This window comes from Triturus cristatus, chromosome 5_2, assembly GCF_964204655.1.
Source record: "Triturus cristatus chromosome 5_2, aTriCri1.1, whole genome shotgun sequence".
Taxonomy (NCBI): Eukaryota; Metazoa; Chordata; class Amphibia; order Caudata; family Salamandridae; genus Triturus; species Triturus cristatus.
In genome coordinates, this window is record NC_140588.1 from 1,072,908,174 (window position 1) to 1,073,196,531 (window position 288,358).

General features: G+C 47.2%; 1 protein-coding gene across 1 annotated transcript; it reads right to left on the reverse strand.

The window, feature by feature from the left end:
* Nucleotides 1-25,187: 25,187 nt before the first annotated feature.
* LOC146829690 (testis-expressed protein 11-like) lies at nucleotides 25,188-225,250 on the reverse strand (the record flags this gene model as incomplete). The annotated part of the gene is made up of 5 exons (XM_085606536.1): nucleotides 25,188-25,737; nucleotides 42,651-42,799; nucleotides 60,423-60,495; nucleotides 150,454-150,570; nucleotides 225,236-225,250. Coding segments are annotated over 4 exons (288 nt in total), but the record flags the coding sequence as incomplete, so codon positions are not given.
* Nucleotides 225,251-288,358: the final 63,108 nt, after the last annotated feature.

Consider the following 288,358-nt stretch of genomic DNA (forward strand, 5'->3'; position numbering starts at 1 on the left):
CACCAAGATGACTTGGGCCCGGTCGCGCTTGATCTTCTTCAGCACTCTGGGCAGAAGTGGTATAGGCGGAAAGGCGTACAACAGACCGCAACTCCACTCGTGACGAAAAGCGTCGCCGAGCGAGTGCCGCCTTGGAAATTCCAACGCGCAGAACTGCTGACATTGCGCGTTCTCTTCGGTGGCGAATAGATCTAACCAAGGCTCTCCCCACTGCTGAAAGAGACCTTGCGCCACTTCGGAGTTCAGACGCCATTCGTGATCCATCATGCACCGGCGGCTGAGTTCGTCTGCTCTGGCGTTCAGAGAGCCCGCCAGATGTTGAACCACTAGGGTGAAGCCCTGGTGTTCCAGCCATGTCCAGAGGCGCAGAGCCTCCTGACAAAGGGTTCACGACCCCACCCCGCCCTGTTTGTTGCAATACCACATGGCGGTGGTGTTGTCCGTGAACACCTGCACGACACTTCCCCTGACAGAGGGAAGGAAGGCTTTCAGTGCAAGTCGGATCGCTCTCAACTCCAACAGGTTGATGTGGAGGCGAGACTCCGCCAGAGACCAGAGGCCTCTGATCTCCGCCTCTCCCATATGGCCACCCCATCCCAGGAGGGACGCATCCGTCACTACGACATGCTCCGGTTGGGGAAGGGAGAGGCTCTTGCCCGTGACCCAATCGCGGTCCGTGAGCCACCACTGCAACTGTTTCGCAGTGCCCTCCGAGATCAAGACATGGTCGGACAGGTTTCGGTGATGCTGGGCCCACTGAAACTTCAGGTCCCACTGCAGAGCCTGCATGCGCCGCCTGGCGTGATGCACTAGTAGGATGCAGGAGGCCATCAGCCCCAGAAGCCGCAACACTAGCCTGACCGAAACCCAGGATAGAGGCCGAAAGATGGGAATCAGGGCCTGTATATCCCGGACACGCTGTTCCGGTGGATAGACCCGGAACTGCGCTGAATCGAGAACCGCTCTGATGAAGAGGAGCTTCTGAGAGGGGCTCAGGTGTGACTTCGGCACGTTGATGGAAAACCCCAGCAAATGCAGGAGATCCGCCGTAGTCTGGAGGTGGGAGACGACTGCCTGGGGCGAGCCCGCCTTTCTACAACCAGTCGTCGAGATAGGGGAAGACTGGAACCCCCGATCTGCGCAGATGAGCCGCGACCACCGCCATCACTTTCGTGAACACCCGAGGGGCACTGGTGAGGCCGAAGGGGAGCACGGTAAACTGAAAGTGCTCTTGGCCCACCGTGAACCGCAGGTAACGCCGGTGGGCCGGCAGGACGGGGATGTGGAAATATGCGTCCTGCAAGTCCAACGCTACCATCCAGTCTCCTGGGTCTAGGGCAGCTAGAACCTGAGCCAAAGTTAACATCTTGAACCTTTCCTTCCGGAGGAAGGCATTGACGTTCCTGAGGTCCAAGATAGGGCGTAGGCCCCCTTTGCCCTTCTTGGGCACCAGAAAGTAGTGGGAATAACAACCACAACCTACTTCTGGGCTCGGAATGCGCTCGACGGCCCCCTTGGCCAAGAGGGCCGAAACTTCCTCTCGCAGAAGATTCAAATGATCCTCCAAGATACGGCGGTGCTGCGGTGGCATGGCTGGAGGAGTCGTCTCGAAGGGGAGGGAGTAGCCCCTTCGGACGATTTGCAGCACCCAGCTGTCCGATGTGATGGTACGCCAGTGGAGCAGGTGATGGCGAACTCTGCCGCCCACTGGCGAGGAATGGGCCGGAAAGCTCGGACTAGGAAGGCTTGGAGGCAGATGCTGCCGGGGTGGATGTGGGCTGACCACGTCGTCCTCCAGAACCGCCTCGGCGGAAACCACGTCCGCGACCACGCGCAGGTTGGTTCTGCGGCTGGTGGCTAGGCTGACGTGAGGAGGCGCCCCTTCCTTGGCCACGAAAGGGGCGAAAAGCGGAAGTGTGCGCCCGCGGGGCCGAGAGGCCCAAGGACTTGGCCGTAGCCCGGGAGTCCTTGAAACGATTCAGCGCACTGTCCGCCTTCTCACCAAAAAGGCGAGTGCCATCAAAAGGCATGTCCATGAGGGTGCTCTGGACATCCCCAGAAAATGACGTGGACCGCATCCAGGCGTGACGTCGAAGCGCCACCGTGGTGGAAATCGCCCTACCCAGCGAGTCCGTTGTGTCAAGCCCACAGCGAATGGCGTGTCGCGCTGCATCCCTCCCATCGGCCAAAGCCTGGGAAAGACGTGTCCGGGCCTCCTCCGGGCACAGGGGCAGCACGTCCTCCACCGTATCCCACAGAGAGTGGGAGTAACGGTCCAAGAGACATGCGGTGTTCAAAGACCGCAGGCCCAAACTAAGGGAAGAGAACAGTTTCTTGCCAAACTGTTCGAGTCTCTTGGAGTCCCGGTCCGGCGGAGCGGTCGGGAAGGAGGATTGGGAGGTAGAGGCCTGGATAACCAGACTCTCGGGGGTGGGGTGTTGAGACAGAAAACTGGGGTCGCCCGGAGCAGGGCGGTGGCGCCTGGCAACGTTCCTATCCACAGGAGGAACTGTGGAGGGCTTGGACCAGGTGCCCTGCAGAACGTCAGTGAGGGCCTCATTGAACGGCAGCAGAGGCTCAGTGGAGCTTGCGGCTGTTTGAAGCACCTCAGTGAGGATGTTAGTCCTCACAGCCATGGCAGGCAGCTCAAGCCCGAGGGCCGCGGCCGCCTTGCGCAGCACCACGGAAAATGCTGCACCCTCCTCCGAAGCCACAGTCGGAGGAGAAGTGAATCCAGTGTCCGGCGAGGTATCCAGCCCACTGGCCTCCCCCAGTTCGTCTGCCCAGTCCTGTGAAAGCTGCGACTGAACAGCCATAGGGTCCTCGAACCCCTCCCAGTCGCCCCCGTCATCCGATTCCTGATAACCAGGAGGAGCGATCGGAGCCGGACAGTAGAGATAATGAGTCTCAAGAGGCGCCGGATGCGGCGCCGATGGACGCCGCCTCGGCGCCGGGTCCGGAACAGGGCTAAACCGGGGTACAACACCGCCCGGAGTCGGCGCCGGTGGAGACGGCGTCGGCGGCGCCGGTGGTGTGGGCGTCGGCGGCGCCGGTGTTGTGGGCGTCGGCGTAGGTGGTTCAGGCGTCGGCGCCGGCGGAGGAGGCGTAACGAGGTCGACCGGCGTCGACGGGGGCCCAGGCATGGGCCCCGCGGGGACCTGCGGCGTCGGGACCGGAGTCGTCGACGGCACCGGGGCCGGAGCCGCCGGCGCGCGAGGTGGCCCAGTCGAGTCCGCGGGGCCCGAAGGCGCGCCAGCGGGCGTCAACGGCGGGGCCAGTTTCCTCATGGCCGAGAGGAAGGCACTGACCTCCGCTGGCGTCGCGTCAGTCCCAGGGACCGGAGGGTATGGGGACTTGCGCGGTGCCTGCGGCTCCGACGGAGCCGCGGGGGTGGAACCACCCGGACCCTCGGCCGTGTCGCGCGACCGGCGAGGGGAGTCCGAAGAGCGATGCCGTCTCTTGGACTTCTTAGAGTGTTTGGACTTACCCGACGACTTGGAGCCCGACGATCGATGATGGCGTCGGCTGCGGCTCCGCGACCGATCCTTGGACCTCCTTCTGGACCGGGATCGCGCAGGGCGCGGAGCCGAGTGGCGAAGCTCGAGAAGCTTGCGGGACCGCTCCCGCCTAGCTTTCGAAGTCAACGCCTGGCAATCGGGACACGACTCCGCGTCGTGGTCGGGGCCTAGGCAGTAGAGGCGGTGGTGATCGGTCACCGACATCAGTCGATGGCAATCATCGCAAGCCTTGAATCCAGGAATCCTACCGGCACCAGATGTCGATTGACAAGGATCAAAAAGGATCAAAAAGGTTTAGTCAAAAAAGACTAACAGGGGTAGCTCTCCCGGATCGGCGCTTACTGGCGCGGAAAAAAGAAGAACTGACGTCAGCACGCGAGGGCGGCGTCTAAGTACTCCGACGACGTCATTCCGGCGCACGACGCCAACGACGGACGCGGAGCCGCAGACGACGCCTAGCGACGCGCAAGGGGTATTGCTGACGAAAAATCTTCCGGATCCAGTCTGACGCCTGGGGATATTCTAAGGTGAGGAATCTAACTAACGTGTTTCTTTCAGATACAGACCCACAACCAGCCAACGAACCGGCCCACACAATGACCTGTCAGACCAGCCTTGCACAGAGCTTCATTTCTTAGATTGCAAATTTTGTGCAGATCCAATTAAACAGTACCAACGTTATTACTGTATAAAAAATGTTCTCCCCTCTCCAACTTGATATAGATATCCCATCTGCCTTATTTCAAGTGCATAGGATAACCTGTCCACCTTATTACAAGTGCCATTGGATATTATGCACCTTGAATATGGCACACGGGATATCCATCATGTTTGTAACTAAGTAACCTGTCAGCTTAACTCTAAATCTAGTCCCAATTTTAGTGTCCCTCTGCTCAGTGGATTTGACCGAAGGCTTGAGTAAAGTTTCCTATGTGAGCTAAAATGAGAAAACATATTTTTGGGTTTTTCCTCTTAACTATATTTTCCCTGCACAGAACTGCATGAAGTTTGGCTTTCTGGAACCATAGCTGACTACGCTAAGGGAGCGCAAAATTAGGTGCAGATCCTTTGATGCAGGCCAAGGTTGTCGGCAAATCAAAAATGAATCAGGGGCAAGGGACCATCTCTGGAGTCATCACCCAGTGCCATCCTAAGCTCGTCACAGTGTGGGGACTGCCACTGTGTCGTATACAGTAAGAGTATCGCTCATCAAACGTGCTACTGATTCAGCATCACCAATAGACTCCAACACAATTGAATCCTACACAACTACACACTATACATATGTTCATGTATTCCAGAAGGGCTGGACCAATGAGAGGGGATGGGAGGAAGGCACCACAGACCCTTCATGTTACATACTCCTTGACCACAAATGTTTGCAGCTTTCACAGCTAAACATAAATATTCTCAAGTCTTACATGCAATAGTCTCTAGGGTCTTTGTTTCAACCTGCGGCAACTCCCACACTAAATCCAGCATGGTCTCCAGCTTGGGGTCATTTAGCTTAGCACGAACTTCAAACTCATACAGAAGCAGCAAGATATCTGTTGGGTCCTTAGCAAAACCTCCTGGAAGGAGAATGCAGCATGGGATTAGGCATAAGGTCGTGCAATAGAGGCAATGTAAAGTTGGAAATTAGCAGTATTGACAGGAAGAAGGATGAAAAATAAACATACGTGGGAGAGAATAGAGATCAACAGTCGGGATTGGCCGATGAGTAAGAAAAAGGATAGATTGAAGAAAAAAAGAAACAGTATATGTGAGAACATAGAAACAATAAGTGAAATATATGGATATACAAGGTGAAACAGGGCGACAAAAAGAAAATATGAGATTATCATTTTATTTGCCTTTCTAGATTTATTTTGTTAGCATGGAGTAAACAAATCTTAAACAAAGCTCATTTCCAAAATAAATTAAATTTCTAACATTATCATTATATCAGTGTTTTAAAGAAGGATTAAATAAATCATTAAAAGCTTATGACATCAGCCTTATGCTCTTTGTTAAAAGGAAAAGTTGCTTACCTTTGGTAACAATGTTTTCGTGGATAATCGATTTACCTGCCGACCCCTCACTTTTGAGCATCCCAGGCACAGGTTCGACCCGGAACCTTTTGTCATAGCTCTCTGGCACCAACAATTGGGGCTGGCGCCATGCCAACCCCGGAAGAAGAGTAGTGGTGACATCACTGTAGCTGTAAATGGGCCACCTTGGTGCCTAAATCTAAGTTCTCATCTGTTTTTTTAATCAAGTTTTTTGCAGCGTGGACGAGAATAAAATAAACGTTTTGTAGTGCAAGTCTAACTAAGCAACTTTTTGAAAATTATATAAATATATTTGAAAAATAAAAAAAGATAAATAGACAAAACAATTCTTAATAAAAGAAATTGCCTTCCTTTGGACAGAGAGGAGGGTCAGTGAAGAATCTGCAGGTAGTTTGAGCATTCACCAGAAAGCGACCAAAGGTTAGTAACTTTTCCTTCTGTTGGACACATCTACCTGTAGATTCCTCACCTCTGAAAAACATTTCTAAGCAACACTGGAGAGGCAGTGGGTCTGAAAGGAAGGCACGCGAAATGCCTAGCCGTCCAAACTTCAGACTCCAAAAAGTAGGGTTTGGTGAAGGTATGGAGGGACACCCACGTTGCTGCTTTACAAATGTCCACCACTGCCACTCCTCTAGCTAGGGCTGCTGTAGCAGGCTTTGGTCTGGTAGAGGGGGCTGAAACTCCCTTGGGCGGCCCCTTCTTTGCTGGAGCACAGCAGATCTTTATGCACCAGAGAATCCGATGAGAGAGAGCTCTCTTCTGGTCTTCCTTTCCTTTCATTTTGCCTTCGTATCTCTTTAAATAGTCGGGTCTGGTGGTTTAATGTATCCAATCTAAGGGCCTGTGTTCTAACTCATGATCACAGGTTCAAATCCCAGCAGGTCCACTCAGCCTTTCATCCTTCTTAGTTACCTAAGAAGGGTAAACCCAATACTAGTCTCTGAGACCTGGGTAAAGTACAGTACATAAGAACAGTGGTCCCAGAAAACTTGAGAATTCAAAACATAAATACGAAATCACAACATAAATACAAAAACTCCAGACACAAGGTGTTTTTGCTCCTACTGTTTAATTCACACTGAGCATTGATCTGTTATTGAGATAGTTCACATATTATTATATACAGTGAAGTCCCTATGTGGCGAAGAGGGAGGGGTAGCAGGTGTGGTGATTGTGATTCAGGTGATGTTGGGGTGGTGACTACAAAAGTGTAGTGTGCATCAAAACAAAACAATGCATTACTTAGAAGACACGTGGCTCATTGGTCGAGCCTATTAATCACAATTTACACCATAAAGCTTGTGTAGCCATGGTTTTAGTTAACACAGTACTAAATCTCTGTTGTACAAGCTGGCTTGATGGAGAAATGTCGACGTTTCGACCCCAAAAGATCAGTAGGCTATTACAATCCTTACGTCGCGGTCTTCATCAGGACTGATGTGTGAGGGTGGGTGAGGGGATCATAAGTCGCTTCTGGGAAGAGGCTGAAGTTATGTAGGGGCACGTATGACTCATTGAAAACGAGGGCGGGAGAAACAGCACTATAAAGATAGTTGTCTCTGTATTAATGCCAGATTAGTCGGCTGTTGAAGACATAGAATAGTCTGCGTTTGGTATAATCGCTGGAACTTTGAAGTTTCCTTCGCGCCGCTGTTCTGTGGGGATAACTCCTTGCGAACGAACGACCTCGTTCGTGTGAGGCGTGAAAATCTGCAGTAAAAAAATGACCATGAAATAAAACAGGAAGGGTAAAGTTATGAAAAGAATGAAATGTGCAAAACATGATGAAAATTGAGAAAATATTAAATGGAAGATTGAAGTGGAATAAAATAAAACCAGAGACTAAAAAAAAAAGATTTTAAATAGAGAGAACAATGGAGACCTTCTAAGCAGGAAAGTTATTTAAATTCTGTTCCTACACAAACTGACGGGTTGGCAACAGATTGTTCTGCCACTTTTCCTTCAGTTGCTCATCAAACAGTGGACTAATTACACCACACTTGTTATGTTATGTTAAATAGATGATCTTGTGATAGGATTTCTTCAGTGCAGTCAAGGTAGAAGCGGATCATTTGCCTAGTGTTCAGTCTGTGCAGAGTCTGAGCCGCTTTGATGGGTGAGTTGGGGGATAAAAGATGGGTAGGGTGATAAATTCAATGAGATGGAAGGAAGACACCATCTTTTCTAGCAAAGACAACTTTTTAATAATATTTTTATTACAGTTTGTTTGGCAAAATAGGCATACCGCAAGCGGAACAAGATCTGAGGCTGCTCGTAGAGTCTTGAAACGTTGTGATATATAGCATAGGGTAAAATATTTACATTATAGCATACAACAACATGCGCGAGCAACAACAGTGACATATTATCATGTGGCGTTATAATCATAGTGCTGAAGTGCAGTGATAAAAATATTGCATGGGGCCGCAGAACCTTTTCTGAGGTAATAGTATGTAATCAAAAGCAAATAAGAGCGAACTTAACAGAGTCTGATATCAGGAGATACCAGAGTTAGGATTTGCTGTGGTGAAGCCGGGGAGGAACCCTGCCAATATGCGTAGCGGACCTCCAGGGGAAGGGGTAGAGAGGGACAGGAAGCAAGTTACATGTTGTGTGAAAGGCTCAGAGGGAGGGCACTGAGCTCCATCTGGATGGGTGGGGCAGCCTCCCCAGGGAGTGAACTCAGTTGTGGCTTTGAGTGGGGACATGCAGGGAAGGGGCTCAGCCAGCAGAACAACCCAAGGCACAACATTAAAATCCGGGTTGTTATTCAAGAAGGTGGTACAGCGTGGGGGAGCTGAGTGTTTGTCCTGTCAGAGGGACAAGGAGTCGTCTCTGGAGTCATCACCCAGTGCCATCCTAAGCTCGTCACAGTCTTCAGGGCTAGGGTAATTACGCAATCCTCGACTCTCCTTCCTCTGAAAGCCCTTACGTTCCGCTTGAGTCCACTGCAGAGTTCCCTGCGCCACATTGCTACTGATGGGAGTGCTGCAGCCTTCCACCAACTCGTGACTGCCCTTTTGCCTAGAAGAAGAGCGATGTCCAGGAACCAGGAAAGTGCCCTAGGCCTGCGAGGAAGCCGAAAGATCCCCAATGTACAATGTTCCTAAGTGGGTCAGAAGGGCACATCTGTGCAAGTGGCCAGCACATGGAATACGTTAGTCCAGTATTCTGACAAAGACAGACAATCCCATAGTGGCATGTCTAACGGAAGAGCGGAAAAGAGCGAGAAGCCCTGGAAAAAATGTTCTGAATCAGGGCTGGGGAAAGATAGGCTTGATTGAATTGAAAGAATTAAATTCATTTAAATCGGGCATTGCGAGAAAATGTGTGCGGGTATACGAGTGCTCTTGCTAAGCTACCTTAGTTCGGAGTACTAAATATAAAACGTGGACAGTCCAGAATCTGACCTCCAGACTGGACATTAGATCCACTCTGAGTGGAAGTCGAAGTGGAGCCCAAAGGGCGAGATGCAGAAGGTCTGAACTATACCCTTCTCTGGAAATTCACGGTGATGAAGATGGCTCTACCGGTCTTAGAGAATCTCCCACAGAACCTGAGGAATCAAGGGTATGGAATAAAAGGCTTAGTGAAGTAGAAACTTACACTTCAAGTGAAATATGCCTCCCATGGCTCTCTGCAATCATTTTTGAAGGGCACAGAACATTATGCAGTACAATTTCTCAGAGTGACAAAAAAGTTTACCTGAGGGGTGCCTCAGTGGGCGAAGAGATTGTGCACATCCTCTGGGTGGAGATGCCACTTGGATCAGCTTGACGCCGTCTGATGAGGCTGTAGGCCCTGATGTTAAGTTATGAACCGGCTAGGGAGTTGCCAACTATCCACAGCCCCTGGTGCATGCCCATGAGGCTCAGCACTTTTTGAAAAAGAAGGTGAAAACCTGCTCCTCCTTGCTTGTTGATGTACCACATCATAGTTGCATTGTCGGTCAAGATCTGAACTGACTGGACGGGAAGGGATGAAAGGAAGGCCTTGAACACTCCCTCTTAGATTGGGAAACAACCTTTACAGCGCAGTCATTACATCGCACTACTTTTACATAGCGGTCATTACATCGCAACATCCTTCACATCGCATGTCATTACAACGCAGCCATTACATCGCATGTCACTACAACTCATGTCATTACAACGCATGTCACTACAATGCAGGCATTACATCGCAAGTCATTACAATGCATACCATTACAACGCATAGTACCCTTACACTATCCAACACTTACCCTACTGTTGCACTCACTGGAGTTAGAATAGTAATTTTTATCCCGACACTATCCAACACTTACCCTACTGTTGCACTTAGGTGCTGTACCTTAGGATACGACTGGGGATATAGGGAGTCAGTATTTTCTGGATATCCTTGGCTCCACCCCCGAAAACAGCTTTGTGGACCAGGCATAAGGCCTTAAATTCCACACGCTGTTGGACGGGGAGCCAATGTAGAGTTCTAATTCCCGCCGAGATGGATTGATCTCTGGGAATATCCAGGAGTAATCACGCCGCGGCATTCTGCAAAGCCTGCAGCCTACTCAGCTGGGCCTTGTTGATCCCTAACAATAGGGCATTACAATAGTCCAGCTTAGACAGCAGGAGCGCCACCACCACTGTCTTACGTAACTCTAGCGTAATAAAAGGAAAGATCTTTCGCAGGGTCTTTATTAAGAAGAAGCAGGATGACACAGGCTATTCACATGGGCCGAGAAATTTAACTGACAGTCAAACAGCACGGCCAGGTTTCTCACCTTGGACACGGGGCGGGGACACTCACCGGCCTTCGAGGGCCACCAGGAGCTGTTCCACAGGGAATTCCCCTGGCCAAACTCGATGATCTCCGTTTTTTCTTTGTTGATCTTCAGGAAGCTCTCATTCATCCAGATGATAATTTCCAATAGGCACCTATGAAATCTAACGGCTGTGTCATTCTATTGCTTGGCCGTCGAAATTATGAGCTGGGATATCGTCCGCGTATGACACTAAGGTGAAACAATGTGTGGGACAGCGCTGAGCCTTGCGGAACCCCACAGGGGAAATGAAAACTGTCAGATTGAAGGCCATCCCAGTGTAGGCTTTGCTCCCTTCCTTCCAAAAATGATGAAAGAAGGGACAGCGCTGGGCCCTCAATTCCGACCGCCTGCAATCTCTGTATCAACACAGTGTGATTCACGGTGTCGAAGGCAGCCGACAAATCTAACAAGACGAGAATCGCCCTGCTCCCTTTGTCAACTATACTACAGATCTCCTCTGCTGCCATGAGCAGGGCTGATTCCGTCGAGTGTTGTGCCCGAAAACCATGCTGGGTAGAGTCTAGCAAATTATGGGAATTTAAATAGTCCGTCAATGAGCTATTAACTGCTTTCTCTAAGATTTTAGCTGCAATGGGTAATGCAGAAATAGGACGGTAGTTCTTAGGTACATAGGGATCTAGCGTGGGCTTCTTCAGTAGTGGCCTGATCGTAGCTGTCTTCCAACTGGAAGGATAGTCACCAGATTCCAGCACTTGATTGATTAGGGGAGTTAATTCGCCTGCAATTCTGTCAGCGGCAAGATGCATGATCGGCGGAGGGCCGGGGGTCTTTTGGGGAACCTGATTTAATTAAAGTGATGAGTTTAGAGGTTTCTTCCCTCGTTATTGATGGAAACTTCCTCAAACTAGGATGAGTCGAAGCTCTGTTAATCAACAATTGCCCTTGCTTCTCTGGGCTAGGGTGAGTATTCAAAAGTTCTTTATAAATAAGTTGGACCTTTTCCTGAAAGAAGGAAGCTAATTTTTCAAACATCGCTTGATCGGGCTGAAAAGTGTTAACCTGAGATGGTTTAGAAAGTACCGTTATTGTTTTAAAAAGCTCTTTAGTCGAGTTCCCTGCTTCCCTAATCCTAATCATAATTTTGACAAAAAATGTTCTACCTGTAATGGATAAGGGGAGGAGGGATCATAATTTTAATAGCCTCTTTTGTACAGTTCACTTGAGCTGTATCTTCTAGTTTTTTGACCACTTGAACTCCTAAGTATCTAATCTCCTTTTTTTCTATTCCAGGACATTACTTCCATCTTTTCTTCATTGACTAAGTATCCTGCTACATTCCCAAAGACTTTCAGGATATTGAAGATAATAGGGAAGGCAACTTTAAGGTCTTTTGTGTAAATAAGTAGATCATCCGCATATAAAGCCTCTTTCTTGATCCAGTCCTGATATTGAAATGGTAAACTCTCCTGCTCGCCCCAGAGTCTTCTTGCCAGGGGCTCGATGTATATGTGAAATAATAGAGGAAATAGGGGCACCCTTTACAAGTCTCTGCCTATTTTTTAATTGGGAGGTGAGAGAGCCATTAACTAAGATCCTCGCAGAGGGACACCTATGTGGGAAGTTGGCCTGATATATGATGTCACTAGTTCTAGTGTACACCTTGTATCAGTCCAAACAACCCTTATGGTAATTGGTTGTAAAGTCAACCTTATAGACCACTATCCTAGTGGTAGCATGGACAAGAGCAGTCTTAGGCTAAACTCTGTATGGCATGTGAAGCCAGCTGTTATACCATTTGCAATCCCTTGAATACCAAATGAAAGGACACCACAACAGATAAATATACAAATAGAATGTATTTGTTCTAGTCAAAATACCCTCAGAACTCTTTATGAGATTCGAGGTAAGTACAACACAGTCTTATTTAAGCATACATAAGTCACACAGGTAAATAATACAGTTAGGTCCTAGGGGCCACGCAAACCATATACTAAGTAAGTGGTATAAGAACCACTGTCACGAACACAGGTTAGGCCTAGGCCTAGGGAATCGCTGGGGCTACACTATACTACTAGTTACTAGGCAGTGGGAGGCCCACGGGATTCAGGTGCAGAGTGGAAACACTCACGCGTAATGCGTTAAAGTCGATAGAAATAGTAATGTTTAGAAATAAAGAGTTTTAGGACACTTCGGAAGGAGCTAGGAGTTGGAGACTTGGAAACTAGACCCTAGGATAGTCAATACCCTTGTGAGCACCGGAGTACTCAAGTTACCTAGACCACGGGCTGCGGGTGCATAGGTGTGAACTTGCATCGGGTATCGTCGTCGACTCCTATGGATGCCTGAAGAAAAGATGCTGACAGTCAGTCAGTGAAGAGTGTCCGGTGGATCCCAAGATTGGAATCAAGAAGGAGGATACCTGCAAGCAGAGGGGACAGAGTCTAGGTCACCAGCCAGGAGCCGGGAAGGAACCAGGAAGGAACCAGGCGATGTTGTGAAGATGCAGGTGAAGAGGTGAAGCTTGTCGCAGTAGCCACAGGTACCAGGAGGCATCGAGGACGACCAGAACCAGGAGGCGAGCTGTCCCACGAGGGCTCTTGCTGTTGGCGGCGTCGATGTCGAATTCGGACTCAACAAACCTTGGCAAGCGCAACCCACGCAGGATGAAGGATTCGCTTCTGTCGCAGACCAGGAAGGCCTGAGGTGCTTCTCTTTCACAGGGAAGCAAGGGCCAGTCTGGAGGAGCCAAACCAGCGGTGGAAAGTTAAGGGTTCGTCATCACAAAGGCTACTAGCCAACGGGCAAGCAACCGGACAGACGCGTCGAGCAGAAAAATGCAGAAGGGCCCCACGCAGAACTCGTGGAGTGTGGAGGGCTGATCTTCGGTGCAGATGGTGCTCGGGGTTGGGGCTTCTCAATCCCCAGAGCACAACTTCGAGGATGCCTCAGAAGCTGCGCTGGAAGCAAGTAGCCAATTTTCCCAGGTAGCCGGTCCCACGTCTCTCGTCGCCTCCACGGATCTCAGCTTTGCTGTGGATGTGGATCAGGGTCGGAGAAGTCTGGAAGTCAAAGCGCTGGTCGGGCTCTGCAGTCGGTTCCTCATAGAACTTAGGCAAAGCAAACAGCAGGTCGCTTGATGGTGCCTGTTTGCACAGGGTGGCCACTCCTTGGCCACAAGGGAGATTCTTCAGTCTTCTTCCGTAGTCGAATGTCGAAGGTCCAGAGTTTCTGTTCAAGTTTCAGTTTTCAGGATAATCCAAAGTCCTAGGGACTCAGCTCCCACTCTTATACTAATCTGGGGGGCTGGGTTACCTGCTAGGTCCCTCCTATGGGTGGGACCAAGGAGGGGGTGGTTACACCCCCTTCCCTTTGTCCAGGTTCGCGCCAGGACTGGGGCTGGAGTGCCCCAGCACCGGTTTGAACCGGACTATGCATGGGACACCTTGTGTGCCCCAGGCAGTGTCTCGTTTCTTTCATCCCTCCCTGCCCCAATACACTAAGTCCTGTCTAGGGTGGTGCTAGCACCTCCCAAGGCAGGAAACCTATTGTCCAGGCCTCCCTCGCTGGAATGTCTCCCAGCAGCAGGAGGTCAGACTCGTGTCTGTGGCAGCAGCATCCATTTTGTGATTCTGGGGCTCTGGTTAACTTTAACCGGGTAGTAGGTCTTCAACATGTCTTCTCCCTCTAGAAGGGGGGAATACTATCCTCATCGCCAGAAATGGTGTGGGGGTAGTATTCCAAAGTGTTAGACACCTTACACGACATGTTTTGATAAAGCCAAACCATAGGTACCATAACCGCGAGGATTATAAGGCACTTTAAGAGTATATGGTAGGCGATATCATAGAACAGCTATAAGGACATGGTTCCGAAAGCTGCAGACAGGCTCAGCTCATGCTAGAGCACCATCTCACATGTTACCAAGCACTCTGCCTTCAGGATTGTTAAGGCCTGCCATAGGAGTGACTGAAAGGTACCCATGTGTCTATATATAAGGCAGGTATAGGGATACTATACCTAAGCAAGGGGTGATTACACAACCTTGCCCCAGCTGAGTGATCTGCCAGTTGTGTCATGATGGAAGGCCAGCCAGGGGTGGCATAATACATGCTGCAGCCCCTGGTGGGCCTAGGGTACACCCATGCCCTGGGTACCTAAGGTACACTGTACAGGGCCCTAGAGGGTGATCCTTACCAATTGGGTTATGTACCTAAAGTACATAGTATGAATTTAGAGAGAGAACAGCTGGGCTGTGGGTCTGATTAGCAGGCCCACAGCCACATCTAAGTCGAAAACCAGTGAAGCAAAAGCAAAAAGTGGGGGTGAACATAGAAAGCAGACCCTACTCTCCTACAACCTATATATATTTTTTATTGCGTTTTGGAACTTGTGCCCAAGCCCATTTTGTCCTATGACTGTATAGAGAAAGAGCCAGCTCACCCTGTTGAAGGCCTTTGAGGCGTCGACTGTCATGATTGCTAGAGAGACATTTTTAGCTGTTGCTAAATCTATTGCGCAGACTAGATCATGCACTAAATCATGTAGCTGCCTATTTTTCATAGACCCTTTTTGAGAGAGATTAATCAGTTTTCCCATAACTCTATACAATATTTTGGCTAAAATGGTTGTATATAGTTTGTAATCATTGCTGAGTAGCTATATCGGTCTATACGATTCGCATTTTTTAGGATTGTTATAAGGTTATTATAGCATTGTTCCAGGTTTCTGGGATAGGGGTTTCGTCTATATATATATAGTGTTAAATAGGGTTGCAAAATCGGGGTAATTTCCTCTGCCAAAACTTTGTATAACTCATTTGGTATTCCGTCTGGCCATGGTGCTTTCCCTTTTTTGAAGCTTTTAATTGCTTTGGACACTTCTTCGGGGCTGATTTGCTTGTTCAAATATTCTTCCATATCCTGGGCTAGCCTGTGAGGGGTCCTTTTGTAGCCAGTCGTGAATCTGTTGTTTTGTGGCTAATAAGTCTTCCTTATATAGATTTTGGAAAAAGCACATGAATGCTTTCCCAATATCTTGATCGTCCTGAAACTGTTCACCTGTTTCATCAGAGACTACCTCTTTAATTGAACTCCTAGCTCTGTCAGCCCTTACTTTCCAGGCCAGTAATCTACAGCAGCCCTCACCATATTCATAATGCACCAATTTACTGGCTTTCCATTTTTTTTGTACTATCTCTTCTAGATGTTCAGTTAACTAATTTTTCACTTCATATATCTGCTTTTGCACCTTTATTCTATTATCAGTATTGTCTGTATAGTACAAACTGTTTCATCTCTATCTACTTTAGTTTATTGGTGTTTTCTCTCCACCTATATGCTGCATAGTTAATCAACCTCCCACGAATAAATGCTTTCAAAGCTTCCCATATTATCCTTGGGGAGGCGGAGTTCCTATTTATCTAAAAAAATTCTGAAGTGTCCATCTTCAATTTGTTCTTTACCTCCTATTCCTCTAATAAGGACCTATCCAGCGTCCATCTAGGGTGGCTTATATCACTGTCTAGAGATAATATCAATTTTACTGCAGAGTGATCTGAAAGATGCTCTGGTATGTGTGTAACTTTCTTAAGCCTGTCCTTCAGTCTAGTGTCCATCAGGAAAAAATCTAAGGGTGAGGTGTTTGCACATTTGTTATTTTTATGGGTATAATCTTCATTCTTGCCCGCCGTACATCGCCAAGGGTCGAGCAGACCCATATTGTTCATTACATTCTGGAGGGACTCCCTCATTTTTGGAGTATTAACGGGGTCTAGTACTATGTTAAAATCTCCCCCATTATGATAATATTTCCATTGTTTAAAATCTGGTAGAAAAACTCTTATATCGGAGTTGGATCATCAATATTTGGCCCATAATAACTTATTATGGAGTACAATATGCCATTGATTTTAATTGTAGCAATTAACCACCTCCCTTTGGGATCTGCTATTACATTTATTAATTTAGCTTAGAGTTTTTTTTACCAAAATTGCCACCCCTTTCACATTGCAGTTTTGATTTGTGCACACAAATTGGCTGACCCATTAATGCCCTTTTATTATTCCTCCCCATTCTTCCTGACGCAAGTGTGCCTCTTGTAGTAAAATTATATCATTATTTGACTGTTTTAAATATTGAAGAACTCTCCTTCTTCTGCCTGTACCCTTAAGCCATTTATATTCCATGATAAAATCTTCAGAGTGTGCATCTCATTTATTATTATTTCAGGTCCCATCTAATTTCCAATATCTTCATACTGATTTCACTTGTCACATATGAGGAGTGTATATTTTTTTGATTTTCTCCCATTTGCTTCCCACCCAGTGAACATAATTTTTGCTATTTGTGTCTAATGTATAACCCTCCCCCCCCCCCAGCGCAAACCTCCCCTACCCCGGGCAACTCTCCCTTAAACCAAACTGGACATTTCTGCATGCCCTTCGGCTCTCTCCTCTCCGGGATCAGTGTGTGGCATGCTTTGTTGCTAGTCAACTAGTCTAATTATGCGTTTTTATTGGCTTGATTAAACTCTCAACTTCGGTCGACTCTTTTATGGTATACATTTTATTGTTCCACTTTATTTTTAGTGTGGCAGGAAATTTCAGTTGGGAATTGGCTCCTAAAGACTTAAATTCTTGTATATGTTTACCTAGCTTCCATTGTCTGTTTAGAGTTTCTTTCGCTAGGTCTGATCGAATGCGAAAAGCCCAATCGTCTTTTGTAAATGAGCCAACCTTCAGGGCTTCCGTCAGTATCAATTCTTTAATTGCAAAGGTGCTAAAATTTATAAGGACTTTCCTTGGCTTATCTCTATTAGGATTTTTCCTAAAGGTTGTCTCTATGCACTCGTTGTATATCTTGTTTAAGATCCAATGCATGAGCTGCGGGTATTTTTTCCTTTAACAGATTTACAATTAAATCTTTTAGGTTTCATCCTTCTTTGTCCTCTGGAATATTAAGAGCCCTTAAGTTGTTTCTTCTAGAGGGGTTTTCTAAGGTCTCTATCTTCTCTTTTAATGTCCTCTCCCCCATTTTTTTTTAAGTTCAAGAAAAGGTTTATTGAAAAGATTAATATGATCATAAAAAAATACTTCATATATGCAGTTATTTGTTAATATATAAATACATGAAGGTGTAATAAAGAACAATAATGATATATCATATCCATTAAAATAGTAAAAGGATAATATAGAAGATGATATGAATACAAGCAAAGGTTCACAGAAATCTTAACTAACAGTACATGTCAAAAATACACAATTAAAAAATAAATAAATAAATATATATATATTATAGAAAATGATAAATTAAACATAATTATAAATAAACAATAGGAGGTCAAGGAGGCTTGGTCACTTCTTGTTGTGAGGGAGCAGGTAAAGGAGTTTTCTTCATGATATCGTCTAGAAATTGTGTGAGTGGGCCCCAAAGGTGAGAACGTTTAATAGCAAGAGAGATAGGATGAACGAGTGCTGTATCGAGGCGATGATTGTGACATACAGCATACCACCAAGCTAAATAGGACAATTTAGAGGAATCCTTCCAGTATTTTGATATTTGCTGAAAAGCTACAGCTATTAACAAATCAATAAGTGGTAACTGGGATTGACTTGTTTTCCAGTCCGGTGTTAAACTACCTAGGAAAATGTTTGTAGGGGAGAGTGGAATTGTGGTGTGAAATATAGTGTTGATTTGGTGTCAGACCTGTTTCCAGAATATAAAAACATGTGGACATTTGAAAAGCATATGATGGAGATCAGCGTGAACCATGTCCAGCAAGTGTTGTGTATTTTATGTAGGTATGTGGGGGTAAGAAACAATCTGTTGTAAATAAAGAAGAGTGTTTGTGTTGTGCGGGCCGCTCTGGATGATTTGCTAAGTTTCGTCCAAATTCTGTTCCAAAAAGAGATGGGCCAATTTGTTCCCAGATCGGATTCCCACGAGAGTTCCACTTTGGTTTTGTCTCGGATCTCAGGAGGTACCATTAAACGGGAATAAATGGTGGACGCTTTGGGGTTTATGTGCAAAAGGTTATGCCATGGGAAAAGGGGGTGGGAGGGTGAGGAAGGTGAAGATTTGAGTTTAGCATAAGTATCAATTATTGCTTTCTGCAAGGTCAAAAATTTCGGTTTAAAGGAAGAAGGTCAAATGATAAAGAGTTTGTAATTGCGTAAATTGAATGGGTGCGCCCTGATCTAAAAATTGATGAAACCAGAGTAGACCTTTATTTCTCCAAGCCTTTCAAAATATAGGTTTCCTATTAAGAAGGATTTGTTTATTGTGCCAAATTCTGGAATTGAGAAAAGTGTCTAAATTATGTACTACTATGTGGGGTGCAGTGGATAGTAGTTTATAGGATTGCTTAATTATGGGAGTAGAGAACTTTTGAGGTTCGCGAGTAAAGGAGAGATATTCCTGAAATGAGACGGGAGCTAAAAATGAGGTCTCAAGATCCACCCAGAGAGGTTTATCTTCAGATTGATTAGTGATCCAATTTGATAGTTGTCGTAACTGAAAGGCTTTGTGATAATTGGAGAAATGGGGGAAATTGACACCGCCTTCAGATTTTGGTCTTGTTAATTTCTGTAACGCCATTCTTGGTTTTTTAGCATTCCATAAAAAAGAAGTCAAAAGAGAAACAGATATCAAGATATTTTATATGTTTAGGGCTCCAAGTAAAGTTGGAGATCTTAAAATCATCCTTAAAGGTGTATTTGGTTAAGGGTAGTATCTCACATTTTCCTCTGTTAAGTTTATAGCCAGATACCAATCCATAGGCCTCCACCTCTCCCATGAAAGCTGTAAGTGAAGATTGTGGTTTGGAGAGAAAAACTAAAATATCGTTAGCATATGCTACCAGCTTAATTTGTTGAGGATCCGAGACAAAACCTGTGATTGAGTTATTGTGGCGTATTCTTGAGAGAAAGGGTTCTAAGGCCAAATTGAAAAGAAAAGGGGACAAGGGCATCTTTGGCGTACTCCTCGTTTAAGATTAAAATAGGGGGAGATGAGGCCATTGGTAGATATGGCGGCCTTGGGCTCAGAGTAAAGTAGGGCTATTAAAGAAATGATTTTCGGTCCAAACCCAAACCACTTGAGAGCGTGGAAGATAAAAGGCCAGTAAACCCTATCAAAGGCCTTTTCTGCATCTAACGCAATTGCCGCCAAGGAGTCCGGATAATGTGATGATTTAGATAAAATGTCAAAGAATAAGCGTGTATTGTCAGTGATGTTGCGACCTTTGACAAAACCTGATTGTTCTTTTCCAAGCAGCATGGGAAGATGTGGTTCTAATCTTAGGGCTAGAGCTTTCGAGAAAATGTTATAATCTACGTTAACTAAGGATATAGGTCTATAATTCTTACAGTAACGTAAATCCTTATCAGCCTTTGGTCTTAGACAGATCAAGGCTTCGGAAAAAGAGCCAGTGGGATTACGGGAAGCGATAAAGGAAGAAAGAAGAGTGTGTAAGTGTGGGAGTAATAGATGAACGAAATGTAAATAAAATTGCACTGTGAAGCTGTCTGGGCCTGAGGCCTCGTCTTTTTAAAGAGTTTTTAAAGCATTTTAACAATTCTCTTTGTGTAAGTTCAGCTTCCAAAGAAGCTAAATCTAATTGGGGATTAATATGTTTTTGAATTGTGGAGTAATATTGGAATATGTCTGTATCTGAGGGTGTGTTTTCTGGTGTTTGAAGGGATTGATAGAAATGTACAAATTCTTGGAGTATTTCAGTGTCTTTGAATTTCGGTGCTTGGCTATCATCTATAATGGAATCAATATGAAGTATCTGTTGTTTAATCTTTAGATAATGGGATAGAAGTTTGCCTGATTTATTTTGGCCACCATAATACTTTGCTGAGGATTTCAGTAAGTATAGGGAGGCCTGTTCGGTAGTGGATTTGTTAAAAGCGATTTTTGTAGTGATGAGATCTTTAAGGGAGTCCTTCGACTTGGAGGTGTGGAAGGAGTGCTCAAGTTTTTTAATGTTAGCAAGAAGTTTGTTATGTAATATGCGGGAGACTTTACGTTTATTTGACACAAATCTAATGATGAAATCCCGAGCGGTGGCCTTAAAGGCGTCCCACACTGTATGAAAGGAGACATCATTCGTTAAATTAATGTGAAAAAACTCTTGAGCGAAAGAGGTAAAAGATGAATTGAAATTAGGGTCAAGGAGTAAGGAATTATTGAAACGCCATTTTTTTGGCAATGTGGATTGATTTAAAATGTCTAATTGAATTGAAACAGGTGCATGATCCGAAATGAGTATAGGGCCTATGTCAGCAGAACGTAAGGATTGGGAAATGTTGCGTGAAATAAAAATATGGTCTATTCAAGATTGTGTTTGATGTGGAGAGGAAAAAAAGGAGTATTCTCTTGTGGATGGGTTGCAGAGGTGCCATGAGTCTAATAAGTTTCTTTGTTGAATAGTTTGTGTGAAAACTTTGTGTGGCGTGTTTGGGATAAAGGGGGATTTAGAATTTCTATCAATAAACGGGTCCATCACTTGGTTGCAGTCTCCTGCAAGAATAAAGTTTTCTGATGGGTACTTGAGCAATAAGTCCTCTCCCCCATTTTGAGATTCTAAATCACAACTCTGTTATCAAGAACGTCCGCCTTCATAGCTTCCATACATGTTTCTATATTGCTGATTTGTTCAGACAAATCCGTTTGTCTAAGATCGAGCGACTCATAGGCTTCACAAATGTTAATTTGATTTGCTTCTGATTTTACAAATTTGTTCTTAATGTCTTCCGAAAGCGTAGTTATAAGGCCCCATATAGCTTCCTAAAGAGTGGGTGGAATTGGTATGCCAGCTTCTGCTTGAGGTGGGGTCGCCCTTGAGTTCAATATACCTGTCTGATCTACTTCTTCTCCTGACAGAGCCTGAAATCTATTTGCTTGGGGAAACTCATGTATTCCCCTGCCCTTACAGTGAACCAAATTGTGGGTGCTAGGGATTGGTCCATAGTTTGTTTCACTAGGAGTTTTATCCATCACCTGTATGTTAAAGAATGATCTTAATGACGGGGTGATTTGCTTTTCTTTCCTGCTCACAGAGCCTGTTTTACTCCTGAGACTACCTCCTATTTTGTTACAAGGGGGGCTGACCTCTATGAGGCTCATTCAATGCGGGCGTTGTGACAATTATTGGAGGTGACCCACTCTCTGTTTCCAACCCACCTCCCCTGAAAAACAAGGAGTCTAAACTCAAGAGTTTCTCAGGGTGTACCTGTTTTTGCCTTGTGGTCTGACTTCTGCGTTGAAAATGTCCTCTGTGCTCTCTGGCTTTTTCCTCTGGGCTTTTTTTGTGAGAATAGATTTCCCCTGTACTTTAGCTTTTGCACCCGACTCTGAGATCCTTTTGGGGCTCATAGGAGATAGTTGTTTCAACATTTCCCACAGCTGTGGTAGCTTGCTTGTGCTGTCGCTGTCGCCTACGCCCCCCGGAGGCGCATCCACGTCACTGCCTGCAGATCCCAATGCAGCTGCACGGGAGCCAATGACCACTGAGTTCCGCGGTGAATCGGCCACGTCTCCTGTTCAAGCGGGTCACGCGGTTTTGCCACCAAACTGCCCCCTGCCTCGGTGTACCGACCCCCTCCTTCCTGAGAGATTTCTTTCGAACAGTATTATAGGTACGTTTTTAAAGAATTCTTCCCGGAGAGTCGAGTGCTCGCAGCCTACTCGTTAGCCGGCTGCCATGTTCCCTATTGAATCCTCAGCCCTGTCTTGTTAATCTCAGGCCAGTTCCAATAAATGCTGTGGAAGCATGCTGACAAGGTCATGGTGATGTTTTTCTCCGTATTTATTTAATTTGCTTACACACCACCGGAAAACGTTCACCAAAGTGTTCAATTTAAGAATGATCTGTCTGCTCCCATACCACACACGCCTTTTCAACCAGTTCTCCATCCATCCACTTACTCACTCATCTACCCCCTCACTATTCATTCATCTACTGAACCACTGACAATTCATCCAACAACTCAGTAGCATAGCCAGTGTGTCACGGGCCCTAGTGAAAGGAAGGAAATGCCCCTCGGCTGCTCTTTGAATGATAAAATACAGCAATATTGAGGGTTCAGTGGCCCTTTAGGTCTGTGGGCCCTGGTACCATTGGACCAGCTGTACTAATGGAAGTTACATCCCTACAGCTATTCAATATTGATACACCTATACATTCATCCATCCACTCAGATATCAATACATTCCTCATTCAATTCCCAATCACTCACATATCCATCTGTTCATTGACTCACTCACCCACCAACCCATTGTCCCTCATTTACCCATCTTCAACCTACTCATCAACTTACTAACTAATAACTTCACCTACACAACCACCTATAAACTTACCCATCACTTAATCATTCATCCAAACACCCACATCCATCTACTCATCCACCATTTCACACATACATTTACTGGTCCATTTATACATTCTTTCATATACACTATTAATCCAACAACTCACCTATCCATGCCCCATGTACTCATACATTGTTTGATTCATCTACTCACCCACCTATCCATGCATTCGCCCATTAGTCAACCCAGGAGTGACCCGTCATTTCACTCAGCCACCATCTATATGTTGCAGCACTAATGTTGCATCACTAATTACTTATAAGGTCCCAAAGGTGAGACCAATTGCATTGCAAATGCTTGTCTTGCTGTGGCACCAACTTCACGGCTACCGTCTGCAGCACACCTGTAATTTCCTGCTGCAGGATGCTCAGATGTTCCTTGGTTTGAGGGACTTGCAGGGAGGTATTTTGGGGGGGGGGGGTTGCTGGTCTGAAGTGATGGCCTTCTAGGCCATCCTCCCACTGGCCTCATGTTCCTTCATGGCCAAAACTGTTGTGGCTCTTGGTGGTGCCAGGTAGCAGGAAAAAGAAGAAGAGGACTAAAGTTTCTTTTGTACAGCTCTTTCCTCTACCTCTGTATTGATGCATAAGGGGGTTGGGCTGCTATTACTGGGAGATGATGTATACTGTCATATGTAAGGATAACCCCTAGAAAAGGTCTTTGTTTATGAAACATGCCTCTTGTGTACGCTTGGGGGTCTAATGTAGCTGTATCTCAGCCCTGCTTGTCTCTTTCCAATACTGTGTCAGCTTTTCACCCAAAAAGGTTCTCCCTCAAAAAAAGGGAAGCTCCATCAAAGTGTTTTGGATGCCACTGGAATAGCCTGAGGATCGGAGCCAAACGTATCTCCTTAGGGAGCTAGAGGAGCTCATGGACCTAGTAATGGGGTCATCCATAACCGATCCAGCCTTTATTTGGTGATGTTCTGCATCTTTCCCATTGTAAATTACCTTGCCCAAACGTGGTTTGAGGAGATCTGTAAGGCTGGGAACAATTATAGCCACCATATCCAAAAGGGTGTGCATGTTTCGCCAAGAACACATGCTGCATTTAGAGATCTCCGCTCTACACTCCCTGAGGAGAAGGGAATGGTTTATTATCTGTAATCCTAGTTCTCTCTAGGGGAATCTCCAGTGTGATCATGAGCACTGAATAGTCCCTCCCATGTTCGGAGATCCTGGAGCACTTTTTTTTTCGAAAGTCACATTTTATGTAGTATCCGTGTTTTACTTTAGAAAGGCCAGATGGTACATGTAACAAAAATGTACAATCTTGCAGCTTTAAGAGAGACCATATTACAGATTCCCTTCATTTACTTTAAAGTATGGAAGTAAATATATAGTCTTTAATAGTCACTAAATAAGCAAAAGTAAATTCTAAAAACATCCTTCACAAAGGCTTTTTTCTGACGCAGCCCTGCAGCAAACAGTAAAATGCATTGACAGGAACCGCTGTGACGGTGGTTGCTGCCAATGCCATTACAAATGGCCGCCTGCTGGGTGGTCATTCATGAATTAGGTGGGCGGCCTCCACCAGGGAGATGGAGTATTTTACTCAGTCTCCATGGCGGAACGGCAGGCCACCTGCCTAAATATAAACGATGCACTTTATCTCTTTCATCAGGGAGGAGGAATAGTTGCTTATGATTTCAATGGAGCTTCCCCTGAGAGAAATTTGCATTATAGGTAAGAAACCATTCTTTCTCTCCATTGGTAATCATAAGCACTGAAGATAATAGTTAGCTCATCCCTAAAGACGCAAAGGTAGAGCTAAATAAAGGTATACAACTTAAAGAGATTTCTCAAAAAGGCTTGCCCCTCTTCAGTGTCTGCTCTTGAATCTGAATCCAGACAATAGTGTCTTGTAAACGTGTGAAGAGATCGCTGACATTGGAATATTTCTCAATAATGCAGGAGTAGCATTTGGTTGTCCAGATAAGGATTTTTTAGCGTTTTGATAGCAGAGGATCATGGAAGACACTATCCATCCAGATAAGGATTGTTTTAATGCGGCAAAACCCGTTTGTGAAAGACCATAGTTTACAAACAATTGTTTAGACTTTCTCAAGTTCTTAGTCTTGTCCAGATAAAATTTTAACATCCTCCTCACATCAAGAGTGTGGAGAAACCTCTCTGTAGGAGATAAGGGGTTTTGAAAAAAATGTGTGTAAGATAATAACTTGATTGACATGAAAATCAGATACTGTAAGGAGGAATTTGAGGTGAGTTCTCTTCTCTGCCCTATTACTGTGGAACACAGTGAATTGTTTGTAAGAACACAGAGCCTGAATTTTGCTAACACTGCATGCAGATGACCCAGTGTCTAGAAAGGATAAGTTACTTACCTGTAATCCTAGTTCTCTTCCAGGGGTATACTCATCAAAGTCATAAGCACTGAATAGTCCCGCCCATGTGCAGGGACCCCGGAGCAATAACAGATTATATATGCATATACCTGATTAAATAATTTATTTAGTTAAATGGCAAAATCACCCGAAGCGTTTCGGAGCAGCCGCTCCTTTCTCACTGGTCATTCCATGTTTGTTTTACAAAAGTATATATTGAAGGTGCACATGTCACATACACAAAACATAAACATAGGACTACAACACCACATCTAGGAGTACAAGCAAAATAGCAACCATTTTGGAGTGGTGACTATAACCATTGTATAACATGGACGAAATTCATTAAACCTGTATATATTTGGGCTGATGTGCACGTAATTCTAATGCATCTTAAAAATGTTTAAGTACCTATAAGGTTAAAACCCTTTCATTTGGTCAAATTAATTACGTGCGATTATAATTGCAAAATTCATTTTACCAATTCAGCCCAAGTGGGCATATCAGTCCCAAGTTTCTAGTTTTGAATGTCGATATTTCCAATATAAAAAGTCCATTAACTCCTTGTGATGATGCAAATTATTTCCAATTCAGCCCCAGTGGGCCTAATAAATTCATCATTGATTCCATAAGCAATTCATTTGCGTACATCCTCATATTATGATGATGGTGTCTCCGTCTCCTATAATTAAAAATACATGTGATCAGTGATCACCTGTAAACACACATAAAAATACAAACTTCATCAGGGGTACACTGTTTTCTTTAACAAAACTATTTCTTTTACATTTTCATATTTCCTTTAGCCTAAATGGACAGACAATTCCTCATCTTTATTGAACCCTAAGGGATGCATTGTTTCATATTTGATGATCATCTTAGATTCAAGTCGCCTGAGTTCTTTTAATCTGTTTCCCCCTCTTTCAGAGATGGGAATTCTATCCAAAGCACAGTATTTAAGTAAGCTAGCATTTTTCTCATGAACATCTTTAAAATGCCTGGCTATTGGATATTGTTTGTCCTCGTTCACAATTGCTCTCCAATGTTCTAAAATACGTTTCTTTACTTGATGGATAGTACTTCCAATGTATATCAACGCACAAGGACATATTAAAGCAAGTAATCCGATTTACATGTCAGATATTTGCTAATGACAAACGGTTTTTGATTTGTTGATAATTCAATCTGTTTGATGTTACAACTGTTTTTACAGGCTTTACATGATCTACAAGTAAAGAATCCCTTTGTTTTTGGACCTTCCACTGTTCTCTGTATAGTACCACTACAAAGAATGTCACTTAAAGCAGTACATTTTCTAAATGTAATCTTAGGATTATCACCTACATACTTTTTGAGGGTTTTGTACCTAAGACGTTCCAGAATTTTTTAAGACAACGTCTAACTTCCCAAGATTGGTTGCTGTAGGTGGTTATAAATCGTAAGGGAGATTCGATGTCATCATCCTTACTTGTGTCCTTTAGTAAATCAGTTCTATTGACTAACTTGATTTTCTCACAAGCTTGGCTTATAGTTTTAGTCGAATATCCCCTATCCTTAAAACGAGTTATCATAGTTTCCATTTCTTTTTTGAAATCAGCATCTGAACTACAATTCCTCCTAGCTCTTAACAGTTCCCCGTACGGGATACTGCTAATCAAGTTTTTCGGATGGCAGCTATCTGCATGTAACAAACTGTTACCTGATGTTTTTTTCTAAATAATCTACTCTCAAGTTTATTATTGACCACTTTCAGCTCCACATCCAAAAATTCAATTTTTTCATCATGGATAGTGCTTGTGAATTGTAGATTTAGAGCGTTATCATTTAATGTAGCTACAAATCGTTTAGCTTCACTTTCAGAGCCTCGCCAGATACAAAAAACATCATGAATGTATCTTGCCCAGACGACGACGTGTTGGGTAAAGCCATCGATCTTACTTGCCACCTGCTCCTCCCACCAGCCAAGGTAAAGACCCGCGTAGCTGGGGGCGAAGCAGGTTCCCATCGCCGTTCCCTGGGTTTGGCGGTAGATCACGTGATTAAATAGGAAGAAATTGTTAGTTAGACATGCCTTCATCATGGCAAGGAGCATTTCAGTATGCTTAAAGTAAGATAACTCTCTTGTTTTCAGAAAATGTCGACTAGCATCGATCCTCAATCCATGCGGTATGCACGTATATAGACTGTTCACGTCTAACGTTATTAATAACATGTCATATAATGTTTTCAACCAATCTCAGGAAGTCACCTGTGTCACGTACATATGCAGGTAGGGATTGGACATGGGGCCTCAAAAAGAAATCTATGTATTTGGAAGTATTTTCATAAAGACTTCCCATGGAAGAAACTATAGGTCTACCTGGCGGTTTATGGTAGTCCTTATGAAGCTTTGGTAACAAATACATTGCAGACATTTTAGGATGTTCACAATATAGAAATTTGAATTCGTCATTAGTCAAAAGCTGTTCATTCTTCCATTTAACCAAATGCCTTCTATACTGTTCATCACTGTCTTCATAACAATTTCTGTTGGTCCTCACATAGTTATTTACATCATTAAGTTGTCTATGCCCCTCATCCAAATACATTTGTAGAGGCCAAACGACAATGTTTCCACCTTTATGGGATTTTTTTTAATTACAATAGACTTATTCTCTTGCAATTCTTTAATTGCCAACTGTTGTTGGAGGGTGAGATTAAAATTCACTGTCGATTTATTTTTGCTGAGTTTTTTCATTGACACCTTTTTCAGAAATATCTATAGCATCACAATGTATTTGTGGCATGAAAATAGATTTAGGCTTAAAACTGCTACCACTACTGCGGTCCAAAAACAGATGTTCCAATATCAGGCGGATACCTATTCTCAACATCCTGGACATCTCCCAATTCATGCATGGTTTGTAGAATTTCCAAATCGGCAATTGTTAAATTAGAATTACCCTTAGATGAAATGCTTTGTAAGCTTTTCCTATGTTCAAACCATTTCGTAAGTTTCAACCTTCTTGTAAAATGAAACAAGTCAATTCTACTTTCCGTGTAATCAAATTTCTTAGTGGGACAAAATGTTAAGCCAAGAGATAAAACATTAATCTGGTCAATAGAAAGTAAAATGTCAGATAAATTTACCACTGTAAGTTGGTCCATCATTTGCCGGCGGATTTTCCTCTTGTTGTCATCCCCACAAAGGTATCCAAATTCCCTTGCCTTTTTGCGCCTCAAGCTTTTCCTCCTCTGGCGCCGCGACCACGACCTTTGTTTTCTTGTGGTCCTGGACTTCCCAATCCTTGACGCGCTATAGCCATCAGGTCGAACTCCTTTAAAATTTTGGATTTTACTCCTGTTGCTTGTTCTTGTCCGGCTTCTGTATTTGTTATAATTTCACTTGCCATTTCCTCAATAGGAGTTCCAGTTGTTACATTCATTGGTTCTGTCAGATCCGCCTCTGCCACTGGTTTCGGTTTCGCAGTGTTGTCCACAGGTCTTTGATTAATTTCCCTCAAGTGATCAAATCGTCTGCCAAACGTAAAGATCTGACCAAGTTCATAATCTTGTTGGTCCCTATGGAATTTACGCTGCTTTTTTATCTTTATTTCTTCTACAGCTTTTTCCAATCTTAAATTGAGTTTTTTTATTTCAACCTCAAATTCACCTCAAATTCACTGTCAGTGTATTTTTCTTTCAACAAAGAAGACAACCTTTCAATTTCTGTAGCCAGTCTTTCTGTTTCTTTTGTGGCATATTTAATCAACAATCTTAACATCACCGTTGAACATGCATGATTATTAAGAGCCCATTCCTCTATTAGTTCTGGGTCAGGGTCATTGAACGTTGGTGTTATGAATATTCTAAAACCTCTTGGGACCATTTCAACATCCACGTATTTCTGGAGGGCTATTGCCTCCCACCACTTTACTTGCTCCAGCTTAGCAGCTTTCCATAGTTTATCCCAAAGTACTTTCTTACTCAGTGTTTCATTTTCAACATTGGCGCTCCGCCCGTTCCCTTCAACTGCACTGTTGACTTTAGTAATAAAAAGCAGCTCAGCCGCTTGTCGCCATGTAGCTTCCCTGTTTGCCGATAACATCATAGCAATGTTCGGAAGTTAAAAACAAACGAGAAAACTTCCCGCGCCGCTGGCGCCAACCACACTCTCCTCAGCTGTAGCTTACACAGCAGCCACGCCGGATCCGCCTGCTCACCGCTTTCCGAGTATTTACAATTCCGACCGGATTTTCAATATGTAACGTGGATGGTGGTTCATCAATGTAGGTCCTCCGACCGCACTAACTTCACCACCATCGGCAGCTGATTGATTCCCACGGATAGCATGCACTTTCAGTTCGCGGTTGCGGGCATTAGTCTCAAAACAGTTTTCCGCGATTCCTCTGCCTCTTAGGTGGCGGCGGGCTTCGGCTGAGGTAGCGAACCTCAATTATAAACTCCACTCCTCGGTATTATGTTTCTGACCAAGAATAGCCGAGCCCAGTGATTAAATAATTTATTTAGTTAAATGGCAAAATTGCCCGACGCATTTCGGAGCAGCCGCTACTTTCTCACGGGTCATTTCATGATTGTTTTAGAAAAGTATATATTGAAGGTGCACACGTCACATAAACAAAATATAAACATAGGACTACTACACCACATCTAGGAGTACAAGCAAAATAGCAGCCATTTTGGAGTGGTGACTATAACCATTGTATAACATAGACAAAATTCATTAAACCTGTATATATTTGGGCTGATGTGCACGTAATTCTAATGCATCTTAAAAAAATGTAAGTACATATAAGGTTAAAACCCTTGCATTTGGTCAAATTAATTACATGCGATTATAATTACAAAATTCATTTTACCAATATATATATGAGAAGAATTTAAAGCTACTAATGCTAAACGTAATACGATGTCGAGCCATGCTGTAAATTTGAATATTGATGCTTTCTGGGAAGTGTGGTCTGAAGTAAAGGCCACATGACCACTGGGACATTAATTCAACACACCTGTGAACTAGGCGCTTTGCGCAGAAACGAGTAAGGGCTTAATGAGTTGTTCACGCTGCCACGTATTTCAGACACAATAAAGATGTCAGCTTGAAAGAATATCGAAGCTGTGGGCTCTTCCTTTTTTCGTGGTCTAAATTAACAGGATCTCCATTCCTGTCTGAGAGCCCGCCCTGCAGAGTTGGAGGCCCCCGGTAAAGTGGAGGAATCTTTGTGAAGTAAATGGAGAGGGCATGACTCGCTCTCAGCCGCAGCAGACAAAATGGACTTCCAAGTTATGTGTGTGGTTGGAGAGAAAGGGAAATGAAGGTGGTGATGGCCTCTTTCTGGCAGTCTTTGTGCCTCCGTTCCAAGCAGGTACTTTTACATGGCAGCAAAGTGAACTGTGCTTTTTATTATTTTTACCCTAAATGCATCGTGAAAGTCAAGCTCAATAACGGACTCTGACAAGAATTTAAAGCTACTAATGCTAAACATAATACGATGTCAAGCCATGCTGTAAATTTGCATATTGATGCTTTCTGGGAAGTGTGGTCTGAAGCAAAGGCCACATGACCACTGGTACATTAATTAAACTCACCTGTGAACAAGGCGCTTTGCGCCGAAACGCGTAAAGTCTTAATGAGTTGTTCATGCTGCCACGTATTTCAGACACAATAAAGATGTCAGCTTGAATCAATCAATCAATCATATCACTTGTAAAGCGCACTACTTACCCGTGAGGGTCTCTAGGCGCTGGGGGTGGTGGGGTGCTGCTACTGCTCAAAGAGCCAGGTCTTGAGGAGTCTTCTGAAGGTCAGTAGGTCTTGGGTCTGCCGTAGGTGGGTGGGGAGGGTGTTCCAGGTCTTGGCGGAAAGGTGGGAGAAAGACCTGCCGCCGGCAGTCGTTCTTTTGATGCGGGAGACTGAGACGAGGGCGAGGCCGGTGGAGCGGAGTTGGCGGGTGGGGGTGTAGAAGCTGAGTTGTCTGTTGAGGTATGCTGGTCCGATGTTGTGGAGTGCTTTGTGTGCGTGGGTGAGAAGCTTGAAGGTTATCCTCTTGATGAAGGGGAGCCAGTGCAGGTCTCTCAGGTGGGATGTGATGTGGCAGCGGCGGGGGATGTCGAGGATCAGAATTGCAAAGGTGTTCTGGATGCGTTGCAGCCGTCTCAGGAGTTTGGCTGAAGTTCCTGCATAGAGGGCGTTTCCATAGTCTAACCTGCTGCTGACAAGGTCCTGGGTGACGTTCTTCTCGTTTCGGTGGGAATCCACTTGTAGATCCTGCGGAGCATGCGGAGGGTGTTGAAGCAGGAGGAGGAGACAGCGTTGACCTGATTAGTCATGGAGAGGGTGGAGTCGAGGATGACCCCTAGGTTGCGTGCGTGGTCAGTGGGTGTTGGAGCTGTTCCCAGTGTGGTCGGCCACCAGGAGTCATCCCAGGCCGAAGGGGTGGAACCGATGATGAGGACCTCCGTCTTGTCAGAGTTCAGCTTCAGTCGGCTGTTCCTCATCCATTCGGCGATGGCCTTCATTTCTTTGTGGAGGTTGGTTTTGGCGGCGTGAGGGTCTTTGGTGAGGCAAAGGATCAGCTGGGTGTCATCGGCGTAGAAGATGATGTTGAGGTCGTGCTGTCGGGTGACGTGGGCGAGAGGTGCCATGTAGATGTTGAACAGCATTGGGCTGAGGGATGAGCCCTGGGGTATGCCGCAGATGATCTTGGTGGTACTGGAGCGGAAGGGGGGAGGCGTACACTCTGTGTTCTGCCGGAGAGGAAGGATGTGGTCCAGTCCAGGGCCTTCTCTTGGATCCCGGCGTCGTGTAGGTGTGTTCGTAGAATGCGGTGGCAGACCGTGTCGAAGGCGGCTGACAGGTCTAGGAGGATGAGGGCCGCTGTTTCTCCGTTGTGTAGCAGGGTCCTGATGTCATCAGTGGAGGCGACGAGGGCGGTTTAGGTGCTGTGTGGTTGCTGCGGAACCCGGACTGTGATGGGTCCAGGATCCTGTTCTCCTCGAGGTAGCGGGTCAGTTGTTTGTTGACGGTCTTCTCGATGACCTTCGCCGGGAACGGGAGCAGGGAGATGGGCGGGAAGTTCTTGAGGTCCTTGGGGTCCGCCTTGGGTTTCTTGAGTAGGGCGTTGATCTCGGCGTGCGTCCAGCTTTCTGGGAAGGTTGCTGTCTTGAAGGAGATGTTGATCACTTTCCGGAGATGGGGTGCGATGGCTGTGCTGGCTTTGTTGAAGATGTGGTGTGGGCATGGGTCTAATGGTTATCCAGAGTAGATGGTGTTCATAATCTTGCTGGTGTCCTTGTTGTTGATGTTGGTCCAGGAAAGCAGGCGGTTGGTGCGGGTGGTGGTCGTGGGGGCGGAGGTCTCAGTGGTTAGCGGGGCGGTCGTGGCGTTGAAGCTGTCGTGGATGTCGGCGATCTTGCGGTGGAAGAAGGTGGCCAGAGAGTCGCACAGGTCTTGCGAAGGTGGGATGTCGTTGGTGTTGGAGTTGGAGAGTTCCTTCACGATGTTGAAGAGTTCTATGCTGTTGTGTGCGTTGTTATCCAGGTGGTCTTTGAGTGAGGCCCTTTTGGCGGATCTGATGAGGTGATGGTGTCTGCGGGTGGCGTTCTTGTGGGCTGCGTAGCTGTCCGGTGTTCGTTCGGGGATCCAGTTCTTCTCCAGTTATCGGCATGTTTGTTTGGAGGCCTGGAGGTCTTCGGTGAACCTGGTGGCTTTCCTGCTGGTGTGGATGTTGGAGGGTTTCTTGAGCGGGGCGAGGTTGTTGGCGCAGTCGTCGATCCAGTGTCTGAAGTTGCGGGCGGCGGTGTCGGGGTTGGTGGGGTCGGTGGGTGGGCTCTGGGCGAGGGTGGTGGTTAGCTGATTTTCGGTGACTTTGCCCCAGCAGCGGCGAGGCATCTGTTGGGTGCGGTGGTGCGTGGTGGGCTTCCTGAAGGCGAAGTGGATGCGGTGATGGAGAGTGACGTGGGAGCTTGCGAAGAAGATGGGGTCACGCGTGTGGCCGGAGGCGAGGGTGGGTGTTGTCATGAGCTGTCTGAGTCCGAGGTTGTTGATCAGGGTGGTGGAGTTGGTGTCGTTGTTGTTCTCGAGGTGGAAGTTCAGGTCCCCGAGGAGGATGTAGTCCGTGGAGACGAGGGCGTGTGTGCTAATGAAGTCGGCGATGGAGTCGCTGAACTGTGGTCAGGGTCTGGGGAGTCTGTAGACGAGGGTTCCTCTGAGGGTGGTGTTGGGGTCGGTGTGGATCTGGAAGTGCAGCTGTTCGGCGGTGCTGAGGGTATCGTCGGTGTTGGTCGAGACTCTGAGGGTGTTCTTGTGGACGATGGTGATTCCTCCTCCTACTCCGTTGATGCGATCCCTGCGGGTGATCTTGTTGCCTTCTGGGATGGCTATGGGGATGTCGGATGCTGAGGCGGGGTTCAGCCAGGTCTCCGTCAGGAAGGCGACGTCTGGGAAGATTGAGTCAAGAAGGTCCCAGAGTTCAACGGCGTGTTTGCGGGCGGAGGGGGTGTTGAGGAGGATGGATCTGAGGTAGTTGGGTTCTTTCCTGGGCGGAGGTTTGGCGGGGCGGATGCTGGTGAAGCTGCAGTTACGGCAGGTGAAGGGTCCTTGGGTGTGCTTCGGGGTGGCCGGTGTGTTCTCGTCCGGAGTTGAATGCGTGGAGGGTGCTGGCATCGTAGCGGAGTCGGGCGTCGTGGCGTTCGCGGGGGCCAGGGGTTCTGGCGCTGGGCGCAGTCCAGGCGCGGACAGGCACAGAAGGGCTTTCCTTAGGCATGCCTGCTGCGCGCGGCCGTGCAGCGGCCGCCATAAGAACAGGAGGTGGGAGGGAGGAGAAGCTGGGAGGGGGGAACGACGAATGGGCGAGCGGGGGGAGGGGTCGCAGAGGACGCAGCGGCGGGAAGAATGGGAGGACGGGACGGCGAAGGGAAAACAGAAGGCAAAAGGGCAAAGAAATAACAGGAGGGAAAAATGGTCATAGAAGCAAGTAAACAAAATATCAAATACAATACAGTTACAGAAAGGCAAACCTACGGCGAGCAGGGGGTCGGGGCTGCAGGGGATGCAGCGGCGGGGAGAATGGGCGAAAGGGAAACAAAGGGCAAAAGTGCAAAGAAATAGCAGGGATAAGAACGGTCACAGAGCAAGTAAGCAAAATACAAAATGCAATACAATTACAGAAAGGCAGAAGGGCACAGAGATAACAGGAGGGGAAAAAAACGGTCACAGAAAAGTAAACAAAATACAATGAAATTACTGAAAGGCAGACCTACGGCCTACCACTGGCCACCAGGGATGAGGCGCAGGTGGTAGCCTGCGGGTGGAGGCGGGCCTCGAACTCGGCACTCGGCAGCAGCTGGGCACAGGAGCACGGGCGCAGTCAGGTGGAGCTGCGCGGCGTGGGGAGCGACCTGCCTGGAAAGGATATCGAAGCTGTGGGCTCTTCCTTTTTTCGTGGTCTAAATTAATGGGGATCTCTATTCCTGTCTGAGAGCCCGCCCTGCAGACTTGGAGGCCCCCGGTAAAGTGGAAGAATCTTTGTGCAGTAAATGGAGGGGGCATGACTCTCTCTCTCAGCCACAGCAGACAAAATGGACTTCCAAGTTATTTGTGTAGTTGGAGAGAAAGGGAAATGAAGGTGGTGATGGCCTCTTTCTGGCAGTCTTCGTGCCTACGATCCAAGCAGGTACTTTTACGTGGCAGCAAAGTGCACGGTGCTTTTCATTATTTTTACCCTAAATGCATCGTGAAAGACAAGCTAAATAACAGACTCTGAGAAGAATTTAAAGTTACTAATACTAAACATAATACGATGTCGAGCCATGCTGTAAATTTGCATATTGATGCTTTCTGGGAAGTGTGGTCTGAAGCAAAGGCCACATGACCACTGGGACATTAATTCAACTCACCTGTGAACAAGGCGCTTTGCGCCGAAACGGGTAAAGTCTTGATGAGTTGCTCACGCTGCCACGTATTTCAGACACAATAAAGATGTCAGCTTGAAAGGATATAGAAGCTGCGGGCGCTTCCTTTTTTCGTGGTCTAAATTAACAGGATCTCCATTCCTGTCTGAGAGCCCGCCCTGCAGTGTTGGAGGCCTCCGGTAAAGTGGAGGAATGTTTGTGTGTGTGTGTGTGTGTATATATATATGTATATATACTCATATAAAAGTAATATGCATATATATACATATGCAGCCTAAAAGCATATTACTAGGCTCAAATATGCCCAAAGTTGCATTGTAAATTTGCTTTCATTTGAAACAATAAAGAAACATACACCATGAAATGTTTATGATATAGAGAAGAAAACTGCTCTCAGATTGCTTTGAAATCATAGCCTTTATTTTCAAAGGTAAAAAGGCAAGATCATAGAGGCAGATTAGCCTAGAGAGGCTGCATATAGAAACAGTTGGAAAAAACTGGTGCTGTGCCTTTAAGACCTCCAGGAACCTCCAGGCTCCCATTATGCCCCACAGGAGACAGTTAGGTCAGTTATTTTGGACGGCGTATAACAGAGAAAACACAGCATGGGTAACAGATACATATTTATGGGCCTGGTATTCGTCCGGGGAGGAGGGAGGGTTGCTTATGACTTTGATGAGTATATCCCTGGAAGAGAACTAGGATTACAGGTAAGTAACTTATCCTTCTCTTCCAGGGGATACTCATCAATAGTCATAAGTACTGAATAGAGTAGCAAGCCCATCCCCATACTCTGCGGACGAATACCATCATATCATAACCTGTTAACAAGACATATATTACCCAAACAAGTTTCTCAAGGATGCTTGTCCAAACCGAGCATCTGCTTGAGTGTCAGAATCAAGGCAATAATGGTGTGCGAAAGTGTGCACCGAACGCCATACGGCTGCTTTACTTATTTCCTGAATAGGTACATTACGAAGCATCTCTATCGTAGTGGCTTTTGCCCTTGTAGAATGAGATCTTGGCTGGCCCGGGAGCTGTTTGTGTGCCAGCTGATAGGATAACATGATACATGACAATATCCATCTAGCAATGGACCTTTTAGAGGCAGGGAAACCAGTGTTCCATGGACCATAATTAACAAAAAGCCTGTCCGCCTTTTTTACACTCTTTGTTTTATCCAGATAAAATGTTAACACTCTTTTCAGATCTAGAGTGCAAAGCTCTCTCAGCAGGAGTGACAGGGTTCGCAAAAAATGTAGGAAGAGTGATTGACTGGTTGATGTGAAACTCAGAGACCACCTTAGGAAGGAACCCCGGGTGAGTCCTAAGCACCACTCTGTTTGCATGGAAAACGAGATAAGGCTCTGAAGAGCACAAGGCTTGTATCTCACCCACGAGAAATGCAGTTTTCCACGAAAGATGTTGCAGGGAGGCTTTGTGGATAGGTTCGAATGGGGGACCCATTACCTTAGAGAGGACCACATTAAGCTCCCAGGAAGGAGATGGCAACTTAACTGGTGGGTAGACCTTTTTTAGATCCTCCAGGAACTCCTTAACAACTTGCATCTGAAAGATAGAAGCCTGAGTGGGGGACTTTCTATATGCCGTAATCGCTGCCAGGTGAACCTTTATGGAGGAATATTGCAAACCTTCTTTGGCCAAATATAGTAAGTAGGGTAACAGTACCTGTTCTTGACCTCGAATACGGGCATGACCCTCAGCAGTACACCACATGTAAAAACGCTTCCACTTAAAAGCGTAAGACTTTCTCGTAGAAGGTCTCTGTGCCTCCTTCAAGATCTGTATGCAGGCTTGAGAGAGACCTAAATGTCCATAATGGATGAACTCAGGAGCCATGCTGCTAACCTCGGGGACGGCAGGTTGGCCGCCCGCTTTGGTCAGCAGATCCGGATGACATAGTAACCTCCTGTGTGGTACTTTGGACAGATGAAGAAGGTCCAGGTACCACCATTGGCGAGGCCACTCTGGCGCAACCAGGATCATCTCTGTCTTGGATTTGTGCAATTTCCTGATCACAAGGGGAATGAAGGGGACTTGTGGAAAGGCGTAGAGTAATGTCTCTGACCAGTCTATTAACAAAGCATTCCCCTTGAAGCCTGGTTGCGGGTATCTGGAGGCAAAGACGCAGCATTTTGCCTTTCCTGCGTCCGCGAAGAGATCTATGTCTGGTGTTCCCCAGCTGCGAAAAATGTCTTGTGCAACTTCTTGTTTTAGCATCCAGTAATGCACCTCTGCGAAATGCCTGTTTAGGCCGTCCACTTGGATGGTGAGAACTCCTGGTAGGTGAATTGCGGAGATCTTTGAGAGGAGGGCTTCTTCAAGAGATGTTCTTCTCAGCCACTTGCTGACTCCTTTCCTCTCTTCTGCATAGCATGCAGTTTGATTTTCTCCCTTTCTCTAAGGGTTCTTCTAGAAAACCTTTTGCAGTGGTAGCACCCCTCTGGTCTGTGGGATGAAGGTAGACAAGCAATACAGACCAAGTGCGGGTCTGATTTAGCCATCTTTTTTCCACAAGCTGGGCACTTATTAAATAAGGCCGGCATTTTGACAGGAAAAAATTGACCAAATTCAGAAAAACAGCAAGATTTAGTACCCCAAGTACTAAAGACGTTGAGTGAAAATCAAAAAATTCTCTTTAGACCAACAATTAGTGAGAAAAACCCACTAACTGACGAGCTGAATGCTCCAGGATCCTCACAGAAGGAGCCGGAAAAAAGAACTGACCTAACTGTCACCTGTGAGGCATGATGGGAGCCTGGAGGTTCCAAATCTTCCAAATCGCTTGCTCTTCCAGAGACAGGGGTCTGGACCTGGTGCCCCCCTGCTTGTTCAGGTAATACATTGTTGTTGTATTGTCCGTCTGTACAAGCAAAGCAGTTGACTTGATGGAAGGAGAGAACGCCTTGAGAGCCAGATGTACCACTCTGAGCTCCAGCATGTTTATGTATAGCTGTTCTCATTCTGACCACATTCCTTGTATCTGTAGGGACCCCATTTGAGTGCCCCATCCCTGAAGGGAGTCATCCGTCACCAGAGTTTGCTTGGGAAGTTCCTTGTGAAAAGGGACTCCTATCAGAAGATGAGGCCGTCGCATCCACCATCTGATGGAGAGCTGGACAGATAGAGGCAGGGTTACAGTGTCCTCCCAGTGATTGGAGATTTGAGACCATTGATCCTCCAGAGTCTGCTGCAGAGGTCTTATGTGAAGTCTGGAGTTTGGGCTCAGAAAAATGCACGAGGCCATCAAACCCAGTAGAGATGAAACCTGACTGGCCGTGGGATGAGGTATCTTCAGGAGGGTCTGAGAATGGATGATAGTCTCTCCTCCCAAGGATACGCTCTTGCGCTTACTGTATCCAGAGTTGCGCCCAGGTAATGTATCCTCTGAGTTGGATTGAGGATGGATCTTTTAAATTGATGTGCAGACCTAACTGATACAGTAGCGGAATGCAGTAAGCGAGGTGTTTCTGCAGAAGAGTTGGAGACGCACTCTTGAGAAGCCAATCGTCTAGGTAAGGGTAGACGAAGATTTGCTTCCTCTGTAAGAACGCAGCTACTACTGCCATGCACTTCAGGAATGTGCGAGGGGCCGACTTCAGCCCAAACGGCAGGACCATGAACTGGAAGTGGTTTGATTGAATCTGAAATCTTAGAAACTTGTGATGCCTTCAAGAGATTAGGATGTGGAAATAGGCATCTTGAAGATCTATAGAGCACATCCAAACCCCTTGATGTAAGTGAGGGATTATTTGATGTAACGCCAGCATTCTGAACCTCTCTCTCAGAATGAACTTGTTGAGAAGCCTGAGATCTAGTATAGGCCTGAACTCCTTGTTTGGACCTTTATTTGGGACCAAGAAGTATCGGGAATAGATTCCCTGTCGACGTTGATCCCATGGGACCTCCTTGATGGCCTCCTTTAGGAGTAGAGCGGAAACCTCTTCTCTCAGAAGATTTATGCGATGGATGACAGTTTTTCGAGGAGGAATAGAAGGTGGAGGGGACTTGAACCTGATGGAGTACCCATTCCATACAATATTGAGCACCCACTTGTCTAGTGTGATATTGGTCCACTCTTCCAAATAAAAACGGAAACGTTCCCCCACCAAAGTGGGTAATGGAGCTAGGGGAAGCAAGCACTCACTGCTTCTGTTGTTGCTTGGCAGCAGGTGTGGATTGTCTGGAGATTCCTTCTCGTCCTCTATCAGGATGACGCTGGTTTGAATGGGATCTTCCCTGATGTTGCTGGGAAGACCACAGAGGGGTTTGAACCCTCTGGTGGTTTTGTCATCGGTCGTAGGGACAATAGCGTTGTCTGAAGTCTTTCCTTTTTTCCAGACCAACCGCCTTCACGGTGTCTAGTTCGGTCTTCATTCTAGACATTTCGTCGTCAGCGTGAGTGCCAATGAGCGATGTCCCATTGAAGGGGAGATTGAAGATCCGATGTTGAGCCTCTGGGTTCAAACCCGTCAGTCTCAGCCAGGAAGAGCGGCGGGCACAGATCCCATGTGAATATCCAAGGGCAGCGAGATCAGAGGCATCCGCTGCTGCACTGATGACCTGATTGGCCACCAGACCACCCTCCTGAAGAATCTCCTGAAAGTCCTGCTTGTCTTCCTTCAGGAGCTTCTCTGTGAAGTGTGATAGAGAGTCCCACAGAGAACGGTCATAACGACCCTGTAAAGCTGAGGCGCTGGCCACTTTCATATAGGATGCTGATGTATTACACATCCTCTTGCCGATGGAGTCCATGGCCTAACTGTCTTTATCTGGAGGTACCGCAGATGAAGCTGCCCCTGTCTGGTTCTTCCGTGCTGCTGATACAATGACCGAGTCAGGAGGAGGGTCAGCTCTGAGAAAGAGTGGGTCCTGTTCAGGAGCCTTGTACTTCTTGGTGATCCGCGACGGAGCTGCTCCCACCGACGCTGGTGTCAGGAATATCAGAAGAGCAAGCTCTAGCAGACCCGGGATCAGGGGCAGCAGAGGCCTAGATGAAGACCTATGATGAAGGGTCTCGAAGATGACCGATGTGGAAGGGACAGAGACAGGCATCTCGATATTAAGTTTTGCAGCCCCTCTACACAAGACCTCGTTGAAGGTCACAATGTCATCAATAGGCGACACTCTACTCGGTGGTGAAGAAGAGAGAGTTGGAGAGTAGTCTGCTTTTGAAGGTCTGGAGTCTGAGGAGCACTAAGAAGATCTATGGCTTCGCCTTCTAGGAGAGCGGTGGCGAGTTCTTGAAGACCGACTCCTAGGAGATCTTGATGTACGCCTTCTCAAAGTTGGAGAAGTTTGAGGCGTGGCACGCCGCTCGTGTCCCACAGACCAATGAACGGATTGTATGATCGGAGACCTGGACCTGCTAGGTGTATGATCTGGCCTGGAAATTCTCCTAATCTTCCACTCTCTTATGCTCCCCAGCCATCTCGGAGAGATGTTAGTTGGAGGAGCTGCACCCGTTGGCGAGGTTTCAGGAGTGACTTGCACTATCCGGAGATCCGGGGAAGAAGAAACACTCCTGGAGGTTACCACCTGGACATCCTGCGGGGTCGATTTGTCCCTCGACGTCACCCTAGGTCTCTTGGCAGGAAGGGACCTGTGACTGGACTGCGACTTCCTTGACGTCGATCTCCTCGACGTCGATCTGGACAGCGATGTTCTCCACGGTGACCGTCTAGGCCCCAAGGGCGATCCGCGTGGTCTCGACGTCGACTTTCTTGGTGACGGATGCTTCGACGTCGACTTTCTCAGTGACGGATGCTTTGATGTCGACCTTCTTGGTGACAAATGCTTCGATGCCGAGTGTCTCGGCAGTGACTTCCTCGTAGGCGAAGTCGACCTCCTCGACGGCGATTCCCTGGTATGAAGCTCAGTTGGAGAATTACTGCGTCTTACTGGCGTCGAGCCCCTCGGTGTCCGGCTCGACGTCGATGATTGTGGCACTCTCAACGTCGGCGGTGTCTTCGACGTCGTCACAGGTCCTCTTGGAGGCGGGCTGTTCTGTTGAAGTTGATATGTCGACATCGAGCGACTCCCTCCCGCCGTCGTAGGCGAGCCAGAACTGGACCGCCTACAAGAAGGTGTCGACGTGGGCCTGTGATGGGACTTTTGTACCTGAAGCCGTTCGCTTCTCCTGCGAATGGTGCCTCAACGTCGACTTCGATGCTGAAGGGGAGTACAACAGAACTTTTGCCACCTATCTGTCCTCCGAAGGTGTATGGGACCGGTGTTTCCTCTTCTCACCCTTCTCTTTGCGCTCCAACCGTTTTTGAGAGGAGGGCTTCTTCAAGAGATTTTCTTCTCGGCCACTTGCTGACTCCTTTCCTCTCTCCTGCATAGCATGCAGTTTGATTTTCTCCCTTTCTCTAAGGGTTCTTCTAGAATTTTTTTTGCACTGGTAGCACTCCTCTGGTCTATGGGATGAAGGTAGACAAGCAATACAGACTGAGTGCGGGTCTGATTAAGCCATCTTTTTTTTTATACAGGCCGGGCACTTATTAAATTAGGCTGGCATTTTGACAGGAAAAAATTGACCAAATTCAGAAAAACTGCAAGATATAGTACCCCAAGTACTAAAGACGTCGAGTGAAAATCAAAAAATTCACTTTAGACCAACAATTAGTGAGAAAAACCCACTAACTGACGACCTCAATGCTCCATGATCCTCACAGAAGGAGCTGGAAAAAAGAACTGACCTAACTGTCACCTGTGGGGCATGATGGGACCCTGGAGGTTCCTGGAGGTCTTAAAGGCACTGCGCCAGTTTTTCCAACTGTTTCTATATGCAGCCTCTCAAGGCTAATCTGCCTCTATGATCTTGCATTTTTCCCTTTGAAAATAAAGGCTATGATTTCAAAGCAATCTGAGAGCCGTTTTCTTCTCTATATCATTAAAATTTCATGATGTACGTTTCTTCATTGTTTCAAATGTAAACAAATTTACAATGCAATTTTGGGCATATTTGGTGTGAAAGGTAGTGTTACGAATATATATATATATATAATATAGAATAAATAAGGAATGAAAATGTAATGGTGAGTCTTCAATGCCTTTGTATAGCAGTCCATGATTAAGGGGCGTATTGGCCTCGAAACGCGTCGGACATGGCAGAAATTCATGGACGTCAGAATTGCGAGCTATAGCGAGGCTAACAGACCGGATGGTGGGGACAGCATTGAGTGCCCTCTCGAAGCTCTAGGGCATTTGTTTATTCATATATATATATATATATATATATATATATATATATATATTATCTACTGGCGGTCGCCAGTAGATAGTTATAGTTACAACCTAGTTTCCATAGGAAATCTCAAAATTCTATTTTGAATAACTTTGGCGCCGGTTGACGAATCCTCGCGAAATTTTCAAAACAAATGGGGCGCTCCGTTCAGCTCCTACCCTGAAAGTCTCGGGGTGATTCGTCAAGCGGGGGCCGAGAAAAAGGGGGGTCCCAAAACGTGTTTTCCCCATGCATTTTTCCATAGGACCTTTAGTCGAAGGTACAGCCCGAACGGCTGAACAGAATTACGTGAAATTTGGCAAAGAGGTAGCCATAAGGTCAAGGAAGTGCCTTTTGAAGGTCTCGTGTAAATCTGTTCAGTATTTCCTGAGAAAATAGCATTTAAAACCATATCCATATCTATATGCGCGCACCTTGCGCGCACTGTGCGTGCACCCTGCCGTGCGCGAGCGCAAATCTGATTGGTTGTTAGATGTCATTCATTTGAATCGTTCGAAACCAGGAAGTGTCGGCCGCCATTTTGTCTCTCGCAGTCTGAGGGGGTGCGCGCACGGTGAAAAACCTGAAAAATAAATAAATTAATAAATACATAACTTAGCATTTAAAAAACCGTACAAATTCACTGAAAAAACCATAGGTTTCACACACGTTATAGTTATGAATTAGCATTTTAAAAACCTTGCAAATTCACTTAAAAAACCATAGGTTTCACACATGTTATAGTTAGCTGGGCATTTCACTTGTAAAAAACCGATGAAACTCCCCCGTTATAGTTAGTGCAGGCAACTATAACTCACGCGACCGCAATCCACTGATGATGACGTCAGATATTACATCACTGATGACATGTGTGTCTTTCTGAAAAATAAATATTTGTAATATATGTATAGCTAAAGATTAATGGAAGAAGACATGGGTAAATAAGTGTCTAAATACAGTGATGTAATATCTGACGTCATCAGCAGTGGATTGCGGTCGCGTGAGTTATAGTTGCCTGTCAGTGTATATATACATATGTATATATATATATATATATATATATATATATATATATATATATTCAAAGCACAATTTTTTCCGTTCCGGAGCCCCCGACCCTACAGGGCGGCCTCATCAACAGGCACGGAAAAGCCCATCAAAATAACAAAAAAAGCACATTGAGGCCCATTGTTGGGGACGTAGCTTTATTCAGCGTCCAACAGCACAGCATGCTTCCTTTCCCTAACGTTTCGGCACAGGTGGCCTTGATCACAGGGGGAAGTAATTTCACAAAGTGCATTCATGCGTGCTTTTAAAAGATGAAAGTCACATGACTGGAATATGCAAACTTCAGCTCCCATAGTGCATTGTGAGTTCATAAACTGAATACGATCTGGAAGTCCTCATTTATAAAACATGTGTACAATTCTTACTTGGCACACGCACTATTTGCTTGGAGTCTTCTGTTGAAACCAGTCAGGTAAGTTGAAATTATTCCACAGTGATGTCATTTTGTAAATGGCCTGACAAAGCTTCGCTCCCCATCACGATCGTAGCAGAGTGTTTTCCTGCTCGAATCCCTTCCTTCACGCACACACATATATATATATGTATACCACCAATCCTGCCACAAGCAAAATGACAGGCGCTGACTCTGTGAGTATACAGCAAGGAGTTATTTATTAACAAAGAAAGGCCACGACGCGTTTTCGACGGCAAGCCGCCTTTGTCACAACCAATATATATATAGGTATATGCATATAATTTGTTATTGCTCCGGGGACCCCGCACGTGTGCGGGACTATTCAGTGCTTATGACTATTGATGAGTATCCCCTAAAAGAGAATGAAGCCTTCCAGGCAGGTGTTTTATGGAAGCCTTATGTATAGGCTCAAAAGGAGAACCCATGAGACTTGAGAAGACAATATTTAATTCCCATGGAAGCAATGGTCTCTGGATAGGAGAATACATTCTCTTAATGCAGTCAAGGAAATCCTTAACTAGAGAAATTCTAAAAAATTATATTTGTGAAGGGCATTTTCAGTATGCCGTGATTGCTGGAAGATGGAATTTAATAGAAGAAGATAAGGAAGAATTTCCTCTTCTTAACAGGCGATAGGATCAAAGTTGATCTGAGCACAACAGAAGAAAAACGTTTTCCATTTACAGGAGTAAGACGTTCTTGTAGATGTGCTTCTGGCTTCTCTCAACACATCCATGCACTACTGAAGAAGATTCAGATGGCCATATTGTAGGAGTTTAGGAGTCAAACTGCCAAGTTCAAGGATTGAAGGCTGGGCTGCGGAATCTGGCCTCCGAACTTGTGAAGTAGGTTTGGTCTGCATGGCAGCATCCTTTGTGGTCTGTGAACCACGAATGACTGGGTCATTCCATAGCGATAAAAATCATTGTGGCCTTCGACTGAATCAGCTTGATCATCACTGCCGAAGTGAATTGGAAGAAATGCATAGAGAATCCTGCCTTGATTCATATGGCATTCCCCAGCGTGCTTGGTTGGTAAAACCGCGAGGCGAATTCTGGGCAGTTCTCGTTTTCTCTATTTGCTAAGAGGTTTATTTGAGGGAAACTTCATTAGCAAAAGATGTCTTGGAGGACAGTGTCGTTTAATACCCATTTGAGTTTCTCTTGAACGGTTTTCCTCAGAATTACCGCTTGAACATTTTGGATGCCTGTCAGATAGGCAGCCGTAATCCTGAATTCCTTTTATAACCATTTCCAGATAGTTTGTGCTTCCAGAGATGGTGGTCTGGATCTTATCCCTCCTTGTTTGTTAAAGTCCTACATGTTTGTTGTATTGTTCATCTGAACAATAGGGAGTTCATTGTAAAGGACAGAAGGAAGGCTTAAGAGCTAGATGCGCCGCTCCCAACTCTAGGAGTTTGATGTGGTAAGTCTGTTTCTTTGGGTATCAAGTGCCTTGAATCTGAAGGTGATACATGTGAGCAGCCCAACCAGACAGGAAGGCATCCATCACTATCGTCTGTGTTGGGATGTCTTGATAAAAAAAACTCATTGCATTGAGTAGATTTTCTGGAAGACATCACCAATTCAGCTATTGATGTGTAGGAGTTGTTAAGATCACTTTGTCTTCCCATTTGCCTGAGAGATAGTATCACTGATCATCAAAACACTGTTGCAGAGGTCTCATATTTAAGTGTGTATTCGGTACTAGGAAGATGCATGATGCCATTAAACCTTGAAGAGACGATATTTGCCTCGCTGTTGGATGAGCTGTTTTCTTCAGGTTGTGATATTTTTGAAGGATAGATAATTGGCTCTCTTTTGAAGGAAATACTTTTGTGTGTACTGTATGGGGGCGAGCAGAACTCGTGGAGTTACCTAAAGACCTCAGCGAGCGACAAAGTGAGGTGCATCAGTCAATCGTCTAAATAATGGTAGACTAATAACGACAACTTTCCGAACTGTGCAGCAAAGACTATTATGAATTTTGGAATGGTCCTGGGGCAGACTTGAGACCGAAAGGAAAGAATTTGTACTGGAGTGGTTTCTTTCCATTGTAAACCTCAGGAAATTGAGATTTCTTTGGCTATCGATATGTGAAAAAGGGCATATTGCGGATATAGAGAGCACAGAAAATTGCCGACAGGGTTTGTGGGAGATTTGATGCCAGGGCAACATCCTGGATTTCACTTTACAAATCCACTTGTTTGCTTCTTTCTCATCTACAATGGTCTGAACTTGGTTTGTGGTCCTTCTTTCTTCACTAGAAAGTAACGGGAGTAAATACCTATTCCTTCCTGATGAATTGGGACGTTTTTACCACATATTTTCACAACAAGACAAAGACTTCTTGCTGTGGTGTTTCTATAGCAAAGAGGGAGATGTTTAGTTAGAATTTCTGGTGGAGTGTATTTGAACCTGAGACAGAATCCATGATGCACAATATCCAGTACCAAGTTGTCATTTGATATATGTTTCCCCTCTTCCAGGTAAGATGTAATGCCTTTCCCTTCTGTAGTGGGTAATGGAGGAGGGGGAAGAGGAAACTCATATTTGCCACTGATGATGGGTTTATTGGCTGGGGCAGATTGCTGTTGGCCTCCTCTGTCTCTTGATTGACACTTCTGCAGTTGATGACTGTGTTGCTGTCCTTGAGGTCAGTGAGGGATTTGGAACCTCTGATGGAAATACCAGTGGTCATTGGGACAATAGGAATGCCTTATGTTTTAGTTCCTCTTCTCCAAGCCAACCGACCGCAAAGTGTCTAGCTCTGCATTCATGCAAGACATCTCATTGTCAGAATAAGATCCAAACAATGTATTTTCTGAGAATTAGAGATATAATATTCTGTTCTGTGCTTCATGCTTCAAAAAACTCTGCAAAAGTTGCAATTTACTCACTAAAACACCTCAAGAAAATTAAACCTTTCATTCCCCAGGATGAACTCAAGACAATAGTACAATTCCTACTCCTTTCTAAACTTGACTATGGGAACGCCATCTTAACAGGGACATCAACAGCTCACCTAGCCCCACTAAGGTCAGGCCTTAACATGGCAGCTCGGCTCATACCTGGTGTAAAAAAATTTGAACACATCACACCAAACCTCAACACCCTCAACTGGCTTCCCATGGAAGGTAGATGTATTTACAAATTGGCCTGCATCACACACCAGGCCCTTCACGTACATTCCCCCAACTACCTAAACAGCAAACTGGTAAAAGCTGGAAAATCCAGAACTCTGAGAAGCACCAACTCACTTCTTCTCATCCCTCCAAAATTGAAAAGGAAAAAGACTCAATGCCGATCCTTTTCTGGTAACGTACCCAGGATGTGGAACGCACTCCCTACAGACCTCAGATGCAACCCCTCCTTCTCCTGCTTCAAAAGGGACCTGAAACTCCTTCTCCTCAACAAATACTTCACGGACCAAGTCAGCTAACCTAGACTTCAATAACCTAGTGGACTCCCCCCTCACTTGACCATCAAGGATGGGTGGCTATCTGACTGTTTCAACCACCTCCGTTTTCTCCCCTTCACTGTATGCCTAAGTATTATGTTTTCCTTATATCTTTATGCATCCTTATGTCATGCGATGTAATGCAAATTTTCTTTCCTTTGTGTATGTAAAGTGCTCTGATACCCACGGGTCAAGCTAGCGCTATATAAAACTTATAAAATAAAAAAATAAAAAATGCCCAGGTTCTGTGAGCTTAGAGGAGCGAACCAAAGCCAAACCATGGCGATATCCATGAGCTGCAAGAATGGATGTAGCTTCTGGAGCACTGATGACCTGATTGGATACCATCATGCCTTTATTGATGATTTCCTGGAAATCTTTACTTCTGTGGCTTGGCAGCTCCTCTATTGTAGTGAGACCCAGAGTAACCTGTCATACATCTCCAAAAAGACAGAAGCGCTTGCTGACTTCTGGTGATAGCTGAAATGCTACATACTTTTCTGCACAACGTTTTTTACTTTTCTTACCAGGAGGAACTGTAGAGGAAGAGGGTGTGGCAAGAAGCTTCTGAAAAGCTGAAACAATCACAGAGTCAGGTGAAGGACCAGCACAGAGATATAATGATCAAGGTGGTCTGTATTTCTTTTGCAAGCGAGAAGGGGCTGCCTTAACAGAGACTGAAGTCAGGAACAGATCAATGGCCGTTTTAAAGAGATCTGGGACCAGAGGGAGTTACTGTTTAGAGATGGACCATTAGTGCAATGTCTCAAATATTACAGACATGAAAGCTGTGATTGCTGGCAGAGGAATATTTCATTTGTTGGCACCTCTGATGAGGACCATCTGGAAAAAGGTGCGGAAAAAGAAAGAACCAACGTCAGCGCGCGAGGGCGGCGTCTATGTAGCTACTACAACGTCATCCCGGCGACCACGACGCCGAACGCGGAGTTGACCGACGCCACCTTCCGACACGCAGGGGTACTGCTGATGAAAAACTTTCCGGATCCAGTCTGACATCCGGGGGTAATTCTAAGGGATGTATGACGTTACAACGCACACTATTACAACGCATGCACTTACAACGCATTTTTTACAACGCATAATCCATTACAACGCATGACATTACAACGCATGACACTACAACGCATTTTTAAAAAATACCTTTACAACGCACTACCATTACAACGCATACTACCTTTACAACGCATACCATTACAACGCATAATATTAAATTACATTTAAGGTAAGTATTAGATAGTATAGGGGTAAAAATTACTATTCTAACTCCAGGGGGTGAAACAGTAGGGTAAGTGTTGGATAGTGCAGGGGTAAAAATTACTATTCTAACTCCAGGGGGTGCAACAGTAGGGAAAGTGTTGGATAGTATAGGGGTAAAATGTACTATTCTAACTCCAGGGGGTGCATCAGTAGGGTAAGTGTTGGATAGTATAGGGGTAAAATTTACCATTCTAACTCCAGGGGGTGCATCAGTAGGGTAAGTGTTGGATAGTATAGGGGTAAAAATTACTATTCTAACTCCAGGGGGTGCATCAGTAGGGAAAGTGTTGGATAGTATAGGGGTAAAAATTACTATTCTAACTCCAGGGGGTGCATCAGTAGGGAAAGTGTTGGATAGTATAGGGGTAAAATTTACTATTCTAACTCCAGGGGGTGCATCAGTAGGGTAAGTGTTGGATAGTATAGGGGTAAAAATTACTATTCTAACTCCAGGGGGTGCATCAGTAGGGTAAGTGTTGGATAGTATAGGGGTAAAATTTACTATTCTAACTCCAGGGGGTGCATCAGTAGGGTAAGTGTTGGATAGTATAGGGGTAAAAATTACTATTCTAACTCCAGGGGGTGCAACAGTAGGGTAAGTGTTGGATAGTATAGGGGTAAAAATTACTATTCTAACTCCAGGGGGTGCATCAGTAGGGTAAGTGTTGGATAGTATAGTGTAATATTATGCGTTGTAATGGTATGCGTTGTAATGGTAGTATGCGTTGTAATGGAATGCGTTGTAAAGGTAGTTTTTAAAAATGCGTTGTAGTGTCATGCGTTGTAATATCATGCGTTGTAATGGATCATGCGTTGTAAAAAATGCGTTGTAATGGTAGTGCGTTGTAAAAGTTGCGTTGTAAAGGTTGTTCCCCAATTCTAAGGTAAGGAATCTATAACTAACTGTTTCTTTCAGATCTGTACGTCTATCCCCACAAGGTGCATTGCGGTCAGCCTGACTTCGCGGCAGCTCCCACTACGTTCTACTGTAAAGGCTGACCGGGTCCAATCCACTTCTTGTATCCAGCCCGTGCTCCATCGTGGTTGGCCACTTTTTACGACTTTGAGCTAGTCTTACTCAACAAGGTCTCTGCTGTTGTACTTTGATCTTTTAGGTGCTAGCATTTAATAAAAGCTCTAACAATTCATAACTCCGTTTTACCGATTGGATTTTTGTTGTTTTGGTGTCAACTAATTTATTAAAATGTTCTCTATTTTTCTAAATTGCTGTGGGATATTTCTTGTGTTGTGTTTTCACTTCAATTTTTGCTTAAATGCGTATTATTTATGCAGCCCACTGTTTGTGGGCTGCATAAATACTTTGCACATTGCCTCTAAGTTAAGCCGGACTCCTTTTGTGCCAAGCAACCAGAGGGTTCAGCACAAGTTAATTTAGTGAGGTTTGTGTTTCACCCTGACAGGGATTGCGGCTGTCGCTTGAACAGGGGTCACCCCCCCCTTCAACCAACAACCACTTTCTCATATTTATTAATTCAATATACAGTTTGGGAGCCTCGAACAGTCTGACTTGTCACATTTGTAGCAGTGTGATGGCTAATAGTTGTGTAGGTTCTGTCTTTGGCAGTGGCAATGGGTGGTGCAAGATGCGGTGTCCTCCTGACGAGGGCCCTGGCACTTACTTTTTTGTGTGCAAATTAAGCGCTGTTCTTGACCCTTTAAAAACTACAGGAATATTACAACTGCCCCCTGCTGTAACAGCTTCTAGGGGGTACCCCTACAGACTAATATTGCCTGATTTCTGAAATTGTGCAGCTGGGACGATATCCAATATTAGTGGACCAGGGTAGCCTCCGGGACACAATATGAAGACTTAACGATTCAGGGGTTCCCTGATTACACTCGAAATGTCAAATAACAAAGACAATCCTAGGCTGCTGTTAAACGAAGAATGCATGAGGAAAACGTCTGTACATGTTGTTCTTCCCTGTGAAACTAAGGTTGAGTCTCGCTCTTTCAGTTCCCCAGAGACAGCTTGGGGCTGGCTGCTGGGAAGGTTGGCAGACAGAAAAGAAAGAGAGAACCAACAGAATGTTTCGAGAAGACGGGCATATCCACCGCCCTGCCTCCGTTTCTGATAGACCCACTCACTATACCACTGGCAAGGGCAGGCTCCACCTCACTGTGCGGAATACTGGGGAGCTCAGATTGAAATCTTATTGCTAATGCCTGGTCCTAGTGGAGTGCTTAGCTCTCTATATGGCATATTCTTGAGAAGATATGCTCCTTAAGTGTTAAAATGTGTGGCTTTGCATCTCATACTGAAGATGATGACGTATAATTGATATGTGGAGGTAACTGCCTCCAAGCTGCCCACTTGGTCCCAGCTGAGGCTATGCTGAGCATTTCTGTGGTAGTCCAGATGCTTGCTCAGGATTAGACGGGACATCGGGCAGTCAAGACCCTACTCGAGGCTCTACTATTGTCTGTTTCTTGGTTTACTGTTGTTCATGGAAGGTTTAGGTGGCATAAGGGAGGGGCGAGAGGCAGATCGGTCAGAGAGGCATGCTGTGTCTATCTGGACCTCTCCTAGAGTAACTGTTTAAGGTTGTGGAAGTACGTACTTTTTTCAGATTGCTTGTGTGGTATATACACCGATCCACACCCTTGGGTGGGAGGTTACCTTACCCGAGGCTTACGTTTAGGATGTTTAACTGGCGATGAGATGAGTGGACTGAAGGAGTAAACTTCAATCTATGTTGCAGAAGATTTTAGATACTATACTAAGACAGGTCCCTTAAAAAATTGTACCATGGAATGTTTGAGGGCTCCATGAGTGTACAAAGTGCCACAGATTATTGTTGGTTATAAGATAACATGTTAATAACGCTTTTCTACAAGAAACACATCTCAGAGACACAAAGCATAGGCACTTGGCCAAGGGATGGATGGACAGATGTTCTCAGTGTCCTAGTTTTCGAGAGGGGGGGGGGGGGGTATTGGGTTAGGTTGCAGGCTCCTCTTTGTGAATCCAAGGTTGTTCCACGACCAGGAGGGGAGATATGGCATGTGGGGAAGTAGATGGACCAAAAACTTGTTTCCTTAATGTATCTGTCCCGAATATCATTGAAGTAGATGTTTTTCCCCAAATTGGCAGAATTTGTAATCCTCTGGGATAGGCACACCAATGATCTGGGCAAGTGACTGTCACCATGTGATGTCAGCAGTGAAAGGCAGCGAGCCTCATGTGATAGACTTCCTCCACAACTAATTGAAACTGTAGAACAACTGAATGTGGTTGATGTGTGGAGAGAGTGAGTTGTGACAGGCTTGGTGTACTCTTCTTATTCTCTCCCACCCCAGCACGAGTACAGCACACTGGACTATTTAGTTCTAAGCCCTGGTTAGTTTGACGGCTGCGCAGGAATATACTATATGGGCCATCAGTAGAATGTTGGCTGACCACTCCCAGGTGACATTGATATGTAAACGTAGAAGCGTACCTCATGTCCCCCACTTAGTGCCTCAGTTCTGAGGCTATGCAACATCAGGTGTTTCAAACATCGGTTAAAGACGCTCTCATAGCACACATTGACTTGTCAACGTTAATGCAGGCGACAGAATGGGAGGCATTAAAAGGTCTATTAAGACGAGTTCCAATACGGAAGGAGTATGGGATGAGACAACAACTGCAGCTTGTGCTTATATTTATGCTACATAACCTGTCCATGACGCGGAGCTGATCTGTGAAGAGGGTGCTGGTATTAGCTAAGAATCGAATAACACTAACAAGAATCAGGACCAGTCCTCCTAGTTACCCTGCCTGTTTGATGGAGCTGGCTGTATGCAATGACAGGGAAGAATCACACACCCTATTCAATGGCCAAAAGATATTTAGGAGGATTACATGCAAGGGGGATACATGAGGGAGGCGCTTAAATTAAGAACTCACATTGACGTTTTGAACGTATCTTTCTTCTGAGAAGGAAACATATCAATATTGTGCATTGCTTATTCTTTGCGTTTGCAATGCCGCGCATCGTTACTTGCTTATTCTATACTCTTGGCATTGATTCTGTAAGGTTTAAAAAATATGAGTGAGGCAGTACTCCATATGAAAAATGAGTGAAACTTCACTCCAAGACAAGACTCACAAGCAATTGACTTTAAGCTGCAAGAAATTATACTCACACCCAATGAGTGAGACTGTGTTCATGGCCGAAGCAGGAAGTACACAGCCAATGAGGAATACTCTGCAAGGTATAAGACTCAGGCTGAATGAAAAAATGCATTAAACCAAGCCAAATCAGCTTAGCAGTGGTTTAAAAAGCGAGATTTATAATGAAATAATCCAAGGTGTATGACTCATACCCAACTAATGAGGCTGTATTTAGTCCCCTCTTCTGCCTCTTTGCCCACCATGACACACTCCCACTTATGTGTCCTCCTCAGCAGACTTCGTCCCTTCTGACATTTTCTGCCAAGCTCTGTTCGAAGTTCTTCCCTGTCCTAGTCTGCCGCATGCAGTGTTAGTCTTCTATCTTCTGTATGGTCCTGCTCAGTGAGCTCTTAGCTGTCGGCTCTGTAGTTTCATCTTCTGTCCACAGTGCTTAATTTGTGAAAAAAGTAAGCGCAGGGGTCCACAGGTTTTCTTAGCAGTCTGATGTCACCTTTGTCGAATGTCATGATTGCCAAATGGAGGTGATTGCCAGACACCAAGGTAGCTTAGTCTTGATTCCACCTCATACCTCTTTCTTCCCTCTCTTCCATCACCTTCCACTACCTGCATCATAATCTAACACTTGCATATGTTTTATCTTCCCTACATATTGGGTCTTGGCTGCAGACAGCTTTTGCTCTCTGTGACCAACCCCACTGTTTCCAATATGGTTTTGGGTCAGCCCCTGCTCATGAATGGATGACTTTGTTGTCTGGCTGTCCTCTCTCAAACTTATGGTTCCACTGCAAGGATGTCTGGACTTCGATGCTGCTCCATCTCACGCACCTTGTACTCCTAGGAGGCTAAAAGCCATTCCAAATATTAGTCTTTGTTCTAACGCATCTGGGTGTAGTGATTTACGCATGCAAGCTAATCCTTCAAATACCTTGAATAATATTAAGTGCAGTTAACAATGGACCAGATTCACAAAGGTAAGCGTAGACTTTTGTGTAAGTCTATAGTTGTTTGCTAGTCACAAAGGCATTTTAGGAGTAGTATCCTTACGACTGTGTAGTATCCGCTCATAAAAAGATAGGACTGTCCTACTTTGTATGTACAGAGACTCCCCAGTCATAGAGATACTACCTGTAAAATACCTTTGTGAATAGCAAACAATTGTTAAACTTACATAAAAGTGTAAGTTTACCTTTGTGAATCGGGTATAATCTGTTCAGAACCCAAGATCAAATATTTGGTTCAAAGTCTTGAGAAGGAATAAAAGATCGCCACTCCACACAAAGAATGTAATTTTAGATCACTAAAGTAGATCATCAATACTATAGCCTTAAAAAGGTTTCCAAATCCATATAAAGCTGGCTGTGGAACTCCAACAACAAGACGATACTAAAGGACAATTCAATCTTCAAACTGAGCGAGAAGTGAGCAGCCCACAATGCCATTCGGAAGCGAAGTTCTACCAAGTAAGTATCCTGATATACTAGAGGTCAAAGATAGCTGCCGCTCTCTAGTTCACTTTTGAGAGCTTCATCATGTGAGCGCCATCTTAGTTTGGGAAAGATACATCAGATACTCATCATTTCAGCTATATCTTAAAAGTATAGAATACTACACATAGCTGCATTCTATATTAAATACATGTTATGTGTGTTTGTAAAGTGCACTATCACCCGTGGGGGTCTCCTGGTGCTGAGCAGGCGTGTGTGCTTAGCCCTGCCTATGGTAGGCTGGTTAATTGAAAAGCCAGATCTTCACCTTCTTGAGGAATTCAAGAAGAGAGTAGAAGGCTCTGATATGGAGTAGGAATTCATTCAACACTTTAGGAGCGACATAAGAGAATGCCCATCCTCTTGATCTTCTTTTGTATATCCATGAACTAAAAATTCACAAAATAATGTTCTGAATAACTAAAATGTAAGAAACCACAAGTGCACTTAATATCTTGGTGTCCCTGCACCTTTACAGGCTCCGTGACAAATTCTTGTCTACTTTGACTACAAGTGACGCATACTGCGCAGATGTTCCTGACATCCTCCCTATTCTTGAGTTTGTCCTGCCCAATAGCATTTTTTTCTCACAGTATTCTGATTGGTTGATTTGTATCCTTCAACTGATGAGGTTACTTGCATTATGGAAACTAATTTACTTCGGTTCTTTTAAGCCTTCTTTGGCAAGACATGTTTTCATGCCCTCCCCCACATATGCTACTTTCCCTTTCAGTTTGGCCCTGCACCCACTCTGTGTTGCTTACCATTCTACTCCCAAGCTTATCTGTTGCTTCACCACCCCTCTCCATCCTGCATTTTTTTAAATATACTCCTGCCCGTTCCACTTCTCCGTTGCTCTCCTATCCATCCCTGCTTGTCACTTCCTTCTTCTCCCACTTTCCCAGATATTTTTAACAATTTTTTGAGTCCATTATAAAATGGATTTTTACCCATTTCAACATGGCCAACCCGAGTATGCAAGTGCAAACTTGCACAGTGGTCACCATAAAACTGATTTGCATTATTTGAATAAACCCCTTCAAAGACACTGCAGATGTGCTTGCATCCACCGCAGCCATCTTTGAATAGATTGACTGATATACTAGAAATTCTTTCAAAGATGGATGTGTGCGCATCCACCGCGGACAACTTTGAATTAGTTTGCTCAAACATTACAAATTCATTGATAGAGGACTGAGTACCCGTGGAGGTCGTACGGGGTCTCTTGGGGGCTTTCCCTCCTCCTCTGGGGGACTAGTTAGTGTTTTCATCTATGGGGCGACAGGCACACTGCACTTTGGGGGGGCTGTTTGGGCTCATGCAGGGGTGCAGGGAGGGGGGAGTTCTGTTGGGACGGGTGGGTTGGGGTGGGGTGTTGTTCGTTTTTACCGCAAGGCAAACCCTTTACTGTATTGGTGTTTTTGAGGTGCTCTCGGGGGGACGAATGATGGCTTCTGTATGTGATGGGGGGTAGGGACTTGACTTTGTTGTCTTGGAACGTTAATGGACTGGGGGATAGGATTAAGCGAGGTGTGGTCCTGCAGTATCTGAAACGAATTTCGCCAGATGTGGTCTTTCTGCAGGAGACACACCTTATTGGTAATTCCTTCTGTGCCATGAATCGGCGTGGCTATCGTTTGGTGGCCCACTCGGGCTTCACGTCTGGCTCGCGGGGGGTGGGCATCATGGTTAAGAACTCGCTCCCGCTGGAAATAGATGAGGTGCGCCATGATGAGAGGGGACGCTACACTGCCTTGGTGGGGAGAATGGAGGGTAAAGTGGTTGTCTTCGTTTCAGTGTATGTCCCACCGGGGCTACAGTCTACCACTTTTGCGGACCTGGGGCGCCTCCTCCTTGACCTTCCGGGGGGGCTTCTGGTGGTTGGGGGGGATTTCAATGCGGTGGTTTCTGGGACTATGGATCGTCACCCCCCTAGGGACCTCCCCCGGGCGCAGGCGTGGCTGTCCGGCCTCTTAGATACATTGGGATTGGTGGACTGCTGGCGCTTAAAACATCCCACGCAGCTGCAATACACCTTCCATTCGGGTGCCCATGGTAGCCTCTCGCGGCTTGATCATATCCTTGTCCCTGCGGCCTGTGCTGGGAGGGTGGGAGAGGTGCGCCATCTGGCGCGGGGTATTTCAGATCACTCCCCGCTCCTGTTGCACTTTGGTGTCCTCCCGAGGGGGGAGGGCAGGGTAGCTCCAATCAATGCCTGGTACCTGCGCGACCCCACTATTCGTGCTGACCTGATTAAATCCTTGCAGCGGTATTTCGAGGAGAATGTGGGGTCTGTCCCTTCGGCTATCTCCCTTTGGGAGGCCTTCAAGACGGTCATTAGGGGGGAGGCCCTCTCCTTCATATCCCATGCCCGGAGGCGCGAGCAGGAGGAGGTGACCCGAGTGGAGGCCGAAATTACTGAACTAGAGGGTGATTTGGGGAGTGGGGTGACGGATGCTGCACTGCATGTTCTACACCTTAAGCAAGCGGCCTATAGGGCCCTCGTCACGGAGGCAGCCAGGGGCCTCAGTAGAGAGCAACAGGGGCGACTGTATGATGTGGGTGATAAGGCTGGTAAATTGATTGCGTGGTTGGATAAAAAGGAGAGAGCGAGTCGTGTGGTTCCGCTGATTGAGAGGATGGATGGTGTACGTGTCACCGAGCCAGAAGACATTGTCTCTTGCTTCGCGGATTATTTCCGCGAGGTGTATTCCCGGGTCTCTCCCTGCTCGGAGGCGGATTCTCATGCCCTGCTTCGAGATATCGCGCTGCCCTCCCTTTCGGTGGAGGATAGGGAGTCGTTGGATGCTGCTCCTACCTCGGACGAAATTGCCCTCGCTATACGCTCGGTCGCATCTGGCAAGGGCATGGGCCCGAACGGCATCCCTATCGAGTTGTATAAGCTGCGACCGGACGTGCTGGCACCCCACCTCCGCGCGATGTTCCTGGCGGCCCACTCGCGGGGCTCCCTCCCGCCGGACCAACGTCTGGCTACAATCGTGGTGATCCACAAGGAGGGGAAACCCCGAGACCGGGTTACCTCCTATCGGCCTATCTCGCTCTTGAACGCGGAGCCCAAAATCCTTGCCAAGGTGCTTGCCAACCGGCTGGTCGGCGTGGTGGGCGATTTGGTCCACCAAGACCAGTCTGGCTTTATCCCCCATCGCAACACGGCCCTCAATCTGCGGCGCTTGCACGGGGTGCTCGCGCGTGTTCCGTTTGTGCGGGAGCCGGCCATCTTGGCGTCCTTAGACGCCACCATGGCGTTTGACACGCTCGAATGGCCATACATTTGGGCGATGCTGGCGAAATTTGGATTTGGACCGGGATTCATCAGCTGGGTCAAATTGTTGTACTCGGGCCCGTTAGCGCAGGTGGTAGTGAATGGGCGAGTCTCGGCCCCGTTCGCGCTGGGACGGGGCACGCGACAGGGTTGCCCCTTGTCGCCGCTCCTGTTTGCATTGGCCTTGGAACCCCTGGCGGAGTGGCTGCGGTGGCACCCTTCCATCCGTGGTCTCCGTTGGACCCCCGAGTATGAGGACCGCGTGTCCCTCTACGCTGACGATATCCTTCTGTACCTAGCCTCCCCGCGCAAATCACTGATTGTCCTGGTTGATGTCCTGCGCTCCTTTGGCCGTAACTCAGGCCTTGTCATCAACTGGGCTAAATCATGTGTCTATGTGCTTTCCAGGGAGGCTCCCGTCCTCCCGCGGGGATGTCCGATCCAGATTGCCTCGCAGGGGTTTCGGTACCTGGGTGTGTATATCACGCTGGACCCGGAGGCCCGCTACGAGCGAAACTTGCTTCCCCCCCTCCAGCGCTTGAAGGAGGACGTCGCGCGCTGGCGGCGCCTACCGCTTTCGCCGCTAGGCCGGGCGGCATTGTTTAAGATGATGTCGTTGCCGCGCTTCCTGTACGCTCTCCAGAACACTATGGACCTAGTCCCGGCGCGCTACTTCCGCGAGGTGGAGAGTCTACAGCGCCGCCTGTTCTGGGACGGGAGGCCGCGTATAGCCCTGGCGAAGTTGACGCTCCCGTGGTATGACGGGGGGATTGCCCTCCCGGACATTAAGCGGTATTACTGGGCCTCCCAGCTAGCTGCAATTAATCACGGCCTCTATGGGCCCGCCTTGAACCCGGCATTTGAAATGGACAAGATGCTCCTGCCCGGTGGCGACTACAATCGAGCACTCTACTCTGGCGCGCCGGATCCCTGCTTGACGGGGCCCACGCGTGTCATGGTGCGGGTGTGGCACGCGGCCAATGCAGCTATGGGGTGGAAGGACCGTTTGACCTGGGCGTCGCCGTTGTATGCGCCTCAGCGGTTGGGCTCCCTGTGGACCTCGAAGGGCTTCGAGAAGTGGGACACGATTGGCATCAGTAAAGTGGGGGACCTCTGGACGAGAGGGGGATTTAAAACATTCGAGACGCTGCAGACGGAGTTTCAGCTGCAGGGCAGTGAATACTTTCGGTACTTGCAGGTCCGTCATGCGCTGGGCTCCGTCTTCCCAGACGTCGCCTCCATCCCGGAGTCTTCCCCCCTGGAGGATAGAGTGCTGGATGGCCACGTTCCGGATAGCACGATCTCCCTCATTTACAAAAAATTGATTAATGACCGCTCGGGCCTGCTGACCGGCCTCCGTGAGGCTTGGGTTGCCGACGGGCTGGAGTTGGACGACGAAGACTGGATTTCCGCGGTGGCCTCTCCGAAGGAGGTGGCCATACCGGCTCGCCTTCGCTTCGTCCAGCTTAAGATACTCCACCGGGTTTACATGACGGGGCCAAGGCTTCTGCGTATGGGTTATGCTGAGGATGGGTTGTGTAGGCGTGGGTGTGGTGCTTTGGCGACTTTTTTGCATATTTTGTGGGAATGCCCGAAGGTGGAGCGATTCTGGCGTGGTGTGCATGAGGTCCTGCGTCTGGCTACGCATGTCGCGCTGTTGCCTGAAGCGAGGAGATGCTTGCTGAATGTGTGGGAACCAACTGATTACTCGGTTCCGCAGACGCGATGGGTGACTCTGGGATATATGATAGCTAAGCGTGACATCGCTCAACTGTGGGGATCCCAGCGGCCCCCGGCGGTGTCGGCCTGGAAAGAACATATGGATTGGTGCATGTTCCGAGAAAAGGTGGTGTATGTGGCGAGGGGCAAGCCTGGGGCGTGGGTGAAAATATGGGGCCCCTGGAACGCCTACCGCGGGGGTATCTGCGAGCCACCACTGCTGCCTGCTGCCTCACCGGCTCCGTCCCCCTAGTTGACCCCCTCCCCCAGCCCCGGGCACAGAGTTCCCCCAGTCCTGGACTTGTTTCCCTTCCCCCTCTTCAGATCCCTGTGGATGATCGGGGTCCCTCATTTGAGGAGCACGTGTGGTTACCTTCGATTGCGGGTTGCCTTGCGGGTGTGGTTTTTCTATGTTGTTGTGTGTGTATAAAATGAAACCGTATCGTGGGCTTAGAGTCATGCGGCCCACGTCGTTGATGCCTCCTGATTTACTTCTCTGCAACGCCAAGTGCCCTTTTGTAAGTTTGTCAGGTGCTCCTGTCACTCTAGCGGCCAGCCGGAAGGTTGTAGGCCCATACTTGTATATACTTGAGATTGCAATAAACGGTTTCAAAAACAAAAAAAAAAAAAAAAAAAAAGATAGAGGACTGAGTAGTATTCAGCTTTGTGAATGACATGTTCTTTAAAGTATTCATTTATGTTTAAACTCCTATGGTGTTGCCCTCTGAGGTTATATGTTCTATTGTGGAATGGGTTGTCCACGGGGTTTTGTAGAATGCTTGAGATTGTCAGTTGGAAGCTGAACTCGACGTGGAGCGGCCTCGGGTGATCTACCGCAATTGTAATTTACAATAAAAGTTGTACAACCACAACAGAGTCTGCCACTCATTACAGACCGCAATGGATGCATCCTCACCAACCATGCCCATCTCTGAACGGGTTTGTTCAAATATTACAAATGTATTCAAAGATGGCAGCTGTGCATCCAAGGTGGCTAACTATCAAAAGACACATTGACAAAGACAATAGGTTGCAATGTCGAGACTTACTGGCTTTTGCCAGTGCTTGTTCTCTGTGCTACTGCTTCCCTATCTTTCTCTTCCTCTTTCATTAATCCTTTTGTGCCTTTTCCTTTCTTGCTCTGGGACAAAATGTAATGTTGAATGATAAGTCTCAGTCCCGAAAATGTGTGCCAATAGGCACCACAAGCAACCACTAGCACAGATTAAGCATCACTTTTGATGCAGTAGGTTGGAGCATTGGACACAGATGTATTAACACAAAAAGCCTAGACTATTAAACATATAATTTTGCTGCTGAAACTCGGTTATTATTTAGTATATTCATGTATTTTACGCTCACCTGATGACTTTAGTAGTGTCCAGATCTCCCTACACAAATTAATACGCTCCAAGGATTGGGTTAGAAGATCAATCTATTGAAGAAAAGAGTAGCATACAGAGAACGTCACTTCTACAGTACTCGCTTATTCTTACTCAGTTTTTATGAAGTATTACATGAAGAATGAGTTTCATAAAGGTATCTTACAAACGTTAGTCACGAGAATGATGTCCTTGATGCATTCAGTTGCAGATATAGAATTGCTAGTCTCTCTTAAGGACCATTTATAAAAATAGGTTGTGCAGAACTCAGCAATGCAGAGGCTGTAACTAGTCCCAAATGGACCAAACACACAATCTTTTTCATTTGTACGATTTGAAAGATCTTTGACCTGATGGCTTTATGAGTTAGGCAGCCCCTTACAGGCATGGAGGAGTTAAGAGTAGCATTATGAGTCCCTTTAGTACTGTGACTCTCTCCGAACGATCTTTGACCCGATGGCTTTATGAGTTAGGCAGACCCTTACAGGCATGGAGGAGTTAAGAGTAGCATTATGAGTCCCTTTAGTACTGTGACCTCTCCGAACGATCTTAGACCCGATGGCTTTATGAGTTAGGCAGCCCCTTACAGGCATGGAGGAGTTAAGAGTAGCATTATGAGTCTCTTTAGTACTGTGACTCTCTCCGAACGATCTTTGACCCGATGGCTTTATGAGTTGGGCAGCCCTTACAGGCATGGAGGAGTTAGGAGTAGCATTATGAGTCCCTTTAGTACTGTGACTCTCTCCGAACGATCTTTGACCCGATGGCTTTATGGGTTAGGCAGCCCCTTACAGGCATGGAGGAGTTAAGAGTAGCATTATGAGTCCCTTTAGTACTGTGACTCTCTCCGAACGATCTTTGATTCGATGGCTTTATGAGTTAGGCAGCCCCTTACAGGCATGGAGGAGTTAAGAGTAGCATTATGAGTCTCTTTAGTACTGTGACTCTCTTTGAACGATCTTTGACCCGATGGCTTTATGAGTTAGGCAGCCCCTTACAGGCATGGAGGAGTTAAGAGTAGCATTATGAGTCCCTTTAGTACTGTGACCTCTCCGAACGATCTTTGATTCGATGGCTTTATGAGTTAGGCAGCCCCTTACAGGCATGGAGGAGTTAAGAGTAGCATTATGAGTCCCTTTAGTACTGTGACTCTCTCCGAACGATCTTTGATTCGATGGCTTTATGAGTTAGGCAGCCCCTTACAGGCATGGAGGAGTTAAGAGTAGCATTATGAGTCTCTTTAGTACTGTGACTCTCTCTGAACGATCTTTGACCCAATGGCTTTATGAGTTAGGCAGCCCCTTACAGGCATGGAGGAGTTAAGAGTAGCATTATGAGTCCCTTTAGTACTGTGAATCTTTCTTCTTGAGTCTATCCCTTCGCGCCGGGAAACCAACTGTGGGTAGCTGTTGCGCGTTATAAGCTCAAATAAATAAATAAATAAATCTCTCCGAACGATCTTTGACCCGATGGCTTTATGAGTTTGGCAGCCTTTACAGGCATCTGGCATTATGACTCCCTTTAGTACTGCCACACTCTCTAAGAATCTTTGACCTGATAGCTTTATGAGTTAGGTAGCCCCTTACAGGCATTTAGAAGTCAGAGTGGTATTATGAGTCGCTTTAGAACTGCCACTCTCTCTGAAAGATCTAATGTAACAGAACTACAACACCCAGAATTTAAAGAAAAACACTCTTTGAGAACAGCACATCAGATGGACACATTTAAATTTTCCACATCTTCCAATGCCTTGCTAATTAACTCTTAATCCACCGTTTGTTTTTTACTACCAATTTCACCATGTAATAAGCAGCAAATGTACAAAAAACTAATTCAAAGCAACAGACTGTGAACCAGCTTCTCACACACATATTCTGCAAATCAGATAAACTGTCACATTCTCACACCTTATAAAGCGTCTTACTCACCTGTTATTAAATATATAAAGCCACTCACAAAACCACTCATACATTACCTCATATAGTTCCAATGTTTTCTCAAAAATATTTCATGCTCTCTTATAACACTTTCACATACACATATACATTTTCAATTTTTTTTTCTCCAAATTAAATGTAACTTACATACCTGAAAATTGAGTTCGTTGATCAAATATTATTTTTTGGCCTTATCAGATGGATACTATACTGTCAGGAAATTTTAAAACTAAGCATAAGAATGGCACCTCACTCACACAGAAATCAACCATTAATGGCAGCATTTTTAACTTTGCACCCTCTGATAGTGCGGAAGGCAGCAAATAAAAACATATCTTTCAGGTTTTTATTTTGTCACTCCATTCCGGAATGGTTAGTATGTGTTAACCTTATTGTGCACATCTATAAGGAACCCCAATGTGTGTGGGTGTTTTGCACACTGCCGGCATTGGGCTTTACTTGAGCTACATTTGGGTGATATTCGAGCTACATTTGGGCTCTTTTCTTTCTTGGGGCCATCTTGGGAGACTTATTTGTTAGGAAGCTCTCTAATCTCCTCATTAACTGCAGCATCCTCAGTAGAAAATGCGTTCAGGTTTCCACTTTGATTCCCTCAAGATGGTGGTCAGATATGCCACACTTTTGGCATAAATTCTGAATTTTAGCACTTTAGTTGCTCATCAGAATACTGCAGTAAACTGCTGATCACCAGGCAGTTAACTGGCAATCTTCTGCTGGTGTTGAAAATGCATGTTTCAGTCTACATGTGAGAATGTTTTAATGAAATAGAAGAAGGTATTTGAGAGCTCACTTAAACGTGTCCTAAATTTTCTTTCTACAGCACTAACCATCATTTCTAAGAAAAAATGTAACCCTTCATTTGTTCCTTTCTAAATTAAATGTTTTAAGTTTCAACAGTTTGATTCAATCAAGATGGCTTCAGGTGTGCCATACTGTTGTCATAGGTAAGACTGTTAGTGCTCTAATTGTTCTTTAAAACACTCTGGGAGGCAACAGTAGAACACACGGGAATCAACTGACAGGCTGCTCCTGTTGAAATACATGTTTTACTGAGAATGTCAGACTTCATTCACATATGGCTGAGGATCATGGTGTGAATTTACAGAAAATATGCTCTCTTTTTAGATTCTGGAGCACATTCAATAACTTCTGTGGAAACATAATTTCTTCTTTTCGTGACCCTCTAAACCTGCCATTCACAACAATGCATTTCAATGGGGTGCTGTTCGGTATATTGGTCCCAAGATGGCTGCCAGCACTTTCTGGTTGAAGTGCTGACAGCCAATTAGATCTCACCATGAGATCTGTGCTCAGGCTCTGCCCAGATATCCTTATTTGCTTTCCCTTAAATTTCTCAACAACTACTGAATGGATTTACACCAAATAACTGAAAGTACGATCTGCTAACCAAAATCTACCTTCTTACGAAATTTGGTGCAATTCCAACCAGCGGTTCGGGCTGTAGTCATGTTCAAAGCTCCTATTAGAATTAACATGGGAAATCATATTTTTTTCAACACCTCCTTCCCCCCCCCACACTTTTTATCGGCCCCCGCTTGACAAATCATCCTGAAACTTTCCATGCACAACAAGACTCATTATGACACTTTTATTTGGAAAATGTTGTGAAGAGTCGTCAAACGACGCCGAAGATATAGGCAAGTCAAAAAACGCATTTTCCCTAAAAACGGCATGGCAATAACATTTTGGCCTCCATTAAAAAAAAAAACTAGATATTCACTGAAAAAAAACAAGGATTAAAGGGATGGTATATTTAAGTCTTCTAATAATATTAAAACATTTAATAACCAAAATAGCTCCTCGTGGTTTATTATGTTACCCTATCTCCTCAATGGCAAAACTGGACCATATTACACATGGTACCTGTCATATATTTTTTATATTGCATAATCTCTATCGCTCTTTCGTTCTCCATACATATATATATATATATTACCTACTGGCGGTCGCCAGTAGGTAGTTATAGTTAGGACCACGTTTCCATAGGAAAACCTCAACATTCTATTTTGAATAACTTTGGCGCCGGTCGACGAATCCTCGCGAATTTCTCAAAATAGGTGGGGCGCTACGCTCCGCTCCTACCCTGAAAGTCTCGGGGGGATTCGTCAAGCGGGGGCTGAGATAAAAGGGGGGTCCCAAAACGCGTTTTTCCCATGCATTTTTCCATAGGACCTTTAGAACGAGCTACAGCCCGAACGGCTGAACAGAATTACTAGAAATTTGGCAGAGAGGTAGTCCCTAGGTCAAGGAAGTGCCTTTTGTAGGTTTGGTGTAAATCTGTTCAGTAGATTCTGAGAAAATAGCCTTTAAATCAATATATATATCTGAGCCCGCTTACGGTACGCTTACCGTACGCTTACGGTAAGCGTACGGTGGCGTGCGCGAGCGCGATTCTGATTGGCTCTTAGATCTTAGTAAACATTCGAATCGGCACAAACCAGGAAGTGGCGTCCGCCATTTTGTCTACCGCACTGAGTGTTATGTATCAAACATGATGGCCAAAAACATGTTACGGGGATGTTTTGACAACTCCCTCTCACATAGTCATGTTGAGGGAGTCCCCAAACATCCCCCAAGAGCAAAAACGGCATTATTTTTTTTTCTGCAATTTCGCGGGGTACGCTTACCGTACGCTTACCGTAAGCGTACGGTAAAAAAATAAAAATAAAAAAAACACTATCCACACTTTCTCCACCCCTTGTGCAAATGGTGGCCGAAGGCCACCATTTGTGCATGGCTTATCAGAGCACAGAAATTTCCCAAAAAATTTCAACAGATTACCTATCACAAGGAAGCGCATAATATGTCCTCCATGTGCGCACGGTGCGCGAAGCGCATCGTGCGTACATGGCCCATCTAGCGTAACGTGGGCACGGCACTAACTGCGTAAAGTGGGTGCGCGGTGCGCGAAGCGCACCGCGTGCTCACTGTGCGCGCACGGTGCGCGAAGCGCACCGTGCGCGCACGGAACGAACTGCGTTAAGTGGGCGCGCACGCCACGAATGGCGTAAAGTCACTTAGCATTTAAAAAACCGTACAAATTCACTGAAAAAACCATAGGTTTCACACACGTTATAGTTAGGAATTAGCATTTAAAAAACCTTGCAAATTCACTGAAAAAACCATAGGTTTCACACATGTTATAGTTAGCGGAAATTTTACTGATAAAAAACCAATGAAATTGCCCCGTTATAGTTAGTGCTGGCAACTATAACTCACGCGACCGCAATCTTCTGCTGATGACATATGTGTCTTTATGAAAAAAAAATATTTGTAATATATGTATAGCTAAAAATGTATGGAAGAAGACATGGGCAAATAAGTGTCTAAATACAGTATTAGCATCAGCAGAGGATTGCGGTCGCGTGAGTTATAGTTGCCAGCACTAACTATAACGGGGCAATTTCATTGGTTTTTTATCAGTAAAATTTCCGCTAACTATAACATGTGTGAAACCTATGGTTTTTTCAGTGAATTTGCAAGGTTTTTTAAATGCTAATTCCTAACTATAACGTGTGTGAAACCTATGGTTTTTTCAGTGAATATATATATATATATATATATATATATATATATCTATATAAAATGAAAAAAGGTTAAAGTGATATTATAAAAACTAACGTTTAAAAACCCCCAAAAAATCTAAAACTCCCCAGTAAAAGTTTACTGAGCTAACTATAGTTTGCGCCCCGCAATGCACTGCTTAGGGCTTTACATAGAGAGATATACTTCCTGTCCAGCTGGTGCGAGCCGCTAACGAGATTGTAAATTTCGAACTAAGTTCCTAACAGTGTATTTTTGTCGTTTTCAAAGAGAGTAAGACATGAGAAGTGTTGTTTAAAGCAGAAAAACTGTAGATGTATTATTGCATTTGAGATATTAAGAAAGTTCTCTGTATTTACAATTTTACGTGAATCTGGTGAGACACCCGCGAGGAACCCAGGAGTGAAAAGATATCTCAAGGAAGGATTGTGATTGGTTATTATGGATGTCTTTACTTAGCAAAGAAAAATTCCCTTCTTGTTGGTTCATTTGGCTATTGGGTTTTGCTGTGCTTAGACCTTTTTTTCTAGCTTTCTGACATTGCTGATTTTCTGTCACAAGAATGTCATCTTCAGATTCAGATGAGAACCCTACTGCTGTCCCTGCTACTCTGCCACCTAAGGAGTCGTTAGTGTGGCAATTTCTTGAAATGAGGCATGGTGGTAAAAAAGTATCTGCCAAATATGTGATTTGTAAAATATGCAAAACGGAGTTCAGTAGGGGCAGCCGGAACATGCCATACAGCATGACTGGGATGTTGTGAAATTTGGGGGCTATGCACCCGCTATGCCCTGCGTGGGCTGACTGAGCCTGTGCTGCAGAACTTGATAACTCATCAGGGGCATCCACATCTTTTCAACCTAGTGACACTGTGCCAGTCCAGGTACTAACCACTCAAGCAGATAACAACACTGCTTATCTGAACAAAGTCCTTTTTTGCTGCTTATGCACACAGATTATTTTTTCTTCTGAGACAAGCGAAGCTGCACAGGAGAGGCTTGTCCAGGATAATAAATGCCCAACTATGCACTAGGATTTTTTTTATTTTGAAGGTGCTGTTTTCCTGTTTACCCCCAATTTCTTGTTTTGATTGTACCCTTTTTAAAATATGCAATAAAAAGTAGAAAAAAAACCACCCAAAAACACGGTTTAAAAAAATATTAATTAAAAAAAGCTAATTTCTAGCTTTGGACCGCAGTTTCTGACAGATGTCCAGCTGTTATATTGTATTGTATTGTATGGGGTGCTTGTATAGCGCAGCTGTCACCCTACGGGTATCCTGGCGCCTAGAGACCTGATGAATATGAAAATTAGGACAGCAGGAACCAACTGAGTTCTAATCAGGAAGCTTACTTCCTAGTCCTGGCAAATAGCCAGGTCTTAAGGTTCTTCCTGAAGCCCATCAGGGAGTCAGCTTGCCTGATGTTTTGAGGTAGCTCATTCCAGAGACATGCTGCTGCTATACCGAAGGCCCTGCCTCCCATCCTGGCCATCTTAACTCTAGCAATGGAAACCAGACTTTGACTGGCAGATCGAAGATGTCTTCTGGGCACATACCAGGAGAATCTCTCTCGCAGGGCTATCGGGACTATATTATGTAGAGCCCTGTATACCATGCATAGGGACTTAAAGCTAACTCTATCTCTGATGGACAGCCAGTGGAGGTCCCTAAGAGCCAGAGTGGCAGACAAGCATCGCTGTCTATCAAGAGCCAGTTTGGCCGCCATAGACTGGACTCTTTGCAGCCCCTGCAGGATGTATTGAGGGGCGCTCAAATACAGGGAGTTCCAGTCTGCCCAGAATTATGCTTATAACCACCAATGGTCTAGCCTCACTGGGTAGAAATGGGAGAATTCGCCGAAGGGCTCTTATCAAGGCATAGCAGATACTAATTGTTTTATTGGCCTGCGACTGCATCTGGAGGTCCTCATCCACCAAAACACCCAGGTTGCGAACCGTATTTGCTGCCACTATAGGATCCTCCTCAGGCCTAAGTCTAAATTCACCCAGTAGGGCATTAGACCTTCTTGCTGCAGAATAGTACAGCAGCTCTGTCTTCCCCCCCCCCCATTGAACTGTAGGGAGTTGGCCTTCAGTCAATCCGAGACCTGGCCCATACATGCCTGGAAGATGTTCATAGGCACCGCGTGCTTTCCTTCCAAGGAGAAAAGCAGTTGAGTGTCATCGGCGTAATTGACCAGGTCGATCCCATAGGATTTTATAATAGGGATCAGAGGGCGTAGGTAGATATTAAAGAAGATCGGGCTAATTGCCGAGCCCTGAGGTACTCCGTGACAAACCGGAGACTTTGGGGAGGCAAATGGCGCCATGGTTACCACCTGTTGTCTATTTGATAAATAGGATTGCAGCCACTTCAAAACACAGCCCCTCAGCCCCAGCCTCTCCAGCCTCGTGATCAGTACTGCATGATTAACTGTGTCGAAGGCAGCCGACATATCCAGTAAGACCAACACAGAGGAGTCACCGCTATCGGCGCGCATTCTTAACTTATCCAACACAGTAGTCAAAGCAGTCTCCGTTCCGTGCCCAGGCCGAAATCCAAACTGGTCCCTGTCTAATAGATGTTTTTCTTCAAGATAGCACGACAGGGACTTACTGACCATTTTTTCCAAGATCTTAATAGGAAATGGCAGGAGGGATATAGGTCGAATGTTGGCTGGTATTGAAGGATCTAGAGATGGCTTCTTCAACAGGGGAGTTACCACTGCCTGCTTCCAAGCCTCAGGTACTACTCCTTCCCTCAGGGATTGGCAGCATATTTGTCGCAACCCTGGGAATAGATCAGAACCATACTCCTTCCAGATCTTATGTGGGAGGGAATCAAGAGGTGACCCAGAGGATATCCCCTGGGCAATGGAGTTGAAAAGTGCTTCAGTAAGAGGTTGGAAGTGCTCGAGGCATATGTCGGTTCGAATTTCCTCGTCACCTACCTGGGTATAAATAACACCCTGGTTGAACCTTCCCACAATTTTTGTGACCGTGTCGCTAAAAAAAGTGGCAACTTCGTCACAAAGTTTTTGTGATGCCTGCGTTTTGTTGGCCAAGCACCCAGGGTTTGAGAGGTCCCTCACGATTTTAAAAAGAGCCTTTGTACCATTGGGCGCCTGTAGAATAGAGCTGGCATAAAATTGTGATTTGGCCCTAATGATGGCCTGTTTATATTGGACCTGTACTAATTTTAGTGTTTTCTTATCTGTAACTGAATATGATCTGCACCACCTCCTCTCGGCCTGTCGGCGAGCCGCGCGTATCAATTGCAGCTCCTCACTAAACCAAGGGGCCGAGGGTTTCCTCCTGTTCTTGATCTTTTTTAACGGGGCACAGCCGTCAAGGATGTTGGTTATATAATTACTATAACTGTTGTAGTTCTTGTCTACTGACTCGCCAGGGTTAAAAAGGGTCTGATTTTGAAAAATAGCGGCTTGGCTGTCCTTTGGCAATTTCCTCCAGTACCTACCCCACCAATAGGTAGTTTGAGGTTTCCTGTACTGTATGACTTTGGGAATGATCATCCTAAAATGTATAAGGAAATGGTCAGTCCAGTTTAGAGGCGAAATGTTAAGCACTTCTGTCTCGGCCTGATTAGCAAACACCAGATCCACCACGTGACCTCCCTGGTGAGTTGGCTCTTGTATTAATTGATGTAGCCTAAAGTTCTCACAAGTTTGGCTTAGAGCCTGCAGATGGTTCCCTGGGCTCCCGGTATCCCAGAGGTTAAAATCACCTAAGAATAGCAGTCTAGAATGTGTCAGCGCCAAGGCAGCGATGGTATCAAGTAGTACCTGGTGTTGAGAGTCTAGGCCCGGAGGTCTATAACATACCAGGCCTGTCAGCAATCTCCCCTTAGGCTCTTGCAATGTGAAGCCCAGAAGCTCATATCCTACAATCTCTTTTATCTGTATGGGTACACAGCTCCATTTCTCTTTAAAAATTATCCCAACCCCCCCTCCTCTCCCTATAGGCTTCGGTTTATGAAGGATCCTATAGCCTGTCGGGCACGCAAAACCAAGCTCCACTGAGGAGTCCGGGTTGGTCCACTTCTCTGTGATGAACAGCAAATCCAGGTCCAGGTCCTCCAGCATACTAAAGATCTCTTGATGGTGTTTTACCAGGGATCTGCTGTTAATCAGACCGCACGTTACAACCGTTTAGTCTCCCACCCGGCCCCCCTTGCCAAGACTCTGTAATGTTTCCCTGGAGTAGCAGATCCTACCGGTGTATGGCCGAGCAGAATGGCTGGCGCTGGGCGCGACCGGTGCGCGGACGGGCGCAGACGGGCTTGCCTCTGGCGCGCCTCCCACGCGCCATCGGCGCGCCCGCTGCGCGCTTGCATTCCCTCCCCTAAATAGGGTTGTTCCAAGCTCCAGCCAGCCACTAGAGCGCTAACCAGGATGGCGCTCAGTGGGTGGTGCTTAACCAGGAAGTCTGTTATCACGCTAAAACAGAGAGGTGAAGTGCCAATGATTTTATTGTGCGAGTGTGTGGGCAGAGTGGATTTTTAGGCAACAATTAAAAAACACAATTCCAGCAGCAATTTTATGATAATTAAAAACACGCTTTATACCTAACACTCGCAACGGCGAGAGAGCGCGGTGCAGCGTGACCAGGAACCAGTTTCCTGAATCAGGCAAACAGCGTGTTCCGCTACCTATGGGTCTCTTTCAGTTATACAGACCTCTCGGACTCAGTGTGGGTGGAAGGACACAGGTCGACTCCCTTTCCCATTAATCCTGGCACGCGGCAGGGTTGTCCCTTGTCCCCGCTGCTATTTGCCTTGGCCATAGAGTCCTTGGCAGCCTGGGTGCGGCAAGACCCGCTGATCCGGGGGGTTGAGTGGTCGCATGAGCATTCTGGCAGAATTGCACTGTATGCTGAAGATGTGCTATTTTGTATGACTGACCCTTGGTCCTCCGGGCCTCGCATTCTTCAGATCCTCCGGGTGTTCGGGGAGAACTCCGGCTTGGGCGCTAAGCCTTCAAAAACGGTGCTCTAACCTGTGTGTGGAGATTAAAGACGCAGAACCTGAGCAGCGCAGTTATCCTATGTGACAGAGGGATTTAAATATCTAGGGGTATTTATTTCACCATGCCCCACGATATAGTGGACACAAAATATTACCCCACTTCTCCCAGCTGTCCGCGAAGAAACCACGGTATGGTCTGAAGGACTGGGTTTTTCTAAGACCCAGCGGTGCCAGGGAACAACACCTGAAACCTTCGTGGGTTACCTGTTCTGGCGTACCAATCACAGAGACACGGGACACTTCCAGCGGCGTCAGAGATCAGCGTTTATTTTACTGCAGGGATACAGAGGTCACAAGAAGTACACAGCGTGTAGGTTCTCGGAGACTGCTTCAATTTGCAAAAGTGGATCGCTCCTTTTATACACGTTTTTCCCATAGCCCAATATAGTGAACAAAGATTACAACTCAGTTCCCACAATAAACTTCAAAAAGGGTCGCGTTCATGTTTCAGGAGGCCGGAACATGATTACCACAGTATTGCCAGTTCCCAACTGTAAAAGCATATAAAACACATTCCATCCTGATCGTAAACACATTAGGAGAAGGGACAAAAACAGATGCAAAGGAAGAACAAGGATGCACAACAGGTTAAAGAAGAGTGTTAGGAGTAATAAAGGAAACTTGATAACGGGATCAGAGATACCGTGTCTAATGTATGCATGGCTGAAACAATAGACCGGCACGGCAAGATGAACCTCGAGCGGGGCCATCTGCCTTCGTCGTGTCGTTTCCCTCATCATAAAAGTCATACTTAAGGGAACACGTGTCTCTCGCGTAAGCTTGAGAGTCCCAGGGTCACGAAGCGGACAAAAGTCCGTTCGCCGGCTACTTGAGGGCAAGAAACAAAATGGATGCCGTATCTAAAATGGAACCCGAGGGTTCAGATGAATAAACCCAAAAGTAAGACGAACCATACGTGGTTGCGTAGCGAAACTGCGTACACCCACTATACTCGTCATTTGCGGTTCGTAGATACCCAACTCATCCATATTCGTCACCACTCAAAAGTGTCGTTCCGTCCCACACGGAACCTCAGACGCTCCTTTTGCCCTCATGTAGGCAAGCACTAGTCAAGATCAGAATCTACTTCAATATTCATCAGGTCGTTCAGTTGCTGCTGGAACATCATTCTATTCATCAACGTTTCCTTGGTAACAGATGGTCGTCTTATACACGTTGTAGCACATAGGCCACATAAGGCAGGACCACACTGTACACAAAGACAACACGTGAACAGAAACGTTACAACAACCCCTACGATCATCAGAATCTTCCAACCCCAAGTTGACATCAGGCCCCAAAACCATCCTAGGAGCGTCCAGTTACCTTCGTCCACGTGTATGGACTCGGAGATCTTGTGTAACTTCGAGATGGCTTGGTAAACAGTTGGAGCATTGTCAGGAATATAAATGCAACAACTCGAATGGATAACTTTACACACACCACCTCTATCTGCGAGAACAACATCTAGAACCATACGGTTCTGTAACGTCATGAGTCTATCCGCCTGAAGTTCAGCTGTGAGATTACCAAGGGCACTTGCAGTAATATTAGCAGTCGACTCTACTACACGTGTCAGTTGTCTTAAGTTCCTACTATTAACCATAGGTCCCCAAAACGGCAGGAAACCCTTAAAGAAGTCTCCTGCTTCTTGACCGGCAGTATCCTCTTTGCTAATAACACCTCTCACAACTCTAGTTTTGTGATAATCTGAGGCGACAGTGAAAGTCGGTGGTAGAAGATTCGCAATATAACAGGTACCCGAAAAATCACGGGGTAACCATGTATATGCGCGTTCATAACATACAAAATAAGTGCCCTTGGCGGTCAGAAAAACAGGGGAAGAGAGCATCGGCAGAACATACGTGTCGGTGCAAGCACTGTTCCCAAGTTGTGCTCTCGGATTTCGACCCAAACCTTTCAAGCAGAAATTACCGAGGTGTGGTACAATCCATATTGGGGACGAGCTCTTAAGCTGTCTATCACCCACTGACGTACTATACTCAGCCTCGCTCAGATCCTTGTAAGCCTGTACCTCCTCACTTGGGATAAGCGATGCATCAAAAACATCTCTATCTAAATCCGCTATCGCTATCGCCAAAGGTTTGTGATACGGCCCAGGACCAAAATTGGCAGAACGTGGCTCTCGACTGGGGTAGGAATCTAGTGCACTACGGAACATAGTTTGGAATGCTCGAGCCGAACCCTGGGAGCTGTAGGGAAGAACCAAATACGGAATACCCCTATCCATGGTATGTGGCATTAACCCACACACCCAACAATTGGTAGTGTTCATCACCAACTGATGCTGATGTAGAAGTTGAACAAAGGAGTTGTTCATGAACTCCGCACGTCTAACCTGTTCATGTTGAGGCAGAGGATGAAAAGAAGGTGGGGAAACAGTGGTGAGGGAGCTTAGTTTAGGAGAAAGGGTAGGTGAAACAGAGGGTAATAACAACTGTACTCCAAAATATACTCCACCCACCAATAACATAGATACGGTCAGGAACAGTAGGAACACCTGAAACAAAAAACATTTTGTACATACAACTTTTCTTAATTCTGATCTCTGCGCCGACATCCTTTCTGCTTCCAATAGCTTAGAGAATGCCATCCTCTACAAACCGTCCGTGACGTACTTGACGCACTTCGTTCTGAGAAGCGATTATCAATCCCCAGGAGTTCCCAGGAATCGACAAAAGTAACCGACCTAGCATCAGAAACCTGCTAAACAGAAAGGAGTACCCACACGGCCCTACGGTGACCCGGATGGAGAGGTTTCCTCGCAAAAAAACTCAAATCACAAATCTCTTAGCCGCGGGACAGCACATAAAAACTCAAAAAGAAAGGATATAATTGTCCATAATGTTCATAACATCAAAAAAATATATATATAACTAATTTTTATTAGTCCTTGAACGAAGAAAATATCGGCTTCTTCCAGGTTGAGTTTGCTCTACAAACAATTGTTCAGCTGGCGCAACAGTGTTCGATGAAATGGACAACGAGTCAGACCTTTGGTTCTCTGCTACCGATGACTCTTCATGTGGGTTTGGCAGTGACAAATCATTGCCCCTAGGTTGAGCGTCGCTAAACGGCACAAAGTGCAAAGGAGTCTCAGTTTCTGTTGCCGAAATCCCAGTCCTCACCCAACCATCCGTTGGTAAGGGGATCGGCACCTTCTTCGTGTGACTGGCGTGTACCCAATTCTTCCTGCCCTCCAGTCGAACCGCAGTCCTCGTCGTCAATAAGACTTAGAAGGGTCCTACAAATCTTGGCTCCAAGTTACGCTTTCGACCAAAATTTCGGGTAACGACCCAGTCCCCTGGCCGGAGCTGGTGTCCAGGACCCTCTGTCTGCGCCGGTAGAGCTTCAAAGACCTGTTGACGGATTAACCGTAGTTTAGTGGTCAAATCATGCAAGTAATCAATTAACATTGGATACTCAAGACTATCAAAGGCCCTTGGTCTCGGAACCCCCCAAATATTCGCAGGGCGGCCGAACACAATCTCATATGGGCTAAGCCCTACTCGAGAGTGTACGGTCGCTCTGGTCGATAGGAGGGCCAGAGGCAAGGCATCAGGCCACGATAAACCAGTCGTAGCTTGAATCTTGGCGAGTTTCAGTTTCAGGGTACCATTGTACCCTTCAACCAAACCCGCTGCCTGAGGATGATTAGCACTATGGAATTTCTGACAAATTCCAAGGCCCTTACACACACTCTGCATTACACTTCCCACAAACTCACTCCCATTATCCGACCATACAATCCGTGGCATTCCGTACCGAGGAAAGTATTCCTTCAGCAGGATTTTTGCTGTGGACAGGGCAGTGTTATCCTTAAGAGGATAGGCCTCAATCCATCTGGAGAACGCACAAACCACAACCAAAACATACTTTAGGTTATTGCATCTCTCCATATGGATAAAGTCCAGCTGGATAACCTCAAAGGGACAAACAGGAGGAGCAAAATGACCAGGTGGAGTGGGGGTACCCTTGCCAGGATTGTGCATCAAACACACCATACAATTCTTAACCACTCTCTCGGCACATTTAGCAATACCCTCATTTCTCCATACAGGGGACAAGAACCTGCATATGCCTTTCGCACTGATATGTGCCAACCCATGAGCCATCGTCACAACAGCTAATACATAGGCATCTGGTAACATCCACCTCTGACATTCCGTCAGGTCAACCCAACATCCATACATATCCAACTTTCCCGTACTTTCTTTCCACTTAGTCTTCTCAGCTTTGGTAGCCTCGTTCTGAATTGCTTTCACACTCTCAATAGTATTTTCACACATACCAGTCTCTGTCGGCCACCTTACTGAACTCGTGACATACATTCGGGTCGCAAGATCCTTAGCCGTTTCCTTAGCAATCTCATCCGCAAATGCATTACCACGACCGACATCGTCCGTCACTTTCCGATGTGCACTACATTTAACAATTGCCACTTGTTTAGGCAGTGTAAGTGCATCCAAAAGGTCATTCACGAGCTGTCCATGCTGGATCTTCGTACCATGCGATGTCATAAATCCTCTTTCTCTCCACAATCTTCCAAAGTTATGCGCAACACCGAATGCATACTGACTGTCGGTAAACACATTCACTCGCTTTCCTTTAGACAAAACGCACGCTCTTGTTAATGCGATCAACTCTGCAGCTTGTGCTGAATTCTGATTCAATCTCGCAGTTTCCACAATCGTGCTCAACGTTACTACAGCATACGCAGTCGTCACATCACCATTCGGCAATTTAAAGCACGACCCGTCCACATACAAGGTACCATCGGGATCTGTCAAGGGAGTGTTTTTCAGGTCCACACGACCTTTTGTTTCCTCCTCAGTTCGTAAATAACAATCATGTGGTGGCACATCATCTGATTCCATATTAATCGGCAACAATGTCGCTGGATTCAGTACATTACAACGTTTGATCTGTATATGACTTGCCAAAAGGGTCAGCTCGTACCCAGACAACCTTGCACTCGTCAGATGTTGAGTCTTTGTCCGATTCAAGAGAGTATCAACTGCATGCGGAACCATCACCATGAGCATATTATCCATAACAAGACCTGCGGACTGTCGTATAGACGCCGCTGCTGCCGCTGTCGCCCTCAAGCAACTTGGCAACGCTCTAGCTACCGGGTCTAAGGTCGAGGAAAAATATGCACACGGGCGCTGCTTGTCGCCAAATTGTTGCGTTAAAACACTCAACGCACAACCTTCCCTCTCGTGAACGTATAATGTGAATGGCTTACTATAATCAGGAGTACCTAACACGGGAGCCGAACACAGCGCATCACGTAGTTCAGAAAAACTTTTCTGACATTCCTCCGTCCACGGCAAAGGAGTCGAAACATCCTTGCACGTGAGAGCTATCAATGGCTTCGCTAACAGTGAAAAGTTCGGAATCCACTGTCTGCAGTACGACGTGATACCCAAAAAGGCACGCACATCTCTCTGAGTTGTTGGCACAGTCATTCGAGCAATTGCTGCGACCTTCAGGGGTCAACCTTCTTCCCGCCTTTGACAATAAGTGACCTAAGTAGGTAACTTCTTGACAACAATATTGCAATTTAGAAGGTGACACTTTGTGGTGTAAGTCACAGAGATGCTGCAACAGTGACACAGTAGCAGTCTTGCAAATTTGTTCAGTATCTGCGGCTACCAACAGATCGTCAACGTACTGAATCAAAGCCGCACCAGTCGGCAGTACAAATGCATCCAGTTGACTCTTAAGAGCTTGGCTGTAGATCGATGGACTCTCACAATAGCCTTGAGGTGCGCGTTTGAACCGGAAACTGCGACCTCCTAACGAAAATCCGAACAAATCACGACTGTCCTCAGCAATCGGAATGCTAAAGAACGCATTCTTCAGATCTATTACCGAGAACCATGATGCAGAGGCTGGAATCAGAGTCAGTAAAGCTGTAATGTCTGGAACCACAGGAAACTGTGGGACAACAATTTTATTGACTTCCCGTAAGTCGATAACTAGACGGTACACGGGAGGCTTGGACAGATCAGTTCGTTTCAGAATAGGCAACACGGGACTATTACACACGTTACCTCGTGTCTCCTCGATAACATCTTTACCGATCAGATCGTAAATGATCGCTAATAGTGCTCGTTCACCATCAAGAGAAATTCGATACTGTGGTATGCGTGGTAAGCGCGCATCAACTTTCAATTGAACAACATAAGGTGGGATATCCAACAGGCCCACATCATTGGGACCTGTTGCCCACAAAGAAGCTGGAAGAGAACTCAATTCCGGTGGGAGCTTATCGATCGATAGATACATAGGGGAAATCACATTCTCACCCAACGTGAGCTCCACACCCGTAGGAGAGCAGTACAAAGTCGCATGTAACCTCTTCAACAAATCCAAACCCAAAAGATTCTCACCACAACCAGTAGTCAAAATCAAAGGAGCTTCTAGCTCATAAGACCCAATCGTAAGTGGCAAGGGGCTAGAAACTGGATTGCTAACGGGGGCGCCAGAGAATCCAACGGAAACATTCGTTAAGCCAGACAAAGGCGCGCCAGGGAGTTTCGAATGCATAATGGAACTTTTTGCTGCACCAGTGTCCAACAGAAAAGGCTCGACGATACCCAATGTAGCTACGTCAACATAAGGCCCTCTCTGATCAACCGGAACTGATACTTCTCCCTTCCTTCGTCTATGGCTGTCCTAGTAGATACCATCCATATCAACATCACGCTCAACGTAACAGTCATCCACATGATACTGTGCAGATCTACCGGACGATGGTTCACGTCGATCGAAACAATTCTGCGAGTCTGAGGAAGTGGCAAAACGCTCGGCCTGACTCTGAGTAACTCCACGACCTCTACCACGTGAAGCTTGTTGAGGACCACCACGTCCTCCTCGAGCTGACACACCATTATTCCTATCACGGAGAACCGGACAATTAAACTTCAAATGGCCCTCCCCTCGACAGTACGCACATTGATTGTATCCCAACACAAAACGGGGTGCGGGAGAGTCATTTCGCGTCTGCGATCTAGAGAACTGTGATTGCGATCTATTTGGCTGTTGCGAATCATTAAAATTCGAGCGCGGAGGATACGCTTGCTGCAATAAGACCTTAGTTTTAAGCTCCTTTGTTTTCTTATCTGCACGTTCACTTTCCTCCTTTTCCCTATTTTCGTAATATTGGGCCGTAGCCAATATTTGAGCAGTGGTAGAAACGGCCCACGAACTCTCAGAATTTTTCAACTTATTACTAAGTTCGGGCAACAAGTTCGACACAAACTTATCAACAAACAGCCGCTGACCACCCTCTGAGCCCATGTCCTGGCCACTATGATCGACAAATGCTTCCTCAAATCTCGTAAAGAAGTCGGAGACGCTTTCATCCCTTTTTTGCTTGCACGCGGACAGCTTGTCCCAATTAACGCGCATCGCTGGCATAAGCGTTTTCATGAGGGTAATAATCCTCTGGGGCAATGCCACAATAAGCTGCTCAGGCTTAGCCCCACCGACTTGCTGAGCGTCTGCCGCTGTAAGGGCAGCCCAGTCACCGCCTAACTCAGCCGCGTGATTCTCGTGACGAATTTTCGCCCAAATCGGCTGAGGCACTACATTGCCAAACAACATATCAATATCAGCTAGATTCATAACAGTAGCATCCACCAATTGGGACAACTCCTTATAATAACCTGCTGGATTTTTACGGGGATCAGGCAAAGTTTGCTTCACCTGTAAGACTTCCGATCTTTTCCAAGGGAGGTGTATCCACACTCTCTGAAAACGGCCTGGGACAGCAGGGTTAGCATTAGGATCGCCTGGCATCCATACGGGGGGAACTTCCCGCATCGGATATTGACCAGGTTGCGCCATCCATGCTGCCGTCTCCTCCGTAAACAATGCTCGAGGTTGCACTGTACATCGAAAGGATAACAAACGTTCTAGAGCTTCTCGAACTTTGTCACCTACAATCACACCAGTTGTGAACCGATGCTGGAGCTCAGAAACATCAGACGGTACAGTATCTACCACATCGTGATCCCACTCCTCCTTCAACGATTTACATAATTCCTCAAACACGAATCGTTGAGTGGGCGCATTAAACTGAGAAAATGTGTCAAACACTACACGCGAAGGATATTTAACAGGATTACGAATCCATTTACGTGCCATTTTTACCAGCGATTCGCGTTCTCTATCGTCAGGAAGCTGGCTGCGCCTCTGAGCGAATCTGAAAGAGTCGAGCCGAGTATTGGCCCAAAAAGCGGAGAATAAAGAGAAGCAACAGCAGTCAAGAGACGACTACGAACAGAAGGAGAAGAGGAAGAAGATCCAGGCGCGGCGACAGTAGGGGTAGAGGCAATAGAAGTTGACGCGGCACCAGGAGTAGCAGGAACAACAGACTGAGGAGGGACATGAAAAGGCGCAGTAGGAAGAGAAGCCGGTAAAAGAGGAGGAACGATCTGTGGCACAAGGGGATTCGGGAGAGCGGGAGGAACAGCGGGCTGACCAGCAGCCGCCAAAACAGCAGGTGGAGGAAGAGGTAGAATCACAGGACCCAGAGTATCGGGAGCATAGGGGGGTGGTGATTTCAACAGATAAGACAATAGCGAATCCTCTACCGCTTCTTCTCCTGACTTATCATTGTTAGGCGGTAGCACCGGATAACACTTATCCACCGCCATATGATGAAGTCGAGCACTAACTTCCTGCTCTTTCTCATCTTTGTCTCGCTGATACTGTTCAGCATCTCGCATCACCGCGATAACGCCTTCTCTTTTACTTTTCTTACTCTGCTTGATTTCTTTCTGCTTGGCCTCTTTCCGCCACAACCGGAAGGAATCAAACATGGCCGGCCTAGCCTTCTTTTTAAACAGTTTAGCTTCCAAATTATCTAAAACGGCAGTTTCAAAACTACCATGAGATGGCCAACTAAGAACGCCATCATTTTTAGTGTAGCGGACCCAATATTCATTATACACGATAGGACCTACGCCATGGCGACTATAGAGCTCATAAATCGGAGTTCCAACCGGAGGTATCGGACATGAATCCTCCAGCCGGGAATCCATTCTGCAACATTTAAGAAACCCAAACAAAGTACTACGGCTAGGCATCGCGCACACTAACCGAGTTTACAAACTTCAAGGGCTATCGAATTTACGATATCCTCGCAAAAAGTTTGCGAGACCCTCGGTTTTTGGCAATTGCAATCGTCAAATAAAACCCAACAACTAAGAACCACAAATGCTATGGTACCATGTAAACAACAAAGGAACACAGGGAGCGACCCACAAATACTTAACTGAAAGAACAATGGCGTCACCAGGAAGGCCCGTCTATCGTCTCGCCGTACAAAGGACTACGCCAGGCGCCAAAAACAGGTCGACAGTCAGGGCATCAGTCCGTCGCAGCCGTCAGGAGGCGGGGATCTTCGCGGGAAAAGACGTCGGGCCACTTATTTCGACAACTGGATCGATGAAGCGGGGTGCACCTTCCCTCGGAGATTTCACACGAAGTTCCTCACGATCGTCGGGCTTTGGACCGGTACCGCTGATGTCGCCCCACGTTGGGCGCCAGGTGATGCTGCTAGCGGTGTGAATCGTGCCTCAAAGTACTGTATTACTTGCACCTTGCACATGAATCTTTTTAATCACTTTTAACTAGTTTTATGCTGGTTTTAAACGCTGTGATTACTGTAAAAACTCCTGTAACCTTACTTGCTACTCGTAGGAGCTGCCCTGCACCCCGGTCCGTTGCGGCAAGTGCCGATCACACGGAGGGTGGACCTTGGGCTCGACTCCTCCCCCTCCCCCCACCACTTCCGGGGCCTTGGGGTTAAGAGCAATGTTTTGGCGAGCGCGCAGCGGACGCAGGTGATGCTGCTAGCGGTGTGAATCGCGCCTCAAAGTACTGTATTACTTGCACCTTGCACATGAATCTTTTTAATCACTTTTAACTAGTTTTATGCTGGTTTTAAACGCTGTGATTACTGTAAAAACTCCTGTAACCTTACTTGCTACTCGTAGGAGCTGCCCTGCACCCCGGTCCGTTGCGGCAAGTGCCGATCACACGGAGGGTGGACCTTGGGCTCGACTCCTCCCCCTCCCCCCACCACTTCCGGGGCCTTGGGGTTAAGAGCAATGTTTTGGCGAGCGCGCAGCGGACGCAGGTGATGCTGCTAGCGGTGTGAATCGCGCCTCAAAGTACTGTATTACTTGCACCTTGCACATGAATCTTTTTAATCACTTTTAACTAGTTTTATGCTGGTTTTAAACGCTGTGATTACTGTAAAAACTCCTGTAACCTTACTTGCTACTCGTAGGAGCTGCCCTGCACCCCGGTCCGTTGCGGCAAGTGCCGATCACACGGAGGGTGGACCTTGGGCTCGACTCCTCCCCCTCCCCCCACCACTTCCGGGGCCTTGAGGTTAAGAGCAATGTTTTGGCGAGCGCGCAGCGGACGCAGGTGATGCTGCTAGCGGTGTGAATCGCGCCTCAAAGTACTGTATTACTTGCACCTTGCACATGAATCTTTTTAATCACTTTTAACTAGTTTTATGCTGGTTTTAAACGCTGTGATTACTGTAAAAACTCCTGTAACCTTACTTGCTACTCGTAGGAGCTGCCCTGCACCCCGGTCCGTTGCGGCAAGTGCCGATCACACGGAGGGTGGACCTTGGGCTCGACTCCTCCCCCTCCCCCCACCACTTCCGGGGCCTTGGGGTTAAGAGCAATGTTTTGGCGAGCGCGCAGCGGACGCAGGTGATGCTGCTAGCGGTGTGAATCGCGCCTCAAAGTACTGTATTACTTGCACCTTGCACATGAATCTTTTTAATGACTTTTAACTAGTTTTATGCTGGTTTTAAACGCTGTGATTACTGTAAAAACTCCTGTAACCTTACTTGCTACTCGTAGGAGCTGCCCTGCACCCCGGTCCGTTGCGGCAAGTGCCGATCACACGGAGGGTGGACCTTGGGCTCGACTCCTCCCCCTCCCCCCACCACTTCCGGGGCCTTGGGGTTAAGAGCAATGTTTTGGCGAGCGCGCAGCGGACGCAGGTGATGCTGCTAGCGGTGTGAATCGCGCCTCAAAGTACTGTATTACTTGCACCTTGCACATGAATCTTTTTAATCACTTTTAACTAGTTTTATGCTGGTTTTAAACGCTGTGATTACTGTAAAAACTCCTGTAACCTTACTTGCTACTCGTAGGAGCTGCCCTGCACCCCAGTCCGTTGCGGCAAGTGCCGATCACACGGAGGGTGGACCTTGGGCTCGACTCCTCCCCCTCCCCCCACCACTTCCGGGGCCTTGGGGTTAAGAGCAATGTTTTGGCGAGCGCGCAGCGGACGCAGGTGATGCTGCTAGCGGTGTGAACCGCGCCTCAAAGTACTGTATTACTTGCACCTTGCACATGAATCTTTTTAATCACTTTTAACTAGTTTTATGCTGGTTTTAAACGCTGTGATTACTGTAAAAACTCCTGTAACCTTACTTGCTACTCGTAGGAGCTGCCCTGCACCCCGGTCCGTTGCGGCAAGTGCCGATCACACGGAGGGTGGACCTTGGGCTCGACTCCTCCCCCTCCCCCCACCACTTCCGGGGCCTTGGGGTTAAGAGCAATGTTTTGGCGAGCGCGCAGCGGACGCAGGTGATGCTGCTAGCGGTGTGAACCGCGCCTCAAAGTACTGTATTACTTGCACCTTGCACATGAATCTTTTTAATCACTTTTAACTAGTTTTATGCTGGTTTTAAACGCTGTGATTACTGTAAAAACTCCTGTAACCTTACTTGCTACTCGTAGGAGCTGCCCTGCACCCCGGTCCGTTGCGGCAAGTGCCGATCACACGGAGGGTGGACCTTGGGCTCGACTCCTCCCCCTCCCCCCACCACTTCCGGGGCCTTGGGGTTAAAAGCAATGTTTTGGCGAGCGCGCAGCGGACGCGCGCAGCGGGCGCGCCGGCGGCGCGCCGAAGGCGCGCCAAAGGCAAGCCCGTCTGCGCCCGGTCGGGGCCAGGGGCTATGCCTCTTGCAGGAATCAAGCAAATTCCCTCCCAACCTATCCAGTATTCAAGTCAGGATTTACTGGCACTTGCAGGTAAAGGGGGCAATTCTAGTGAAACCTGCTGCCGAGTGGAACCAGGCCTAACATATGGGCCCTTCTCCTGCCTTGCCTGTCATTGGTCGAGCATGGATATCTCTCGACTGTGTAACCACTCAACCCACGCTAAGAGCAACATGACGCTAAACTGTCTATATCTCAATGCCAGATCTTTACCCAAACATGCTTTAGACATTTGGGACCTGCTTACTTCAAAAACCCCAGATCTACTCTTTATTACGGAAACATGGCTGTCCGACCATAATGCCCCGGACCTAGCTAATGTTCTTCCCGTCAATTACAAAATTATAACAAAAGATAGATCTGGGAAAAAAGGAGGAGGAGTGGCTGTCATATTCAAAGAGCAGCTAACGTGTTTAGTGGAACCAATTATCCCTTATTGTGAACACCAGACCTTATCCTTCAGAATCCTCCATGAGGGCATTAACATACTGGCTGGAGCTGTAATATACAATCCCCCAGGTCAACAAGTTAACCTTGGAGCCAACCTACTTAATCAACTCTTACCCCTTTGTTTGAAATTTCAGAACTACATCATTGTGGGAGACTTCAACACCCACTATGAAATAGCAGAGGCCCCGGGCACCTCACAATTAAAACAGGACATGGAGATACTCAATCTGAAGCAATGGATCACAGGCCCCACTCATATTGCTGGTCATACACTGGACCTACTATTTACTAATATTACATCCACTTGTGTAAAGGAAATTCAGCCATTACCCTGGTCTGACCACTTTCTTATATCCTTCTCACTTAATGTCCCCTGTAAACCTCCAAAACCCAAAAACGATCAAACTATTGCCAAACGAGCTTGGAGACTAGTCGAGGAGTCAAACTTCAACACATATTTCCAGGTGGCTGACCTTGAACTACCTACCAACGCCTCCGTATGCAAAGACGTTGCATCCCTCGATGCTGCCATACTGCAAACCCTAGACAAAATAGCCCCCAGACGGACAATTAAGGAAAAGGCTCCTACGGAAAAATGGTACACACTCCATCTCAAAAGTCTAAAAAGAGAATGCCAAAAGCTCTAACATCTATGGAGGCAATCCAAGGACAAAATAGCTAAACCCATACTTAAACTCAATTACACCAACAATCGCAAAAAGTATATCCTAGCTATCAGGCAGGCTAAGAAAGATTACCTCACTCAGCGTATAGAGGAGAATAGTAACTCCACGAAAGAGCTATACAAAATAGTGAAAGAACTGAGCAAACCTGCCACTATTTCCCAAACACTCAAACCCTCGACTGAGGCCTGTAACCTCATCAGCACTTTCTTTTCAGAAAAAATAAAGAAAATCTATGCTGATTTTTCTCCTCAAACTGATGATATAAATGAAAAAAAACCCATTGGATCCGACTCACTCTCTTCAGACATCCCTCGTCTATTGGATTTTGAACCCTTATTAGTAGCCGATGTCCTAACAGCAATGCAGGCAGTTAAGTCAGGCTCCCCCTTGGACCCTTGCCCCCATTTCGTGTTTTCCAAGATTGCACCTATACTCTGCGGTCCAGTCACTCGAATCTTCAATAAATCACTTAAAACTGCCACATTCCCTAACGCCTGGAAACACGCAGCTGTTATTCCCCTTTTGAAGAAGGCAGGCTCCGACATCGCTAATCCTGAGAATTACAGACCCATTTCTCAACTTCCATACCTTTCTAAAGTCCTGGAAAAACTGGTCAATGTCCAACTGACCAAATATCTGGAAACCAACTCCCTTTTGGACCCCACCCAGACTGGCTTTAGAGCCAATAATAGCACTGAGGCCACGTTGCTGGCAGTCTCGGACAGTATTAGGTCTCACACCGACCAAGGAGGATCGGTGGCACTAATACTGCTCGACCTGTCAGCGGCATTTGATACGGTCTCCCATCAATGCCTGTTGAATATACTTCAACATAAAGGAATACAGTCCAATGCCTTAAACTGGTTACACTCCTTCCTGAGTGCCCGCTCCCAGAACGTTCACATGGGTCAATTTCAGTCTAACACCACCTCCATTGACTGCGGGGTCCCCCAGGGCGCATCGCTGAGCCCCACACTTTTCAATGTTTACATGTCCTCTCTGGCTGACATTGGAAGGAAATGGGGCATCGGCTTGTGCTCATATGCGGATGACACGCAGCTAGTAGTGGCCTTAAATGAAAAACCAGCAATCACCAAAACCAAACTACAAGGCTGCTTGGCTGAAATGGCCCAATGGATGCATGCCCACTGCCTGAAGCTGAATGCCGGAAAATCAGAGATCCTGCTATTTGGGGGAGCCAAACGAATCTGGGATGCCTCATGGTGGCCTTCAGCTCTGGGTCAGGCTCCCACCCCTAAACAACATGCCAGAAATCTGGGAATTACTATGGATGACGAGTTATCCATGAAAGACCATGTACAATCTCTTTGTGGCAAAGGCTTCGCCATCTTGAAGCTCTTAGCAAGACTATTCCCATGGATACCACTGAACTGTAGACGCTCAGTTACCCAGGCCCTATTGGTCAGCCGTCTCGACTACGGGAATGCATTATTTGTGGGGATGAACGAACACCTCTTCTCTCGCCTACAAGTACTGCAAAATGCAGGCGCCAAACTGATCTGTGATAAGGGCAAATTAGACTCGGCATCGGAATGCCTGAGAAGCCTTCACTGGATCCCTGTGCGCCAGAGGGCTGCCTTCAAGCTGCTCTGCCACGCCCATAGAGCCCTGTATAGGACGGGTCCTACCATACTCCAGGACAAAATGGAATTCTATGTTCCTACCAGGAACCTACGTTCCACTAATTTGGCTCTGGCTAGGACTAAGCGCATATATAAAGTAAGAACGGGCGGTCGTTCTTTCTCCTACCTAGCGGCCAAGAGATGGAACGAGTTGCCCAACGATCTCAGACATACAACCAACTATCTGTTGTTTCGGAAAAAGCTTAAGACTTACCTGTTTCCTTCCTCTCATTAAAAACCCTTCTAACCGTCAGCTGTTTTCACCTGGTCTCAGCGCCGTGATATCCCTTGGGATGAGTGTCGCGCTCTACAAATACCATAAATAAATAAATAAACTGAAGGACTGGGTTTTTCTAAGACCCAGCGGTGCCAGGGAACAACACCTGAAACCTTCGTGGGTTACCTGTTCTGGCGTACCAATCACAGAGACACGGGACACTTCCAGCGGCGTCAGAGATCAGCGTTTATTTTACTGCAGGGATACAGAGGTCACAAGAAGTACACAGCGTGTAGGTTCTCGGAGACTGCTTCAATTTGCAAAAGTGGATCGCTCCTTTTATACACGTTTTTCCCATAGCCAAATATAGTGAACAAAGATTACAACTCAGTTCCCACAATAAACTTCAAAAAGGGTCGCGTTCATGTTTCAGGAGGCCGGAACATGATTACCACAGTATTGCCAGTTCCCAACTGTAAAAGCATATAAAACACATTCCATCCTGATCGTAAACACATTAGGAGAAGGGACAAAAACAGATGCAAAGGAAGAACAAGGATGCACAACAGGTTAAAGAAGAGTGTTAGGAGTAATAAAGGAAACTTGATAACGGGATCAGAGATACCGTGTCTAATGTATGCATGGCTGAAACAATAGACCGGCACGGCAAGATGAACCTCGAGCGGGGCCATCTGCCTTCGTCGTGTCGTTTCCCTCATCATAAAAGTCATACTTAAGGGAACACGTGTCTCTCGCATAAGCTTGAGAGTCCCAGGGTCACGAAGCGGACAAAAGTCCGTTCGCTGGCTACTTGAGGGCAAGAAACAAAATGGATGCTGTATCTAAAATGGAACCCGAGGGTTCAGATGAATAAACCCAAAAATAAGACGAACCATACGTGGTTGCGTAGCGAAACTGCGTACACCCACTATACTCGTCATTTGCGGTTCGTAGATACCCAACTCATCCATATTCGTCACCACTCAAAAGAGTCGTTCCGTCCCACACGGAACCTCAGGTCACAGCTGCCACTGTCATTGTACGGTCGATCAGCAATTTTTAAAATGGTTACCCTACCCCGTTTGTTGTATCAGTTGCAAAACTTCCCGTATAATATCCTCCGTTCATGGATCGCCCTACTTAGTGCAATCGTTAACAAGTTCTTATGGCAGGAAGGGGGCGACATACCTTTACACAGTCGACCTACTGCGGGGGCATTGCAGCGGCGGATGTTTACGCATATTATGCAACATCCCATCTCTTAGTCGTTAACGAGTGGTGGGATAGTCCACAGTCAGACCCGGCTTACGCCATAGAATGTCTGGCAAAGGAGGGCACTCCGCTACAGAAACTCCTCTGTAGCCAAATGAACCTCGATATCCTCCCTGCGGCCAGTAAAACAGTCATCCACTTATGGTGACACACGGTTAAAACCATGGGCTGGTTGGGACGCTCGACACAAACAACCCCGTTATGGCAAGGCACAAACATACGCCCCGTCACCGAAATTACAGGCTTTCATAAATGGGACCACTTTGGGATTTCCACACTGGGCGACAATATGCAAGGCCACACCCTCAAATCATTTCAACAATTGCAGAATGAGTTTCAGCTGCACAAATCGCAGTTCTGCAAATACCTACAGCTGAGACACGCTCTGACCCCCCAGATTCGTCAGCTCCATGGATTACCAGAGTTCCACTCCCTAGAGGGACGTCTACTAATGGGAGACCTGGGATCACACAAGATAAGACAAATTTATCAGACCCTGACCACACACACACACAAACCACACTACACAAGACCAGGGAGGCATGGGTGACAGATCTACCAACCATGACAGACGACGACTGCACTTAGGCCCTAGCCAGTCCCCGCGGTGCTGCTGTTCCCAAGCAATACCGCCTTATCCAGTTCAAATATCTTCACCACGTATACTATACCCAATCCTGTCTGTGGAACATGGGTGTTATCCAATCCCCCCTGTGCCTTCGTAGTGGGGGCACCGAGGGCACATTCTTACACACGGTCTGCAGCTGTGAGGTGCTACAACTGTACAGGAGGAAAATCTCGTCCTGTCTGGGTTGTGTCCTAGCCTGGAACCTTCCACTTGATCCCAGGCTATTTTTGCTTCACAGTACAAGGGAGATTGGCAGGAACCACCACAAACAGCACGTGCTGTTCCTGGGCCTCACGTTGGCCAAGAGGGACATCGCCCAGATGTGGAAGGCGGCTTCCCCGCCGAGAATGGGTGGGTGGAAAAAAGGCCATGGACAGATGCATGGGTGCCAATATTGCAGTCTACCAGGCGCAGGGCTGTCTACAGAAGCACAGAAAGATTTGGTCTGGCTGGGCGGCATATAAGGGTATTGATCTACCCCCTCTGCCACAACCTGACCCCTCATAAACCCACTCGGTACTATGCCTGATTCACCACTAAGACACAGACGAGTAACCCTGATGTCAATGCACACACACTTAGTCTATTGCCTTTGAGGGTTTTCAGCGATGTTCGATGCTACATTTCAGTTGTTAGCCCAGATATAAAACAGGCCAGTGCGATGAGATTCTCAAAAATATGGTACTTTCTACATCGTTCTATATTTGTAATGTATGCTTTGGGGATTGTACCTTTGAAAACAAATAAAATTTGTTTTGAGAAAAAAACAAAAAAGCTCATGTCAGAGTTACTCTATATATTCATAATGTATGTCCTTTGTACTGTTACCCATTTGTCCTTCTTGAAGACTCTTGCGAGACACTCGCAAGAGCCATGATGCTCTCATACATAGCTGGTTAATTCTTGCGGCCCTCTCGTGAGAGCCAGGTGCAGTCCTCCGCATCCACTGTGAGGGGGCAGTATTTGCTGCTTGACTCTCATGAGCCTCTCACAAGAGCGTACTTTTATAACTGAATTTGCATTTTGACTGAACACATCCTGGAGTAATAGGTATAATCTATATGCACCACATTTTGCTACCCCTCTTGTATATATGATCCCGCAAGCCTCTTGTGAAATCGTAAAACACCTCCTGGCAGGCCTAGTAATTTTCCTGGCAAGTCTCTCCGGATGCTCAAGAGATCAAATGACCACCATAAAAATGATACATGTACTCATCAAAGTACTTATGTCTCACACACTTCCTCTCAAAAACGAGCACCACAATATGAATTAAAACTAATGGAGTGTATGGAAAACTCATCTACTCCTTTTTGCTATTCTCTGTCGTGCAAGAACGTAATAATTAGTTAGAAACAATATACAATTATTTTCTTCACAGTAGTTATCCCTTAGACACCTCCTCTCTATAGTCTAAACACACACACAACAGTCTAAACTAAAACCTCTCTCTTGGGAGAGAGTTTCTTTAACCAACTACTTTTTTATTTTTTTAAATCCTGCAAGCCTCCTGCGAGTGTGGGTGCACCCAAACGCATGCCTTCAGCCATGTATTTCTCCGTCTCTCGCGAAAATCTCACGAGCGCGACCATTTAGTGTATTTCTCAAGGACAATAGGTCTGCATCCTTCAGTGTGGATAGTAGAGTATTCAAACACATGAATCGGTGCGAATACACCTTTCTCTACAAACAATTTTTTCTACCACCCCTACCTTCTTTTCCACAATCTCGCGAGACTCTTGTGCGATCGTAAACTTGTTTTAAATCACATAATGTACACTCTCCTTCATTACAGTACTTAAAACTTTTACTTCCTTCTCCTAGGACTTCAGGAAAAAGTGACACTCTCGTCCCAGCTTTCCACAGTATAGCAGCAGTATACAATAGGGAGTGAGGAGAGAACTGGACTCTTCAAAAACACCTCACCACAGGATAACCAATCAAAATAGTAGGGGATAATAGGGATTAGGCCAGTCCACCGAGACTACTCCCCAGCCCAACAATGTAGGGTAATACAGTGTGGGGAAAGGACTGGCTCAACACTAAAAACTCTCTCTGGATGAAGGGTATGTGTACTTGGATGTAGGAAGAAACTGGCCTCTACACCAACACCTCTCTCAGATAGCAAGTGTGCGTAGTAGGGTGCGGGAGGTTCTGTCCTCTCCCCGAGACCTCTCTCTGGGATGACGGGTGCATGTAGTAGGGTGTGGGGAGGGGGTGGCCCCTATCCTTAGATCTCTCTCTTGTTATGATGGGTATGCGTAGAAGGGTGTTGGGAGGACTGGCCTCTCTGGCTGAGACATCTCTGTTGAATGACTGATCTACAGTTAAGGTATGGGGAAGAAATGAGCTCTATACTAAAATGTTTCTCATGGTATGGACATGCCTACAGACTAGGGGCCTGATTTAAATTGGTTACTTTGTCACTATACTGACAGATATTCAGTCTGCCGAAAATATAAAATCCCTTTTATATCCTATGAGATTTATATTTTGGAGGACAAGATATCCGCACATCAGCAAAGCCAGTTGTTCTGGTTTGTTAACTTAAAGTGTCTAGAAATGTCCATCCACTCTGACAATGAGCCATCCATCCATGCATTTAATCACTTTTTATTCTTGGACTTAGTCACTCATCCTTAAACTCATGCATACATTAATTTACCTGTTGGCTCATTCCTGCATTCTCCCACTCATATATTGACAATACATCACACACACAAATCAATGAAGGGGCACAATTATTCCAGAGACAGCTAGCATGTTAGGGATGAGAAAGTGCTTCCGGGACCATGAGGATATGGACATGAAAAATGCTGACAGTAATGACATTAATGGGACAGGCCTAAGTATGGAGGACACTCTCATGCTATTCTCACTGTGTGAAGGAAGGAAATTGTTTCAGACAGCAGAACACAGTGCTAACCTCCTGTAAATGAGGCGAGGGACCTGAGATTCAAATAGATGGGGCATCCGCTGATTTTTGGCAGATTCCCTGTTACTAGCCCACTTTAAATGACCTAGTTATGGACCAGTAATCTGCTTTACTCTGAGTTCAGGTATTCCTCATCACAGTCCTTACTGGGTGAGAGAGCATCTCTCAACATAAATGATTTACCTACCAAAGCAAAGCAAACTACTTGTGTGGATGAATTCCTTTCCTGCCTTATCTAAAAAAGTTGAAGTGATCATACAGACTACCTGTAGGAGAGTAGGGTCTGCAATCCTATGATCACCCAGATTTTTTGCTTTTGCTTCATTGGTTTACGACTTTCTCCGGCTGTGGGCCTGCCAATCAGACCCACAGCCTAGCTGTTCTCTCTCGAAATTAACACACATGTACATTAGGTGCATCCACTAATTGGAACTGGGCCGCCTTGTCAGTCCCTGTCTCAGCATACCACAGGTATCCAGGGCATCGGTGTACCCAGGGCCTACCAGGGGCTGAAGCATGTATTATGCCACCCCCGGAATGGCCGCCCAAATCTGACACAACTGGCTGCACGACAGCTGGGGCCACGTGGTGTAATCACCCGTTGCTGTAGGTGTAGTATTCCTACACCTAAACCCTAAAATGGACACATGGATTCCTATCAGTCACTCCTATAGCAGGCCTTATCGATCCTGAAGGCAGAGTGCAGGGAATCATGTGGGACGGTGCTCTGGCGCGAGCTGAGCCCGTCGACGGCTTGCGGAACCAAGTCCTAATAGCCGTTCCATGGTGACGCGGGCCAACTACTTTTAATGCATTATAATCCTTGCGGTTATTTGCTAACTTTGGCATCGCATCACCTATACATGTCGAGTAAGGTGTCATACGAATGGGAATACGAACCCCTCGCCAGTCCTGGTGACGGGGTTAGCATTCCCCCCTTTTAGAGGGACACGACATGGAAGTAACCTTGAACCCCGGTTAAAGTTGACTCAAGCCTCAGCATCACAAAATGGATGCTGCCACCAGACACAAGTCTGACCTCCTGCTGCTGGGAGACCTTCCAGCAAGGGGAGCTTGGACAAAGGGTTTCCTGTCGAGGGCGGTGTTAGCACCGTCCCAGACAGGGTTTGTGTATCCCAGGTAGGCAGGGCTGAAAGGAAGGTGATTGCAAGTGGCACCCCGGTGCTCACTGTGCATAGCCCGGCTCAAACCAGTTTCGGGGGCACACCAGCCCCCGAGCTGGCGCGAAGCCGGACAAAGGATAGGGGTGTAACCACCCCCTTCCTGGCTCCACCCATAGGTAGAACCTAGTCACGGGCCAGCCCCTTTTTCTTAGAATAAAGGTAGGAGCGAGTCCCCTTCCCAAATTGGATAATCAGATAATCGGATAACTCCGAATCACGAACTACTTTCCACGAAAGGAACTCTTGACTATTTCTGAAGACTCTCCCTTGTGGCTAAGGAGTAGCCACCCTGCACCAGCAGGCACCATCTAAGCGCTTGCGGTTTGCTGTAAGTCTCTCCTACGGATCAAGACTGCCCAGCTCGACGAGACCCGAGTACCCTGCCATCTCTGACCTTTTACCTACCTCATCGGCCCAGCTGAGAGTCGTAGGTGTGACGAGACCTGCGGGACCGGCTATCTTCAGAACCTGCACGACGCTTATCTAGCACGCCCACCGAGGGACCCTCGAGTGAGTGCACCTAGGGTTTGAGAAGCCCTAACCCTGAGCAGCTCCAGCATCGAAGTCTGCCTCCCCAGCATCCCCGAGATCTGCATGGGGGCCCTTCCGCTCCTTGTTGTTCACCGCGTTGTTCGACCACTTGCCGACCGGCTTGTGGCCCTCTTCACGACGCACCACGATTGTTTCATCACTAGTCTGGTTGCTCCAGACTGGCTCTTGCTCCCCTTCAACAGAGGAGTACCACGGACCCTCCTGGTCCACTCCCGACGCCATCTTGACTCCCCCGCTTGGGTGGCCACTGCCAAGATCCGCTGCCCCTTCCTGGGCCCAGCATCATCGACAGCAGACACCTTCGTGGGACAGCTCGCCCTCCATCCTGGTCGCCGCCGCGCCTCCTGGTCCGAGGAACAGCCGAGTCCGACGTCACCCACTCACCTGGTCGAGGTGACTTCAGCCGGTACCCTCCTGGTACCCACACGATCGCTGGCTAGCGGTTGAGAACTGAGTCCCCTCTGCTTTCAGGTTTTCCTTCACCACCGATCCAGGCTTGGATCGCTCTGAACATCGTCACTGGTCGCCTGCCAGCAACTTCTTCTTTCAGGCTCCTGAGACTACACGAGGACTCCCGACACCTTGACGAACTTCACGCAGCCGCAGCCTCCGGGCTAGGTAACTCGAGCATCTCGGTGCTCCATCGCAGGTTCGCTCTACAAGTGTCCAGTTCCTTTTTCGTTTAGTCCCACTGATCGGATCGCTCCGGAATCAGTATCTCCAGACTCTAACCATTCGCATTTCACTGTTAGTGTAGATGGTTTCTCGTGCCCCTCGGGCATTTGTGTAAATTGTGCAACTGAAGTATTTTCCTAAGAGTTTTGTAGTGTGCTTAGCTCCCTGACTCATAAAGAGCCAGGGTAGTCTTGTTATAAATAAATATCCTTTTATTTTCATAACAACTTGTGTGGTGTCCTTTCACTTGGTGTTCAAGGGGTATATGTGATGGTAAACAGCTGGCTTAACACGCCCTCTAGAGTTTAGCCTAAGACTGCTCGTATCCACGCTACTAGGATAGCTGGTCTAAAAGGTTGACTTACAACCAATCATCAGTAAGGGTCGTTTGGAATGATACACAGTGATCACTAGAATAGTGAGCACTACATATCAGGCCAACTTCTCACATTGGTGAGCAGCGGTTGGGATTTGAGCTTGCTGTTGTTTTACCACACACGTATCCTAAGAATATCGCAGTGAAAGATCACATAAGTACCCAGGTACATATAACTTAACTTAGAATACTCCGAGTTCTACTGAACCGGCTGTTGTAGTGTAACAGGGCTTAGCACACCCTGACTACAACTCTTAGCAAGGAATCAGTAGGTAAACCCATAGTGTAGGTAGGTGCAACACTTACACCTCACTAGAAAAGCATGTCGGTCCACGGAGAGTCTGCAGGGACTCCCTTAGTGGTCAGTGAACCTCCACAGGTCGTGTCACGATATGCAACTCTTAGCTTCAAGGAGATGCGACAACTGTGTGCCTCCAGGAAGCTAAACCAGGGTTCTAACCCTACCATCGCAATACTGATAGGTCTCTTAGAGGCGTACGATGCTAGGAGGTCCTCTAACCCAGGTCCCCCCAGTGCAGATGGGAACATGCCTCCCTTAGAGGGAACCCTCGGTGACCCAGACCTCGACCTCCACACAGAGGAGGAGGACGAGGACGAGTTATCGGGAGACGAGGCAGACAAAGGTCCAGTGGTAGTCGGCAGGCTTACAAGGACCAACTTAAGCAGGCATGAGAATGGAACTGGGGGAGCCCCGGGCCCACGCTCAAGCAGGCTTAACCTTGGGAACGGACGAGCTAGGTCTCTCTCTAGAGGCTCTGGCAGATCGGTTCATACACATGTCTCTCAGGCACCTTCTCAGAGAGGAATGACTTCCCCTCAGAGGAGGGAGCATGAAGCGAAGATGCGGGAGGTCAATCTGAGGATCGAGCGGGAAGAACTTGCCCTCGCCAAAGAAAGACTTGCCTTAGCCCGAGAGCAGAAATTAAGTGGGTTAGATCCCACTGGTGGCAGCATTCCCAATAGAGAGAAAGACAGGGGTATAGACACTAGACACCTGAGTAAAATAGTGCCCCCCTTTAAACAAGGGGACGACATCCACAAGTGGATAACTGCCTTGGAGAGGGCCTGCACTGTCCAGTGTGTCCCCCCAAGTCAGTGGGCAGCTATACTGTGGCTTTCCTTTGAAGGTAAAGGAAGGGACAAGCTCCTCACTACAAGAGCTGAGGATGCTAACAACTACCAAGTCCTGAAGAACACACTGATTGATGGGTTCGGCTTAACCACGGAACAGTACCGGGTGCTGTTCCGGGACACCCAGAAGATTCAGTCTCAGGATTGGGCTGACTTTGTCGATTGTGCCACTAAGGCTTTGGAAGGCTGGTTGCTGGGTAGCAAGGTTACTGATTACACAGGATTGTACAATCTTATCATGCGAGAACAGATTTTAAACAACTGTCAGAACCAATTGTTGCATCAGCACCTTGTCGACTCGGATCTGACCTCTCCCCAAGAATTGGGAAAGAAGGCAGACAGATGGGTCAGAACAAGGGTCAAGCAGAACCAGAATCAGAACCAGGGTGGTCAGAAGAAAGCAGACCAAAAGGGTAACAAGAACGAACAAAATGACCAGAAGTCTTCGACAGGTCCCCAACAAACCAAAGAGGGTGGGGGTCAGGCTTCACAGAAGAAGAAGACTCAAGAAGGCCAGTCAAAAAGGTGGTGCCAATACTGTAAAAGTAAGACTCACTGGTTTAGTGAGTGCACCAAGAAAGGAGGGCAAACTCCTACCACTGCAGCCCCTAAGGCACCTGCGCCCCCTAGTACAGTCAGCAGTGGTAGTGCGCCTCCCAAGGCATTAGTTGGGTTAACCTTGGGAACCGAGGGGAGTGACGACTTAGTCGGCACGCTCACTCAGGCCGTCCTTGTCTGTACAGGGGATATGGATATGTCCCCTGATGCCAGTCCCAATACTTTGGGCAAATACAGGCAGACACCTTTGATAAATGGAAAAGTGGCTCAGGCCTACAGGGACACGTGTGCCAGTGTCACCATGGTGACGCCTAACTTCGTGGACCCTGGACAGATCATGCTAGGTACCAGTTACCTAGTGACCAATGCCAGCAACGTCACCACCAATCACAGTATGGCAGTTGTTGATTTCTCCTGGGGAGGGGTAAGTGGCCCGAAAAAGGTTGTGGTTAGTTCAGACCTCCCCGTAGAATGTCTGTTGGGCAATGATTTGGAAACGTCACAATGGTCAGAAGTGGAGCAGAGGACTCACATGGAAATGTTAGGTTTGCCAGCACATGTCCTTGCTGTGACCAGGTCACAGGCCAAAAGATGCCCCACTGAACAGGTGCTGGATCCTGGAAGAACGGACCAGACACCTTCCAAGAAAAGGAGCAGTAAGGGTAAGGCTTCGCCTTCCCCCTTGCCCCAGGTCGTGGATCAAGTCTCCGAGGAGGCTGACCTTAAAGAACTGAGGGAAACTGAGCCGCAAGAGCTTGAACCTGGTCAGGTTGAGTTTCTGGGCTCAGGGGGACCCTCCAGGGAAGACTTGGGGAAGGCACAGTTAGACTGCCCCTCACTTGAACCCCTCAGACAGCAGGCCGCTGCTGAGGCTGCAGGGAACGCCACAGGTACCCACAAAGTGTACTGGGACGATGGACTCCTGTACTCTGAGGCAAGAGACCCCAAACCTGGTGCGACCAGGAGGCTGGTCATCCCCTTGTCTCTGAGAGGTTTCCTTCTCACCTTGGCCCACGAGATTCCCCTTGCAGGTCACTTAGGCCAGAATAAGACTTGGGACAGGATTGTCCCACACTTTCACTGGCCCCACATGTCCGAAGATACGAAGGAGTTTTGCCGCTCCTGTGTCACTTGCCAAGCCAGTGGTAAGTCAGGTGGCACGACAAAGGCCCCCCTCATACCACTACCAGTGGTGGGGGTACCCTTTGAACGAGTGGGGATCGACATTGTCGGACCAATGGAACCCCAGACAGCATCAGGGCACAAGTTTATACTGGTGGTGGTGGACCACGCCACCAGGTATCCTGAAGCTATTCCCCTTAGGACCACTACAGCACCTGTGGTGGCACGGGCCCTGCTTGGAGTGTTCTCCAGAGTGGGCTTCCCTAAGGAGGTCGTCTCAGACAGAGGTGCAAACTTCATGTCGGGATATCTGACTGCTATGTGGAAGGAATGTGGTGTCAACTACAAGTTCACCACACCCTATCACCCACAATGCAATGGGCTGGTTGAGAGATTCAACCGGACCCTAAAAGGGATGATTCACGGACTACCTGAAAAGCTTCGGCGGAGATGGGATGTCCTGATACCCTGCCTCTTGTTCGCCTACAGAGAGGTCCCGCAGAAGGGGGTTGGCTACAGCCCTTTTGAGCTTCTGTTCGGACATCCTGTAAGGGGACCCCTTTGTTTGGTAAAGGAAGGATGGGAGAGACCTCTCAGAAAGCCGGCATCAAACATTGTGGACTATGTGCTCGGTCTCCGCTCGCGGATGGCGGAGTACATGGAAAAGGCGTCTAAAAACCTTGAGGCGAGCCAAGAATTACAGAAAGCTTGGCACGACCAAAAGGCTGTCCTGACTGTGTATCAGCCTGGACAGAAGGTGTGGGTGCTGGAGCCAGTGGCCCCAGCAGCACTCAAAGACAAATGGTCTGGGCCCCACACGATCATTGAGCAAAAGGGAGAGGTCACCTACTTGGTAGACCTGGGAACTCCCCGGAGCCCCCACAGGGTGCTCCATGTAAACAGGCTCAAGGCATATGTCGACAGGGAGGGCATGGGCTTGCTCATGGCCACAGATGAGGGACAGGAGGAGGAGAGTGACCCTCTCCCAGACCTGCTCTCTCAGAACCCTGACGATGGATCAGTAGATGGTGTTGTCTTTTGTGGCAGCCTCTCTGGACATCAACAAGAGGATTGTAAACAGGTTCTTCAATCCTTTCGACATATGTTCTCTCTGACACCCAGTCAGACCAAGTGGTGTACCCACGAGGTCGACACTGGGGACAGTCTGCCCGTAAAGAGTAAAATCTATCGGCAACCTGATCATGTCAGAGACTGCATCAAGACAGAGGTGCAGAAAATGTTGGAGCTGGGAGTCATTGAACCCTCGGACAGCCCCTGGGCTAGTCCCGTAGTGCTCGTGCCGAAACCTCACACCCAGGGCGGTAAGAAAGAGATGAGGTTTTGCATGGACTACAGAGGTCTCAATGCGGTCACTAAGACCGACGCCCACCCGATACCAAGAGCAGACGAACTTATCGACCGGTTGGCCTCGGCCAACTACTTAAGTACGTTTGACCTGACAGCTGGGTATTGGCAAATCAGGTTAGCTGAGGAGGCCAAGCCCAAAACAGCATTTTCTACCCCGGGTGGGCATTATCAGTTCGTGGTAATGCCCTTTGGTTTGAAAAATGCACCTGCCACCTTCCAAAGGCTGGTGAATCGAGTTCTCACTGGGTTGGACGACTTCTGTGCGGCGTATCTGGACGATATCGCTGTCTTTAGCTCCACCTGGGAGGATCACCTGGTCCACCTGAGGAAAGTGTTAGAGGCCCTGCAGAAGGCAGGCCTCACTATCAAGGCCACCAAGTGCCAGATAGGGCAGACACAGGTTGTATACCTGGGCCACCTTGTAGGTGGAGGCCAGGTTCAACCATTGGAGAGCAAAATACAGGCCATCCAGGACTGGGCTCCTCCAACCACCCAGACTCAGGTTCGAGCTTTCTTGGGCCTGACTGGTTATTACCGGAAATTTGTCAGAAATTATGGATCCATTGTGACCCCGCTAAACGACCTGACAAGTAAAAAGATGCCAAAAAAAGTTCAGTGGACAGCAAGCTGTCAGAAGGCATTCGATGACCTAAAGCAGGCCATGTGCACAGCACCTATCCTAAAGAGTCCAGACTACTCCAAACCATTCATTGTCCAAACAGACGCTTCGGAGCTGGGTGTGGGAGCTGTTCTATCGCAACTGAATTTTGATGGTCATGACCAGCCCATAGCTTTTATTAGCAGGAGGCTGACCCCCAGAGAGAAGAATTGGTCAGCTATTGAGAGGGAGGCCTTTGCTGTGGTTTGGGCCCTGAAGAAGTTGAGGCCATACTTGTTTGGCACTCACTTCAAGATTCAGACCGACCATAAGCCCCTCTTGTGGCTAAATCAAATGAAGGGTGAAAACCCCAAACTACTTAGGTGGTCCATTTCCCTACAGGGGATGGACTTCACAGTGGAGCATAGACCTGGCACTGATCATGGCAATGCAGATGGGCTCTCCAGGTATTTCCACTTAGAGCAAGAAGACTCACCTGGTCAAGGTTAGCTTATTGTCCCAAAGTTTGGGGGGGGGGTCATGTAGGAGAGTAGGGTCTGCAATCCTATGATCACCCAGATTTTTTGCTTTTGCTTCATTGGTTTACGACTTTCTCCGGCTGTGGGCCTGCCAATCAGACCCACAGCCTAGCTGTTCTCTCTCGAAATTAACACACATGTACATTAGGTGCATCCACTAATTGGAACTGGGCCGCCTTGTCAGTCCCTGTCTCAGCATACCACAGGTATCCAGGGCATCGGTGTACCCAGGGCCTACCAGGGGCTGAAGCATGTATTATGCCACCCCCGGAATGGCCGCCCAAATCTGACACAACTGGCTGCACGACAGCTGGGGCCACGTGGTGTAATCACCCGTTGCTGTAGGTGTAGTATTCCTACACCTAAACCCTAAAATGGACACATGGATTCCTATCAGTCACTCCTATAGCAGGCCTTATCGATCCTGAAGGCAGAGTGCAGGGAATCATGTGGGACGGTGCTCTGGCGCGAGCTGAGCCCGTCGACGGCTTGCGGAACCAAGTCCTAATAGCCGTTCCATGGTGACGCGGGCCAACTACTTTTAATGCATTATAATCCTTGCGGTTATTTGCTAACTTTGGCATCGCATCACCTATACATGTCGAGTAAGGTGTCATACGAATGGGAATACGAACCCCTCGCCAGTCCTGGTGACGGGGTTAGCATTCCCCCCTTTTAGAGGGACACGACATGGAAGTAACCTTGAACCCCGGTTAAAGTTGACTCAAGCCTCAGCATCACAAAATGGATGCTGCCACCAGACACAAGTCTGACCTCCTGCTGCTGGGGGACCTTCCAGCAAGGGGAGCTTGGACAAAGGGTTTCCTGTCGAGGGCGGTGTTAGCACCGTCCCAGACAGGGTTTGTGTATCCCAGGTAGGCAGGGCTGAAAGGAAGGTGATTGCAAGTGGCACCCCGGTGCTCACTGTGCATAGCCCGGCTCAAACCAGTTTCGGGGGCACACCAGCCCCCGAGCTGGCGCGAAGCCGGACAAAGGATAGGGGTGTAACCACCCCCTTCCTGGCTCCACCCATAGGTAGAACCTAGTCACGGGCCAGCCCCTTTTTCTTAGAATAAAGGTAGGAGCGAGTCCCCTTCCCAAATTGGATAATCAGATAATCGGATAACTCCGAATCACGAACTACTTTCCACGAAAGGAACTCTTGACTATTTCTGAAGACTCTCCCTTGTGGCTAAGGAGTAGCCACCCTGCACCAGCAGGCACCATCTAAGCGCTTGCGGTTTGCTGTAAGTCTCTCCTACGGATCAAGACTGCCCAGCTCGACGAGACCCGAGTACCCTGCCATCTCTGACCTTTTACCTACCTCATCGGCCCAGCTGAGAGTCGTAGGTGTGACGAGACCTGCGGGACCGGCTATCTTCAGAACCTGCACGACGCTTATCTAGCACGCCCACCGAGGGACCCTCGAGTGAGTGCACCTAGGGTTTGAGAAGCCCTAACCCTGAGCAGCTCCAGCATCGAAGTCTGCCTCCCCAGCATCCCCGAGATCTGCGTGGGGGCCCTTCCACTCCTTGTTGTTCACCGCGTTGTTCGACCACTTGCCGACCGGCTTGTGGCCCTCTTCACGACGCACCACGATTGTTTCATCACTAGTCTGGTTGCTCCAGACTGGCTCTTGCTCCCCTTCAACAGAGGAGTACCACGGACCCTCCTGGTCCACTCCCGACGCCATCTTGACTCCCCCGCTTGGGTGGCCACTGCCAAGATCCGCTGCCCCTTCCTGGGCCCAGCATCATCGACAGCAGACACCTTCGTGGGACAGCTCGCCCTCCATCCTGGTCGCCGCCGCGCCTCCTGGTCCGAGGAACAGCCGAGTCCGACGTCACCCACTCACCTGGTCGAGGTGACTTCAGCCGGTACCCTCCTGGTACCCACACGATCGCTGGCTAGCGGTTGAGAACTGAGTCCCCTCTGCTTTCAGGTTTTCCTTCACCACCGATCCAGGCTTGGATCGCTCTGAACATCGTCACTGGTCGCCTGCCAGCAACTTCTTCTTTCAGGCTCCTGAGACTACACGAGGACTCCCGACACCTTGACGAACTTCACGCAGCCGCAGCCTCCGGGCTAGGTAACTCGAGCATCTCGGTGCTCCATCGCAGGTTCGCTCTACAAGTGTCCAGTTCCTTTTTCGTTTAGTCCCACTGATCGGATCGCTCCGGAATCAGTATCTCCAGACTCTAACCATTCGCATTTCACTGTTAGTGTAGATGGTTTCTCGTGCCCCTCGGGCATTTGTGTAAATTGTGCAACTGAAGTATTTTCCTAAGAGTTTTGTAGTGTGCTTAGCTCCCTGACTCATAAAGAGCCAGGGTAGTCTTGTTATAAATAAATATCCTTTTATTTTCATAACAACTTGTGTGGTGTCCTTTCACTTGGTGTTCAAGGGGTATATGTGATGGTAAACAGCTGGCTTAACATGCCCTCTAGAGTTTAGCCTAAGACTGCTCGTATCCACGCTACTAGGATAGCTGGTCTAAAAGGTTGACTTACAACCAATCATCAGTAAGGGTCGTTTGGAATGATACACAGTGATCACTAGAATAGTGAGCACTACATATCAGGCCAACTTCTCACACTACCCATAACATTGAGCAAAATAACTTCAACCTCTATTTCCTGGTTGACATCCAAATCTAGGGAGGGGGGCAACACAGGACTGTGACAAGGATAAGCTGAACTTAAAGTGATGAAGATTGCCAAGTAACCTAGGCATTACGTTCTTGTGTATCTTCCATGTTCCAGTCCTTAGTAGAGTATAACCAAGGCGTAACCAGCAACTTGAAAATACGAAAACCACAAATTGAATGCAGAAGGTGAACATGAATTCAAGAACAATGCAAAACTGCATCTACCACCCTCTAACTAAAACTTGTAGTACACCCCACCACCCCCGAATGATAGTCTGCTTGAGCCATTTACTAAGTGAAGATGAAGATGGTTGTAAACCAAAGCCCTGACCACTGCCTTCTGGCTGCTCAAAGTAGGAACAGCTAACCGCAGAACAAATGTATCCTTCAGCAAATCCAAATTCCTAACAGGACCACAAGCAGAGGGATCTAATGATTTGGACAAACACCAGGAAACAAAAGACTTCCAAATATGTGCATAAAACCTAAGAATCACCAGTCTTCTGGGCTGCTGAATAGACAAAGTCACCTTCTCGATGTTCAAGCACCCCAGAGCCTGAAGATTTTACCTTTCAAGCTCCAGAACCCCAGATGGAGTCGAGTCAACTCTGACTTGTCCATAATTGGACTAAAGAGAGAAGATGATCAAAGGAAAAGACTGTGGTGGGGGGCGGGTAGTTGTCGACAACTGAAGTAGAAGTGGATACTAATTTCATCTAGATCAACATGAAACTACCAAGAGTACCTCTGTCCAATCTATTAAAATTTTCTGATGTATTTTCAGAGAAAGGGGGATCGGAGGAAATGTATAAAGATGGCCCTTGGTCCATGGTACTAAGAATGCGTTTAACTGCCCAAGCCAGGGTCAGAAGAAGACTGCAAAAATAGGGCAGTTGACCATTCTTCTTGGATGCAAAGAGATCCGAACAAGGGAAAATACACTACAGATAAAGGAGATCCCTCTCTGCCTAAATGAATATCTTGTGAGTCAGGATTGCCCATGAAGGCAACCCTGTCCCTCCCTGATGACTGCTGTATAATCTGACAATTTGATTGTCTGTCCAGATCAGCAAAGATTACTTTTTGACTACTAGAGAGAAATGAAGTACTACTAATTGGACAGCCTTTAACTTTCTCCAATTTGAGGATCTCAAAAGGGTTCCCATCTTCTTTGTCCCTCACTATTTCCTAGGGTGCCCCCTCCAACATATCCCACGGGCATCTGTTGTAATCACCTTGTGGAATCAATAATAAAAAGGGGGAACCCTTGGCCAGTGAATCTGCTCAAAGCCAATATTGAAGATCCTGAGTTATCTGAGGCTGAATTGGAACCATGCAATCATAGTACTGAGACCACAGAGCCCAGTGGTTCAAAAGGTGGCAGACTAGGAGGTTTTATGGACCTGAGCCTAGGGAGCAATCGTTAGGGTCGATGACATCCCGTGGACCATCAACCTTTCCATTGCAGAAGCTTGACATTTTGCTAGAAGACTCCTTAAAGTGAAACTGCAGCTTGGACTTCCTCTGGTTGGGATGGAAGATTTCCCCTAAAGATGTGTTGAACTTGACACTAATTAACTGAATAGTTCTTGCTGGCTTCGGGCTAAATTTCTGCAGGTTCAAGAGGATGTGGAAAATGGTCAAAGCTTGGGAGATAGCTATGAAGTCTTCTGATCCATTAAATAGAATTAAGAGCAATCAGTCAGACATCCAGATAAGGACAAATTCTAATATGTTACTTTCAGAATGAAGAATACCCACCACTGGAGCTGGCAACTTCGTGAATGTTGTTGGAGCTGAAGCTAGTCCAAACATGAAAACTGTGAACTGGAATTGGCTGTCTTAGACATAAAAAGACAGATACCTATGAGAGCCGCTGTGCATTGCGGTCGTGCCTGACTCGTGCCAGAGTCCTGCCCGTCTGCGCCCGTCAGCGTCACGGAGGCGCGGAAGTGGAGCCCCTGACGTAAGTTATCACGACCTACTACTGCCTTCATGGGTATGTTGCACATGTTGCCTAGGGTTGATTTGTCACTCTCCGCACCTCATCCGTCGTATCATAAGACTACCGCCAACTCCATAGCACTTCGAGGTGGCCTTATCAATGCCCGCTCTATTTGCAAAAATGCTCAGAACATTCATGATTTGATCTCTGACAATATGCTTGACTGGCTGTTGGTTACTGAAACCTGGCTGAAGCCGTGGTGTAGTCCTGATTTAGCCATAGCCCTACCGCAGGACTATTCTATTCAGCGGTTAGATAGACCTACACAACGGGGAGGAGGCATTGCTATTATTCATCGTAATTCCTTAAAATGTTCTTCCTATGATTTGGTAGACATCAAAGGAGCCGAAGCATTAGCTTTCTCTCTGGCCATTCATGAGTCCTTCACTTTTTCTGGTGTACTGATTTATCGCCCCCCCCAGGCCCATCGAAGGAATTTTTGGATAATTTGGGAAATGTACTAAGTGATCTAGTGCTTAGATTTGCTAATTTTACTATGTTAGGAGATCTAAACCTGCATCTTGATTCCCCCTCAGCTCCTGGAGTTGACTGCTTTATGGAGATCATTAATATCCTGGGACTTACTCTCTTGACCCATGAAAGCACACATTCAGGAGGCCACCTCTTGGACTGTATTTGCTCTAACTTCACTGGACTTGCTGTAAACTCACCTTGCCCCCAGATCTGGTCTGACCACTTTTTTATACCTTTCCATATTTCATTAAACTACAAAAATATGATACCTAATACCAACAATAAACTCACTCCCAAGTTTATACGTAAACCTAATTGGAAGAAATTATCCAGTCGACCTGATGTGATTGAATTTCTCACATCTAGTGCACCAAGGACAACAGGGAATACAACTGGAGACAATCAAGGTTTCTGCGATTGGTTAACCAAGGCAGGTCATCGATTAGATCCTATTAGGTCTCAGACCTCAAGCTCTAATACTAGAACAACAAAGAGGAGAGCCCCTTGGTTCTCATCTGCCTTGAGATTAGAACTGACAGAGTTAAAAAAATTGGAACGGAGATGGCGCAGGTTATATGAAGCCTCTGCTCGTGACAACTATAAACAAGCAAGAAGAATCTATCATGCTAGCATAAAGTCAGCTAAGAAAGCCCACTTCCTACAGGCCATTTCTATGGCAGCTCAAGGTAAAAAAGAAAAAGAAATTTTTAAAGTAGTTAAGGACTTTACCAATCCTTCAGTCCTCCTGCAGGAAATCCCTCCATCTCAGAAACTTTGTGATGAAATTTCAGATTACTTTGAAAATAAAATTCTTGATATTGTTAAGACTTTCCCCCAAACATCGTCCATTTTAGAAATCACTGAAAATACAGAGAGCAAGAAAGGTGTAACCATTCTGGAAACATTCTCTTACGTCCCGCTGGAAGACTCTCTAAAGGCCATTCTTGCCTGTAAATCGGGCTCTCCTTTTGATTCCTGCCCTCCATCAGTCTTACAGACCTTAGCTACAGTAATGAATCCCATTATTAATGGGATCATTAATTCATCTCTAGCCACTGCGGATGTTCCAAATGATTGGAAACTTGCTGCTCTTAAGCCTCTTCATAAAAAGGCACTAGCTGACCCGACCACCCTCTCCAACTTACGGCCAATATCCCTGCTCCCTGCTTTATCCAAAATGACTGAGAAGTTCGTGAATTACCAACTCACAAGTTTCTTGGAAGAAAATAATATTCTGCATCCTAATCAGTCAGGGTTTCGGTCTAATCACTCTACCGAATCGGCCCTGCTGTTTACAGCAGAGACCCTTCGGATGGCCCTGGACCAGGGCAAGAAAGCTGTATTAATCCTACTCGACCTGTCGGCAGCCTTTGATACGGTTTCTCACAACATCCTTTTGAACCATCTGGCTGCCGCAGGAGTAGGTGGGGTGGTTCTGGCTTGGCTAAAAAAATTCCTCACAGATAGACGACAAATTACAGTGCTAGGTGGTTTTCAATCGGAGGCTAAGCCCCTTAGCTCTGGAGTTCCCCAGGGATCAAGCCTGAGTCCTCTGCTTTTTAACTTGTATATGGTCCCCCTGATGAAACTAATCACAAGCTTCCAGATTAGTAGTATCTCGTATGCTGATGATACTCAGCTTATTTTAGTACTGGACAGTGACCAATCAGATACCGAGGAAAATCTCAGACAGTGCCTAGCAGCTACTTTTCACTGGATGGCGGACAATCGCCTTAAATGCAATGCTGGCAAAACCGAAATTATTCCCTTTGGAAAACAAAATCTGTTCTCTCCAACAACTTGCTGGCCTGATGGTGCAGAGGCTCCTCCTATGACCATCACCTCTGCTCGAAACTTGGGCATTAAGTTCGATTGCCAGTTATCCTTTAAACAACAAGCGCTGACTGTAGCGGGTTCATGCTTTTGCATAATAAAAACTTTAAGGAAGTTTTTCGACCTTCTGCTCTTGCCAGCTAGGAAGACAGTCGCAGTTGCCCTGATTGCCTCCAGGCTGGACTATTGTAATAGTCTATACGCTGGAGCCAATAAATCAGTACTACATAGACTACAAATAGTCCAGCATGCTGCGGCTCGTTTAGTACTACGCTGGCCTCGCAAATCATCAGCATCAGCGGCATTGAATGCGCTTCATTGGCTTCCTATCTGTAAAAGGATTCTTTTTAAGATCCTTCTACTTACTTTTAGGGCCTTTCATCAGCGAGGTCCTAAATATTTGTGCAATGGCTTTAAACGTTACCACCCGGCACGCTGTCTAAGATCTTCAGGACTGAACCTGCTTACTGTCCCTAAATTCAGGCTAGCCACTAAAGGTGGCAAATCTCTTTTTGTCTTGGGCGCTAAAGCCTGGAATAATCTTCCTTCTTCCATTCGATCCTTGTTTCAGGAGACTCAGTTTAGAAAGGCTCTGAAGACATGGATTTTTTCTCTTACTGATGCAGCCTGCTTAGCAATGGTGTAGTTATTGGTGTTAGCGTGAAATTTGTCTGCCTCCCCCAACCATTCCATCTGGTTGTCTCAGCGCCAAGATACTCCTTGGAGTGGTAGCCGCGCTTTATAAATTCACCTTTACATTACATTACATTGGCACATGCTGGTAAGCATCTCTTAAGTCAACTGACATGACAAAATCACACTTTTTTCAATAGATATAGAACAGACTCCAAAGTCAAAATTTTGATTTTGGTATGGAATTAATTTGTTTACCTCCATGCGGTTCAAAACTGGTCTGAAATTTCCGAAGCCTTCTGAAATAGAAATGTAATGGAGTGGCAGCCATTTCCACTTTTGGCTACCAGCATTGGGATGATTGCTGTCTAGCTGAGAAGCTCCTGGATGCCCTCCATCAGGGCATTCTTTTATTCAGAATTCTTTGTAAGCGGGATTGAACAGAATAAATCTGAGGTGACTTAGAAAAGGTCACCCCTGCTATGATACTTCCATCACCTATCTGTCTGATATTTCCATTTGCCATATTTCTGTTTAAAAAAATCAAGACCTCCTACATGATTGGGTGCTGGACTGGGTAGTCAGGCTTTCGGAGGTTGAGGGTTGCTGGCTAAAGCTGGAACCAGGACTTGTCAGCAGTAGGAGCCCCTTGATCACAACCCCTACTACAAAAGGGCTGCCTAGATTTGGATGCAGAGGCTGAACCAAAAGCGCTTAAAAGCCTAAATGCATTCCCTTCCAAATCAGCCTCTTTGGGGTCAAAATCCTGCCTTGACTTTCTGTCCAGCTTCTCCAAATGTTGATCAAACAGCATTGCATCTGCAAAGGGTAGATGGATCAGCATATTCTTCTGTGCTGTGTGCCTTCTAGGAGCACATCAGAGAATGCCTTCTTGCTGTTCTTGATGCTTGTGAAGCTGAAGCCTCTGTGCCCAAGCCATCAAAGGAGACACTGCTGGAAATCCCACCTGCTGTTCCATGACAGAAAGAGTATCTGCAAAGTCCATTCCTCAAGGAATCTAATCCACAAGAGTCTGGAAGTCCTTCAGCAGTGACTGAAACATTTCATTATAATATGCACCGGATGATAGGCTCTCTCTGAGATGACAATAACCTGTGAGTAAAGACACACCAGCAGAAAATCCACCTTGACAATGAGGGGGAGCTCAGCTGCGAACCCATGCAGCGGATAATGTTTAGCGCAAAATCTTGGACATTTTTGTTTATCCGTGTCTCATGCAATAAACCCGTTCTGACTGAGTAATGAAGAAGAGTGACAGGCTCTTTCTGCAGGTATTGGCTGAAAAAACTCTCGCTCTCAGGAGGATCTATCTTCAGAGGCATAGAAGATCTTGTTCCTTAAGTGCTGAAGCACGTATGCCATCTTAGCTCCCTGCAGAAAATGACTCCAGACATTTTTTATTCAACAGAAGGAAGAGAGGGTTTTGGTGCCGGTTCTGGACCCTGTCTTGCACTAAAAGCTGTTTCCGCTGCTGCCTGAATAGTATGCTGAATAGAATCTATAGTCATTCTGTCCCCAGAAGCAGGCTTAATCAATCAATCAATCAAATAGGATTCCTAGTGTGCGGCTAATCACCCGTGAGACGGTTCTTGAGGCGACCTTGAGGTGATATTTTCTGCTGTGCTTTCCCCCTTCAAAACACTGTGCCATACAGCCCAGAAAACTAACAAGCATTGGTAAATGCAATAGGTTACGCCCCTATATGATTAATAATAAGCGGTTGTATGCAGACAAGCACAGGAGATTAGAAAATACAGACTTGTACAAGAAATTCCCTCATGCATGCCAGTGCAAGAGATGTCCTCATGCAGGACAGTGCAGGAGATGTCTATATGCATGCAGGTGCAGCAGGTGTGAAAAGCCCTAGTGCTCATTAGAGCATGCCGGCTTGGTGTTTGCATAGGTGTACGGAGTCGTGCTCTCTTGGCCCAGGTCAGCCTGTGAGAAATCACGAAGCCTCTGGAGCTCAGGTCGAGTTTGTGCTACATGAAAGCATCAAAAACCTTAATTAAATAAAAATAAAAGGCCCTGAATGGAGGTTAAAATGACATGAGGAAGGAGGGTGGGGATCATGAGGGTTAAGGGTAATGGACACAAGGGAGGTCGCGGGAGGTGGACAACGTGGTGGGTTAAAAGCAGGGGGGCCATTCAAAAGAACAGCGGTCGTGGTGGGTTAACATGCCATGGATGAAAGAAGACGACTGCAGATGCACTCTTATGGAGTGCTCGTTAAGGGGGATATTCACAAGGACTTATCTCCGATTTATCACCACCTTAACGCATCAAAAGTGGAGATAGATTTAACACCCCATTCACAAGCTGGTGCAAACTGCAGACAATGCCAGTATTCCCGCGATAACTGCCCCAAAATGTATCTCCACGGTGGACACCACCAACTAACCCTAGTGAGATGCAGAGTAGGCGTTCCCGTGCAAAAACACACGGAAAAACCACACCACCACTTTCACAACCAACTGCCAGATCCGCGATGCGAGTAAAAACCACGCGATAAGTAGCGGTAGCAGCAGGTATTTAACACCTGCCTCCTGCAGGTGTAAAGCCGGACGACTACCTGCAGTAGGCAACGGAGCCCCGCACACAGCCACACCCGAAGAACAAACGACATCATTGAGCTACTCATCATGCAGCTCCGAGCCCCAACAGGGCCACAACACCCACCGCCACCACCCCCAGGACCGCCACCATCCCCCGGACCACCACAGAGGCAGTGCAGAGTAAGACAGCAGACCTACCGAAAACGCAACAGTCTCACAGACCTAACGCCTGAGGAAGACATTGCCCACTATAGGCTCAAAAGGACAACCATCATCCGCATCATGACCGACATCGGCCACAGGTTGACGGTCCCAACACAGCAGAGAACCAACATCCCTCCGCAGACAAACCTGCTGGCTGTGCTGCACCTGTTGGCCTCTGGTGCCTTCCAACCAACAACTGCCAGAGTCGAAGGGGTCTCACAGCCAGCCTTATCAAACTTCATCACACCTGTCCTGGATGCCATCCTCAGCTTCATACCCCAGTACCTTCACTTCCCCCACACTGTGCAGGAACAGCAGCAGACCAAGCAAGGCTTCTACGCCATAGCTGGATTCCCAGCCGGGTTGGGGGCAATAGACTGCACACATGTCCCACTTGTGCCCCCTGCGGATACTGCACACCACTACAGCAAAAGAAAGCACACGCATTCAATCAATATGCAGGCAATAGTGGACCACCGGGGAATTTTCACCAATGTCGTCGCAAACTACAACGGAAGTGTGCACGATTCCTACATCTTCCGACAGTCCATCATCAACCAGCGCTTCCAGGATGGCACATATGGAACTGGACTGCTCGTTGGTAAGTGCCAAATCAACACACCACACACCTCAAACCCACCATCACACAACGCACAACTGTGGGAATGCACACGTGACCAAACCACATACTACATGTCAATCAACATGCCCACCTACATGACACAACAACACTACTCCATGGTGATCCTGGGCTACCCCTGAACACAATACAGCTATATCATGGCACCCCAGCTACACAACAGCTGAACGTGTGTAGATGCGGAATGCAGCCATGTGCGAAGGATGCAAGTGACCAGTGAATGGGAATGTACACAACGACAAGTGAGGCTTGGATGTGCAGGACAGACATGGGTATGCAAACCGCAGATATGTTATGTTATGTTATGTTATTATAGCTTATAAAGCGCACGATTACCTTGCGGTGTCCTGGCGCTAAGCACTGCCAACTAACCATAACAAGAAACTAGAACTGTGAGAAAAACCAAGTCTTGAGATGTTTTCTGAAAAAGCCGAACTCAGAGGAGCTTCTTAACATAAATGGGAGTTCATTCCAGATCTTGGAAGCATTATGTACAAAGCTTCTGCCTCCCCAATTGGCTTTTTTAAACCGGGGTGTTTGTACTAGTTTGGCCTTGGTGGATCTTAGAGTTCTACTAGGAGCGTACCAAAAAAACTTTTGTCTTAAGAACTCTGGACCGATCCCGTTCAGAGCCCTAAACACAATACATGCAGCCTTGAAACGCGCTCTCAGACGAATCGGGAGCCAGTGCAGCTTCTGTAATTCGCCCATGACTGATACAGTCCTAGGGGTCTGAGTCAGCAGTCTGTCGGCAGCATTTTGAATAACCTGTAAGCGATTTAGATGTTGTATCTGCATATTAACGTACAGGCTGTTGCAATCATCAAGACGTGATAGTATAAGTGCTGTCACCACTGTTCTGAGGCATCCCTCCGAAAGGTATGGTCTAATTTTTCTAATCATTCTGAGGACCAAGGAGCATCCAGATGTCACCTTGCTCACCTGGTCCCCCATCATAAGTTTGTCATCCATCATCACACCCAAGTTTTTAACTTTTTTGCAGGGAGTGGGACATGGGCCAAGCATGTCAGGCCACCAGTCGGGTGTCCACATCCGACATGCAGACCACAACTGCTGGTGACTGGAGAGTAGTGAACAGTGGACGCAACCATGTCACCCCAGGCCGTGTGTCAGATAGCTGAAATGTTGCTCGCTGCGTCCCCCCCTGTGTGCGTGAGCGTAGTGGGTTGGCCCTGAGTACACCAGGGCTGCGCAGGGGTGTGGACAAAAACCCCGTGGCACAGAGCGTGGTTAACTCCCGGAAAGGCCAACATCACTGACAGGGCGGCGCCACGCAGTCCGCCACGCGGCCGACGTCGTGAGCAGCGGGGCCTGCGACCCTGTGCGCCTACTGCACCCCCGGACGCTGATACCCAGACCAGGCCTGCCCGCCCCAGCGCCCCAAGGCTGCACTGCTCACCTGCCGACAACGTTGTGTGTCAAAGAGGGCCCACCACGTACCGGGGCAAGCTCCAAGCCCCAGTCCCGCGACCTCTACACCCTCCGCAGACCATCGCTGGCGCCCACGATGCTGGCCCACATCACTCCTTTCTCATTGACATACTCCACCCGCGTCCTCTTCGTACCTGTAGGTCCCACATGTGGAACTGTGTCCTGAGTCCTGAATGGCAGTGACCTCGAGTCCGTGGCGGCGGCCACAGCACCAGACTCCCTTTGATCAGTGAGGTATAATTCCATATCGCAGGCCTGCGACACGTGGTGCCACTAACCCTGTTCAACGCAAGTCTGTGACACGTCGTGCCACTAACCCTGTTCAACGCAAGCCTGCGACGCGCGGTGCCACTAACCCTGTTCAACGCAAGCCTGCGACAAGTGGTGCCACTAACCCTGTGCGCCGTGAGTGACCGTCAGCCTCCGGCGGAACATTGTTGGTGTCTGAGCCTGTGGCCTGGGGGTTGTCATCAGCAACGGGCAGGTACAGACAGTGGGCCCGATTCACAGAACTAACTTAAGACAAAAGCCTAAACTTACTACCATTTTGGTATTCACAGAAGGCACTTACTCATTTTGGTATTCACAGAAGGCACTTACTCATTTCGGTATTCACAGAAGTTAGGAGTCTTAACTTTAGGACTCCTAAATGCCTTCTGTGAATACCGAAAGTCTTAAAATTAGGATGTTTCTCAGTTTAGTAGTAGTATAGTTAGGACTCCTAACTTTAGGACTCCTAAATGCCTACTGTGAATACCGAAAGTCTTAAAATTAGGATTTTTCTCAATTTAGTAGTAGTAAAGTTAGAACTCCTAATTTTAGGACTCCTAAATACCTTCTGTGAATACCGAAAGCCTTAAAATTAGGATTTTTCTCAGTTTAGTAGTAGTATAGTTAGGACTCCTAACTTTAGGACTCCTAAACTGAGAAAAATCCTAATTTTAAGACTTTCGGTATTCACAGAAGGCATTTAGGAGTCCTAAAGTTAGGACTCCTAACTTCTGTGAATACCGAAGTGAGTAAGTGTCTTCTTTGAATACCAAAATGAGTAATGCCTTCTGTGAATACGAAAATGGTAGTAAGTTTAGGATTTTGTCTTAAGTTAGTTCTGTGAATCGGGCCCTTGGTATCTGGCATGAGTGTGTGGCATTCATATCCGCCATGTTGCTGGACACAGCTGGCATGGGCCCTCTGCATCATGCCCTGGGGGTAGGCCTCCCATTCTCCCCCGTGACACTCCACGGCAGGCACCTATGACACATACAAGACCCTGCTCTGCCCTCATGACCCTACCCCAGTCTCCCACAGGTCAGCGTCCTGTGGCAATGGGCCCGTGTCGGCCACTGTGCATCCGGGGCCACTAACCCTGTGCGACTCAAGTCATCCCTCCTTTCTGTTCTGACATTGCATTTATGTGTGCCTGATGACAGTTGGAGTTGTTGGCAGCACCAGCTACTCACTGAGGGCTGGCTTACACTCACCCCACACACAGCCAGCACAGGCGTCACTGGATTAGTGGGCCTGCCATCACATCCTGCCGAACCAAGTATTGACTCTTTTCTCCCTGCACTGTCACAGGTAATCAAGGATATGCACTCTGCCATTGGATGATGACACCCCTCCGAGACCCGAACACACCAGCCCAGAGGCAGTACAATGCGGCCCACATACGCACCAGGGGCATCGTTGAACGTACATTTGGCATGTTGAAGTCACGTTTCAGGTGCCTGGACGGCACAGGTGGAAAGCTCCTGTAAAGCACGGACATCGTGTGCAAGATGATCATTGCATGTTGTGTGTTGCACAACATCTGTGTACGCACCAATGCCCCATGGATCCTAATTCCAGAAGTACCGGACGATGATGGGGACGATGGGGCACGTAGCCCACATCCCACTGCAGCTGCGGCAGGAATGGCCCGTAGGAACACCATCATTGACAATTACTTCTCATGAGCACGTGACAATGTGGTGGCCCCTGGCAATCATGGGACAGTACTAAAGGTTCATAAGCACAGCATGTGTGAATAAAACATATTTGCAGGTTACAGGTTGTACTTGTACATTGTCATGTCACAGTTTCCTGCTGTGCCAGATGTGATTTGCCATGTTGTGCACATTTGCGGCACCAGTTGTGTCCTGTGTTCCATTGTGGAGGTGTTGCTATTTGTACCGGGATGTTGTCAATGTCGAGGTGCACTTCTACTTCTACTTCACGGTGGGTGATTCGCTCCTGCGACTTTGATTTGTCTGCCACTGGTCCCTTTAATGCGGTGTGTCTGTCAGTTCTGTGCTTTCACGGTGCTGAGGTGTTGCAGACTAGGGTAACTTGTGCTCTTTGTCGAGTTGTGACCCTTGGGCATGGTTTGTCCACAGATGCGTCGTTGACATCAGGGTTGTTTGTGCAGGTGGTTGTGTCCGAGTGTGACCTGCTCCTTTCCGGTTGTGGTCCGCACTCAGCCACCTCAGTGTCGTGCCGTGTACATTGTCATGGTGATTGGACTGCAGCCATGCTACTCGTCATGTGGTGTCTCTTGCATTGTCAGTGTGGCTGACGTATATGCATGTTTGCTGTGTTTCGCACGTGTGCATGTGTTGGTTGTGTGCATGTTGATGTGTTGTGTGTGTGCCCCTTTGGGCACATGGTGTACGTGGGACTACTTGGTGTTTGTGTGTGTGCTGAAGTGTTCCCGTGGGATCACGGACATGATCCTGAGTCATTGTGGGCGTGCAGTGTGCTCTGCTTAATTGTGCATGTGTGCCATTGGGCCCATCTCCCCCGTCCACCCACTCCCTGGTTGGTGTGCACCCTGTGGATGTGGTGTCGTGTCATGTTGGACAGTGTCTGGATCCCCAACTCCTGTCACCGGCTCTGGACTGTTGACTGTGGTCACCATATTCTCCATGTCATTCAGCTCCTGGTGTTCTGCTGGCCCCCCTCCTCCGGGGTGCGTTGCTGCTTTCGTGTTGGCAGAGAGTTTCTGCTTGGTTTTGCCATTCACATCAGTCCAGGGCCTCTAGTACTCTTTCATTGTCCTCCTCTGCCATGCGACGGCATTCACATGGTCCGAGGTGGTGTGCCATCTTTGCCTCTTTGTTGCCAATGACACGTTGGAGGTGACATGCAGTTGGTGGTGGTGTTCTGGCTCATCTGTGGCGATAATTGGGTTTTCCTGGCGACTGTACCCAGTCTTCCTCTTCCTCTTCTCATTGTCATTCCACAAGCCCTGTATTCCTGGGTGTTCCTCCGTGGGGATTGCGGGGTTCATTTGTCCTCTGCATTCGGTCAGGGTGCATCTCGTGGTACTCCGCAGTTGATGTTGTTTATAGTGGCATTTTTTGTATGCTGTTCTTGTGCTTTTTCCCACATTATGCGTGGGTATTGCTGGCCTCTCGCTGGTTGTCACTGTTTTCTTATCACGTTTGGGCCCATCACATGTTTTTTCGCGTTGATGTTTGTGTTTTTATCTCCGTTGAGGTGGTTGTATCGCAGACATTGGCCGCATTTTCAGCAGACTATCGCATGGTACTGCTGTGTTGTGAATTCCACGTTGACACAGGGTTATTTTCCCGCGATAGGCTGCGATGTGTAAAGTTGCGTTAACATTTTATGGAGATGCTTAGCACATGTTCTTGTGAATATACCCCTAGGTGTCCCTGTGTAATGTAAGTGCCCAAAATAAAAATCAATAAATTAGTGCGGTGCAGGAAGATGACAGAGTACAAACACATGCTCTCTTATGGAGGGTGCGGTAGAAAGTACTTTACTTCTTGGGAGGGACGAACTCACTCCTGATATCCTAAACCAAATGAAGCCAGTATTCTTAAAATGACTGGGTTAGCCCTGTGGGTTAATGCAGGGCGCCAGAGATCTGCCACTCTTCGAATGTCACATGTTTAAAAACAACTGAGTCCTCTCAGTAGCAGCATTCTTGGTGAACTCTGTAAAAGGAGCAGGTTGGTTAATGACACCGACGATTAACAGTGAAAGCAATCTGGTTTGTAAAATGCACTCTGTGGTGCACTTATTATGATTATTGTTTTCTGAGCGTGATTAGCACAATCACCACATTACAGCGAGATACAACAAGAGACATGGTGTGTGGATGCTATGTGCATCACGGCTTGACTTCTGTGTATGATGAAAGGTGTTAAAGGCTGTTTGTTCACTTAGGGCCTGTCTACTTCTTAGTTTCTGCTGGCTAATTAATTCAGAATGATAAAGGAATAGGCGGATTACCGGTGCCTCGGGTCCTGGGCGGTACCACGGATAGACCCGTCCTCCTGCTGTCACCCTGCAGCGAATACAAACAGTGCACTCCTGTTTGTATTTATTTGGAAGGTGACACATTCCTGTTAAATAGCAAGCACATGATCCAGGGAGCCCGAGCAGAATGTATAACCCCAGCCCAGTGGTCGAAGGGGGGGAAAACAAAGTAGGGGAACTGTAATCAGGGGGCGGAAATAACCCGGGTATTGGATCAGTGGGTGGAGTCAGAGGTGTGGCTAGAAATAGCAAAACATACCAATTCTTAGTGCGTTTGGCATTTCACTGACCAGTTACAGCTTATAACATTATTTAATTCAACCAATGGATAAACATGTTTATTTGAGGTTTACTATATAAGTTGTTTACATTAAAATAAATTTACAATGTGGGATATGTTTCCAACCACAGAATGTCGCAAGTACGCTTATAAGTGGAATCATCAGCCATTTGTCTCCGAGCCATGCAGTTTCTTTGAACATAAAATTGAGGTTTAAATTCTATGTCAGGAGGCCCCACGATTTTTATGAACATTATAGAAGACAGACGATTGATTGATATTCTGTTCCGCAGTGGTGTGAGCACATCATTCATTACACTAATGCCCCGTTCACATTCAGCAGTGGAGGTACAAAAGGTGTCTATAATGTGCACTAATGGTTTCAGGCTTTCAGGGATGCAATTTATATTTACTCTCTGAAACCAATGATGTACAGTCTGGTATCAAATACATGCAACCTGCTTCAAAGGTTTTGTAATTCTCCCTCACCATATAAGATGTCTACTGGATCTGGCCTATAAACTGGTTGTAGCAGTTTCATTCTGAGTACCAAGTCTTTGTATTCTGTTTCATCATTGTTTGCGGTTGTGCTTCTAGAAACATTTGATGCATTAGTCATTGTCTTTTTTGCAGGTTATTTGCTAAGCTCCTAAAGAACTGTGCCCGATTGATGCTAACACAGCCTTTGTTCTGTTGCAGTCCAACACCAGCAAACTGCATCTGTTCAGTAGCATTTATTTCAGTTGTAGCAAAGGGCCCAGGTGAATCAGCCATTGATTCAAATACTAAAATCTGCACCTGTATTGAACGATTGGCCTCATCCATGGTCATATCATGCCGCTGCAGCCTTTTGGATAGGTCGCCCAATTCTGTGAGAGCATCATATAATATGTCCATATTTTCAACAAACACCAGGGAGGTTAATAAACGGTTTAAACCAACATATTTTTTCTGCTCAATGTCACTCCTCATTGAGTCTTTGGAAGTGCTTTGTAGTTATTCCAAACAGCTCTCACAGATCTTTCACTTGAGGACACCCAACATAAATCTAGCACTTTTTCAATTGCCAGAAGTCTTACTTCTACCTCCAAAGCACATTCCCCAAGCTCTCTCTGATTTTTCGGAGAGGCATGATAGGTGGTATATAGTTCGACCCCAAAAACTTTGAGCTGATTAATGCCTATGACTTCTTTACAAACATCACCCACGGCAAACTCCAGCTTGTGGTTAGCACAGTGCCATACACTCAACTGTGGATATTTCAGTTTAAGAAGAGTTGCCAAACCGGATTTCCTACCTATCATGTTGGAAGCACCATCCACCATACCACCCAACTGAGACTGCGTGAGAGAAGTTCAAACATGAGTGGTAAAATATCCTAGTTTGCAGATGTTTTCCACATAATTATAGCTCTGGCGTATATGCCACATGATACATCTGCTGCATAATCTGATGGTTTTAACTAAAAATAATTTGTAGTTCAAACGGATCAAAAGTTACTGAACAACGTGACTTGTGTTGCTGTGAAGTGGAGGGCCGTGTGAAAAGGTTGACTGGTCACCTTTCTCACCGCTGCTTTTGCATGTTACACTGGCATTAATGAGGGGAAAGCTTTGCAGAGACTGTTAGTATGTGTAAAAATTTCAAAATAATAAAGTATCAGACAATTTACTACATTACACTGCAGTCTTTTTTGCTGCATAGTTTAGTCAACACTGCAACATAATTTTGTCCTCCTTTGCTGCATAATTGCAGTGGCCCCAAAGCAGGAAACACATGCTAAAAGTGCTTGTGCATGAAGCAGAGAGACCCAGGAAGTTTGTGAACTTAGGGGCATATTTATGGGAATGGTGGTGCAGGACAGTACAACAAGTTACTTTGCTGCGCTACCCTGTATCACAGGGAAAGGGCAAGAATGCACGGTATTTATCCAATATGGTGCATTCCTGTCTTTTCCCCCTGCGCTGACGCCATTTCGGCAGCCTAGCGCCAACGCAGGCACACTTGCACCATGATGCAAGGGTGCCTCCGTTGCAGGCAGGATTGTTTTTGTGTAGGAAGGGGCAGCAGAATAAAGCACACCTTGAAAGAGGAAAAAACAAGGAGAAATAAAGATATTTCTCCTCATTATGCCTCCCCTGAGGAGGCGCAAGATTTTGACACGTTCCCAGGATTACAAGTCCTTGTAAATCTGTGAATGTGTCAAAAACACATGGAAGTTGCGTGGGAGACTTTTATTGTTGCAGGAAGTTTAGTTTGGTCTCAAAGATGTCGTCCGGTGAACGTAATCATTCATTTCTCAAAACCACCATTGCAGGAGATACAGATCTCCGATGCCACTTTTCTGGAAACAAAATCGCGGTCTACGCGCGTTTCAGTGGAAGACCACCTTCTTCAGGACCAACAAGTGTTATTAAAAAAAAATATGAATTTTTTTCCAGGATGTCTTAGAGATAAGTGTGGAGCCACAGATAATCTCTCCAGGTATACCTTCTATATTGTATCTGAGAAGTGTAGGATTCTCCAACAGCTAAACGGGGGAGGTCTGGTTAGATAATTGCCAAGCCGAGTTTCAGTAAGTAAATGGGCAGAAGGCCCTAGTAGGCAGGGAGCCTCCTTCCTTTAAAGCAGATCTGGGTTGCTGGGTTCCTCCGTAGTGTTCTTAACTTCAAACAGTGGTGCTGTATTAAATAATCTTCTTTTAACTTTTTTCGTTATTCCAGCTTGTACTGTCTTTATGAATATCCTGCCGCTAGCCGTTACTAAAAATGCCGAAAAAAGTCTGATGGACTAGTCATGAAGGCTGAACCAGGTTCCCCAGTTCCAAATTCGGTATCTCTGGCCATAGTGCCACATCCTATCCCCTCCGAAAACCCTTCTGCTCCACTGAGTAAACTCGCACTGTCTTCAGCTACAACCCAGTTCTGCCCCATTATAAACACCGAGATGTGGCTCAATTCAAATTATGCACTGCCTCAAAAAAGTAACAACATTCTGGAAAAAGCATACACTCAGGGAATGCATGATTATGTAAACCGTGCTAAATATAAGCAGGAACAACATGTTACCTTAAAGCTTGTACTCTTGTTCAGAAATCAATGAGTATTTTTTGTCTCAAACATTGAGGACATGAATACAGGGCTCCTCCTGTACACATGTGTTAAGCAGGGCTCAGAAGAGTAAGGGACTCTTCTAGAGAATCTGACTCACGGAAACCCACAAGGGCTCCTTCATATTCATGTCAGCCAGCTAGCTGCTCAAACATAGTATAGTACATATGTTTTCAAGTGTCCTGCAAAGGATACATTTTAAATTGTCCTGCTTGGCCAACTCTTCTACTCACAAAAAACGAGAGAGATCTTGACAGTAAAAGGCAAAATTATATTTTCATTCGGGAAGTGAACAAAAAGCAGTAACCCATTGAGCTATGCACATAAAATATTGCTCTTTAATATGCATGGTACACTGTCTTTGCAGCAGGCATATGAACCCTCTGCACTACCTTAGATGAGTCAAAACTGCCATTAGACACAACACCCCTCCAATCTCTCTCCTGCAGGTACATTGATCACCAGAGTTATCTTGGCACTTTTATTGCTGCCCGAAACCTGCTGAATATACAAAGAACTTTACAGTGTTTTTAAAACTCCTGCACTGCTACAAAACCGTCCCCCACAAACTAAACCGTCCCCCAACCCTTCCATTTGCCCTGGGAAACTCCTTATGCCTGGAACGGCCAGTCCGGTCTAGTTACTGTAAAGCCTTTTTCAATGCAATACAGCAGATATGTATGCTTATTTGATATAAACGTCACGGATCACTGTTAGTGTAAGACACAGATTCTTCCTGAATATCCTTTGAATTGGGTTCCTCCCTGAATGATACACATGAGCAGAATGGTACACAAAATAAGGCCTCTGGGTAGACCTCTGAGGTAAGCACAATAATGTTATTTCCAAGGACCCTCACACAGGACCACTTACCTTTTTGACCTTCCTGTGCAATTCCTGCCTGTGCTTTATGAAGCGTAATCTTTTTGGCAAATGTTTTAAAGTTTGCACCTTTAGCATAAACTTTCTAACAAGCAATATAATAATGTTTTTTTTAACTTCTAGACAATTATTTTTAATTGTTTAGGGTAATGCCATACAGAATAGAAGTAAAGGCAGAATGCAATCATCTGTTCTGCAGTCCTGTGACTTTGAGTTGAAGAGAAGCTGTATTGTGCAGGGATGGGTTTGGGTCCAGGCCGGGGTAATTCCCAGCCCAACCCTTGCTGAGGCAGAGGTTCCTGTGTTGTGCCAGAGGCTAAGCTCTCCTCTTGCTGGTTCAGAGACATGCTTGCCATAAGTGGATTGGAAGCTCCGTGACCCAGCGGTGCTTTGTCAAAGCAGAGGATCATCATAATCTGCTCCGGGAAGGAGACAAAAGGGTCTAAGGGAAAGTTTACCGACCTGATCTAGTTCCAATCCCCAATACTTATACTAAACAAACATATAGGAACTGATGGTCTAGAGGAGAAAGGCTTGTAAGAAACAACACCACCCCAAGTGTGTCAAGAGAGAAGGAACTGTACAACTCCAGATTGAACCTTACAGTGAAACATTAAACAGAAAACGCAGAGGGTTGTCAGGATTTCCATCAACTGCCAAGAGAGGCCAGTGTCATCATCTGGTCATCCTTCAATCTTGGCCACTTTTCCTCAAAGCCTTGAGGGGAATCATGTGGCTAAAAGATTGCAACTGAGCCAACAAAGTATAGTCCCAGAAGGAGAAAAACCAGAGGTAACTGATAATCGTTGTATTGAAAGATAGTATGTATTCTCTTGCTTGGTGGAGATGGTAATAGTGCAGTGCAGGACAGTGAGAATAAAAAGGAGTTGGAAAAGAGAGAAACAGCCTTTAATCACTATCTCTGTACCAATCCTCTTAAAAACGTGCTAAAGCAACATAGAACAAATAAGTTGCTTCACAGTGGGTCAACTAGTTTCAGCCTAGATGGAACAGTGTCCAGCTTTCTTCAGGACCTATATGGCAAAGTGTGCTACTGCACCAGTGATTTGTGGGGAGCCCGAGGCACCGACGGACAGAGCGGGGTCTCCCATCCCTGAGTTAGTGACCAGGTGAGGTGAGGTCTGTATCTAGAAAGGTACAGGAGTGAAGATCACCCTGTCCTTTTTGAGATCTCATCATCTAAGGTTGTACATTTGACAATTTTTTTATTTTAAATCACAAGTTCACTGGTGCAGATTGGTACAGAGATATTGATTAAAGGCTGTTTCTCTCTTTTCCAACTCCTTTTTATTCTCACTGTCCTGCACTGCACTATTACCATCTCCACCAAGCAAGAGAATACATACTATCTTTCAATACAACGATTATCAGTTACCTCTGGTTTTTCTCCTTCTGGGACTATACTTTGTTGGCTCAGTTGCAATCTTTTAGCCACATGATTCCCCTCAAGGCTTTGAGGAAAAGTGGCCAAGATTGAAGGATGACCAGATGATGACACTGGCCTCTCTTGGCAGTTGATGGAAATCCTGACAACCCTCTGCGTTTTCTGTTTAATGTTTCACTGTAAGGTTCAATCTGGAGTTGTACAGTTCCTTCTCTCTTGACACACTTGGGGTGGTGTTGTTTCTTACAAGCCTTTCTCCTCTAGACCATCAGTTCCTATAAAGCAGAGGATCACCCAGCTCTTCAGGGTAGGAGCTGTGTGTCCTGCCTCTTCATGGCCTTTCTACTAGTACCAGATTTGGCGGCACTGTCTAATCCCATGTCACTTGTGTTATTCAACGTGTTTCCAGTTTAGGGTGCACAGGTACCCCATTCAGTGTAGTCAGTTTGTTAAAATAAACTAGTTTGTGTGCCCTCCCTCTACCACAGCATCCTCTGCACAGAGGATTTTACACTCCTCGTTCTGAAATCCATTGCTAATCAAGGGCCGATATTGCATTGTAAACAATCTGCTCTGCTCTGTTGTGTTAATTCATAGTTGTCTTGTGTTTGAACCCCCTCTTGTGCACAGCACTCTGAGTCCTGCTTGTGCGGAGTTTGTGCATTATAAAACAATTAATGGATCTTTGGTGTGGCCAGGCGCGGCATCACGGCATTCAGGAGCCATCATATGCACTAGCTCATAGAAGTACAAGTAATCTACTGGCAGCTTCAGTGCACTGCAAGGGGATAGGAGAGGGCTGTTTGGAGTTGGTGGCAGGAATGAGCTTTATGGCTGACTATGCCACTTCGAAGCACTGATGGGGAGGAGGAGACTTGAATGTAGGTATGCGAGAGAGAGAACATAAGCGGAGAGGGGTGACGGGGAAGCAGTAGGGAGCACTGCTTCCATGCGTGCCACCCTTCACTATTCAGGGCTCCATTCACACATAGGAAGGACTCTTAATTGAGACTGTGAGGGCATCCAGGCTGCTGAGAATTGAGTGGATAACAGGGGATGGGGTCAATAGAATGGACAAGACTGTTCCTTACAAGGTGGGGGTGGGTCTCAATGGACCCTTTCAGTGTGCTCAGCCACGAGTGGCTCTTTAAATGAAGTTAACATTAGGGAGGTGGCTTCGTCTCTCGCCTGCCTTCCTTACATTCCGTTCTATAATTGTCCATATTTTAAGGGTAATAACCCGTTTCATGCCGAGTTTCAACCCGTGCTTCCAAGTATTGTAAACAATATATGTTACTGTTACCCTGTGAAATTGTATTTAATTTACCATCCTCAGAAGGATCGAGGTCTCAGTTAGCCTTTCTAAGGTTCCGACTAATGGCCCGCAGATCTCAGCGGTGAGTGTTTACCTCATGGAACCACCCTGCTGAATATCCGCACCTGCAACCACCGGCTCAAATTGAGCACTGGCTGCAGGCTTCATCATGATCTGAGCAGGGACAGCGCAGTCACTTTACTGGCTGTCTTGAGCGCAGAGGGTCAGGTGCGAAACACTATGGACCAGGCCTCGTGATCTGCACAAGTGGCATGTAGTTTTGCTGGGATGCTGGGAATTTTTGTACCAATATTTGGACCCTCGACTGGTAGAAAAATAAAATGTTATGTTTAGCTGATTTATCAGTGCAAATTTGGATTTATAACTGATCGTCAGTGCAACTATCACTGTAGAATGTTGTCAAAACCTGTACACAATTGTCCCGCAGGTTAATTACACATGATTTGGCTCTTGACCTGGTTAATAAAGCTCCACCCGTGTGCCCCTCTCTACCTGAGTAAATGTGCTCCTCCGTATCTGTTCAAGCCTTGTGGTAGGGTGTGCCACGCATGGCTTCCACCTTGTAACCAACACAAAGCGCACTGAAACAGCTAGCAGGCACTGTGGACAGTATTTCTAAGGTGCCAACATACCTCAGTGAATTATTACTCGTCATTGACGTCTCATGTGTATGGATCACACTGGCAAAACCAATGAATCCTTCCCAGGGTGGTTAATTTGAGTATCGCTAGATTGGATACATAATGCTTACAAACGGCAGAAGTGGTATAAAGCGCTTTGCAACTAATATTGATGTGTACACGAGTCAAGTTGAACTGATGTTGCAATTTACCAACGAACCACAGGCTGGTGCTGCAACACTGGCTTTGCAATAACACAGCTCACGTGCTTTGAAACTGATTCTTTTTCGTATTTACAGTATTTTGTCAGCCCATGTCTGTCTGACCTCTACCTTGCTTCAGAGTGAACAACGCTGCTACTGAGGGGCAACTCTAGAAGTAGCCATAATCAATATATTTCAGTGCCCTACAAGACTGAAGATGGGGAACCAGGTTCGGGTCTGGCAGGAGGCTCAAGCATCCTTTGATTCAGGGCAAATCACTTAGTCTCCTTGTGCCTAAAAAAGCATGTATTTGCAATACAATAGGCCTCACATTACGGAAAGTTTGAGCTTCTGGCGTTGCATTATTATTTGCAACGTCAATAGGTCAAACTTTCAGTAATGCGAGACCTATTGTATTGCAAATGCTTGCTTTAAAAGACCACATCCCTGAACACAGACAAAACAGTGGTACTCACATAAAAAAATAACATAAGAAAAATAGCTGATAAGACATTCGACATTTTCCAGTTATTTAAAAAAAAAAAGTGCACCTTTCATTTTACCAACTTACTTGTAGTTTATTTAAGAGCGCGGAGTTCAGAGGCAGTCCAGGTTCCTCTTGCAGGCCCCAGTGCAGAGAAAAGAGCAGAGCTGTAAAGGAGAGGCTGGGGACCTCTGGGCAGGCACGCAGAGCAATTTCCAGGAGAGGCTGGGGTTGGGTCAGCTGTGGGTACATAGACCAGTGGATGGCCTCTTCTACAGCAGCCGCCGTCCTCCTATTTTCCAGTTCTCACTGGGTGGAGAACAGATTACAGCAAGCCACAAATTCCTCACTGAAGCCCTTTTCTTCTTTTCCAGGATGCGTCTGTCAGTCTGCGTGAGCCCGAAAATAAAGAGCAGAGGCGGTCAAGGGAATTGTGTTGGTCACAGTGGGGGCAGGCAGGTAGCGTCCTCACTAAATGAGGCGTGAATCATTGAAGCAGCAGGGCCATCAGAAGTAGCAGCTTTCGGGTTAACCTAAGACGGATGGTTCTTTCAGTGTTACTTTGCAGGCCCCTAGATACGGCAGGGAAGGGGGAGGAGGTAGTGGGCACTGCAGAGGCCCCTCGATGTGCCCCACACAGGCTGAATTTTAAGTTATAATTTTTAAGTAGGACTAATCCTGTCGTCCTAGGATGCTTTTTTACAACAAAGAAGTAGGGGAACGGACCAAAATAATTTGTAAAAAGTAGAGGCACGCCGTGCCCTTCCGATCCTGCCCACTTCTACCACTGCCCCAGCCACGCAAATGTTCTCTGACACAACGTTGTGCTCTTTTTTGGTATCACAGAGAATTTCTTCATGGGGGGTTTTCACCGAGTACTCAAAACGAAGTGCTAGAGGCAAGCATTGTAAAACAAGAGCTGTGCAGGCCAAATATTAAAAAAGTTGCGGGGAGATGATGGATGTCTCTGTGGAGGTGCCGCCTCATGCAAAACCCGGGGGCAGTGCCCAGGGCTGAAAGCGAGGCTTAGAGAACGATCCGTTCCAAGCCTTGTGTGTCATTGAAAATTTCTTCACATGGTTTCATTTTTTCACCGAGTACTCAAAATGAACTGCTAGAAACAAGTATTCCAAAGCATGAGCCACTGAAACAACACACTCTAAGGGCTCAACCCTGGACCTTGTTATTTCTAAAGCAGGCTTGCTGACCATCGCTACCCCTATTCATGTAGACTGGTCTGACCACCTCCTCATCCCATTCTCTCTTCACCTATCACACTCTATAACTCTTGGCCAGCCTAAGAGGGCTACTTCCTGGTTCCGTGACACTAAAAATATTGACCTCAGTACCCTCTGTGATTCTGCCTTGCTATCACTTCCAAGGCTTGACCCGGACCTAGATGTTAACGAACTCACCTCCCAATGCCTTACAGTCCTTGCAGTTGAAATCAATAATGTCGCTCCTCTCCAAAGCAAAAAGAAAAGGCCCACTCCCTCAGCACCTTGGTTCAACAAATCCCTCTATGAAGAAAGGAAGTACCTAAGAGTCCTTGAGAAACAATGGAGACAAGCGCCCTCCACCGAAAACTTGGCCACGCTTCGTTCAGCAAGATCCAAGTACCACAAGCACATCTTCCTTGGAAAAGCGTCGCACTTCAAATCCCTCCTTGACTCAGCCAAAAATAGGCCCAAAAAACTATTCGACCTCCTCAAGAACCCTAACAGCTCTCCCCCAACCTCCAAATTGGAGGACTCCACAAAGAAAGCTGCGGAATTCGCTATATTCTTTGACAAAAAGGTGAAATCACTTGTAGATCAGGTCATTCAGCCTACCCCTACAGAGGAGCGCAAATCCTTAACCATTTGGCAAAACTTTGACCTCATCTCTGATGATGCCCTCCTTAAATGCATCCTCGATACAAAGCCCTCTAACCATTTTCTTGACCCCATCCCTAGTGCCATTGCCATTGACTTCTATACCCATTCTCTTTCCTATTGGACCACTCTGGTCAACCTCTCCCTCAGTCAAGGCTCCCTTCCTGTTTCCTTCGAAACTGGACAGGTCACCCCTCTGCTTAAAAAACCCACCGCTGATGCGAACGACCTCAACAACTACCGTCCCATCACTAACCTTCCCTTTCTTGCGAAATTCACAGAAAAATGTGTAGCGAAACAACTCTCTCGCCATATCAAGGACAATGATCTTCTTGACAATTTCCAGTCCGGCTTCATTCAAAACTGCAGCACTGAAACAACCCTGCTGCTAGTGATTGATGACGCGCTGCGCATACTCGATTCAGGGGAGTCTTGTCTTCTAATTCTTCTTGACCTTTCTGCAGCCTTTGACACAGTCAATCACAACACTCTCCTTAACACTCTTCAACAGAGAATGGGCATGGAGGGCACTGTGCTCAAATGGTTTGCCTCCTTCCTCTCTGATAGATCCCAAATGATCAAAATAGCGAACAGTCTTTCATCTCCTTTAGCGGTCAGTCAAGGTGTCCCTCAAGGCTCTATACTTGCACCCACACTATTCAATCTCTATTTAGAAACGTTGGGAAATCTCCTGAGTAAATCCGGGATCCACTATCATCTATATGCGGACGACACTCAAATCTACCTTAAGGTGGCCTCCACTCACGATCTCTCCTTCCTAAGCTCTACTCTCGACTCCATTCAAAACTGGATGTTAACTCATCAACTGATCCTGAATCCCTCCAAAACTGAATTCCTCCTCCTCTCCTCCTCACTTTCTCCTCCCCCAGTGCAGTCATGGATGGATCAGACTAATCTACTGAACAATAAACCCATCATTGTCGAGAGCGCAAAATCCCTTGGTGTCATACTCGACAAAAAACTCAATCTACTCTCCCACATCGATTCCATTGAAAAGTTTGCTCGATACCAACTGCGCCTTCTTTGGGGGATTCGTCGCTTCTTCCCGGAGCACGACCTTAAAACCCTGGTCCAATCGCTGGTTCTCTCCAGATTGGACTACTGCAATTCTCTTCTTACTGGCCTCCCCAAAACCCACCTGTCCCCCCTGAAGTCTGTTCTCCATTCAGCAGCTCGTTTCATTTATGGGGCCAAAAGAAGCGACCACATCACACCCATTTTATCCAGCCTCCGTTGGCTTCCCATAGAGGCAAGATCTATCTACAAGACTGCCTGTATCACCCACAAAGCCTTGCACTCCTCCTCCCCTCGCTACCTGGCGAATAAACTGAAACTCTCTGGAGGCTCCAGACCTTCACGTAATGCAGAAAATGTATTGCTTGAACCTCCCACTTTCAAGAAGGAAAGATCGATGGCCCAATCCTTTCCAGGCAACGCGGTGAGAATCTGGAACTCACTTCCGCCTCAGCTCCGGACCACCACCTCTTCCCAGGCCTTCAAAACTGACCTCACCTCCTTCAAAGACACTTCCAAATTTAATTTACGCCCTCTATTTTTTGAAGGAAGTCCTTCCGTTATAGGAAATTCTGTTCTCCATGCCTATAGAAGTGCCTTCCCAGTGTGTTTTTGTGTGTTGAGTGTCTGCCATTTAGTGCAGTATTATACCTCTACTTTGTACTCCTGTGTAACATGCAGACGTCACCTTTCCTTTTGTAACGTATCGTTTGCTACCTCTTGTATTTTGTTTGCTTTTGATACTTGCACAACGGCCACCACTGCCTCATGTAACGTAACTTTTGTTTTAGTGTTTTGAGTGTCTGCCATTTATTGACCTCTGTGTACTTTGTATGCTCTTGTAACCTGCACACGTCACTTTTTCCTTTTGTAACGTATCGTTTGCTACCTCTTGTATTTTGTTTGCTCCTGATACTTGCACAAATGTCACTATTACCTCATGGAACGTAACGTTTGATTTTGTAACATGCTCACTTGTAATTTTTCTCCTTATGTATCATTACTGCTCCTATTGTGAAGCGCTCTGACACCTTCGGGTAAAGTCTGCGCTATATAAAAACGCATTAAATAAATAAATAAATAAAATGATGGATGTGTCTCTGGCAGTGCCGCCGCAAGCAAAACCTGGAGGCAGGGCTCAGGGCTGAAAGCGAGGCTTGGAGAATGATGCGTTCCAAGCCTCATGGAAGAACAAGCATTAAAAATGCAATGGGTCTCGCCTTTGAAAGAGTTAAAGCCATTTGCTTTGCTAATGGTATTGTATTGCAAAGCAAATGGCTTTAACTTAATAAAATGCGAGACATGATCAGATTTTCAAAAAGTGCACGTGGTAAATTTAGGGTTTTTTTTTGCAGTACTGTGTTATATAATGCGAACTTGGGGTATAGTTGTATCACAGACGGACACTTTCATTCATTGTTAGGAACGGGGAAATTATGTGATTTACCCAGAATCACAAGATGTTTGAATCTCCTGCCAAGACTCAAACCTGGTTTCCCTGCTTCAAAGTCGGCCGTCAAGCCAAACTGCCGGAAGGAATGGAGAATTGGAGAGCTGGAAGAGGGAGCCTCAGACGCACACACTCCTGCGGAAGGGGGGCTCCTTACACCAAACATTGCTTAGATGGGCCCTAACAAATTTCTTCAGGTAAAACGTAAGAGGAAAGTTACACAACATTGCTTCGAGTGAGGTTGTAAGAGGCAAACCTTTTACACGGTCTACGTGTTGGGAGTATCACGCCCAATCACTGCTTTAAATTGGGAAGAAGAAGGTACCCGTGCTCGCTTCAAGATGATCAAAAGGGCACACGTGTTTTAAAATACCACACACGTAAACTGCCTTGCGGGATAGAAAGAAGAGAACCCCCTCATGCTGCTTGATAGGCTGATGAAAAGCCCCCTCGTACATGAAAATAATGATCAGCAGTGAGACTTGGCGCACCATAAGTGTTTCATCCTTATAGTGCAGTATAGATTATCCGGAGCCAGAATGGAAGGCCCAGACCGCGCAGAGCGTAGAGTGTACGCACAAACGTGAAGGTCTTTCTATGACCAGTGTGTGGTCACAGTATATTAACAGCAGAAGGCATTACAGTGAGGCGCATTTGCGGAGCTGAGTGTTCTCTATACGGTAGAATTTTGAGGTTGTAAACTGAGGTGCTTTGGCAGAGCTCTGAGGGGACTGATTATACGTATAAACAAAGTTACTGAAGTGAAGCGCCCGAGAAGACCTTTTTTATGCCCTACGTGATGCTTATAGTGAAACGAGGCATTATTTATGTGACGTGCATTGACAAAGCAGTGTTAGGATGACCACTTTTATTATTTTTTTTGTATTTTTTGCGTTTTTATATAGCGCAAACTCGACCCGAAGGTATTGGAGCACTTTACATGAGCACCAGTTACGTTACACATTATATAACTAGTATAAAACACTAGTGAACATTGCAAGAGAGAGCCACACTCCGTGTGAGAAATATTGGTATAACTGTAGCAATACACAGTGGAGTGAGGTGCATTGGTGGAGCTGCCTGCGATCCCGGTTTTGCAGCAGCAAAATGTACTATCGTCGGTTGCGTTGTCCGAGACGGGGGAGGTTGCGGGGGGCATGTCGGGTAGTGGAGGAGAGGGGTTATGATGGCTGGAGTGTTGGGAGACAGCTGCCTGCCTCTCTCGAGCCCATCCTGGACGTCGCTGCCCTGCACAGGGGTGGTGGTCAGGCCTGTAACTCCCTCGTCACATGTGTTTACAGTCCACGCAGAGGGGGCGCTGGGATTCTCAGGCTTGCCCTGCTCCTAGCAGTGAGCCCAGCGGGATCCTGGGGCAGAGTTCTCACCCCCCCGGCCCCGGTGCACTGTCCGGGGACTGCGGGAAACAAGCGCTCGCCAGGCAGAGCGCTTTACATGAGCACCAGTTACGTTGCACATTATATATATATAGTAGAAAACACTAGTGAACATTGCAAGAGAGAGCCACACTCCGTGTGAGAAATATTGGTAAAACTGTAGCAATACGCAGTGGAGTGAGGTGCATTGGCGGCGCTGCCTGCAATCCTGGTTTTGCAGCAGCAAGATTTACTATCGTCGGTTGCATTGTCCGAGACGGGAGAGGTCGCGGGGGGGTGTCGGGTAGTGGGGGAGAGGGGTTATGATGGCTGGAGTGCGCGCTCACCAGGCAGCCACGGTTTAGCAAGATGCGAAAATAAACACGCGGCGGAGCTTGTCTTTATGGGGCCATGTGTTTGAAACACATGGCCCCATAAAGATAAGAAACCTTTTGCGACGGGAGGAAGTCAGACAAGCCCGTCCAAGTGGGCCGTCTTAAAAATGGAAAAGTCTACGTCACAAAGTGCTCTTTCCCAATGGCTGGCCACCGTTTAGCATAAACGGTGACGCCAGCCAATGGGAAAGATGGACGGGGCTTGAAGCCCTTTACAGAATTCCCTCAGAATCATTAAATCTCGCCGAACGAGCTGCGCATGTGCGCAGCCACGCTAGCCGAGACCTAAAAATGAAAGGTACAGCATGGATAGAATCAAAAAGAAGAGAAACGAATGAAAGACAACGGATGGGACTGGATGGCAAATGAAAACTTTTAAGCCTCCTAATAGAAATGGCAGCAGTTGAAAAACAAGCAGAGTGCAAGTGCTATGCAAGCAAAAGCTTTAAAAAAAGGCCCCCAAAGCGGATTAAAACAGTTCTTGGGCAATCAACCAATGAAAAGTGAGGGCGGGAAGTAAGTCCCTTTTAAGATTTATATTAAATACAATAGATTTCACAATCACAGTGCAAGCACTGTGCAGGCGAAACCTAAAAACTGTTTATAAACTGTTCTGGTTGCCGGCCGCTTCCTACTTGAAGCATTACCCTGCAAACAGATCCTGCACTCTGACATCCCGGGAGACTGCTGACATGAAAACCGCAGCCTGCTGCAAAAGACAGATTCAGTATGTAGGTGCTCTTGCTACTAAACAAGAGATACATCTGCTAGAGCGGATGCCAACGTCGCTCTTGTCCCCCTGGGACTCGGCTCGCTCTGCAAAACATCTCCACTGGGGTAAGATAAAATAAATATATCTCACTGTAGCACAACCATACCAAATAAAAACTAACACCTGTTACACTACTGTGATCACGACCCACACCACGCCTCTATCACTAACTGTAGGAGGACGGCTTAGTATATGGTGCACACTTATTTAAGTGAAGCATCCTGCACTAATCCATGTTAGTGGTCTGAGACAACCTTTTTGGTGATGTTAGTGGTCTGAGACAACCTTAGAAAGCTCTCTAAGTGGTAGCTGCGGAGAGCAACCTTCAGGCTTAGTCCAGAAGGAGTGTAAGGCAGCTGGTTTTACCAGTACGTAATGTTATGGTGTAGGTTAAGTGAAAAGAACCACACAGTGCAGTTATAATTTTTTTTATTTATTATTAACACTCACTAACACAGTGCAATATCTCGTACCGGGAGATATAACCACAATACACACAATACTTTGGAAATAGAACACGTAAGTAGCACAAATACACAGTGGTCTCCAGGGAGAGACCAAACCACATATGAAAATAGTGGAATGCGAACCACGACCTAAGTCGAGAATGGACCTGCAAGCAGAGGGGACAGAGTTTATGCCAGTCTGGAGTGAGTAAGAGGCACAGAAGACGAATGCCTGCCGATTTCGGGGATGTTGGAGAGTTGACGGTGCCCTTGAAGTTGCAGCTGTGCGGACCAGTTGACGCTGAGGAAGATCAGGAGCCATTCACAAAACTGCCTCACATCGGATGTCAAGAGCCAAGGGGTCAGTGTCTGGCAGGGGCACCAACAAGCCTTGGCAAAGGCAACCAACGTAGTCATCGAAAAAGGTGCAGTGTCAGGAGTAGCAAGGACCAAGTGTCTCACCATAAGCAGATGAGTCAGAGCAGGTCCCAAACAAGCAGGGGGGCTCACTGGAGCCAAAGAAGACCCACAGGCAGACTCAGAGGCCAGAGGCAAAGGAGTTGCAAGAGGACCTCAAGCAGCTCACCAAAGGATGGAGGCCCACAGTGCAGAGAATGCGGTGAAGGTGAAGGTCTTGGCTGCAGGAGATGTTTGAGGCTGGAGCTTCTTGGAGCCCGAAGATCTCTGGAGGAGAGAGTCAACAAGCCTTGGCAACTGCAAATCAGCGCGATGCACTGCAGTACTGCTCTAGCGGTTCTGACGAGGGATCCTGACTCCAAACTTGCTGTGAAAACAGGGCAGGCCTCAAAAGAGTTGCAGAACCACACCTGTGTTGCTGAATCTTTCGGAGTCCGTAGGGGCACAGGAACAACAGGCCGGTCAGCTTTGTTGTGGTGCCTGGGTGCCTGCAGACACAGGGGAGAAACTCATTCACTCCAAGGGTGATTCCTTCGGGGTTTTGGATGTCCCCAGGCCTTGTGAAGAACCTGTATGGAGCACAGGCACAGACGTTGCAGAAGACTGGCAAGTCGACAGGAGCAGCAGGAGTCTTCCCAGTTGCAGTCTCGGTTCCCAAAGCGAAGTCCAGAGTGCCCAGACAGTTGAAGTGGTTTCGGATGGGTAAGTTACTTACCTGTAATCCTAGTTCTCTTCCAGGGGTATCCTCATCAAAGTCATAAGCACTGAATATTCCCGCCCATGTGCGGGGACCCCGGAAATAATAAAATTATATATGTAAAAAACATACATATATACAGCTCTGTATATGTATAAACATATATCATTTTTTCCAAGCAAATGCAGCTCCCATAAAAAGGCTAGGCAATGTAAATATACACATCCAATAACACACATATATATATATATATAAAGGTATAACAATACACCTAAATCTCTTTTTTTTTTTTTTTTTTTTTTTAATGAGGTAAACACTCATGAGAAAGCAAAAAATAAAGAGAACAAACTGTGGAAAAACACAGATGTACAACACATTGCCAGCCTGCAGGCTGCATTGCAATACAATACCATAGAGACTAAAAAGCCCTGTACAGGTAAAAACTGGCACCGTGCCTTTAAGGCAGCCCTGACTTCCATATCCCATCATGCCTCAGGGGTGACAGTTAGGTCAGTTGTTCTTTGCGGGACCGTAGTCCTAAACACAAAGATATATCCTTTCCATAATGAATAATACACCTCTTCTCATTTGCCTGGGGAGGTGGGTGGGTTGCTTATGACTTTGATGAGGATACCCCTGGAAGAGAACTAGGATTACAGGTAAGTAACTTACCCTTCTCTTCCAGGGGATCCTCATCAATAGTCATAAGCACTGAATAGAGTAGCAAGCTCCCCTTCCACCAGCAGGCAAATGAAACTAAGGTTGTATCACCCATGGAGAAAAAGAATCATGAAAATGATTATGTTTGGAACAGATTCCTCAAGGAGGCTTGTCCTACTTGAGTGTCTGCTCTGGTGTCCGAATCCAGACAATAATGCCTGGTAAAAGTGTGGACAGATCTCCAAGTGGCTGCCTTGCAGATCTCGGAGAGTGGGACATTATTGAGAAAAGCCGCGGAAGCCGCTTTTCCTCTTGTCGAATGCGCTTTAGGGCGCGCCCCCAATGGTTTCTGAGCCAGTTGGTAGGCCAAAGTAATACTAGAAACAATCCACCTAGCAATGGAACATTTGGATGCAGCAAAGCCCATACGGACAATCCCATAGTTCACAAACAATTGGTCAGATTTCCTGATATTCTTAGTCCTATCTAGGTAGAATTTTAGGACCCTTCTGACATCTAGAGAATGCAACGCCCTCTCTGCCGGAGAGGAGGGGTTGGGAAAAAAGGTTGGTAAGGAGATGGCTTGGTTTACATGAAACTCCGATACCACCTTGGGTAGGAACGAAGGGTGAGTTCTCATCACCACCCTATTTAGATGAAAAACAGTGTAGGGTTCTTTAGAACAGAGGGCCTGTATCTCACTGACCCTCCGTGCTGAAGTGATGGCTATTAAAAATGCTGTCTTCCATGTGAGGTGCTGTAGGGTAGCATTATGAATAGGCTCAAAAGGCGAACCCATGAGCTTCGACAGAACCAAGTTTAGCTCCCAGGAAGGAGAGGGAGGTCTAACAGGGGGATAGACTTTCTTGAGCCCTTGCAAGAAATCCTTCACTACCTGCACTTTAAAAAATGACTGCTGTGAAGGCGAACGCCTGTATGCTGTTATGGCTGCTAGGTGAACCTTTATGGATGAAAATTTCAACCCTGCCCTTGCTAAATGTAGAAGATAGGGCAAAATTACATCCTCCTGGCATTTAGTGGGATCATAATGATGCTGAGCACACCATATATAAAATCTTTTCCACTTACAGAAGTAGGAGTGTCTTGTCGAAGGCCTCCTGGCTTCCTTCAGTATGGACATACACTCTTGAGGGAGGTTCAGATGGCCATACTGGAGGACTTCAGGAGCCATGCTGTTAAGCTCAGCGAGGGAAGGCTGGGATGGTAAATCTTCCCCTGCATCTTGGATAACAAGTCCGGCCTGCACGGCAGCCGCTTGTGGGGGCGGATCGACATGTGTAGGAGATCCGTGTACCACCACTGCCTCGGCCAGTCCGGTGCTATGAGTATCATCTTGGCAGATGAATTCTGTAGCTTGGTCACCACCTTGGGAATTAGTGGGAGAGGCGGAAAAGCGTACACAAATGTCATTGACCAATTGATCAAAAGGGCATTCCCTAGGGATCCTGGTCGATGGTATCTTGAGGCGAAGCCTCGGCATTTTGTGTTTTGCTCGTCCGCGAAGAGGTCCACTTGCGGGCGCCCCCATTCCCCGAAGATGTCTTCTAACACTTCGTCGTTGATTACCCAGTCCTCTGGCTCTTGAAAATGCCGACTGAGCAAGTCTGCTTGCACGTTGAGTTCTCCTGGTAGGTGCACCGCTTTCAATGAGATGTTCCTTGCTAGGATCCAGTGCCACAGGGACTGAGCTTCCAGCGAGAGCGTTCTGGATCGAGTACCCCCCTGCTTGTTCAGGTAGTACATTGTGGTGGTATTGTCCGTCTGTACTAGAATGGTACTCGTCGTTATCGCAGGTAGGAACGCTTTGAGGGCTAGGTGGACCGCCCTGAGCTCCAGCATGTTGATGTGGTACAACTGCTCGCTGCTGGACCACCGTCCTTGAGTTTGCAGAGTCCCAAAATGCGCACCCCATCCCTGAAGGGATGCGTCGGTGATTAAGGTCTGAGTTGGGGGCTCTTGATGGAAGGGAATCCCCACTTGCAGATTCCTTGGCTTCAGCCACCACTTGATTGACTGTTTGGCTGCAGAGGAGAGGCAAACCTTTTCTTCCCACAGGGAGTTCCTTTGATCCCATTTGTCCTCGAGATCTTGCTGGAGAGGACGCATCCTTAGCCTGGCATTGGGCACTAGGAAGATGCAGGATGCCATGGCCCCTAGCAGAGATGAGATTTGCCTTGCCGACGACAGATTGCTGGTCATAATCTGTCTGCCTTTTAGCATAATGGATGACTGTCTTTCCTCCGAAGGAAACACTTTTCCTACTACGGAGTCTATAGTTGCACCCAGGTAGTGGATCCTCTGCGTTGGTGAAAAATTGGACTTTTTGACATTCACTCTGAGACCCAACCTGCGACATAAGTTCAGGCATAGCGACAGCTGTGTCCGCACATTCTGTGGTGATGAGCCCTTTATTAGCCAGTCGTCTAGGTAGGGATAGACGAAGACTCCTGCGCGCCTCAGAGCAGCCGCTACTACTGCCACGCATTTTGTGAATACTCGAGGAGCTGACTTCAGGCCAAATGGGAGGACTTTGAACTGATAGTGAGCGTTGCCTACCACAAACCTGAGAAATTTTCGATGATTCCTTAGGATGGGAATATGGAAATATGCATCCTGAAGGTCCAGTGAACACATCCAATCGCCCATCCGGAGAAGAGGATATATTTGGTGGAGCGCCAGCATGCGAAATTTTTCCTTTCTTATGTGCTTGTTCAGTATCCGTAGGTCTAAAATGGGTCTGAACTCCGCCTTCACACTCCTCTTTTGGATGAGAAAATATCTGGAGTAAACTCCCTTTCCTCTCTGGTTTATGGGCACTTTCTCTATTGCAGATTTGAGTAGTAGCGTCGCTACCTCTTCTCTGAGCTGCTTTAGATGCTGGGATGACTTGACAGGAGGAATCGATGGGGGGTGACTTCTGAAACGAAGCGAGTACCCATGACGCAGTATATTGAGTACCCACTTGTCCTTTGTGATTGTCTGCCACTCTGGAAGATGATGCGCAACACTTCCTCCCACCGGAGCGGTGGACAGCATCGGAGGAAGCGGTTTCTCATTGCTTCCCCGGTGCTTTGTTTCCAGCATTAGACTGCCTGTTGTTACCTCGTCCCCTGGATGGCTTGCGGGACTGGTATTGCTGTTTCTTTTGACCTTGCTGGTCCTGGTTCTTTTGCCAATGAGGGGTTTGAACCCTCTGTTGGTAATTGCGCCTGTCATTTCCCTTGCGGCGTCGAAACTCTTTCCTCTTTTCAAGCCCGACTGCTTTCATGGTCTCCAGCTCTGCTTTCATACGGGCCATTTCCTCGTCTGCATGGGACCCAAAAAGAGAACTACCGGAGAAAGGCAGATTTAAAATTCTTGCCTGCGCTTCCGGTTTCAAGGCCGTCAATCTAAGCCAGGATGTTCTTCTGGCTGTGACTCCATGTGCATATTCATGCGCTGCCAGTGTTGCCCCATCCGCCGCTGCACTTATGATCTGGTTAGAAACCAGACTCCCCTCATGCAAAATCTCTTCAAAGTCCCGTCTGTCCTCTGATGGAACTTTTTCAATGAACCTCTGAAGAGAGTCCCATAGTGACCTATCATAGCGCCCCAGAAGCGCCGAGGCACTTGCCACCTTCAAGCTTGAGGATGCTGAGCCGCAAACTTTCCTCCCCCAGGAGTCTTGCGTTTTACTGTCCTTATCTGGTGGCACCGTTGAAGATCCAGCTACTGCATGCGTCTTTCTGGCAGCGGCGGTGATGACAGAGTCCGGTGGAGGATCTGTTTTAAGAAATAGCGGATCCTCCGGAGCTGGACGGTACTTTTTTAGAATTCTCGCCGGCGCCGTTTTGGTGGTTGCTGGCGTGAGAAAGATATCCATTACCGGTTGTAGCAAACCGGGGACTAATGGCAATAACGGGCGTGTCACTGTGCGTTCATGAAGAGTTTAAAAAATTATGGATGCGGTGGTCTCCTGAACCGGCATAGGGATATTTAATTTTGTAGCTCCTCTACACAACACTTCTTGAAATGTAGAAATATCATCTACCGGAGATACCCGAGAGGGTGGCGTCTCCGAGAGTGTCGGTGAATAATCCCTTTTGGATGATCTGGAAGAAGGGGAGGTAGAAGGGGTCCTACGGCGCCTTCTCTCTGATCTGGTCGACTCTCTTCTGAGGGAGGCAGACCTGGATCGCCTTCTTGGTGCTCGAGAGTGACTTCGGGATTCTCTTTCTCGAGATCTTGGTCTGATCGGTGTCGCTGGGAATACCACGCCCCTTATTCTTGTTAGCGATGCCTTTATTGCGTCTGGTACAGCAGGGTTCTGAGGCATCTCCCTTACGGGACTCTGAGGTACAGCATTGTCCTCCTCCTGCGAACTTTCTCTTGCAGGTACTGGAGATTGATGCACAAGCTCTGGTGATTCTGATCTTGAACCTGAGCCCTCTGATCCTGAAGGCGAGATAGATATGAGACGCGGTGACTCAGGAGTCGTATATATCAGTCTATGAGGAGATTTTCGCCTTGAGACTGGTCGAATCGTGAGGCGAATATGCGACACCTCCTGCGTACCCTCAACAGAGGGCTGCCTCGACGGTGATAGGCCTATCACCGGAGATCTTTGACTCGAATCTTCGAGGCTCCGAGCTTCTTGTCTCGACGTCGAGATTATCTTCGACGGAGGCTTCATGTACCTCACCAAAGCTTTGGAGACCTGTGAGGACGGAGGCACCTGCCTCGACGTCGACTCCGACGGAGGCACCTGCCTCGACGTCGACTCCGACGGAGGCACCTGCCTCGACGTCGACTCCGACGGAGGCCTCTGCCTCGACGTCGACTCCGACGGAGGCCTCTGCCTCGACGTCGACTCCGACGGAGGCTCCTGCCTCGACGTCGGCCCTGACGGAGGCGTCTGCCCCGACGTCACTCCTGACGGAGACTTTTGTCTCGACGTCGAATGCTCCGACGACGTCGAAAGCCTCTTCGCCGTCGAACGATGTTTCCTCGACGGCGATCTTGATCTTGACGGCGATCTTGGTCTCGACGTCGACTGTGGAGATCGCCTACGTACTTCTCGCGACGTCGAATGATGTCTCGCCGACCTCGACGTCGAACGATGTCTTTCTTTCGACGACGAACGATATCTCTGTGCAGACGTCGATCGATCTTCTCTTGACGTCGACAGATGCTTTTTCGACGTTGAACTGTGGCGCCGAGACCTCGACGCCGAGCTTTTAGATGCCGTCGACGTCGAACGCATCCGCTTCGACGCTGAATCTAAAGTCGACGACGATTTTCTCTTTGCAGCATGACTTCCCCTTGACTCCTCACCTCTCCGCGACGATCCCGCCGCTGGAGTCTTCGACGCCGAGCCCGACGTCGATGGGGAGCAAACAGGGACCAACTGCCTCGACGTCGACCGTTCTGCTAGGCCATACAGCCTAATCCTCTCCCTCTCCTTTAAAGTCCTTTTGGAAAGGTCTTCACAATGACGACATGTTGCTGGAGAGTGAGAGTCCGGCAGACAGATGATACACACCTCATGTGTGTCTGACGCAGCCTTCTTTTTTCCACAAGATGGGCATGGAACAAATAAAGAAGGCATTTTTCTGACAAAACGGCTGAAAAATCAGTCAGAAAAACACAGGATACTGACTTCCTCACAGAAGTTGTAAGAAGAAGTCCAAAAAAATCTTAAAGTTGTAATAATTCTTGACTAAAGAGTCAAAAAAGAAGAGAGCTGAATTCCAGGGTCCTGACTGAAGGAGCCGGAAAGAACAACTGACCTAACTGTCACCCCTGAGGCATGATGGGGTATGGAAGTCAGGGCTGCCTTAAAGGCACGGTGCCAGTTTTTACCTGTACAGGGCTTTTTAGTCTCTATGGTATTGTATTGCAATGCAGCCTGCAGGCTGGCAATGTGTTGTACATCTGTGTTTTTCCACAGTTTGTTCTCTTTATTTTTTGCTTTCTCATGAGTGTTTACCTCATTAAAAAAAAAAAAAAAAAAAAAAAGAGATTTAGGTGTATTGTTATACCTTTATATATATATATATATGTGTGTTATTGGATGTGTATATTTACATTGCCTAGCCTTTTTATGGGAGCTGCATTTGCTTGGAAAAAATGATATATGTTTATACATATACAGAGCTGTATATATGTATGTTTTTTACATATATAATTTTATTATTTCCGGGGTCCCCGCACATGGGCGGGAATATTCAGTGCTTATGACTATTGATGAGGATCCCCTGGAAGAGAACTGAATCTTGTCCCACGACGAATTTGAAGAGCCACCCACGGGTAAGCCCTTAAGTACCCTAAGGAAAGGGTTGGGAGGATTCAGGGGTCCCTCCCACAGGAGGGGCTTGACAGTGGGGAGGATAATCCCATGTCCTTTGTCCAGTTTTGTGCCAGAGTGGGAGCCAATGGCTCCCTGAACCGGTTCCAACTGGAGTATGCAAGAAGGGCACCAAATGTGCCCTTCAAAGCAGTCTAGTGGCGCTGTCAAGTGCCCCCACCCTGTCCCAATACACTAAGTCCTGTCTGGGAGGTAGTCACACCTCCCTGTGACAGGAAACCTATTGTCCTGCCTTCTCCTGCTTGAGCTTGGCTCAGCAACAGGAGGGCAGAATCGTGTCTCGGGTCGGCAGCAGCCATAGTTTGCTGTCCGGGTCTAGAAGACTGGTACCGTGAGCACTGAGTGCCTCCCAGAGGAGCTTTACAGTGCATGGAATCATACCTCCAACACCGTTGGGGTATGATTCCAACATGTTTGATACCAAACACAACAGAGTTCGTTACAGCTAGTTTAGAGCTAGCAATCGCGTAACGACGCATGGCCACACTATATCGTAATGGCTGATGCACTCACAACCCAGGAGAATGGACTCCAATGGTCATAGGGGTGTCCTGTTCATGCACCCTCACACGTATAACCGTACACCAGCTGGTTTGGCTGTGTGACAGAGAGAACATGTGTTTATACTGATTGAGGACCTTCCTGCAATCAGCTTGCTGCTGGTCAGTGAGGCTGCCTGCCAAGGCTACTCCATCAATTGACCCATCAATAGGGTTCTGAGAGAGGAGATCAGGGAGAGGGTCACTCTCTTCCTCCTGTCCCTCATCAGTGGCCATGAGCAAGCTCATGTCAGCCCTGTCTACAAAAGGTTTTAGGCGGTTCACATGAAGTACCCTGTGGGCACTAAGTAGGTGTTGTCACCTTTCTTTTCAAGGATGGTGTGGGGGCCACTCCATTTGTCTTGGAGAGCTGCTGGGGCCACAGGCTCCAACACCCAAACTTTCTGTCCTGGCTGGTAAGCCTTTTGGCCATGACAAGCTTTTTGAAGCTCCTGTCTGGCCTCAAGGTTTTTACTTGCCTTCTTCATTTACTCCGCCATACGTGAATGCAGGCCAAGCAAGTAGTCCACAATATCCTATTTAGGAGGTTTGAGAGGTTGCTCCTAGCCTTCCTTAACTAGACACAAAGGACCCCTAACTGGATGTACAAACAGAAGTTTAAATGGGCTATAGCCAACCGCCTTCTGAAGAACCTCCCTGTAGATAAAGAGAAGGCAGGGTAGTAAGACATCCCATTTTCACCTGAGCTTTTCAGGGTAGTAAGACATCCCATTTTCACCTGAGCTTTTCTGGGAGTCCCTATGATCATACCCTTTAGGGACTTGTTGAACCTTTCTACAAGCCCATTGCACTGTGGATGGTAGGGTGTGATAAACTTATAGTTTACTCCACACTCTTTCCACATTGCAGTGATAGAACTAGACATAAAGTTGGAAACTGTCTGTTAAGACTCCTTAGGAAAGCACACTATGGAAAAGGTTCCCAGGAGGGCCCTAGCCACCACAGGGGCAGTAGTGGCCCTAAGTAGAATAGCCTCTGGATACCTAGTGGCATGGTCCACCACCACCAGGATATAACTATGTCCAGATGCTGTTGGAGGTTTTAAGGGACCATCAATGTCTATCCCTACCCTCTCATAGGGAACCCCAACCACTTGGAGTGGAATTAAGGGGGCCTTTGTCGTGCCCCATGACTTACCGCTGGCTTGGCAAGTGATACAGGAGCGACAAAACTCCTTGGTGTCTTCAGATATATAGGGCCATGGAAAATGAGGGACAAGCCTGCCCCAAGTCTTGTTTTGCCCAAGATATCCTGCAAGGGGAATGTCATGTTCCAGGTAGAGAAGAAAACCTATGAGCTTCTGAGGTATTACCAACCTCCTGGTAGTATCAAGCTTAGGTTCTCTACCTTCAGAAAACGGGAGCCCGTTTTCTCAATAGGTCCTATGGGATCCACTGACCTTCCCTGCTTCCTCAGCAGCAACTTTCTGTCTGAGCTGTTCAAGAGAGGGGCTGAATTTTTGCTCCAAACTCAGTCTGCCCTGGAAGGGCCCAATGCCCCCAAGACCTCTGCCTGGCCAGGCCCAAGTTCCTCTGGGACAGTTCCTTCACAGGGACTGAGATCATCTCCCTCAGGACACTGATCGTCACAGGGAGTTTGGGAGGAGGTTAAATCTTTACCCTTCCTTCTCCTTATCTTAGGGACAAGCTGGTGCATTCTTCCAGGATCCAGTTCTCCCCCAGTGCTGAGCTGTTAGGCCTGAGCCCTGGTGACAGCAAATGCACTGGCAGAGATTTCCATCATCTCTGCATGTGTCCTGAACTCCACTTCAGAACAGGCTGAAGTTTCTAAGTCATTGCCCAACCGTCAGTCTACAGGTAGGTCTGGAGAAACTCTTTTAGGGCCAGTTACTCCTCTCCAGCTGAGATTCACAACTGCCAAGGAATGGTCAGTCCTGACATTGCTAGCATTGCTAGCATTGGTTACTTGGTGCATCTGTCCAAGTATGATTTGTTCACAGGACGCAAGTTTCTCTGTCACCATTGTGACACTGGACCCTATATCCCTGAAAGCTATTGCTTCTTTTCCATTGATTAAAGACTGTTGCCTGTACTTGCTCAAGTTGAAGGGCCTTACTAGGAAGGTGGCAAGATCAATGCCACCATCACAAACTAGAACAGCCTGAGTTGGAGTTCGGACTAGGCGAGAGCCCACCTCAGAACCCAAGGTTAACCCTACTAATCCCTTGGTTGCTCTACTACCACTTGTACCGGAGCTAGAGGGAGTAGTTGCCTTAGGGGCAGAGATAGTACGTTCCTTGGCCTTTGGACAATCAGCATCTCTTGTCTAATGGGTGTTTACTTTACATAAATAACACCAAGGTTTTTTTTTTACCCTTCTTGAAGTTTTGGGACTCACCCCCAGATGCAGGTTTTTGGGGACCATGAAATGACTCCTTTTCGTCTTCGCCCTTCTCTCCCTTCTCCTGGGCTTTAGAAGAATGTTGCTGCTTCTGGTCACCTCCACCACTATGGTTTTTCTGCTTAACCCTGGTGCGGACCTATTTGTCAGATACTGGTGCAGTAGTTGGTTCCGACAGTTATTAAGAATGTGCTCCCTCGTTAACAAATTGTACAATCCCTCATAGTTCTGTACCTTGCTTCCATGAATCCAGCCTTTCAGAGCCTTAATAGCACTGTCAATTAAATCTACTCAGTCCTGGGTGTGTGCCTTCTGGGTGTCTGTGAACTTAATCCTGTATTGCTCAGTGGTTAAGCCAAACCCATGCACTCTTGAACACTGAATAATTGTCAGCATCCTCGTCTCTAACAGTGAGGAGCTTATCTCTACCTTTGGTAGCAAATGAGAGCCACAGGATAGCTGCCCACTGCACTTGAGGGACATTGTGAACTTTACAGGCCCTCTCCAAAGCAGTGATCCATTTATGGATGTCAACCCCCGTCTGGTAAGGAGGGACTATCCTGCTTAGGTTCCTAGTGGCAAAGGATGGGTCCCTGATTCTAGGTACACTATTGCTGTCACCATGGGACTCTAGTCCCAGTTTCTACCTAGCCTTCTGTACTTCTAGGGTCTCCTGGCAAGGGCCAGCTGATCTCGTCTGAGTCTAATTCTCTCAAGTTTGATCAAATGGTACTCCAAGGAGTCCTCCCTCTTGCTAGATATGGAGATCCCTATGGGATTATCTTAGGTATTGTAGTCTACTGAGGGAGATCTGTACCTCCTATGCCTACTCTGAACCCTCCCAGGAGGAATAAAGGGGACACCCTCTGTGCCATCTGCACTATTCCATGGGGGATCAGAGTTTGCCAGTGTGGAGTCACCAGACTCCTCTTGGTCATACTCCGAATTGTGGTCACTAAGGGGAACCCCTGGTGCCCCCTCTTCAGGAGCATCCCCACCCACATTGTCCAGTTCTTCTGCCTCCCCAGGATTCTTGTCATCCTGATGAAGAAGCTCTAAGAGCAGCTTAGTAGTGGGGGTTGTTACCTGCCTTTATTCTTCTGAGCAAAAGACACACAATTGGTGGACGGAATGCAGAACAAATCAAAACATTCTCCCCCAGTCAAGAGATCTGGGTTAAATTCTGTCCATCAACTGTTGTACTTGCATTTATTCTTCTGAGGCTACACAGGGTCCTTAGTCCCAGGATCTTCTGGCCACTGTAGTTAGTAGATTGGGGTACACTGGTATCCCCAACTAAAGACATGGTTACTAGGTGTAGTGTGGTGTTAAACCTACCTACCCCAGTGGAAACTAAACTTCTTAAGATTGGAGAAAGGGTTGTGCTAGACCCTTAACAAACAATCTATAAATTCAGTAGAACTTACTTATTCTACAGAGTATTATATGTGCCTAATCTAGTGATGGTTTTTCAATTAATCCACACCTAGATTAGCTGGTAAAACAAAGCAGGCTTGAATCCCACCGCTGCCACCAATATAGGAGGTTGGCATGGTATATGGTGCACACTTATTTAGGTGAAGCATCTTGCACTAATCCAGACAACTTTTATGGTGATTTTAGTGGTTTTAGACAACCTTAGAGAGCTCTCTAAGTGGAAGCTGTGGAAAGCACTCTTCAGGCTTAGTCCAGAAGGAGTGTAAAGCTGCTTGTTTTACCAGTACGCAATCTTATGGCGTAGGTTAAGTGAAAAAGAACCACACAGTGTAGTTATAAAAATATATATTTATTATAAAGACTCACTAACACATTGCAATATCTCCTACCCGGTGATATAACCACAATACACACAATACTTTGGAAATAGAACACGTAAGTAGCACAAATACCAGATCCCCCAGGATATTGCAGCATAGATTTGCAAATTTTGCAGCACAAAAATTGACATTTTGTGGTACAAAATGGAACTTTTGTGGCATTATTGCAGCACTTAATTTTACTCCTAATCATTCCACTTCAGCCATAAATCAATGGCTCGGTTTTAGCAGAGTATTCCACTTTGAAACAGGCATGTTTAAAGTGTCTGAGAGTGTTTGTTTGTTATATTCTCCTTTATGGTAACATTTTGGAGAGTGGGTTAGGTCAAGCACAATAGCACAGGGCAGCTGGTCATCCTGCTGCCTCTGTGGGACTGAGTCCTGACCTCAAAGGGCTGTCCTCAAGGTCCTCGACCCTTGACTGGAGTCAGAGTGTACTTCTCCCAGCTGACCTGAGGGTTTCACCACAACCGAGGCAGATTGACGCAGAGCCATGCATCACAGAACCACGCTGCTCCTCATTGGCAGCTTCACCGGATCCAACACAGAGCCTCGTATCTCAGTACTCCTCAGCTCCTGATTGGCAACTGCACAAGGTCCAATGAAGAGTAAAATAGTGAAAGACCCTATTTCAGGCTTGGATCACCAAGGATGATAGGGAGCGAACACTAGTGGCCAACCTAGTGATAGTAGGAGGGCCTTGTGGAGATGGAAACAAATTGAGCTCAAGAAAGCTCTTATACACTGGTAAGGAGCAAGTAGCCCAAGCATAATACAGATTACTGATGAAAGAGACAATCAGCAGAAAAGGGACCAAGCTCATGCTGTGCCAAGTACACTCGGTGTGTTAAGAGACAATAAGAGTGGCCCTGCATAAGTGAGCTGCTGGCTAATAATTTACTGTAGTGGACATAAGCCAATTCATAGAGATGTGTGCTAATGTTCCAAATGCTCACTGTAATGGATTACGGGACATCATCAGAATGCCTGTGAACATGAACATTACATGAACTAGACAAAATATGAGAGGGTAGACTAAATGCAGTTATTCAAAGCAGAAAAAAAGACTTACTGACTCAACAACGAAGATGGCTGATTGACTGACTGACTGATGCTCGATTGCCGAGGCGTCTTGGCGCTCCGAGGGGAACAAATGACACACAGCACTTGGGTGGGGTTAAATTGTCTATAATGTATAGCATTTGTAGAAATATCCCAGATGCCTATTATTCTCAATAACCGTGCCGGCAAAATGCCTGTGAAAATGAACACTGTATAAGAGAAGCAGAATGCACAGGAGCAGACTGATGTAAGCCTATGGAGACAGACACTGCATGTAAGGAAAAACGAAGGTAAACTGATTGAAATGATATAAAGTAGGAAAGGAGATCAACGAGTCAACAAGATCATACATTATTCTGAGAGAGATAATTTCTAAGACTCACAAAACATTGTGAGGGAATTAGATGCAACCATGTGAAAACTCAGCAGCCCTTCAATAATTCTGTACTGAAAGAGCGAAATGTCCAGAGTGCAACCACGATGAGGGCACGCCTGCAGACAAGTGAAAAACAAGCATTGGCATAACCAATAGGTCTCGCCTTTGGGACCTTATTAGTGTTTAGCCATGCAACAGTTGCATAACTAAATACTTATAAGGTCTCAAAAGCGAGACCTATTGGCTATGCCAAGCGGCCCTGCGGCCGCGAAAGTGATCGGGATCGCGATCAAACATCAAAGCGGCCGTGGGGCAGCGAAAGTGAAAGTAATCGCGTTCAAGCGGGGCACGCGCGCCCGCCCGCGCACATGCACTGTAGCTCTAGGCTGGCCTGGTAGCACTTTTTGGAGCCCTCTCAAAAAGTCTCGCCAGACCAGCGCATGCGCTGGGTCAGGCGAGACCTGATGAATAATCCATAAGATTACTTGACTAAACATATAAGGTCCGTACTTTGCTTCCTAGAAACATGGGGGCATAAACTTACCCGTTCACAATGGATGCAGAAGACGTAGAAGCACTCCACGAGGCAGCAAACACGCGGTCTGCACAGAGGACGGGAGTATCTTCATCTCACTGCAAACACCAAGCTTTCGGTGCTGTCAATCACTGCCGATGAGTATGCCAAAGATGGTTGATTTGCTGAATGCACAGCTAAACTCAAATGATTTCTGTAAAGACTGAATGTCTTTCTAACAGTGCCACAATAAAAACAGACATGAAAAAGGGGTAAAAAAAAACACCTTCCTAGAAATGTCAAAAACACCACTTTCTCATCTCGGAATATTACGAAAGCCGCATCCAACCAGACTTTAAAAGGAGAGGATGCGCCCCTATACCATGCCCGGATTACATCCATAATGCCTCATGCCATTTAAGAGCAGTTTAAAGCTAACAGGTTCTAAAGGCTTCCTGCTCATGGTGACTGTCGCGTGTCCTCCTTTCAGAGCGCTCTATCTCTTCGATGTGAATTGGAGGTGCTGGGTCTTACGTAAGTTAACAATTGACGCTGACTACCACTAATCAGCCCCTGAGGAGCTTCCACCACCTGATTTCGCTGGCACTATTGTAAAAAGTGCGGCCTTTTTACAAAAGTACAGATTTCGCGATTATTCAGCAAATCAAGAAATCCTGCAGGGTCAGAAATACACAGTGGTTTTCAGAGGGAGACCAAACCATATCCTAAAATAGTGGAATGCGAACCACGACCTAAGTCGAAAAGGGACCCAGAAGACGTAGAAGAGCCGGGGACCCAAGGAACCACCTAAGGTAAGAATCTAGGAACCCCACAGAGGTTGTGTGCAGGGGGGAAACAACCTTTACAATGCAGTCATTACCTCGCACTACCTTTACAACGCAGTCCTTACATCGCAGCATCCTTTACATCGCATGCCATTACAAGGCAGCCATTACATCGCATGTCACCACAATGAATGTCTTTACAACGCATGTCAGTACAATGCATACCATTAGAACGCATACCATTAGAACGCATAGTTTTTACCCCTACACTATCCAACACTTACCCTACTGTTGCACTCGCTGGAGTGGGAATAGTAATTATTACCCCTACACTATCTAACACTTACCCAACTATTGCACTCACTGGAGTGGGGATAGTAATTTTTACCCCTACACTATCCAACACTTACCTTAAATGCAATGTAATGGTATGCGTTGTAATGGTATAATGCAATGTAATGGAATGCGTTGTACAAGTAGTTTCTAAAAATGCTTTGTGATGGCTTGCGCTGTAAAAACATGCTTTGTAATGGATGTTGCGATGTAAAAACTGCGTTGTAAAGGCATGTGTTGTAAATGTTTGCGTTGTATTGTTATACATTCGTGCAGAGTGGGAACACAATCACGTGCTCAATTCAAGTCAATGGGTAAGTCGCGGTTGCAATTTGGAAGAAGAAGGACCCTTCCCAGCGGACACTGAAGAAACCCTGTGGAAGATGGAAGGTTGGAGAGTCACCCCACCCGTGGATACCCTAGGAAACAGGATACCTACACCAGGGAAGTGGAGTGCATAGGTGCGAAGTGACGCCGTAGACCACAATGGAGGACTTCAGAAAAGAAGCCACTGGCGAAGAAGGTGAAAGTGTCCGGGTGGAACCTAAATGTGGATTCAAGATGGGAGGTACCTGCAAGCAGAGGGGACAGAGTCTATGCCACTCAGGAGTGACCAGGAGACACGGAAGACGAATGCCCACCAATATTAGGAATACAGGAGAGTTGACGGTGCTCTTGAAGTTGCAGCTGTGCAGACCAGGCGACGCTGAGGAAGACCAGGAGCCATTCAAGAGCTGTCCTACGTTGGGTGTCAAGAGCCAAGGGGTCAGTGTTCTTCAGGAGCACCAACAAGCCTTGGCAACCAACGTAGTCATCGAAAAAGGTGCAGTGTCGGGAACAGCAATGTCCAAGGGACTCACCACTAGCAGGTAAGTCAGAGCAGGCCTCGAGCAAGCAGGGGAGCCCACTGGAGCCAAAAAAGACCCATAAGAGGACCCACAGGCCAGAGTCACAGGAGTCGCAAGAGGACCTGGAGCAGCTCACCAAAGGATGAAGGCCCACGTTGCTGAGAATGCTGTGCAGGCAAAGATCTTGGCTTCAGGAGATGCTCGAGGCTGGAGCTTCTTGGAGCCCGAAGATCTCTGGAGGAGAGAGTCAACAAGCCTTGGCAACGACAAGTCAACACGGTGCACAGGAGTACTGCTCCAGCGGTTCCGATGAGGGATCCTGACTTCAAACTTGCTATGAAAACAGGGCAGGCCTCCAGGGAGTTCCAGAACTACCACCTGTGTTACTGAACCTTCCGGAGTCTATAGAAGCTCAGGAACAGCAGACCGGTCAGCTTCATTGCGCTGCCTGCAGATGCAGGAGAGTGACCCCTTCACTCCAAAGGGGATTCCTACGGGTGTCTTGGATGTCCACAGGCCTTGTGAAGAACCTGTATGGAGCACAGGTACAGACGTTGCAGAAGACTGTCAGAATGACAACGCCAGGAGCAGCAGAAGTCTTCCCAGTTGCATTCTTGGTTCCCAAAGTGAAGTCCAGAGTGCCCAGACGGTTGAAGTTGAAGTGGTTTCGGATCTGAATCTTGTCCCATGGCAAATCTGAAGAGCCACCCACAGGTAAGCCCTTAAGTACCTTAAGGAAAGGGTTGGGACTATTCGGGGATCCCTCCCACAGGAGGGACTGGACAGTGGGGTGGATAATCCCATGTCCTTTGCCCAGTTTCGTGCCGGAGCGGGAGGCAATGGCTCCCTGAACTGGTTCCAACCGGAGTATGCAAGGAGGGCACCCAATGTGCCCTTCAAAGCAGTCTAGTGGCACTGGCAAGGGCCCCCACCCTATCCCAATACAATAAGTCCTGTATGGGAGGTGGTCACACCTCCCTGTGTAAGGAAACCTATTGTCCTGGCTTTCCCTGCTTGAGCTTGGCTCAGCAGCAGGAGGGCAGAATTATGTCTCAGGTTGGCAGCAGCCATAGTTTGCTGTCCAGGTCTAGAAGACTGGTACTGGGAGCACTGAGGGCCTCCTGGAGGAGCTTTACAGTGCATGGAATCATAGCTCCAACACCGTTTCTACACCGTTTACAGTGTTGGGATATGATTCCAACATGTTCGATACCAAACACGACAGGGTTAGTTACAGCCAGTTTAGAGATCGCCATCTTGTAATGACACATGGCCACTCAATATATCGTAATGGCTGATGCACTTACAACCCGGGAGAAAGGACTCCGAGGGTCGAAGGGGTGTCCTGCTCATGCAGGGGCACCCTCTCAGTTATAACTGAGCACCCTGCTTTCAGTATTGAAAGGCCTGCTTTAGGGGTAACTTATAGGTTTTAAGTCAAGTGACCTCAGATATAAGTAAACATATCTGTCGTAAGTGGTGCCAGCACAAGCTTACACAGGCTGCAATGGTAGGCCCGTAGTCACAATTTGAGTTGTCTCCCATGGGTGGCATAATACATGCTTCAGCCCATGGGGGATTCCTGGTGTACCTATGCCCTGGGTACCTTAGTACCATCCACTAGGGACTTACAAGGGTACACCAGTAGCAAATCTGGATGTACCTAAGTATTCACCATGTCCAATTTAGGGAAGAAGCACAGAGAGTGGTGTCCTGATTAGGAGGATCCCAGTCAGACTAGTAAGTAAAACATAATGACGCCAGCAAAAAGTGGGGGTGACCATTAAAGCAGATCGTACTTTCCTACACCATCCATTTGAGATCCAGAAAGAGTAAAACAGGTAGTGATGTATGACTGCTTCCTCTTTATGAGATTAAGCTGGAACAGGAATTCGGCCATACTTGTAGTGTGTTTCACTTTGGTAGATAGACCATTTCGGTCCAAAGATGCTCCCTCACCAAAAAAAGACTGGGACGAGGAAGATGAACAAGGAAGTACTGCAGTCCAATTTGTTGTGCAGTGTCTTTCTCTCTCTATGAATCCTCTCATCTCTCGCTGCTTGACATCACATTTACATTGCTTATATGCCCTTTACCTAAGCGTGTCTGTTAGTGCGAACAGAGAAACTCTTTTTACTATACAGAAGCTAACAATGCTGGCAGAGTCAATGGCTGTGTAACAATTATAGGTGTTCTGTCCCACAAAAACTGCTGTGTAACTGGTACCTGTTCTGAAGAAGATGAGGCATGCCTTCCCATGTCAAGGTCAATAGCAGCGGCCATCAACAGACACGTCTTTTGAGCCATCAGGATGGACTTATCGGATGGACAAAGCTGTGAGAACTGGGACAGAGAGAACAGAAACAATAAGAGCTCTGAATGTGGTATATCAACAAGCACCAACTTTGAAAGACATGCAACAAACTTGTAATTTATGGAAACACTAAACTTATTATTGTGATCAACGGAGTCAAATTACAAATGAAGACACAAAGGATATCAAAAAGTGGTCAACTGGTAATAACTGTGGGTCACAAGATGGATTTACTATCAGGAGTTTAAAACACTTTGCTTTGTGGTTTCAGTAAAACTAAAACAAATATATAAGGCTGGGACTATATATAGTTAAGTAAAATTAAAACGACACTGTATTGTAGAAGTACAACTTAGGACAGTAGGCCTGTTGGGGGAGGAAAGGGAGGCATCATTTAATCCACTGTAATAGTGAACAGAACACGGGTGAATTTAGGATCAGGTTTTTAAAGATCTGTTGTTATTATTGTATCTTATCTCTTGGAAAATATTGTTAGTAGCTCATTTAGAAAATTCTAATCCTACTCCTGCTAACATAGTGTCACTCCCATTCACACCTTCTGCCCGTGCACTATCCTACAACACCAGTCACTTCTCACATCCATCTCAGGCTCTACTCCTATTACCGATGTCAGACATCAGCTAAACTTACAGCTTTTCCTAAACTTGTATCCCACACACTCCCAGATCACATGCCCCAGTGCCACTGTACGTTATATCCCTACCTGCCTCACTATGGTGTTGCAACGGTGACATGGCAATAATGTGAGCCCGTTTACGCCCTTGATGGGCATCACCACCCCCTTTTGTACCGCTTTGTTTGCCATAAGTTGGCAGGGTATGCTCAGTCGTGAGTCCCTTGCTCACTTTGCCACTGGATTCAAGCAAGCCTGGCTGAAGACGGCTGAAATGCCAGAAACCGGTCCTAGGAAGCTTGTTTCCGGTCCCGGGAAGGCATGGCTTGGCAGTTCAGGCTGGACTGTTCCCATGAGGCACAGGGTCAGACTGATTTGCATATGGCCATGTCTGAACTGGGTTGGCAGAGTGGGCTAAAGAACGGTGATGGATCAAACCCAGATCTGTTGACTGGGTGTGAGTGTTTGATTGGTTCTGATGCTCCGTCCATCACCACCCCCTTTTGTACCGCCTTGATGGGCAGAAGGCGGCCATGATCAATGTGCAAAGGGCCCCACAGGTCCCAAGTCACTCCTCCCGCTGCATTAACCATATCTGCGGCCACTGTCATACAGTGGCTTTAAAATGGGCCCTAAATCAAGAAAGTAATGTGAGCCCTTCACCTGTGTTCAACAGTAAAAGGCAGTCATGATTAATGAGCCGAGGACCTCTCAGGCATCAGAAATGGCAGCTACGCCTTTGCACAATGGTCTGTCTACCATCGGAAACACTCCAGCATTTTTGGGTTGGCCCTAACTATTGGATGTCTTGAACGGATTAGAGTACTGACTTCTGCATGTTATTTTGAACATTTAAGTGCTCAAAATGTCATACTTGGAGTAAATGTTTGTAGACCCTGTTGCAGTATAAACTGAGTTGGCTTTGAGCAACCAATCGTATACAAATGGATAGTTAAAGAAGCACCGCTTCCATAGATTGGTTGCCACTGCCACCATGCACATGGAGAATACCTGGGAGCAGATGCAAGACTGAAAGGGGGAACTGTTGTGAATACTTTAGCCCCACCACCTTCTGCTTGACCCCCAAGCCTGTGAAGCTTTTTAAGAGCTCACGGCAATGTGGGGCCAATAGAGTGATCAATGATATCAATAAACATATTAATTGGCAAATTAGCAAGAACGTGACAGAATTTAGGCATGATTTATGTTAGGTATACTAGGGAATTGTCTCCCTGGTGTGGCAATGTATCAATTATCACTATCAATGTAATTACTGTTATTTAATCAGGATTTTGTATTTGTGATTCAGTAGATTCTTTATGCTTCTAAAAATGGTCTGTATCGATAATTCCCCTTCATCCATCTCCACAGGAAGTGACATCACTGGTTTGCTGCCAAAATTATCTTTAAAAGAAGAATCCAGGCAAGTGGACTTCATTACCCACCGTTTATCTACCCAGGGAGTAACTTCACTGCATTTCCTATCATCCATCTGTACAGGAAGTGAGATCACTGGTTCCCCACCAAAAACCCTTCTTTAAAAGAAGAAGCTAGGCCAGGGGACTTCATCCCCATTATCATTCACCAAAGGAAGTGATATCACTAGTTTCCACCAAAACCATCTTGAAAAAAAGAAGCCAAGCAGGTGAACTTTATTCCCCATCATTCATTGCCACAGGAAGTGACATCGCTGCATTTCCCATTGTCCAATCTGCACAATAAGTGACATCAATTTGGGAAAGCACCTTGGGGTGCACACAGACATGGGCATTGTCTGTTGTGACAAGATAGAGCCTTGGGCCAAATCGAACCCACAAGGTTCCCTCTGCCGACAGGAAAGAAAATGGAAGAAAAACAGAGCTCCTGATGGCCTCACGACACTGAAGTCGCTCCATGCAAAATGCAGAATGCTCATTACATCAGCCAAAGCAAAGTACTATAATACCATCAATGAAGCCACCAACAGAAGCAGAATACTTTTCAAGACAATCAACCACTGTATCAATCCCCTTTCTGAACCAACTATCCCACAGTCAGTGGACGAGGGCAGTGCCATCACCCTCTTTTTCAGTGACAAAATACAGAACATTCAACAGCACATTGACAAAACCAATCCTGCTTCTCCTATTACACTCACTCCTTCTAGAAGACTTCCACAATGGCCCTCCTTCAAAGCCCTCTCTTGCAGGTATGCTCAAATCCCTCAATGCATCCTCCTATGAAGATGATGTCTTACCCTCGTCCTTCAGCAATATTCTCTTCGGCACTCACCATAGTCAATGCCTCTTCATTCAAGGCATCTTCTCAGAAGCAGTCAAGACAGTCCAGATCTTCCCACTCCTAAAGAAACCTGCAGTAGACCCTGATGACCTCACCAACTACAACAATCACCTACCGCCATTAGCAAAATCATTGGATGAAATAAATGTATCCAATATCTAGAGTCTCAGAGGCAAGGTGAATAGAGAAAGTGTTTTAAGAAATGCAGCTGGAAAAAAGCAGGATTTCTCCAACATGGAGATTTGGTGTGTCAAAATTAGCTCACTATTGTTTTTAATGCACTGGTTTTTACATTTGATGAGAGGTGAAGGCATAGGTCCCAATATGTCTGACCAGAAATGCAGAAAGGTGATGGGATAATAGGACATGAAGTCTCCTTTCTGCTTGGTTGCCTCCAACCTTTTTGCCAGATACCTGATGCAATTTGACTGAGTGTGCCCTGGGTCACTGCCAATCAGGTTCCTAGGGCCTGTGTTCTTTCCCTAAACTATACCATTGTCTCCACAATTGGCACAACCCTGGCCTACCTGTAACCCTGTAGTAAAGGGTACCAGGGCAAGGCCTATGTGGGCTGCAGCATGTATTGTGCCACCCTCAGGGACCTCTCACCACAAACATGCACCACTGCCATTGCAGCCTGCATGTTTGGGTGCTGCTAAAAGTGAAGAGTCGACATGGCATACATCCCTTGTACCATGCCTGTCCAGAACTGCATGAGGCCTAGGTAAGCCACCCCTAACACAGGGTGCACTGTGTCTCATATATGGGCCTATGTGCATGAGCAGAAAGCCCCTATAATATCTTGAAGTAATGGAGCACAAACTGGATTGCAGAGTAGATTTGCAGGAGGATTTATTGGAAGGTAAAGAGAACCGTGCCAGGCACCTCCAGGACACAACCCATAACTGCCGCTTTTCACATTCAAAGAATCTTAACTTAATATTCCAAATAACATCACATAATGTTGACAGTGTTTGAGTCACATCACCACACCTCCCCCTTTTGATAAAATAAGATAAAGTCAAATCAAGAAAAAGATAAGGTAGTAAAGAGAGAAAAGAGAGAAAGTAGAGAAAAGATGGAAGAAGAATTTTATAAGAACATAAGCAGAATAAATTCAAACATAAGTACAATAAACTCAGATATAATCTTGCAATCTATGTGGTCTAACACAAATTCTAGTGCTTTTCCTAACAACATCCTGCCTTGAAGTTTTTGGATTGATTTTGATAGCTTCATGCGGAATAGTAGGAGGAGAGGGATCTTCTGCAACACGAGAAGTGCTCCACCAATTCCCATTAGACAACTTAACAGCGTTTTTACGCATGTCAATAATCTGTTGTGGATCGAGAAACTTTGAAAAACCTTTTTTGACTGAGACTGGATTTTTGATTCTGACCCAGTCTCCTATACAGAGTTTATGTGTGCTTTTCGTAGTGAATTTATGAGATTTCAAGGAAACTTAATTTGAGGTTTTCCTAGCAGATTCCCACATACATCTCATGTCACAACCGAGATGAAATGATTTGACCATTCAAAAGGGATAGACTTGGGAAGGAGATTTTCTACCTCTCATGATTTCAAAGGGTGAAAAGTTGGTAGCCACATGAGGTGAAGTGCGGTATGACCACACAAGGTCTTTTACAGCTTGAAAAACACAAGACCTAGATCTAAAGGCTGCTTGCACACATTCTACAACCACCCTGTTAAATCTTTCAGTTTTTCCATTACTTTGTGGGTGGTAGAGTGGAGTCCTTGTATGTTTGATATTGCAGGAATGTAAAAATTAGGTCATTTCATGAGAAACAAATTGAACACCATTGTCGGTGAGGATTTCCTCTGGATATCCTTCTCTACGAAAAATAGCATCTAAACAATTGATGACACTTTTCGAATCGGGTGTTGAAATGGGTTCAACCTCTACCCACCTGGATAAATGGTCAATGCGAACCAAGGAGTACTTAGAATTAGAAGGAAGAACATGAAAAGGTCCAAGAAAGTCCATGCCAAGTTTTTGCCAAGCTTCCTTAGAAGATGGTACAGGAGAATCAACTGTACCTTCAAGTACAAGCACTTTGTCACTGGTGTTACAGCGTGAGCATTGTTTAACCAATTCATCAACTTGTGTGTCCATTCTGGGCCACCAAAAATCATTCCTGACCTTTCTCTTCGTAATGGTTGCACCAAGATGACCTGAATGCGCGGCTAGAATGATCTTCTCACGATAACAAGAGGGAGGAATAAGTTTGTCACCTCTGACGACCTTTCCATCTTCTACAGAAAGCTCATCATTAACTTTCCAGAACATCTGAAGATCATGTGAGAGGCATTTCTCCCTTGGCCAACCTTTCTTAATCAAAGAAGATACCTCTTTGAGAATAGGATCTTTGTTACTTTGTTTGATCCAGTCATGTTCTGCAAACGATAAATTGTCTTGATTAATGACAGCGATAAAACATTCCTCTACTTCACTTTCCCAATCTTGCTCATCTGTGTCCGGAATGGGAAGTCTGGATAGGCAATCTGCTCTGCAGTTCTTTCCACCAGGAATATATTCTACAGTGAAGCTATATTCCAATAGCTTTGTGGATAAGCGTACCATGCGGGCCGTGGTGCGCTTGATTTTCTTTCCTGAAAGAATGTCCACTAAGGGACGTTGATCCGTTTTGAGAATGAAAGATCTACCCCAGACATATTGCTTGAATTTTTCGATGCTCCAAACACAAGCTAGAAGTTCTTTTTCGTTTTTGTTTTTTTTAAAATATTTGTATTATTACATTTTTCCATATACATACATCCCCCCCTTATCCACCCCCCTCCCTATCCTGAACATTATTATCCTTGGTACACACATGAAATCAGGTACACTTATAATAACATAAGCATTACATTATACCTCGACCGTCAAGCAAGTATATTATAATATGTCGAGGGTTCGCCATGCCAGAGACTTTTTTGCCGTGCATTATCAGAGCCTTTCCGTTACATTTCATAGTTTAGACAGTTTAAAACCTAATCTCGTCACTCAAGATTTTGCATCCACTGCAGCAAGGGATCCCAGATTCCCAACCCTTGTTTCTTTTTATTCTGCCCCTTCCTGCTGTAGATAGCTATCTCGAGGCTATAAGACGCCAATAATTGTGCCCGCCACTGTTGAAAAGCGGGTGGGTTTGAGTCCAACCAGACCGAAGCCAGACATATTCTAAGGATTGCCATAGATATAAATATCAACCCTTGCATGTTATTTGGTCGTATATTTCCATCTATACCTAGCATTATTTCTCCCATTGTAATTTCGATTCTTACGTTGAAAATTTCAGATAAAAAGCCGGAGATATCCCTGATCAGGCCTTGTAATGTGTCACAGGTTGCAAATATATGTACTATGTCGGCCTCATACAATGAACATCGTGGGCATTCTGTACCTTTACCCGACCCCCATTTGGCTATCTTATTTGGTGTATAGTATAATTGAAAACACGTTTTATAATATTGCGCTTGCAGTCTTGCAGACATTAATATAGATTGAGATAGTTCGTACGATCTCACGCATGACTCTAGCGTTGTCCCCAGTTTTTCCTGCCATTTTGCGACAAATTTATTCATATCATCGGGGAGTATGGTAACCAAGCTATCGTAAATTTCACCAATCTTTATTGCTTTATTCCCCTTTATTATTTCAACTGTCTGAATTCTCTGAAATTTTGAGCGTCCGCCCCCTTTCTTTATCAAAAAATCTCTAACCTGAAGAAATTTGAAAAAGTCTCTATGTTCTAGCATATACTCATTTCTTAGGTCTTCGAATGATTTGAGCCCCAACGAAGAGTAAAAGCAACCTATTTGAGTGATCCCAGCCTTTAGCCAGTTATTCATATACATATCATTAAAGATCTCTGGGAGATTGCTATTTTCCGATAAAGGAGTGTAATAGGAAAACCTGCTGATTACAAGCAGTTTACGCATATTATTCCAGGCTATATGTATACCTGCTAAGGTTTTGAATCGTACTCTTTTGAAGTAACTGTTATATATATGTCGCCATAGGTATCCGCTAGCTACATCAACCAAGATTAGCTCTTGTGGTGTTGGTATATCCCTGTTTGGCCTGTTATCTCTATTTGAGATTAATAACACTCTGCAGTATTTCAGGATCGTAGCCCACCAATATATTCTGAGGTTGGGCAAGGCGAGACCGCCTCTTTCTTTCGGAAGTGCGATGTATCTAAGCGCCCTACAAGGTCTTCTATATCCCCATATGAAACGGGAAAACATGTTGTCTATGACTTTAAATATTTGTGGTCTGAACTCCAAGCATATTGTCCTGAAAAAATATAGAAATTTTGGGAAGAAGAGCATCTTTATCACATTACATCTACCTCCAATCGTTAAATGCAGGTTATTTAATCTATTTAAATCTTTTTCAGTTTGTTTTATAAGTGGATCTAGATTAATCTTCACCAGATTTTCCAGATTGGCCGTTATATTTACCCCCAGATAGATAGCACTCTCTACCACCCGATCGTCGTTGCTCACGGATTTATCATTAAGAACTATCTGGGTTTTATCCTGATTCAGCTTATACCCCGATACCTTCCCAAAGTTTTTTGCCTCCTCTTCCATCGCGTTTATTGCAGTGCCTGGGTCACTTGTAACCAGCGCAATATCATCTGCATAGGCTAAGGTCTTTGTTTCGCCATTTGGGGACTTTATTGGTGGGATTGCCGGATTATTTTCGAGTCTACGGATAAAGGAATCAATAAAAATCGCGAACAATAGGGGGGAGCATGGGCATCCCTGCCTTGTCCCTCTGGTTACAACTATTTTTCCTGATACTGCCCCATTCACCATTACTACTGCTTCGGGATTTATATATAACCTTTGAATAGCCTGAATAAATGGTTCCCCTATACCGCTCTTTGACATTGCTGACCAAAGATATCGCCAGGAGACCCTATCAAAGACTTTTTCTGCGTCTAATAATATAAGTGCCATAGGGTCTCCTGCTATCTCGGTAATGTCAAACAGTGTGATCACTCTCTGTACATGGTCGGTGGTAGATCTTCCCAGGATAAAACCATGTTGTCGGTTCGATACGATTTTGTGGATGATTGGGGCTAATCTGCTGGCTAATAATTTTGCATATATTTTAGAATCGCAATTTATTAGAGTGATAGGGCGATAGGATCCAAGTTCTATCGCGTTTTTATTTTTCTTCAAAAAGACAACGGGCCCGATTCACAGAATTAACTTAAGACTAAATCCTAAACTTACTACTTTGTGGTATTCACAGAATGCACTTAATACTTTTGGTATTCACAGACTGCACTTACTACTTTTGGTATTCACAGAATGGATTTACGACTACTAACTTTACGTCCGCACTCGGGCCAGAAATTCCGGCCCGGAGGCGGAGCTTCCGGCCCGGAGGCGGAGCTTCCGGCCCGGAGGTGGGGCTTCCGGGCCGGAGGTGGAGCTTCCGGCCCGGAGGTGGAGATTTCGGCCATGGCTAAATCTCCGCCACCAGCCGGAATCCCCACCTCCGGGCCGGAAGCTCCGCCTCCGGCCCGGAAGCCCCACCTCCGGGCTGGGAGCTTCGCCTCCTGGCCGGAAGCTCCGCCTCCGGGCCGGAGTTTCCGGCCCGAGTGCGGACGTAAAGTTAGTAGTCGTAAATCCATTCTGTGAATACCAAAAGTAGTAAGTGCAGTCTGTGAATACCAAAAATAGTAAGTGCATTCTGTGAATACCACAAAGTAGTAAGTTTAGGATTTAGTCTTAAATTAATTCTGTGAATCGGGCCCACCAATTTTAGCTCTGGCCCAGGATCCCGGAGGATGTCCTCCCTGAAAAATGTATTTAAATAAATCACTTAAAATCCCTTTTAATGATTTATGGAATTTAACGTAAAACTCGGCTGGTATACCATCCAACCCGGCTGCCTTCCCTTTAGCTAGACTGTTTATTGACAATAATATTTCCTCCCATTGTGGTGTTACATCCAGGCTGACTTGATCCTCTTGTGACAACTTTGGTTTTGATGTCTGATCAAGATATTCCTCAATCTCTTTCTGTTGAATATCGCTTTCCTCATATAATTCTTGGTAATACCTCTGGAATGCGGCTCTTATCTCTTTGGGGTCAGTTCTGAGGCCATATTTTGGGTCTCTAATCTCCATAATCATATTGGCTGTATTTTGTTGTCTTGTACGCATTGCAAGTTGGTGCCCCACTTGTTCGCTCAGCTCATACATATTTTCCCTATTCATTGCACCCTTACATATCGCCTTTTCTATAAATATGTCGGTAATGTTATTTTTAGCCACCGCTACCCTACTCAGTGCCCCCTCAACATTCTGGCCTTCTTGTACTTCCCTTATCAGTCCCTCCTCTACTTCAGCCAGCTTTTTTTGTAGCATCTCCATTTTTAATTTAGCCTCATAGTTAAGTTTTAGTGAAAACCTTAGAGTTTCTCCTCTAATTCCTGGCTTGAGAGTATCCCAGACTATCTCAATTGAGGTACTACCCAAGTTATCCTCTATAAATTCAGGTATCCACTTATTTATATGTTGACAGTACTCTTTATTTAAAAGCAAGGCCCTTTCGAATGTCCACATATTCTGTTCGTCATTCCTTTTCCCACTGTCGAGGCTCATGATTAGGGGATTATGGTCGGATAACACTCACGGTAGTTTGTCTATTATGCAATCTGAAATTATAGCATTAGTTACAAACACATAGTCTAATCTAGCAAATTTAGTATGTGGATTGGAGAAGAAGGTATAACCTGGATCATTGGGGTATTTTGCCTGCCAACAGTCCCTCAGACCATGTGTGTTACATAATTCTTTAAGGGCCTGAAATACCTTAGGTTTCCTCCCTTTATATATAAATCCAGGCTCTAATGACCAATCACATGGTAAATTCAGATTAAAATCTCCACACACAATCAGTGGAAGTGGCCAGTGAGCCAGTTCATTAGTAATATATTCAAATACAGCTGGGTCATCCGAGACGTTACCATATATGGAACATATAGTTAATTTTTTCCCATTGTTAAGCTGGCATTCCGTGATTGTCCATCGACCACATTTATCGGCTGCAGATCTAACGAATTGCATTCCCCTCCCTGTAGCAAGGATGTCCACCCCCGTGTTTTGGTTGCTTGCGTAGTGGCTATAACCAGCCTATATCCTAGAGTTTTAAAAAGATGTCGTTGCGACCCCTCCATGTGTGTCTCTTGGAGACAGATAATATCAGCCCCTGTAGCTCTTATTCCAACCGCCACTCTTTGTCTTTTTTTCGGGTCATTGAGGCCCCAGATATTGATAGACAACATTTTTAATTTAGCCATTTAAGATTCTAGCTCCCCTTTCCTCAATCTTATCCCCCCTTTGTGCCATTCAAACCCAGCTTGACCTTTATACTGTTTAATACCTCCCAGTTTGTTTATCCTGATTGCATGTTTTATATCTATTGAATACTTATTCCCCTGATACCTCACCCCACTACTAAGCTGTATATTCACTCCCTCCCTCCGCACCTCTCCCCCCCCCCCCTCTTGAGGCAATCAAGCTCAATCCTGAGCCTGTGTGATAGCATCTGAGTAGTCCCCCACTCCCTTCATCCGCCCGCAATTCCACCAAATGCTCAATCCAGTTTATATATAAGGGAGGAAATTAGTTACTATTCCATTCCCTCATTTAGTCTCAGTAGGTTTCTTCCCTCCTGCTATAATTTCATCCAACGTTATCTGTGCTTGTATTTCGGATGTGAAAAAAAAATTCTGACCTTGATGAATAATTTTTAGTTTAGCCGGATTTTGTAAAAAAGCTGATACACCAATTTTTTGAAACGGGGTTATGAGCTGCCTAAGTCTCCATCTCCTTTCTACAGTGGCATGTGCGAAGTCCGGTTTAGAAAAATAGGAGAAGTTTTCCCCCTTCCTTTTCATGTTGGGTCTGGCCAGATCATAAACGGCCTGCCGGAGTAAAAAGCTTCCAAAGTAAATCAGAATCACGCGTGGATATCCTTGTGAATTTGCGGGTGTTAGACCTGTCAGCCCTTTGGGTGGTCCCTCCTCATCATTATTTATTTTGTCCCACTTTTGCCTCAAACCCGGTTTGAATTTTTCCTTTTTGGGAACCACCAGACTTTTTAGTGTTGCTGCAGATTCAGGGAGCCATTTTAGCTACCCCTGAAACTTCTGTCTGAGGGCCTGAAGCACAAAATGGTGGCCACCTGTGACATCACCAGCATCCACTGGAACCTACCAGCACCTTCCAGAACATTCCAGAACCCTGTGACAGTTGGAGGCGGTTTAGAATGTTGGGGAGTTAAGAGTGAGAGTTGGCAGTTGGAGCTGGCAGTTGGCACCTGACTGGTGAGGAGTGAGCAGCAAAAACGTGAAGGAGGAAGGAGTGAAGCAGCAGGGGTGGAAACTTGTGCCTGGAGTGGGGTCCATAAACCCACCCTTGATACTAGTCCCTACTGACGGAGCCCAGCCTAGAGCCCTGTGTGGGAAGAAGTCAGAAAAACCATCCTGAGGACCTGGACAGCAGGAACAGGCCTTAGAAACAAGAGAACAGCAAGATCCTGACCTGGAAGCTGGTTTCCCTGAAGTCCGACGTCGAGTAGCCTAAGACCTGGAGCCCGAGGTGGAGAAGCGGCGCTGACTGGAAAAGCAGACGTCGTACCCGGAGCCGCCAGAGGTCGAGAGAGGGCGCCGTCAGAGGTCGTGAGGAATACCAGAGGTCGAGGAGGAAGTCACCCGAGGTCGAGTGGGCGGCGTCATCGGAGGAGTGGAGTCCGCCCTCCGGAGTCGTCGGAGACCGAGGTGAAGGGTAACGGAGGTCGGGAGTGAGGGTCGCACTCCGGAGTCGCCGGAACCTGTGAGAATCGTGCCGGAGGTCGGGAGTGGAGGTCGCACTCCGGAGTCGCCGGAAACCTGTGAGGAGCACCGGAGGTCGGGGGTGAGGATCGCACTTCGGAACCGCCGGAAGTCGACATCGAGGCAATGCCGGCCGACGTCATCGAATCCGAGGTCGCCATCGGACAGGAGCCGCCCGAAGTCGACATCGAGTAAAGACTGCCCGACGCCATCGAATCGGAGGTCGAGATCGAACCGAGGCAGCTGACATCGAGACCGGAACCGCCTGCCGGCGTCGTCAAAGAACTGACATTGTGCCGAGGCCGCCGACATCGAACTGGAACCGCCTCACGGCATCGACCCGACTCCAGCGGCGTCGGAGCATCAGAAAAAGGGCAGTAAGTGGAGTAGAGGGCGCCTAAGGCCCTGTGGAGACCTGAGAGACTGCTCTAAGGGGCTAGGGAGGTGCTGGAACCAACCTGACTGTGCCAGGGGTGAACTGGGACTAATCTAGAGAAGTTGTGTGGAGAGAGAGAGCCAGGTCTCTGGTATTTTCCCCCTTTATCTACCTCAGTTTAGGCCTCAGCCTTGACCAAGCCAGGGAGTAGACACCCCCAAGCCTTCCACATCCCCACAAGCTGTGCCTGGGCCAAATCAGCCCTTAGGAATTCAAAAGTGATCTGATTCCATGAGTGTCACTGTCAGCTTTTAAGTATTTATTAGGGGCACTGTATTTATTGTATTTAACCTATTTATTGTTCCACTGTATTTATTGGTCCACAGTATTTATTGATGCACAATATTTATTGGTTTACAGTATTTATTGCCTCAGAATATTTAATTGTCTGTATGTATTGCACTTGTATTTATGCCTTCTTTATTTATGATCACCCCTATTTATTGAATCATTAAGCCAGTATTTATTTAACCTGCACTTTCTAAAAGTTGTATATTGTGATTGTTATTTATTTTATCCAATCAGCAACTAAGAGAAAAAGAAGATAAAGAAAGTTATTTTCATAATTTTTACGGTGTAGAGTCGTTTTTGGAACGGATGCACGCATGGTTATTGTTTGGGTATGTTGTATGTTTAGCACGGAGCCTGATTCCTGACCACTCGAGCCAAGCTACCACAGTGTGCCCGGAAGACCACCACCACCCCTTCTAGCGTGGGAGTGGGTTTCCAACATAAATTGGTGTTCAGTGGTGGGATAGAGCTGTGCCTACGCATACTCAACAATAACTGTGGGTAGTCCATAGGCCTACACCGGGAGTTTTCTCAAGAGCGGCCTTCCTAATTGTGGGTTTTTGTTTTTTCCAAATTTACTCTGGTGGTGGGAGGAGGTATTATTAAAGGTACCCCCCTGCATAGTTACTGCACAAAAACCTGTCCTCTAACCTGAGTGGGCAAGATGGAGTTTGTACTAGAAAATCTAGAAACGTACACTGTGGCCCAACTCAGGGAGTTTTGCCAGCGGGAGGGGGTGTACTGTCCCCCAGGAGCAAAGAAGGGTGCACTCCAAACCAGCTTAAGGGCTTGGGGGGAGGCACGCCGAGAAAGCAAGGCTGAGGAGGAAGACAGGGATGGAGAGCCTGACCCCGAGGGGGCTGAGATGTACCAACCTGAGGTGGGGAACCTGTCAGCAGGGCCCAGAACCATTTCTAGGAAGGGCAGCAGTGCCTCTAGCGGTGGCTTGTCTGAAGTGGAGCTAACAGACCGGAGGGAGAAAAGACAGCTCACATGGGACTTAGCAAGGCTGGAAAAGGAGAAGGAGGAGCAGAGGATGGCCCATGAATTACGACTGAAAGAAATAGATCTTCAGATCTTGAGAATCGGGGCACAACCTGTTCCTAATGGTGGCAGCCAAACCCAAGAGATCACCAGGGAACCTAAACCATACCTGCCAAAGGACATAGTAGCTAGCTATGGAGTGGGCGACGATATCGCCAAGTGGCTAGCGGCCTATGAGGTCTCATTGAGGGCCCATGGGGTTCCAGAGAAGTACTGGGGAGGGGGATTGTACAAGTACATGCCTCCAGCGGGTAGGGATGCTTTATTGGCCCTCGAGGAGGATGAGCAGACCCACTACCCCACCATGAAACTGGCGCTCATCAGAAAGTTTGGACTAACACCTGAAAAGTACAGACAGAAGTTCAGGGGTAGTCACAAACTGGGCACGCAGAATTGGGTGGACTTCCTGGACTATGCAAAGAAGGCACTGGAAGGTTGGATTCAGGGCAGTGAAGTGAGGAACTACGAGGGGTTGTTTGACCTGGTACTGAAGGAACACCTGCTCGAGAAATGTTTCCCTGAACTGCGGCAACACCTGGTGGATAGCAAGCTGACCAGTCCCCGGAAGCTTGCTGAGGAGGCGGACATTTGGGCTAGTACCCGGGTGTCCACAAGGGGGACTGGAGGGGATACTCAAAAGGCCGGACAGGGCGCCCCCCAGAAGAAAGAGGGAGGGGAAAAGAAAAAGGAGTTCTCCAAAGGCCCCCAAAATAACTTCCAAGGGAAGGGAACAGGATTCACCCCTAAGGCTAACCCGCCCAGAAACCCTAATCCTGGCCAGAGTCAGCAGCCAAGGGTTGTCCATTGCTATGAGTGCGGTGGCGTTGGACACTATAAAGGAGATCCGAAGTGCTTGAAACGACCACCCCCTCCCACTGGAGGAAAGACCCCCGGAGTAGCTAGTGTAGTGCTCGGGGAGGAGCTGCCCTTAACTAAGGGAAGGGAGTGGGCGGGTGTCACTTTAGTGTCCCTGGGAGAACGGGAGATGGTTCCTAAGATCCAGGTGCCCGCAAATACCGCAAAGTATGGGCAATGGGTCACCATCAACGGCCAAAGAGGGGAGGCTCTGAGAGACACAGGAGCCAGTATGACTATGGTGCGTAGCCAACTGGTGTCTCCAGAGCAGGTAATTCCCGATGTACTCCACCCAGCCGCGATGGCTGACGGCAGAACAGGCCACTATCCAGTGGCCGAGGTTCCCTTTGAATGGGGGGGGGTTGCAGGTTCACTTCGAGTTGCCGTAAGCCCTGCCGTGCCAGTCGATTGTCTGCTGGGGAATGACATGGAGCACAATGCTTGGAAGGAGGTGGAATACCGGACTCACACCGAGATGCTGGGTACACCTGACTGGGCCTGTGTTAGCACAAGGTCCACGACTACCCGAAGAGGGAGTTCATTTCGGCTGGAGCCTGGAACAAAGGCCCAGCCAGCTGCCAGTCAAGGGAAGAACCGAGGACAGGAGGAGCCTGCCTCGGCGTCCCCACCCCGTAGGACGGATAGGCCACCGGAGGTGGTGGACCAGGAGTCTGCGGTGGGGGACGTTACCAACCTGGAGGACCTACCCATCCCGGCAGAGTGGCACGTGGAGGGAGGCCCGTCCAGGGAGGAATTCTGCCAGGGCCAGAGGGAGTGCCCTACCCTTGAGGGGCTGAGGCGACAGGCCGAAGCCCAGGCAGCAGGGAACGTTGAAGGGAACTACAGTGTTTACTGGGAGGATGGCCTCCTCTACAGTGAACCCAAGGCACCCCTACACGGATCGTCACGAGCCTTGGTAGTTCCTCAACGTTATCGAGCCTTCCTTCTGGAGTTGGCTCACGAGATACCATTGGCAGGACACTTGGGGCAAGACAAGACCTTCGCCCGTCTTGTCCCACACTTTTATTGGCCTCAGATGAAAGTGTCGTCCGATACCTACTGCCGGACATGTGTGTCTTGCCAAGCCAGTGGGAAAACAGGAGTGAAGCTGAAAGCTCCCCTGGAACCACTTCCTGTCGTTAGCACCCCCTTTGAAAGGGTGGGCATCGACATTGTGGGTCCATTAGATCCGCCAACTACAGCTGGTCACCGGTTTATCCTGGTTCTGGTGGTTCATGCCACACGGTACCCAGAGGCAATACCTCTGAGGACCATAACAGCACCTGTTGTGGCAAGGGCCCTGATGGGAATCTTTACCCGAGTGGGTTTTCCCAAGGAAGTTGTGTCCGACAGGGGGACCAACTTCATGTCAGCGTATATGCGGGCAATGTGGAAGGAGTGTGGAGTGACATACCGGTTCACAACTCCTTACCACCCCCAGACCAATGGTCTGGTGGAGAGGTTTAATAAAACCTTGAAGGGCATGATCAGAAGTCTGCCTGAAAGCCTGCGGAGGAAATGGGACGTCCTCCTACCCTGTTTACTTTTTTCCTACAGGGAAGTGCCACAGAAGGGAGTGGGCTTCAGCCCCTTCGAGCTTCTGTATGGGCACCCTGTACGTGGACCTCTCAACCTGGTGAGAGACGGATGGGAAAGAACTCCCAGAAAGCTTCCCCAGGATGTGGTGAGCTACATGCTGGCCTTCCGGAGCCAAATGGCTAAGTTGTGGAAGCAAGCTTCTGACAACTTGGAAGCCAGCCAAGCAGTAATGAAGGCGTGGTATGACCACAATGCTCACCCGGTGGAGTTGGAGCCTGGCCAGAAAGTGTGGGTGATCGAACCGGGAGAGCTTAGTGCCCTCCAGGATCGCTGGTCAGGACCCTTTGAGGTGTTGGAGAAGAAGGGTAAGGCTACCTACTTGGTGGACCTGAAGACCCCTCGTCAGCCCCTGCGGGTGCTGCATGCCAACCGCCTCAAACCCCACCATGAGAGGCCCGAAGTCATCTTGATGATGGTGACTGACGGAGGAGAGGACGTGGAAAGCGAGCCTCTCCCTGATTTGTTTGCGTCTCAAGAGAAGGATGGGTCGGTGGAGGGAGTGATTCTCTCCCCATCTCTAACTCCTGAACAGCAGGAGGACTGTCGCCAGATCCTGGGGCAGTACTCCTCGTTGTTCTCCCTTGTCCCGGGTAGGACTCACCTGTGCGTCCATGACGTGGACACAGGAGACAGCCCACCTGTGAAGTCCAAGATCTACCGGATGTCAGACAAGGTGAAGGCCAGCATTCATAGTGAAGTCACTAAGATGCTGGAGCTAGGAGTGATCGAACCTTCTAGCAGCCCCTGGTCCAGTCCGGTGGTGTTAGTACCAAAAGCTGCACCACCGGGTGCCCAACCAGAACTGAGGTTCTGTGTGGACTATCGGGGACTGAATTCAGTGACCAAAACTGATGCTCATCCGATCCCTAGGGCGGATGAATTGATTGTCCGGCTGGGAGCTGCCCAATATCTAAGTACCTTTGACCTTACTTCAGGGTACTGGCAGATCTCTTTGACTGATGGAGCAAGGGAAAGGTCAGCCTTCTCCACGCCCAATGGCCACTACCAGTTCTGTGTGATGCCCTTTGGGCTCAAGAACGCACCTGCCACGTTTCAGCGCCTGGTAAACCAGATCCTCACCGGAATGGAGAGTTTCTCTGCTGCTTATCTGGATGACATAGCCGTCTTCAGTAACAGCTGGGAGGATCACTTGCGTCACCTGCAAGCTGTTCTCCAGGCCCTGAGACAAGCTGGATTGACGATCAAGGCCAGCAAGTGCCAGATCGGGCAGGGGTCGGTAGTGTACCTTGGACACTTGGTGGGTAGGGGAGCGGTGCAACCCCTCCAGGCGAAGATCGAGGCCATCATGGCCTGGGAACCCCCCAAGACACAGACTGAGGTCCGAGCATTTTTGGGCCTCACGGGATACTACCGCCGCTTCGTGAAGGGGTACGGTACCATCGTAACCCCCCTCACGGAGCTCACGTCAAAGAAACAACCTCGACGGGTAGTCTGGACGAAGGCTTGTCAGCAAGCCTTTGAGAGATTGAAGAAAGCCATGTGCGAGGCCCCGGTCTTAAGGGCCCCAGACTTTTCCAAGGAGTTCATTGTCCAGACAGATGCATCAGAACATGGCATTGGGGCAGTGTTATCGCAACTCAACGAAGAGGGTCTGGATCAACCCGTGGTCTTCCTATCCCGGAGACTACTTCCCAGGGAACAGAAGTGGAGTGCAATAGAGCGTGAAGCCTTTGCAGTGGTATGGGCTCTGAAGAAGTTGCGGCCATACCTGTTTGGCTCGCACTTCCTAGTTCAGACCGACCACAGACCCCTTCGTTGGCTGATGCAAATGAAGGGGGAGAATCCCAAGTTGTTGAGGTGGTCTATTTCCCTACAGGGAATGGACTTTCAGGTGGAACATCGGCCTGGAGTGGACCACGCCAATGCAGACGGTCTCTCAAGGTATTTCCGCCTTAGTGATGAGAACTCCCAAGGGGTCGGGTAGCTCTCCCCACTTTCAGCTGGGGGGGACGCGTGTTAGACCTGTCAGCCCTTTGGGTGGTCCCTCCTCATCATTATTTATTTTGTCCCACTTTTGCCTCAAACCCGGTTTGAATTTTTCCTTTTTGGGAACCACCAGACTTTTTAGTGTTGCTGCAGATTCAGGGAGCCATTTTAGCTACCCCTGAAACTTCTGTCTGAGGGCCTGAAGCACAAAATGGTGGCCACCTGTGACATCACCAGCATCCACTGGAACCTACCAGCACCTTCCAGAACATTCCAGAACCCTGTGACAGTTGGAGGCGGTTTAGAATGTTGGGGAGTTAAGAGTGAGAGTTGGCAGTTGGAGCTGGCAGTTGGCACCTGACTGGTGAGGAGTGAGCAGCAAAAACGTGAAGGAGGAAGGAGTGAAGCAGCAGGGGTGGAAACTTGTGCCTGGAGTGGGGTCCATAAACCCACCCTTGATACTAGTCCCTACTGACGGAGCCCAGCCTAGAGCCCTGTGTGGGAAGAAGTCAGAAAAACCATCCTGAGGACCTGGACAGCAGGAACAGGCCTTAGAAACAAGAGAACAGCAAGATCCTGACCTGGAAGCTGGTTTCCCTGAAGTCCGACGTCGAGTAGCCTAAGACCTGGAGCCCGAGGTGGAGAAGCGGCGCTGACTGGAAAAGCAGACGTCGTACCCGGAGCCGCCAGAGGTCGAGAGAGGGCGCCGTCAGAGGTCGTGAGGAATACCAGAGGTCGAGGAGGAAGTCACCCGAGGTCGAGTGGGCGGCGTCATCGGAGGAGTGGAGTCCGCCCTCCGGAGTCGTCGGAGACCGAGGTGAAGGGTAACGGAGGTCGGGAGTGAGGGTCGCACTCCGGAGTCGCCGGAACCTGTGAGAATCGTGCCGGAGGTCGGGAGTGGAGGTCGCACTCCGGAGTCGCCGGAAACCTGTGAGGAGCACCGGAGGTCGGGGGTGAGGATCGCACTTCGGAACCGCCGGAAGTCGACATCGAGGCAATGCCGGCCGACGTCATCGAATCCGAGGTCGCCATCGGACCGGAGCCGCCCGAAGTCGACATCGAGTAAAGACTGCCCGACGCCATCGAATCGGAGGTCGAGATCGAACCGAGGCAGCTGACATCGAGACCGGAACCGCCTGCCGGCGTCGTCAAAGAACTGACATTGTGCCGAGGCCGCCGAGATCGAACTGGAACCGCCTCACGGCATCAACCCGACTCCAGCGGCGTCGGAGCATCAGAAAAAGGGCAGTAAGTGGAGTAGAGGGCGCCTAAGGCCCTGTGGAGACCTGAGAGACTGCTCTAAGGGGCTAGGGAGGTGCTGGAACCAACCTGACTGTGCCAGGGGTGAACTGGGACTAATCTAGAGAAGTTGTGTGGAGAGAGAGAGCCAGGTCTCTGGTATTTTCCCCCTTTATCTACCTCAGTTTAGGCCTCAGCCTTGACCAAGCCAGGGAGTAGACACCCCCAAGCCTTCCACATCCCCACAAGCTGTGCCTGGGCCAAATCAGCCCTTAGGAATTCAAAAGTGATCTGATTCCATGAGTGTCACTGTCAGCTTTTAAGTATTTATTAGGGGCACTGTATTTATTGTATTTAACCTATTTATTGTTCCACTGTATTTATTGGTCCACAGTATTTATTGATGCACAATATTTATTGGTTTACAGTATTTATTGCCTCAGAATATTTAATTGTCTGTATGTATTGCACTTGTATTTATGCCTTCTTTATTTATGATCACCCCTATTTATTGAATCATTAAGCCAGTATTTATTTAACCTGCACTTTCTAAAAGTTGTATATTGTGATTGTTATTTATTTTATCCAATCAGCAACTAAGAGAAAAAGAAGATAAAGAAAGTTATTTTCATAATTTTTACGGTGTAGAGTCGTTTTTGGAACGGATGCACGCATGGTTATTGTTTGGGTATGTTGTATGCTTAGCACGGAGCCTGATTCCTGACCACTCGAGCCAAGCTACCACAGTGTGTCCGGAAGACCACCACCACCCCTTCTAGCGTGGGAGTGGGTTTCCAACAGCGGGGCGCTTGGGGGCTGACAGGGGAAACCTATGTACCCGCTGGACTTCCTTATCCCAGTCCCAATGTGTTAGTTCAGGTAGTGAATTTTTCAATAAGTTAATTGTGAACCCCCTAATATCTTCTCCTTCAATATTTTCCGGAACTCCCAACAGTCTCAGGTTATTCCGGCGTTGACAATTTTCTGCTTCCTCTAGCTTCCAAATTACGTCTTTTAGCATACTGTCTTGTAAGGATGTCTGCTTTTTTAGTGTGTCCACTGTGTTTTCTAGATCTTCTGTACGTTTCTCCACCATGCCCAGTCTCTCTGCGATCTCTGTGCAGGTTTTCCCAACTTTGCGCATAGTGCCTTGCAGTTTCTTTGAGGCAAGCCGTGCTTGGCGATTTTCTGTCTTTATCTCATCCTGAAAGGACCTCAATGACTGCAAGATCATTGACAAGGAGGGTTCTGGGGCTTCATCCCGGATCGTCTGCACCCTCTGGTCAGGCTGTTGTTCTTTTGGAAATTTTCCTGCTCCTTTAGGGCTATTGAGGAGTAGCATTTGAGTTGCTGAATAATCCCATCCCAGCTCTGCTTCTTCGTCTAGATTTTTCGGGTCTAGGTTTATCTTGTGGCTATGTCTCTTCCCTTCTGACCCCCGTTTAGTTCTTTTCTGTATCCTTTTTTCCTCTGGTTGGCTGAGGTTGCTTGCGGAGGTGTCCCCTTCTTCCATCCCATCACTGCTGCCGGAGAGCCCAGATTCTGACTCTGACTCTGCCGATTCTTCTTTCAAGGAATAACATTTTTCCATAGAGTCTGGGGAGAGATAACCTGCCTCATAGGTCTTTTTTTTGGGACTAGCCCCCTCTTCATTGGCTATCCGATGAAGATGTTCAAGTCCTGTTTCCCTTGGCTTATCGATTGCAGAATCCCTTTCGGTATTCTCTCTCTCGGGGTCCTCCGCAGGTGGTCCCAGGACTGTGTTTTCGTCGCATGACCCCCAAGATGGACGCCCCTCCTCCTCCATATGTTCTATGGGGGGGTTCTGGGGGTTTTCAGTAAGGATTACTTCCTGGGTAGCCAAATCTCTGTCCTTCTGTGGTACCCCTTTGTCGCTGTCAATAGGGGTAAACATGGAAGTTATTGCAGTTTGTTTTTTCTCTCCCGACCCTCCCGGCAACATACCTTTCAAATCTGCAATTTTTGAGCCTTTAATAGCCTCCGTCTTATCTTTGCCCTTTTCTTATTTGGCCCATTTACTGGGACGTGTGTCTATCTTCTTTGCCTCCATCTCCGTCTTAGAAGCGTTCTCCTTGCGGGAGATACTTATCGTGTTCAACCGCGTCTTCCCGCGACCTCCTCTTGCTGCCATGGGTGCTGTGAGGTAGATATCACTGTCTCTCTCTTTCTCTGCTTCTTCGTTACTAGGCAACCCCAGCCAGCAGCAGCAGAACCTCGCTCTGGCCCGTGATAGCAGAAGCCGAGCAATGGATTTCTACGCAGTCACGTACCGGTGGCTCTGGGCTCCGATGAATCTTCCGACCCAGCGTGAACAAGAAGATTTTGGCCGTCCTCGCATTTCCTGCCACAGCTCGATTTCCCAGGCTCGGAGTTTACCGCATTCACTTCTCACGCTCTGTCCGTGTCCGGATCACTCTACTTCCGCCCAATTCTTGCCGCACCGCTCCTCCCCCAAGTCGGAGATTGGTAGTCGGCAGATGACAAACGACAATCTCCCCCACACTCTGGTGCTTTATCTCCGAGTCTCCGAGTCTCTACCTCTACATCATTCTTCATCGGGCTTGCCATCACCGGAGCCGCACTTCATCAGACCGGCAATCCGCAGTCGGCAACGAGCTCGGTAACCAGCGGAGCGGAATGAAGGTGAGTGATTGTAGATCTCACTCAGACGCCATCTTGCCTCTAGAAGTTCTTTTTCGATTACGTAATATTTTCTTTCAACAGGACGGAGCGTCCTGGATGCAAATCCAACAGTATTTTCTTTGCCATTTGAGCATTGTGAAAGAACAGCGCCCAAGCCGTACTCTGAAGCGTCTACCGTGACAATGGTTTGCTTTCCTTCAACACGGCTCCCTCAATTAGCCCAAAGTACAAGGACATGCCCCGAGGTAAAAACAAAGCACAAGGGTTACTCACATACAGTCCGAAGTACACAGTCTCGATGAGGCTTCTACTCTGAATCAGACGGTAAGAGGCGAGAGAAAGTCTGTAAAATTATGAAAGTCTCGCCTCATAAAAGGTTCATGTTCATGTCGTGAAGCTTTGCGGTAGGCTCCGTGTAGATTCGCATCCCATCCTCTTCTGCAGTGAAGTAATGGAGCACAAACTGGATTGCAGAGTAGATTTGCATGAGGATTTATTGGAAGGTAACGAGAGCCGTGCCAGGCACCTCCAGGATACAGCCCATAAACGCTTTTCACATTCAAAGAATCTTAACTTAATATTCCAAATGACATCACAGAATGTTGACAGTGTTTGAGTCACATCACCACATATCTAAGGCCATTCTTAGATATTATAAGTGCTCAGTAAAGCCATCCTGAGTATATGGTCTGGAAACTGGTCATTATGAGTTTTCTAGCATGATGATGGCTTTACTAGATCCAGGGATTTTTGGTAAAACATCTCAGAATAATAAACATCTCAGAATAATAAACCTGCACTGATCCCAGTGTCAGATTTATTATTCCCAGCACTCAGGGGTCCAGGACCCTCTAGAGGAGAACCCTAAACCAAACCAGCCTCTGGTGGGGTTCTGACTGGTGACCACCAGCCTGCTACCACCAGACAAGTTTCTGGACGTGAAGGACATCAACCTGAGCTTCAATTGGAATTCCATAGAGCATATTATCAAGACCATTATCACCATTTTAGTGGCAGTTTTCTGCCGCTAAAGCGGCGATAATTTTATCGCCTGTCTTTATAATATGCCCCAAAACCTTTCCTGGGCGGAGGTTTTCACGCATCCCCACGTCAGAACAGTCATCTGTGACAGGGGAGCTTCAAAGGAATGCTGCGTTTACAAAGCGACACCAGCCTCTTCTGCTATCAGGAGCAGGCCCCCTTCCTGTCTCACCCTCTTTTTCGGTGGGAAGACAGGCAGGAAAAAGTAGACCAGCCCAGAAGGTATGCCCACCTTCAGGAGGTGAGGTGAAGCCCACTCTTCAGTGCCTGCCATCTTGCTGATGGTAGGCGCTCTTCAATCAGGGATAGGGAGGGTGCCCCCCCCACGTGGGGTGAGCACGCCAAGGGTATAGTCACCCTAAGGATAGTAGCTCATTGGCTACTACCTCTGGACCCTTAAAACGCCCCCTAATTACAGTAAGAGGAGGAGGATGACAACTGCTTTGGCCCCAGCCCAACTGGCCTGTCTCCTTTGTCCAACATTAACCCAAGCCAGGACTTTAGATCCAGCTGGATCCGCAAGTACTCACCACTCTGCACCCGACGCCCACGCCTTGAGTGGCCCAACACCCCAAGCGAGGTCCCCCCGGTGAACCTGACTTGTGCTCCAGCATTGGACCTTCTCCTCAACGCCTGCAGCCTCATCCTGAAGCGCCCCTCCGACCGCGACCAGAACCTGTGAGAAGAACCTGACACGAAAGAAAACCCCTGCATACGCAGCTCCTGAGACTTGAGGTGCCCGATCGATGGTGTCCTGGTGTCTAGCAACTCTTCAACTTTATCCTCCAGTCATTGGTCCCCTTCGTCCAGTCTTCTGGTTCCAGCCTGCAGTCCTTTTCCGCGACCAACATCCTCAATAGGAAAGCATTGGGCTCCCAATACCTCCTGAGCACCCTGCATCCAGCCGCCCCTGCGCAGCTGGTGGTGTGGCCTTGGTGATAACCTGGGACCCCTCTTTGCTCTTACCTTAACCCTAGGAGCTTGGCTCCCAAGACCGGGTGGCCTTCCTGTGAGCATCCCCCAACAGAGGGGCCCCACAGACTAACATTGGCACCATGCACCTGGCCGCTATAATGCCGCTAGTGGTGCCACTTGAGTGCCAACCTGAACCTAAGGGGTTCTTGCTTCTACCCCCCAAAACTCTAATCGTAAAACCGTTTACTTATCTGTAAACTTAACACTTTGTTTTTCTCCATAGGGCTGAATGGTGGGTTTTCACTGAAATTCTTGTGTTGAACTGTTTTGTACTGCAACAAAGAGTAACTTAGTGCCTTCTCTAGAGTTAACCTGTTTATCAACGTCCTGTGTTGTTTAAACTGTGTTAGGAGTGCGTTTCATGCCAAGCTAGAAAAGTAATCATGAAGTAATCTCAAAGTAATTTCAAGTGTTTTTGAACAGTTTACCAATCGTTTTCTCAACTGCAAAGTAATGTATATGTTCCTACCAAACCAGTATTCACTGTCTGTTGAATAGTAACATTGTATGACAAGTATAACTTACCTACTACTAAGTAAATCTTGGTTCTAGAAATAAAACAACAAAATAACTTTTTGTACAAACATTTGGTCTGGATTCAGTCTTTGAGTGTGTGACATAAGTTCTTGCCTGAGTATGTACAACACTACCCTCTGATAAGCCTGACTGCTCAACCACACTACCACAAAAGAGAGTAAGGTATGATCTGTTTTAGCCTCTGGTATCCCTTTGGGGATCCACTGGACTCTGTGCACACCATACCTTACTTTGGTATAGTAAATATAGAGCCAGCTTCCTACAGTGTCCGTTTATTTTAAGATGGTTAGTGCTCATCCAGTGATTTTCCTTAGTTAAAGAGTTCTGTAGCTGATTGGCGGAATGTTTTCCTTTCCCTGAAATCTACATGATAATTTGAGTATCATTTGTAGGAAAGTGGGTTTCTGTTGCAGTAATCCCCCCACTTTTTTGCCAGCCTACTGATGCGCTTTCACTTGATGTGCCCTGGGTCCCTGCCAATAAGGTTCCCAGGGCCTGTGTTCTTTCCTAAAAACTAACCCAATTGGCATCCCAGGCCACAGGTCAGCCCCTGGTAAATGGTACCACAGGTACCCAGGGTACAGTGACCATGGAAGACCTCTAAGGGCTGCAGCACTTATTGTGCCACCCTTAGAGGCCCTGTACCTTTACACACACACACTCCCTTTGCATGCTGTGTGTTTTGGTGCAGATCAAAGCGAAGAGTCGACATGGCACACATCCCAGTGTGCCATGCCTACAACCCACTTCCCTGGCATAGATCAGTCACCCCTCTAGCTGGGTGCCCTATGGCAGTGGTGAGGGTACAGGTGCATGAGACCTGTACCCCTACAGTGTCTAAGCCCATTTTTATACATTGTAAGTGCAGTGCTGGCATTAAGAGTATATGGTGCTGGGAGCTTGACATTACGAACTCCACAGCACCGTAATGGCTACACTGAAAACTGAGAAGTTTGGTATCAAACTTCTCAGCACAATAAACCCACACTGATGCCAGTGTGGGATTTAATGAAAAATGCACACAGAGGTCATCTTAGAGATGCCCCCTGAAAAACCACCAGCCTCTGGTGGGTTCCCTGACTGGTACACACCAGCCTGCCACCACAAGACATGTTTCTGGACCCCTAGGGTGGGAGCCTTCGCTCCCTGAGCTCAGAAACAAAGCCTTTCCTGGGCGGAGGTGTTCACACCTCCCCGAGGCGAGGAAGAGCCATCTGTGGCAGGGGAGCTTCAAAGACCTGGCAGCCTTTGTAATGCGACCCACAGCCTCTCCTGCTATCAGGAGCAGGCCCCCTTCCTGTCTCCCCTCCTTTTCGGCAGGAAGACAGGCGGGAAAAACTAGCCAGCCCAGAAGGTGTGCCCACTTCTGCCAACTCCACCCCTCAGGTGGGGGAGGCGAGGTGAAGCCCTCTCTTCAGTGCCCACCATCTTGCAGATGGCAGGCACTCTCCAATCAGGATTAGGGATTGTGCTCACTCCCCCACATGGGGTGAGCACACCAAGGGTGTAGTCACCCTCAGGTCAGTAGCCCATTGGCTCCTGACCTCAAGGCCCCTAAAATGCCCCCTAAATACAGTATTTAGGGGGCAGCCCTGAACCAAGAAAGCAGATTCCCACAACCTAAAAAGAAAAAGGATGAAAGAAGACGCCCAGAGAACAACTGACTTGGCCCCAGCCCTACCGGCCCGTCTGCAGTTTCCGGAGATCCTGCGCCAAAAATCGTCTTGTCCTGCAGCCAGCGACCTCTAGAACCCCAGGGAGGACTGATTGCCTTCAACAAAGACCGGATCTCCTGTGAACAGCAGCTCTGTTCGAAAGAAACACCAAACAAAGACTCCAAGCCTGCTGAGGAAAAAGAAACCCGATGCCTGGAACCACCACTGCACTCGTCGCCTACAGACTGAGTTCAACTGGCCCACACATCCCAGCAAGGTCCCTCAGCGCTCCAGAGTCTGAGTCCACTGTGGGTTGACCCCTCCAGGATTTCCCGACGTAGCCTGCAGCCTCTGCACAGAGACCCCCCGCCCCCGCAAGTGGCCCGGTAAGGTGAAATCTGACCTCAAAAGACACCCCTGCATCCGGCCGTCCTGCGCCCTGGAGAAAGAAACCCGAGGTGCACCTACGTCCCCGAGCCCTTCAACGTACCTGCCCAGCTGTTGGTTCCTCCTGGAAGTCTTCCTGGACCGAGCCTGCAGGTAAAAACCAATACCGAAAATCCCCATTGAAAACAACAGGGCACCCAACGCCAAAACATCACCCTGCACCCATCCGCCCCTGTACCGCTGTGGGTGCACTTTGTGTGTTAAAGAGGATCCCCCTTTGCCCTGACCCTAACACCAGGAGCTTGGCTCCCACAACCTTGTGCCGCTGAGGGTGCAACGAGAGTGCTTCCTTGACCCTGGGGGAACTCTTGTTCTAACCACAGAAGCTCAATTCCAAAGACCAATTACTTACCTGGTAACCGTTAACTTAATTTCTCTCCATAGGAATCCATTGACTGTTTTTCTCTGAAAAATGTTCTAAGTGTGGAGTTGATTTGTATTAAAACCAGAAAAATACCAATTGTGCAAAACTGATTTTACTTATCTTTTCTCTAGGAAATGTTCCAGTGTGATATCTAGGCATATCACACTGAGTAGAAAAAGTAATCTCAAAAGTAACGTAAAAGTAACTTACCTGTAATTTTCATTGCAAAGTTGATACAAAGTATATGTACAGCACATTATGGATCTTAGGCATTGACCGACCAGGAGTATGGGTTGGGAGGGTTAGGGAGGGAAGGGATATGGTTGATATTGTTGTTCTCATTAATTGGAAATGTATATGATTTATAATGTAACTTTATCTGATACAGATGCAATGATATGGAACTTATGTTGTCATCGGAACCTTTGCCTTTCATTTCCTACCAATAGTACGAATACGGTATGATAGACTCATGCGATGTTTATGTTGTATCTGTTTTAAATACAAAAGACCACCTCTCTATGGTATTCATTGCACTGGATATGCTGTCAAGGTCATCAATAAAGTATGTTTTAAAAAAAAGAAAGTATATGTACAGCATTTCACAGTATTGCATTATCAGTAATGCAAACTGTAACCATTTCAAAAGTACAATTACAATTGCATTTCAAACTGTATATTTACTGCAAAGTATTTATCAACTTACCTGTGCCAGACTTGCTCGGTTCTAGAAAATAAATTAACTAAAAGAATATTTTTATACAAAACCAATTGGTCTGAAGTTCAGTCTTTGAGTGTGTGAAATCATTTGCTGATTGAGTGTGTACAACAAATGCTTAACACTGCCCTCTGATACTGCCTTACTGCTGGACCACACTACCACAAATAGAGAGTAAGGTTCTATCTAATTTTTACCTCTGCCTACCTTTAGGGTTCCACTGGACTATGTGCACACTATACCTCACTTTGGTATAGTATATACAGAGCCAGCTTCCTACATCATCTGCACATAAAAAGATGCTGAAACCATAAGCTCAAATCAGATAAGCAAGAGGGATAATATAGAGATTAAACAAAAAGGATGATAATACAGATCCTTGGGGCACCCAAACAGCACATTTTCTTCTCAAAGAAGAATATGGGGGAAGGGTGATCTAATAGGTGTAATTTATTAAGAAGCTGTTGAACCAGTCAAGAGCTAGATATTTTATGCCCAGTTCACCTTGAAAGCAGAATTGACCATTTTACAGTATCAAAATCAGAGCAGCAGAGACATTGGAATCCGCACAGCGTTGTAAGTCATCCAGTGCAGATATTACAGTTAATTCTGTACTATGGTCTAAATGAACATGTTACTTAGCTTCGGTAACGTCTTTTCTGGTAGAGACTCTTACCACAGATTCCTCAACTTGTGAATTCCCCAAGGAGCTAGACTAGATCTGGAGAATTGTCTATCACGTCTGTAGGTTTCATTGTGCGGCTCCATGTCAGATCCATCCCACTCAAATGTGACGTTGGGATTACTATATCTGCTCCACCTCTGACATAAAGTTTTTTTCTTCTCTCTGCTCTTGCCATGGGATGCGGAGCCCATCCAAAACAGAATATTCCAGTGTACGGATCTCTAAGTTGGGATCTTGTTAATGGACTGTATGAGTTAATTTCACAGAAAAGTTGGTTGGTTAGGAATATGCTGTTAGATAGAGTATTTACCAGAAAAGGTGTTTTCGAACACAACTGTGAGAAACCGGGTGCTTGTTGCAGTAACCCCTCTTCCCCACACTTTTTGCCTGGTTTCTGATGCCACTTTAACTGAGATGTACTGGGTCCCTGCCAGTGCTTAATTTGTAAAATATTAAGTGCAGGTGCTCTAATTTATTTCGAATGCCACACCCACTCCCCATGGCTCCGCTCCACTTCAACTAATAACTCCATCCAAATTCCTTTATTGGCTCCGCCCACACTCACCAACCTCAACACATCAGAGCCTCCTCCTCACTCCTTGAGTTCCACAAGAAGCCAAAGACCTGGCTCTTCACATAAGGACCTCGGAGACCTCACACCTACACACCTGCCCAAGTGCCTGAATACGCTCTTGGGTCGTTAGTGCGCTATACAAATCAATATAACATAACATATGAGAAGCCTTTGACAACAACTTAAACCCAAATTATAGAATGTGTGTAAATCTCAAAATGCAGCTTTAGGAAAGGTCATTTGAGAACTTGAGGCTGCTTTGCAAATTTAAGAGAATGCTTGCACTGCACTGTTTAAAAGATAGGAAGGGTTGAAGGAAGGACTACATTAAAGAAGGCAGCAACAAATGCAGGCAGGAATGGGAGTAATGGAGTAAAGGATTACGTAATGGATGAAAGGAGGTAGAATGAAAGGAATGTGAAAGAAAGAAATGAAGGCACAGAGGGAAAAGGGAAGTGAACCATGTGTGATGAACGAATAGAAAGAAGAAAGGAAAGGAGGAAGAAAAGCAGAAGGAAGGGTTGATGATAAGAAAGGAAGAAATTAAAGAAGGGATGAAGGAAGTATTAGGAAAAAAAGAATGTAAGCAACAAATGGAGGAAGAAGGAAAAAATGCACCAAGGGAGGAAGGATGGGAAATTAATGAGGGAGTACGGAAGTAAGAATCAAAGAGGAAAGGAGGCATGGCTCGAGGTGCAGAGGATGAGAAGGAGGAAAGGAAAAAGATGGGATGATGGAAAGAAAGGTCAGGGGAATGGATACGAGTATGAAAGGTGCTGGGTCAAGGAGGGACAGAGGGAATAATGGCATTGTAATATTGCAAAGAAATTAAAAAACAATAGATTAAAATATATTTCTGTGTCCTTAACACACCATGTATGTTTGTAAAGCACATACTCACCAGAGGGGGCCTTGACACTGAATTATAAATGTTGCTATCAAGCTCAATGGCACTAAGTGTATCGACCTCAGAAAGATGAAAGACTGAGTGGCCATACCAAGAATTAAATGTATGATTCTGAGATCAAACACAGACTCCTACAGTGGATACAAAGATATGCGCAAGAAGGAAAAACATAAAAGGGAGAGTGTCCGTGAGGAAGGAGGAGAGGTCTGAAGGCAAAGATAGATATGGTAGACCAAGAATATGAAGAGAAGGGGGGAAAGCAGAGATTAGGAGAGCAAGATTGGAGTGGAACATGAGGAGAATGAAAAGTGGAAAGAGGAGAAAAGCAAGGGAAGAAGAGCAGACCACAGTGAGTGCGAGAAGGGAGAGTGGAATGGAAAGATGAAAAATGAAAAGCTGTTAATGAGGGGAGGCGGCGATTAAGAGGAAACACAGAAAGTGAAAGAAAAATAGAGAGGAGTAAAGAAGTAAGATGTGAAGTGGAAGAAAAGCAGATACTGATGGAGAGCTAGAGTTCACCTCTGCTTTATAAAATATACAGTAAATGATTATATAAAGTTAAGGGGTGACAAGGATGACAAGGACAGGGAAGGTAATCCTAAACCGCCTAATGGACTGGGCAGAGGAAAATGAAATCATTACCGATACCCAGTACGGATTTAGAATGGGCCGTTCCACCTCGGATCAATGCCTCAATTTATATAACCTGGTGGCAAAGTACACCGTGGCTGGCGAGGGGACAGTCTTTCTAGCCTTTATGGACCTGACAGCAGCGTTTGACCGGGTTAACCGAGAAAAATTGTGGGAGATCTTAGAGCTGTTAGGGGTTGATTTAGGTTTGATTTTCATTTTAAAAACATTACATAGGAACACAACAGCCCAGGTCAGATATAGTAATGAGGGGAATCTTACTGATCACTTCGCATGCACTAGGGGTGTGAGACAGGGTTGCATCCTAGCGCCCTTTCTATTCACGCTATATATAAATGGCCTGGACAAAGTACTGGGAGAACTGGGGGTAGATTGCCCTAGAGTGGCCAATAGAAGCATACCTGTCCTTTTATATGCGGATGACGCAGTACTCCTGTCACGCACAGGGAGGGGACTGCAGTCTCTTATTGATGGCTTCTGTGGTTTTATGGCAAACTTAGACTTATCTCCCAACTTAACAAAATCATACATCATGGAAGCAGGAAAAAGACCAACGAGGAATTTTAATTTTAAAATTGGGGGTCATAAATTAGAGAAGGTCGAGGTTTTTTTTTTTTTTTTTTTTTGAAACCGTTTATTACAAAGTTCAAAGAATATACAAAGATGGGCCTACAACCTTCAGGCCGGCCGCTAGCAAACAAGAGGAGCATAAGATACCCACAGTAGAACGCAGGCAGCGGCAAAGGGAAACATACAGGAGTTAGCCGCGTTGATGGCTACACCATACGGACCCCACATGACGGTTTCTTTTAAACATAAATAACAACAAACAAAATCCAACCACAAGGCAACCCACGATCGAAAACAGCAGCATGTGCTCCCCTAGAAGGGGGACCCTACCAAACCATAGGAGTATCAAGGGGGGGGAGAAGGTCAGAACAGGGACTGGGTGGACTCAGTGCCCGGTACCGGAGAGCTAAACCGGCTAAGGGGACGGGGCAGGCGATGGATCGGGCAATAACGGCGGGGCGCAGATTCCACCACGGTAGGCGTTCCAGGGGCCCCACACTTTCACCCATGTCCCAGGCTTACCTCTCGCTACATACACCACCTTTTCCCGAAACATGCACCAGTCCATATTTTCCTTCCAGGCCGAAACAGTCGGGGGCCTCTGGGAACCCCACAGTTGAGCAATATCGCGCTTGGCCACCATATATCCCAGAGTCACCCACCACGTCTGTGGCGCCGAATAGTCGGTTGGTTCCCACACGTTCAACAGGCATCTCCTCGCTTCGGGCAGCAGCGGCACACGCGTAACCACCCGCAGGACCTCATGCACACCACGCCAGAATCGCTCCACCTCTGGGCATTCCCACAAAATATGAAGAAAGGTCCCCAAAGAACCACACCCACGCTTACACAACCCGTCCACAGCATAGCCCATACGCAATAGCCTTGGCCCCGTTATGTAGACCCTATGGAGTATCTTGAGCTGGACGAAGCGAAGGCGGGCCGGTATGGCCACCTCTTTCGGGGAGGCCACCGCAGAGACCCAGTCCTCGTCGTCCAGCTCCAATCCATCGGCAACCCAAGCCTCGCGAAGATCAAGCAGCAATCCCACGCGGTCATTGATCAGTTTTTTATAGATTAACGAGATCGTGCTTTCCGGAACATGTCCATCCAGCACTCTATCTTCCAGAGGGGAGTACTCCGGGATGGAGGCAACGTCCGGGAAGGCGGAGCATGACGGATCTGCATATACCGAAAGTACTCCCTGTCTTGCAACTGGAATTCCGTCTGCAGCATCCCGAACGTTTTGAATCCCCCCCTCGTCCAGAGATCCCCCACCCTGCTAATGCCTATCATGTCCCACTTCTCGAAGCCCTTCGAGGTCCACAGGGAGCCCAACTGCTCAGATGCGTACAGTGGTGACGCCCGGGTCAAACGATCCTTCCACCCCATCGCTACATTAGCCGCGTGCCACACTCGTACCATGACACGCGTGGGGCCCGTAAGAAGTGCGTCGAGCGAGCTGGAGTAGAGCGCTCGATTATAGTCACCACCCGGCAGTAGCATCTTATCCATTTCAAAGGCCGGGTTTAGGGCGGGACCGTATAGGCCGTGATTAATCGCAGCCAGCTGGGAGGCCCAATAATACCGTTTAATATCCGGGAGGGCAATCCCCCCGTCATACCACGGAAGCGTCAGCTTCGCCAGGGCGATACGCGGTCTCCCGTCCCAGAACAGGCGGCGTTGCAAGCTCTCCACCTCGCGGAAGTAGCGCGCCGGGACGAGGTCCATTGTATTCTGCAGAGCGTACAGGAAACGCGGCAGCGACATCATCTTAAACAATGCCGCCCGGCCGAGCGGCCAGAGCGGCAAACGCCGCCAACGCACGACATCCTCCTTCAGGCGCTGGAGGGGGGGCAGCAGGTTTCGATCATACCGGGCCTCCGCGTCTAGGGTGATGAAGATACCCAGGTACCTAAATCCCTGCGGGGCGATCTGGATAGCACAGCCCCGCGGAAGGATAGGAGCCTCCCCAGAGAGAACATACACGCACGATTTAGCCCAGTTGATGACAAGGCCGGAGTTACGACCAAATGAGTGCAATACATCAACCAGTAATATCAGTGATTTACGTGGGGAGGCCAGGTACAGGAGAATATCGTCAGCATATAGAGACACGCGGTCCTCATACTCGGGGGTCCAGCGGAGACCACGAATAGAAGGTTCCCACCGCAGCCACTCCGCCAGGGGCTCCAAGGCAAGCGCAAAAAGAAGCGGCGATAACGGGCAGCCCTGCCGCGTGCCCCTGCCCAACTCAAACGGAGCCGACACTCTACCGTTCACAACCACCTGCGCCAGTGGGCCAGAGTACAACAATTTAACCCAGCTGATAAACCCTGGGCCAAACCCAAATTTCGCGAGCGTCGCCCAAATATATGGCCATTCAAGTGTGTCAAACGCCATAGTGGCGTCCAAGGATGCCAAGATGGCCGGCTCCCGCATGAACGGGACACGTGCGAGCACCCCATGCAAACGCCGCAGGTTAAGCGCTGTGTTACGATGGGGAATAAAGCCGGACTGGTCCTGGTGAACCAAGTCACACACCACGCCGACCAGCCGATTGGCCAGAACCTTGGCGAGAATTTTGGGCTCCGCATTCAATAACGAAATGGGTCGATAGGATGTGACCCGGTCCCGTGGCCTCCCCTCCTTGTGGATAACCACGATGGTAGCCAGACGCTGGTCTAGCGGGAGGGAACCCACCGAGTGGGCCGCAAGGAACATAGCACGGAGATGCGGCGCCAGCGTATCCGGTCGCAGCTTATACAACTCGATGGGAAGACCATTAGGACCCATGGCCTTGCCGGAAGCGACCGAGCGTATGGCGAGGGCAATTTCTTCGGAGGTTGGAGCGGCGTCCAACAACACTCTGTCCTCCTCAGAAAGGGAAGGCAGCGCGATATCTCTGAGCAGGGCATGGGAATCCTCTTCAGAGCGGGAAGACACTGGGGAATATACCCCACGGAAATAGTCCGCGAAGCAGGAGACAATTTCCTCCGGTTCAGTGACACACACACCATTCGTTTTCTCAATCAACGGGACAACACGACTCGCTCTCTCTTTTTTATCCAGCCACGCAATCAATTTACCAGCCTTATCACCCACATCATACAGTCTCCCCTGTTGCTCTCTACTGAGGCCCCTGGCCGCCTCCGTGACGAGGGCCTTATAGGCCGCTTGCTTGAGTTGGAGAACATGTAATTTATCCTCCGTCACCCCACGTTCTAGATCCCCCTCCAACTCGGTTATCTCAGCTTCAACATGGGTCACCTCCTCCCGCTCGCGCCTCCGGGAGTGGGAAATAAGGGACAGGGCTTCTCCTCGGAGTACTGTCTTGAACGCCTCCCACAGTGAGACCGCCGATGACACAGACCCCACATTCTCGTCAAAATAGCGCTTAAGGGATTTAATCAGCTCTGCGCGAATGGTGGGGTCACGCAGGTACCAGGGATTGATCGGGGCCACTCTACCCTCTCCCCTCGGCAAAACATCAAAGTGCAACAAGAGCGGGGAGTGGTCCGAAATACCCCGTGCCAAATGGCGCACTTCTCCCACCCTCCCTACATAAGCCGCTGGGACCAGGACATAATCTAGCCGTGAGAGACTACCACGGGCCCCTGAATGGAAGGTGTACTGCAGCTGCGTGGGATGTTTTAGACGCCAACAATCCACCAGCCCCAGGGTATCCAAGAGGCCAGATAACCACTCTTGGGCCCGGGGGAGATCCCTAGGGGGGTGACGATCCACAGTTCCGGAAACTACAGCATTAAAATCCCCCCCCACCACAAGAATCCCCTCCGGAAGGCCAAGGAGGAGGTGCCCCAGGTCCGCAAAGGTGGTCGTCTGCAGCCCCGGTGGGACATATACTGACACAAAAACGACCACTCTGCCCTCCAGTCTGCCCACCAAAACCGTGTAACGTCCCCTATCGTCATGGCGCACCTCATCAATCTCCAACGGGAGCGAGTTTTTAACCATAATGCCCACACCCCTTGAACCGGACGTGAAGCCCGCATGGGCCACAAGGCGGTAGCCCCGTCGATTCATAGCGCAAAAGGAGTTGCCAATGAGGTGCGTCTCCTGCAGAAAAACTATATCGGGCGAAGTTCGCTTCAAGAACTGCAGGACCACACCTCGTTTTATCCTGTCCCCCAGTCCATTAACATTCCAGGACAACAAACTCAGTCCCCTACCCCCCATCATAAACAGAAGTCATCACTCGTCCCCCAGAGAGCACTGTAGAGATAACACAAAGATACGTTTGCCTTGTGGTGGAAACGAACAACACCCCACCCCAACCCACCCATTCCAACAAAACTCCCCCCACCCTGCACCCCTGCATGAGCCCGGACAGCCCCCCCAACTTGCAGTGTGCCTGTCGCCCCTATAAAAAGAAACTAGCTAGACCCCCTAGAGGAGGAAAGAGTACCCCTTCTAGACCCCACACAACCTCCATGGGAGGGGAATGTACAAAGAGAGACGCTTGATCGAAAGTAGCATCGTATTCGTCCAGAGTGAGGCCCAATATTGACCCCTCAGTCCCGATCCAGTGGGCCGCCTCCTCCCGCCGCCCCCCCCCCGCCATCTCGATCACGATCCCCAGACAGAGTGTCCAGCCAGTCCCCGGCCGCTTCGGGACGATCAAAAAAGTGCGTGCGACCATCCACCTCCACTCGCAGCTTGGCCGGGAAGAGCATGGCGTACTTTAAGTTCAGGTCCCGGAGTCGGCGTTTAACGCCGAGGAAGCTCAGTCTTTGCTTCTGGACCGCCTGGGTGAAATCAGGGTAAAAGTTCACCTCCATATTGTCCAACTTAACCGGCCCATGTAGTCTGGAAGCTTGCAGGATAGCGTCTCTGTCCCGAAAGTTAAAAATCCGGGCAATGAGAGGTCGCGGAGGGGCTCCGACCTTCGGCCTTCCCCCGGGAACCCTGTGGGCCCTCTCCACAGCAAAAAATTTACTCAGGCCCCGAGGCTGGAGATGGGTAGCGATCAGGTCCTCCACAAATAGATCCGCCGCCGCTTCCTCCCGTCCCTCGGGTACTCCGATGATGCGGATGTTATTCCTCCGGGCCCGACTCTCGGAATCCTCGAGGCGCCGATCCATAAGTGCGCTCGCCTGACTTAGCCGGCGTACCTCCAGTTGTAGTGCCGCCACCTCAGTCGTAAGGCCCGATGCGGTGTGGGCCAAAGAGTCAACTCGATCGTTGGTCTTGGAAAGATCGGCCCTCACCAGGCCAACGTCTACAAGGACCGCATCGATCTTCTGTGCCAGGGTGTCGAACCGCTGGCCCACCGAGGCCTTCATCTCGGAAATGGCGCCCATGACGTCGTGGAGAGTCAGATCCGTGGGCAAGTCCGGGGCATCAGAAGGGCCCTCAGGGGACTTGTGCGGTCCGCCGGGAGATCCCCTCTGGAGGGTATAGCGGTCCATGCTGTTGGCCGGATGGACGGTGCCACGTCGGGTCGACTTGGTCTTTGACCGATCCCCATCTTGTTTCGTGGCCATCGCCGCTGGTCCCACAATCGAACCAGCAACGCCGTAGAGGGCAGGCAATCAGGGCCACGAGCTCCGGGGGGGCCACCCCAGATCGGTGGGGTGGGCCACAGCAGGCAGGCAGGCAGGCCGGGTCCCCCAGCGAGGCCACACCAACACAAAAGGCTCCGCGATCTCACTTGCAGAAACGGCGAGAAAGCGAAAGCGAAAGTGCGGGGTAAGCGACTCGCCAGGCCCGGCCCGCCGTTGTTGTTCACTTTGCCACTGGGTCACCCCCCCACGCAAATCCGGGGTTCGGCGAGAAGAAGGCCGCAAACCTCAATCGGTGCTCACTCCGGCACCCGAGGTCCAATTCGAGAACGGAAAACGGGTTCCACCTCAGCTCAGGCTCACCAACACAGTCCCCTCAATCGAGGCAGGATGAATTCAGGATAGATGTAGGAGGTTGTGGAGGTCCTCGGGAGCCTCGCACCTACGCGGCCATCTTGGTTGCGCGCTAGGCTCCTCCCCCCAAGGTCGAGGTTTTTAACTATTTAGGGATAGTTTTCGACAAACACCTCAATTTTAAGACACTAATCTCAGAAAAATGTAATCAACTCTCGAGCACAATTGGCTCAATAATGAATCGAGCTACGAGATTAGGCCGTTGGTCACCGAATGAAATATTGAATTTATATAACTCAATCTGTTGCTCCAAAATCATGTATGGGAGTGAGGTTTGGGGATTCACAAACACTTCCATGATACAGTTAGAGGAAAACAAGTTTCTTAGAAGGATTCTGCAAGTCCCTCAAAGTATCCCAGCCTTTATTGTTCATGAGGAGCTAGGGCTCCCCTACATTACTGATAGAGTAAGCATCAAACCAATAATGTGTTGGATTAAAATTTGGACCAACCCCGAGGCTAGCCTAAGTAGAGAAATAATTATAGACTGCATTAATAGGGACAAAGGACATAGGATACCATGGCTAAAATATGTGAAGGACACGTTGAAGTGGTTGGGCTTTGTAAACTGTTTTGAGGAACCCACATCTCTGACCCCCCAGTTAAAAGCAGTTATAAAAGCAGAATATTTCAGGCGTTTAGCCTGTGCCCGGGAAGATAGTGAAATACTGAAAGGGTCAGTGCGATCACACATATTAACGAAATCTGTCGTAGGTCTAGAACCTTATCTGGCGCAGATATATAATAAAAATGACAGATTTTTAATGACCAGATTCAGACTGGATCTTTTACATCACATCTTAGCTGTTCCCGCGGGGTTCACAAGAGATATTGGATCAAAGGGTCCTTGCGGCTGCGATCTGGGATCTCCGCAGGACACCCTCCATTTTGTATTCTTTTGTCCATTTTATGAATACCCGCGGGCTGTTTTCTTAAAAACCATCCTAAGAGTGAATAAATTTACTCAAGTTAGGGTAGCACTCTTATACTTAAAACTCTCCTCGGAACCCCTTACCTTGTTTTGCACCGTGAATTTTTTAAGACTAGCTGCAAAATTAAGGAAGTCTAGACGTGAGGTGTAAGCAACTTTGTTTGCTGGGCACCGATGATTGGGTGATTTGATTACAGTTGTATTTGTCCGGTATATAACTGTAGACATTACCGAGGATATATGTAAACTATGAATCGTATTGCATAGTGTTTCAGGGATGTTTTATGGTATTTTTAATATGCTATAGCCTATTTTATTAAGCATTGTTTTAAACTGGCTATGATCATGCATTTTAATTAATTTTACTGTGTTGGTATCACGTAGCTTATAGTTGTTAGCACTCTGCACTTTAAATATGTTATGAATTCGCAGCCTTTAATAAGTCCCAATGTAACCCTGTTATTAAGGTCCCGGACTGACTCTGTAGAAATGATTTATTTTAAATTATTTTAAAAGTAGTTGCCCATATTATTGTATTGTGATATGTGTAAATGTATTGTTCTTTTCTTGGATGTTTCAATATCCGAATAAAGATATTTTGATGATGTATCATTCTTGGCCTGTCTCATCAATGCATAGCTGTGCTGTCCAAGACACACTATAGCGATTCTTTAACTTTAGTATGGTTTTATGCCATCAAAATATGTTTTGTTGCATCACAATAGGTATTCCTGATAAAATATATTAGATTGTCTGTTAAACCATTGGGATTAAACTTTGACTGAGAATCAGGCTCTCATGCTTCAGACAAATAGTTTTATTACATGATCAGTCTATAAGACACAAAATCCCACTGCCACCTATTTCAAAATGAAGTCAGACATTCAACTCCATTCAAAGAGGCTTCCACATGCACTTTTGAACTAATAAAGCACAAAAGCGCAAAATTAGTCTCCGCTATATGAGGATTGTAATTAATGAACAGCGAGTAACAAAAGGATCTCTGTGACAAAAACAGAAACCCGCTGACCTATTCACATAGATACAGTTCTGTCACCTGCATGGTACTCGTACTTTGCAGAAGGCGCATTAACCTTAAGCGCTACAGTCAAAACTACCGCGAGACATAACTAGGATCCCTCGCTCCAGCAGGAACATAACATTTAATCACCAGCATGCAGCGTTATCTTGAAATTTTTATTGTTGCCTGAATCCTGCTGGAAGTCCCAAAGAACTCTGCAGCAGGCACTTTTAATCCAAGTATATTGTTTCCTAACACAGTGTCCCCTAACTCAGCGCCCCAGAACTCAGCACCAGGTGCTCACCACCCCCTAAGCAAGCCCTGTCTGATGCCCAGCTGTTTGTCACCCAGGACTACATGCTCAAGTATCAGAATTCAAATGCACGTTCCCAAATTCATGAAATAATTCACTTTTTATTGTCTGACTTTCTTACACTGCTGCTGCTAACTGACAATCGCTACAAAGCACAGGACAATACATACATACATACATGAAACTCATACATCAGAGTTTCCAACCAGTACATATACATGGCAGGTGCTCATGTACTGTACCCAGGAGCGTACTTTGGACTCAAAAATCTATGCAGCTGCAGCAGGTGCATGAACACAAAGACATTTTAAAATGCAGACTGTTTGTGACCACTTAAGTAAAAACAGAAACATTAACACATTTGGATGGGTCTTTGTTTCTACTATATCTGAGGCAGAAATAAAAAAAAAAAGTAAAAGTTAACACATAACTCCTTTTGACTCAACCCCCATTCTGCTGCTAGCATTGGCCCCCAATTTACGGGATTACTGAGTATAGTTTCCAATTTCAGCCCCGTGCGTGCATGTTTTGTTTGCACTGAAAACGTGTTACTAATATTGTAACCGTTTTTGAACAAAATAGCAGCTTACTATTGAAACACAAAATGAGTTTTATTTTCTCGGTGGAGAGTTTTTTAAACAGGAGATCCGTTTGTGTACTGTTGACTTTCAGCTATTGCGCCATTAGAAGGCATGCGCAGCACAACCATTCAAGTTTATAGTTTGACAATCCCTACGGGAATATTTTCATTTTCAGGGTGATTTTTAAACTTACTGAAGGGAAAACAGCTGTCAAGAGTCTGCAGAGAACTGCAACCGTTACTAACCTGCAGAGATTGGGATGCAGCCAGGAGGAGCAGGCGCAAGGCTTTTCTGCAGGAGGGGTCCACATGGCTGGGGGCTCTAGATGCATACACCCTTTGCTGCCTGGCCCCTCCTGCTCTCGCCCAAGTGTTACTGAGGCCTCCTACGGGCCAATCGTGATGCCACGGAGCATTCATTCTCCAATCAGCAACGAAGAAACACTAGGCTAGAGCGGCCGGCCCTCAAACAAGGACAACTAAAATATCGCTAACTAGGATATGTTTCCATTTCATTACAAACGGACCAACATTTGTGAGTGGAGGATTTCTCCAAAACATCTGCAGGATAGATGTAAAATGAATAAAAACCTAACAGGATTTCTTTACTGATTATGATCTCCTTTTACTTTTTTAATAATTACTGGGCCCACTGCCAGGGGGAGAAAAAATAAATAGACCCGGCCCTCAGAAATAAGTGCCGGTGCTAAGCACCGGAAAGTACCGGCACAAATTAAGCACTGGTCCCTGCTAATCAGGTTACCAGTACCAGTGTTCTTTCCCTAAAACTGTACCACAGTGGCACAACTTCAGCAACCTGTACAAGTCCCTAGTAAATGGTACCCAGGGTACCAAGGGCTTGGGACTGAAGAGCGTCCACTAGGGCTGCAGCACAACGTGTGCCGCCCTAGGGACCCCCTCCCTAAGACCATGCAAACTGCATTGCACCTCCCTGTGTGCCATGCCCACAGACACAGCATGAGGTTTAGGTAAGTCATCCCTACTGAAGGCCTTACATGTGTGGACATATCTGCATGAGCAGATATGACCCTATAATATCTAAGTCCATTCTTGGATATTGTAAGTGCAGAGGGAAGCCATAGAGAGTACATGGGTTGAATACGTGTCATCTTTAGTTTCCTAGTTCCATGATGGCTTTACTGTACCCTAAGATGCATGGTACGAAACATCTTGCCTTAATACATTTTCACTGATGCCATTGTTGGATTTGTTAATAAATGCACACAGGAGCTCCTGTTGAGGATCCCCTGAAAACCTACCAAGCACTGGTGTGGCCTCTGACTAGTCTCTGCCAGCCTGCCACCACCAGAAATGTTTCTGACCTCATGGGGTGAGAACCAAGACTCTGAGGCCAGGAACGAAGCCTGCTCTGGGCGGAGGTGCTTCACACCTCTCCAGGCCTTCCAAAGTGAGAAGTTTCAAAGGCGATGCCACCTTTGAAATGCAACCCAGGCATCTCCAGATGCCAACCCCCCTTTCCTGCTCCATATTTGGCGGGAACACAAGTAAGAACATTAGGTAAATTAGGAGGTGGGTCCCCATTCAGCCAGCACCAGCCCTAAGGTGAGGCAGGCAATATTGAGCCCACTTTTCATTTCCCTCCATCTTGTTTGAGAGGGTCAGGGTAGTGCCCCTTCCCACAGAAAGTGATCACCTAAAGGGTGTAAACATTGTAAAAGAAGGTAGCCTATTGGCACCTACCTGTCACCCCCTTTAACACTCCCTACATTTAGTATTTAGGTGGCATCCCTGGTCGTTGCAACTGAGATTTGACAGACACAGAGAGGAAAATGACAAAGAAGAGCTGCTGACTCAAGGACTCAAGCAGTGAAGCCTGGCTGCAGAAAACTGGCACCAAACCCTGCTGTTCTGTAGTTCCTATAAATCTCTGTAGGATCTGCACGTTTAGACAACGTAAACTATGGGATTGGTATAAAGACTAATTCCAGATACCCCCACAGGACAGGTTAGTCTGTAGTTCTGCTAGCTCACAGTGCCCCTATGTAACCCTCTTACCATGGAGTGAATAGTTTCTGGCAACTATCAAAATTGACTACCCTGATCCCTCAGAATCGTGCAAACAGTACAGTTCTTTTCGCTCAGTCATTCATGCTCACTTCGTCTCAAAGGAATACATGGAATAAACAGTGGGGACGTTTTCAATAAGCTGCTGTCTTAAGAACTCGACAATCGTGGTGTGCTGTCTTGTGTTGCAACTGTGAGGCCTACAAGAACCCCAGAGCTCCCCCAGCGTTCTACAAATCACCAAAGAACTCCCTTGCAACTGCAGGCTCCAAACCGCAGAATCCAGTTTTACTGACTTGCTACTCCTCGGCATATGGGATGCAGCACCCAAACTAAAAGTGGTACACCAGCTCCAGTGGGTAAGATATGTCTCCCCACCAAGACTGGAGACACTGGGACCTACAGGAGCCGTGCCACACAAATACATGTAGTACCGGGCTCTCTGCAGCGTTCACCGAGATGAAGCGTCCAATCCGGACTCCAACTGCCCAGGAAGCAAGCACCCATCAAGGAACATTGAGACCCTTGAGACCCACTTGGTTAGTGGCACAGTTGTCCCAGAATTGCCTCTCCAAGGTGCCTACTTCTGACCGCGAGGACATCTTGACACACACCGCACAGCTGACCTATCTGCGCGCCACCCGTAACGACAATGTAGCTGTGCTCCCATGGTCCTTAGGGCCTTGTGACCTGCTCCCTCTAATGGAACCCCTTGGATTTACCTTTAAGTCCCCTTGTGCAGTGTGTTTTCAAGTGGCCCCCTTCTTCGCAGCGCACCAGCTACCAACGACCTCAGCACCCTGCTCCCGTCCGAATCCGGGACGCTCCCAAAAATCTGCTGGTGCACCATTGGGTCTGGTCTCACCACTTACCTAAATCCCAAAGGTGAACTTAGAAATCCAACTGTGTGATTTTATATGCATTTTGCTATTTTCTCCCATTGACTTGAATAGTGCATAATTGCGCACAAAAGTGATTTATTTTGCGAACTTGAAAACTTCATATCTTTAAAAGTCCTTACTGTAGAATGAAGGTCTTGGTCTGAAAATTTACATTAAAAATCTGTGTTATTTTTGTGAATGGTCTTGGATTTATTCTTGAGTGTGTGTCTCATTTATTGCGTCTGTGAGCACAACAAATGCTTAGCACTGCCCTCTGATAAGCGTAACTACTCGCCCACACTACCGCAAATAAAGCTTAAGTATTATCTACTTTTGCCTCTGTATATCAATCTGGGTCTCACTGGACACTCTACACAGAGTACTTCATTTTAGCGCACTATATAGAGAGCCTGCCTCCTACAGTAACTTATTCTTATGATAGAGACTTCTAACTGTAGATCCCTCACCTTGTGAATAGATAAGCACTACTTCCCCAATTGGTGGGTTTATAGAATGGCTCAGACCAGGAAATCCTGCAGAACAGATTCTGCACAGTGGCTGTCCGGTTATAGCTGGCCATCCTGGCATTAGCGCTTCATGAACATTTGAAAGTATGCCCATGTAGCAGCTTGGTAGATATCCAATACTAGCACACCACATGCCAGGGCAGTTGTAGCAGCCAGCGCTATGGTGGAATGAGCCTGTAAGTCTGATGTGCCTTTTGAAGTTGATACTGATTACTTGGTCTACTTTGACATTGAATCACTGTACACCTGTATTCCTAAGGATTAAACATTGACCACTGTAGAGCCCTACTTCGGGGAAATATTCTTGACACCATCACTCCATTGTCCTTCATTATGGAATGTGCACATTTGGGAATGAAAGAAAATTCCTCCTGGTTCGAGGAATGTCTGTATCTCCAGATATCTGATACTCCCATCGGGAGTATATTCACCCTCCTGTCTGGTGAATTTTTACAAGCACTCTTTTGAAACTGAGAAAGTGTTAGTGCCTGATGATCCCTACCACTTCTAAAAACCTTTGTGGAAGCGCTACATTGATGATATTCTGGTCATCTGGCGTGGTGAGGCCAATTCTATCATCTCCTTCCACCAGTGGTTGAGCACACTGGATCCTAATCTGAAATCTACTTGTGAATTCAATAAAAACAGCCTCCTCTTTTTGGATTTACTCATCTTTCCGTCTACAGGAGTTTTGGAGACAGAGCAATACAAGAAATGCCCCACTTCCATACACGAGCTACCATCCGAAATCTCTGAGAGTTAATCTTTCCTTTGGGCAATTTCTGCGACTCCCGTGCAACTGTTCCAATGTCCACAAATATAGGAAGCATGCCAAAACTTTGTCAGGACACCTGCTGAACAGAGAATATCCGCCGTGACACATACGTAGAGCAGCCAAGAGAGCGTGCAGCAATAACCAAGACGCCCTCATTGACATTTTTCAACCAAAAGAACCAACAAGGAGGTTGACGTGCTTAAACACATTCTGTAAGTTCTCTGATTTGATCAAAAACATCGATTTGCAAAAACTGCCATATCTTAAATAAAGGAGAAAGTTTGATGCAATGTCCACTTTTTGCTTTTAAGCGGAGTAGCAACCTTAAAGATAAACTGGTACACACAAGACCAAGGGCACTCAAGACCACCAGACAAGATACACTCTGGGGGCTCTCTATGATGAAAGGACATTTTCCATGTGGGTCCTGCAGAGTGTGCGCACCAACTGCACTTCAACTGAGATCACTTTTGGCACAAGAAAACACACCAATTGCAACAACGAGAGATTGATATACATGATCTCTTGCCCATGATATAAATGATATAAGGTGAAAAATTGGCATATGGAACATAAGAAGCAGAAAACAGGCTACCAAACTTACGAGTCCCTTCATCGAAAAGGGACATCTAGCAGATGAATTGAGGGGGATGGCTCTTGAGAAACCCAATATCCCACCATCTGTCACCAACGTTACCCAATTTGTATTTATCAGAGAGCAGACTACACAGTGATAAGAGACGGACTGAATGATGAGATCCTGTGGTCTTCTATCCTCTGAAATGGGGGGGACTATCCCCTCAGTTTTCACACACTGACAGTTTCAGTGATTTGACAGTGGTGGAGATCTTTAACCCTGTATATCTCTGACTCACCTATTTTTATCTCGTACCATATCCTTGTTGAGACTTGTTGATACCAAGGTAGCGCTATCTCCAATACTCCCTTTTCCTAGTTCCGGTGTACACTATCTAATGGCATCTAACACCTTCTACATTCCTAAAATATACTTTCCAGATGCCAATTTGGATGTAACACATTTGGTGTGATTATGTCTAAATTGTATTGTCATTACCCATCCGCTCTCGTTTATGATGGTGCAGAGTGGGATTAAGGTTTCCAACAAACATCTCAATGGGACTGATAAGGTAGTTGTAAGAATCCAGGAGCGCAGGCTTGATAATTAAGATAGGTTTATTCTAAGAAGAGGACCCCATCCACAGATGAGAAGTTACAATCAAACCAACAAGCTCTAACTGAAGTTTCTCCTACTTTGCATCATAACATTCCATGAAGCAACTTTGCATCATAGCATTCTGTGAGTCTTGGCAACCAGTTCAGAACCACAGAATGCCACACATCTCCCTTCTATACAATAAAAAAACATTAACTTTTCCTAAGAAGAATACAAGAAGAAGAAAGTACCATGAATAACAAAAATATCAAGATAAAATATTTCAAATAACTTTCACAAGCAAAGTCTTTCAAATAGGTTGGAGGAGATGAAACCCTTGATGACTTGCGGGTTTGAGGAAATCCACTAGAGGTGTGATCTGTAAATCCAGAAGGCTCTTTAGATCCACAGACAAAGTCTTTCCGAACCACCACCACCCTATTCAAGTTCCAAATGCGAGGGTCAGAGGTCTTGATGGCATTGTTGAAAGTTTTAATAACCTGAATAGGTTTCAGAAAAGCATCAGAAGACTTACTCTTGCAAGGATTTTTGACCAGAACCCAGTCACCTACTTTCACCACCGTTTTCTTTACACATTTCCTCTTATCATAAATTTTCTTCCTATCTTCAATTCTCTTGGATTCAGCTAACCTCCAGTCCTCATTGTCCTTCTCATGACAGAAACCTGATTGCATGTCATTGACCCATGTAGGAGTAACTAAGGTGTTTTCACGCCTACCCCTAAACAATTCAAATGGGGTTTTCTTGGTAATAGCATGGGGAGACAACCTATAGACCTCTATTTTCTTAAACATTTCTGTACGCCAATCTAAGCTTGCCGCTTTAGCCATCTCTATGGTTTCCTTGATTACACGATTAAACCTCTTAACCAAACCATTCGTTTCCGGGTGGTATAAAGAAGATTTCTTGTGCTTAATACCATGTCTTGATAAGAAATCCTCCATCTCTTTTGAACCCAGTTGTACGCCATTGTCTGTAAGGATGACATTAGGTATCCCCTCTCTAGCAATGAGTTTCCCCAGAAAGGTTACAACATGTTTAGTTTCAATTCCTCTTGTAAAGGCTATTTCCAGCCACCTTGAAAAAAAATCTACGAGGACAAGAATATACCACTCAGTGCCTGAAGAGCGAATAGGACCGACAATGTCTAAACCAACCTCCTTCCATGGACCATCTGGGCGGTCCCTTATAATCATTGGCTGTACCTTTGGTTTTGCCACTCTCTCACTCATAGCACACTGCATACAATCTCCAATCTTCCGTTCTACTTGTAGATCCATGCCTGGCCACCAGTATGACATTCTTAAAGTCTCTTTAGTCTTGGACACCCCTTGCTGACTAATGTGTGCTAACGCAATAAGTTCCTCTCTAAGAGAGCTAGGGGGTACGAGCCTTAATCCTCTGACCAGTATTCCGTTTTGTTCAGATAATTGGTCTCGGACATGCCAAAATTTGTCTAAACTATCGTCTTTTTTTCCTTTAATTTCCCAGCCTTTATTAATACACTCCAGGATTTTTAATAAAACACTGTCATCTTCTAATGCTTTTACCCATCTTTCTCTTTCAATGATGTTTCCCTCAATGGCACATACCATTTCCTGGTCCTGTTCAACATCCATTTCTGGTACAAAAGGGGGTGGTGATGGAGGGAGCATCAGAACCAATCAAACACTCACACCGAGTCAACAGATCTGGGTTTGATCCATCACCGTTCTTTAGCCCACTCTCCCACCCCAGTTCAGACATGGCCATATGCAAATCAGTCTGACCCTGTGCCTCATGGGAACAGTCCAGCCCGAACTGCCAAGCCATGCCTTCCCTGGACCGGAAACAAGCTTCCTAGGACCGGTTTCTGGCATTTCAGCCGTCTTCAGTCAGGCTTGCTTGAATCCAGTGGCAAAGTGGGCAAGGGACTCACATCTGAGCTTACCCTGCGAACTTATGGCGAACAAAGCGGTACAAAAGGGGGTGGTGATGGACGGAGCATCAGAACCAATCAAACACTCACACCCAGTCAACAGATCTGGGTTTGATCCATCACCGTTCTTTAGCCCACTCTGCCACCCCAGTTCAGACATGGCCATGTGCAAATCAGTCTGACCCTGTGCCTCATGGGAACAGTCCAGCCCAAACTGCCAAACCATGCCTTCCCTGGACCGGAAACAAGCTTCCTAGGACCGGTTTCTGGCATTTCAGCCGTCTTCAGTCAGGCTTGCTTGAATCCAGTGGCAAAGTGGGCAAGGGACTCACGTCTGAGCATACCCTGCCAACTTATGGCGAACAAAGCGGTACAAAAGGGGGTGGTGACGGACGGAGCATCAGAACTAATCAAACACTCACACCTAGTCAACAGATCTGGGTTTGATCCATCACCGTTCTTTAGCCCACTATGCCACCCCAGTTCAGACATGGTCATATGCAAATCAGTCTGACCCTGTGCCTCATGGGAACAGCCCAGCCCGAACTGCCAAACCATGCCTTCCCTGGACCGGAAACAAGCTTCCTAGGACCGGTTTCTGGCATTTCAGCCGTCTTCAGCCAGGCTTGCTTGAATCCAGTGGCAAAGTGAGCAAGGAACTCACGTCTGAGCATACCCTGCCAACTTATGGCGAACAAAGCGGTACAAAAGGGGGTGGTGATGGACAGAGCATCAGAACTAATCAAACACTCACACCCAGTCAACAGATCTGGGGTTGATCCATCACCGTTCTTAAGCCCACTCTGCCACCCCAGTTCAGACATGGCCATATGCAAATCAGTCTAACCCTGTGCCTCATGGGAACAGTTCAGCCCGAACTGCCAAGCTATGCCTTCCCTGGACCGGAAACAAGCTTCCTAGGACCGGTTTCTGGCATTTCAGCCGTTTCAGCCAGGCTTGCTTGAATCCAGTGGCAAAGTGAGCAAGGGACTCACGTCTGAGCATACCCTGCCAACTTATGGTGAACAAAGCAGTACAAAAGGGGGTGGTGATGGACGGAGCATCAGAACCAATCAAACACTCACACCCAGTCAACAGATCTTGGTTTGATCCATCACCGTTCTTTAGCCCACTCTGCCACCCCAGTTCAGACTTCGCCATATGCAATCAGTCTGACCCTGTGCCTCATGGGAACAGTCCAGCCCGAATGCCAAGCCATGCCTTCCCTGGACCGGAAACAAGCTTTCTAGGACCGGTTTCTGGCATTTCAGCCGTCTTCAGCCAGGCTTGCTTATATCCAGTGGCAAAGTGAGCAAGGGACTCACGTCTGAGCATACCCTGCCAACTTATGGCGAACAAAGCAGTACAAAAGGGGGTGGTGATGGACGAAGCATCAGAACCAATCAAACACTCACACCCAGTCAACAGATCTGGGTTTGATCCATCACCGTTCTTTAGCCCACTCTGCCACCCCAGTTCAGACTTCGCCATATGCAAATCAGTCTGACCCTGTGCCTCATGGGAACAGTTCAGCCCGAACTGCCAAGCCATGCCTTCCCTGGACCGGAAGCAAGCTTTCTAGGACCGGTTTCTGGCATTTCAGCTGTCTTCAGCCAGGCTTGCTTGAATCCAGTGGCAAAGTGAGCAAGGGACTCACGTCTGAGCATACCCTGCCGACCACGCCCACTAGAGGCCACGCCCCCTTTTTAGACTACTTAAACGCTGATCGTCAGCGCAACGTTCCAATCCCTGACCCAGTCCTGAGGCGGAAGCCGGGAGCTGGAGGTACGATTCAGACCTTGCAACCATCGTGTTTTTAAAATTGTGTGGTGTCACTGATTGATTTGCTTTGTGATCATTACTGTTCCTGCCACTAACAGTAAAAGCCTCTTGAAGCTCACAGCGGTGCAAACGCTGTCGCGCTATTGTTTTGATAAAGCGGCCGTGTTAGACCTGTCAGCCCTTTGGGTGGTCCCTCCTCATCATTATTTATTTTGTCCCACTTTTGCCTCAAACCCTGTTTGAATTTTTCCTTTTTGGGAACCACCAGACTTTTTAGTGTTGCTGCAGATTCAGGGAGCCATTTTACCTACCCCTGAAACTTCTGTCTGAGGGCCTGGAGCACAAAATGGTGGCCACCTGTGACATCACCAGCATCCACTGGAACCTACCAGCACCTTCCAGAACATTCCAGAACTCTGTGACAGTTGGAGGCGGTTTAGAATGTTGGGAGGTTAAGCCAGAGTGTTGGCAGTTGGAGCTGGCAGTTGGCACCTGACTGGTGAAGAGAGAGCAGCACAACAGTGAAGGAGGAAGGAGTGAAGCAGCAGGGGTGGAAACTTGTGCCTGGAGTGGGGTCCATAAACCCACCCTTGATACTAGTCCCTACTGATGGATCCCAGCCTGTAGCCCTGTGTGGGAAGAAGCCAGAAAAACTCATCCTAAGGACCTGGACAGCAGGAACAGGCCTTAGAAGCAGAAAGCAGCAAGATCCTGACCTGGAAACTGGTTTCCCTGGAGTCCGGCGTCGAGTAGCCTAAGACCTGGAGCCCGAGGTGGAGAAGCGGCGCTGACTGAAGAAGCAGACGTCGTACCCGGAGCCGCCTGAGGTCGTGAGAGGGCGCCGACGGAGGTCGTGAGGAATACCAAAGGTCGAGGAGGAAGTTAACCGAGGTCGAGTGAGCGGCGTCATCGGAGGAGTGAAGTCCGCCCTCCGGAGTCGTCGGAGACCGAGGTGAAGTGTACCGGAGGTCGGGAGTGAGGATCGCACTCCGGAGTCGCCCGGAACCTGAGAGGAGGAGCACCGGAGGTCGGGGGTGAGGATCGCACCCCGGAGTCGCCGGAAGTCGACATCGAGGCCAGGCCGGCCGACGTCATCGAAGCCGAGAGCGCCATCGGACCGGAGCCGCCCGAAGTCGACATCGAGTAGAGACTGCCCGACGCCGTCGAATCGGAGGTCGAGATCGAACCGAGGCCGCCGACATCGGACCGGAACCGCCTACCGGCGTCGTCTAGAACTGACATTGTGCCGAGGCCGCCGAGACCGAACCGGAACCGCCTCACGGCATCGACACGACTCCAGCGGCGTCGGAACCTCAGAAAAAGGGCAGTAAGTGGAGTAGAGGGCGCCTAAGGCCCTGTGGAGACCTGAGAGACTGCTCTAAGGGGCTAGGGAGGTGCTGGAACCAACCTGACTGTGCCAGGGGTGAATTGGGACTAACCTAGAGAGGTTGTGTGGAGAGAGAAAGCCAGGGCACTGGTATTCCCCCCTTGATCTACCTCAGTTTAGGCCTCAGCCTTGTCCCAGCCAGGGAGTAGAACCCCTCAAGCCTTCCACAACCCTACAAGCTGTGCCTGGGCCAAATCAGCCCTTAGGAATTGAAAAGTGATCTGATTACATGAGTGCTGCTGTATACTTCTAATTATTTATTGGGGGCACTGTATTTATTGTGTTAACCTATTTATTGCTTCACTATATTTATTGGTCCACAGGACTTGTTGGTGTACAATATTTATTGGTTCAGTATTTATTGCCTCAGAATATTTAATTGCCTGTATTACCTGCACTTATATTTATGTCCCTTGTATTTATGATCATCCCTATTTATTGAATCTCCAGACAGTATTTATTTGACCTGCACTATTTAAATTTGTATATTGTGATTGTCTTATTTATTTTTCCAATCAGCAACTCAGAGAAAAAGATAAAGAAGAATATTTTCATAATTTTTACGGTGTAGAGTCGTTTTTGGAACGGATGCACGCATGGTTATTGTATGGGTATATTGTATGCTTAGCACGGTGCCTGTTTCCTGACCACTCGAGCCAAGCTACCACAGTGTGTTCGGGGAGTCCATCACCACCCTGCGGAGTGGGAGTGGGCTGTTTCCAACATAAATTGGTGTTCAGTGGTGGGATTGAGCTGTGCCTACGTATACTCAACAATAACTGTGGGTAGTCCATAGGCCTACACCGGGAGTTTTCTCAAAGCGGCCTTCCTAATTGTGGGTTTTTGTTTTTTCCAAATTTACTCTGGTGGTGGGAGGAGGTATTATTAAAGGTACCCCCCTGCATTGTTACTGCACAAAACCTGTCCTCTAACCTGAGTGGGCAAGATGGAGTTTGTACTAGAAAATCTAGAAACGTACACTGTGGCCCAACTCAGGGAGTTTTGCCAGCGGGAGGGGGTGTACTGTCCCCCAGGAGCAAAGAAGGGTGCACTCCAAACCAGCTTAAGGGCTTGGGGGGAGGCACGCCGAGAAAGCAAGGCTGAGGAGGAAGACAGGGATGGAGAGCCTGACCCCGAGGGGGCTGAGATGTACCAACCTGAGGTGGGGAACCTGTCAGCAGGGCCCAGAACCATTTCTAGGAAGGGCAGCAGTGCCTCTAGCGGTGGCTTGTCTGAAGTGGAGCTAACGGACCGGAGGGAGAAAAGACAGCTCACATGGGACTTAGCAAGGCTGGAAAAGGAGAAGGAGGAGCAGAGGATGGCCCATGAATTGCGACTGAAAGAAATAGATCTTCAGATCTTGAGAATCGGGGCACAACCTGTTCCTAATGGTGGCAGCCAGACCCAAGAGATCACCAGGGAACCCAAACCTTACCTGCCAAAGGACATAGTGGCTAGCTATGGGGTGGGTGATGATATCGCCAAGTGGCTAGCAGCCTATGAGGTCTCGTTGAGGGCCCATGGGGTTCCAGAGAAGTACTGGGGAGGGGGATTGTATAAGTACATGCCTCCAGCTGGTAGGGATGCTTTATTGGCCCTCGAGGAGGATGAGCAGACCCACTACCCCACCATGAAACTGGCGCTCATCAGAAAGTTTGGACTAACACCTGAAAAGTACAGACAGAAGTTCAGGGGTAGTCACAAGCTGGGCACGCAGAATTGGGTGGACTTCCTGGACTATGCGAAGAAGGCAATGGAAGGTTGGATTCAGGGCAGTGAAGTGAGGAACTACGAGGAGTTGTTTGACCTAGTACTGAAGGAACACCTGCTCGAGAAATGTTTCCCTGAACTGCGGCAACACCTGGTGGATAGCAAGCTGACCAGTCCCCGGAAGCTTGCTGAGGAGGCGGACATTTGGGCTAGTACCCGGGTGTCCACAAGGGGGACTGGAGGGGATACTCAAAAGGCCGGACCGGGCGCCCCCCAGAAGAAAGAGGGAGGGGAAAAGAAAAAGGAGTTCTCCAAAGGCCCCCAAAATAACTTCCAAGGGAAGGGAACAGGATTCACCTCTAAGGCTAACCCACCCAGAAACCCTAATCCTGGCCAGAGTCAGCAGCCAAGGGTTGTCCATTGCTACGAGTGCGGTGGCGTTGGACACTATAAAGGAGATCCGAAGTGCCAGAAACGACCACCCCCTCCCACTGGAGGAAAGACCCCCGGAGTAGCTAGTGCAGTGCTCGGGGAGGAGATGCCCTTAACTAAGGGAAGGGAGTGGGCGGGTGTCACTTTAGTGTCCCTGGGAGAACGGGAGATGGTTCCTAAGATCCAGGTGCCCGCAAATACCGCAAAGTATGGGCAGTGGGTCACCATCAACGGCCAAAGAGGGGAGGCTCTGAGAGACACAGGAGCCAGTATGACTATGGTGCGTAGTCAACTGGTGTCTCCAGAGCAGGTAATTCCCGATGTACTCCACCCAGCCGCGATGGCTGACGGCAGAACAGGTCACTATCCCGTGGCCGAGGTTCCCTTTGAATGGGGGGGGGTTGCAGGTTCACTTCGAGTTGCCGTAAGCCCTGCCGTGCCAGTCGATTGTCTGCTGGGGAATGATACGGAGCACAACGCTTGGAAGGAGGTGGAATACCGGACTCACACCGAGATGCTGGGTACACCTGACTGGGCCTGTGTTAGCACAAGGTCCGCGACTACCCGAAGAGGGAGTTCATTTCGGCTGGAGCCTGGAACAAAGGCCCAGCCAGCTGCCAGTCAAGGGAAGAACCGAGGACAGGAGGAGCCTGCCTCGGCGTCTCCACCCCGTAGGACGGATAGGCCACCGGAGGTGGTGGACCAGGAGTCTGCGGAAGGGGACGTTACCAACCTGGAGGACCTACCCATCCCGGCCGAGTGGCACGTGGAGGGAGGCCCGTCCAGGGAGGAATTCTGCCAGGGCCAGAGGGAGTGCCCTACCCTTGAGGGGCTGAGGCGACAGGCCGAAGCCCAGGCAGCAGGGAACGTTGAAGGGAACTACAGTGTTTACTGGGAGGATGGCCTCCTCTACAGTGAACCCAAGGCACCCCTACACGGATCGTCACGAGCCTTGGTAGTTCCTCAACGTTATCGAGCCTTCCTTCTGGAGTTGGCTCACGAGATACCATTGGCAGGACACCTGGGGCAAGACAAGACCTTCGCCCGTCTTGTCCCACACTTTTATTGGCCTCAGATGAAAGTGTCGTCCGATACCTACTGCCGGACATGTGTGTCTTGCCAAGCCAGTGGGAAAACAGGGGTGAAGCTGAAAGCTCCCCTGGAACCACTTCCTGTCGTTAGCACCTCCTTTGAAAGGGTGGGCATCGACATTGTGGGTCCATTAGATCCGCCAACTACAGATGGTCACCGGTTTATCCTGGTTCTGGTGGATCATGCCACACGGTACCCAGAGGCAATACCTCTGAGGACCATAACAGCACCTGTTGTGGCTAGGGCCCTGATGGGAATCTTTACCCGAGTGGGTTTTCCCAAGGAAGTTGTGTCCGACAGGGGGACCAACTTCATGTCAGCATATATGCGGGCGATGTGGAAGGAGTGTGGATTGACCTACCGGTTCACAACTCCTTACCACCCCCAGACCAATGGTCTGGTGGAGAGGTTTAACAAAACCTTGAAAGGCATGATCAGAAGTCTGCCTGAAAGCCTGCGGAGGAAATGGGACGTCCTCCTACCCTGTTTACTTTTTTCCTACAGGGAAGTGCCACAGAAGGGAGTGGGCTTCAGCCCCTTCGAGCTTCTGTATGGGCACCCTGTACGTGGACCTCTCAACCTGGTGAGAGACGGATGGGAAAGAACTCCCAGAAAGCTTCCCCAGGATGTGGTGAGCTACATGCTGGCCTTCCGGAGCCAAATGGCTAAGTTGTGGAAGCAAGCTTCTGACAACTTGGAAGCCAGCCAAGCAGTAATGAAGGCGTGGTATGACCACAATGCTCACCCGGTGGAGTTGGAGCCTGGCCAGAAGGTGTGGGTGATCGAACCAGGAGAGCTTAGTGCCCTCCAGGATCGCTGGTCAGGACCCTTTGAGGTGTTGGAGAAGAAGGGTAAGGCTACCTACTTGGTGGACCTGAAGACCCCTCGTCAGCCCCTGCGGGTGCTGCATGCCAACCGCCTCAAACCCCACCACGAGAGGCCCGAAGTCATCTTGATGATGGTGACTGACGGAGGAGAGGACGTGGAAAGCGAGCCTCTCCCTGATCTGTTTGCGTCTCAAGAAAAGGATGGGTCGGTGAAGGGAGTGATTCTCTCCCCAACTCTAACTCCTGAACAGCAGGAGGACTGTCGCCAGGTCCTGGGGCAGTACTCTTCGTTGTTCTCCCTTGTCCCGGGTAGGACTCACCTGTGCGTCCATGACGTGGACACAGGAGACAGCCCACCTGTGAAGTCCAAGATCTACCGGATGTCAGACAAGGTGAAGGCCAGCATTCATAGTGAAGTCACTAAGATGCTGGAGCTAGGAGTGATTGAACCTTCTAGCAGCCCCTGGTCTAGTCCGGTGGTGTTAGTACCGAAAGCTGCACCACCGGGTGCCCAACCAGAACTGAGGTTCTGTGTGGACTACCGGGGACTGAATTCAGTGACAAAAACTGATGCTCATCCGATCCCTAGGGCGGATGAATTGATTGACCGGCTGGGAGCTGCCCAATATCTAAGTACCTTTGACCTTACTTCAGGGTACTGGCAGATCTCGTTGACTGATGGAGCAAGGGAAAGGTCAGCCTTCTCCACGCCCAATGGCCACTACCAGTTCTGTGTGATGCCCTTTGGGCTCAAGAACGCACCTGCCACGTTTCAGCGCCTGGTAAACCAGATCCTCACCGGAATGGAGAGTTTCTCTGCTGCTTATCTGGATGACATAGCCGTCTTCAGTAACAGCTGGGAGGATCACTTGCGTCACCTGCAAGCTGTTCTCCAGGCCCTGAGACAAGCTGGATTGACGATCAAGGCCAGCAAGTGCCAGATCGGGCAGGGGTCGGTAGTGTACCTTGGACACTTGGTGGGTAGGGGAGCGGTGCAACCCCTCCAGGCGAAGATCGAGGCCATCATGGCCTGGGAACCCCCCAAGACACAGACTGAGGTCCGAGCATTTTTGGGCCTCACGGGATATTACCGCCGCTTCGTGAAGGGGTACGGTACTATCGTAGCCCCCCTCACGGAGCTCACGTCCAAGAAACAACCTCGACGGGTAGTCTGGACGGAGGCCTGTCAGCAAGCCTTTGAGAGATTGAAGAAAGCCATGTGCGAGGCCCCGGTCTTAAGGGCCCCAGACTTTTCCAAGGAGTTCATTGTCCAGACAGATGCATCAGAACATGGCATTGGGGCAGTGTTATCGCAACTCAACGAAGAGGGTCTGGATCAACCCGTGGTCTTCCTATCCCGGAGACTACTTCCCAGGGAACAGAAGTGGAGTGCAATAGAGCGTGAAGCCTTTGCAGTGGTATGGGCTCTGAAGAAGTTGCGGCCATACCTGTTTGGATCGCACTTCCTAGTTCAGACCGACCACAGACCCCTTCGTTGGCTGATGCAGATGAAGGGGGAGAATCCCAAGTTGTTGAGGTGGTCTATTTCCCTACAGGGGATGGACTTTCAGGTGGAACATCGGCCTGGAGTGGACCACGCCAATGCAGACGGTCTCTCAAGGTATTTCCGCCTTAGTGATGAGAACTCCCAAGGGGTTGGGTAGCTCTCCCCACTTTCAGCTGGGGGGGACGCGTGTTAGACCTGTCAGCCCTTTGGGTGGTCCCTCCTCATCATTATTTATTTTGTCCCACTTTTGCCTCAAATCCTGTTTGAATTTTTCCTTTTTGGGAACCACCAGACTTTTTAGTGTTGCTGCAGATTCAGGGAGCCATTTTACCTACCCCTGAAACTTCTGTCTGAGGGCCTGGAGCACAAAATGGTGGCCACCTGTGACATCACCAGCATCCACTGGAACCTACCAGCACCTTCCAGAACATTCCAGAACTCTGTGACAGTTGGAGGCGGTTTAGAATGTTGGGAGGTTAAGCCAGAGTGTTGGCAGTTGGAGCTGGCAGTTGGCACCTGACTGGTGAAGAGAGAGCAGCACAACAGTGAAGGAGGAAGGAGTGAAGCAGCAGGGGTGGAAACTTGTGCCTGGAGTGGGGTCCATAAACCCACCCTTGATACTAGTCCCTACTGATGGATCCCAGCCTGTAGCCCTGTGTGGGAAGAAGCCAGAAAAACTCATCCTAAGGACCTGGACAGCAGGAACAGGCCTTAGAAGCAGAAAGCAGCAAGATCCTGACCTGGAAACTGGTTTCCCTGGAGTCCGGCGTCGAGTAGCCTAAGACCTGGAGCCCGAGGTGGAGAAGCGGCGCTGACTGAAGAAGCAGACGTCGTACCCGGAGCCGCCTGAGGTCGTGAGAGGGCGCCGACGGAGGTCGTGAGGAATACCAAAGGTCGAGGAGGAAGTTAACCGAGGTCGAGTGAGCGGCGTCATCGGAGGAGTGAAGTCCGCCCTCCGGAGTCGTCGGAGACCGAGGTGAAGTGTACCGGAGGTCGGGAGTGAGGATCGCACTCCGGAGTCGCCCGGAACCTGAGAGGAGGAGCACCGGAGGTCGGGGGTGAGGATCGCACCCCGGAGTCGCCGGAAGTCGACATCGAGGCCAGGCCGGCCGACGTCATCGAAGCCGAGAGCGCCATCGGACCGGAGCCGCCCGAAGTCGACATCGAGTAGAGACTGCCCGACGCCGTCGAATCGGAGGTCGAGATCGAACCGAGGCCGCCGACATCGGACCGGAACCGCCTACCGGCGTCGTCTAGAACTGACATTGTGCCGAGGCCGCCGAGACCGAACCGGAACCGCCTCACGGCATCGACACGACTCCAGCGGCGTCGGAACCTCAGAAAAAGGGCAGTAAGTGGAGTAGAGGGCGCCTAAGGCCCTGTGGAGACCTGAGAGACTGCTCTAAGGGGCTAGGGAGGTGCTGGAACCAACCTGACTGTGCCAGGGGTGAATTGGGACTAACCTAGAGAGGTTGTGTGGAGAGAGAAAGCCAGGGCACTGGTATTCCCCCCTTGATCTACCTCAGTTTAGGCCTCAGCCTTGTCCCAGCCAGGGAGTAGAACCCCTCAAGCCTTCCACAACCCTACAAGCTGTGCCTGGGCCAAATCAGCCCTTAGGAATTGAAAAGTGATCTGATTACATGAGTGCTGCTGTATACTTCTAATTATTTATTGGGGGCACTGTATTTATTGTGTTAACCTATTTATTGCTTCACTATATTTATTGGTCCACAGGACTTGTTGGTGTACAATATTTATTGGTTCAGTATTTATTGCCTCAGAATATTTAATTGCCTGTATTACCTGCACTTATATTTATGTCCCTTGTATTTATGATCATCCCTATTTATTGAATCTCCAGACAGTATTTATTTGACCTGCACTATTTAAATTTGTATATTGTGATTGTCTTATTTATTTTTCCAATCAGCAACTCAGAGAAAAAGATAAAGAAGAATATTTTCATAATTTTTACGGTGTAGAGTCGTTTTTGGAACGGATGCACGCATGGTTATTGTATGGGTATATTGTATGCTTAGCACGGTGCCTGTTTCCTGACCACTCGAGCCAAGCTACCACAGTGTGTTCGGGGAGTCCATCACCACCCTGCGGAGTGGGAGTGGGCTGTTTCCAACAGGCCGCCATTAGACCAGGTGCGCTCGCCGACCACGCCCACTAGAGGCCACGCCCACTCTCCCTAGAAATGTGCATGCATAGGAAGCGCAGCGGACGAGCGCAGCGGGAGCGCCGTTTGCGCGCCGAAGGCGCGCCTAAGGCAAGCCCGTCTGCGCCCGTCCGCGCCAAGACCGCGCCAGGCGCAGGAACTCCTGCCCAAATTCCTCCCATCATCAGGTATGCTCCTAACGACCTCCACCAACTCCGAGGCGGACTCGGCTGCCCCTGTAAACTTGATCTATCAAAAGTACTCGGTTCCACCAGCTGTTACAAATGTCGCTGGACACTCAACTTTGATGCCGAGCGGCCAACCTCCCCCAAAATCCTGCGACCTTTCTTTACAGGTGGCCTGATAAACGCCAGGTCGATGTGTAAACATAGCCAGGATATTCACGATCTCATCATTGACCATGACCTGGATTGTCTCATGATCACTGAGTCCTGGCTCACTGAAGACAGTAACCCAGACATAGCCGTTGCCCTCCCCCCGGGTTACTCCTTCCACAGACAGGATAGACAGAAAGGTAGAGGAGGAGGTGTTGCAATTATCCTAAGGAACACCTTTAGCTGCCACACCTTCTGCCTTGACCCTCTTACTGACGTAGAGGGACTAGGTTTTTGTATTAAACTCAGTGAAGCTCTCTCCTTTTCCGGTGGCCTGATCTACCGCCCACCTGGCAATGCTGCTAAATTCCTTGACTCCCTAAACGATGCCCTTGGACACTTCCTACTCCGTTACCCACATTTTACCCTGCTGGGAGATTTCAACCTACACCTCGAGATCTTAGCCGACTCTCACACCAGAAACTTCCTGCAGACATTGGATATCTTTAATCTACAACAAAGCGTCAAGCTGCCTACCCACTCCCTTGGCCATACCTTGGACGGCGTTTGCTCCAATTTCCCGTCTATCTCCACCCTGCTCCCCATTCCCCAGATTTGGACTGATCATTGTCTGATCCCCTTTCATATCTCTAGCTGTCACCCTCCTACCTGCAAAAAACGCACGCGCCAACACGTTCACTCCATTAATTGGAAAACTGTCCAGAATAATCTTATTCTTCATCCCTTTTCCCCAACCAATGCCCCCTCTCCCTCTGGTAACATCGATAGAGATGCAGTTTGTTTCAATAACTGGCTCTCTCAAGAAATTACAAAACGATGCCCACCCAATCAACAGGACAGTACTTTGAAGAAAACTAAAATCAAAGCCCCCTGGTACACGCCTGACCTAACAGCCGCACACCTCCTCTGCAGGAAAGCGGAACGTAAATGGCGCAGAACCTACAATAATGGCGATCGTAGTAATTACATTCTACAGAGGAAAAACTATCTTTCAACTATCAAATCAGCTAAAAGAACTTACTATGTAAACACCATTAAGGATGCCAGCCAAAAGCAAAAAACCCTCTTTACAATAGTAAAATCCTTCACCAAACCCAAAGCTCTCCAACCGGAAATCCCCCCATCTCAAGAACTATGTGACAAGATTTCCGACTACTTTGATGATAAAATCACCTCCATCCATAAAAACTTCCCCCCTCCCCCTCCTGTTCAATCAATCCCGGATCTGGATCAACCGCGCCTGATTGCTAACAGTCTCAAAAACTTTACCCCGGTGACTCTGACTCAGACCAGAGAAGCGATCCTTTCCTGCAAATCTGGCTCCCCCTCAGACCCTTGTCCCCCAAAGGTCCTTCACCTCATCATTGATGAAGTTAACCCCATCATCAATGAAATAATCAACCTATCCCTCAATTCCGGTTCTGTTCCCCTCTCTTGGAAAAAAGGTGTGGTTAAGCCACTCATGAAAAAGGCGAACAAACCCCCTTCGGATTTGACCAACCTCCGCCCCATCACCCTGCTACCCGCGTTGGGTAAAATAACTGAACCGTTAGTCCACAAGGAGCTCAAGACCTTTCTGGATTCCCATAACATACTTCACCCCCAGCAATCCGGGTTCCGGTCTAAACATTCTACCGAAACTGCCTTGATCAAACTGACCGATACCATCAAAATCCTTCAGGATCAAAGGAAGAAGGCCATTTTGATCCTTCTTGACCTCACGGCAGCTTTCGACACCATTTCCCACTCCATTCTGATTAATAGACTCATGGACATCGGCGTTACCAACTCTGCTCTATCTTGGATTAGTTCTTTCCTCAGCGACAGGTACCAAACTGTCACCCTTGGCCCCTTCCAATCTAATGAGAAAAAGGTGTCCTGTGGAGTTCCCCAGGGTTCCATCCTAAGTCCCCTCCTCTTCAATATCTATCTTATCCCTCTTCTTACCCTTATAGAATCGTTCGGCATAACCGTCACCTCCTATGCCGACGATACTCAGCTTATCATCCCCATAGACGACAATTCCAATATGGCAGAGCTCAATCTGAAACACTGCCTAACAGAAGTATTTCAATGGATGGACGCTAACCACCTCCGCTGCAACTCGAATAAAACCGAGATCCTTCCCATTGGAAAGAATGCCTCTTTCTGCCCTGCCCTGTGGTGGCCTGACAATTCTGCTGCTCCACCTCAGACAGTTTCATCGTCCAGAAACCTTGGGGTCCTTTTCGACTCTGAGCTCTCTTTCGATCTCCACGTCTCGACCGTAGCAGGAAAATGCTTCGCCATAATTAAGTCCCTGAGAAAGTTTTTTGATTTCCTCCCGCTCGACTCCAGAAAGACTGTGGCGGTAGCCCTTATACTCTCTCGAGTGGACTACTGTAATGGTCTTCTGGCAGGGACCAAAAAGTCCACTCTTTTGAAACTTCAAAGTGTTCTGCACACTGCCGCCCGTCTTGTCTTAAAACTTCCACGCAAATCCTCTATTTCTACAGCCCTTAAAACCTTACATTGGCTCCCCTTACACAAGAGAATACTCTTCAAAATTCTCATTGTAGCCTTCCGAGCCTGCAACAAATCCGGTCCGTCCTACTTGTCTAGACGCTTCCCTCACTATACTCCGTGCCGCTCCCTCAGATCCTCACAAGAAAACCTCATGACCCCCACCAAATTCAATCTGAAGTCTAAAGGCGGAAAAACTCTCAGCACCCTGGCTATTAAAGCCTGGAACAGCATGCCAAGGCATCTCAGACTTCAGACACTCGAGAAGCCTTTTAGGAAGCTCCTCAAAACGTGGATTTTTAATCTTTCCGACGACTGGACTAAAGCTGCCATCTAGCCCCCCCTCCTTTCACTCTGTGGACTGGTTACAGGATTTACAGCGCCATGATGCTCCTTCCGGAGCGAACGTCTGCGCTTTAGAAATACCCCTCCAAAATCCAGTTCAGACATGGCCATATGCAAATCAGTCTGACCCTGTGCCTCATGGGAACAGTCCAGCCCGAACTGCCAAGCCATGCCTTCCCTGGACCGGAAACAAGCTTCCTAGGACCGGTTTCTGGCATTTCAGCCGTCTTCAGCCAGGCTTGCTTGAATCCAGCGGCAAAGTGAGCAAGGGACTCACGTCTGAGCATACCCTGCCAACTTATGGCGAATAAAGCGGTACAAAAGGGGGTGGTGATGGACGGAGCATCAGAACCAACCAAACACTCACACCCAGTCAACAGATCTGGGTTTGATCCATCACCGTTCTTTAGTCCACTCTGCCACCCCAGTTCAGATATGGCCATATGCAAATCAGTCTGACCCTGTGCCTCATGGGAACAGTCCAGCCCGAACTGCCAAGCCATGCCTTCCCTGGACCGGAAACAAGCTTCCTAGGACTGGTTTCTGGCATTTCAGCCTTCTTCAGCCAGGCTTGCTTGAATCCAGTGGCAAAGTGAGCAAGGGACACACATCTGAGCATACCCTGCAAACTTATGGCGAACAAAGCGGTACAAAACGGGGTGGTGATGGACGGAGCATCAGAACCAATCAAACACTCACACCCAGTCAACAGATCAGGAAGCTTGTTTCCGGTCCAGGGAAGGCATAGCTTGGCAGTTCGGGCTGGACTGTTCCCATGAGGCACAGGGTCAGACTGATTTGCATATGGCCATGTCTGAACTGGGGTGGCAGAGTGAGCTAAAGAACGGCGATGGATCAAACCCAGATCTGTTGAGTGGGTGTGAGTGTTTGATTGGTTCTGATGCTCCGTCCATCACCACCACCCCCTTTTGTACATCATCCATTTCTGAACAACAATTATCCTTAACAACTAGACGGGATAAAGCATCAGCTACCATGTTTTTTACACCGGGTAAATATCTCATATTAAAGTTATAATCTTGTAGAGTGTCGTAAATAAAGTATTACGCACTCATAATTTCTATAGGTATCAATAGGATCATGCATAAAGCAAGAGGCTGAGTCCGTGGTATCAGGTTCAAAAGGGCTTTATTCCAATAACTCGAGTTATAGGGAGAATGGTTCCATCACCACAAGGGATCAGGAAGGGTCTTCTGAAACTTTATTCACAGAGTACAGTATATATACATTCAATATTATACGTAAGCAGGAGCGCTTCAGGCAGAGCAAGAGAGAATGAGATAAGAGCATGTGGGCGTGTAAGTAGGCGTGAAGGTGGGCGTCCATGTGGGCGTCCACTTGATGAGTCATAGGTGAGTGTCATAGGTGGGTGGGTACCTGGAGGGGGTTGCGTGATCAGCTGGAACTTTACTGGAACTTTGCCTTACTTGTGCTCAACTCGAGCATGACGTGTAACTGACGTGTAACTGGGGGAAGGTTGCTGTGCAGTCGGGGAGTCTGGAAGAGAGGCCTTCAGTGTCAGGACGACCAGCACATCTTGTATTATCTGATATCTAAAGTCCGGAGCAGGAACTGATCTGTGACATAGGTTGCCCATCACCAAGAGCCGATGTGGCTTCTATTTCTTTATTCACTGCGTGGGCCTTACATGGGGGCTATGGGCTTTTCACTGACGTGAGCTTTGCAATCACTGAAAAGGAGACAGAAAGGCTCTATCCTTTGCAGGCGGGTTTTGTTTATTCCTCCTTTTCCAGGCAGGAATGTGATTCAGTAGGAGTAAGCAGATAACCGTGCTCAATACTATCTCGGCACCCCGGACTGGGCCCCTTTGGCTGAGGCCCAAGTGTGCGAGGCCAAGGATACGCAGCTGCAGCTCTCAGAGCGTCTGAGGCCTGAAACCTCTTTTCGGGCTCCGGCTGAGCCACAAAATGGGCTTTCATGAAAATGACACGAGTGCAGGAAAACATGATGCAAAACGTGTAGGCCTCAGTGCAGATTTGTCGTTTCTCTCATGGGAGACTTGATGGCAGGCCATGTTATAGCATAGGCATCATGGTTGACAGGCCATGGAGGGAAAATGCATGGCGTACATGCATGTACACGAAACGTTGGGGAACACATAGGGGACACATAGGCCTTGTCATAATCTTTATTTTCTCATTCCCTCCTTGTCCCCTAGTGGACCCTTCATGTCACATCTATTCTCATGAGACAGTCGATCTGTTCTTGCAGCATTATTTTTCCATTTTCAATGCTTTGTATATGGGGACGTGGAACTCATGCAGTAGCACACAGGCCGCAAATGGCCGGGCCACACTGCAGACATAGACAACAACTGAATACCATTAGTAGTATTAACCCACAGACGGTCAACACTTTCCATCCCCATGCCGATATTACTCCCCAGAGCCAACTGGACCAAGTCCACGTGCCTGGGACTTGATGTATGCTTTGGGCAATCTTGTGGAGCCTTGTTATTGCTTTGTATACAGATGGTGCGTTGTTAGGAATAAAAGAAATGATATGTAGCACGTCCCACCCCAGTCTAAGGGCAGCTGTACATAGGCTGTCTGGCCACAAGTAAAGTAGGTGTGTCGTGATGCTCTGAAATAGGACTTTCCTTTGTCTTTAAACTCTATTATAGTATTACACTCGCTGTGCCCCAAATGTACTGAGCCTTCTTTTCTGACACACAAGTCCCCTTTTACTGGCAGGACTGTAATTGAGGATGGACCTACATTGTGTATGGGCTTGACATTCAACATTATAAAGTCGAGGGTCGCATTTCCTTGCTGATACTCTTCATTTTCTAGATCTGTACCTTTTCTTTGGGGAAGACCTTCTTCGTCTGGGAAACATGCTTCATTCATGACTTTATTCAAGTTACCCCATACCCAGTCACCCCTACACTCCTTGTCTTGACATTCTTTGGCATCACCGTTGATTGATGTCATTAAGGCAAACCATGCTCCGCAAGAACCATTATGGGAGAACGGAAAAGGGAAAAGAGGCAACACTCCCTTCACCTTCTGATACGGGGGAAGTCGGCCACAGACCCAGCAGTCTGTAGCATTGTTAGTCTGATGTGAATGGTGCAGCATCTGAATAAAGGTATTGTTGCGCAGGGCAAGTCGATAGGATAGCTCATAGGATGGCAGATCACTAAATGTGTGCTTTATGGTATCATTAGTGGAGGAGTGTAAGAGTGAGGCAATAGGAGGAAAAATAGCATGTAGTATTAAGCTGATACATATTATCGTGATGCACAGAAGAGATAGAAAAATCAAAGTCACTATACATCTACCACGTAATATTTTACAGTATTTGCTTTTCATCTTGCTCTTTTTATGATTATCATTGTCCGAGATCTTATGCAAGTCAGAATACATGTTCAACCGATTCACCACCTAGTGGACTTAATTGATCAAACGGGGTCTGGCTTTCTAGATCTAAGTTTAGCTTTGTACTCCTGCTGAGGAGTCTCCTCTAGTAAAGGGGGCTCAAAGTCTGAAAAGTTTGTTTCCTTTTTAAAAGAGTCGTTATTCCCGAAGTAGCGCTTGCAGTGGTGTATATGCAGACATCCTTTCCGTCCTTCGACTTTAACGGCTGTCCTTGTGGTCAATAGCACTAACTTCGGCGCCTTCCACCTCGGCTCAAGAGGGCTCGTCCTGTCAAAGTTCCTTATTAAAATATAATCCCCAGGAGCGATGGAGTGTTCCTTGACCTGGGTGTTGTCAGGGAAGGCGGCGGCAACCTGCGAACGACAAGAGAGTAGTGCAGACATCAAGGAAGCCAGGTAATCTGTCAGCATGTTACTATCAACATCAGTAATCTTTTTAGGCATCGGAGTGCCCCACATATTCGGTGGTCTACCAAAGACCACTTCGTAAGGAGATAAGCCAGTTCTAGAATGGGCTACCATTCGCATGTAAAAGAGGGCAACCGGCAGGGCTACCATCCAATCTACACCTTTTTCTGCACAAATCTTTGCTAGTTCTGTCTTTAAGGTCTGATTGTGCCTTTCTACAAGGCCTGCTGCTTCAGGATGTCGCACACAATGAAACTTCCAGGTATACCCTAACAGAAGGGACACCTGCTTCATGAGTTCAGAGGAGAAAGGCTGACCGTTGTCGGAATATACGACACGCGGTAATCCATAACGTGGGAAAAACTCTCGCACCAATTGTCTGGCGGTAGTTACAGCAGTATAATCAGGGACTGGATAGGCTTCTGTCCATCTTGTGAGTGCACATACAACTACCAAGGCATATTTGTAACCTCTACATCTGTTCATTTGGATATAATCCATTTGGAGGACTTCAAAAGGATGGTCAGGTGGATGGAATCCACCTTGTTCCACCGGAATGCCTTTACCTGGATTGAATTGGCAACAGATCATACATGTTCTGACTTTTTGTTTCGCTGCTGCACGCAGGTGCTTGTTGAACCAGATATTCTGTAAGCTGTCTAGCATTGCTTTCTCTCCTAAGTGTGCAGGACTATGTGCGGTATTTATTATCATTTGTACCATCGAATCAGGAAGAAACCATGTTTCTTTGCCCTTAGTCATCCAACCCTGATCAGTCAGTACCCCTCCTTGTTCCGACCATTTCTTTAATTCGTCTAGAGTAGCATGTGTCTGTATGTCTTGTACATCCCTGGAAGGATCCCTGACTGTCATGGCTTTGGTCATTGATGGTATCTGTGAGTTCGTCATGTCTAGTGGGGTCTGAGCTGTCTGTTTAGCAGTTCGGTCTGCCAGATCATTGCCTTGAGAAATGGTATCTGTGGCTTTAGTATGTGCTTTGCATTTCAGGATAGCTATGGCTGTCGGTAAATGTATTGCTTCCAGAAGGGCTTGTATAAGGGGGCCATGCTGTATCTTGGCCCCGTGAGAGGTCAAGAAACCTCTTTCTCTCCATAGTACTCCAAAATTGTGAACTACCCCGAATGCATATTGTGAATCGGTGTAAATGTTTACTCTCAAGTGCTTAGCTCTTATGCATGCTTGTGTCAGAGCGATGAGCTCTGCTGCTTGTGCTGACAGTATGTCTATTCTTTTAGTCTCTATGATTTCAGTAGCAGTGGTCGCTGCATATGCTGCCACTAATTCTCCCGCCCCCGTCCTCATGCATGAGCCGTCAACATAGAGTGTTAGGTCAGGGTCTGGGAGTGCAACATCTGTCAAGTCTTGTTAGTCACGGTATGTATCACTTCAACACAGTCATGTGGTGGAACGTTTTCTGTACTGGAGGGCAAAAGAGTAGCAGGATTCAGTATGTTGCATCGTCTGATCTCTATGTGTGGTTGAAATAACGTCAGAGAAAAAAAAAACTGCTTTGTCCTAATCCAAATTACTCAACATCAGCTCCTAGTAAAGATTGTGAGTGTATTCACACAGACTAGTTAATGAAGAACTACTCATTTCGCCTAAGTTTAGTAGAACAAAAAAAACTGCCCACAACTAATTCCCCTGAAAGATCACAATAAAACATGAGAAAAGGGAAGAGCAACATACCTATTTCCTTGGCTTAATTTCTAAGGGGGCTAATTTAATTTCCAAGGGGCTTAATTTCTAAGGGGCTAGCGGGAAGCGAACCTCCTCAGGGGCCAGCAGGAAGCCAATATTTTCCTCCTTCCCCCCTTTTTGACAGGAGGAAATCTGAAACAGATTTCACTGCTGTCAAACACTATCAAACCCTGTGTCTTGTCAGCCTTAAAACCACCCAGAATAATCCATGGATACTCTGTGGACGGAAGAGAAACACAGCACACAAAAAAGAAAGACATATCCCATAACAGACAAAATAACACTTATAACTTTTAATCAAAAGACAAAACATAATGCGCAAAAATAAATCTCCATTACTTAACTGTTATCATCTTGCCAGTCAACTGGTGGCAGCTTTGGGCCACAATTTCCACTGTGAAAATTGTCTGAATTTGAAAATCATTTTTATATAGGCATATAGCCCTTAAATTTTCAAGCAAGAGCATCATTTTACTTTTTGTTCTAGAATCAATTCAACAGTAGTTAAGAAAGAAAAACAACAGTCTTCCATAGACATTTCCTCGGGGCACTAGTCTTGCACAGAATAGAACAAAGGAAGGCTTCTCGAGTTTCATTTCTCAGCTGCCCTGTCTGTATCAGAGAAGCTAAAAATAGCCCCTCAGCCCGGCTTGAGCCTGGGCTTCCAGCCATCTGTTTTCTATCTACTCCTGGCCCTCAAGGCTCTTCGGCTGCAGGCATTACACAGATGCTATGTCAGAGAAGCTTTCTAAGCAGTGATTTCACCTCCCGTTTTCCGCTCCTTTTCCTAGCCCCCACTTTACAGGCTTCAAGGTCAGAATCTGCCTTCGATTTCTGCATCACATTCTGCGCTCTGCATCACATTCTGCGCTCTTTAGCCCCCACCTTCTCCTGACTCTGAAGCTGTCAAAAACAAAAAGTCTTCCCAATTCCATATAAACTGCAATAATTCGCCCTATTGAAAAAATTTTTTTGATATACAATTTGTTTTCAGGGGATCGTAATCTTATTTTTCCAATCTCAGATTAGTAAAACGCTCACGGTGAATAATGTACAGCACATAACTTACTAGCACAGAGCAGAGATTGGGTATTACTTCGCACAATGGTACTTATTTTATCAACCTCTAATAGGTGGGAGTCTCTGCATGTTCAGCGTGAATCAGGACCCACAACCGTCTGGACCCAGCACATTGGCTCACTGAACCACCAAGAACACAAACCTGTATTCTTGAACAATTTGCAAATTCGAAATACCCACAATTTTTTCTCAAGCTAAACTTTTAACCGATCACTAATTATTTTTCGTTAACACTTTGTACATTAGGGGTGTCATCAAATCACAGGTGTTGCTCTTTCTCTAGCTACACCCCTCTCAATTTCCTTTTGACAACGTAATCAAATGTTGGACCATGTAAACACCAGCTATGCGCTGTTCGTTTGGTGGGAGGCTCAAGAACCTTTGGGCTACTATATCATTATTATATGTATCATATTGGGACACCCACAGGGTCGCTGACCGTGCTAATTCTTTTTCGGTCGGGGTGAGGGGCTGGTCGTTACCTATCCATCTATTCAGGGCCTTTTCTGTAGTTTGGAATAAACTTTCAAGGGAATATCTTTCTTTTATAGCCGTTCCCTGCTTATGGTAATTGAGGCCCTTGGGCATGGCCCACGTATAGTACTTTGTCTTTGACCCCGGCTTCGTCATCAGAGGATGACTCAGCCTTTCCGTCCGGTCCTGCTTCGTGTGAGGCTATTATTGCCTTTCGGATTTTGGTCAACATGCTGTCTGTCTGTCCTGATTTATCATGTTGACCGGCATCTATATGATCACTCCAACCTATATAACAAGGGTGTACGTCCCCGTCACCTTCGTCTTTTTCCCTGATCAGACAGTTAATTAGGAAACGAAGGATATAGTTCTTAATAATTACTTTTCTGTTTTGTGTGGCCTCTGCTATGCACTCAGGACCCTCCCCTGTTCTTATGAAATTGTACATTTTCTTTAGGTATTTATCCATATCTGGTAATTTTTCCAAATATGCGACTGCTTGTCTAAGTCTTAGTGAAATCACGAGCATATTGCCCTTTCCTGGATCTGGATCGTATATACATTCGGAGATGTCTACTTTTACAGTCGGCCCCCCTCCTGATGCTGTCCCGGATCCCTCCCCGCCGTCCTCGAGCTCCTGGAGCTGGGCCTGTGTTGGGGGTGCAGGGAAAGGTCCGTCTAGGTATGCTGGTGGGGATTCCTCTAGGTAGGCGGTAACAAACGCTTCGGATGCTGTTGGTCTTATTTTTCGGGGTACTTGTGGTGGCACTCTAACGGGTCTTTCTACTGGGGCCACTCTTGCTAGTTCCTCTGAAAGGACGGGATAAATACCAGCAACGACAGTATTTCTTTCTCTTTCAGCCTGTTCTCTTTTGACCCGCTCCCCTTCCTCCTGTAACTTTTTTTTCTTTGGCTTTTTCAGACTCCTGTCTACTTCTCTCTGCTTTGTGGAACTCTTTCTCTGTTCTTCTATGTGACTCCTTGCGCCAAAACTCAATGGCATCCTTCTGAGCAGGTCTACATTTTCTCTTCCATAGCTCTTCCTCTACCTTCATAATGCATTCCGCATCCCACGTTCCCGTGATAGGCCATCTATACTGTGTCTCTAAATCCTTCGTGTAATCCACCCATAGCTCTAAAAACAACACGGCTTCTAAACCATGTTTACAGTACATGAAATGTCCAGGTGTGTCTCTAGGCGGAATGTTAACTGATTCCTCTAATACACCTTTCCTAGTACCTATTTTACACAGTTTCGAAAACAACGGCATGTTGAAATGTAACCAAAAACAAAATCACAATGAAACAATCTTACATACAAACCTGACACATTCAAACCTAACTGAACCTGACTAAGACAATAACATTCATACAGTTGAATCGGTGCCCCTGAATACTTGAATACTTGAATACTTGAATGACTCTATGCATGCACTTGTATACTTGAATACTTGAAAACTCTATGCACTGGAATACAGCACAACCATACCGGTCTCACAAGTGAGACACGTCTTTACCGTGTTCATTAAATGAACCCGTCTTTATGCAACCCCCATGAAACTCACCGGGAAGCAGAACTTGAAGGCCTCGGACACTCGACGCTGCGCATGCGCGGGAATGGCGTATCTTTGGCGGATCTCTAGAAACCTCGGACACAGCTCTCTCGCAGGGTGGGCTCTGGGTCGGGACGATCCGCAATCCTCACCGCCTCGTATGGATGCCTGGTCGCAGTCCGTCTCCTCCGTTGGCCTGAGGGAGTTGGCGGGAAAACCCGCGACGTGCGCACTTGAAGTCCGTCACGGCTGTAGAAGGGGGCAAAACTGGACCTTCATCTCCGGCGCGTGGGGAAGGGGATTCGTCCCTGTTCGGGCGCCATAAAATGTCGTAAATAAAGTATTACGCACTCATAATTTCTATAGGTATCAATAGGATCATGCATAAAGCAAGAGGCTGAGTCCGTGGTATCAGGTTCAAAAGGGCTTTATCCCAATAACTCGAGTTATAGGGAGAATGGTTCCATCACCACGAGGGATCAGGAAGGGTCTTCTGAAACTTCATTCACAGAGTACAGTATATATACATTCAATATTATACGTAAGCAGGAGCGCTTCAGGCAGAGCAAGAGAGAATGAGATAAGAGCATGTGGGCGTGTAAGTAGGCGTGAAGGTGGGCGTCCATGTGGGCGTCCACTTGATGAGTCATAGATGAGTGTCATAGGTGGGTGGGTACCTGGAGGGGGTTGTGTGATCAGCTGGAACTTTACTGGAACTTTGCCTTACTTGTGCTCAACTCGAGCATGACGTGTAACTGACGTGTAACTGGGGGAAGGTTGCTGTGCAGTCGGGGAGTCTGGAAGAGAGGCCTTCAGTGTCAGGACGACCAGCACATCTTGTATTATCTGATATCTAAAGTCCGGAGCAGGAACTTATCTGTGACATAGGTTGCCCATCACCAAGAGCCGATGTGGCTTCTATTTCTTTATTCACTGCGTGGGCCTTACATGGGGGCTATGGGCTTTTCACTGACGTGAGCTTTGCAATCACTGAAAAGGAGACAGAAAGGCTAGGCTCTATCCTTTGCAGGCGGGTTTTGTTTATTCCTCCTTTTCCAGGCAAGAATGTGATTCAGTAGGAGTAAGCAGATAACCGTGCTCAATACTATCTCTGCACCCCGGACTGGCCCCCTTTGGCTGAGGCCCAAGTGTGCGAGGCCAAGGATATGCAGCTGCAGCTCTCAGAGCGTCTGAGGCCTGAAACCTCTTTTCGGGCTCCGGCTGAGCCACAAAATGGGCTTTCATGAAAATGACACGAGTGCAGGAAAACATGATGCAAAACGTGTAGGCCTCAGTGCAGATTTGTCGTTTCTCTCATGGGAGACTTGATGGCAGGCCATGTTATAGCATAGGCATCATGGTTGACAGGCCATTGAGGGAAAATGCATGGCGTACATGCATGTACACGAAACATTGGGGAACACATAGGGGACACATAGGCCTTGTCATAATCTTTATTTTCTCAAGAGCAACAACCCATTTTGTGATCCTGCTAGAGACAGCATCAATTCCCCCTTTTTTGAAAATTTCACAGTGGTTTGTGATCGGTTCTGACCTCGAATTCACTTCCCCACAATAGATTTTTTAATTTTTTACTGACCAATATACAGCAAGAGCTTCTCTTTCCACGACTGAATACTGTGTTTCAGCTCCCCTCAAGCTACTAGAAAGAAAAAGTATAACTTGGTCACACCCATTAACACTTTGTAGTAAAACAGCTCCTAAACCTTTCAGGCTTGCATCAGTTGTCAAAACAGATTTTTTTCTCTGGGTCAAAACTACTCAATCTAGGTGCCAAGCTTAATTTTTCCTTGAGGGTTGTAAATTCCTTTTCACACTTTTCATCCCAAACAAATTCACATCCTTTACATAGCAGAGTTCTCATACTGCTAAACAAGGAAGCAAAACCTTTAATAAACTTACTATAATATTCTGCCATTCCCAAAAAACTCATAAATTCTTCTTTGTTGGTCGGAGAAGGCATGTCTTGTATTGCGCTGACCAGATTCTGCTTCGGTGAAACGCCACCTTCAGAAATAGTATGGCCTAAATAATCAATAGACTCTCTCCTGGAATTGCATTTTTCCATCTTTATAGTCAAGTTCGCTACATCAAGTCTGTTTAAAACATCAAACAATCGCTTGTCATGTTCTGTGTTATTACGACCAAAGACCAGAATGTCATCCTGATATATTCTTACCCCCGAGAGCCCTTTCAATACTTTTTCCAAAGCCCTCTGAAAAACGGAGGCCGCTGAGACCAATCCAAAGGGTAACCTCACAAAACGAAACGTGCCAAACGGAGTAACAAAAGCTGTTAAGTCCTTCGACTCCTCATCCAATCTAATCTGATGATATGCAGATTTCAAGTCTATTGTACTAAAAACCTTAGCACCCTTTAACAGCATTAACATATCCGTAAATTTGGGAAGAGGATACCGATCTACCACCACATTCTTGTTCAGTTCCCTATGGTCTACACAGAGCCGAAGAGAACCATGGGCCTTTTTAGCGGCTACGACCGGAGCAAGCTATTGTGTGGCTTCAACCTCCTCAATGATGCCATCGTGTTTTAATTGTTCTAGCTCCGTCTGTACTTGTTCCTTCACATTAATGGGGACACTTCGTACCTTACTGGAAACTGGTTTTGCACCCTCAACTAGACAAATGTGATGAAAGAAATTCTTTAAGCATCCTAACGTTTCACAAAGAACCCTTGGAAATCTTTCTGTTAGCATTTTTGTGAAAATCTTGTTGGAATCACTGTCTACACTAGCAATTGTATCAGGATTAAAATTCTGTTTGAGTAAAATGGGGGGTGAAGAATTGGAGTCTAAAATTACTCCAAGATCCCTTTGGTGGAACCAGCTCAGAATGCTGTCCCCTTTCTGTGAGATATATATTTTCGCATTTGTAAGTCTGTGCTTATACTCAAGAAAACCCCAGAAAAATCCAAAAAGCTTAATTGGTTCCCCTCCATATGCGAAAGACCTAATGTCTGGTGGAAAAACCTTTATTTTCTCTTTCACTTCATTTAAATAAAACTCTTTAGAAACTATAGTTATTTTTGCACCAAAATCAAAAAGTACATTTGTGCCTTTCCCTTCTACCATAATTTCATCAAGTGGGCAACTCTTACTTTCTGCATTATGAATAGATTGCACTTGAATCTGACCACAATCTACTTCCTCAAATGACTCATACATATCATTTGCATCGCAAAATATTTCATTAACCTTCCCTTTGTAAGTTCCAGCTTTACATGCCACAGTAAAATGGCCCTTTTTTTTTACATTTACTACAGGTAGCCTTACATCCTGGACATCGTTTGTCATTAGCTAGATGACCCATCTTACCACAACGGTAACATTTAGCTTGGGTCAAACTAAACTTACTATTATTAACAGACAGTGTATCTCTTCTTTTAATTACTTTCTGTCCCTCACTTTCTTTTGTATTATGTTTGACCATCTGTACTGAACTTTTTTCTTTCTTCTCAGAGTCTTTCTTAATGACTTCCGCACACTTAATAGAATGTTCTATCCTTTTCGCAATCTACCAGAACCTCCTCAAGGGTAGGTTCATCCTTTTGCCAAAGCTCTTCTCTTACCCGCAACATAAATTGATCTCTAATCCTTTCTTCTAGGGTTGGACCAAACTTGCATGATGATGCCAGTTTTCTAGGAGATGTAATGTAATTTTCAATAGTTTCATCCTCCGATTGAGATCTACGTCCAAAATGGTACCTTTCAAGAATAGTACTGACCTTCGGTAGGTAATGCAAGTCCAACTTAGCTATTCATATTTCATATTCATTGAGGCTCCTATCATCAATCTCAGGTAGGTGGTCAAAGACATCTTGGCCTTCAGATCCCAGGCAATGTAGCAACAACACAGTCTTTCTCTCAGCACTTAAAGAAGATCCACACACCCTGGCATATCTTTCAAAGACTTTATGCCATTTTTGCCATTTTATTGGTGGGTCTCCCGGTGATGATAGAAAAAACTGAGGTGCCGTTACATTCTGCATATTTGCTGCCCTTTTCTCTTTTTATTTTTGTTATTTTTTTATTTATAGAAACAATTCCTTCTATGCAGTATGATGGTCAACCACAAAAATATAATAATATTGTACTACAAAAGCACTAACACAATAGTTGCACAAACATCCCAACAATTGTTGTCACTCAATATAAATTATAATATTAAATTAGGTTAACTGTGATAACACAAACGATAACAGTTGATTCAGGACAAATTCCAGCAAACATAGCGTGTTGCCAACACAAAATGCAGGTTGTTGCACCAAAAGAAAAATAATAACAAGCATTGGCATAGCCAATAGGTCTCGCCTTTGGGACCTTATAAGTGTTTAGCCATGCAACAGTTGCATAACTTAACACTTATAATGTCCCAAAAGCGAGACCTATTGGCTATGCCAATGCTTGTTGTAACTGCTGCAATCTATTGAAGCCTCACGGAGAACATCAAAGTGGCCGTGCGACCGCAAAAGTGATCGCGATCAGACATCAAAGCGGCCGCGAAAGTGAAAGTAATCGCGGTAAAGTGTGATGCGCGCGCCCGCGCACATGCACTGTAGCTCTAGGCTGGCCTGGTAGCACTTTTTAGAGCCCTCACAAAATGTCTTGCCAGACCAGCGCATGCGCTGGGTCAGGCAAGACCTAAAAATGTAATTGTTGTTTACATTCCTGGAGACCAATTCTTTAAAATTATAAGTGTGCGTGTCACTGAAATGGCACGCAAAGAAAAATGCCTGGAAGAGCGTATCGCTGAAGAACCAAACAAATACCTTCAAATGTTCAAAAGAATCGACGTGTGCGTTTCACTGAAGAGAAACGCTGTATAATGGTCTCTCTGCAAGGATGTCACTGAGTAAGGAAGCCAAGACCATTCTAAGTAACGTGTGCGTATCACGGGTGAGAGACGCATGGAAACAACCTTCCGATAGCGCTGATGTTGCTTAGCAACGCCTTGAGAACGTGACTCCAACAGGTGACGTGTGCGTATCACGGACGTGAAACGCAAGCAGACTTCCGACGTTTTTCTATCAAGTGACGTGTGCGTATCACGGACGTGATACGCAAGAATGTTTCATGCACCTGGTTACCGCTTGGATCAAGCTTCTTATCTTTGAAGATGGCATGTGACGCGCCGCTTAGCAACAACCACGTGGTAAGCACAAGTTGGTTGTAAACGGATGTCACATTTAAATAATGCTCAAATCCCAAAAGGCTTGAAGCTTCACACAGGAGTGCAACCTTCACAACGCTTCGTCCCAAGCAAAACACCAAGCACAATAGCTCGATCTCCGTGTCTGTCACACAAGTCCCTTCGTAAAATCTCCCGCTTATTTAAATGCAGGAACACTTATCGCAATGGGAGTGAGCAGACCAGGAATCAAGGTTGTTGCCATTGAAAATTGTCTGGAATAAATTAAGGCGAAAACAGTACCTTTTTTTCCTTTTTTAAAGAAGAAATCACCTCCCTTGAGAAATGTTCATTTCAATAATGTTGAGGTCCTCCTTAATCCTTCTTCTTAGCAGAGTAGAACCATCCTCTGTCGCCAAATGTAAGAATCCAGGAGCGCAGGCTTGATAATTAAGATAGGTTTATTCTAAGAAGAGGACCCCATCCACAGATGAGAACTTACAATCAAACCAACAAGCTCTAACTGAAGTTTCTCCTACTTTGCATCATAACATTCCATGAAGCAAATTTGCATCATAGCATTCTGCGAGTCTTGGCAGCCAGTGCAGAACCACAGAATGCCACAGTAGTTTACCTCTCCTCGGCGGTGTGGGGCTTTTTACTTTAAACCCTTTGTTTATCACATGGGGTATTGTGAGCCCACTAATTCTGGGTTGTGCAGGGGGTCTTTCTGGTCACCTGGCAAGCACGTGAGAGCGTGTTGCGATGAATGTGAACTATAGGGGAATACAAGCCCAGCCACCCTGTGCCGCATGATCAGAATGACGGCGGTGGATCACATGACCACTCCAATCTGTACACATCTGATCTGGTTTTAGAAAGACTCATGGCTGTGATTAAGCCCTTGCCACCACCTCGTACGGTGTCCTCCCTTCTGGCGTGGCATAACGGCTGGGCCTCTGTGAACAGGTATGGATCCAATATATCCATTTTTAACTCTTAAACCCCTAAACCCTTCTCCATTTAGCAGTCCTACATGTACCAAGTACACGATTTAGGAACCTCGATCGCTGCGTGATCTCTTTCACAAAACCTGACGCATTTCGCCTCTCTGCACAACCTGACTTGGGACAGGCAGATTTTAACATTTTTATGAATGGGATATGTTATCGTGCACACTCGGTGGGTGATAGTGCAACCGCATTGTTTCATATGAATTGTTCACAACACTGTGGATGATTCGTATTGAAGAAGTATGTCAGACCACTCATCGCAGCATTGCAGCAGTGATGAGCACATCCCTGCTACCTGACTGGTGCCTCTGTATTGCATATTGGAACGTCTGCACGGCACAATCAGACACTGATACATAATGCCTCTATATTCTATATCTTTAAATGCTTTGAGCCCTCTCCTGTTACTTAAAAGACTCTTTATTTATACTGCTCTCCCTCTTATGATCCCCACATAGGATATAGAGTGTCCTGAGTCCCATGCCAGAGTAAGTTGAGGCACGAGCCCCGACGCTAGTGGGTACGTCTCACTTATTGTACAATATTATTGTTATGAATACTGTTTATGCAGGGTGACTCCACCACTATATAGAATAAGGGGTGTTGAGCATATAAGGTATTGATGGTGCATGGCAGTGATTAGTGATTAGATTGTATATGTGTTTCTTGCAGGTACTGCCAGTGAATCCTTCGCTCTAGGACGATTCATAGGACCACTTGATGGTTTTTATGCGTACATATTTCCACGCAGACTTGTTAATACACATTTGTGCTTTTGATAGAGCACATTGAGCAGCAGTACTAACTTTTAGGCCTTGAAGAAACTGCAACACCTCCGGTGAGGGTTAAGAGGCTGAAACATGTCATCCTTTTTCTGACACTAAAAGCGGGTTTAATTTCTTCTTCAGTGTCCTGCTTTTAATCCTGGCCCAGGGACGCACTAAACAAGCATTTGCAATGCAATAGTTCTCGCATTGGTGAAAGTTAGAGCTACTGGCGATGTAAATGGCAATGTTTCCTACTTATGTTTTTTTCTGCAGTCGAGTGGTTGTGGGTATGCATGAGCTGTTTGATGTTTACAATCAGCAGGTTTGAAAACATCTAAACACAAGCATTGGCATAGCCAATAGGTCTCGCCTTTGGGATCTTGTGTGTTTAGCCAGAACTTTTGGCCTTGATGTGGAGCATTGTGGCTGCTGAGCATTATGTTGAAAAGTTATAATAAAAAGTGTTAAGCATTTTTGTTACCTTTATACAAACGAAGACGACATTATATACAACTGAAAAACCTGATTAAAAAAAGATTTTAACATAAAAAATGTCTTCTAGTTTTTTTGTACTTGCACTGCTGGAAAATTCTTCCTGCCTGTTCTCATGCTCGTTTGTTATAAAAAAAATTGTTATGGGGAGCGGGACATAAATAAGGGGGAAGTGGAGGTTGGAAAACAGTAATTTAATTAGAACACGAGCAGCGGACGGACACTAGGGGAGAATCGACAGATGCCAGATTCCAAGGCCAGACTGACGTGATGCTTAGGTGGTGCGCTGATGTAAAATGGGGGGGGTGAATAATGTTTCGTGCTCAGGTGGTGACACTATATGTTGTGTATTAGAGGTACGTTGTGAGTTGTGGAGTTGAAATATGTTGTTTGGTGTGTAATTATGCGGTGTGGATTGGAAATGTGTGGAGTTGGATTGTGTGGCCTGGAACTGTGGTGTTGAGTGAAATTATGCTTAGTGAAATTGTGTCATGGTGTGGAGTGCATTTATGTTTATTGGTGGTGTGTGGTATAGAGTGCATTTATGTGGAGTGTATTTATGTAGCATTGAGTAGAGTGCAATTATGTGGCGTGTAATTATTTGGCACTGAGTGGTATTATGTGGAGTGTATTTATGTTGCATTGAGTAGAGAGTAATTAAGTGGCGCGTAATTATGTGGTACTGAGTGGTATGCGGAGTATATTTATGTTGCATTGAGTAGAGTGTAATTATGTGGCATGTAACTGTCGCGCTGAGTGGTATTTTATGGAGTGTATTTATGTTGCATTGAGTTGAGTGTAATTATGTGGCGTCTTAATTATGTGCCACAGCGGTATTATGTGGAGTGTATTTATGTTCCATTGAATACAGTTTAAATATGTGATGTGTAATTATGTGGCACTGTGGTATGTTGAGTCTATTTATGTTGCATTGAGTAGAGTATAAATATGTGGCACTGATTGGTATTATATAGAGTGTATTTATGTTGCATTGAATAGAGTGTTATTATGTGGCATGTAATTATGTGGTACTGAGTAGTATCTGGGGTGTATTTGTTGCATTGAGTACAGTGTAATTATGTGGCGTGTAACTATATCACACTGAGTGGTAATATGTGGAGTGTATTTATGTTGCATTGAGTAGAGTGTAATTAAGTGGTGTGTAATTATGTGCCACTGAGTGGTATTATGTGTAGTGTATTTATGTTGCATTGAATAGTGTGTAATTGTGAGGTGTGATTCTGTGGTATTGAGTGTTATTATGTGGAGTGTGTTTATGTTGCATTGAGTAGAGTGTAATTATGTGGAGTGTAATTATGTGGCAGTGATTGGGATGATGGGAGTGTATGTTGTATTCAGTAGAGTGTAATTATGTGGTGTGTAACTATGTGGCACTGAGTGGTATTATTTGGAGAGTATGTTGCATTGACTGCAGTGTAATTATGTAGCATATATTTATGTGGCAGTGAGTGGTATTGTGTGGAGTGTATGTTGCATTCAGTAGAGTGTAATTATGTGGTGTGTAATTATGTGGCACTGAGTGGTATTTGGAGCATATGTTGCATTGAGTGCAGTGTAATTATGTCTGTTGTTAAAATTCATCAACCCTTAAACTAATGACCCAGTGCTCATGGCAACATTCTGTTTCGTAGTTCAGACTCCATGACAGTGAGTTTGTGCACAACAGCAGGAGATGATCCTTTCACCTCAATGTCAGCAGAGGAGCCATAGCAGGTGCCAGGCAAACAGCGACAACTCTTGCATGGTGCTTTAGGTGACCGAAACTAAAACAGAATTCCAAACTACAGTATGAAAACGCAAGCTGGGCACATACAACAGTAAACATGCTTTTGCAAAGAAAATCAAGGTAAGAAAAGAAATGAAAAGACCTGTGCACAATAAGACACGGTTATGCTTTTATGGCGTTAAGGACTAAAGGAGGACTTCTAAAAAAAGAAAATGACAGACTATCTTTAGGGTAACATTTTCCGTAGGAGCAGAATGCATTGGTGTTTCTCTGGCATGAGAAGAGGACCAGAGCCTTAGATTCTAAGTTAGGGGTAGTCCTATGCACTGCCGCTAGAGAACCGCTGTATGTTGTCAGAAAAAAACCCATAAACCTTAAACTTCACATATATTTAAAGAAAACTATCTCTTCATGAATAACATCTTTGGGATGTATAAAGCATTTGGCATTGCCGTCCACATAGCCTCAATAAAATCTAATTAACTAAAGAAAAGGGATATGAAAACTCATTGGCAACTTGTTTTGGATGGTATGGTTCTCTGATAAATATACTTAAACTTCAAATTGTCTGTGTGAGACCAACTATCCGTTTCTATGTGAGCGCAGATACATGAAGGAAAGGTGAAGGAGCAATCTTTCTCAGAGGAACATTCCAGACCTTCCACATTCAGGGCAAACGCTGGCCTGTTCTGAAGCTCATTGAAACCCCAGTGGGGCACTAGCCCACCGAGTCCGAATGAAGAGGGTTACAGCTGATGCGCCAGCTTTGGTGCAATTGGAGCTACTATGGAATCTTATATGGAGATTTTTGTTTCCCTCCCTCCATGGAAAATCATCTGGGAATTGGTGTATGTGACCTCCAAGGGCAGTGGATGACAAACCCTAGTGAGACAAAATGCCCCATGATGGCAAATCCAGGAAAGATTTTGAGCCTACTATGAATGGCTCCTTTCTTTTGAAGAATAAGCTCTTGGGTAATGGCCATGTTTCCATTCCTTACCCTCCTTCAGTCCTGGGGTTGTGTTCCATAAAGTGCCCCAAGGGTGGAACGGGGCTTGTGTGCCAACTTTCTGTGCTCCCTGGTTCTTTGGTATTACAGAAGGGACTGCAGACACTGGTGTGGCACCTTCTGCATGCTGAAAGACTTTAAATCTGCCCTTGCATTGTTTCATGGAAGTGAACGTAGAGTCAAAGAGACCATCCACAGGTAGACTGTGAAGAGAGGTATCAGTGAAGTAAAGTACTACTGACGTAAAGGTACTGAAACGTACCCGTGACATAATGAAACCTTATATAGGCCGGAGATGCAATGCCAGGCCTTCAAATCTAATGGTAGCGTAAAATGGCAGCCATCCGTACTTGTGGATTAGTCTGCAGAGTTCACTGTGAATTATATGCGTAAACTACTGAAGCATTCCGAACTATAAGACTTTAAATCCACTACATGATACATTTATTTAAAGGGCTGTGTTTTTATTTTATACTCGGGTTCCAAAAAACTTTACTGTGTCACCTTAATATGCCCGACTGATCACCGTAGAAAACATGATGGCACGAAGAGAATTCAAGTAAAACGAACAATATTATGTGTTTTACCGCGAAAAAGCCTCAATTTCGCCTTATTTAGTAAAGGGCGCAGTTTGTATTATCACCAGTATTTGATAGGATTTTCTTGACACAAACGACATTTTTCATGACATGAACTATGCCGCACGCATACTACGAACAGAGGTGCGTGTAAGACAGAAATTAGTGTAAACAATAGGTTCTACAAAATAATTAATGCGATTTTTGCGGGAATCGTGGTATTTTAAGATCATTGTCCAAGGCACACACGGATTTTGAGCTCACTTGACTGATTTGCAAGCATTGTCCGCAAGATGGCGATGTTGCCACATGTTGTGAATGCAGGGCTATAGATCAGTATGTCCTCCTGTGCCATCGGTCATTAAAAGCAGTCAAACAAAACAAGCATTGGCCGCGCGCATCGGGAGAAGCGGGAGTTGTGTGCACGCACGGCCAATGCTTTCTTAAAAAAAACACGAAAGTCATCGCGATCACGATCGCTGTGAAAGCGAAAGTCATTGCGATGACGCTCTTAAGGCGGTCATCGCGATCACGATCGCTGTGAAAGCGAAAGTGATCGAGGATCGGGGTTTTGCCAGAGTTATTCCTCCGCAATAGTTGGGACTGCCTGGATTTTCACTTTGCCCTCTTCACGTTCCCCCACGACTCGCGGCCCCCGCTTCGCGGGAGCCGCTCGAGGGACTGGGTCTTCGTTGCCTGCTTCTGGGGTGACAGTGGCGATTGGATCCCGCGCTGCCCGCCGTGCTACAATCTGTTGAGGGGCTGCTGCTGGACGCTCGATCTGCTGGGAGTGCCCGGGACTGCGAGGACCAGGGTGCTGAGCGAGACGCTGAACAGCCGCACCTGGTCCTCTTCCCGACTCCTCCCCCAACACCTTCACCTGGCGGTGCAGCTCTCGCTCTGCGGGTTTTGCCAGAGTTATTCCTCCGCAATAGTTGGGACTGCCTGGATTTTCACTTTGCCCTCTTCACGTTCCCCCACGACTCGCGGCCCCCGCTTCGCGGGTGCCGCTCGAGGGACTGGGTCTTCGTTGCCTGCTTCTGGGGTGACAGTGGCGATTGGATCCCGCGCTGCCCGCCGTGCTAAAATCTGTTGAGGGGCTGCTGCTGGACGCTCGATCTGCTGGGAGTGCCCGGGACTGCGAGGACCAGGGTGCTGAGCGAGACGCTGAACAGCCGCACCTGGTCCTCTTCCCGACTCCTCCCCCAACACCTTCACCTGGCGGTGCAGCTCTCGCTCTGCGGGTTTTGCCAGAGTTATTCCTCCGCAATAGTTGGGACTGCCTGGATTTTCACTTTGCCCTCTTCACGTTCCCCCACGACTCGCGGCCCCCGCTTCGCGGGAGCCGCTTGAGGGACTGGGTCTTCGTTGCCTGCTTCTGGGTTGACAGTGGCGATTGGATCCCGCGCTGCCCGCCGTGCTACAATCTGTTGAGGGGCTGCTGCTGGACGCTCGATCTGCTGGGAGTGCCCGGGACTGCGAGGACCAGGGTGCTGAGCGAGACGCTGAACAGCCGCACCTGGTCCTCTACCCGACTCCTCCCCCAACACCTTCACCTGGCGGTACAGCTCTCGCTCTGCGGGTTTTGCCAGAGTTATTCCTTCGCAATAGTGGGACTGCCTGGATTTTCACTTTGCCCTCTTCACGTTCCCCCACGACTCGCGGCCCCCGCTTCGCGGGAGCCGCTCGAGGGACTGGGTCTTCGTTGCCTGCTTCTGGGGTGACAGTGGCGATTGGATCCCACGCTGCCCGCCGTGCTACAATCTGTTGAGGGGCTGCTGCTGGACGCTCGATCTGCTGGGAGTGCCCGGGACTGCGAGGACCAGGGTGCTGAGCGAGACGCTGAACAGCCGCACCTGGTCCTCTTCCCGACTCCTCCCCCAACACCACGTTCCCCTACCTCAAAATCGGCCTGACGCTTACACGCGCAAGCGGGACGCGCACGGGTCTTAGCACGGGGCTAAGACCGGGCAAAGAGCGGGCCGTTTGAGGCCGTTCGAGGACGGTAGAGGCTGGGTCCGGGCTACCCTCTAATTCAATTTTCGATACAACCAGGTGATCATGGCTGCAAGGGAAACCAGGAGCACCGTTGCCAGGTCTGGAGCTCAAACACTTTCCACCTTGGGGACTATGGATAACTTTATCATAAGGGCTAACTCTGTACTTGATAAAGAAATAATCACGCTAGAGAGGAGATTGTCACAGGGACTGGCTGTATCAAAACGCTCCTCCCTTGGGGCCATCGCCAGGGCTTTATCACCTATTCAGCAGGGCCTACTGGAGAATACCAGGAATCTAAGTCTAACACCACCACTACTAAGGTTAGCTGACGAAGCCCAATCTTCACCTAATCTCGATAGCACCGATATCCAAGGAGATTCCCAAAGCCTGCTCCTTGTCTCCTCCAACAAACCCCCACAGGGTCCAGATTCTAGGAATAAGACCCTAGAGGCTAACCAAGGAAAAGGCGCAACCACGAAAAGGAAAATGTTCACCCAGGGTCCGGGGGGGGGGGGAAAATCCAAAATACTAAAATACGATAACTCGCAACCCCCACGAAATAAGAGTAAGAAACAAGGGAGGACCCCCCAGGTATCTAACACTAACACAAGGGCAGAAGTTACTCTCCTATTGTCAAGTAGTCTCCTTGCAATTACTAATACTGATGGGGAAGCGCAACCAGGGGATAGAGCACTAAGCTCCACCATTGAACGCCTGATAAACTCACTCGAAGATAGGCTATCACGGCTAGAGGCTATGCTGACTAGCATTGAGGAGGGTATAAATGCTACTCAGCAATCCCTTACGGAATCTACCAGGGGGCTTGTGAAAGTAGAGGGTAGGCTGACTAGAATGGAGGGTCTAACGAAAGATTTGGTAAAGGGTGTAGGGACACTGAAGGTATCACTAAATAGCAGTGACATCTGCTCAAAGTGTGTAGCAAGGGGAGGTGCTGCCCCCGTAACACCATCATCCTCCCACCAAATGAACCCATCCTACTCAGCCACTAACCAACCTAGTCTATCTATTACCAATAATCGAGCCCCAAGTAATAACATAGCATGGGACACTTCAAACCCTTCCCTTCCACCCCCCCTACTTTTACCTCATGGGGAGGACACTACTAACAAAACCTCGGTAATGGCTTTCCCTGTTACCCAGACACAGGTACCTAATTTTCCGGTACAGTTACCAACTGGACCCAATTTATATCCCAGGGAGCAACCAATGCAGCCTCAAATGAAGATTTTTGATCCAAAGCCCGCCAGGAGATCAGCCCATCTACCGCCTGGTGCCGCTCCCTATGTGGTAGTCCTTAGTGGTGTCCCGGAGCTTGCTGAGGGCTCCAATGAGACTCCCATTTCGATCAAAAATAAGACTATTGACTGGCTCAATAAATTCAGGCCCCTACCCCCAGGCATGCATACTGAGGTCATTCTGGCAAGGCGGGTTCCGTGGGTAGGAGAGACAATTAAAAGGGGAACAGGGGACTGCGTTCTGGTCAAATTTAGAGACCCAAGTACAGTTGCTTACATCTGCAATTGGGTTGGGGGTTCACCACACACCACTATACAGACACTTCCCCTATCGGCCTTTTACCCCGACAAATCAGAGCGGTTTGCCGAGGGAGGCGATGAGGGTTGGTCGTGGGTGGGCCGGAGAAAGCTGTATCAGGGAAGAAGAGTCCATCCCCAAGGGGACCCTCGGGGTATTAATAGATGGAACCAGCCAGCCCTAGATCTGAATGGGGTCCCATTCATTCACTCTAACAGATTCGACTGCCTCGATGCTGTGGACTGACGGTGCACTCCCAAAGGGGAGTGCACTGTCCGCCCCGCATTTGGGGGGGAGAGGAAAAATGGGGCGGGTGGGTGCTCACTAAGACAGATCCTCCCGCCACAGGTTATCCTAGATAGGGAACGCTCTGATACCGGGGTCTGGGCCCCCTCTGGGCCAGCACAAAGTATTCCTGACGAGATTGTTATAAGTACAGCTAAGGATCTGAGGTCACTAGAAATCCTATCTTGGAACATTGCTGGGTTACCCAATAAGTTAGATTGCGGTGAATGGGCAACCTTCATAAAGAAATATGACATATGCATGTTCCAGGAGACGTGGGCTAGAGAGAACTATTGCTACCCTGGGTTTGCAACCTTCAATGTCTTAGCCATATGGGGAGGGAAGGGACGTCCGTCCGGTGGTTTGTCAATATGGATTGGCTCCCATCTTGGCTGCAAGGCCGAGATTGTAGAAACCAATTCAGTGGACATTTTGTGTGTGGCCTTACGTTGGCCCACTGGGATGGGCCTAACACTGGTAAACGTATATTCCAGACCGGTTGGATTAGCGGGCACTTCAGGGACAATGGAGGACCTGGTGACATTCCTTGATTCTCTCTCTAGTTCAGTAACACTCCTGGTCGGAGGTGACTTTAACACCCAGTATGAACCATTCCCGACTCATTTAGACGGGGTTAGTAGTGAGGAGGACGATCTCTGGGACATTCCAAGTATTGCGGGCCCCCCGGTTAGGTCATGCTCACCACTCCTATCCCAAATAATAACAATGACCCTTGCAAACTCACTTAGAGCTTGCAATGGCAGGTTCAAAGGGGACATACCACCGCAACCAACCTTCAACAGACTAGGCCAGGAGTCCCGGATAGACTACATATTGATCAAACTTCAGGACTGGAAACTAGTTAAAGAATTTAAAATAGCCCCCAGGCTGGACAGTGATCACAATGGCCTGTCCCTCTCCTTGGCTGCTGACGGATTTCTTAATGCTGTTGCCGCAGAAAATAGAGTATTCGCCCCAAGTCTAACCATATCTAGTAATAGGCGAAGAATAAGGTGGGACAAACTCCTAGAAAAACCAAACCACATTAGGAAAATTTATGAGCTAGTGGCATCAGCCCTTGCAAAGGTGGGAAGACTTCTCCCACTATTGCCCTCGCCTGATGGGTGCCTCTCTCTCGGGGACATTCATCTGACCCTGTGCAATAACCTCGCCGAGGTATTGATCCCTGTGGTCCGGGAGAGGAAAGTGAGGAGAGAAAGAGCCTCCTGGTTCAATGCTAGTTGCAAGCGAGCCAAGGCAGACCTTCTCCAGGCATTTAAAAGTAAGGAGGCCCCTACGGTCACCAGGGAAAAACGGGCTGCTTATAAGCTCCTTCTTGAAAATGCCAAAATAGATTGGGACTGGGAGAACTGGTCAGAAATGACATCTGCACTCAAAGTCAGAGACCCCAGGAAATTCTGGCAAATAGTCAAACATGGCTCTGCTGAGCCTGTTATGGCTATAGAGGGAAATATTGCGCCTGAAGTGTGGGAGGAACATTTTTCATCGCTCTACAGTGTAGCTGGGCTGGATCACCTAGGAACTGAGGTTGGGGAAATAGCCTCCGTAACTACTGATAACTCTTCCGCGATGGAAGATTTCAACTTGGAGGAATTGGAAATGGCAATTACTCGCCTTTCCTCGGGAAAAGCGCCAGGTCTTACTAAGCTCCCAGGCGACCTTTTAAAACACGAGGTTAGAATCTGGGCCCCCTACCTCCTGGTACTGTTTAATGCTATCGCCCACGGTATGGCGGTCCCCCCCACTTGGCTTGGGGCGGAGATCGTCCCAATATTTAAAAGGGGCTCATCTCTACTCCCGGCCAACTACAGACCGATCAGTCTGATAGACGTCCCTCAGAAGCTTTTCGCGAGGCTTCTGTTGGATCGTCTCTTGGACTGGATCGAAGATAGGGATATCTTGAGCCCCCTTCAGGCTGGGTTTCGGCAAAAGATCTCTACCATAGACCAGGGGCCCGATTCACAGAACAAACTTAAGACTAAATCCTAAACTTAGTACCATTCTGGTATTCACAGAATGCACCTAGTACTTCTGGTATTCACAGAATTAACTTACTACTTTTGCTATTCACAGAATGAACTTAGTACTTTTGCTATTCACAGAATGGATTTACGACTCCTAAACTTACGTCCGCACTCGGGCCGGAAATTCCGGCCCGGAGGCGGAGCTTCCGGCCCGGAGGCGGAGCTTCCGGCCCGGAGGCGGAGCTTCCGGCCCGGAGGTGGGGATTCCGGCCGATTTAGCTATGGCTGAAATCTCCACCTCTGGGCCGGAAGCTCCGCCTCTGGCCCGGAAGCTCCGCCTCCGGCCCGGAAGCCCCGCCTCCGGCCCGGAAGCTCCGCCTCCAGGCCGGAATTTCCGGCCCGAGTGCGGACGTAAGTTTAGGAGTCGTAAATCCATTCTGTGAATAGCAAAAGTACTAAGTTCATTCTGTGAATAGCAAAAGTAGTAAGTTCATTCTGTGAATACCAGAAGTACTAGGTGCATTCTGTGAATACCAGAATGGTACTAAGTTTAGGATTTAGTCTTAAGTTTGTTCTGTGAATCGGGCCCCAGGTCTTTAGGCTGTCCCTCTTATACTGGAAAACAATACAATTGGAGGGTGGCAGCCTCTACACTGTATTTGCGGACCTAAGGGCGGCCTTCGACCTGGTCCCACGTGGTAAGCTGTGGGAAGTGCTGGCTAGAGCCGGGGTGCCAGGTGATCTTTTGACAATGATCATCCGCCTTCATACCAACACCTATGCTCAAGTGAGGTGTGGCAGGCATGGCGCCCTATCTAACAAGTTTCCCGTTGACAGAGGGGTAAGACAGGGGTGTGTACTTGCACCGACCCTGTTCTGCCTCTTTGTCAACGGGGTCATCGATCACCTCAACGAGGTCCCCAATTCCGACGTCCCAAAGCTGGCGGGAAGGAGGGTTCCGGCAATTATGTTTGCGGATGATACCCTCCTTCTCTCCAAGTCGCCGATGGGAATCCAGCGTGTGCTGGATGGCTTTGGGGACTTCTGTAGAGAGCACGGATTGGAGATTAACACTCTAAAGACCAAATTTATGGCCTTCAATCCGCCACCTAGGTTCCACCGCATCCCACGCATAGGGAATAATATGCTAGAACGAGTTAACACCTTTGAATATCTTGGTGTAACCCTTACTGAGAAAATGGGGTGGGGTTCGCACCAGGAGAAAGCAAGGCTAAAATTAGTGCAACACGTGGGTGGGATACTAAGGCTGGTGGGGAAGAATAGGTCGACCCTCAAACCCATAGGTCCTCCGCTCCATATTTATAGGGTGCAAGCCAGAGGAGCCGTCATCTATGGCAGTGAACTATGGGGTCATAAAGTCTCACCAAGCTTGACAAAAGAGGAGAATAGGTTTCTCAGGTGCCTAGTAGCCCTCCCTTCAAGCACACCCCTAGTGCCATTAAGACTCGATCTAGGCATCAGACCCCTGGAAGAAGAACTGGCGCTCCGCCCTCTGATCTACTGGCGTAGATTGTGGGCGGTGCCCGAATTGATTCACTATAGACAGGGCTTGCAGGAAGTCCTTAGTCTTCCAAACTCGGGGAACATTGCCTGGTTTAAATTTGTAAGGAACAGTCTGGTGGGTTTAGGCCTTGACACTCTCTGGAATGACCCCCTGGATGCTTGCCCCAGGCTCCCAAAAAAGGTTCTAACAAAATTGCATTATAACTCCAAGGCTCCCACATTATATTCTTCCACAACCTTAGGGACTCTAACGGAGCAATTTCTCTGTGTTAAAAATGCCTACAGTTTGGAACCAACCCTGGACAATATTTACCCTGTATTAATTAGGAAGCTCTATCTACAATGGAGGCACGGGTCCTTGCCAATACGTGCATTTACTAGTCATTGGTCTGAGTCTGCACCCAGCACTTGCCCGGCATGCAGAGTAAGTGACGAAACTGAGCTGCACATCATATTTTTTTGCCCGGGCTATAGTGAGGCGCGCAGAAAATGGATCATTCCCATCTGTAGGAATTTGGGTTTTATTAGGTGTCATGAAGCCTTCAGAATTCTCAAGAGTGAAATGGCTGCTCATATTGTGTTTGCTGTGGCCAAATTTCTGGGGGCTTTCTGGCATACGAGAAAACGGTACCTGAAAATGCTTACCTGATTCAACTTGCACCGGGTTAAATTGTACATGACTTTTGTAACTAGTGGACATATAGATGTCCTGGTGTTTTTAATGTTGTAACCATTTTAACCACTTTTTAACTATCCAATGTATGTTTTTAAACGTCCTTTATATTTTGATCTTATGTACCTTTTATGGAGACTTTCTCCGAAATAAAGTTCTTTTGACTTGACTTGAGATCGAGGATGACACTCGAAAGGCGTTCCTGAGTGCTGCTGGCTGGCCTAGCGCATGGCGGCAGCGCACGTGCATATTCACGTGCACGAAAGCGCTAGGCCAGCCAGCAGCACTTAAAAAAGCCACATACAAAATGTCTCTCCGAGCCAGCGCATGCGCTGGGCTCAGCGAGATCTAAAAAGGAATTTGCGTACGCTGATGCAAGTTTTTAAATTCACTTTCATTTTGCTCTGCTGCCCTCACTACCCCTAGCTCATCAATTGGGTATTTAGTATACCTCTTTCTCAACATAAAAACATCCCTGAGCTTCTTCCTCTCAGTGAGGTGGATGTAGCCTGTACCATGACTACGCTTCACAGTACGAGGAGGTTCCCAATGATGAAGGATGCCATCTATGGTGGGTGAGGGAAATAGTCCTTTTAAAAGGATATTCCTCTACAGCTAGGTCACTAGCTATGAGAGCACCCTTATAGAGACACAAGGGTTTCTTTTTTGTAGTTCAAGTTGGACGGACCAGGCTTGGAGTTCACGCACTCACCTTGCAGATGTAATGGCGATAAGGAACATTGTTTTGATGTCAACAGGTATAAAGGACAGCTGTACATTGGTTCAAAGGCAGTGCATATCAGGTATGAAAGAACCAAATTTAGGTCCCATTGTGGTATCACAAGAGGTGTAGGTGGGAGCATGTGAGATGGCCCTTTCAATAAAGACATCACAACAGGTGTTTTGAAAAGTGATGACTGATCTGGCACACATAAGAAGGCCTAAAGGGCTGAAAGATAACCCTTAGCTGTCTCCACAGCAAGGCCTTGCTGGGCTAAAGACAGATGTCAGAAAACTGTGCCTTCAAGAGTGGGATTCTGGGGGGAAAACAGAATCCAACCCTTGACTGTCCGGCATTTACCTTTTTGGAAGATCGACTCTTGGCTGCCAAGATAATGCCAACCACTTTGGGAGGCAGATCAAAAGTGATCAATTGTCGTTGTTCAATTTCCACATATGGAGATACAGATAGTATAGGCTTTGATGCAGGGCCTGGCCCTGCTGTTGTGACAGGAGATCTTCCCAAAGTAACAGGCGGATCGAACGGCAAATGCCCAATACCACAATCTCCTTGCCCAATCCAAGGCCACTAGGAAGACTTGGGTCCAGTCTTTCTTGATCTTTCAGCACTCTGAGCAAGAGAGGGAGGGGTGGTAATGCATATAGGAGTCCCGAGCCTCAGATGACATGGAAGTGTCTCTAAGGGAGAACTGCTTTGGGAACTCCAACGTGCAAAAGCTTCAATACTGCACGCTGTCTGCACTGGCGAATAGATAGAGCCAGGGTTCCTCCCATTGTTAATAGATGCCCTCTACCACCTCAGAGTGTAACTGCCATTTGTGATCTGCTAGACAACATCGGCTGAGTTTGTCTGCCCAGGTGTTTAAAAAGCATGCCAGGTGCTAGGCAATTTTGGAAATGTCCTCAGCATTCAGCCACTTCCAGAGACATACAGCCTCATTGCATAGAGTCCACAACCCCACTCCACCCTGTTTGTTGCAATAGGGCATGGCGGTAGTGTTGACTACGAGAACCTGCACATGTTACCCCTTAATGGTGGGGAGGAGCGCCTTCAGCGCAAAGTGAATCCCTCGAAACTCTAGCAGGTTGATATGGAGACAAGACTCTGCCAGAGATGAGAGTCCTTTGATCTCCAACTCTCACACTTGACCTTCCCAACAAGGATGCATCCATTTTGAATGTTAGCTCTGGGTGGGGTAAGGAGAGGGGTCTGGCACTGGTCCAATTGCAGTTCAACAGCCACAACTTCAGGTCTTTCACATTCTCCATCGATACCTGGATGGTCTCTGATAGGTCCACTTGGTGCTGAGCCCACCAAAACTTCACATCCCACTGCAGAGCTCTGGTGTGCCACTTGGTATGGTGCACCAGCAAGATGCCGGAAGCCAAGAGTTCAAGAAGCCTCAGAGCCCCTCTCACTAAGACCCAGGTCAAGGGTTGAAACACTGGGATCATAGCATGAATGTCCTGGGCTTGATGAGGCAGAGGGACGGCTCGTACAGCACTATGTCCAGGCTAGCTCCAATGAAGGGGAGCGATTGTGAAGGAGTCAGGTGTGACTTAGACACGTTGACGGAAAGGCCCAGTGATGTCAGGAGGTCGTCTGTTGTCTGTAGGTGGTTTACTGCTGCTTGAGGTTAGCCCACCTTCATTACCAAATCATCGATGTATGGGAAGCCTGGTATTCTTAACCGCAACAGATGGGCTGCAACTGCCACCATCACCTTTGAGAACACCTGAGGTGCATGGAGTAGGCCAAAGGGGAGCACGGGAAACTGAAAGTGCTCTTGGCCTACCCGGAACTGCAGGAAACATTTGTGGGACTGCAGGACGGGGATATGGAAATAGTCGTCCTGAAAATCCAGTGCCACCATCCAGTGTGGATCCAGGGCAGACAGAAGAACAATTGTTACTTACCTGTAAACAGGTGGTTCTCCAGTATTGGTGTCTTTCATAGATTCACATACTTGAATATTCCCCGTCGTCGGAGTGGGAGTCCCACGGTAAATAATATAGCAATATATACAGTAATAATATACATATATATATACAAGTAATCATATAAAAACAGAGATATAAGTAGGTGATAAACATCAAGAATGTCCCTATATGAAATCTCCATAGAGATACATGAAGAGAGAAAAAAGACATTCGCAGTCTATCTCTGTCATTATGTTGGTCCAAACTACAGCCAATCAGGCGTCAGCTCCCCTCTATGAACCTTCTCCTCAGAGCTCCTCACCTCAGATTTTCGTCGCACCAGAGTGACTTTAGAGTGTATGAGGAGAAAGGAGCCTCTGAAGGGAGGAGGGAGGGTCGCATGTGAATCTATGAAAGACACCAATACTGGAGAACCACCTGTTTACAGGTAAATAACAATTGTTCTTCTCCAGTATTGGGGTGTCTTTCATAGATTCACATGCTTGAATATAGAATAGTTAGCAGTAACAATTACCATTGTTTCCATAATCATACGAAAACTGGAATCGTAATGACAATCAACATCCTTATATATATGATGTTATTCAAAATCTATATAAGTGCAAATAACACCATTATTCAACGTAAATGGAAACAATATGGAGGAGGGAAAGAAGAGGCTCACCTTATTTAAAAAGATTGCGAAGCACTGCCTGCCCAACTGCAGCATCCTCTTCGTTTAAAGCCGCCAAACAGTAGTGTCTTGTAAAAGTATGTCTGCTCGACCATGTAGCTGCTCTGCAGATTTGATGTAAAGGCACTCCAGCAAATAAGGCGGTTGAGGATGACATTGCTCTAGTGGAGTGAGCTCTCACTGGTGACTGCAAAGGCTTGTTCGCTCTTTGATGGCAGAAAGCGATGGCTGCTGAAACCCAATGTGCAATGGTTGGTTTTGTAACTGGACGCCCCTTGTGAAACCATCCATAAGCTATGAAGAGCTGATCAGATTTTCGAAAAGAAGCTGTTCTGCTGATGTAGAACTTTAAACACCGTTTCACATCCAGGGAATGTAACTTTTGCTCCGCAGGTGTTTGAGGATTAGCAAAGAAAGTCTTTAAGATGATTGGTTCATTCATATGAAAATCTGAAGGCACTTTAGGCAAGAATGTTGGATTAGTGCGTAATACTACAGAATCTGGTTTGAACTGTAGGAAAGGAGGATTGATAGTAAAAGCGTGGATGTCACTGACGCGACGTGAAGACGTTAGTGCTAGAAGAAGAGCCACCTTCCATGTCAGATATTTCAAATCGACTTTATGTATTGGTTCGAACGGTGGTCTCATTAATTGTGCCAACACGATGTTAAGGTGCCACAATAGAGGAGGGCGTCTAACAGGTGGAAATTTGCGAAACAACCCTTTGAAAAATTGATGCATTATCCTTGAAGAACAAAGGGAAGTTGAACCATCCTGACGGAAACGAGAAATTGCCGCCAGAAAAACTCTCAAGGTTGCATGAGAAAGTCCGGACTTAGCCAATTGTAAGAAGAACGGTAACAATTGTTCTGGTGTAGAGTGAATTGGATGAACCCCAGTAGATGCACACCAATGGCAGAATCTCCTCCATTTCAACTTGTACGTTTTCACCGTAGAAGGGGCCCTCGCTTGAGCCAAGATGTTTATACAGTCCTGTGGAATGTCTAGATGGGCAAATTCACAGTGCTCAGGTTCCAAGCTGATAAGCTCAGTGATGAGGGATTCGGATGACAAATTTTCCCCTTGCTCATTGTAAGTAGATCTGCACGGGGATGTAGAAGGATTGGTTCGCATTGGGAAAGTAGGAGTAATTCCGAAAACCATGCCTGTCGAGGCCATCGTGGGGCTATGAGCCGTAGATGGCAGGGCTGCCTCCGCATCTTCCACAGAACTCGCGGTACGAGAGGGATTGGGGGAAAAGCATAGGCAAACAGATTGTACCAGTCCATCAAAAGGGCATTGCCCCGTGACCCTTGATGGGGATGCCAGCTTGCATAATCTCGGCATTTCCGGTTCTCCGGTGTGGCAAAGAGATCCAGCTGTGGACGACCCCATCGTCGAAATATCATCTCTAGAGTTGGCTGATGTAACACCCATTCGTGGGTCGACGAGGAGGCCCTGCTCAGGGAATCCGCTAGGATATTGGATACCCCTGGTAGATGAACCGCTGCAATTGTGATGCGATGGTCGAGAGACCAATCCCAGATCGACTGAGCTAGTCGCGACAGTTTCGGAGATTTTGTTTCGCCCTGCTTGTTGATGTAGTGCATGCAGGTTGTATTGTCCGTCTGTATTAGGACCGTTTCTCCTTGGATTAAAGGAAGGAACGACTTGAGAGCTAGGAATATAGCCATGAGTTCCAACCTGTTGATGTGCCAGGTTTTTTGACACATCGTCCACTTCCCCTTTACTGACAAATCCTCCAAATGAGCACCCCATCCTTCTAGAGAGGCGTCTGTTGTTATTGTCATGTCTGGCACTACCGACAGAAATTAAATTCCTTTTGTTAAATTCAATGGTTGTGCCCACCATTTGAGTGCCGAGTCCATACGGTCTGTGACGTTCACAACGTCGTTGAACGACCCAGTAACTTGACGCCATTAGACGTCTAGTTCCTCCTGTATGGGGCGTGTCTTTAATCTGCAATGAGGGATCAAGGCAATGCCCGATGACACCATCCCTATAGATGACTTTAATAGTCTTACTGAAACGGACTTTTTTGATCTTATAAGGGACACCACTCGAAGAATCCTTTGAAGACGTTCTTGGGAGAGAAACGCCTTCGTTGACACTGTATCCAATGTTGTACCTAGAAATTCCCTGCGATGAGAGGGTTGTAGATGGGACTTTATTGCATTTATGGATAGTCCTAAGGAGCGAAACACCTCTTGACAAACACGTGTATCCCGTAGAAGTTGATTTTCCGATTGTGATTTTAGGAGACAGTCGTCCAGATAAGGAAAGATTTGAACACCCTGGAGACGTAGGAAAGCTACCACAGGAGCGAGCACTTTTGTGAACACTCGAGGGGCTGATCGTAGACCGAATGGTAACACCTTGAACTGGAAATCCTTTCGACCTCCTCGAAAGCGTAGAAATTTCCGATGTCGATGTAGTATGGGGATATGAAAATATGCATCTTGGAGGTCGATTGTCGCCATGAAATCTCCTTGTGAGAGTAAACGCAAGATCTCGACAAGCGTCAACATACAAAAGGATTGCTTCTTTAGATACTTGTTGAGGGCCCTCAGATCTAGTATTGGCCTCCATTCCCCATTCTTCTTGGTGATAAGGAAGAATCGGGAATAAAATCCTTTCCCTCTCTGAGATCTTGGTACCACCTCTATGGCTCCCTTGGATATTAACAGTTGAACTTGATGAAAAAGTTCTTTGATATGAGCCGGCGGTGGTCCGGTAGGTGGCGTGGGTGGGGGAAATTCGATGAACTCTAGCGTGTGACCTTTTTCTACAATGTCCAGCACCCAACGGTCCTTTGTTATGGAGGACCATTGAGAACAGCACAGTGAGATTCGACCTCCAATTTTCTGGCACTGACACAAGTCATTGTCTTTTAGAATTGGAACCTCTGTACGAGGATTTTCCTCTGTAATTCTTGGAAGACTGCTGCCGAGAGGACTGTTGCTGATTGTAGGTATACCGATTGGAACCCTGGTTGTATGGCCGGTATTGATTGCTTCCTCTTCGAAAATTAGAGGAGGTGCCGCGTCCGCGTGCACCCCGAAATGGCTGCTTTCGAAATTGCAATGTACCTAGAGAGCGAGCAGTCTCTGTATCTTTTTTGATCGACTGGAGAGCTTCATCCACATGATCTCCGAATAAAGATTCTCCGTCGTATGCCATATCCAATATTTTTGCCTGCACTTCCTGGCGAAAAGATGTTGAGCGTAACCAACCTTGTCTGCGCAATACCGCAGCTCCAGCGAGTTGGCGGAAACCTGTACAGGCGATGTCCACTGCACAGTCGATTATTTCTGCAGATGTACTCTCTCCCTCTTGAAGAAGCTTCACAGCTTCAATCCTAGATGCCTCAGGTAACATTTCAACCAACGCCGCTATATCTGCCCATATTTGACGGTCGTAACAACCTAAAATGGCTAAGGCATTAGCCGCTCTTACAGTAGTGGAAGCCATTGATGAAAATTTTCGCCCTATGGCATCCATGCGACGTCCATCACGATCAGGTGGTGCAGTGATTGTAGATGCAGGGTTTCTAGCCCGACGATGCGCAGCCTGTGTAATTACAGAATCTGGTTTTGACTGACCAGTGAGGCATGCTGGAGCTCCTACTGGCGATTTATACTTTTTCTCCAACCTAGGTACCTGTGCCGGAAGGCTATTTGGTGTCTTCATTATCTTTTTGCCCTCATCCCAAATGAATTCGATAATGGGGATTGTATGTGTCTGCTTGAAAGGTTGATTTTTAAAGTCATACAGAAAACAATCCTCTTCTCTATGTTCCGTTGTTAATTTGAACCGTTGGGCTGCTCTATCCATCAACTGGTGAAAACTTGCAATGTCGACAGGTGGTGAGTCTCCAGGTGCTACAGGAGAGGGAGATGGTGTTTGGGCATGGTAGTCATCCCACTCCGCCATATCATCATCATCATCATCACCATCGCCACCATCATCCAGGATCTCACCATCTTCCTTGTCTTGAGGAACTTCCTCATCACTGTCATGATGAATTAATGTTCGAGCCGATGATTGTCTCAGCGGAACTGAAGGTGTTATAACTGGCACTGGCAACGACACAGGTGTTGGCACCACTGGAACAGCAGGAACTACAGATTCTTGTGGTGATAAAGGAAAACGCCGATTATAATCATCCAGCATGAGTTGGAGATTTGTAATAAGCGACAATGGTAACGTTGCAGTTTGTCCTTCCGTAGAAATTTCTTCCTGATAAAAACGTTCCTCGTCCTCACTACTTTCATCCTGGCATTTTATTATTAAATCCGATGGACTGTGTGCTGTTCTGAACGATTCAGGTAAACCTTCTCCTGACTCTTGATCTGAATCAGTTGCGAACAAAGGTGAAGGAAGTTGGGAATCATCTAAAGGTATGACCTCACCAGACATATTCTGTTGACCACTTGGAGGCAATGGCAACAAAGGTACAGCGGCAAAGGACGAAGTAGTCGCTGAAGACGCGGAAGAAATATTTGTATTCATTGACTTCTGCGCAGAAGTTGTTCTTTTAATCTTTATTTTCACCGACGAGATTGCCGTCGACGGGGTCGAAAGCACAGAGGCCTCTGTCGACATCTTCGTAGATGGAACCGTCGACGGAACCAATGTCGACGGAACCAGCGTCGACGAACTCAGCGTCAACGGAACCACCGTCGACGGAACTGTCATCGACGGAGCTGTCGTCGATGGAGCTGTCGTTGACGGAGTCGTCGTCGACTGGAACGACGACGAGGTCTTCTTTTTCTTTGTCGACGGAGCACTCGTCGACGCATGAATCGACGACGTAAGCGTCGACGAGACAGATTTTGCAGTCTTCGACGACGACGATGGTAGCGTCGACGAGATCTTTTCCTTCTTCGTCGACGACGATGCAATAGGCAACACTGACGACACAGTCTTTATAGTACTGATAATCATCGTCGACGACGATAACGTCGACGGGACCGCCGTCGACGACCTTGATGGGGACGTCGTCGTCAGAGTCACCGTCGACGAGCAGGAAATGCCGGATTTCGTCGTCGGAAGTCTCGTCGACGATGAAGCCAATTTTTTACCAGAAAATTGGGAAGCCGATGCCTCAGCAGCCTGAGAACTATGTCTCGTGGGCGATATCGCAGTAGCCATGGAAGAGGACATGGCAGATGTCATAGACAGAGACATTTTCTTCTTCTTAAGGAAAGGAGAAGGAAGATCTTGTACACTACTGCGTTTTGAGGCTGTGTGGGAATGGCCAGAACTAAAGCTTTCTACTTCAGAAACCACTTCATCCTTATCTTTCAGTCTCTGGAGCCACAACAAGAGACGGCCTTCCCTGTCTTTAAGAGTTTTTGTAGAAAAAGTTCTACAGAATTTACATTTACCCACTTCATGATCCGGGTAAAGACAGTAAATACACTTACTGTGTGGGTCTTCTGAATATAAACGTAGCTTTCCACAAGAGGAACAAGGTCTAAACAGAGACTTCTTACTTGAAGACATGCTGAAGAGAAAAAACTGAGCAGAGATTCACATGCGACCCTCCCTCCTCCCTTCAGAGGCTCCCTTCTCCTCATACACTCTAAAGTCACTCTGGACAAGTGGTCTTCCAGAAGGTGCTGTGGTGTGGGTGGCATATCCGGAAGATGTAACAGGAAGGTTAAGGAGTAACTGTGTTCCACAATCTGGAGCACCCATTGGTCGAATGTGATGTTCCTCCAGCTGGGGAGGTAGGAGGTGATGCAGCCTCCCACCAGGTGATCATGTGCTGCAGAGGGTAGATTAAAGAGAAGCAGTTTTGCAGGGACTGTGGGGGCAGCTAGAGTTTGCCGCTGTCAGTTTGACACCAGCCTCTACCTCGGAAATAGTGGGAGACTTGTTGCAGCTGAAGTACATACTGATATTGCCTCTGCTGGTATACCCTGCCAAATTTATTTGGGGGAATTGCCAAATAGGGGAAGCTAGTCCTGAAGAGGGAGCAGTGACTTTGTTCTCGTCCCAAGGCTAAGTCCACCTTCACTCAGAAAGCCTGTACATTTTCTTAATATGTGCTAGGCTAGCATTTGTGGAAGCTGGGGCTAGGGACAGATCCAAGCCAGGTTCTAGCAGACCTTAAACCAAAAGTAGCATAGGATGTGTAGGAAAAGGTATTAAATGATGATGTTGGTTCCTGCCCCTTTGAACAGTACTTCATGAACGCTGTTAATGTCATCAACAGTAGAGACTACTGCTGTAGGAGAAGTTCAGTAGGTGAATACCTCCTTATTAGAGATAAAGTACACAGTAGTGGAATTCAAAACAAGAAACAATTCTCCATGCCGCTCGGATCTTTGAGAGATAGATTCCTAACACCTGTGGTCTTCCTGCTTGCAACAAAGGCTGCTTTTCTCTCTGCGCCTGACAGGTCTCCTGGACAGTGTCAAAAAGAACTCACATTCTTCAGGCAAGGACAAGTCTACAAGAAATATGGTGCAAAGATCCAAAGGGCCTTATTCTGCCTTAATTCTGCTGCAGGGTGGAGGCTTAACAAGAATGAAAGGCATTGTGTCAAAAAGAGAAAAGCTTTCTATCATAAAAAGAATGAATAACACTCTGAGTTCTAAAAGACTTTGAGTAAGGTCAAAATCCAAAGGCATGGAAAGGTGTGGATTTGGAACAAAACAGAAAGACCAATGACAGTGCTCCAAGAGCCTGTTTACATACACACTCACACACACAAAGACTATGTAGTACAAAATTGACTGTGACAGGGTTATTCATTGTGTAGTTCCAAGCATTAGTGTCTTTCGTGCAATTAAATGCTTAAATCTTTTCCCATTGTCATGCTAGGAATCTCTGGTAACCTTATAAATAGTGTACAGTGTAGTAACATGCCAAAAAGGTATTGTGTTTATTTAGTAGCACATTAACCTCACTGAAATCTGCCTATATTTCACCGAATGAGGGGAATGTGCCCTGAACCACACTCCCCTAAAGGCCACATTGAAGCATATTTCAAAGCACTACTGTGGAGAGCACTGCAAGGTCAGAGGTGAGTCTGCTAATGTGGGAGGGAGTTCAGGGCCTCACATGAATCCATCTATATGAACCATACCAACGCTGGAGACATAAATAATAAGAGTGGAAGCAGATTTCTCTGATCAGGTTGCTCATTCTTATTGTCATGCTCTAATCGCAGGATGCTTGTATCTGGTCCAGGAAGGACCTGGTCTGGCAGTTTGGGCTGGATTGTTCCCATTGGGCGCAGGGTCAAGACTGATTTGCACATGGTTTGGTCTAAATTGTAGTAGCACGGTGAGCAAAAGAACGATGGATTAACCCAGATCAGTGACTGAGGTGAATGTTTGATTGGTTCCGCATTCTATCCATCATCTGTTCTTTTTGCAAATGCTCTAGTAATGAGGCATCCATCCTGGCTGTGCCTGCACCGGAAGGCCAATTTAAAGCAGATTTCAGAGCACTACTGTGTAACAACAAGGTTAGAGGTAAGTCTACTAGTGCTAGAAAGAGTGCATGGCCATACATGAATTTATTTTCATGAAATATAGTAACACTGGAGAACTTTATTTACAGGTGTGTAACTTACTTGTTTTCCAGCCTTAGATCTTTCAAAGATTCACATGCTTAAAACAGTGTAATAATCTGTATATTACATACAACAAAAACAACATGAGTTGGAAGGCGGGAAAGCAGACTCACCTTAATAAAACAAAGTGCAAATAACTGCCTGTACCACCGCAGACTCTTTGGTCATAAAGGTTTCTCAACCAGGAATGTTCTGTGATGGTATGTCCATTCTTCCATGTGGTTGCTCTGTTAATATCCAGAAGTGATACACACACTTAAATGGCTACCACTGTGCAAAAGGTCTCAAGTGAGCCATCACCCTTCCAATGATGAGAGGGCCACTGGAATTGCAATGGCAGGAGGTAATCGCCAATGTACTCTACCTGATAATTCCATGCATCACTGGTAAATGACCTCTGGTTCTCGTCATGTAGAACTTCAAGCTTCACTGAATGTCCAGTGAGTGCAGGGATCTTTCCGTTGAAGTGGACGGATTTGGAAATAAATGTCACCATAATCGATACGTTAAGGTGGAAACCCAATGAGATCTTCACAATGAATATGGGGTTAGAATGCAGCACCGACGTCCTTGTGGAACCAAAATAATTGTTCTTTAATGATGACTCTTTCAAACTGATGTAAGAGCCAGCAGCAGCAGGGTGACTTTCCAGGCCAAACCCTTTAGATCTCTGAAACAGGCTTTTTGTAATGGCTGAGATACAACCATATTAAGCGCTCACCCAATAGGGCAAGCTCTGAAGAGGCTGTGATGAGACTGAGTTCAGCCCTTTTTGAAACCACCGGACCCAGGAATGTTTTCAATTTCACCCTGTATATCTTTGTAGTAGAAGATGCCTGAGTTAGTATTTGTTGATATTCTTGTGGGATGTCTACACGCATCAACTCCAGGTTTTTAGCAGCCACACTATGTAATCCAGAGATAGAGGGTTATGATGGAGAGCAGCTGCTAATGTGCTTCTTCTAGATGAAGAAAATGTTTGCACCAATAATACTTCAGCCAAGCTGATGCAAGGAGAATCGTCATGTATAGTTAATTCTTTCTTAACCTTACTTACGATGGTCGGATAAGGGGAACCATAGAATAGCTTAGTCAAATATCTCGTAGTCATTGGAATCCAGCTGTAATTCGAACTGCCATAGAAGAAAATAAGTTACTTACCCGTAACTGCAGTATTGGTATCTTTCATAGATTCACGTGCTTGATTCATTCCCCATCATCGAAGTGGGAGCCCAACGGTACCATAATAAAGCAGGATGTATCACTATCATAGGCTTTAATGGCAATGAAAAAGTCTGTTTAATAGTGTTAGAAAACCCCGGGCAACCGGGTTAGCAGTCACCCGGTGCTTTCCAGCACAAGGGGTAGCTTGGCTCGAGCGGTCGGGGGTCAGGCACCGTGTTAAGCGTACGTCACACCCTCACAATAACCATGTGTGCATCCGTTCCAAAAACGACACTACACCGTAAAAATTTATGAAAATATAACTGTGTTTATATTGTTTTCTATTAGTTGCAGGTTAAATAAATAATAACACACTTACAGTACACAAAGCTTCTTCTGTAAAAAGGGTAGGTCAAATAAATAAGCTCAGATCATAAATAATCGGTGAATAAATAGATGTGCATAAAATACATAGGCAAATAAATACTGTGAGGGAATAAATACTGAGAGACAATAAATACAGTGAGACAATAAATAGGATAAATACAAAGAATACAATACTCTCAATAAATATAAGCCATCAGTACACTTTCAAGTCAGGTCACATTTGTGAGGTACTATGGGTTGATTTGGCCCAATCACAGCTTGTGGTTATGTGGATGGCCTGAGGGTGTCTCACCTAGCTTGGATAAGGCTGAGGCTAAAACTGAGGTAGATCAAGGGTAATCTAGGAATTTGGCTCTCCCAAACTACACAGCCCCTCACACAGGTCACTGTATCAGTCTCAGTCCACCCCTGGCACTCCCAGGCTGGTCCTAACACCTCTCTAGCCCCTAGGATGGTCTCTTAGGGCTCCACAGGGCCTTAGGCGCCCTCTATTCCACTTACTGCCCTCTTTATGAACTTCCGACTCCGCCGGAGTTGTGTCGACGCCGTGAGGCGGCTCCGGTTCGATGTCGCTAGCCGGCCTCGGCTCGATGTCAGTTCTTGTCGACGCCGTAAGGCGGTTCCGGATCGATGTCGGCGGACGGCCTCGGCTCGATGTCAGTACCTGTTGACGCCGTGAGGTGGTTCCGGATCGATGTCGGCGGGCGGCCTCGGCTCGATGTCGCTGGGCAGCCTCGATTCGATGTCGGTCTCCGGCGTCACAGGGACACGATCTCCTTACTTCCGGGTGTCTCCGGAGTGCGACCTCCACTCCCGACCTCCGGTGCTCTTCCCTTCAGGTTCCGGCGACTCCGGAGTGCGATCTCCACTCCCGACCTCCGGTGCTCCTTTCCTCAGGTTCCGGCGACTCCGGAGTGCGATCTCCACTCCCGACCTCCGGTACGATTCACCTCGGTCTCCGGCGACTCCGGAGGGCGGACTTCACTCCCCCGTCGACGCCGCACACTCGACCTCAGGTGACTTCCTCCTCGACCTCTGGTGTCTCCACGACCTCCGTCGGCGCCCTCTCTCGACCTCTGGCGGCTCCGGGTACGACGTCTGCTTTCCAGTCAGCGCCGCTTCTTCACCTCCGGCCCCAGGTCTCTAGGCTTCTCGGCGTCGGACTCCAGGAAGATACCAATAGACAGGTCAGGAACTTGCTGTTCTTTACTTCCAAGGCCTGTTCCGGCTGTTCAGGTCCTTGAGTTGGTTCTTCTTGACTTTATCCCACACAGGGCTCCAGGCTGGGCTCAGTCAGTAGGGACTAGTATCAAGGGTGGGTTTCTGGACCCCACTCCAGGCACAAGTTTCCACCCCTGCTGCCTCACTCCTTCCTCCTTCAGTATTGTGCTGCTCTCCCTTCACCAGACAGGTGCCAACTGCTGCCTTCCAACTGCCAACTGCCAATCCTGAGCTGGCTTCCCAACATTCCAAACCTGCCTCACACTGTCACAGGGTTCTAGAATGTTCTGGAAGGTACTAGTAGGTTCCAGTGATGTCACAGGTGACAATGGGTGGCCACCATTTTGTATCTCAGGCCCTCAGACAGAAGTTCCAGGGGTAGGGAAAATGGCTCCCTGACCCTGCATCAACACTAAAAAGTCTGGTGGTTCCCAAAAAGGAAAAATACTAACAGGGTTTGAGGCAAAAGTGGGACAAAATAAATAATGATGAGGAGGGACCACCCAAAGGGCTGACAGGTCTAACACGCGCGTCCCCCCCAGCTGAAAGTGGGGAGAGCTACCCAACTCCTTGGGAGTTCTCATCACTAAGGCGGAAATACCTTGAGAGACCGTCTGCATTGGCGTGGTCCACTCCAGGCCGATGTTCCACCTGAAAGTCCATTCCCTGTAGGGAGATTGACCACCTTAGCAGCTTGGGATTCTCCCCCTTCATCTGCATCAGCCAACGAAGGGGTCTGTGGTCGGTCTGAACCAGGAAGTGCGAGCCAAACAGGTATGGCCGCAACTTCTTCAGAGCCCATACCACTGCAAAGGCTTCACGCTCTATTGCACTCCACTTCTGTTCCCTGGGAAGTAGTCTTCGGGATAGGAAGACCACGGGTTGATCCAGACCCTCTTCATTGAGTTGCGATAATACTGCCCCAATGCCATGTTCCGATGCATCCGTCTGGACAATGAACTCCTTGGAAAAATCTGGGGCCCTTAAGACCGGGGCCTCGCACATGGCTTGCTTCAGTCTCACAAAGGCCTGCTGGCAAGCCTCCGTCCAGACTACCCATCGAGGTTGTTTCTTGGACGTAAGCTCCGTGAGGGGGGCCACAATGGTCCCGTACCCCTTCACGAAGCGGCGGTAATATCCGGTGAGGCCCAGAAAAGCTCGGACCTCAGTCTGAGTCTTGGGGGGTTCCCAGGCCATGATAGCCTCGATCTTCGCCTGGAGGGGTTGCACCGCTCCCCTACCCACCAAGTGTCCAAGGTACACTACCGACCCCTGCCCGATCTGGCACTTGCTGGCCTTGATCGTTAATCCAGCTTGTCTCAGGGCCTGGAGAACAGCTTGCAGGTGACGCAAGTGATCCTCCCAGCTGTTACTGAAGACGGCTATGTCATCCAGATAAGCAGCAGAGAAATTCTCCATTCCAGTGAGGATCTGGTTCACCAGACGCTGAAACGTGGCAGGTGCGTTCTTGAGCCCAAAGGGCATCACACAGAACTGGTAGTGGCCATTGGGCGTGGAGAAGGCTGACCTTTCCCTTGCTCCATCAGTCAGAGAGATCTGCCAGTACCCCGAAGTAAGGTCAAAGGTACTTAGATATTGGGCAGCTCCCAGCCGGTCAATCAATTCATCCGCCCTCGGGATCGGATGAGCATCAGTCTTGGTTACTGAGTTCAGTCCCCGGTAGTCCACACAGAACCTCAGTTCCGGTTGGGCACCCGGTGGTGCAGCTTTTGGTACTAACACCACCGGACTGGACCAGGGGCTGCTGGAAGGTTCGATCACTCCTAGCTCCAGCATCTTAGTGACTTCACTGTGAATGCTGGCCTTCACCTTGTCTGACATCCGGTAGATCTTGGACTTCACAGGTGGGCTGTCTCCTGTGTCCACGTCATGGACGCACAGGTGAGTCCTACCCGGAACAAGGGAGAACAACGAAGAGTACTGTTCCAGGACCTGGCGGCAGTCCTCCTGCTGTTCAGGAGTTAGAGATGGGGAGAGAATCACTCCCTCCACCGACCCATCCTTCTCTTGAGACGCAAATAAGTCGGGGAGAGGCTCGCTTTCCACGTCCTCTGCTCCATCAGTCACCATCATCAATATGACTTCGGGCCTCTCGTGGTGGGGTTTGAGGCGGTTGGCATGCAGCACCCGTAGGGGCTGACGAGGGGTCTTCAGGTCCACCAAATAGGTAGCCTTACCCTTCTTCTCCAACACCTCAAAGGGTCCTGACCAGCGATCCTGGAGGGCGCTAAGCTCTCCTGGTTCGATCACCCACACCTTCTGGCCAGGCTCCAATTCCACCGGGTGAGCGTTGTGGTCATACCACGCCTTCATTACTGCTTGGCTGGCCTCCAAGTTGTCAGAAGCTTGCTTCCACAACTTAGCCATTTGGCTCCGGAAGGCCAGCATGTAGCTCACCACATCCTGGGGAAGCTTTCTGGGAGTTCTTTCCCATCCGTCTCTCACCAGGCTGAGAGGTCCACGCACAGGGTGCCCATACAAAAGCTCGAAGGGGCTGAAGCCCACTCCCTTCTGTGGCACTTCCCTGTAAGAAAAGAGTAAACAGGGTAGGAGGACGTCCCATTTCCTCCGCAGGCTTTCAGGCAGACTTCTGATCATGCCTTTCAAGGTTTTGTTGAACCTCTCCACCAGACCATTGGTCTGGGGGTGGTAAGGAGTGGTGAACCAGTATGTCACTCCACACTCCTTCCACATCGCCCGCATGTACGCTGACATGAAGTTGGTCCCCCTGTCGGACACAACTTCCTTGGGAAAACCCACTCGGGTAAAGATTCCCATCAGGGCCCTAGCCACAACAGGTGCTGTAATGGTCCTCAGAGGTATGGCCTCTGGGTACCGTGTGGCATGATCCACCAGAACCAGGATAAACCTGTGACCAGCTGTAGTAGGCGGATCTAACGGACCCACAATGTCGATGCCCACCCTTTCAAAGGGGGTGCTAACGACAGGAAGTGGTTCCAGGGGAGCTTTCAGCTTCACCCCTGTTTTCCCACTGGCTTGGCAAGACACACATGTCCGGCAGTAGGTGTCGAACGACACTTTCATTTGAGGCCAATAAAAGTGTGGGACAAGACGGGCAAAGGTCTTGTCTTGCCCCAGGTGTCCTGCCAAGGGGATCTCGTGAGCCAACTCCAGTAGGAAGGCTCGATAACGTTGAGGGACTACTAAGGCTCGTGACGATCCATGTAGGGGTGCCTTGGGTTCACTGTAGAGGAGGCCATCCTCCCAGTAAACGTTGTATTTCCCCTCAACGTTCCCTGCTGCCTGGGCCTCGGCCTGTCGCCTCAGTCCCTCAAGGGTAGGGCACTCCCTCTGGCCCTTGCAGAATTCCTCCCTGGTCGGCCCTCCCTCCACGTGCCACTCGGCCGGGATGGGTAGGTCCTCCAGTTTGGTAACATCCCCCACCGCGGACTCCTGGTCCACCACCTCCGGTGGCCTATCCGTCACACGGGGCGCGGATGCCGAGGCAGGCTCCCCCTGTTCTCGGTTCTTCCCTTGGTCGGCAGCTGGCTGGGCCTTTGTTCCAGGCTCCAGCCGAGACGAACTCCCTCTCCGAGTAGTCGCGGACCTTGTGCTGACACAGGCCCAGTCAGGTGTACCCAGCATCTCAGCATGAGTCCGGTATTCCACCTCCTTCCAAGCATTGTGCTCCATGTCATTCCCCAGCAGACAATCGACTGGCACGGCAGGGCTTACGGCAACTCGAAGTGAACCTGCAACCCCCTCCCATTCAAAGGGAACCTCGGCCACCGGATAGTGGCCTGTTCTGCCGTCAGCCATCGCGGCTGGGTGGAGTACATCGGGAATTACCTGCTCTGGAGACACCAGTTGGCTACGTACCATAGTCATACTGGCTCCTGTGTCTCTCAGAGCCTCCCCTCTTTGGCCGTTGATGGTGACCCACTGCCCATACTTTACGGTATTTGCGGGCACCTGGATCTTAGGAACCATCTCCCGTTCTCCCAGGGACACTAAAGTGACACCCGCCCACTCCCTTCCCTTAGTTAAGGGCATCTCCTCCCCGAGCACTGCACTAACTACTCCGGGGGCCTTTCCTCCAATGGGAGGGGGTGGTCTTTTCGGGCACTTCGCATCTCCCTTATAGTGTCCAATACCACCGCACTCGAAGCAATGGACAACCCTTGGCTGCTGACTCTGGCCAGGATTAGGGTTTCTGGGTGGGTTAGCCCTAGGGGTGAATCCTGTTCCCTTCCCTGGGAAACTATTTTGGGGGCCTTTAGAGAACTCCTTTTTCTTTTCCCCTCCCTCTTTCTTCTGGGGGGCGCCCTGTCCGGCCTTTTGAGTATCCCCTCCAGTCCCCCTTGTGGACACCCGGGTACTAGCCCAAATGTCCGCCTCCTCAGCAAGCTTCCGGGGATTGGTCAGCTTGCTATCCACCAGGTGTTGACGCAGTTCGGGGAAACATTTTTCGAGCAGGTGTTCCTTCAAAATTAAATCAAACAACCCCTCGTAGTCCCTCACCTCACTGCCCTGAATCCAACCCTCTAATGCCTTCTTCGCATAGTCCAGGAAATCCACCCAATTCTGTGTGCCCAGTTTGTGGCTACCCCGGAACTTCTGTCTGTATTTCTCGGGTGTTAGTCCAAACTTTCTTACGAGCGCCACTTTCGTGGTGGGGTAGTGGGTCTGCTCATCCTGCTCTAGGGCCAATAAGGCATCCCTACCAGCTGGAGGCATGTATTTGTACAATCCCCCTCCCCAGTACTTCTCTGGAACCCCATGGGCCCTTAAAGAGACCTCATAGGCCGCTAGCCACTTGGCAATATTATCCCCTGCACTATAGCTAGCTACTATGTCTTTCGGCAGATAGGGTTTGGGTTCCCTGGTGATCTCTCGGTCTTTGCTGCCACCATTAGGAACAGTTTGTGCCCCGAATCGTAAGATCTGGAGATCCATCTCCTTGAGCCTCAACTCGTGAGCCATCCTCCGTTCCTCCTTTTCTTTCTCCAGCTCCGCTAACTTCCATGTGAGCTGTCTTTTCTCCCTCCGGTCAATTAACTCTGCTTCAGATAAGCCACCGCTAGAGACAGTGCTGCCCTTCCTGGAAAGAGTTTTGGGCCCCGCTAACAGGTTCTCCACCTCAGGTTGGTACAACCCAGCCCCCTCACTGTCAGGCTCTCCATCCCTGTCCTCCTGCTCAGCCTTACTTTCTCGTCGTGCCTCCCCCCAAGCCCTCAAGCTGGTCTGGAGTTCACCCTTCTTTGCACCTTGGGGACAAAACACCCCCTCTCTCTGACAGAACTCTCTGAGTTGGGCCACAGTGTAAGTTTCCACATCTTCCAACACAAACTCCATTTTGCCCACTCAGATTAGGAGACAGGTGTTTACAGAGCTATGCAGGGGGGTACCTTTTATAATACCTCCTCCCACCACCAGAGTAAATTTGGAAAAAAACAAAACTCAGAATTAGGAAGTCCGCTTTGAGAAAACTCCAGGTGTAGGCCTATGGACTACCCACAGTTATTGTCGAGTGGACGCAAGCACAGCTCAATCCCACCGCTGAACACCAATTATGTTAGAAAACCCCGGGCAACCGGGTTAGCAGTCACCCGGTGCTTTCCAGCACAAGGGGTAGCTTGGCTCGAGCGGTCGGGGGTCAGGCACCGTGTTAAGCGTACGTCACACCCTCACAATAACCATGTGTGCATCCGTTCCAAAAACGACACTACACCGTAAAAATTTATGAAAATATAACTGTGTTTATCTTGTTTTCTCTTAGTTGCAGGTTAAATAAATAATAACACACTTACAGTACACAAAGCTTCTTCTGTAAAAAGGGTAGGTCAAATAAATAAGCTCAGATCATAAATAATCAGTGAATAAATAGATGTGCATAAAATACATAGGCAAATAAATACTGTGAGGGAATAAATACTGAGAGACAATAAATACAGTGAGACAATAAATAGGATAAATACAAAGAATACAATACTCTCAATAAATATAAGCCATCAGTACACTTTCAAGTCAGGTCACATTTGTGAGGTACTATGGGTTGATTTGGCCCAATCACAGCTTGTGGTTATGTGGATGGCCTGAGGGTGTCTCACCTAGCTTGGATAAGGCTGAGGCTAAAACTGAGGTAGATCAAGGGTAATCTAGGAATTTGGCTCTCCCAAACTACACAGCCCCTCACACAGGTCACTGTATCAGTCTCAGTCCACCCCTGGCACTCCCAGGCTGGTCCTAACACCTCTCTAGCCCCTAGGATGGTCTCTTAGGGCTCCACAGGGCCTTAGGCGCCCTCTATTCCACTTACTGCCCTCTTTATGAACTTCCGACTCTGCCGGAGTCGTGTCGACGCCGTGAGGCGGCTCCGGTTCGATGTCGCTAGCCAGCCTCGGCTCGATGTCAGTTCTTGTCGACGCCGTAAGGCGGTTCCGGATCGATGTCGGCGGATGGCCTCGGCTCGATGTCAGTACCTGTTGACGCCGTGAGGTGGTTCCGGATCGATGTCGGCGGGCGGCCTCGGCTCGATGTCGCTGGGCAGCCTCGATTCGATGTCGGTCTCCGGCGTCACAGGGACACGATCTCCTTACTTCCGGGTGTCTCCGGAGTGCGACCTCCACTCCCGACCTCCGGTGCTCTTCCCTTCAGGTTCCGGCGACTCCGGAGTGCGATCTCCACTCCCGACCTCCGGTGCTCCTTTCCTCAGGTTCCGGAGACTCCGGAGTGCGATCTCCACTCCCGACCTCCGGTACGATTCACCTCGGTCTCCGGCGACTCCGGAGGGCGGACTTCACTCCCCCGTCGACGCCGCACACTCGACCTCAGGTGACTTCCTCCTCGACCTCTGGTGTCTCCACGACCTCCGTCGGCGCCCTCTCTCGACCTCTGGCGGCTCCGGGTACGACGTCTGCTTTCCAGTCAGCGCCGCTTCTTCACCTCCGGCCTCAGGTCTCTAGGCTTCTCGGCGTCGGACTCCAGGAAGATACCAATAGACAGGTCAGGAACTTGCTGTTCTTTACTTCCAAGGCCTGTTCCGGCTGTTCAGGTCCTTGAGTTGGTTCTTCTTGACTTTATCCCACACAGGGCTCCAGGCTGGGCTCAGTCAGTAGGGACTAGTATCAAGGGTGGGTTTCTGGACCCCACTCCAGGCACAAGTTTCCACCCCTGCTGCCTCACTCCTTCCTCCTTCAGTATTGTGCTGCTCTCCCTTCACCAGTCAGGTGCCAACTGCTGCCTTCCAACTGCCAACTGCCAATCCTGAGCTGGCTTCCCAACATTCCAAACCTGCCTCACACTGTCACAGGGTTCTAGAATGTTCTGGAAGGTACTAGTAGGTTCCAGTGATGTCACAGGTGACAATGGGTGGCCACCATTTTGTATCTCAGGCCCTCAGACAGAAGTTCCAAGGGTAGGGAAAATGGCTCCCTGACCCTGCATCAACACTAAAAAGTCTGGTGGTTCCCAAAAAGGAAAAATACTAACAGGGTTTGAGGCAAAAGTGGGACAAAATAAATAATGATGAGGAGGGACCACCCAAAGGGCTGACAGGTCTAACAAATAGCCTATGTATGTCCTTTCTAGACAAGAACCAAACTTGAACTATAACCAATCAGTCAACAGCACCCTCTAGAACACTCCCAACAGAGACTGAGTCCCTCAGATTTTCAAGCACAAGTGGGAATAAATAATCCCAAATTATAAGGGGAGCATCCCCGGGAAGGATTAGCAAGCAGTTACTGTATATGTATATCTTATAGTATTAGCGCAAATAGTGGATAATGGGTAGAAGATATATACATAACTTATTCATATGCAATTTAATAAATGTGTGTCTCTCTCTCTCTCTCTATATATATATATATTTTTTTTTTTTAAATTGACATTGGATTATCATTCACGTGTTCGGTCAACAAACGTATAATAGACTTTTTGGATATCACAGTTTACATTGAGGACTCACAAATTCACACTACTCTACACAGTAAAAAAACAGCAACTAACAGCATTTTACATGCAGAAAGATTTCATCCTAAGCCTCTCTTGAAGAGCATTCCGTTCGGAGACTTTGTCTGAATGCGTCGCAATTGTAACAAAGACAACGAAGCCAAAAAATAAATAACAAAATGTGCAGAAAGACTCAAAAGAAGAGGATATAGAGAAAGAGATTTGAATGCAAATCTAAAGAAAATTGAGAACAAAACGCGCACAGAAAATTGAGAACATAACGCGCACAGAAATTCTTGTAAAAAAAAAACAAAAACAAAGAAAATAAAAATGAAGAACAAAATCAATCGGAACAGTCAGCCCCAAGACTTATATTAACATTCAGCAAGGAGGCACAAAAAATTCGGCAGATTATTAAAAAATATTGGGAAGTACTCCTACAAGACAAAGATATTGCAAAAACAATTGGTGAACGAATGTCAATCACCTTCAGGAATGCTCCATCACTCAAAGACACAATAATCAGAAGCCATTTTCAAATTAAAATACAAATTGGCTTGAAAAACTACAGATTGGCTTCAAACGATGTAATAGCTGTAAAGCTTGTAAAATAGGAACGAACAAGAATGAAATAAGAGATCCAGAAGGACGAGTCATGAAAATCCAACAAAGAATAACTTGCACAACTCAATTTGTAGAATACGCCATCCAGTGCAAGTGTGGCCTATTGTACATAGGCAGCACGGTGTGCGTGCTCAAGAAACAGATTTTGGAGCACATTCGTGCTGTCAAAAAACAAAGATCTAGCGTACGCAACAGCCAAACATCTACAATCATGCCAAAATGGAGATTGGCGAAACATGAGTTTCTTTGGCATAGACATTGTGGAAATAGGCGAAAGACTGGGTGATAGAAAAAAGAAATTGAGGCAGCTCGAATCAAAATACATCATCAGGCTTCGCACAAGGATCCCAAAAGGGATGAACTTTGATGTGGAATACTATGTACACCTATAACAAAAACCAGCAACAAGAGATCTGAACTGCTCCGTATGTGATGCGGGCCTTTGCCGGACTAACTACAACAAACCACGAAGAACATCTGTGGAATTGAGCGATAAAACCATTAGAGTATAGGGTACTATACCCAATACATCAGTACACCGATAACCTTTTAAACAAAAGGCTATCAAGTGACAATTGGAAAACTTGCTACTAAAGTTAAAATCTTGTACAAAATGTATAAACCAAGGTTTTTTACCAAACAAAGGTTGAAGTAAGGTATACACTGTTAATCAATGTCTGCGTAAATTGATTCTGTCAGAAGGGATTTAGCATCGTTTTTAACTATACTACAACTCCCAGAGGTCCATGGGATGTGAATTCACAGGAAATTACATAAATACAGAGATGAGAGTAGTGCCCCCTACGGTGAGAAAGGCTGAGTTGGCCAAAACGCGTCAGTGTGACAGACTGGCTCTGTATCAGTAATAAAGATCACATTGCAAGATTCCAGAGTGCGGCGTCCTTTGTGTTTAAAATTGAATTGGCAATTGGTTCGGCCAAATGCCTGCACCCGCTGCAACTGGGAACACACTATATATATATATATATATATATATATATATATATATATACAACTCCTTAAACTCCTCGAACCTCCGCTACAAACACACAGCAGCAGCGGCGAACAGAGTAAACGGACCCTAATTGCTGGCAGGAAGATTTTATTTCTGCTCCTCTGCTTAGTGACGCGTTTCGAGCACAGCCGTGCCCTTGATCACACACAGGTAAACAGTTCGCCAAAGCCATTTAAACATGCAGGGTGAATTCACTTCCTGTGTCAGGTGATCATAGAAACAAGAAAAAGACTTGCAAAGAAGACAGATTATGTACATTTCATTATACAATCGCCATAAATTGCTTAAATGCATCACGAAATTACTAGATGATGTATGCAATATATCTGTATAAATACAAATAAAATTAAAACAGCATCATCGTTAAATGTATATCACTTGGTTCACTTTGTGCAATTCAAAGTGAAAATAATGCAAATACATATATAAATATATTTACAACAACACTGGTAATGGATAAAAGAGTGTAACACAATATAAAAACTGTTAATAAATAGGATAAAAATATCACTAATAAAACAGAAAAAATAGTGCCACATAATCCAGTAATGAACCAGCGAAAGTGATACATAACAGCCTGAATGCTAGTGATAGATATGAATATGGCTTGAATGTGGTTATTACATGTCTTAATACATAATCTGAGGTAGAAATAAATATAAAGTGCCACAATTATGTGCAAAAGCATGACCTGATTTATCCTTTCCTTTAAAAAGTTTATTTTCATCTCTATTGAAAAAAGGAAAATCTACAATAAGTAAAACCCATGAAAATTCCCTAAAAGATCCTGAAAGAATCTAAAAAATCTAAAAAACCGAAAATGTGCAAAACGAGCAAAAGCAGCTGGAATTCTATAGTAGTACTGACAAAAAAGACCAAATAGAGCCAATTGAAGACCCTGCAAGATATAGCGAAGGAGTGAGGGTTTGGGTAAGCAAAGATGTGACTAAAACAAATACAAAAATCTGCCAAAACCCGTAAAAAAATCCATGAAAATTCATAAAAGCATGTAAAAACTTTTTATAAAAATTCATAAACAATCCACAAAATAGCAGGTCCAAGAAGAGGTCAGCACAGTGTAATAGGGGGAACAGCCACATATTACTAAAGGAAGTTGTATTCAACCCATGTGGTGCTTTACTATCCAGTTCTAGAATAATGCGAGATTCTAATTGCCTTAGTTTCTTTTCTTTGTTTCCACCCCTTCTCAAGGGGGGAATCGCATTGATAACAAAGTACGAGAGGCAGCTGAGATCGTTGTTGTGTTCTCGTTTGAAGTGTCTGGCTACAGGATAGGAAGAATCATTATTAACTATAGCCCGAATATGTTGAAGAATTCTGATGTGCACCTGTAGCTTGGTACTGCCAACGTAACGCAAGCCACAGGTACACGCCAAAACATACACCGCAAACTCGGTGCGGCAGTTGTAATTCCCATGAATAGTGCATTTTTCTTCCGAAAATGGGGTGGTGTAATGTGTAGTATTGACACCAAACTTGCACGCACGACATGTGGAGCATTTGAAAAAACCTTTTCTTGGTTTCAGCCAAGTGCCAGTAGTTGCTGTTTCTGGGCAGCTTTTAACTAACTGGCTCCTCATAGACTTTGCTCTTCTAAAAGTGATAGTAGGAATATCAGGGAGACGAGGACCCAAAACACCATCTGTAAGAACTATGGGCCAATTCTTATTGATAATATTTTTTATCTTTCTCTCCTGTCTACTGTATGTAGTGATTAACCTTGGACATGAGTCAGCTTCAGTTACGTCAGTTTCTTTGGCTGTCCCATGTAAAAGGGTGTCTCTAGGTCTGTCTCGTGTTTTCGACACCGCACAGGTCAGGATTTGGTCACTGTACCCTCTTTGTTTTAATCTATGTAACACATCCTTGGTGCATTTGTCAAGTTGTTCCGTTGTACTGCAGATACGTTTGATCTGCAGTAGTTCACCAAACGGAATACTCTCTATTAAATGTTTAGGATGGCTGCTATTAGCATGTAGAGTGCTGTTGCCTGCTGTAGGCTTCCGAAATAAAGTTGTTTCAAGTATATTATCTTCAATCAGCACTCTAACATCTAAAAATTCGACCGTGGTTGTACTGATTTGTGATGTGAAGTGCAAATTCATATGATTCTGGTTGATGGTAGAAATAAAACTAATTGCACTTTCCTCATTTCCTCTCCAAATCACAAAAACATCATCTATATACCGTAGCCAATGCACCACATGATGATTAAAAATTTCCCAATGTTGTTTTTTAAGGACCTGTTCCTCCCACCAGCCAACACGTAAACAGGCATAGCTGGGGGAGAAACAGGATCCCATAGCCACGCCTCTTTGCTGTTTGAAAATGTCATTCCCAAATAAAAAGAAGTTGTTGTTAAGACACCAATTTATCAAGTTAATTAGCATTCTGTTATGAAGAAACAATTCACTCCCCCTTGAGTCAAGGAAATACTTAACAGCATTCAGCCCATCCGTGTGATTGATGCTAGTATATAGCCATTCAATGTCTAGAGCAATCAATAAGAAGTTAGTCTCCCATGTGATGTCTTTGATCTTATTTAAGAAATCACCAGTGTCTTTAATGTAGCTGGGAAGTTTTTTTACAAAGTCCTGTAGAAAAAAGTCGATATACTGGGAAACGTGTTCACTGACACTGTTGATGGCAGAAATAATCGGTCTTCCTGGTACTGGTTGAGTTAATTTATGCACCTTTGGGATCAAGTAAAGTGTGGGTATCCATGTCTAAAAATTTGTATTCGGATGAAGAAATAAGACTCTCCCTTTTGTATTTTAATATTTGTTTCCTCAGTGATTCTTTGGCAAGGTTGTACTCTTTAAGGTTTGATTTACCATAGCATTCTCGATTGTTTAGTTGTCTTTTTGCTTCAGTAATATACTCCTTTTTTGGCCAGAGTACGATGTTGCCACCTTTGTCAGATGCCATAATGATAATTTCATTGTTCTTCCCCAGTTTTGTCATCAGACGATCATATTGGTTGTTCATATAAGATGAATTTTTTGGTTTCTTTTTGGTTTGAATATACAATTTTTTAATATCATCAGTCACACGGTCATGGAATACATCCACTGAGTCTATATATATGTATCTCAAAGGCCCAAATGCAATGAGAGGTCACTCCACGGCGATCTCACCATCAGGTAGTCAAGCCTCGCTGCAGCTCTTCCTTCTGCTCCTAATTCAAACAAACTTCCTCTGCCGAAGCGCTTCGAGGCTAATACGCCTCTTCATCATGAGCTGGCATAGTTGCAAAAATCAACCACCTACATTTTCGACACCCTTTATTCAGTACGACCCTCAGTGACCGTGGCCTAAATCGTTAGCACAGTAGTGTGTTGGGAGTTGTTGTCCTATGGGGGTGCGATAATCATTAATGTCCTATAGTAGGTTTATTTTGTAATCATGCCAATATTTACAGTCCATTTTTAACCTTTAGTAGGAAGCGGAGCGGCAAAGGAAGAGCTAAATTTTGCAATAGAATTTGCATTAATGATTATCGCACCCCCATAGGACTTTTGTGTACAAACTTTACCTTGTAAATGTATGCATTTGAGAACCTGACTGTGTGATTAAATAACACTGGTCAATCACTAAATTTCTGCATTATTTGTTTATAATTTGTTACTGTATGTTTTATGTGCCCTGTGGCAAAAAACTATTTACTGGGACCATCGTATACTGTACTGTCTGTTACCCAGGTCCCAGTACCATTGGGTTTACCCTTATATATAACGCTGAATATCCCCAGACGTTCCTCTCAGGGTCCAGTGCTTACTACACAACACTGGCTCCTGATTAATAAAAGAATATCTTTCAAAGCTCTGCGCTTCTACCATAAAATTGTAAACAACAGATTACCTTCATACGCTGATTAAGCCCTACAGACCTAACAGGTATCTTAGATCTGCTGAAACCAGACTAGAAGCTGTACCATGGGTGCAAAGAGTTTGGATGGGCGGCCGCTCCTTCTGGCTCTTGGCGACCAACCTTTGGAACTCCCTCCCGCTAGACCTGTGGCTGGAAAGTTCAGAACCGACCTATCGAAAAAAAGCCTCAAAACCTGGCTATTTAAATTAATCTAATAGCTTTTCCCTCTTTAGACTTGGCTGTTGACTTCCTAGTGCGGGGACTCCGTTTTGGAGTAACCAAGCGCTTTACAAAATGTCAACATAACAAGAACCATAACTGATCAAGGATGGTAGGGACACGTGTGCACCTGGCTCTCACTCTGCATCATTAGCACAGTCACAGCGTCACAAGAAGCACATTCTAGTACTTATCACACAAGACACAAAACAAGTTCCATATAACCACACCCTCTTAACCACATTCATACAATAATTTAATATAAAACTAATGTGTTAAATGCCTTTATCATCCTCACCCACTACTCACTTAAGCACAGCAACCTTTGTCAGGAAAATAGTTCTCCTCCGTGGTCGCCACACACAAATATATCCGACTCAGTCAACATGGCAACTCAACGTTTTCTCAGTGAAGAACGCCCTCCGATATCGGCCCATCATATGGGAGTAGGAAGTGCTATATAAATGCAAGTATACTTCAATACAGTTATCAAGACTGTAGCTTTAGAAAGCCAAGCAATCTCTACCGATATAGATGTTTTAAATGTGTTCACTATAAACAGCAGAGACAGGTTTTTAAACCACGCAGGTCCAATTAGCGTTTCATGCTTCAGAAGTCGAAAAAATGAGTTTCATGAAGTTAAGTAAAAATACCCACCAGCTATAAACCCTTCTTGTGAAGGTGGGCTTTAAAAATACACATTATGTTATATAGAGGTCAGCCCGGAGACAGAGATTTATTTTTCCATGAAACCAGATCTTTCACTGAGTGACTGGTTTTGCAACTATCCTCTATATATTTACATACTCTTTCTATACACACTTTGACCTCATTCTGTTTATCCACCATATACCCTGAGGGAGTTTACAGAGTGGGACCCTGGTCCTGACGAATGCTTACACCCGGTGTGGGCTATGGGGAAGCCTGAAATATGTTGTCTTTTCTCTTTGTGTGTTGTTTTACCATTGAATTGAAGGAGACCAAATAAAACATATTTGTTTCCTTTCAGGTAATTTTAAACCTTTCTTCGGCCCTGTGTTTTCTTCAGAGAGGGAGAGTGCGCTAGTGGATAGTCCAACCACAGAAAGAAATTCAGAGAAATTCCATATCTCTTGAGGCACTTAAAAAACAGTTTTAGCTTCTTAGTGTTCCCTACTATTTAGGAGCCCATCACGGTCGGAGAAGCCTTTGTAACCGATATGAGGAGCAGGCTCTGTGATGAAGCATGGCGCCTAGGGGGGGTGAGGGCTCAGCATCCTTGAAACTATGATAAACGCCCTTGAACATTATTGGGAGAGATAACAGCTCGATGTTTGTTTGAGAGGGGTTATACTTATTGTATATTGCATGGCAGTGTTGACCAGCCAGTGGAAGATCTGGCCTGTTTGCAATGGATAGGGATATGTAAGTCAGCCTGCTACAAAAGGTGCTACATGGTGCCATTCACAAAATATGTGCAGAGTTGATGCCTCTGCATTACCTACACTTATATGTGCAGAGTTCTTCGTCCCAACCGAGGAAGCTCCACAAACGCAACTATACATTTTAGTAGTAAATGTGTGAGGGACATAGGATAGTGGCTTAAAAAAGGGACAGGCTTACTACAAATGGCGATGAGATTTGGGAGGAGTAAGAGAGGTTTAGGGAGGGCCAGGAAGAGGTTTAGGGAGGGACGTCACCCACCCATGCAAGAGTAAGACAACAACTGCTATACACAGGCAGTGGAGACATGTAAATTACACTTTTGTAGTAAATTTACACTCTGAGTTTGTGAATGCTGAAAAGTACTAACCACACTCAAAAGTGTACATTTCTCAAAAGTGTAAGTTACCTTTATGAATCAGGCCCAGTGATGTTAAGAACTCTCCACATGAAGCAGATGTTGGACCTGCTGTGTAGACAGCATTCCAAAATATTGTTTTTTGAGGAATGTATTCATCAGATGAAGACTACTCGAGGACACTGTATTACTTCACCAAATAGGAACCAAGTTTCACATCAGCCTCTTCCCTTCTTCAAATATGTGATTTAAAATAGAAATGGCTTTGACTATCGAGGTGGCCCTACAAATTCAATCTGGAAGTAGACTCTTCCATTGATTGTTACAAGTAAATCAAACCTCTTACTGGTCTCTACCAAGCTGTGTAATCTTATCTGGAGGTAAGTTTAGTGAGGGTGGTGCTTACTCTAGTGACTTGCCTTCCACAGCTTCAGCTTTACTGGCCTCTATGGGGTCTGCATTCCCTTGATGTTGGTTAATAGGGTGAGTGCTGCAAGACAGCAAGCCTGACCATAGCAGGGGGCATTAGTAGTGGAAGTGGTAGAGGCGTTTATAGCACCAGTAGCTGTTGAGGACCAAGAAACCTTGCATACAAATTATGCATCGTACCTGTAAGTATATAATCAGTTCCAAAGAGTGATGAAGCAAAGCAGGAACTTGATAAACCAGGCCTGTCTTCAAAAAATGTGTCTTATTCTCCCCTCAGCCTAATAAATTGCTAGAGACGATCTTCCTGTTCTTGGAAACAGAGCTGATGACAGAGATACACAATCAACCATCTCACCCTCATGCACACATTGGATTCACCGTCAATGTCCTTTACTGGTTCTCCTCCTACCTTTCAAAATGACACCCTTTTAATCACATGGCCAAGTCCAGATCGCAAAGGAGCCCTATCACCTGCGGAGTCCCCAAGGGTTCCATAATGTCTCCTTTCATGTTCAGTTTCCATATGGAGCTGATTAGTGTTCAAAGCATAGATAACATCATTAAGATTTACCAATATGCCGATGATACACAACTCTATTTGAAAGACTTCTCAACTTCAGACATGCAACACCTCAAACACTGCCTGCACATCATCCTGAGCTGGCTGTCCAGTGCCTATTTGAAGCTCAACCCAAACAAAACAGAATTACTGTTATTTGCCGATAAAACAAACGAAAAAAACTATGCAAACCTGGGGCAATGACATGAAGCTTGACAGCTTTGATCTACAACTTTTCCTTAAAGGCAAGTCACTTGAATTCACCATGGACACTAACCTCACCCTCAAGGAACACATTTCCAAGAAAACAAAGCTGGCGTCAGTCCAGTTCTCTACAAAAGAAAGTTAAATAGTTTGTTCCGGGTAGCGACTTGAGGACTGCTGGTCAAAAACACATGTTCTCTCATATATGGATGGTGGTAAAGCCCTGCTCCATTGTATTGTCTACCCAGCCTGGGTACTCGTAAATGACTGTGCCACTCACGAAACTTAGTATTGCACTTCTTTATTGCTGTGCGTGTAACTGCTAACTCAATGCTTTAAACATTAACTATATTCACCACACCGAACACTTAAGTCATCGTTCTACAGCGTCCATCTGGAACCAAAAGGGTCCCGTCATCGCTAACTCACAAGACACTACATCCCTGACCTCCCAGATTCCACACCGGCAGCCTTTAAGTGGATCCTACCCATCACAGCCTAGCCCTTTAATGGCCAGAGACCATCCCCATCTCGATGAACCTCCACTGGCTCCCCTTGTCTGCCTGAACCATCTTCAAAATCAGCTGCCTCATTAACAAAGCTATCACGACCAGAACCCACACTTATCTTGCAGGCAAGCTCACCATATCTGGTGGTTTTCATCACACCTGCAGTCAGGACACCATCAGACTGCTGACTAAGAATTGTCAAAAAGAAAAAACAAGGCCCTAGGTCTATTCCATCTATCATCCCAGGATCTGGAACAACATCCATGTAAACATTAGGACCGACCCAACGCTGCTCTCATTTAGGAAAAGAGGTGAAGACACTTTTTTTAAAGAACTGTTGCTCGAATATGAATTTACATTGAAAATATGACTGACAAGAGACATTTGGCAAAACAGGAAAAATTTATATAATTAAATGCAGCAGCCGGGAAAGCAGGCAACAGAGTTGGGGTCTGAAGACTGTCTCAAAGTACATTGGTTTTGGCCATCATTTTATACATTTCACAAAGTGTAATAAAGAGATTTGTGCATTCTTTTTAGAACAGGAATCTGGGCCTAGTCATGGAGTCATAAATCTGGTCACTAGATAAGAAACGCAAGTGGGTCTCAACCCTGAGTGGGCACAATGCAGAGCTAGTTGGTACGTGTCCAGATGTCCAACATGGGTAGCGCATGATCACTGCGTGTAGTGTGCATGCTGTGTTCAGATTGGCTGAGTGTTCCTAACTTAGTGTTGCATGACTTTATGGTGTTTTGGGAATGCGCACACCCCGGGCCAAGCGTGTTTTACTGGGGGCCAATCTCCTGAGAACACTGTGGTGTTGCTGCCAGTCTGTGGGATCGATCTGGGTTTCCCTGTTCGTGCGTTTGTCTAAGGGTTACGTGTCCCCTCACCTGGGATCTGTCAATCTGTTGCTTCCGGCCTAGGTCACAGGGCCTCCCTGACCATGTATTTCTGACTCAGGGTTGAGGAGGAGGTCATACCGGGTGAGTCCAACATCAGAGGTGCGCGTTCTTTACAATACTTACATATATCATATATCAAGGTGTATATCAGCATCGGATTTATCAATGTTAACAGAACACTACATCACAATGCATTATTAGCCCACAAAACAGCTACCTCCCCTATCACTCTTTGACTTTATGCTTGCCCTGCAGAGTGCTGCATTGCATTTTGACTGGGTTTGTGCTATCAGTATACCGCGTACATACATTTGTATCTATTTGTTTCTCTTCTTCCTTGTGACCCTGGGCAAGAAAATGATCTGAATTGTAATCTTCTGAAATATATTTAACATTCAGTAGGCCAGGACTGTAGGCCATCCCACAAGGATCTTCATGTTTACCCTTATTGAAGCTCTTTCATCAAACGCTTGTCTAGAAATAAGCTTGTTGATGTATGCGATGGAAGCAAAAAAACTCACTCCTGCAGCGATCACTGTGGTAAAGGAAGTTTTGTCTGTGAAGCCTTTCTTGAATTCAGCGGCAAGGCAGGCATTGACATGGTAAGCATCTAGCAGGCAGGTGCTGAGGAGACAGCTGTCAAGTGAGCAGATTTTGATGCAGTAGGTGATGGTTCCAATATTAATTAAGCAAACTTTGACAAAGTGAGCACTGAAGGTTGACAGAACAGGTGGCAGCAGAGCCCATTTCGTAATTGTCAATGAGTTACCCGTTGATGGGTCTCAGGTGCAATTACTGATGGTTAAGGAGCTGATGGCGTCTTTGGCATCTTACGCGTCAACCGTTTAGACAGCGAATCTGAAAATTTCCCCTTAGGGAGGGCCGAAGGTTTTTTAGATTTGTCTTGAATGTTCTTCACCTTAGCAAGTGGTTGGCATGCTCTCTGTAGAAGTTGTTTTGTCTGGCACTTCAGTTTTGGTAATATTTACTTTCTTGCACTCGAGTGACTTCTTGAAGGGTGTGGTGAGGACACTTCACACAGCCTCAGCCCTTGAAAAGAAAGGGCATCCACAGAGACTGCTTTTCTGATGGCATACTAAATATGCCTTTCTCCTGTCTCTGAGAAGTTTCACTGAGAAGTTGGAGGCAGTGGAGACACTGCTTGTCCGAATGACCAAAATATATCTTTGAGGCCACAAGAGGCACAGGGTCCGAACAGGGACTATTTCTCCTTGGAGCTTTCAACCCCTTTCAAAGTTGTAATTCCCATGAACCAAAATTCCTAAAACAACACAGATTACAGATTATAGTATAATAATATCCACATGGAAAACATGAAGTTCAAATGCAAAATAGACACTTATCTGAAGAGATGAGAAAAGAGCAGCAGTGTCAAGGGTCTACCTCACACCTGACATTGTGTATAAATATTAACTTCGGTGGCTTTTAGGGGCAGTGTTCAGAGAAAATTCCCCTCATTGCCAGATGTTTGGGCAGTTTTCAATGTGGAGAATGTGCTACTAAATAAATAGTATGCTGCAACCTTTCATGCAAGTTAAATGCTATTTATAAGGTGACAACTGACTCCCAGATTGATGCAGATGAATCTGTGAAAATCCAGGGATGGAGAATGGAAAGGGTATTGAGACTGTGGAAGCGCATGTGTTGCACTTTGTTAAATAGTACACAACTTCATGTGTTTATGCTTGCATAGTTTTACGGTGTTAGAATCAACAATGCACTAAACTGTGTATATTCTTATCTGAAATACCTTAATAGTGGTTACAAATAATCACAAACTGAAGGCCTGAACGCTGATAAGGAGAGTACCTTGTAGGAGAGGATGAAGAAATCTCTCATAGTTCGAGGGCAGTCTTCACACTGGATGGCCACATTCCATGCTGTCAAGGATTACATATTAACATTTTTCATCTTAAAATGCAATTATCAATTATTCTCTATCTTGCTACTTAAAATCTTAGTATGTTAGTCAAATAATATGCCTTTAGTGCTACATACAATTACATGACTTTGTATAAACCACAGGCACCATTTGTAACTCGTCTATTCCTTTGGGAATCTGCAGCTGCCAGAACCATTGAGGGCTTTACTCTGAGGGAGAGGCTGTCAAAGCCTACAGCTTGCTACCTCGTCTCGCTGGATTGGCACAAAGAAGACAAGTATCTTCAATGAGAGGTATTTCAAGGGACAAGAATGTAACTGCTCTGTTGCCCTATTAAGAAGGTCCCACCAAGTAATGTGAAACAGGGTTGATAAATACTTACTCTGCCACCCTATTAGGAAGTCAGTAACAACTTGAAAAGTGAACCGTGATCTGCAGAGTACATACATTTTAAAAAAGCAGGTAGGTTTCCTTTTTTGTCCCAACATTTAGACCTTTCTCAGCCTATGAAGACACCAATTGGAAAGTCTGGGCCATTTCTCTCTGAAGCAGATTCAAACATGTATTGTAGTACAATGACATGAACACTGTTCATCTTCTGGAGGACACTGTACTAATGGAGTGGCATTTAGCTGAAAATAGGGAATTTGGTATCTGTGACTGCAAATCAAAGAATAGACGCTGCTGAGGAAGTAGGCACTCATGTGCTCCTTCTTGCTAGATGAATTGCTAGCAGACAAAAATCCTCCCACCTGCTTAAATAATATATAAGCTTGCAAAACTTCAATAAGTTTAGTTGAAATCTCATATGAGGATATGTTTAGCTTGTTCAGTTCCAATGATGCAACCTCAGCATATGAAGGTTTTAGTAAAATAATTGATCTCCATTCTAGGTAGGAGGATTTGCTAACAAGTGAAGAGGGTGAAGAGGTTTAAGAGACACAAGAATCATATGATCTTTGTGGATCTAAATCTTTTGGATCACTTTCTGAAGAAAAAGGAGAGGGATAAATGCATAATAAAGTAAAAAGATTCACAACACAGAAAATGCATCTAATAGCAACTCCCTGTTGGGGGACTCACGGGAACAGACCAGCTCACATTTCTGCTTTTTTCCTGGTGGCAAAAAGATCGATTTGTTGTGTGCTCCACAACTTAAGCAACTAGCCTGCTACGTCCTTTTGCAGATCCCATTATGACTGGTGAATGGGAGCCTACTGAACAACTGTGCTATTGTATGCACCTACCCAGCTTAATGAGCTGCTGAGAGACACATTTAGTTTGTTAAACATGCAACACTTTTCCATTGCTCCTCTGTATACCTCTCTCAAGCCCACTCCACCACTTGTTCAGATAAAGGTTTGCTGATACATTGACCATCAGTATCTGGGCTTGAGTATTCTGCATTTGTGGAGGAAAGGCTCTAAGTGCAAGCATGATTGCTCTCCAATCTGTGACACTGATGTGGTAAAAGGACTACAGAGGAGTCCACAAGGCACTGAATGTCATATTCTGCAGATGTGTCCTCCAGTTCTGGAGCGTGCATCCTTGTCCTGTGTGACCTGAGGTCAAGGAGGCCTAGAGGATGGCCAGGAAGGATTAGTTACTTACCTGTAATCCTAGTTCTCATCCAGGGGTATACTCATCAAAGTCATAATCTATGAATAATCCCCGCCCATGTGCGGGATCCCGGAGCATATAGAAAATACATATATATACATATATATATACATATGTGAAAACATATAAATGCAGCCTAATAATGTTCAAAACATGGCAATGCTGTAAATTACATATTTTTGCATAGTAGTGCCCCCGTAACCCGTAAGGAAAAAAGGAAGCATCAGGCAAATTATAACACAGCACTGCTTTATTGCCATAAAGCAACATGTAATTGTAGGCATTCGCCAGTAGGCTGCAGTAGAGTATCAAGAAACCAAGAAAACTGACACCCTGCCTTTAAGGCATTAGAGTAGGGGGACCGTGCCTTTAAGGCCTGCCCGTGACCCCCTGCTCCCATGATGCACTACAGGTGGCAGTTGGGCCAGTTCTTTTTGGCGGTGCCTCCGCACCTGAGTAGATCTGCCTTCCATACATCACCTATTTAAAGAGAAAACATTGCTCGTCCGGGGAGGTGGGTGGGTCGCTTATGACTTTGATGAGTATACCCCTGGATGAGAACTAGGATTACAGGTAAGTAACTAATCCTTCTCATCCAGGGGATACTCATCAATAGTCATAATCTATGAATAGAGTAGCAAGCCCATACCCAAAGTCTCGCGGACGAGCAAAAAACAGTTAAAAAAACAAACAGCAAAACACATTTTGCATTTACAGTTATGCAAACAGGTTCCTCAGAGAAGCCTGCCCCACCTGGGCGTCGGCCTGCGCGTCTGAATCTAGGCAGTAATGGCGCGTAAAAGTATGGACTGAGCGCCATGTAGCCGCTTTACAGATCTCAGACATGGGAACGTTGCGAAGGAGTGCTACCGTAGAAGCCTTCCCTCGAGTAGAGTGTGCTCTAGGTTTACCCTGCAGAACTTTGTGGGATAGTTGGTAACCCAAACCTATACAAGAGACAATCCATCTTGAAATAGATGTCTTGGATGCAGCCAGCCCGGTATTCGTGGGCCCATAGTTCACAAAGAGCCTGTCTGACTTTCTAAGAGTAAGGGTCTTAGCCAGATAGAATTTCAAAACCCTCCGGAGGTCAAGAGAGTGTAGGGCTCTCTCCGGGGGAGTAGTCGGTTGAGGAAAGAAGGTGGGCAACGTGATCACCTGGTTAATGTGGAAGTCCGAGACCACCTTGGGTAGGAAGCTCGGATGGGTACGGAGCACCACCCTATTAGCATGAAACACAGTGTAAGGTTCCTTGCAGCAGAGGGCCTGAATTTCACTAACCCTACGGGCCGAAGTGATGGCTACTAAGAAGGCAGCCTTCCAGGTCAGATGTTGCAAGGAGGCCTCATGAATCGGTTCAAAAGGGGCTCCCATCAGTTTAGAGAGAACGATGTTCAGTTCCCAGGAAGGGGAAGGAGACCTCACAGGTGGGTAAACTTTCTTAAGCCCTTCTAAGAAATCCTTTACCACTGGCATCTGAAAGAATGAGGTCTGGGTAGGAGACTTCCTAGAGGCTGTAATAGCAGCTAAGTGTACTCTGATGGAAGAGTACTTTAACCCAGACTTCGCCAAGTACAGTAAGTAGGGGAGAATAACCTGTTCTTGACCCCGGATCGGATCAAGGGTGTTATCTCTACACCAGAGTAATTACAACAATATCTCAGCAGGAATTATTGAATTATTTGCAATCGTATGTACAAGACATTACAAACACACAGAGAGAAAAAGAGGCTGCAAATACTTTGATTAATGCGCCCATAGGCGTCATATATTTAGAGAAGATTAACGAAAGAGTCAACAAATTATAACAGCACTGTTTGGTCTAAATACCAAAACAACCCTAAGAAAAAAAGTGTACAATGTGCTCGTGACATAAGTGTGACGGCGCAAGTGACAACGTGAAGAAAACCATAGCAAGGGGCGCAATACGGTATATACAGAGTATGTACAAATTAAAGGTTCCAAGCAACGATTTCAATTGTTCATCTGAAAGTTTTCAAAGAGTTTTTTTCTGAGGGAACCAAAAGATCAAAAGAGCGCCAAAAGGATTTGGAGCTGATGGGCACAGGTCGACGACGTTTCGATCCTTAATTATTTAGGATCATCCTCAGGACCAGGGTCGCAATTTTCAGGGAGTGCTGTGGCCCGGGGGAGGGGGACTCTGTCAAGGAGGGTTCCGGGTAGATAGACGAGAAAGTCACGATGTGTCCAGGTGAGACATCAGGAGGGGACTCAAGTGAATTAAGAGTCTCGCTGGCAGGAGCGGAGCTGCGGAACCGGAGGGGGAGCGCACAAGGGCGCTTTAGTGTATTAGGTTAGCAGGTCAGGGGAGTCGTGGTCCAAATTTCCGAAGGTACATCAAGCCGCCACGGATGTGTGCGGAGCTCAACCGAAGCCTGTGAAGAGAAGCCGAACAGATCGATGTCCAGTATGCCCCACAAGCGGAAGATGTCTTGAGCGACGTCTTCGTTGAGCACCCAGTCGTGCGCTTCGACGAAGTCTCTGCTGAGGCCGTCCGCCTGCACGTTCAGGGTCCCTGGCAGGTGAACAGCGACGATCGTCAGGTTTCTCGCCAGAAGCCATTTCCAGATTGACTGGGCCTCCAGAGACAGGACCCGTGATCTGGTCCCTCCTTGCTTGTTCAGATAGAACATAGTTGTGGTGTTGTCCGTCTGAACCTGAACATAGTCGGTCTGCAGGGATGGGTACAGGGACTTGAGAGCGAGATGGACTGCTCGTAGCTCCAAGAAGTTGATGTGATAGCTCTGTTCGGTAGCGGACCAGAGACCTTGTACTTGAAGCCGGCCCATATGAGCCCCCCAGCCCTGCATGGAGGCGTCTGTGACCACTGTCTGTGTTGGAGGCGCCTGATGGAAAGGTACGCCGTGAAGCAGATGGGAGCGCTTCATCCACCACCGGATAGACTCTTTGGCGGCTTGATGAAGGGTAATGTGATCCTCCCAGCGGCCGGACCCCTGCGACCACTGATCCTCTAGGTCTTGTTGCAGAGGACGCATGTGCAGACGTGCGTTGGGCACGATGTAGATGCACGAGGCCATGGATCCCAGGAGAGATGACACTTGTCTGGCTGTGGGATATTCCGTGCTGAGAAGCGTGCAGCTTTTTTGCAGCATGGAGGATAACCTCTCCTCCGAAGGACACACGCTTGCGCTTGAGGAGTCTAGAGAGGCGCCCAGGTAGTGGATCCGCTGAGTTGGATTGAGGATCGACTTCCTGTAGTTGACCTGAAGGCCCAACGAGTGTAGAAGGTTTAGGCAGAACGAGAGATGACTCTGGAGTCGAGCCGGAGTGGAATTTTTTAAGAGCCAGTCGTCTAGATAGGGGTAGACGAATATCTTCCGTTTGCGGAGAAATGCAGCCACCACCGCCATGCACTTTGAGAACGTTCGTGGCGCGGACTTGAGGCCGAATGGCAGGACCTTGTATTGATAATGTTGGCGAAAGATGTGAAATCTGAGAAACTTCCGATGTTTCGCTGAGACAGGAATGTGGAAGTATGCATCCTGTAAGTCGATGGCACACATCCAGTCCCCCTGGTGTAGATGTGGGAAGATCTGGTGCAGTGCTAGCATCCTGAATTTTTCTCTTCTGAGAAATCTGTTGAGGAAGCGGAGATCGAGGATGGGTCTGTAGTCCCCGATCGCTCCTCTTTTCTGAACAAGAAAGTACCGGGAATACACTCCCTGATTTCTCTGCCTGTTTGGAACTTCCTCTATGGCGTTTTTGGAGAGGAGAGTGGCAACTTCGTCCTTTAAAAGCTTGTTTTGGCTGGGAGGGAGTGGCTGTTTCCGTGGGGGTACCTGCGGAGGGGGAGATTTGAACCTCAGCAAGTAGCCACGCTCTACAATACTCAGCACCCATCTGTCGTTTGTAATTGCATTCCACTCTGCCAGGTGAACGGTGATACTTCCTCCTACCGGAGTGGCGAACGAGCGCGGAGGAAGTAAGTTTTCACTGTTTGGGAGGTTGCTTGTTAGAGGACTGCTGCTGTTTAGCATTTCCTCTTCCTCTGCCCCGGCCCCTTTGCTGAAACTGGGACCTTTGTTGGTTTTGACAGGACCATTGGGGCGTTTGAACGCGCTGGTGAACGGCACGTTTGTCGCCCTGGCGAAAGCGCTTGCGGAACTCTTTGCGCTTTTCCAGTCCCACAGCCTTTACGGTGTCCAATTCCGTTTTCATCTTGCTCATTTGGTCGTCCGCATGAGCTCCAAATAGCGATGACCCATTAAACGGCAGGTTAAGAATTCTTTTCTGCGCATCTGGTTTGAGGCCCGGTAATCTGAGCCAGGCCGAACGGCGGGAGCAGATGCCATGGGAGTAGCCATGCGCGGCTAGGTCTGATGCATCCGCCGCTGCGCTTATTACTTGGTTGGCCACCAGTCCGCCTTCTTGGAGGATCTCCGTGAAGTCCTGCCTGTCCTCCCTAGGCAATTTCTCCACGAACCTGGCCAGGGAATCCCATAGGGAGCGATCATACCTCCCCAGCAGGGCTAAAGCGCTAGCGACCTTCATGTGCGAGGCAGAGGTGTTGCACATTCTCCTGCCGTAGGAGTCCATCAGTTTGCTGTCCTTCTCAGGGGGGACAGAAGCAGATACTGAGGCTGAGTGAGACTTCATGGCCGCCGCCACGATCACCGAATCCGCTGGCGGGTCCGCCCTCAAGAATAAAGGGTCCTCGGTCGGAGCCTTGTACTTCTTTGCTTTTCTCGAAGGAACCGAGCCCGCTGTAGCCGGTGTAAGGAACGTGGCCATAGCTGGTTCTAACAATCCTGGCACCAACGGGAGCAGAGGTCTGGGAGCTGACTGATGGTGTAAAGTGTCAAAGATCACAGAAGTGGGTGCCTGAGGGACGTGCAGTGCGATGTTCAACTTCTGCGCCCCTCTACCCAGGACGTCCGAGAAAGTTATAATGTCATCCACCGGAGACACTCGCGATGGAGGCGTGGATGAAAAAGTAGGAGAGTAGTCCCGGACTGAGGATCTTGTGGATGAAGTCCCAGTGGACGACCTGGTGCGTCGCCTCTTGTGGGAGCGTTCACTATGGTGAGCCTTTGACCCTGATCTGCGCTTGGACGGAGATCTTGGACGTTTTGGCGCGGTGCGACGGTCCCTGGATCGAGACCGGCGTGGTGAAATTGGCCTTGGATCCCTCGGAGGTGATTTACTCCTGCGCGGTGGGGAATACCTGCGGGAGTAGTCCGATCCCGGACTCTGACATGTGCCTGCGCCCACATCTCGTAACCAGCGCGGTGACAGTCCGAACCGCTCTGGAGCCTCGGGTGATCCTTCCGGAGATATTTGCACGATGTGCAGTCCCGGAGATGATGTCTGTTCTCCTGGGGACCTCTCCGCGGGCGCTCCAGTTTTCGCCCTCGACGTCGAATCCCTTGACGTCGACGACGTCTGCGTCACCATCGGCAAGTGTAAGGTATGCCGTTCTGTTCTCGACGGCGGTCTCGACGCCGATCTCGGAGACCTCGACGTCGATCTCCTCTTCTCTGGCACCTGACGTCGGCTAGATGACCACGACGTCGGCCGTGTCTTCGACGTCGACCTCTCTCGACGTCGGCTAGGCGACTTGGACGTCGACCTCTCCTGCCGTCGACCGAGCGACTTCGGCGTCGACCTCTCTCGACGTCGACTGGGCGACTTCGACCTCTCTCGACGTCGACTGGGCGACTTCGCCGTCGACCTCTCTCGACGTCGACTGGGCGACGTCGACCTCTCTCGACGTCGACGTAGCTCTTGACGTCGACCTTCTATGTCGCCGAGTGGGGGTAACCATCGACGGCGACCGGCCCACTCGTGGCGGAATGTACGTCGCCGCATCTCTCGACGTCGACCCCCTCGAGGGTGGCGGAGAGTGTCTCGACGTCGACGGAAGCCTCGACGTCGACGGAGACAGTCCAGATGTCACCGGACTAGCAGCCTTCGAGCCCGAAGGACCGCCTCTCGACGCCGACTTACTTTTGCGCGGCGGATACTCTTGATGGTGGGATGAATCCCTCGACGCCGAAGTTCTCTGCCTTTTCGCCGGCATCCTCGACGTCGACGGCGAACCTCTTGGACTCCTGGTCTTTTTGGAGCCCGGGGAGCTGGTATGTCGCCGTTTCTGTACTTGCGTAGCTGAAGAAGGTGGTCTTGATGAGGAATGCTCGCCTTCACGACGGCTTCGTTCCTTCTCCAGTCTTGCATGCAGTTTAATGCGCTCTCTGTCCCTCAGAGTGCGCTTTGAGAACTTCTGGCAGTGGGGACACTGGTCAGGATCGTGTTTTGATGGTAAACACACAATACATGTGAGAAGTTGGCCTGATGTATGATGTCACTAGTTATAGTGTACACCTTATATCAGTCCAAATACCCTTATGGTGATTGGTTGTAAAGTCAACCTTATAGACCAGCTATCCTAGTGGTAGCATGGACAAGAGCAGTCTTAGGCTAAACTCTGAATGGCATGTGAAGCCAGCTGTGATACCATATATAATCCCTTGAATACCAAATGAAAGGACACCACAACAGATATATATATAAAATAAAGTGTATTTATTCTAAGCAAACCCTCAGCACTCTTTATGAGTTTAGAGGTAAGTACAACACAGTCTTATTAATGCATACAGTAAGTCACACAGGTAAGTAATACAGTTAGGCCCTAGGGGCCACGCAAACCATATACTAAATAAGTGGTATAAGAACCACTGTCACGGAAATAGAATAGGCCTAGGCCTAGGGAATCGCTGGGGCTACCCTACACTAGCGTTAGTTAGGAAGTGGGAGGCCCACGGGATTCGTGTGCAGAGTGGAAACACTCACGGGTAATGCGTAAAAGTCAATAGCAATGTTACAGTTTAGAAATAGATAGATTTAGGACACTTCCGGAGTAGCTAGGAAGTTGAGACTTGAAAACTAGACACTAGGATAGTCACTATCCTGATGAGCACCGGAGTACCCAAGTTACCTAGCCCACAGGCTGCGGGTGCATAGGGGTGAAGATGCGTCGTTTTCGTCGTCGACTCCTATGGATGCCTGAAGAAAGATGCTGACAGGCAGTCAGGGGAGAGTGTCCGGTGGATCCCAAGCCTGGGATCAAGAAGAGAAGAAACCTGCAAGCAGAAGGGACAGAGTCAAGGTCACTAGCCAGTGACCACGTGGAACCAGGAAGGAACCAGGCGATGTCGTGAAGAGTTGCAGGTGAAGGTGAAGCTTGTCGCTGCAGCCAGGAGGACCAGGAAGCGTCGAGGACGTCCAGGACCAGGAGGCGAGCTGTCCCACGAAGGCTCTTGCTGTCGGCGGCGTCGAAGTTGGACTAGGACTCACCAAGCCTTGGCAAGCGGAACCCACGAAGAACAAGGGACTTGCTTCTGGTGCAGACCAGGAAGGTCTGGGGTGCTTCTTCTTTGCAGAGAAGCGGGAGCCAGTCTGGAGGAGCCAAACCAGCGCAGAAGATTTCAGGGAGCGTCGTCACAGAGGCCACTAGCCAGCGGGCAAGCAACCGGACAGACGCGGCAAGCAGGAAAATGCTGAAGGGCCCCACGCAGGACTCGTGGAGTGTGGGGGGCTGGTCTTCGGTGCAGATGGTGCTTGGGGTTGGGGCTTCTCAATCCCCGGTGCACAACTTCGAGGGTACCTCAGAAGCTGCGCTGTAAGTTACTAGCCACTTTTCCCAGGTAGCCGGTCCCACGTCGCTCGTCGCCTCCACGGATCTCAGCTCTGCTGCAGATGTGGATGAGGGTCGGAGAAGTCTGGAAATCAAGGCTCTGGTCGGGCTCTGCAGTCGGTTCCTCGTCGAACGTTTCACAAAGCAAAGGGTAGTCACTTGATGGTGCCTGTTTGCACAGGGTAGCCACTCCTTGGCTACAAGGGAGATTCTTCAGTCTTCTTCTTTCGTCGAATGTCGAAGGTCCAGAGTTTCTGTTCAGTTTTGCAGGTTCAGGATAATCTAAAGTCTTGAGGCCCAACTCCCACTCTTATACTAATCTGGGGGGCTGGGATACCTGCTAGGTCACGCCTTATGGGTGGGACCTGGGAGGGGGTGGTTACACCCACTTCCCTTTGTCCAGTTTCGCGCCAGAGCTGGGGCTGGAGTGCCCCAGCGCCGGTTTGAACTGGACTATGCAAGGAACACCTTGTGTGCCCCAGGCATGTCTCATTCCTTTCAGCCCACCCTGCCCCAATACACTAAAGGCTGTCTGGGGAGGTGCTAGCACCTCCCCAAGCAGGAAACCTATTGTCCAGGCCTCCCTGGCTGGGATCACTCCCAGCAGCAGGAGGTCAGACTTGTGTCGTGGCAGCAGCATCCATTTTGTGATGCTGAGGCTTTGGTCAGAGGCTAACAGTTGAAGTATGATTTTAACATGTCTTTCCCTCTAGAAGGGGGGAATAATATTCTCATGTCCAGAAATGGCATGGGGGTATTATTCCCGAGTGTTAGACACCTTACACGACATGCTTTGATAAAGCCAAACCATAGTTACCATAACCGTCTAAGATTATAAGGCACTTTAAGAGTATATGGTAGGCTATATCATAGAACAGCTATAAGGACATGGTTCCGAAAGCTGCAGACAGGCTCAGCTCATGCTAGAGCACCATCTCACATGTTACCAAGCACTCTGCCTCCAGGATTGTCAAGGCCTGCCATAGGAGTGACTGATAGGTACACATGTGTCTATATGTAAGTTAGGCATAGGAATACTACACCTAAGCAAGGGGTGATTACACGACCTTGCCCCAGCTGAGTGATCAGCCAGTTGTGTCAAAATGGAAGGCCAGGCCAGGGGTGGCACAATACATGCTGCAGCCCCTGGTAGGCCTAGGGTACACCTATGCCCTGGGTACCTAGGGTACACTGTACAGGGGCCAATAAGGTGATCCTATCCAAATGGGTTATGCATCTAAAGTACATAGTATTAATTTAGAGAGAGAACAGCAGGGCTGTGGGTCTGATTAGCAGGCCCACAGCCACATCTAAGTCGAAAACCAGTAAAGCAAAAGCAAAAAGTGGGGGTGAACATAGAAAGCAGACCCTACTCTCCTACACAACCCCCCCCCAAACTTAGGGACATTAAACTAACCTTGACCAGTTGAGTCTTCATGTTCTAAGTGGAAATATCTGGAGAGTCCATCTGCATTGGCATGGTCAGTCCCAGGTCTATGTTCCACTGTGAAGTCCATCCCCTGTAGGGAAATGGACCACCTAAGAAGTTTGGGATTTTCACCCTTCATCTGATTTAGCCACAAGAGGGGCTTATGGTCTGTCTGAATCTTGAAGTGAGTGCCAAACAAGTATGGCCTCAGCTTCTTCAGGGCCCAAACCACAGCAAAGGCCTCCCTCTCAATAGCTGACCAACGTTTCTCTCTAGGGGTCAGCCTTCTACTTATAAAAGCAATGGGCTGGTCTTGACCATCTACATTCAGTTGTGAAAGAACAGCTCCCACACCTAACTCAGAAGCATCTGTCTGGACAATGAACTCTTTGGAGTAGTCTGGACTTTTCAGAATAGGTGCACTGCACATGGCCTGCTTCAGGTCATCAAATGCTTTTTGACAGCTTGCTGTCCACTGAACTTTCTTTGGCATCTTCTTGGAGGTCAAGTCATTAAGTGGTGTCACTATGGACCCATAGTTCTTAACAAACTTTCTGTAGTACCCAGACAGGCCCAAGAAAGCTCTGACCTGAGTCTGGGTAGTTGGAGGAGCCCAGTCCTTTATGGTCTGGATCTTGCTCTCCAGTGGTTGAACCTGACCCCCACCAACTAGGTGGCCCAGGTATACAACCTTGCTCTGCCCTATCTGGCACTTAGTGGCCTTGATAGTGAGGCCTGCCTTTTGCAGGGCCTCTAAAACATTCCTCAGGTGGACCAGGTGATCCTCCCAGGTGGAGCTAAAGACAGCAATATCATCAAGATAAGCTGCACAATAATCATCCAACCCAGTAAGGACTTGATTCACCAGCCTTTGGAAAGTGGCAGGTGCATTCTTCAAACCAAAGGGCATTACCACAAATTGATAATGTCCTCCTGGGGTCGAGAAAGCAGTTTTGGCCTTTGCACTCTCAGCTAGTCTGATTTGCCAGTAGCCTGCTGTTAGGTCAAATGTGCTCAAAAACTTAGCAGCTGCCAGTCTGTCAATGAGCTCATCTGCCCTAGGTATTGGGTGGGCATCTGTCCTAGTGACAGCATTGAGACCTCTGTAATCCACGCAAAACCTCATCTCTCTCTTACCATCTTGGGTGTGAGGTTTTGGCACAAGGACTACAGGACTAGCCCAAGGGCTCTCTGAAGGTTCAATGACTCCCAGCTCCAACATCTTTTGTACCTCAACTTTTATGCAGTCCCTGACATGGTCAGGTTGCCTGTAGATTTTACTCTTCACAGGCAGACTGTCACCAGTGTCCACCTCATGGGTGCACCAGTTTGTCTGACTTGGGGTCAGAGAGAACATATGTCTGTAGGCCTGCAGAACTTGTCTGCAGTCCTGTTGCTGATGGACAGTGAGGCTGTCAGAAAAGACCACACCATCAACTGAGCCATCATCAGGGTTCTGAGTCAACAGGTCTGGGAGAGGGTCACTCTCTTCCTCCTGCCCCTCATCTGTAGCCATGAGTAGCCCCATGTCTGCCCTGTCAACATATGCCTTCAATCTGTTGACATGAAGCACCCTGTGGGGGCTTCTGGGAGTCCCAAGGTCCACCAAGTAGGTGACTTCTCCCTTTTTCTCAACAATAGTGTGGGGTCCAGACCATTTGTCTTGGAGTGCTGCTGGGGCCACTGGCTCCAACACCCACACTTTCTGTCCTGGCTGGTAAACAGTCAGTACAGCCTTTTGGTCATGCCAAGCTTTTTGGAGTTCTTGGCTTGCCTCAAGGTTTTTAGAAGCCTTCTTCATATACTCTGCCATCCTGGAGCGGAGACCAAGTACATAATCCACTATGTCTAGTTTGGGTTGTCTGAGAGGTCTCTCCCATCCTTCCTTCACCAAACACAGGGGTCCTCTTACAGGATACCCAAACAAAAGCTCAAAAGGGCTGTAGCCAACCCCCTTTTGTGGGACCTCTCTGTAAGCAAACAGAAGGCAGGGTAAAAGGATGTCCCATCTTCGCCTAAGCTTGTCTGGTAATCCTTTTATCATTCCCTTTAGGGTCTTGTTGAATCTCTCAACAAGCCCATTGCACTGTGGGTGATAGGGTGTGGTGAACTTATAGTTAACACCACACTCCTTCCACATTGCAGTCAAGTATCCTGACATAAAGTTGGCACCTCTGTCAGAAATGACCTCCTTTGGAAAGCCCACTCTGGAGAATACTCCAAGCAGGGCCCTTGCCACAACAGGAGCTGTTGTGGTCCTCAGGGGAATTGCTTCTGGGTACCTGGTGGCATGGTCCACTATCACCAGTATGAATCTGTGCCCAGATGCTGTTTGTGGGTCCATTGGTCCTACAATATCTATGCCCACTCTCTCAAAGGGGACCCCCACCACAGGTAGTGGTATGAGGGGGGCCTTTGTGGTGCCACCTGATTTGCCACTGGCTTGGCAGGTGACACAGGAGCGACAAAACTCCTTAGTATCTTCTGACATATGGGGCCAGTGAAAGTGAGGGACAAGCCTGTCCCAAGTCTTGTTCTGGCCTAAATGTCCTGCAAGGGGAATATCATGGGCCAAGGTTAGAAGGAAGCCTCTGAACTTCAGTGGTATGACCAACCTCCTGGATGCACCAGGCTTGGGGTCTCTAGCCTCTGAGTACAGTAGCCCTTCATCCCAATACACTCTATGGGTACCTTGAGCATTCCCTGCAGCCTCAGCAGCAGCCAGCTGTCTGAGGGGTTCAAGAGAGGGGCAGTCTAATTGAGCCTGCCTCAGATCTGCCCTGGAAGGTCCCCCTGTCCCAAGAAACTCAACCTGATCAGGTTCAAGTTCTTCTAAGACAGTTCCTTCAGGGCTCTCAGAACCATCCTCCTGGGAGGGCTGATCCACCACCTGAGGCAGGGGGGAAGGCACAGCCTTAACCCTACTGCTCTTTCTCTTGGATTGTGACTGGTCCATAGTTTCAGGATCCAGCACTTGTTCAGTGTTGCACTTTTTGGCCTGTGACCTGGTCACAGCAAGGACATGTGCATCTATCCCCAGCATTTCTGCATGGGTCCTATACTCCACTTCAGACCAAACTGAAGTTTCAAGATCATTGCCCAGTAAACACTCTACAGGAAGGTCTGAACTAACAACAACTTTCTTGAGGCCAGTTACCCCTCCCCAGGAGAAGTTAACAATAGCCACACTATGGGAGGTAGTGGCATTGCTAGCGTTGGTCACTAGGTAATTCTCACCTAGTATGATCTGTCCAGGGTCCACAAAAGCAGGTGTCACCATTGTGACACTAGCCCCAGTGTCCCTGTAGGCCTGAGCCATTCTTTGGTTGATAAAAGGTGTCTGTCTGTACTTGCCCAGGTTACTGGGGCCTACAGTAGAGGACAAAGCTAAGTCCCCATCACAGATCAGGACAGCCTGAGTAGGCACTCTGACTAGGCCAGAATCCTCCTCAGTTCCCAGGGTTAACCCTACTACACCCTTTTGCTGGGAACCACCACTTACAGCTGAACTAGGGGGTACAGTTGCCTTAGGGGCAATGGTGGCTGGGGGCTTATCCTTTTTGGTGCACTCACTAAACCAATGTGAGGTAGACTTACAATAGTTGCACCATGGTTTCTTTTGGCCTTCTTTCTTCTTATCCTTTTTGGAACCACCCTCCCCCTGAGCCTTTTGGGGGCCTGGTGAAGACTTCTGGTCTTTTTGTTTCTGCTCATTACCCTTCTGGTCTGCCTTTTTCTGATCACCGCCCTGGTTCTGGTTTTTCTGCTTAACTCTAGTCCTGACCCATCTATCTGCCTTCTTTCCCAATTCTTGGGGAGAAGTCAGATCAGAATCAATCAGGTGTTGATGCAATAGCTGGTTTTGACAGTTGTTAAGTATTTGTTCTCTCATGATCAAATTATACAATCCTGTATAGTCCTTAACCTTACTTCCCAATAGCCAGCCTTCCAGAGCCTTAGTGGCACAATCTACAAAGTCAGTCCAGTCCTGAGTCTGTGTCTTCTGGGTATCCCTGAACAACAACCTGTATTGTTCAGTGGTTAGGCCAAACCCATCAATCAGAGCACTCTTCAGGACAGTGTAATTATCTGCATCCTCATCACTAACTGTGAGGAGCTTGTCTCTTCCTTTCTCAGAGAAGGAGAGCCACAAGATAGCTGCCCACTGACTTTGGGGTACCTGCTGTACTTTGCAAGCTCTCTCCAAAGCAGTTATCCATTTGTGGATGTCATCCCCACACTTGTAGGGAGGGACAATCTTGCTCAGGTTTCTATTATCATAGTGCCTGTCTCTATCTCTAGGAATGTTGCTGCCACCAGTGGGTTCTAACCCACTTAACTTTTGTTCTCTAGCCAGAGCAAGCTTCTCTTTGGCAAGGGCAAGTTCTTCCCTCTGAATCCTCAGATTAGCCTCCCTCATTCTGGCTGCATGCTCCTTTCTCTCAGGTGAAGTCATTCCCCTGTGAGAGGAAGCATTAGAGATGTTAGAGACATGGGAGTGGATGGATTCCCTTGAAGGGGATCTGTCCCTCCTGCTTCTCTGTGAATGTCTACTTGTGGGCCTGTATGGGGGGATCCCATGCAAACTCCCATGTAAACTTAAGTTAGCCTGGCTAAGTCTCTTTACTTGGCTCTGGCTGTCTACCTCCCCATCTGAAGCCCCATCTGACTCCTCTGTGGTGGATAGACCCTCCTCTG